Source organism: Balaenoptera borealis (genome assembly GCF_965194805.1).
Source record: "Balaenoptera borealis genome assembly, chromosome: 19".
Lineage (NCBI taxonomy): Eukaryota > Metazoa > Chordata > Mammalia > Artiodactyla > Balaenopteridae > Balaenoptera > Balaenoptera borealis.
Window position 1 is genome coordinate 56,233,677 of NC_138878.1, and position 228,768 is coordinate 56,462,444.

The 228,768-nt window shown below is 44.2% G+C and overlaps 5 protein-coding genes, 2 long non-coding RNA genes and 1 pseudogene across 17 annotated transcripts; 3 read left to right on the top strand and 5 right to left on the bottom strand.

Annotated features, from left to right (window-relative positions):
* Nucleotides 1-56,462: 56,462 nt before the first annotated feature.
* LOC309616329 lies at nt 56,463-60,046 on the bottom strand. Its single transcript, XR_014237425.1, has 3 exons — nt 57,752-60,046; nt 57,507-57,658; nt 56,463-57,373 (listed from the first exon to the last, which is right to left on the bottom strand). It is a non-coding gene; the product is annotated as an uncharacterized lncRNA (long non-coding RNA).
* An 8,511-nt stretch (nt 60,047-68,557) lies between these two features.
* Nucleotides 68,558-77,136, bottom strand: DYRK1B (dual specificity tyrosine phosphorylation regulated kinase 1B). 5 transcript variants are annotated; one of them, XM_082366712.1, is made up of 11 exons: nt 76,978-77,136; nt 74,783-74,946; nt 73,627-73,746; nt 73,349-73,537; nt 72,815-72,962; nt 71,660-71,946; nt 70,752-70,898; nt 70,530-70,670; nt 69,902-70,217; nt 69,402-69,508; nt 68,558-69,306 (listed from the first exon to the last, which is right to left on the bottom strand). In XM_082366712.1, the coding sequence occupies exons 2-11, from the start codon at nt 74,843-74,845 to the stop codon at nt 68,935-68,937; spliced, it is 1,890 nt and encodes a 629-aa protein (XP_082222838.1). In that variant the 5' UTR covers nt 74,846-74,946; nt 76,978-77,136; the 3' UTR covers nt 68,558-68,934. The 5 variants fall into 5 exon arrangements, with proteins under 5 accessions (XP_082222838.1, XP_082222839.1, XP_082222836.1 ...); XM_082366713.1 differs by having other exon boundaries at nt 69,902-70,097; nt 76,978-77,135; XM_082366710.1 differs by lacking the exon at nt 76,978-77,136 and adding an exon at nt 76,199-76,578.
* A 284-nt stretch (nt 77,137-77,420) lies between these two features.
* On the bottom strand, nt 77,421-87,315 carry FBL (fibrillarin). The gene is made up of 9 exons (XM_082366782.1): nt 87,164-87,315; nt 82,399-82,581; nt 82,212-82,313; nt 82,028-82,122; nt 80,820-80,990; nt 79,783-79,915; nt 78,577-78,689; nt 77,615-77,760; nt 77,421-77,528 (listed from the first exon to the last, which is right to left on the bottom strand). The coding sequence occupies exons 1-9, from the start codon at nt 87,171-87,173 to the stop codon at nt 77,504-77,506; spliced, it is 978 nt and encodes a 325-aa protein (XP_082222908.1). The 5' UTR covers nt 87,174-87,315; the 3' UTR covers nt 77,421-77,503.
* Nucleotides 87,316-92,856: 5,541 nt separating this feature from the next.
* Nucleotides 92,857-196,368, bottom strand: FCGBP (Fc gamma binding protein). Its single transcript, XM_082366698.1, has 21 exons — nt 196,363-196,368; nt 131,395-131,457; nt 128,883-130,130; nt 126,612-126,961; nt 122,047-122,617; nt 119,443-120,047; nt 116,700-117,267; nt 113,014-113,606; nt 111,490-112,075; nt 111,183-111,382; nt 109,811-109,952; nt 107,212-107,549; nt 105,477-106,050; nt 104,529-105,145; nt 103,572-104,115; nt 101,903-102,474; nt 101,013-101,586; nt 99,755-99,954; nt 96,702-97,085; nt 93,154-93,422; nt 92,857-93,032 (listed from the first exon to the last, which is right to left on the bottom strand). The coding sequence occupies exons 2-21, from the start codon at nt 131,447-131,449 to the stop codon at nt 93,023-93,025; spliced, it is 9,000 nt and encodes a 2,999-aa protein (XP_082222824.1). The 5' UTR covers nt 131,450-131,457; nt 196,363-196,368; the 3' UTR covers nt 92,857-93,022.
* LOC309616330 lies at nt 131,949-141,380 on the top strand. The gene is made up of 3 exons (XR_014237426.1): nt 131,949-133,088; nt 137,711-137,802; nt 139,618-141,380. It is a non-coding gene; the product is annotated as an uncharacterized lncRNA (long non-coding RNA).
* Nucleotides 142,120-150,743, top strand: PSMC4 (proteasome 26S subunit, ATPase 4). Of its 2 annotated transcripts, none has more exons than XM_082366736.1 (11): nt 142,120-142,259; nt 143,178-143,276; nt 143,401-143,587; nt 145,001-145,147; nt 145,229-145,338; nt 145,442-145,535; nt 149,066-149,233; nt 149,579-149,760; nt 149,905-150,073; nt 150,281-150,336; nt 150,509-150,743. In XM_082366736.1, exons 1-11 carry the CDS (start codon nt 142,224-142,226, stop codon nt 150,620-150,622), a joined length of 1,362 nt encoding a protein of 453 aa, XP_082222862.1. In that variant the 5' UTR covers nt 142,120-142,223; the 3' UTR covers nt 150,623-150,743. The 2 variants fall into 2 exon arrangements, with proteins under 2 accessions (XP_082222862.1, XP_082222863.1); XM_082366737.1 differs by having other exon boundaries at nt 149,684-149,760.
* On the top strand, nt 155,487-170,968 carry LOC309616295 (uncharacterized protein). 5 transcript variants are annotated; one of them, XM_082366707.1, is made up of 7 exons: nt 155,487-155,576; nt 156,159-156,390; nt 159,979-160,065; nt 161,423-161,549; nt 162,610-162,705; nt 163,573-165,495; nt 166,137-170,968. In XM_082366707.1, the coding sequence occupies exons 3-7, from the start codon at nt 160,057-160,059 to the stop codon at nt 166,190-166,192; spliced, it is 2,211 nt and encodes a 736-aa protein (XP_082222833.1). In that variant the 5' UTR covers nt 155,487-155,576; nt 156,159-156,390; nt 159,979-160,056; the 3' UTR covers nt 166,193-170,968. The 5 variants fall into 5 exon arrangements, with proteins under 5 accessions (XP_082222833.1, XP_082222829.1, XP_082222832.1 ...); XM_082366703.1 differs by having other exon boundaries at nt 163,573-170,968; XM_082366705.1 differs by having other exon boundaries at nt 155,502-155,576; nt 156,315-156,390; nt 163,573-170,968.
* Nucleotides 188,544-202,201, bottom strand: LOC309616314 (vomeronasal type-1 receptor 1-like; annotated as a pseudogene). Its single transcript has one exon. The product of its transcript is annotated as a vomeronasal type-1 receptor 1-like (transcript).
* Between the last annotated feature and the right edge of the window lie 26,567 nt (nt 202,202-228,768).

A 228,768-nucleotide genomic window follows, 5' to 3' on the forward strand; every position in this document is an offset into this window, starting at 1 on the left:
TCCTTAAAAAACTAAAAATAGAACTACCATACGACCCAGCAATCCCACTACTGGGCATATACCCTGAGAAAACCATAATTCAAAAGAGTCGTGTACCACAATGTTCATTGCACCTCTATTTACAATAGCCAGGACATGGAAGCAACCTAAGTGTCCATCGACAGATGAATGGATAAAGAAGATGTGGCACATATATACAATGGAATATTACTCAGCCATAAAAAAAACTAAATTGAGTTATTGGTAGTGAGGTGGATGGACCTAGGGTCTGTCATACAGAGTGAAGTAAATCAGAAAGAGAAAAACAAATACCGTATGCTAACACATATATATGGAATCTAAAAAAAAAAAAAAAAAGTCATGAAGAACCTAGGATGGGAATAAAGACACAGACCTACTAGAGAATGGACTTGAGGACACGGGGAGGGGGAAGAGTAAGGTAGGACAAAGTGAGAGAGTGTCATGGACATATATACACTACCAAATGTAAAACTGATAGCTAGGGGGAAGCAGCTGCATAGCACAGGGAGATCAGCTCGGTGCTTTGTGACCACCTAGAGGGGTGGGATAGGGAGGGTGGGAGGGAGGGAGACGCAAGAGGGAAGAGATATGGGTATATAAGTATATGTATAACTGATTCACTTTGTCATAAAGCAGAAACTAACATACTATTGTAAAGCAATTATACTCCAATAAAGATGTTTAAAAAGAAAAAAAAAGAAAGCGGATGTGATTGAGCTAATTAAATAAACACATATCATTGAAAAAAAAAGTCAGCAATAAGAAGAAGTCAATTTAAAAATGGGCCAAAGATCTGAACAGATGCCTTAACAAAGAAGATACACAGATGGCAGATAAATCTATAATAAGATGCTTAACATCAAATATCATTAGGGAATTGTAAATTAAAACAACAAGATACCACCACAAACCTTTTAGTATGCCTAAAATTTAGAACACAGACAACACCAAATACTGGTGAGGATGTGGAGTGACAGGAAATTTCATTCATTGCTGGTGGGAGTGCAAAATGGTACAGCCACCTTGGAATGACAGTTTGATGTTTTCTTACAAAGCTAAACGTATTCTCACCATGTGATTCACCATGTGCTCCTAAATGTCTACCCAAAGGAGTTGAAAACTTCTGTCCATAGAAAACCAGCACATAAATGTTTATAGCAGCTTTATTCATAATTGCCAAAAGCTGGAAGAAATCAAGGTGTCTCTCAGTAGGTGAATGGATAAATAAACTGTGGTACATCCAGACAATTGGGATATTGTTCAGTGCTTAAAAATATGAGTTAATGAAGCCATGAGAAGACATGGAAGAACCTTAAAGGCATATTAGTAAGTGAAAGAATCCAATCTGAAAAGCCTACATAGTGTATGATTCTGCCTATAGGACATTCAGTAAAAGGTAAAACTATGGGGACACTAAAATTATCAGCGGTTCCCAGGGGGAGGGAGATGAGTAGGTGGGGCACAGAGGATTTTTAGGGCAGTGAAAATCCCCTGCATAATATTTTATTATTATGTTATATAAAATATGTCATAATATCTTATAAGATATGTTATTACATATGTGTCCAAACCCATAGGAAGTATAACACCAAGAGTGAACCCTAAGGTAAACTATGGGTTTTGGATGATTATGATGTGTCAGTGTAGGTTCATCTATTATAAAAAATGTACCACTCTGATGGGGCATGGATAATGGGGAGGCTGTGCAGCCGAGGGTTTTGGGGAAGTCTCTGTATCTTACTTTCAATTTTGTGTGGAACTTAGAACTGCTCCAAAAAATAACATCTGGAAAACAGACATTAATGGAAAAACTGGTGAAATCAAAATAAAGTCTGAAATTTAGTTAGTAATAACATACCAATGTGAATTTCTTTTGGCAAGTGTACTTGGGTGTATAAGATCTTAACATTAGAGGCAGCTGGATGAAGTGTATATGGAAACCCTCTGTATTATCTTTGCAACTTTTCTATGAATCTAAAATTATTCCGTAATAAAAAACTTATTCACACAAACAAAAAACCACTATAAGCCCTACCTGGATATCTAGACTATAGACTACAGGAGGCTCCAATGACCAGTTCAACAGAGTACATATTAAAATATAAGTTCAACAAGGTACATATGGTCTTTGGGAAAGAGTAATCTCCAAGTCTGGATCCTGGGAAAATCGTCTCAGAAAATACAGAAATGCTTACATATGTTCACCAAAATACATGAGTAAGACCTATCACAGAGAAAAACGTCTTGAGGAAGAATAAATAAATGAAGGTGGAAGAAAAATGAAGAACAAAGGGCCAGTGAAAGGGAAGCTAAGAGGCAAGAGAGAGGCATGGTTATTTTTATTTATTTATTTATTTATAAAATTTATTTATAAAAATATTTTATTTATTTAGTTAGTTAGTTGCTCTGGGTCTTAGTTGCAGCAGGTGGGCTCCTTAGTTGCAGCTCACCGGCTCCTTAGCTGTGGTGTGCGAACTCTTAGTTGCAGCATGCATGTGGGATCTAGTTCCCTGACCAGGGATCGAACCCGGGCCCCCTGCATTGGGAGGGCAGAGTCTTAACCACTGTGCCACCAGGGAAGTCCCGAGAGGCATGATTTTTTAAAGATTCAATTCGTATGTTAAGTTCCCTTGCTTAGAATTCTTCATGGGCTTTCGACTGTCCAAAATCCAAACTCCTTAACGTAAGTTATAAGGACCTCTATGATTTAAGCCCTGCCAAGTTCTTCACCCGAGTTTGCTGCTGTCTCGTGTGGGAAAGCTGGGCAGAACTGGATATCGGGGGCTTTGACAGTCCATCTCCTCCACAAGCTGTCCCCTAGACACCTCATTCTTGCACCCCAGGTCACGCCAAGAGTTGCCCACCCACAGAACCCCTTCTTCACCTTCTGATTTCAGGTGTCTTACAAAACTTATTCTTTCTCCCAGCACCCTGTTTACTTACTCTTTTGTCCTGAGTGACAATTTTGAACATTTTATTCATTTCCTCCTTGACTTTCATTTATTTTCCTCCACTATTTGAGGTCAGAGATTAAATCCGGACTCACACTTTTATTCCCAGGACCCTGCACAGTACCAGGCACAGAATAGGTTCTCAATAAGCATGTGCTGAGTGGATGATTGGAGGGTGTGGCATTAGGGAGGGGTAGGGCAGAGACCTGATTTTGTTAAAATTTTGCTTAAATATTAGGCTTCTAAACCCAGCAGACACATAGACGACAATTCAGAGTCAGAAAACACCTGGTTGAATCACTGCACTTCTAAAAGATATCATGGCAGGTAAGCTGGGGCAGAGGCAATGTATGCTTAAGATGCTAGAGGTTGAGTGTTGGGGTTGTGATAAAGTAAGGTGAGAGGGGTGAGACTTTGTGGTAGCCCCTGGGCTTTGCCAACACAGGGTTGTCAGTTTTGGGAACCACTGGGTTATACCAACAGGGAGCATTTGAAAAACAATTTGTCACTGGACTACCACTGTTACGGCGTCCAAGCACATTCTGCTCGCTGCAAAACAGGCCAATAAATCGAGAGATGACTTGTTGCGGCAAGGGATAGCGACTTTATTCAGAAAGCCGGCAGACCGAGAAGATGGTGAACTCGCCACAGTGAACTCATGTCCTAAAAAATCACCTTACCTGAGTCCAGGCTTCTTTTATACGAAAAGGCGAGGGAGTAAAGTCAAACATTTCCTGGTTTCCATCGGCCTCCGGCCTCCGGCCTCCGGAGCGGATGTGTTAATTTCTCCCTTCCTGCAGTCATTCACAGGTTGGCCTGGTCAGGATGTTTCCTATGAGCTAAACAAAGATAATTTTAGCTTAATGATCATTACCTGGGAGGCAGGGTTCCCAGAGATGGGCTATTATGTATAATTTAACATCCCTTTAACGATTAACTTGTAGTAGAATACAAATGTTTTCCCCATTTACACCACCAGTCATGTGAGTTTTTGTTTCTCCACCTTTTTTAACACCTGGTACTGGCATACTTTTTAAATGTCAACCATTTGGTGGTGTTCAAAAAACAGAATTCAACTGAGTAAATTTTTAAAGATCCTATTGGCTTTATTCAATGATTCATGAATCAGGCAGCATCCAATCTAGCATATCAAAAGGAGCTCCGAGGAGCTGTGTAAAATGAATGATTTTTATGTGCAGAAGGGAGCAGGAACTAGCAAGTTATACAAGGCAAAAAATCAGATTGATTATTGCAGGGTTACTTCCCTTTATGGGGTGGCAGGAGTCTATCAGGCAGTTACCTAACTAGTGATGATGGAGCAATTCCTGATTGATTGGTTTAAGATTCCATTTCTGGGAGAGCTGAAACTAAATTAAGTCTCTGTTTGATGATGTGGAGCTTAGCATAAGTGACTCCATTTTGGGGGGTTTTGTTTTTAATAGTGGGTACTTGAAATTTGATCCAATTCCATTTCTTTATTAACCAGTGAAATTGAGACTCTTCACTCTATTTTAAAGTCTATTTTTAAGTTTTGCTTTTCTCTTATGCTAATTTTCCACTTCTCTCCTTTGCCATTTTTCTAGTGTTGTGGGTTTTTTTTTTTCCCCTTGAGACTTAGTAGAACATCTTTGTTTTATTCTAGACACCAATAATGTATTTCTTATATCTGTTGCAAATATATTCTCCCAATCTGTGGCTTGTGTTTTTAAATTTACTCATGAGTTCTATTGCCCAGATATTTTAAATGTTGATGTTGGGGTATTTATCAACATTTCCCTTTTATTATTGTATTTGGAAAGCCTAGTTTAGAAGTGTACTTCTTGTCCAGGGATGTGAATATAATTTTATACATATTTTCTTTTTAAACTGTTTATTTTTAAAGATTTTTTAAAAGTGTTTTTAAATGTAGACCATTTTTAAAGTCTTTATCGAATTTGTTACCATATCGCTTCTGTTTTATGTTTTGTTTTTTTGGCCCGGAGGCATGTGGGATCTTAGCTCCCTGACCAGGGATCAAACACACACCCCCTGCAGTGGAAGACAAAGTCTTAACCACTGGACCCCCATGGAAGTCCCCTTAAATTGTTTTTTTAAAACAATTTTCTTTTAATACTAGAAGAAAGCAGTATTGTGCCTCAACAGGCCCACTCATCAAAACTTGTAACTGGTTCTTCTGATACATGTTCCATCCCTATTGTTTGATCCTGAACTAATGAAAATAGTAGTTCATTCTTCAATTTTATATATTGTCCTCTCAGTTTGGTAGATGAAGATTTTAGATCCATAGCCACATCCCTCCTCATTTTCACTCTATACACCTTACTAATAGAGTTTAATAATAATTTAACACTTGATTAACATTGGTTAGTTAAAGTAATTTAATAATATTTTAATATTAATATTTTGGGGGCTTCCCTGGCAGTCCAGTGGTTAAGACTCCATGCTTCCAAAGCAGGGCACACAGGTTTGATCCCTGGTCGGGGAATTAAGATCCCACATGCCGCATGGTGTGGCCAAGAAATAAATTAAAAAATATTTTGATTATGTCAATATCAATTTATTTTAATCAGACTTACGTAAATATTGTTCCCTGCAGAATTAATTTATACCAGAATGACTCACGTAACATAAACTTCACAATTTGAGGTGTTAATAATATTCTCCTTTTTTCCTCATATGCTTAAGATGCATCTTTCTTAATTTTCAACTGTGTGATTTATCAATTTGGCCTATGGCATATTCAGTTATTTTTTTCCCGATTACCCAAACCCATCAGGTAATCAATTGAACCCATTTTCCTGATTGTCTCTTATATGGTGTGTTAAATAACAAAATTCAACTGAGTAAATTTGAAGATCTAATTTGCTTTATTATTTATTTATTGTTTTTATTATTGTTATTTATTATAACAATTCATGAACTGGGTAACATCCCGTCTAGGAAAAAGAAAGGAGCTTCTGAGGAGCTGTACAAAATGAAGGGTTTTTTTTGTTTTGCTTTTCGGCTGCGCGCGGGCTTTCTCTAGTTGCTGAGAGCGGAGGCAACTCTTCATTGCGGTATGTGGGATTTTCATTGTGGTGGCTTCTCTTGTTGCGGAGCATGGGCTCTAGGCACGCAGGCCTCAGTAGTTGCAGCACGCGGGCTCAGTAGTTGTGGCATACCGGCCCTAGAGAGCAGGCTCAGTGCACGGGCTTTGTTGCTCCGAGGCATGAGGGATCTTCCCGGACCAGGGATTGAACATGTGTCCCCTGCATTGGCAGGCGGATTCTTAACCACCGTGCCACCAGGGAAGTCCCAAAATGAAGGTTTGTAAAGGCAGAAAGGGGTGAGACAAGGAAGTCATAAACAAAAGAAAGGATTATTTCAGGCAGAGTCACCTTTGGGGGAAGACAGGGGTCACCTTTGAGGGAAGATTAGCTCACTAGTGCTGGCCAGGAAATTCTAGATTGACTGATTAAAGGTCACATTTCTGAGAGGGGCTGAAACTACAGTTAGGTTAAGCATTAAGTTTTGGTTTGCTGACGTGGGGCTCAGCACAGATGACTCCATTTGGGGCCTAGTGTGTCTTTTACACAGGTGCTTCTGTCCTCCTGGAATCAGCTCTGCTTGCTTTCCACGCCTGGTGTATAGGACTCAACCTGGGAATTCACCTTGTCACCCTTTTGTGTGGATCCTCTTTTCTTCCACACAAATCCCCCCCCCCTTTTGTTTTTGTTTTCTTTGCCATACTGCGTGACAGGCAGGATCTTAGCTCCCCAACCAGGGATCGAACCCATGCCCCCTGCATTGGAAGCATGGATTCTTAACCACTGGACCGCCAGGGACATTCCTCCTCCCTGACCCGCTGTTCTTTATTTTGCTGGGTTGAACTATATCCTCGTGTAGTACATGGAAGATAAGTTGGTTGAACCTATGAGCATCTGAAAGTGTCTTTATCCTGTTGTCACATGGAAGGATAAATTTGGCTGCATAGAGAATTTTAGCTTGAAAGTAGTTTCCTTAAGAATGTAATATTAAAGTCCCTAACTATTATTGTTGCTGTGTATTTCTCTCTTTATTTCTTTAATATTTACTTTCTATATTTATGTCCTCCTATGTTGGGGGCAGAAATGTTTACAAATGTTATATCTTCTTGTTGGATTGACCCTTTTATCATTCTATAATTCCTTTTTTGTCTTTTGTTACAATCTTTTGTTTTAAAGTCTATTTTTTCTGATATAAGTATTGCTACCCCACCTTTCTTTTTTTCCCATCAGCATGGTATATATATTTTTGATCCCTTCACTTTCATTCTGTGAGTGTTTTCAGTTTTGAAGTGTCTCTTTAGGCAGCATACAGAAGGGTCTTGCTGCTTTTCTTTTTTTAATTTTTATTTATCCATTCAGCTACCTATGTTTTTTGATTGGAGAGTTTAGTCCATTTACCGTTAAAGTAATTATTGATAGGTATGTAATTATTGCCATTTAAAAAATTATTTTCTGGCTATTTTTGTAGTCCTCTCTGTTCCTTTCTTCTTCTCTTTCTCTCTTCCCTTGTGGTTTGATTGTTTTCTTTATTGTTATGTCTATATCTTTTGTCATTTTCTTTAGGTATTTAAGTGTTTTCTGTGTAGTTACCATGAGGTTCACATATATAATATACTATGTATTTGACAGTCTCTTTTAAGTTGACGGTAACTTAATTTTGAACACATCCCAAACTTTATATTTTTAATTCCCCCTCCCACGTTTTATATTTTTGATGACACATTTTACATCTTTTTATTTTATGTATCTCTGGACTCAAAATTAATTTTGAATCAATTTTACCACTTGTAATTTATCCACTACCTTTATTATTGGATATATCTTTTATGAAAGATTTTTGTCTATTCTTTTTACAGGAAAGCCAAATTCAGCTCGCCGATTCCGCACACAATTCAGCCAGGAACAGCTTGGAGCACTAAAAGATACATTTGAAAAGACCATGTACCCAAATTGGTTCATCATAAAAGAACTTTCTTCAAATATTCATCTTGATGAGTCAATAATAAAGGTATGTCCCTGAGTCTGTCTCTAGATAGCACACCTAACGCAGAGTTTCACACACATTTAGTCATCAATATAATTCTGATTGCTTGAAAAATTGCTGTGCGCCAGAACAGATGTTAAGCATTTTATATATTTGTTCTAATGACCACCCCTTTTATTGAAGAACACTAAGGGTCCAGAGAGGAATTGTCTTCCAAGAATTATAAACACAAGAGCTAGAATTTGAAGCCAGCCCTTTCTGACTCCAGGTCCACAATGCTAGATGAGATCCTTTGGTGATGGATCTCAGATACTCCCATTTGGGTCTGTTCCTGTTTATTTCTAGGTTCTCCTTAATCATGACATTCACAATTATCTACATGCCTTGCAGCTAAGTACCCACAGAGTATTCAGGGCATAAGAACCCCTGAACGAATCCTGAAGGCACCGCAAGCTAGAATCCCTCTCCATATTCTCAGGCTTCAGAATCCTCTCTCTGAGAACCCAGAGTATCCACCAAGTCAAAACCCACTTTCTTACATATACCTCCTGTTCAAGGCTTAAAGTGTTCTGTCCTGTTCTACCTATTGCTAGCACAATCCTACACTCCCTTGGCCCCCTGGATCCCAGGACAGAGAGGATAGAAAGAACTTTCCTCATTCAAATAAACATGAAGACGTGTGAGAGTAACTTTCAGACACCAAAGCAACCTAATTTCTGAGGCACATGAGGATTCCCCTTTGGACACATCCCCCCTTATTAACCTGTTCATCTCTTCCCTTCCCAGACTTGGTTTAAAAACCAGCGTGTCAAAAGGAGGAAGGATCAAGCTCAGCGAAATCTGTCACTAGAAGACCCACAACAGGTCATTTCAGCAAAAGGGGAAGAGATGCCCTTACCTGGCACTTCAGAAGACACTCATCCCATGAGTCCCAGCATTTCAGAGGCTTCCTATCATGAACTACATAAGCCTGCTTGTGTTGAGCAACGTGAAGGGGCTGCCACCACTCCACGCAATTCATCCTGTGATTTTCTGCCTGATGACCTCCAACAGATAAGTTTCAGAGACTCTGATCCTCCTTGGGCCTCCACTCCTTACGACATGGATCAACTTATACAGTTATATGTCTTACCTGAGGACGATGATCCCAGCAGTCTAGATCAGTACCTCTTCCCAAAGTGCTCCAGTTGAGGGAGTATGGCAGGCACTGATCTCCAGAGTGATGGCAAACACATCCATGGATCCTGAGAAAGTTCTATGATCCAAATCTTGATCAACTGAGATACATTTCTAAACACCTTTAATGGGTCCACTTCAGTCTAAACAGGTCACACAGTCCAGGAATTTATTTTTTTTCCTGTCTTTCATCATTACCAGCAATTTCTGTCCTCTAAGTGCCTCCTTAACCAAATTTCAGTATAAAGGACAGTCATCAGGTGTCTTTGAAGAAATAGCAGAAACCAACTAGCTTTCCTAGCTTGTCCCAGTTGAGCTAGGTCCATTAATACCATGTAAAAATACCCATGGACCATCTTAATCTCCTAAAAAGAAAAAGTATTTAGGAGTGTGACATTAGCAACCCAGTGGACTCGGTGGTCCCAGCACTTGTACCTGACAAAAAAACAATGATTTAATAATTATCCACTGATGAAAATGGCTCTGGGAGAGCCCTGGAGTTCAATTAAGAAGTGGCAGGGTAACAGGCACATGAAAAGATGCTCAACATGGCTAATCGTCAGGGAAATGCAAATCAAAAGCACAATGAGATACCACCTCACACCTGTCAGAATGGCCGTCATCTAAAAGAACGCAAATAACAAATGTTGGCGAGGACATGGAGAAAAGGGAACCTTCATACACTGTTGGTGGGAATGTACAGCCACAGTGGAAAAGAGTATGGGGCCTCATTAAACATGGGTTATATAGCAAATATTTTATAATAACTATAAATGAAGTATGACCTTTGACATTTGTGAGTCACTGTATTGTACAACTGTAATTTGTATCATATTATCCATCAACTGTACTTCAATATTAAAAAAAGCAGCAGCAGCAGCAGTCACTGTGTGCAGCACAGAAAAACCAAGAAGGTCCCCATAGGAAATGGAAGCATTTTACCTGCGTCACCACATCCTCCCGTCCCACATATCTTGCTGCCAAGACTGATCCCTTTGGCTGTGACCTCGCACTGGAGGAGAAAAGAAGAGCAGGAAGACCTTATCCACTGTCACCAAGGAGTACCAAGCAGCCCTCGTGGCTGTCAGTGATACCCGCAGTTTTGCCACGGAGGACTCCCTGAGTCTTCCCAGATGCTAATGCCAGCTGATGGAGCTGTGCAGGGGCCATGCCTGAGCCCTCAAGAGCTGGAACTGATGCTGGAACTTCATCAGACACCAGCCCTCACCTACCGCTTGGACACCCACGTCACTGATGCTTAGGCGATGTTGGAGGAAGTAATCCGGAGGATGTTGCCTGTGAGACGGACCCAGCCACCGAGAGCCTCCTCACCCCATCTTCTGTCCTTGGAATGTACGGTCTGCCCACATTTCCCATAGCGGGAGCTTTTGCAAGAACACAGCCTTGAGAGAGTAAGGTATTGCTGAGACCATCCGAAGTCAGTATGTGACTGAACCCAGTTAAGTCCTCTGTATAAACATTTTAAGATTTGTTGGGTGGGTGTGGGGATCTACTTGTCTTGTGTCCACCCAGGACAAGCCTTTTAACTAAGTTTCTTTGCTCATTAAACTTGTCACCCACCAATCTAGCGTGATCTACATCTTTCTCCAGTCTCTCCTTGCCCTCTGTGAGTATGGGGACCAGTTTATGAATCATCAGGTGGTTATCAAGAAATGGGATGAATAAAATGGAAATCGGGACTTCCCTGGTGGCGCAGTGGTTACGAATCCACCTGCCAATGCAGGGGACACGGGTTCGAGCCCTGGTCCGGGAGGATCCCACATGCCGCGGAGCAACTAAGCCCGTGTGCCACAACTACTGAGCCTGCACTCTAGAGCCCGCAAGCCACAACGACTGAGCCCATGTGCCACAACTACTGAAGCCTGCGTGCCTAGAGCCCGTGCTCCGCAACAAGAGAAGCCATTTTAATGAGAGGCCTGCGCACGGCAACGAAGAGTAGCCCCTGCTTGCTGCAACTAAAAAGAAAGCCTGCATGCAGCAACGAAGACCCAATGCAGCCAAAAATAAATAAATAAATAAATTTATTTATTTTTTAAAAAAGAATAAACTTAACCAAACAGGTAAGACACATGAACACTGAAATTTATAAAAAATTGATAAAAATTAGATAAAATTGATAAAAATTGATTAAAAAAATTGATTAAAATTTATAAAAATTGATAAAAAATTGATAAAAATTAGAATAAACTTAACCGAACAGGTAAGACACATGAACACTGAAATTTATAAAAAATTGATAAAAATTAGAGAAGTCATAGTTAAATGGAAAGATAACCAGCATTCATGGATTGGAAGAATTAATATTGTTAAAATGTTTATACTTCCCAAAGTGATACCCTCCAGAAGTCACCTCATGAACACAGTGAAAAGCACCTTTATGGCTCTCATCACAGGAAATGCCAAGGGTTTTAGGAGCTCTGTGTCAGGAGCAGAGACTAAGACAAAATATGTATTTCTTATTATAAATAACAATATCACAACTTGAGTGCCCAAGTGCCTGGAAAAGAGTACAGGAGTTCTGACAAATCAGAGAATTTCAGAACAGGAATTATGGGTTATAAGGAGAAATTTTGAAGGAGACTGCAGAGGAGGAGAGAGAGTTACAATCTTGGTTCTTCCCCGTACGATGTGTCCCATCTTCCACTTCCAAAATCAGCTATAAATTGCGTTAGGCTTCCCCAACCTAAAGTTTGAGAGTCATACTGAATTTGACCAGGACAAGAGTGAGGAAAAGTGCATTGAAAAGTCTATGCGTAAGAGGAGTGGATGAAGAGAGGGAGAGAAGAAAAGACGGGAGAATTAGAATGGAGATATGATCCCCATCAGAATGGGGGGTGGGTAGAAGGAGGGACTGAAATACATGAATGAAAGGGGGAAAGACAGTAATGAGGGGTGGCAAGCTGGAGGGTATAAAAGACAGAATAGAAGCAGCTTGATTTATCGAGAAGTGATAGTATATCAGTGGGAAGGGTCAACACTGACTCAGACTTGGATGTTTGAGGTGAAGACAATACACCTGGACCAGCTCCAGGTGACAACAATGTCCTGAGTGTGTATGCAAGGCAGGCTGGGAAAGGAGGTCATTTATTTGAGTTGAGTGGCTAGAGAGAGAACCTCATCACCCACCTGAATTCAACTCACTTAGTGGTATGGGGAAAGCCTGTGATGCAGGGGGGAATAGTGCACCATGTAAAGGTGTAGGGAACGTGGTATTTTGCATAAAGATGGGGAGGAAACCTAGAATGCACAACAGGGGGAGGGAGAACTTTTAACCCAGCTCCCATTTCAGAGGTAAGAGGAGTGAGAAAGGGAGAGATTCTACTTGAGAAAGTTTCAAGGGAGAGAGGCAAGGCTGTTTCAGGGTAAAGACAGATTTTATACTTGTATAGCTCTCTCTGATGGTGCTTTTTAAACTCAAATGTACCTTTAAGTTCCTTGGGGAATCATGTTTAAACTGCAGATATTGATTTCTTGGGTATGGTGATTCCGTTGGCCTGAGATTCTGCATTTATAACAAGTTGCGAGGTAATGTAGATGCTGCTGGCCCACAGACCACACTTTGAGCAGCTAGGCTCTATGGTACATTTTTATAGTGGTTATCAAATTTTGCATGTATTTCTGTGAGTTACAAATGGTTCTTTTTTTTTTTTCAGGCTCTGAGTTTCCTGAGGCCAGTGTTTTCTTTAAAGCTGAACCCAGAGGCCAAGCAACAATATGAGGCAGGTACTCCATAATCTTGCAAATGATTACATTTAAAAATATGATTATTTAATTTTGTATGTATGACTTGTCATTGTGCATACGTAGTCTTGTGTGTACAGAACTTTATGCGTTGTAACTGTTACCGGACCAAACTTGGGTCCACTCGCCCAATGTGCAGCAAAGCCAATCTCTTGACACTGGGTTGCGGTGAAGCAAAGTACAGTGTTTGTTGCAAGGCACCCAACATGGGGCCACGCAAGGAGAATGCTTAAAAGACCTGGATTCTCTGATGGCTTTTAGGGAAGAGTTTTTAAAGATGGCATGAGGGAGAGGGTTGAAGGCTCCCTGATCAGGTCATGGACATTCTTCTGATTCATTGGTAACAGGGTGGTATTTCAGGAGTTAACATCATCAACCTTCTCAGTTCTAGCCGGTCTGAGGTCTATGTGCTTGTGGTCAGCATGCAGTTAATGTCTTCCACCTGGTAGGGTTTTAGTATCTGCAAAACAACTCGTGCATATGGCACAGGATATCATCTATAGCCCTTTAGGAGGAACTCAATGTCCTTGACTTTGTTTTATGGGTATTAACTATTATTATTTTGTCTTGCTTGCCTGTTTTTGTTTCTGCATTTTCTCACTTTGATGAAATTTGCGCTTTGGACTGGGGGAAGACCTAGGAGACTAAAGCTTTTCTGCAAACAGGAGGCAGGGAAAATGGGGGGGTTCTGTGCCTGAGGGTGTCCTGCAGGTTCCTGCTCAGTTTCATAATTAATGTCTTGTTCCTGGTCCCACCTCATGAACTCAGACACACAGCACCCCCTCTTCAGTTCTGGGTATCTCCCACCTATGGGGGAGGCAGTGGGTGGTGACTAGCCTTGTCCAGGTAGGATCACCTGAAGTGGATCTGCTACCTCTTTCATTAAATCTTACTACCTGTTATTTGAATGCTTTCTGCTAAAGTTGGTCATAATTGATGAATTTGATGACTTAAATCAGGAAACGGACAAAGAAAATTGCTAAATTGATCTAGGAACTCTCAGGTTGTCTGGGGAAGGAAATAGTTCTGGGGAGGAGACAGAGTATGGTCTAGGGGGAAGGAATGTGATATGTTAATTATAAAAAGGCAGACCTCAGAATTTCAGTTTCTAATTGGCATGTGAGGTGCTTGGAAATTGCCAATCAATCCTAACAAAAAGTGAAAAGATGAACATATTGAAAAACCAAACAACTCTTCCTGAATATATAAGAGAGGGGAGGGACTTCCCAGGTGGTGCAGTGGTTAAGAATCTGCCTGCCAATGCAGGGGACACAGGTTCGAGCCCTGGTCTGGGAAGATCCCGCATGCCACAGAGCAACTTAAGTCCATGCACCGCAACTACTGAGCCTGTGCTCTAGAGCCCATGAGCCACAGCTACTGAAGCCTGTGGGCCTAGAGCCTGCGCATCACAAGAGAAGCCACCGCAATGAGAAGCCCGCACACCTCAACGAAGAGTAGGCCCCACTCGCCGCAACTAGAGAAAGCCCACGTGCAGCAACAAAGACCCAATGCAGCCAAAAATAAATAAATAAAATAAAATTAATTAAAAAAATTAAAATACCTTTAAAAAATAATTTAAAAAGTAAAAATAAAAAATAAGAGAGGGGAGGACACAGGGCATACTGCTGCTCCCAAGATTGGAGAGACAGGCAAATACATGAAGTCTTTGCTTGCTGGAACAGAGACTAGGGGAAACTATCATGGGAACCAGTGATGGGGTAGGAAAACCTAAATTGTAGCCGACAAACTGTTAGAGGACAAGTTGCACAATCTGGGAGTTAACTCCAGGGGGGACCTAGTCATAACGGGGCTGCTACAGTATTGTGGAATTTGCCTCGAGGAGTTTGACCAGGTTCCCACATTAAATGTGGAGGAAAATCCCCTTGTGCTTCTAGCATGGGGAAGAGAAAAGAACTTTTTTTTTTTTTCGGCCATGCCATGTATCATCTTAGTTCCCCAACCAGGGATCAGGGATGGAACCTGGCCCTGGCAGTGAAAGGGTCGAATCCTAACCACTGGACTGCCAGGGAATTCCCTTTGTTTTTTTTTTTCCAGCTGCGCTGCACAGCTTGTGGGATCTCAGTTCCCTGACCAGGGATTGCCAGGGATTGAACCTGGGCTATGGCAGTAACCATTAGGCCACCAGGGAACTCCTGTAATCATTTTGAAATATGCTAGAGCACTTTGTTCTTTTTTTTTTTTTAAATTAATTAATTTATTTATTTTTGGCTGTGTTGGGTCTTTGTTTCTGTGCGAGGGCTTTCTCTAGTTGCGGCGAGTGGGGGCCACTCTTCATCGCAGTGCGCGGGCCTTTCACTGTCATGGCCTCTCTTGTTGCGGAGCACAGGCTCCAGACACGCAGGCTCAGTAGTTGTGGCTCACGGGCCTAGTTGCTCCGCGGCATGTGGGATCTTCCCAGACCAGGGCTCGAACCCGTGTCCCCTGCATTGGCAGGCAGACTCCCAACCACTGCGCCACCAGGGAAGCCCAGCACTTTGTTCTTAACAAGGCCTGCCCTCAGGGCAACCTAACTAGCCAGAGCCTAACCTGCTAGGGTATTATCAGAGTCTCACTAACCTGGAGGAAGAAAATATCCAACTTCAGCTGGCTTGAGCCACATGGGAGAAGGGAAATGCCTACTCCAGCCCACTCTAGCCATCTTGTCCAACCTCAGGGCGGGTGGAATCTGAGAAATAGTTGTGAAGTTTACAGTCTAGAATCATAGACTCACTAAAAGACTGAGACCTAATCATAGGACTATAGAATATTTCTCCTCCCCCCACTGCAACTACCACATTCCTCAGGTATTTTTTGATGCAATTTTAAATGGGACTTTTAAAAACTTTATTCTCTCATATTTCATTATTAGTGTAAAGAAATGCAACAGATTTCTGTATATTAATCATGTATCCTGCAATCTTGCTGAATTCATTTATTACTTCTAATAGTTTTTGGGTGGAGACTTCAGGGGTTCTCTATATAAAGTATCATGTCATCTGCAAATAGTGACAGTTTTACCTCTTTCCTTCCAAACTGGATACATTTTATTTCTTTTTCTTGTCTGATTTGCTGTGGCTAGGACATCCAATACTATGTTAAACAGAAGTGATGAAAGTGGGCATCCTTGTCTTGTTCCTGAATTTACTGGAAAGGCTTTCGGCTTTTCACCATTGAGTATTATGTTGGCTGTGGGTTTGTCATAAATAGCTTTTTTTTTCTTTTAATTGTACTTAAAAAAAATTTTTTTTTAATTTTTGGGCTGCGTTGGGTCTTTGTTGCTGCACGCGGGCTTTCTCTAGTTGTGGTGAGCGGGGGCTACTCTTCATTATAGTGCACAGGCTTCTCCTTGCGGTGGCTTCTCTTGTTGCAGAGCAAGGGCTCTAGGCGCGCGGGCTTCAGTAGCTGTGGCTCACGGGCTCTAGAGCGCAGGCTCAGTAGTTATGGTGCACGGGCTTAGTTGCTCCTCATCATGTGAGATCTTCCTGGACCAGGGCTTGAACCCGTGTCCCCTGCATTGGCAGGAGGATTCTTAACCACTGCACCACCAGGGAAGTCCCATTATATAGCTTTTATTATGTTGAGATATGTTCCCTCTACACCCACTTTTATGAGAGTTTTTTTTATTATAAATGGATGTTGAATTTTGTTAAATGTTTTTTCTGAGTCTATTGAGATAATCATGTGATTTTTCTTTCCTTTAAAATGTGGTGTATCACAGTGATTGACTTGTGTTGGTTGAACCATACTTGTGACCCTGGAATGAATGCAGCTTGATCATGGTGTAGTTACTTTTTATGTATTGTCTAATTCAGTTTGCTAATACATTGTTGAGAATTTTTGCATCTATATTCATCAAAGATATTACCCTGTAATTTCCTTTTTGTTGTAGAGTCTTTGTCTGGTTTTGGTATCAGGGTAATGGTGGCTTGTAGAATGAATTTGGGGGTGTTCCCTCCTTTTCAATTTTTCAGAATAGTTTGAGAAGGATAGTTATATGTTTATGTTTTTATGTTTGGTAGAATTCCCCAGTGAGGCTGTCTGGTCCTGGACTTTTGTTTGCTGGGAGTTTTTTTTTTTTTTAATTAGATTCTATTTCACTTCTAGCGATTGATCTGTTCAAATTATCTGTTCCAAAAAAAAAATTATCTGTTCCTTCTTGATTCAGTCTTGGCAGGCTGTATGTTTCTAGAAACTTGTCCATTTCTTCTAATTTGTCCAATATGTTGGCATATAACTTCATAGTATTCTCTTATGACTTTTTGTATCTCTGTGGTATCAGTTCTTATTTCTCCTCTTTCATTTCTTATTTTATTTGGGTCCTCTCTTATTCTTGGTGAGCCTGGCTAAAGGTCTATCAATTTTGTTTATCTTTTCAGAAAAACCATCTCTTGGTTTCAATGATCTCTCTATTATTTTTATCTCTATTTTATTTCCTCTCTGACCTTTATTATTTCCTTCTGCTGACTTTGGGCTTTGTTTGTTCTTTTCTAATTATTTTAGGTCGTAGGTTATGTTGTTTGAGATTTTTTTCTTGTTTCTTGAGGAAGGCCTATATCACTCTGAATTTCCCTCTTAGAATTGCTTTTGCTGCATCCCATAGATTTTGAAAAATTGTGTTTTCATTTTCATTTGTCGTGAGGTATTTTCTGATTTCCTCTTTGATTTCATTGTTGATCCATTGTTTTTTTAGTACAATGGTGTTTAGTCTCCATATGCTTAGCCTCCACATGTTTGTTCTTTTCCTGTTTTGATTTCTGTAGTTGATGTCTAGTTTCATACTATCGTGGTCAGAAAAAAATGCTTGATATAATTCCTATCCTATTAAATTTGTTGAGGCTTGTTTTGTGATCTAGTATGTGGTCTATCTTGGAGAATGTTCCATACGTACTTGAAAAGAATGTTCTTTTTTGGATGTAGTGTCCTGTAGATATCAATTAAGTCCAACTGGCATATCATGTCATTTAAGACCTCTATTGCCTTATTGATTTTCTTTCTGGATGATCTTTCCATTGATGTCAGTGGGGTGTTAAAAGTCTCCTACTATTATATTATTGTGTTATTGTCAATTTCTCCCTTTATATCTGTACGTATTTGCTTTACATATTTAGGTGCTCCTGTGTTGGGTATGTATATGTCAACGTGTGTAATATCCTCTTACTGTATTGATCCCTGTATCATTATATCTTTGTCTTTCATTGCAGCCTTTGTCTTAAGGTCTATTTTGTCTGATATAAGTATTGCCACCCCTGCTTTCTTGTCATTTCCATTTGCATGGAATATCTTTTTTCCTTCCTCTCACTTTTAGTCTGTGTGTATCTTTTGCCCTGAAGTGGTCTCTTGTAGGCAGCAAGTCTTGTAGGCAGCAAGGTTTTTTTTTAAATCCAATCAGCCACCCTACATTTTTCGATAGGAGCAGGTAGCCCATTGACATTTAAAGTAATTATTTTTTTTCAATCAAGCTTTTAATGAAAAGATCATAAAATAACAGTTTCTCATCATTGTACACTGCACGCTTCTGAATGGAGAGATCGGTGAACTGCTTTACTATGACACTTGAGGGCTACATACCTGCAGCTCTGACCTGAATTTATCCAAACTCTCGAGGGAAGTGAACTCAGTGTGATGACTGACAGTGGCAGTGGCCAGTACAGGAGTGCAATGGTGGTCCCCCCCTTCCTGGGAAGGGCACATAGCAGGACATGATCCCTCTTCCAGTTCCCATTAAACAAAACAGCTATAACCCCATCCCTCCCCCTCCCCCTCAGGGTATTTGTGAACGGGCCAGTGCCCAACCTCGGGTCCCCCAATGGGGGAGGGGGAAAGCAAGTGATGGGTGGGGGAATAGAGAGGTTCCCCTCAGCACCTGGCCCCATGGGGCTCCGCCAAGTGGAGGGGGGGAGCCCTGGGGATCCTCCCTGCCCTGAGTGAGGTCTGTTGTGCAGCATATTTGAGGTCAATAAATTACAGCAATAAATAGCAAGGTGGGGTAGGGGTAGCGGTTCCCCGTAGAAGATTAAAGTGGGGTGACAAGCCCGGGGGGGTGGTCCTAGGCAGGGGGTCCCGGGCAGCCTCAATTCCCACAGCACACACCCACCCCCTGATTTGGAATGTCAAACTGAGGCTCTGGTCAGGCCCTGCTCCACCACCCCCTCCTGGCATCAGGTTCACAGGTTCAATGATGCCCAACCTGGCTCTGGGGAAGAGCGAGGGCCTTGGTCCCTGCAGGGGGCTGGCAGGGCTGGGATCTCTGGTCTGTTCTGAGGCCTGGCGCCTCTGCTTTTGCCCCCCCAAGCCAAGGGGACGGGATGGATGCGGCCACCTCTGCCCTGAACCCTGCCCTCCCGCCTGCCCAGGCCTCACCCCGACTCAGGACGGCCGCAGGGAGGGCAGCTGGGGTCCGCCTGCCCAGCCAGCCCACCCTGATCGCACTCCTGCACACGGCCAGTCCAGTGAATACTGACAGGTGGGGCTGGGGTGGAGACAGCGGACAGCCCAGAGCCCCCAACTGGTGACCGCCGGTAACACACATGGCTGTGTGAGGTTCTGAAAGTCCGTCTGGGTCCAGATTGTTCGTTTCACAGGCTGAGGTGTATGGCTATGCTGCAAGTCTCTGAGATTCGTATTTGCTTAAAGGTTCGTCTTTTCTTCTTTACATTTTTGCAATCCTGGAGGAGCCCCGGTGGTGGGCTTGGTCTGGCGGGAGCGAGCGGTGGCAGAGCCCGGTAGCTGCTCACTTGCCCCAAGTCTGAGAAATAAATACATTCATCACTGCACAGACATATTGATACAGAAACAACACTGTGCAGACTGTTTGTACCATCTGTGTAGGTAAGGACCAGCCCAGTGAGCCCCTCCCACGGCTGGGGTGGAGGTGGGGTCCCCAGGGGGCGGGGACCCGCTGGAGTCGACGGAGCTGTGCAAAGGTCCTGGCTTTTTGGCTTGAGAGGGATCCTCACATCAACCCACCTGAGGGTCACAGGCAGAGCTAAAGGAATTATTGATCAGTGTGTACTTATTGCCATTTCATTCCTTGATTTCCAGTTTTTATAGTTCTTCTTTGCTCATTTCTTCTTCTTTTTGTTTTTCCCATTGTGGTTTGATGATTTTCTTCTGTAGTATGCTTGAGTTCCTTTGTTTTTGGTTTTTGTCTATCTATTGTAGGTTTTTGATTTGTGATTACCGTGGGGTTCGTATATATTGACCCATAATTATACCCACTTGCTTTAAACTGATAATTATTTAATTTCAAACACATTCTAAAAGATCTACATTTTTTACTCCCCTCCTTCACATTTTGTGTTTTTATGTCATATTTTACATCTTCATGCTTATCCTTTTACTGTTTATTGTAGTTATAGTTGCTTTTACAATTTTTTTTGTTTTTTCCATCTACCCTGGCTTGTTTAAGTGATCTTCAATCCTTACTATATATTCACCTTTCCTGTTGGAATTTTTTCTCTTTCCTATTGACACTTATTTCCCTGCATTTAGAGAAGACCCGTCAACATTTCTTTTAGGGTAGGTTTAGTATTGCTGAATTCTTTTAGTTTTTGCTTGCCTGAGAAATTCTTTCTGTCTCTTTCTATTCTATTTTTTAAATTAATTAATTAATTTATTTTTGGCTGTGTTGGGTTTTTGTTGCTGCATTCAGGCTTTCTCTAGTTGTGGCGAGCGGGGGCTGCTCTTCATTGTGGTGCACGGGCTTCTCTTGTTGCAGAGCATGGGCTCTAGGGGTGCAGGCTCAGTAGTTGTGGCTCACGGCCTCTAGAGTGCAGGCTCAGTAGTTGTGGCGCACGGGCTTAGTTGCTCTGCGGCATGTGGGATCTTCCCGGACCAGGGATCAAGCCTGTGTTCCCTGCATTGGCAGGCCGATTCTTAACCACTGCACCACGAGGGAAGTCCCTCTCTTTCTATCCTAAATAATAATCTTGCTGGGTAGAGTATCCTAGGTTGCAGGTTCTTCCCTTTCAGCACTTTGAATATATCATGCCACTTCCTTCTGGCCTGCAAAGTTTCTGCAGAGAAAGCTGATAGCCTAATGGGGATTCCCTTATATATGACTCTTTGTGTTTCTCTTGCTGACTTTAGAATCCTCTTGATCTTTAACTTTTGCCATTTTAATTTTGATATGCCTTGGTGTGTGTTTGTTTGGGTTCATCTTGTTTGGGACCCTCTGTTCTTCCTGTACCTGGGTATCTGTTTCCTACTTTAGGTTGGGAAATTTTCAGCCATAATTTTGTCAAATATGTTTTCAATCTCTTCTCTCTCTTCTCCTTCTGGAACTCCTATTATGGGTAGGTTGGCACATTTTATATTGTCCCATAGATCTCGTATGTTACTATTGGTTTTTCGTTTGTATTCTGCTGTTCTGATTGAGCAATTTCCATTATTCTACCTTTCAGGTCACTTATGTCTGTGTCATTTAGTCTGCTATCCACTGCTTCTAGAGTGCTTTTTATCTCAGAAATTGTATGACCTATTTTTTTTTTTTTTAAATAAGTTTATTTATTTATTTAGGCTGTGTTGGGTCTTCGTTTCTGTGCAAGGGCTTCCTCCAATTGCGGCAAACGGGGACCACTCTTCATCGCGGTGCGCGGGCCTCTCACCATCGCGGCCTCTCCCACTGCGGAGCACAGGCTCCAGACGCGCAGGCTCAGTAGTTGTGGCTCACGGGCCCAGTTGCTCCGCGGCACGTGGGATCCTCCCAGACCAGGGCTCGAACCCGTGTCCCCCGCATCGGCAGGCAGACTCTCAACCACTGCGCCACCAGGGAAGCCCTGTATGACCTATTTTTGATTTTCTTTATAGTTTCTAGTTCCTTGTTAAAAGGATCTGTGCTTAGATCAATTCTCTTAATTCATTTTTATTACCAACTTTCTGAATTCATTTTCTGGTAGACTGATTATTTCTGTTTCATTATTTTATCAGGGGTTTTATCTTGTTCTTTCAATTGAGGGTAGTTCCTCTGCCTTTTTATTTTACTTAACGTTCTCTATGAGTTTAGGTGAAATAGTTATCTGTCGTGGTCTTAACGTTGGTGCTTTTATGTGGGAGTGTCTTACGTAGACTGTGTGCGCCCAATGTCTTTGTAAGGGCTGGATACGATGGGGGTGCTGGCCACGCCTTTCCTCACAGTGTGCTGGGTACTGTCACCTTGACAGGGGTGTGGGTGGTGTTGGGGGAGCTAGAGCCTGCGCAAAGCGTGAGGCCGAACCTCCTCTCTGCTCCATGGCTGTGGCCGACCTCTCAGAGTTGGGGTCTGCTCCCAAGTTTCTGGAGTGGAAGCCCTGAGGGTCAGGCTCAAGCTGGCTCTGTTCCCCTTAAGTGTGTTTCTTGTCCTTCCCCCAACTCTGGGGCCTCTGCCTCAAAGGAGGGGAGTGCTGAAGTAAGTGGAGATTGTGCGCTTAGAGGTCCAGGGTGCTGCCTGTGTAGGCATCTGCGGCTCCACTCGGGTGCAGTTCAAGGTCGCATCTTTTCCCCTGTTGTGGTTGCCCCAGCTCTAGTGCAAGGTTCTGGTGTGGAGCCCAAGCATTCGCCCAGCTGGGAGTGGGGATCATGGCGTGGTGGTCACTGGGGTTCCAGTGGCTGTGCAGCTGTCAGAGGTCTGGCTGCATCTGTGGCACTGTTTTAGTAAGTGCCAACAATGGCTACTGCTGCCTCACCTGGACTCCTCCCCGGGCCCCCAGGCTGCCTCTGCATCCCTAGTTCAAGTCTTTTCCCAGGACCTGGCTGCCCTAGATCCAGTGCCAAGCTGTGGCATGACGTGAGTGGGGCCAGGGGGTTCGCTTAGTTTGGATTTGGGAATGTGGCAAGGTGGCAGCCGCTGGGGCGGACCTCTCTCCACCCTGTCTAGTGGCAAGCCCGCTCCCACGCACTCCTCACGAGTGGATTCTGGGCTTCTCCAGCCTTTGTATCTATCCCAGCGATTCTCCAAGCAGCCAAAGGGGCTTGTCTCCTCCACGTAGGACCCCAGGACTGGGAGGTCCAGTCTGTGGCTTGACCCACTCACTCCCCAGGGTGAGTATCTGCCTGTGTGATCTCCCTTTTCCTCTTAATCCCCTCCCAGGGGCACAGGTCCCAACTCGATGCCTTTCTTCCCATCCTACCGGATTATGTGGGAATCTTTCTTGCAGCCTTGGTTGTGTAGGAGTTCTTCTGTCAGTTTCCAGTTAGTTTTCCATGTGAATTGTTCCCCATGTAGATGTATTTTTGATGTGTTTGTGAAGGGGGTTAAACTCCACTATCTCTTACTCCACCATCTTGATCCCCCTCTACAAAGAACTCTTAAAACTCAACAGTAGGGGGCTTCCCTGGTGGCGCAGTGGTTGAGAATCTGCCTGCCAATGCAGGGGACACGGGTTCGAGCCCTGGTCTGGGAAGATCCCACATGCCACGGAGCAACTAAGCCCGTGAGCCACAACTACTGAGCCTGCACGTCTGGAGCCTGTGCTCCGCAATGGAGAGGCCGCGATGGTGAGAGGCCCACGCACCGCGATGAAGAATGGCCCCCGCTCACTGCAACTGGAGAGAGACCTCGCACAGAAACGAGGACCCAACACAGCCAAAAATAAATAAATAAAGTAAATAAATAAATATTAAAAAAAAAAAAAACTCAACAGTAGGGACTTCCCTGGTGGTGCAGTGGTTAAGAATCCGCCTGCCAATGCAGGGGACACGGGTTCGAGCCCTGGTCTAGGAAAATCCCACATGCCGTGGAGCAGCTAAGCCCGCGAGCCACAACTACTGAGTCTGCGTGCCACAAATACTGAAGCCCGCGCGCCTAGAGCCCATGCTCCGCAGCAAGAGAAGCCACCGCAATGAGAAGCCCGCGCACTGCAACGAAGAGTAGCCCCCACTCACTGCAACTAGAGAGAGCCAGCTCGCAGCAACGGAGACCGAGTGCAGCCAAAAATAAATAAATAAAAATAAATAAATTTATTTAAAAAAACTCAACAATAAGAAAATAAAAAACCAAATTAAAAGTGGCCAGAATATCTGGGCACCTCACCAAAGAAGATATACAGATGGCAAATAAGCATATGAAAATGCTCAACATCATATATCATTAGGGAATTGCAAATCAAAACACCAGTGAGATAACCATTACATACCTATCAGAATGACTTAAAAACTGACAATGCCAAATACTAGCAAGAATGTAAAATGTGAGGAACTTTTATTCATTACTAGTGGGAATGCAAAATGGTGTAGCCACTTTGGAAGACAGTTTGGCGATTTCTTACAAAGCTGAACAAAGTATATGATCCAGCAATCAAACTCCTAGGTATTTATCCTAATGGAAAACGTATGTCCATGCAAAAACTGCACATGAATGTTTATAGAAGCTTTATTCATAGTTGCCAAAAACTGGAAGCAACCAAGATGTCCTTCAGTAGATGAATGATTAAACTTTAGTACATCCATACCATGGAATATTATTCAGCGATTTAAAAAAAACCATCGGTTATCAGGCCATGAAAAGACATGGGGAAACCTTAAATACCTATTGCTTAGTGAAAGAAGCCAGTCTGTGAATCTGTGAAGGGTACCTTTTTTGTTTTTTTTTTTTGTTTTGGCTGCGTCATGTATTAGTTCCGGCAGGCGGGAGCTTTGGTGAGGCATGCAGGCTCTTCGTCGTGGCGCACGGGCTTCTCTCTAGTTGTGGAGTGTGGGTTTTCTCTCTCTAGTTGTGGTGCACGGGCTCCAGGGCACGTGGGCTCTGTAGTTGTGGCTTAGTTGCCCCGCAGCATGTGGGATCTTAGTTCCCTGACCAGGGATCGAACCTGCGTCCCCTGCATTGGAAGGCAGATTCTTTACCACTGGACCACCAGGGAAGTCCCAAGGGTACTTACTGAATGATGCCAACCATATGACATTCTGGAAAAGGCAAAACTATAGAGGTGGTAAAAAGATCAGTGGTTGCCAGGGGTTTGGGTGGGGGAGAGGAGAGATGAATAGGTGTCCCACAAAGAATGTTTAGGGCACTGAAACTATCTTGTATAATACTGTAATGGTGGATACATGATATTATGCATTTGTCAAAACTCAGACTGTACCACACAAAGAGTGTTGTACAACTAAGGCAACTCTAGTTAATAACAATGTGCCAATATTGTTTCATCAGTTATAACAAGTGTACCACACTAATGTAATATATTAATAATAGGAGACGCTTTTAGGGGTTGTGTGAAGGATACATGAAAACTCGGTACTATCTGCTCAATTATCTGTAAACCTACAAATATCTACTAAAAAACAAAACAAAACAACAACAACAAAATAAGTGTCCAGCTTGATTAAAATGGAATAAATGTTTCCCAAAGAGAGCTTAGTGAGTGCAGTGGCCTTGGATTCTGCTGGCTAATCCCTGAAATTGGCTGTAAAAATGACTTCTCACTTCATTGTTCTTTGTAAAATTCAGCTTGATCAGGGACTTCCTGTCTAGTTTATGGAAGAAGGTACAATAACCCTTAAATAATAGTAGTACATAAGTGACTGATAGGAAGAAATGCTTAGGCACTAAAGCTGGATGAAAAAAGAGAAAGGGTGAAAACTTCTCTGAACATCTAACGCTATGCAACTATGAACAAGAAACTGGTAAAGCTGCAGATGCTGACCTGAGGGGCCCCAAGGCACAGCCATCCACCGGGATAGGAACAGCTGCAGAACGTGTGGCCAGGGTGGTCTTGTCTATGTAACCTGCCTCCCCAGCCCAGCCTTTAAGTGAGCACAAATTTGCAAACACAGGAACACATAACACTGTCCTCAGTGGCTGGAGTGTGAGACCAGAGGCTGGAGGTTTGCTGCAATGTAAAACACTTTTTCAGAAGTAAGCACAGATTACTTCTGAAATTTCAAAACAAAAATATTTCTAGAGAACAGATTGGTGGTTGCCAAAGGTGGTGAATGGGAGTAGGAGGCAAAATGGGTGAAGGTGGTCAAAAGGCACAAACTTCCAGTTATAAAATAAGCCCTGGGGATGTAATGTACAGCATGGAGACTAGAGTTAATAATATTATACTGTATATTTGGAAGTTGCTAAGAGAGTATCTTTAAAGTTCTCATCACAAGAAAAAAATTTATAACTATGTATGGTGATGGATATTAACTACACTTATTGCGGTGGTCATTTTGCAATATATACAAATATCAAATCATTATGTTGTACACCTAAAGTAATATAACATGTCAGTTATCTTGAAAATAAATTTTAAAAAAGGAAAAACAAAACACAAATGTATTGTTTAAACTGCATAGTGGATACACAGGTATCCTTATTATTCTGTTGTATGGACAATGAAGAAAAGTAAAACATTAAAAGGTAGGGGTGACCAGAACCCCCCAAGCCCCACAGTCAACTATGCCAGGACTGGCCACACCCACCAGCATGCTGGCACCAGCCTTGGGACCCTGCTGGATCACGCAGCTAGCTGTGCTAGGACCTGGTCCTGCCCACCAGTGGGCTGGCAGTCACCACACAAGTCAGAGCCTGGAAGCCAACAGGCCAGGGGCCAGTCCCACCTACCAAGACACCTACAGTAGTCAGCCCCACCATGACAGGAGGCACACACAGCCCACATAGGAGGCATCCCTAGAGCATATAGCTCTGGTGACCAGCAGAGAGTGTGCTGCTGGGCCCAATAGGATGTTTTCTCCAAGACTGGGAAATGTAATCAACCTACCTAATATAATACATGGAAATAAGCACAAAGAACTAGGAAAAATGAGGAGACAGAGGAATATGTTTCAAATGAAGGAGCAGGATAAAACCCCAGAAGAAGAACTAAGTGAAGTGGAGATAGCAATCTACCTGAAAAAGAGATCAAGGTAATGATCACAGAGATACTCAATGAACTCAGGAGGAGAATGGATGAACACTGAGAAGTTTAACAGTGTTAGAAAATATAAAGAAGAATCAAAACAGAGCTAAAGAATATAATCACTGCAATAAAAAACACACTAGAAGGAATCAACAGCAGATTAGATGATCCCCTAATCTGACAGAGTAGTGGATATTACCCAAGCTGAACAAAAAATAATGAAAAAAAATTGAGGATAGTTTAAGAGACCTCTGGGACAACATCAAGCCTAACATTTGGGGTCCCAGAAGGAGAAGAGAGAGAGAGAAAGGGGCATATAATGTATTTGAAGAAATAATAGCTGAAATCTTAACTAACCTGGGAAAGGAAACAAACACCCAGGTCCAGGAAGCAGAAATCACATTCTTTTAAAGAGTACATGAAACATTCTCCAGGATAGATCATATGCTAGGCTATATTAATGTCCCAATAAATTTAAGAAAACTTAAATCATATCAAACATCTTTTCTGACCACAACAGTACAATACTGGAAATCAACTACAAGGGAAAAAACTGCACAAAAACCCCCATAAACACAGGGCTAAACAATATACTACTAAACAACCAATGAGTCACTGAAGAAATCAAACAGGAAATCAAAAAATACCTAGAGACAAAAATGGAAACACAAAAATCCAAAATCTGTGGGACACAGCAAAAGCAATTCTAAAACAAAACTTTGTTTTTTTAATTGAAGTATAGTTGCTTTATAATGCTGTGTTAGTTACTGGTGTACAGCAAAGTGATTCAGTTATACATGTGCATATATTTTTCATATTCTTTTCCATTATGGTTTATTATAGGATATTGAATATAGTTCCCTGTGCCATACAGTAGGACCTCATTGTTTATCTATTTTATATATAGTAGTTTGTATCTGCTAATCCCAAACTCATAATTTATTCCTCCCCCACTTTGGTAACCATAAGTTTGTTTTCTATGTCTGAGTCTATTTCTGTTTCATAAACAAGTTCATTTGTGTCATATTTTATATTCCACATATAAGTGATATCATATGGTATTTGTCTTTCTCTTTCTGACTTACTGCACTTAGTATGATAATATCTAGGTCCATCCATGTTGCTGCAAATGGCATTATTTCATTCTTTTTTATGGCTGAGTAGTATTCCATTGTGTTTATATACCACATCTTCTTTATCCATTCATCTCTTGATGGACATTTAGGTTGCTTCCCTATCTTGGCTATTGTAAATAGTGCTGCTATGAACATTGGGGTGCATGTATCTTTTCGAATTATAGTTTTCTCTGGATCTAAGCCCAGGAGTGGGATTGCTGGATCATATGGCAACTCTATTTTTAGTTTTTTAAGGAACATTCATAGTGTTTTCCATGGTGGCTGCACCAATTTACATTCCCACCAACAGTGTAGGAGGGTTCCCTTTTCTAAGAGGAAAGTTTATAGCAATACAAGCCTACCTCAGAATACAAAACTCTCAAACAACCTAACCTTACACTTAAAGGAACTAGAAAAAGAACAAACAAAACAAAGTTAATAGAAGGAAAGAAATAATAAAGATTGGGGCAGAAATAGAGACAAAAAAATAGAAACAATCAGTGAAACTAGGAGCTGATTCTTTGAAAATGTAAACAAAATTGATAAACCTTTAGCCAGATTCATCAAGAAAAAAAGAGGACTCATATAAAATCACAAATGAAAGAGAAGTTACAACAGACACCACAAAAATACAAAGGATCACAAGAGATTACTACAAACAATTATACACCAATAGAATGGAAAACTTAAAAGAAATAGATAAATCCCTAGAAATGTCCAACCTCCCAAGAATGAATCAGGAAGAAATAAAAATATGACAGACTGAATACCAGTAATGAAATTGAATCAGTAATAATAATAATAAAATAAAAACTCCCAACAAACAAAAGTTCAGGACCAGACATCTTCACAGGTGACTTCTACCAAACATTTATTTATTTATTTATTTATTTATTTTTGGCTGTGTTGGGTCCTTGTTTCTGTGCGAGGGCTTTCTCTAGTTGCGGCAAGCGGGGGCCACTCTTCATTGCAGTGTGCGGGCCTTTCACTGTCTCGGCCTCTCTTGTTGCGGGGCACAGGTTCCAGACGCGCAGGCTCAGTAGTTGTGGCTCACGGGCCTACTTGCTCCACGGCTTGTGGGATCTTCCCAGACCAGGGCTCAAACCCGTGTCCCCTGCATTGCCAGGCTGGTTCTCAACCACTGAGCCACCAGGGAAGCCCCCTACCAAACATTTAAAGAAGAGTTAACACCTATCATTCTCAAACTATTCCCAAAAATTGAAGAGGAAGGAATGCTTCCAAACTATTCTACAAGGCCAGCATCACCTTGATACCAAAACCAGACAAAGACACTACAAAAAAAGAACATTACAGACCAATATCACTGATGAGCATAGATATGAAAATCCTCAACCAAATATTAGAAAACTAGATCCAACAATATATTGAAAGCATCATATACCATGGTCAAGTGGGATTTATCCAAGGGATACAAGGATGGTTCAATATCCACAAATCAGTCAGTGTTATACACCACATTAACAAATTGAAAAATAAAAATCATATGATCATCTCAATAGATGCAAGAAAACTTTTGACAAAGTCAGCATCCATTTGTGAAAACAAGTCTCAACAAACTGGGAAAGGAAGGAATGTATCAACATAATAAAGGTCATAGAGACAATCTCACAGGTAACATCATACTCAATGGTGAAAAGCTGAAAGCATCTCCTCTAAGGTCAGGAACAAGACAAGGATGCCCACTCTCACCACTTTTATTCAACATAGTACTGGAAGTCCTAGCCACAGCAATCAGATGAGAAAAAGAAATAAAAGAAATCCAAATTGGAAAGGAAGAGGTAAAACTGTCACTGTTTGCAGATGACATATTATATATAAAAAAATTCTAAAGATGCCACCAAAAATATTAGAACTAATAAATACAGTAAAGTGGTAGAATACAAAATTAATATATAGAAATCTGTTGCATTTCTATACACTAGTAATGAGCTTACAGAAAGGTAAGAAAAAAATTCCTTTGCATCAAAAGAATAAAATACCTAGAAATAAACCTACCTAAGGAGGCAAAAGACCTGTACTCTGAAAGCTATAAGATGCTGATGAAAGAAATTGAAGATGACAGAGATGGAAAGATATACCATGTTCTAGAATTGGAAGAATCAATAATTTTAAAATGACCATACTATCCAAGGCAATCTACAGATTCAATGCAATCCCTATCAAAACACCAATGACATTTTCCACAGAACTAGAACAAAAAGTTGTAAAACTTGTATGGAAATACAAAAGACCTCAAATAGCTAACACAATCTTGGGAAAGAAGAATGGAGCTGTAGGGAAAGAAGAATGGAGCTGGAGGTATCATGATCCCTGATTTCAAACTATACTACAACGCTACAGTAATCAAATTGTACCAACACAAAAACAGACACATAGATCAATGCAACAGGGTAGAAAACCCAGAAATAAAGACATGGACTTATGGCCAAATAATCTATGACAAAGGAGGCAAGGATATAATAGAGAAAGACAGTCTCTTCAATAAGTGGTGCTGAGAAAACTGGACAGCTACATGTAAAAGAATGAAACTGTACTACTTTCTCACACCATAGACAAAAATAAATGGAAAATGGATTAAAGACTTAAATGTAAGACTGGATACTATAAAATTCCTAGAGGAAAACATAGGCAAAACACTCTTTGACATAAATTGCAGCAATGTTTTTTTGGATCTGTCTCCTAGAGTAATGGAAATAAAAATAAAAATTAACAAATGGGACCTAATTAAACTTAAAAGCTTTTGCACAACAAAGACCATAAACAAAATGAAAAGACATCCTATGGACTGGGAGTAAATGTTTACAAACAATGTATCCAATAAGGGGTTAACATCCAAAATATACAGACAGCTCACACAGTTTAATTAAAAAAAAATAAATTAAAAAATAGGCAGAAGACCTAAATAGACATTTGTCCGAAGAAGATATACAGATGGCCAACAGGCACATAAAAAGGTGTTCAGCATCATGAATTATTAGGGAAATCCATATCAAAACCACAGTGAGATATCACTTCACATCTGTCAGAATGGCTATTGTCAAAAATATAACAAATAACAAGTTTTGGCAAGGATGTGGAGAAAAGGGAACCCTCTCATATACTGTTGGTCAGAATATAAATTGCTGCAGCCACTTTGGAAAACAGTATGGAGTTTCCTCAAAAAGTTAAAAATAGAACTACCATAGGATCCACAAATTCCACTCCTGGGTATTTTTCCAAAGAAAACAAAAAAATTAACTCGAAAAGATATACACATTCCTATGTTAATTGCTGCATTATTTACAATAGCCAAGATATGGAAGCAACCTAAGTGTCTATCAATGGATGAATGTATAAAGATGTCTTATATATATACAATGGAATATTAGCCATAAAAAGAATGATATCTTGCCATTTGCAACAACATGGATTGACCCAAAGGATATTATGCTAAGTGAAATAAGTCAGACATAGAAAGACAAACACCGTACAATTTCACTTATATGTGGAATCTGAAAAACAGAACCAGTGAACAAACAAAACGGAAACAGACTCACAGGTACAGAGAACAAACAGGTGTTGCCAGAGGGGAAGTTGGGGGGGGGATGAATGAAATTGGTGAGACAGATTAAGAGGTAGAAACTTCCAGTTATAAAATAAATAAGTCACGGGGATGTAATGTACAGCGTAGGGAACATAGTCAATAATATTGTAATAACTTTGTACTACAAAAGTCTAGATGGTAACTAGGCTTATCCTGATTATCATTTTATAGTGTATATAAATATCGCATCACTATGTTGCACTTTAAAAAAAAGCGGGAGTGGGGTTGGGAGAGACCACTATTTAACCAGTTCCCTACATGTTACAGAGGGTCTGTCTTCCAAAGAATTGGTGAGCTGCCTCTCATCCTGCATGCAGCTAAACAGGTGTGGGGATGTTGGAACCGTGAGTGGGTAGTGTGACCCTGGAGGGTACCTGTAGAGACCTCGGACCCAAGAAATGTTCTGAGAGTTTGGGACAGTGAATGAACACTATGTCGCCTATCTCCAGGGTCACTACCAACACTGAGCTCCAGGTGGCGCCATTTGGGTAGAACATGAAAAATCCTGCGTAGTGATCGTGTGGTACTCTATTCCATCTCCTGCCGGTGGGCACCCTCCTCCGCCCTCTGCACAGGGACCGCTGCTTCTCAGGTTCACAAACTGGTCGGTAAACACGAGTGGACACCGGCTGAGACCCAACCACCTGCTTTCCACAGGGATGTTCTATCCAAGTTTCCTGCTGTGTTTCCAGCATTGTTGCTCAGGGCTTAAGACTCACCCTTTACCTTTGATGTCCAATCAGGACGAGGGCTGGATCTCTAAAGGCCCTAGCCGGGCAAAGGATACTTTATACCAAAAAAATTAAATTTAAATGAAAATGGAATTTCTCCATGGAAGTATTAACGACAATAATTGATATGTGAAAAAGTAGAAAATCTGAATAGACCAATAACCAAAGAAGAAGTTATAAAGGAAGTAAAAAGAAAGACATTAGATGATTTATTAGCCAATTCGTTATACATTCAAAGAAAGAATTCCTATGTTATAGAAAGTGGTCCAGAGAATAGAAAAAGAAAGGGCACTGCTCAAATCATTTTAATCATTGGCATAATTCTCTTTAAAAATCTAGAAAAATAAAATAGAATTAAAATCTAGGGTAATGGCACTCATAAATGGAAGGAAACTTTCCAATAAAATATTAACAAATTGAACTCAGCAATGTTTTAAGACAGTAATTCACAATAAATGATAGGGTTGCTTTCAGAAATGCAGAAATGTCTCAACATTAGAAAATTTGCCAATGCATTCCAGCACATTTATAGGTTAAAGATGGAATAATATTTGACCATCTCAAAAGGTGTAGAAATGTTGCAAATTAAAGGGAGAGGGCTGAAATTCAATCACCTCCCTCCTTCCTCCAGCTTCCTCAAGCTGTAAGGATAGGAAGTTGGAGCACAAATTCATCATTCCTTAAAGATGTGTAATGTATCCTTGTAGCTTATTTATTTTATACGTAGTAGTTTGCATCTCTTAATTTCCTACCCCTAGTTTGTTTTATTTTTTAGATTCCACATATAAGTGATATCATACTAGATCTAAGAAAATATTGCTACAATCTGTGTCCAAGGATGTTTTGCCTATCTTCTCTTCTAGGAATTTTATGATGTCATGTCTTATGTTTAGGTCTTTAAACCATTTTGAGTTTATTTGTGTATATGGTATGAGAGAGTGCTCTAATTCATTGATTTACATGTAGCTGTCCAGCTTTCCCAACACCACTAGTTGAAGAGACTGGATTTTCTCCATTGTATATTCTGCCTCCTTTGTCAAAGATTAATTGACAGTAGGTGTGTGGGTTTATTTCTAGGCTCTCTGTTCTGTTCCATTGATCTATGTGCCAATACCACAGTGTTTAGATTACTATAGCTCTGTAGTATGGTCTGAAGTCTGGAAGAGTTATACCTCAAGCTTTGTTCTTTTTCCTCAGGATTGCTTTTGCAACTCTGGGTCTTTTGTGTTTCCATATAAATGTTAGGATAATTTGTTTTAGTTCTGTGAAAAATGTCATGGGTATTTTGATAGGGATTGCATTAAATCTGTGGATTTCTTTGGGTAGTATGGCCATTTTAACAATACTAATTCTTCCAATCCAAGAGCATGGGATATCTTTCCATTTCATTGAAACATTTTCAATTCCCTTAACCAATGTTTTATAGTTTTCGGTGTATAGATCTTTCACCTCCTTGGTTAAGTTTATTCCTAGGTTTATATTTTATGTGATTTTAAATGGGATTTTTTTTAACTTTCTCTTTCTGATATTTCATTGTCAGTTAAAGAAATGCAACAGATTTCTGTATATTAATCTTGTATCCTGCAATCTTGCTGAATTAATTTGTTAGTTCTAATAGTTTTTGTGTGGAGTCTGTAGGGTCCTCTATAAAGAGTATCATGTCATCTACAAATAATAACAGTTTTTACTTCTTCGCTTTCAATTTGGAAAGCTATTGTTTCTTTTTCTTGTCTAATTGCAGTGGCTAGGGCTTCCAATACTATGTTAAATAGAAGTAGTGAGAGTTGGGCATCCTTGTCTTGTTCCTGAATTTAGTGGGAAGGCTTTCAGCTTTTCACCATTGAGTATTATGTTAGCTGTGGGTTTGTCATAAATGGCTTTGACTATGTTGAGATATGTTCCCTCTATACCTACTTTGGTGAGAGTTTTTATCATGAATGGATGTTGAATTTTATCAAATGCTTTCTCTGCATCTATTGAGATGATCATGTGGATTTTGTCTTTTCTTTTGTTAATGTGGTGTATCACATTGATTTGCATATGTTGAACCATTCTTGCAACCCTGGAATGAATCCAACTTGATCGTGATGTATAATCCTTCTTATGTACTGTTGGATTTGGCTTGTTAATATTTTGTTAAGGATATTTGCATCTATATTCATCAAAGATATTGCCTTGTAATTTCCATTTTTTGTAGTGTCTTTGTCCAGTTTTGGTATCAGGGTGATGGTGGCTTCATAGAATGAATTTGGGAGTGTTCCCTCCTCTTTACTTTTTTGGAATAGTTTGAGGAGGATAAGTATATTCTTCTTTGTATGTTTGGTAGATTTCCCCAGTGAAGACATCTGGTCTTGGACTTTTGTTTGCAGGGGGTTTTTTGTTTTGTTTGTTTTTGTTTTTTGGTTTTGTTTTGTTTTGCTTTTTTACAGATTCTATTTCACTTCTAGTGATTGGTCTGTTCAAATTATGTTTCTCCTTGACTCAGTTTTGGCAGGCTGTATGTTTCTAGAAACTTGTCCATTTTCAATTTTTTTGGCAGATAACTGTTCATAGTATTCTCTCATTATTATTATTTTTTGTATTTTTGTGGTATTGGTTGTTATTTCTTCTTATTATTTTCTTTATTTGGGTTGTTTCTCTTTTCTTCTTAATGAGCCTGGCTAAAGATTTGTTGATTTTTGCTTATCTTTTCAAAAAATCAGCTCTTGGTTTTATTGATCTTTTCTATTGTTTTTTATCTCTATTTTATTTATTTCCCCTCTGATCTTTGTTATTTCCCTCCTTCTGCTGACTTTGGATTTTGTGTGTTCTTTTTAAAATTCTTTTAGGTGGCAGGTTAGGTGGTTTATTTGAGATTTTTCTTGTTTCTTGAGGAAGGCCTGTATCTCTATGAACTTCTTTCTTAGAACTGCCTTTGCTGCATCCCATAGATTTTTGTAAGGTTGTGTTTTCATTGTTGTTTGTCTTGAGGTATTTTCTGATTTCTTCTTTGATTTCATTGTTGACCCGTTGTTTTTTTTAAATAGCATATTGTTTAGTCTCCATGTGGTTTTTTTCCCCCATTTTTATTTCTGTGGTTAATTTCTGGTTTATTACTTTTCTGAACAGAAAAGATGCTTGAAATTATTTCTGTCCTCTTAAATTTGTTGAGGTTTGATTTGTGACTTAGTATGTGATCTATCCTAGAGAACGTTCCGTATGGCTTGTGTGATCTTAGTTCCCCACCCAGGGATTGAACCCAGGCCCAAGCAGTGAAAGTACTGGATCCTAACCACTGAACTGCCAGGGAATCCCCCTGCCCCTTTTTTTTCTTCATTCACACTTGAAAAGAAAGTGTATTCTATGATAAAAAACCCTCCAGAAAGTAGGCATAGAGGGAACTTTCCTCAACATAATAAAGGCCATATATGACAAACCCACAGCCAACATCGTTCTCAATGGTGAGAAACTGCAACCATTTCCTCTAAGATCAGGAACAAGACAAGGTTGCCCACTCTCACCACTATTATTCAACATAGTTTTGGAAGTTTTAGCCACAGCAATCGGAGAAGAAAAAGAAATAAAAGGAATCCAAATCGGAAAAGAAGAAGTAAAGCTGTCACTGTTTGCAGATGACATGATACTATACATAGAGAATCCTAAAGATGCTACCAGAAAACTACTAGAGCTAATCAATGAATTTGGTAAAGTAGCAGGATACAAAATTAATGCACAGAAGTCTCTTGCATTCCTATACACTAATGATGAAAAATCTGAAAGAGAAATTAAGGAAACACTCCCATTTACCACTGCAACAAAAAGAATAAAATACCTAGGAATAAACCTACCTAAGGAGACAAAGACCTGTACGCAGAAAACTATAAGACACTGATGAAAGAAATTAAAGATGATACAAATAGATGGAGAGATATACCATGTTCTTGGATTGGAAGAATCAACATTGTGAAAATGACTCTACTACCCAAAGTAATCTACAGATTCAATGCAATCCCTATCAAGCTACCACTGGCATTTTTCACAGAACTTGAACAAAAAGTTTCACAATCTGTATGGAAACACAAAAGACCCCGAATAGCCAAAGTAATCTTGAGAAAGAAAAACGGAGCTGGAGGAATCAGGCTCCCTGACTTCACACTATACTACAAAGCTACAGTAATCAAGACAGTATAGTACTGGCACAAAAACAGAAATATAGATCAATGGAACAGGATAGAAAGCCCAGAGATAAACCCATGCACCTTTGGTCACCTTATCTTTGATAAAGGAGGCAAGAGTATACAATGGAGGAAAGACTGCCTCTTCAATAAGTGGTGCTGGGAAAACTGGACAGCTACATGTAAAAGAATGAAATTAGAACACTTCCTAACACCATACACAAAAATAAACTCAAAATGGATTAAAGAGCTAAATGTAAGTCCAGACACTATAAAACTCTTAGAGGAAAACATAGGAAGAACACTCCATGACATAAATCACAGCAAGATCCTTTTTGACCCACCTCCTAGAGAAATAGAAATAAAAACAAAAAGAAACAAATGGGACCTAATGAAACTTAAAAGCTTTTGCACAGCAAAGGAAACCATAAACAAGACGAAAAGACAACCCTCAGAATGAGAGAAAATATTTGCAAGCAAAGCAACTGACAAAGGATTAATCTCCAAAATATACAAGCAGCTCATGCAGCTCAATATCAAAACAGCAAACAACCCAATCCAAAAATGGGCAGAAGACCTAAACAGACATTTCTCCAAAGAAGATATACAGATTGCCAACAAACACATGAAAGGATTCTCAACGTCACTAATCATTAGAGAAATGCAAATCAAAACTACAATGAGGTATCACCTCACACCGGTCAGAATGGCCATCACCAAAAAAACTATAAACAATAAATGCTGGAGAAGGTGTGTAGAAAAGGGAACCCTTTTGCACTGTTGGTGGGAATGTAAATTGATACAGCCACTATGGAGAACAGTATGGAAGTTCCTTAAAAAACTAAAAATAGAACTACCATACGACCCAGCAATCCCACTACTGGGCATATATCCTGAGAAAACCATAATTCAAAAAGAGTCATGCACCCCAATGTTCACTGCAGCAGTATTTACAATAGCCAGGTCATGGAAGCAACCTAAGTGTCCACTGACAGATGAATGGATAAAGAAGATGTGGCACATATATACAATGGAATATTACTCAGCCATAAAAAGAAACAAAACTGAGTTATATGTAGTGAGGTGGATGGACCTAGAGACTGTCATACAGAGTGAAGTAAGTCAGAAAGAGAAAAACAAATACCATATGCTAACACATATATATGGAATCTAAAAAAAAAAATGGTTCTGAAGAACCTAGTGGCAGGACAGGAGTAAAGACACAGACTCGGTGCTTTGTGTCCACCTAGAGGTGTGGACACACCTAGGGATAGGGAGGGTGGGAGGGAGACACAAGAGCGAAGAGATATGGGGATATATGTGTACATGTAGCTGATTCACTATGTTATACAGCAGCAACTAACACAACATTGTAAAGCAATTATACTCCAACAAAGATGTTTTAAAAAAAGTCTGGTGTTCAGAACAGTGAAAGGATATTAAGAACTAAGGAAATTTGAATAAAGTATGGACTTTAGTTGAGAATAATGTATTGGTTCCTTAACTGTAACCATACTAATATAAGATATTAATTATAATGTTCATACTACTTCTGGGCTTAGGGTATATGGGAACTCTTTGCAATTTTTGTATAAATGTAAAACTGTTCTAAAAAATGAAGTTTGTTTAAAAAAAATGAATGTGTATTCTTGGTTTTTTGGATGTAGTGTCCTGTAGATATCAATTAATTGCAACTGGTCTGTTGTGTCATTTAGGACCTCTGTTGCCTTATTGATTTTCTGTCTGGATGATTTGTCCATTGATGTCAGTGGGGTGTTAAAATCTCCTAATATTAATGTATTCCCATCAATTTCTCCCTTTACATCTGTAAGTATCTGCTTTATATATTTAGGTGCTCCTGTATTGGGTGTATGTATGTTAATGAGTGTAATATCCTCTTGTTGTATTTATCCCTATATCATTATATAATGTCCTTCTTTGGCTTTCATTAGAGCTTTTGTTTTAAAGCCAATTTGGCTAGTATGAGTATTGCTACCTTGCTTTATCATTTTCACTTGCATAGAATACCTGTTTCCATCCCCTCATTTTCAGTCTGTATGTGTCTTTCACCCTGAAGTGAGTCTTTTGTAGGCAGCATATTGAAGGGTCTTTTTAAAAAATCCAATCTGCCACTCTGTGTCTTTTGATCACAGCATTTAGTCTACTGACTTTTAATTACTGATAGGTATGTACTTATTGCCACTTTAAACCTTATTTTCCAGTATTTTTGTAGTTCTTCTTTGTTCATTTCTTCTTCTTTTCTCCCTTTTGTGGTTTGAGGGTTTTCTTTTGTAGTATGCTTGAGATCCTTTCATTTTGGTTTTTGTTACTCTTTTGTATGTTTCTAATTTGTGGTTACTCTGGATTTCAAGTATGTTGAGCCATAACTATATCTACTTGCTTTAAACTGATGTCATAGAAGTTCAAACACGTTCTAAAAGATCTACATTTTTATACTCCCCTCCTCCACATTTTGTGACTTTGATGTCCTATTTTACATCTTCTTGCTTATCCTTTTGCTGTTAATTGTAGGTATAATCACTGTTATAATTTTTTATTATTTTTAAAAATCCATGTACTGGCTTATTTAAGTGATCTTCAATCCTTTTATACATTTGCCTTTCCTACTGTGATTTTTCCTTTCCTATAGATCCTTGCTTATTTTCTATTTAGAGAAGAATTTTCAATATTTCTTTTAGGGTAGGTTTAGTATTGCCAAATTCTTTTAGTTTTTGCTTGTCTGAGAAATTCATTCTCTCCTTCTATTATAAATAATAATCTTGCTGGGTAGAATATCCTAGGTTGCAGGACTTTGAATATATCTTACCAATCCCTTCTGGCCTACAGAGTTTCTGCAGAGAAATCATCTGATAGCCTTATGGGTGTTCCCTTGTAACTGGCTTTGTTTTTCTCTTGCTGCCTTTAGAATCCTCTCTTTATCTTTAACTTTTCCATTTTAATTATGATATGTCTTGATGTAGATCTGTTTGGGTTCATCTTGTTTGGGACCCTTTGTGCTTCCTGTACCTGGATATCTGTTTCCTTTTTTAGGTTTAGGAAGTTTTCAGGTATAATTTCTTCAAATACATTTTCTATCTCCCTTTCTCTCTCTCCTTCGGAAACCCCTATTATGTGTAGATTTGCAAACTTTATATTATCTCATAGATTTTTTTTCCCATTTGTCTTTGTGATTTGGTGATTTCCATTATTTATCTTCCAGATCACTTATTTGTTCTTTTGTATCATTTAGTCTGCTATTCATTGCTTCTAAAAGGCGAAAGATTTATGCGATATGAAGAGAAACGAGAATATATTATTCATTGCTTCTAGATTGGTTTTTACCTTGGCAGTTGAATTGTCTAATTTTGATTGGTTCATCTTTATAGTTTTTACTTCCTTGTTACAGTGATCTGCATTTCTCTTGATAATCTGTCTTAATTCCTTTTGTATTTTTATTACCTTCTTTTTGAACTCGGGGTCTAGTAGACTGGTGAGGTCTCTTTCATTATTCTTTCAGGGGATTTCTCTTGTTCTCTTAATTGTGAGTAGTTCCTCTTCTTTTTCATATTACTTAACTTTTTCTGTCTCTATGAATTTAGGAGAAAAAGTTATCTGCTGTGGTCTCAAAGGGGTGTTTTTATGTGGGAGCATCCCTGTGTAGACTGTGTGAATCCAGTATTTTTGGTGCAAGGGCTGGTTTTGGTTTGAATGACAGCCACATCTTTCCTCAGACTGTGCTGGCTGCTATCCCTTTGATTGGGGTGTGATTGGTGTTTTGGTGTCCAGAGCCTGTGCTGTATGTTGGGCAGGGCTTCCTCTTTGCTCCATGGTTGTCACCACCACTGGGGGCAGGATCTACTCCCCAGTTGTTGGAGTAGAAGACCTGAGGGTTAGGTTCTATCGGGCTCCATTGCTCTTTTTTTTTTTTTAACATCTTTATTGGAGTATAACTGCTTTACAATGGTGTGTTAGTTTCTGCTTTATAACAAAGTGAATCAGTTATACATATACATATGTTCCCATATCTCTTCCCTCTTGCATCTCCCTCCCTCCCACCCTCCCTATCGCACCCCTCTAGGTGGTCACAAAGCACCGAGCTGATCTCCCTGTGCTATGCGGCTGCTTCCCACTAGCTATCTATTTTACATTTGGTAGTGTATATATGTCCATGACACTCTCTCACCCTGTCACATCTTACCCTCCCCCCTCCCCATATCCTCAAGTCCATTCTCTAGTAGGTCTGTGTCTTTATTCCCGTCTTGCCACTAGGTTCTTCATGACCTTTTTTTTTTTTTTTTCCCTTAGATTCCATATATATGTGTTAACATACTGTATTTGTTTTTCTCTTTCTGACTTACATCACTCTGTATGACAGCTTCTAGGTCCATCCACCTCACTACAAATACCTCCATTTCGTTTCTTTTTATGGCTGAGTAATATTCCATTGTATATATGTGTCACATCTTCTTTATCCATTCATCCGATGATGGACACTTAGGTTGCTTCCATGTCCTGGCTATTGTAAATAGAGCTGCAATGAACATTTTGGTACATGACTCTTTTTGAATTATGGTTTTCTCAGGGTATATGTCCAGTAGTGGGATTGCTGGGTCGTATGGTAGCTCTATTTTTAGCTTTTTAAGGAACCTCCATACTGTTCTCCATAGTGGCTGTATCAATTTACATTCCCACCAACAGTGCAAGAGTGTTCCCTTTTCTCCACACCCGCGCCAGCATTTATTGTTTCTAGATTTTTTGATGATGGCCATTCTGACCAGTGTGAGATGATATCTCATTGTAGTTTTGATTTGCATTTCTCTAATGATTAATGATGTTGAGCATTCTTTCATGTGTTTGTTGGCAATCTGTATATCTTCTTTGGAGAAATGTCTATTTAGGTCTTCTGCCCATTTTTGGATTGGGTTGTTTGTTTTTTTGTTATTGAGCTGCATGAGCTGCTTGTAAATCTTGGAGATTAATCCTTTGTCAGTTGCTTCATTTGCAAATATTTTCTCCCATTCTGAGGGTTGTCTTTTCGTCTTGTTTATGGTTTCCTTTGCTGTGCAAAAGCTTTTAAGTTTCATTAGGTCCCATTTGTTTACTTTTGTTTTTATTTCCATTTCTCTAGGAGTTGGGTCAAAAAGGATCTTGCTGTGATTTATGTCATAGAGTGTTCTGCCTATGTTTTCCTCTAAGAGTTTGATTGTGTCTGGACTTACATTTAGGTCTTTAATACATTTTGAGTTTATTTTTGTGTATGGTGTTAGGGAGTGTTCTAATTTCATACTTTTACATGTACCTGTCCAGTTTTCCCAGCACCGCTTATTGAAGAGGCTGTCTTTTCTCCACTGTATATGCTTGCCTCCTTTATCAAAGATAAGGTGACCATATGTGTGTGGGTTTATCTCTGGACTTTCTATCCTGTTCCATTGATCTATGTTTCTGTTTTTGTGCCAGTACCAAACTGTCTTGATTACTGTAGCTTTGTAATATAGTCTGTAGTCAGGGAGCCTGATTCCTCCAGCTCCATTTTTCTTTCTCAAGATTGCTTTGGCTATTCGGGGTCTTTTGTGTTTCCATACAAATTGTGAAATTTTTTGTTCAAGTTCTGTGAAAAATGCCAGTGGTAATTTGATAGGGATTTCATTGAATCTGTAGATTGCTTTGGGTAGTAGAGTCATTTTCACAATGTTGATTCTTCCAATCCAAGAACATGGTATATCTCTCCATCTATTTGTATCATCTTTAATTTCTTTCATCAGTGTCTTATAGTTTTCTGCATACAGGTCTTTGTCTCCTTAGGTAGGTTTATTCCTAGGTATTTTATTCTTTTTGTTGCAGTGGTAAATGGGAGTGTTTCCTTAATTTCTCTTTCAGATTTTTCATCATTAGTGTATAGGAATGCAAGAGGTTTCTGTGCATTAATTTTGTATCCTGCTACTTTACCAAATTCATTGATTAGCTCTAGTAGTTTTCTGGTAGCATCTTTAGGATTCTCTATGTATAGTATCATGTCATCTGCAAACAGTGACAGCTTTACTTCTTCTTTTCTGATTTGGATTCCTTTTATTTCTTTTTCTTCTCCGATTGCTGTGGCTAAAACTTCCAAAACTGTGTTGAATAATAGTGGTGAGAGTGGGCAACCTTGTCTTGTTCCTGATCTTAAAGGAAATGGTTGCAGTTTTTCACCATTGAGAACGATGTTGGCTGTGGGTTTGTCATATATGGCCTTTATTATGTTGAGGAAAGTTCCCTCTATGCCTACTTTCTGCAGGGCTTTTATCATAAATGGGTGTTGAATTTTGTCGAAAGCTTTCTCTACACCTACTGAGATGATCATATGGTTTTTATCCTTCAATTTGTTAATATGGTGTATCACGTTGATTGATTTGCGTATATTGAAGAATCCTTGCATTCCTGGAATAAACCCCACTTGATCATGTTGTATGATCCTTTTAATGTGCTGTTCGATTCTCTTTGCTAGTATTTTGTTGAGGATTTTTGCATCTATGTTCATCAGGGATATTGGCCTGTAGTTTTCTTTCTTTGTGACATCTCCATTGCTCTTGAGTGCATGCCATGCCCCAAAGGAGGTGACCGCTGCAGCAAGTGAGTCCCGTGTGGTCACAGTGAACCTGCGTACCACCTGTGCAGGTGTCCTGCGGTTCTTCTCAGAAGCAGCCCAAGTTCATGTGCCTTTCTCCATTGTGTTCATCCCAGACCTAGTGCTAGGCTCTGGTGTGGAATAGTCTGGGGCTCAGAGCTGGAGCACTGTTGCTGCAGGAATCAAGGTGGCTGTGCTGCTGCCTGGGATCTGGGCTGCATCTGTGACAGACCTCTTCCCGGACCTGTCTTCCCCAGATCTGGCTCCAAGCTGTGGTGTGGAGTGGGCAGAGTCAGAGAGTTCCTGCCTGGAAACCACTGCATACTCCTGCCCAGAGCCTGTCCACCTGAGACTCAGCATCCAGCTGCTGTGCATTTCTCTGGCACTGCCCAGCGTGTGTGCCAGTAATGACTGCCAGGGCCAGACCCACTCCCACCGTGTGTGTGCTGACAATAGGCTCCACAGTTCCCCACCGTCACCACAGCCCATGCCCTCCAGGCTGTCTCCATGCAGCTAGATATTGTCCTCTCCCAGGGCCTGTATGCCTGAGATTCAGCTCTTTAGCCACTGTGCCTATTTGTGGCTCTGCCCGGTGCTTGCCTTTACAATGTCTGCCTGGTTTGATCCACCAGCCCATGCGTGTGCCGACAGTGGTTTCTGTGGTTCAGCCCGGATCACACTCCAGGTAGCCCCGTCTGTCTCTGCACAACTAGACTGAATCTCTGCTCTGATATTGTGCCAGACTGTAGTGTGGAGTGAGCGGAGCCAGGGCGTCTGCCCCTTTGGGTTGGGAAGTGCGGCAAGGCACAGATCTCTCTCTGCCCTGATTGGTGTGCAAGTCAGCACACATGCACTCCTCACGAATAAAATCTAGACTTCTCCAGCCCCTCTATCTGTCCCAGCAGATTTTCCAGCACACAAGGGGGCTCCCCAGGGTGAGGGGCTGCCCATGTTGACCTTCTTTCCCTTACAGATCACTCCCAGGGTCACCAGTCCTGTCCTGATGCCTTATTTCCCCCATTGTACCTGGTTACTTGGAGATCTTCCTTGCACCTTTGGCTGTATAGGAGATCTTCTGTTAGTTTTCAGTTGGTTCAATTCTCAGTGAGAATTGTTCCACATGTAGACGTATTTTTGATGTGTTTGTCGGGGGAATTGAGCTCCGTGTCCTTCTACCCCACCATCTTGATCCCCTCGCACCACATTTTCTTTATCCATTCATCTGTTGATGGACACTTAGGCTGCTTCCATATCTTGGCTATTGTAAATAGTGCTGCTGTGAACATTGGGGTGCATGTAACTTTTTGAGTAAATGTTTTCATTTTCCTTAGATGTATACCCAGGAGTGGAATTGCTGGATCATGTTATTTCTATTTTTAGTTTTTTGAGGAACCTCCATACTGTTTTTCAGAGTGGCTGCACCAATTTACATTCCCACTGACAGTGTACAGGGTTCCCTTTTCTCCACATCTTCCCCCTAATTTGTTATTTGTGGTCTTTTTTATGATAACCATTCTGACAGGTGTGCAGTGATATCACATTTTGTTTCATTTTTTAAAACAGCTTCATTGAGATAGAGTTCACAGGCCATAAAATTCATCCATTTAAAGTGTGCAATTCAATAGTTTTTAGTATATTCATAGATATGTGAAACATTCATGATAGTCAATTTTAGAACATTTTCATCACCTCAAGAAGAAACCCCATACCATTAGCTATCACCCGCTAGCCCATCCTTCCCAGTCCGAATCAACCACAATTCTCTCTCTCTCTCTCTCTATATATATATATATATGTATATATAATTTGGCTATTATGTACATTTCATATAAATGGAATTGTACAATATTATAACATGTGACCTTTTGCATCTGGCTTTTTTTTTTTAAACCTTACTGTAATGTCTTCAAGGGTCATTCATGTTGTAGCATGTGTCAGCCCTTCATTCCTTTTTATTAATAATATTCCATTGTATGGATATACCACATTTAGTTTATCCATTCATCAGTTAGTAGACATTTGGGTTGTTTCCAGCTTTTGCTACTATGGATAATGCTCCTATAAACATTTGGGGTTTGTGTAGACATAGTTTTCTTTTCTCTTGGGTATATCCCTAGGAGTGGAATCATTGGGTCATATAATAACTCTGTGTTTAATCATTTGAGAAACTCCCAGACTATTTTCTAAAGTGGCTGCACCATTTTACATTTCCTCCAGCAGTGTATGAGTGTTCTTATTTCTTCACATCCTCACCAACACTTATCTGACTTTTTATTTATAGTTACCCTAGTGGGTGTGAAGTGGTACTTTATTGTAGCTTTTGTTTGCTTTTCCCTGATGACTAATGATGTTGAGCATCTTCTCATGTGCCTATTGGTCTTCCGTATGTCTTCCTTGAAAAGATGTCTATTCAGATCCTTTTCCCATTTTTAATTGGGTTTGTCTTTTTTATTATTGAGTTGTTTAAGTTCTTTATATAATATATTCAAGATACAAGCCCCTTTTTATATATATAATTTGCAAATACTTTCTCCCATTTTTTGGGTTGTCTTCACTTTCTTGATAGTGTCCATTGAAGCACAAAAATTTTTTATTTTGATGATGTCCAATTTATTTTTTCTTTTGTTGCTTGTGTTTTTGGTGTCATATCTGAGTTTCATAGTTTTTCCTCTTACATTTAGGTCTTTGATCCATCTTGAGTTAATTTTTTAATATGGTATGAGGTAAGGGCCCAACTTTATTATTTTGTATGTGACCATGCAGTTGTCCCAGCTCCATCTGTTGATGGGACAATTCTTTCCCCATTGAATGATCTTGGTAACCCTGTGGAAAATCAGTCAGCCATAGACACAGCCCTGTCTCTAGGTGTGTTCACACACTACACTGTGAACCTACGATATCTCCAAAGTATGCCTGTACAAGATCATGTCATCTGCAGTTTACTTCTTCCTTTCAATCCTGATGCCTTTTTTTTTCCTCCTTAACTGCTCCAACTAGAACTTCCAGTACCATGTTGAATAGAAGTGGTGAAAGCAGACATCCTTGCCTTGCTCTTGATCTTAGGGCAAAAGCATCCAGTCTTTCCCCACTAGTATGATGTTAGCTTAAGTGTTTCACAGATGCCTTTATCATGTTAAGGAAGTCCCCTTATATTCCTAACTTGCTGAGAGTCTTTGTCATGAATGAGATTTTGCCAAATATTTTCTTTATATCTATTGAGATAATCATGTGGTTTTTGCTTCTTATTCTACTGATGTGGTGTATTACATTAATTGATTTGGGGATGTGAAACCAATCTTGACTTCCTGGAATAAATCTCACTTGTTCTTTGTGTGTGTGTCCAAATGCAAATTTTATTCAGAATAATTAGGGTTTGCCTATAAGCTGATGGATGTAATACACAGTAGCAAACAGCAGAGAGTTCATGACCTACTTCCTACAGATGCTGAAATGAAAAGTGGTTTGAGTCTTGTCTGATTCCAATTTTATGTCAGAAAATTTGTAATTGGCTATAGGCCAGACATTAAGACACAATACCCAGGTCTATCCAGGAAAACTCCTAACCGTCAATCCTGGGTATGGATTACACCTCTGTTCTTGGCCTAGATACTGGCCCCAAAGCAGCAAAGTGTTGGACATGATCAACTTCTCCTTGTGCAGAGCAATAATGGGAAACCCACATGGAGCTATCTTTTCCAGCCAGAACTAGAAGCAGAGGAAAATCTCACTTGTTCTTGATGTATAGTTATTTTTATATGTTGCTGGATTTGGTTTGTTATTATTTGAAGATTTTTGTATCTGTATCAGTATTCATAAGAGATACTGGCCTGTAGTTTTCTTTTCTTGTGATATCTTTGTCTAACTTAGGTAGCAGGGTAATACTGGCCTCATAGAATGAGTTGGGAAGTATTCCCTCCTATTTATTGGAAACATCTGTGAAGAACTGGTATTAGTTGTTATTTTAATGTTAGGTAAAATTCAGTGGTGAAGCCATTTGAGCCTAGCTTTTCTTTGTGGATAGTATTTAGCTTATGAATTAAATATTTTTACTTGCTTTGGGTCTCTTCAGATGCCCTATTTCTTCTTGACTCAATTTCAGTAGTCTGTATCTTTCTAGGAATTTGTTTTTCATCTAAATTATCTAATATATTGGCATACAGTTGTTCATAATATTCCTTTTTATTTCTATAAGCTTTGTATAATGTCCCCTCTTTTGTTTCTAATTCTAATCATTTCAGTCTACTTGCTTTTTTTTCTTGGTATACCTAGCTAATGTTATGTTCCTATCTTGATCTTTAAAAGAACCAACTTTTGTTTTTCTGATTTTCAGTATTATTTTTTTATTATCGATTTCACATATTTCTGCTCTAATCTTTATTGTTTTCTTCCTTCTGCTGCTATAAGTATAGTTTGTTCTTCTTTTTCAGTGTCTTGAGGTGGAAGCTTAAGTTATTTATTTGCAATAATTATTTTTTAGTATAGATATTTACAAATATAAATTTCCCTTAAAGCACTGCTTTTGCTGCATCCCATGAGTTTTAGTATATGATGTCTTCATTTTCATTTATTTCAAAGTATTTTCTAATTTCCCTTTAATTTCTTTTGGTTATTGAAGAGAATATTGTTTAATTTCCACATACTTGTGAGTTTCCCAAATTTCTTTTGGTTATTGATACCTAATTTCATTCCATTGTCATAAGAGAATTATCTCTGTCTCTTTAAATTTATCAAGGTTTGTTTTATGGCCTAGCATATGGTTTATCCTGGAGAATGTTCCATATGCACCTGAGAAGAATGTATATTCTGGTTTTCTATAGATGTCTGTTAGGTCTAGTTGGTTTATAGTGTTGTTCAAATCTTCTATTTCCTTGTTGATCTTTTGCCTAATTGTTCTATTTATTATTGAAAGTGGTGTACTGAAGTCTCCAAATATTATTGTTGAATTGTGTATTTTTTTTCCTCTACATCTTTGTCTCTATTTCTGCCTTGCAAACCAGTTCATCTGTACCATTTTTCTAGATTCCACATATATGCGTTAATATACAATATTTGTTTTTCTCTTTCTGACCTACTTCACTCTATGACAGTCTCTAGGTCCATCCACATCTCTACAAATGACCCAATTTCGTTCCTTTTTATGGCTGAGTAATATTCCATTGTATATATGTACCACTACTTCTTTATCCATTCGTCTGTCGATGGGTATTTAGGTTGCTTCCATGACCTGGCTATTGTAAATAGTGCTGCAATGAACATTCGGGTGCATGTGTCTTTTTGAATTATGGTTTTTCTCTGGGTATATGCCCAGTAGTGGGATCACTGGGTCATATGGTAATTCTATTTTTAGTTTTTTAAGGAACCTCCATACTGTTCTCCATAGTGGTTGTATCAATTTACATTCCCATGAACAGTGCAAGAGGGTTCCCTTTTCTCTACACCCTCTCCAGCATTTGTTGTTTGTAAATTTTCTGATGATGCCCATTATAATCAGTGTGAGGTGATACCTCACTGTAGTTTTGATTCGCATTTCTCTAATAATTAGTGATGTTGAGCAGCTTTTCATGTGCCTCTTGGCCATCTGTATGTCTTCTTTGGAGAAATGTCTATTTAGGTCTTCTGCCCATTTTTGGATTGGATTGTTTGTTTTTTTGATATTGAGCTGCATGAGCTGTTTATATATTTTGGAGATTAATCCTTTGTCTGTTGATTCATTTGCAAATATTTTCTTCCATTCTGAGGGTTGTCTTTTCGTCTTGTTTATAGTTTCCTTTGCTGTGCAAAAGCTTTTAAGTTTCATTACGTCCCATTTGTTTATTTTTGCTTTCATTTCCGTTACTCTAGGAGGTGGGTCAAAAAAGATCTTGCTGTGATTTATGTCAAAGAGTGTTCTTCCTATGTTTTCCTCTAAGAGTTTTATAGTGTCCAGTCTTACATTTAGGTCTTTAATCCATTTTGAGTTTATTTTTGTGTATGGTGTTAGGGAGTGTTCTAATTTCATTCTTTTACATGTAGCTGTCCAGTTTTCCCAGCACCATTTATTGAAGAGGCTGTCTATTCTCCATTGTATATCCTTGCCTCCTTTGTCATAGATTAGTTGACCATAAGTGTGTGGATTTATCTCTGGGCTTTCTATCCTGTTCCATTGACCTATATTTCTGTATTTCTGTATTTTCTCCTTTCATTTCTGTATTCAGAGCTCTGTTGTTATGTGCATATGTGTTTATAATTGTTATATCTTCATGATAAATTGACCTGATTATCATTATAAGATTTCCCTCTTTACTTTTATTTAGTAACATTTTAAAAATCAATTTCATCTGATATTAGTATAGCTACTCCAGCTTTCTTATGGTTGCTATTTACATGATATACCTTTTACATTCTATCACTTTTGGTCTATTTGTATCTTCGAATCTAAAGTATGTTTCCTATAGGTCACATGTCATTGGATCTTGGTGGGTTCTTTTTTTTTTTCCCCCGACAATCTCTACCTTTTGATTGGATAGTTTTAATCTATTAAATTTTAATGTTATTATTGGTATAGTTAATTTATATCTGCCATTTCACTTTTTATTTTCTATGTGTTTCATGCCTGTTTTGCTCCTTTATTCTTCCTTTACTGTTTCTTTTACATTAAGTGAATCTTTTCTAATGTAGCATTTAAATTTCTTTACTAATTTCTTTTCATTAATTTTTTTGAGTGATTTCCTTAGTGGTTGCTTAGGGCTTACCATATACATCTTAACTAATCAGAATGAGCTTCAGGTTTATACTAACTTAATTCCAGTGAGCTATAGCCACATTGCTCCTATAGAATTTTTTTTTTTTTTTTTTGGCTGTGTTGCGTCTTCATTGCTGCATACAGGCTTCCTCTAGTTGCGGCGAGTGGGGGCTACTCTTTGTTGTGGTGCACAGGCTTCTCACTGCAGTGGCTCCTCTTGTTGCGGAGCATGGACTCTAGGCACTCGGGCTTCAGTAGTTGCAGCACATGGGCCCTAGAGTGTGCAGGGTTCAGTAGTTGCGGTGCGCAGGCTCTAGAGCGGAGGCTCAGTAGTTGTGGCACACGGGCTTAGTTGCTCCGTGGCATGTGGGATCTTCCTGGACCAGGGCTCGAACCCACGTCCCCTGCATTGGCAGGTGGATTCTTAACCAGTGCCCCACCAGGGAAGTCCCTCCTGTAGAGTTCTATTACCTTTACCCCCTTTGTATTGTATTATTGGTATACATTTTACATGTATAAATGTTACCAAGAATGCATTGTTTTAATTATTACTTTATATAGTGTTATATCTTTTAAAGAGGATGAGAGAAGAGAGGAGAGCAAGCATATATTTATAGCTTTTGTTATATTAACCTTCTTACTTACCATTTCTCGTTCTCTTCATTTGTTCTTGTTCATTTCACATTACCATCTGGAGGCCTCTCCTTAGCCCAATACAACTTTGCTTTAATGTACTTCCTTTGTGCTGTTGTTGGCAGTTACAGTACCATTCTATATGTTATAGGCCCAACAATACTATATGTACATGTATGTATGTTTGCATGTGTTGTGTGTGTGTATACACCATTATTTCTTAGAATAATTTTTCTTCTGCTCTCTCTCTCCTCTCCTTTTGGCATTCCACTAAGTGTATACTGTTTTGCTAAATGGTGTCCCACTTTTCTCTGGGCTCTGTTTATTTTGTTTCTTCATTCTTTTTTCTCTTTGTTCTTTAGAATACATAATATCTCTCTTCAAATTTGTTAATTATTTCTCCTGTCAGCTCAGATCTACTATTGAGCCCCTCTAGTGATTTTTTCATTTCAGTTATTGCACTTCTCAGCTCCTAACTTCCATTTGGTTCTATTTTATAATATCTAATTCTTTATTGATATTTTAAATTTGGTAAGTCATTATCATCATACCTTACTTTTACTTTTTAAGTCATGATTCCCTTTAGTTATTGGGACATATTTATATAATGGCTACTTTGAAGGCTTTGTCTGTTAAATCCAACATCTGGTTACTCTCACAGGCAGTTTCTCCTGCCTGCCCTTTCTTCCAGTTGCAGCGGGGGGGTGGGGGGAGTCATACTGTCCTATCTTATGGAACCCAAACCACTCCTCCTTCCCAACCAGCACGGTTCAATAGAACATTCTGCAATTATAGACATTCTATATCTGCACTGTCCAGTGCAATAGACACTAGCCAGCTGTGGCTAATGAGCACTTAAAGTGTGGCTAGCATAACTGAGGCACTCAATTTTAAATTTTATTTCATTTTATTAATTTAATAGCCATATGTGACTAGCGGCTACCTTCTTGGATAATGCAGTTCCAGGCCATGCACGGAGGACCCAGTTCTCTAGAATCCTCTACCCAGGTGTTCCTGAACCTGCTTCCAGCACCCGTGTGGACCTTGTCATAGTCTATCTTGCCCCCAAACCCAGGGCACGTCATGCCGGTGTGCACACCTCTAGATCCAAGGGGTGCGCAAGAGGTGGTCTGAGGAGATGGACCAAGCTCCACCATGCAGATTAGGGTGTCCTCACACATGCATGGATGACCCCACAAGGGTTCAGGATGTAGACAGGAATGGGAAGAGCGGGCGAGAGCTATAGGTAGGGAGCCTCCATTTGCACTGTTGGTCCAGGATCCACAAATGCTAGGGAAGGTTTTGACTGGCAATGTCCCATTTCTTACCTATGTGGTGGCTACACGTGTGTTCAGTGTATAATTTTTTTCAACTGTATACACGTGTATAAATGTGTGTGTATATACATATAGATATACTATATGTCACAAGTTTTTAAATGATTTAAAATTTTTACCACTATCAGGTTAGAGCCCAAGTTCTTCTCATGACATGTAAAGCCTTGTACAATCTACATTCTGCCTATATGTCTGACCTAATCTCCTGCCATCCCTCTCCCTCACTCTCAGCTCCAGCCACACTGACCTTCTTGCTCTAGCTAACAGGTCAAGTTATAGAGGAGCTTGTTGGAGGGGAGCTTAATTGGCTCTGCATTTAAAGCCATTTGTATTAGCAAAGCAAAGCAATGCCTGCGATGGGGGTTGGACAGCCAGTGTCAGGGATGATGTGGCAAATGCAGCCGACTAGAGATTAGGAGGAAAGGGGTCTGCTTATATAAGAAAGCTGGAGACAGTTCTGAAGGCAGACAAAAAAGGAGCAGTTGTGGTTGAAGGAACCATCAATCAGCTTCCCTGAACAGGTGGAGGCTGGGGCTATTCCCAGCGGAAAGCTGGGCTCAGAGCTCTGATTACCAGCAGAGAATCCAGCTATCAAAACTGATGCCAGAGGGGAGGGAGAGGAGGAGAAAGGAGCCTGAGTCAGTGGAAAAGAGCGATTCCAGAGCACCTGAGGTGACTGCCGAACCACCAGAAAGGGAGTTGGAGACCACTAGCAATAACATCTGACTCAGTGGTTTTCAAAGCAGGGTCCCCTGGACCAGCAGCGCCAACTTCACCTGGGAACTAGTTAAAAATGCAAATTTCCAGGCTCCCCTTAGTGAGAATCAGAAATTCTGAGGGGAGGGGAGGGCCGAGCAATCAATGTTTTAACAAGCCCTCCAAGGTGATTCTAATGTCCAACGAAGTCTGAAAACCATGGATCTAACTTTAATGGCGTGGACTATGTGCCAGGCACTGTTCGGAACGATTTACCTCTGTTAACTCATTGGCCCACATAACAGTACTAACAAATAGAAGTGCACCATTTTCCAGATAGGAAATGTGAAGCAGGGTGATTTATGTAACTCACCTGAAATCAGAGGGCCAGACAGAGAGCGGCAAAGACACAACTTGGACCTCAGGCCTGTGCCGTTTCTCTCCCACCATGCTCACCTGCGGTGACGCTCTGGCTAGCACACAGCCCCTGGCGGGCTTCTCAAAACACTCTTGCCGGAACCCATTCCGAGTTTGTGATTCGCTAACGTTGAACCCAAGAATTTGCATTTCTCATAAGGTCCCAGGTGATGCTGGTGGGCCTGGTCCAGATTCCACAGTGTGAGAACTTCTGTACTGTTACACTGCCTTTTCCACACGACGACTGGGTCCAGCTAATGGAAATGCTGACTGGGTCTTTTTAAACAACTCCATGTGCATAACCCTCTGCAGGGACTCTTTGGGCTACAAATAACAGAAAACCCAAATTCAAACTGGCTTAAACAGAAAAGGTATTTATAGACTGATCTAATTGAAACAGGTTAAGTTTGCCTTCAGGTACAGGTGGACCCAGGGCCAAGGAGGTAGCTAGGATTCTCTTTCTCTTTCCGTTTCCCAGCTCTGCCTTCCTTTCTTGGGTTGTCTTCATTCCCAGGCAAGCTCTCCTTTCACAATGGGCCCCTAGCAGCTCTGGCCTTAGATTCTACCAGCTGGGAAACCATATGATAAAAGGAGTTCCCCTTCCCTACTAGTCCAGCAGAAGCCCACCCTGGCTAGGTTCAGATCACAGGCCCATTTCTGAACAGTCATTGTGGTCGGGGAGATGGAAGATTCTCATTAGCCAGGCCTAGGTTGTGGGCTCATCCCTAGAGAACCAGCAGGTGGACTTTGCTGTCCCCCAAACACACAGATGAAGAGTGAGGGATAATTTGGGGTGCTGCAACCAGAAATATGAATGGATGTTGGACAGGCCAATATAACCAATGTCCACTACACCACCTTCAAAGGAAGGGGCACCAGGAAGCCAAAGTGTGTGCCCACTCATTAAACTCTCGTAAGATGGGTCCAAGCACAGAGATCATGATAAAAGAGGAAACCCGGAGGTTGATACACTTTATTATTTCATTTATACAAAGTAAAGAATTGGGAAAAAAAATCTACGGCATTAGAAGTCAGCACAGTGGTTACCCTTGGGGAGAGGGGGTGTGTGTCAGTTACCTACTGCTGCTTAACAAGCCTCCCTAAACTTAGTGACATAAAATAGTGCTGATTACTATTATCACTCATGTTTCTGGAAGTTGGCTGAGCTCTTGAATGTGTGATTGCCATGTTGGAATTCCTTGAAGGTGATGGGCAGACACAGCAGTGTGTCTAGACCCAGGAGGCATCCAATGGGAGGCAAGAGCAAGCTTGACATCTGTAGTTTCTTTGAGGGCCCACAACACCTCACAGGGGTGTTGTGAAGATTCAAAGAAATCATGCAGGTAAGGGCCTCACATACGGCCTGACATGCAGTAGGTGTCCCCTGTGAAAATTAATAAAAGGAAACCAACTAAAATTGGAGTCAGAGAGGCCTGTAGAGGGAGGTCTCATGCCCTACCACTCGTTGTGAATTACCGCAAACAGGAGGAATACCAATTACCCAGACAGGAAGATGCCAGTTACTGACCCCAGGAGGAAGAGAGGTACCTTGCACTCCCAAACAGGAAGCACAACTACTTTACCACCCTAGCAGGGGGAAGGAAGACTTCCTTCTTGTCTTGCAACAAGCCCAGCCAATGGAAAACACCACAGCTCAGCCAGTGAGAAGCCAGTGTCACCTGAACTTTTGTTTTCCACCAATGAACTTTCATTTTTTCCTTGCTGATAACTTCGTTTCCTTGTCCCATCCTCCTTACTATAAAAGCCTTCCATGTTGTGTAACTTCCAGGAATATCTGTCTGCCATATAGAATGCTGCCCAATTCATGAATTTTTTAAATAGTGCCAATTAGATCTCAATTTACCCAGGGAAAATTTTTTTCTTTTACGTCTTTATTTTTTTTTAATTGGAGCATAATTGCTTTACAATGTTGGGTTGGTTTCTGCTGTAGAACAAAGTGAATCAGCTATATGTATACATACATCCCCTCCCTCTTGAGCCTCCCTTCCACCCCACCCCCCATAAATTTTGTTTTTTAACACCCCTAAAATGTTAGCAGTTAACTCACTCACCACGCGGCCACCAGTTAAGATGTGTTTGGCTACAGATAAGAGGATCCAAGTCAAAAGGGCTTGAATCAGAAGGAAATGCGTTACTTCACACAGCAAGCACTCCAGAGGCAAGGTGTTTTGGGGTTGTTAAATTCAAACAGTTAAGAAAATTATATTTTACTTCCAAAAGAATTTTACTTAAAAGTACCTATATTTATTGAGCTCCAAATAATCACCAGGCATGGAACTGGAACTGGAGACATAGCACAGAAAGCAAAGTCCCTTACCTGGCTCAGTGATTAAGTGGCTCAGGTCCTTTCTTCTGCCTGACCTCCTCAGCATGACAGGTGAGTCACCATATGGTGGCATTTGCCCCCAGCATCACCTCCTTACACAGTATATCCAGAGGCACAACAGGTAGTCTGTTCTGCCCACTCTCCTTTTTAATTCAGCTTTCCTGAGGTATAATTTACGCACAATAAAATATACCCATTTTAACTGCACAGTGCAACCAATCCCAAAAGATTCCCTCTCCCCCTTGCTATTTTAAGATACAGTTTTATCACATATTTTCAAATGCCTAAACAATGTTTCTGTGTGCTTGGTTTTGAGCTTTATAAAATAGTATCATCCTATATGAAATCTTCTGAATTTTGCTCCTTTCACACATTATTTTTCTTGTGCACCTGTAGTTCCTTCCTTTTCATTGCTGCATAATGTTCCACTGTGTGAATATACAATTTATCCATTCTCCTTTTAGTGGACATCAGGTTTCCGATTTTTTGCTGTCAGTGCTATTACATACTTTCTTGGACATCTCACCTGGTGCATGTGCTGATGAGATTCACAACATGTCTACTGTACACCCAATAAAAGTTAAAGCAGTTCAAAATGCTGCGCTGATGTCAGGGCACATCAAAACAAGACCTCGAGAGCCGGCTTCATGGTCCAGTTCAAGAGTTACAAGTGCGCATGACCCACATCTTACTTGTCATTTCTTAATTCAGTTAACAGATATTACTGACTCTGTGCCAGGTTCTGGAGATAAAAGTGGTGACCAGAACAGACTTTGTCTCCATCCTCATGCGTTTATCTTTCTAAAGAGGGAGACAGACATTTATATTGTGAAAGTGTCCCTCCTACTGTCTCCCTGTGGCTTCTTCTTTGTCTTTGGACATAGAGTATCTTTTCTGGTAGGTTCCAGTCTTTTTTTGTTGATGGTTGTTCAGCAGTTAGTTGTGATTTTGATGTTTTCGTGAGAGGAGGTGAGCTCAAGTCCTTCTACTCTGCCATCTTGTCTCCAATCTCCGGGAGACAGACGTTTAGATGCTGACATCACAGATGGTCAGGGCTGGGATGGGGGAAACCCAGAGAGCAGAAGCCCAAAACGGATACCTGACCCACCCTGGGGGCTCAAGGGGGCTTCCTGGAGGAGGAGACATCTTGAGACCTGAAAGATGTGTGCGATTAGTTGTGAAGAGGAGGTAGGGAGAAAGGGGGGGGTGCTTCAAAAAGAGGGAAAAGCATGTACAAATGCTTAGAGGTGAGAAAGAGTCTGGCGTGTTCTAGACCAGCATGATCCAATAGAAACATAATGAGAACCACAGATGTAATTTAAAATTTTCTAGTAGCCACATTAAAAACCAAAAACAGGTAAAATGAATTTTAATAAAATTTTATTTAACCTGATATATCCAAAATATTACCATGTTAACATGTGATCAGTATAAAAACTATTAATGAGATATTTTACATGTGCTAAGGCTTTGAAATCTGGCTGGTATTTTACACTTGGAACACGTATCAGGTCACACCAGCCACAGTTCAAATCCTCAGCAGCCACACGTGGCTGCTGGCTGCCTTACTGAACAGCACAGCAAGAGCCTTGTGACGCGAAGCACTGGCATCATTTGGGAGCCTGTTAGGAATGCAGAACCTCAGGCCCCTCCCCAGACCCACTGACTCAGAATCTGCATTTTAACAAGATCTCACGGGATTTATATGCACATTAGTTTGAGAAAAATGGGTCCAGTTCTGCCTAAAACACGTCTGTGGCTTCCTATTGCCCTCATGATAAACGCCCAGATATTGACCTTGGCAATCATTCATTCATTCCCGTTACTGAGAGCCTACTGTGTGCCAGGCCCTGTGCTGGGTGATGGTGGGGACACAGCAGGGATAAAGACAGACCTGAGTCATGGAGCTCCAGGCAATTAATAGATAAGTACCCAAATCCCTGTTTCATTTCGACTATGTTAAACATACTGTGCTTGAAGTTACAGAGTGCAAGGGGTGTTACAGGAGGCCTGACCTGGCTTGAGTGGAGGGGCATCCAGAAAATAACCCAAATAAGGGAGAGGCCACTATGACGGCAGAAAGCCACACGTAGATTAAATGTCCCTCTGCAGGGGAGGGGCCTGCCAGGCAGCACCAGCCATCCACGGTCACTAGGAGGGCCATTTTCAGGCTTCAGGGCAACGTGGAAAAATGCCCGGGGGTGGGTAGGGTTTCAGGAAATGGGAGAGCCAGGGACTGAGCCAGTGATAGTATCACATCCTGCACAGGTGTGTCTGCATTTGGAAAATGAGGGGAGAGGGAAGAGAGAATCAGGAAGGTGTTCAGTTTGCCAGAAGGGGGAGGACTTGGGGCAGGGAACTGTAGGTCCCCTTTTCTTTAAAGGCAATGTCTTTTAATAAAACATACCTGGATTTGCTTTCAAATGAACTGAGCAGGGGAGGAAAAGGTGCAGGACATGGATGGAGCGAGAATGGCCGCATGCTGGTTCACTGCTGAAGCTGCGTGATGGGTGCTCATTAGACTTTTCTCTCTGCTTTTGTGCGTGTTTGAAATTTTCCCTTAAAAAAGAAAAGTTAAAAGTGTTTCTCTTTGCAAGTAATTGGGGATGTTGAAAACAGATTTTTGGCAACTAGAAAAGAAAGTCATTTAACCTCTTCTGAAAAGAAGAAATTGCAGTACTCAGAACCGTGAACATCTCAGGGGCCTCCCTGGAGGTGCAGTGCTGAGCACTGCGGAGGCCCGGGGTTCAATCCCTGGTCAGGGAACTAAGATCCTGTTAGCCGTGCCGCGAGGCCAAAAAAAAAAAAAAAAAAAAAAAAAGAAAGAACATGAGCTTCTCCTTTAAGAATGGAGTCGTCCAGGTCCAGGAGGAAGGGGGTTGAAGGCACAGACAACAGAACCAACGGTATTCCTGGGATCAAATTCCTGGGATCAAATCCTGGGATCAAAGCTGCCACTTACTAGGCTCTGGAACCTGAAGCAACTGAGTTAAACTCTAAATGCCTCACTGAAAAACTGGGATAATGACAGCAGCTGCCTCGTAAGGGCCATGTGCGGTTATTACTGAATTCATACATGCAGAGGGCTTACACTGGTGCCTGGCATGAAGCAGCGCCATGTAAACGTGGGCAGTGATTATTAAAGCCCGTGCCAGCCAGATGTAAAGCTGCAAAAGGTCTCAAAGCAGATGCATCCATAGTTCCTTTACACAGAATTCACTGATATCAGAGGATAAGACAAGAATTCTCCCAACACCAATGTACTTTAGTAACCTTCCTTTAGACGTGCAAAATCCTTTTCTACAAGTCAGTTGTTCCAAATGCTTGTCAAACACTGTCTAAATTACATAAGTCCTGTCTATAATGATAACTGTGAAAATTAACAATAGAAAGTTCCCTAAGTTGATGTGATTTTGAAAGGAATCTTACAAGCACTCCTCCAAAGTCCAGTCTGGGGTGACTGTTACAGTGTGCTGAGAAACACACCTCTGTTCTCTTCCTGCCTGGCAGGATTTTGTAGGTAATACAAATGATTCTTGAGGGGTCTCTTCCTCTTAGACTCAAACAGCATGTGACTTTTTTCTTGTTTAGTTAACTCTCTCTCCCGCAACAGCTCTTGGTGTGTTATGTTAGTGGTCAGCGAAAACGTGTTTGTTGCAAAAAAATTTTGCAACTCCCCTACTTCCAACACTCAGAAATGACCACTGGTTACATCTTGTTCATCATCTTTCCAGATGATGTCTGGGAGTGTTTCAAAGTAATATGAGTGGGAAGAAAGTGGGAGGTGTGTGGTGGACTGGGCAGCACTGGCTGGGCTGAAGGTTGCTGGGGCCGAGAGAGGGTCCGTGCCGGGGCCCAGGTGAGAGCACTGGCCACGCTCGAGGGAAGAGAGGAAGCTCAGTGTGTCTGCAGCTCAAGCGGCCAGGGAGACAGGCTGAGCGACAGTCAGGGGCCAGATCACACCAAGTCTTCAGCATTAGTCTAAGGAGTTAGGACTTGGTCCTAAGGACTCTGGAGAAACATGGAAAGGCTTCAAGCAGGAGGGCACGATCAGTTCTGTTTCACAAAAATCCCTCAGCTGTCAAGTGGGAGGTGGGTTAAACAGTGAGATGGGAGGCCAGGCAGAGACAAGGTGGGAGAGGACAGGGTTAGCCCAAGGCAGGGCCACGAAAGGCGAGAAGGGGCAGGTGGGAGAAACGTCCAGGAGTCCTAGTGGTCAAGCTCTGAAGGATGACGGGTTGGGCTGCAGGGTGGGGACAGGGAGGGAGGCATCAAGGATGAAGCCCCGGGCTCTCCCTGGGAGCCTGGGGTGTGGAGGAACCACCCCTAAGATAGGGACCCGGAGGCGGAGCAGGTCTGCAGTGTGGCACACGGTGAGAATTAGGGGCGCAGGGATCAGCCGGGCCTGAGGGCAGGATGGGGACAGGGCTTCCTGAGGCCTCAGGACCCTGAGGTCTGGGGCCCAGGGAGGAGGTGGAGCTAAGGGCAGAGAGAGGACATCATCAGCACAGAGGCAGGAAACAGACCACAGAAGAGGGTAAGACGGCCCGGGGTGGGAGGAGAGAAGAGCCCGCCAGATTTAAGAGGTCAGCGAAAACAGGAACTTCTTGCAAAGAAGCAAGACACAGGAGAAAAACCAGGGGACAGGATTGTCGCAGAAACCCGGGAGAGGGTATCCTTACGGAAGGTGGGAATGGCCAACACTGCCAATTCCTGCCAAGACGGCCCATAAGATGAACACCAAAAAGTGCCCACTGAGCCAGGTTTCTCACTGCCAGAGAAAGAAGTTACAAAGAAAACGAGGGGGGAAGGTGAGAATGAACCCTCTGGAGATGGATTAGTCAGAGATAGCAGTATGGACTGAGGTTTATTTTTATAAACAGATATCTATATCTATACACACACACACACACAGAAATATAGATGTGTGTATCCATGGGTTTGTACACATACCTTTTCCCCAGCTCTGTCAGCTGAGAGGGACTAGAAACAGGACACCTCAGCAGCAATGACCACACTCAGTGTCCAGACCTTGGTTTCTAATACCATTCTCCATCAAAGGAACCAGGGCTCCCTGGAAAGGGGCTGACTCTAGGGCTGGGGCAAGGAAAAAGCAGCGTAAGCCTGGAGCATCTTACGGTGCCAAAAAGTAAGGAAGTGCTCAAGGAAAAAAAAGAATAAAGAACACAGAGCCAACCTGAAAGAGCCCCTAGGGCCAAAACTGGAACAATTTGAGTGAAAAAGTTAATTATGATAGTATTGGGTTATACCCAAAGAATAAAATAAATACCCATGAGTCCATACTGATATAAATTAATGATTATACAAATAAAATAAATGGGGTAGAAGGGACAAACCTTCCTACAGAAGAATTCCCAGTAATTCATGTAGGAGAAATGAGGAAAAGAGAAAAGTATCATTAGAACACCACAGTAATGATTTTTGCAGGCAAGGTCCACAGATGAATGCCAAAATTCGTGGGTGGAACTTTGAGGAGAAATAGGACATTTGCACAGCCTCAAAGGATCTTCCCGTGTTTATCAATACTGTAGTGGTTTTGACAATATGAACACAAATTCTCTGATATTTTCCCTCCAGGAACTGGAGCTTACGGGCTGGATTTTGTGACCTGCTTCTAAACAGCGTAAGGGAAGGGAAAACCTGTCAGATTACAGTTGAGAAACCTGGCGGACACCGCTGCAACGAAGTGATCCGGGTTACCATCCCCTGAGTGATATTCTTCCCCAAACGTACAATCCCCGTCTAACCATGAGAAAAACATTAGACAATCCCAGACTGAGGGACATTCTACAAAATACCTGACCGGTACTCCTCAAAACTGTCAAGGTCATGGAAAACAAAGACTGAGAAACTGTCACAGATTGGAGGAGACCAAGGAAACAGGATGAATAAATGCAACAGGGTACCCTGGATTGTATCCTGGAACAGAAAAAGAACATTAGTGGAAAAACGGGCGGAATATGAACGAAGTCGGGAGATTCAGTAGTAGAATACTAATCAATGATCATTTCTTAGTTTTGACAAATGTACTGCCATTAAGTAAGATGCCAACATTAGGGGACGCTGAGTGTAAGGTATATGGGAAGTCTCTGTACTATCTTTGCAACTTTTCTGTAAATCTAAAGTTATAAAAATAAAAAAAATTTAAAGTATCTACTAACTGGGCTACAAGCAGTCACCGGCAGAGTCCCTAACTCCCTTCATCTGACTCTTCAGGTCTCATCTCATGGGGTCTCTACTCCAGGAAGTCCTCCCTGATACCTTCAACTAGGTCAGGTGCTTCCTCTGGGCTCCCCCTTCCCGCCCTGACCCCATCTGGTAAGGGCTTGTCCGCCCCCCACGTGTGCTCTGTGAGGGCAGCATGGAAGCTGTCTCAGTCATCGCTGTGTGTCCCTTACTGTGGGAGCACCCACGGGTGGCAGAAGCTGTGCTGGAGCCCCACCACCTCTCCCAACCCGACCCTAACCCTTCTGAGCCAGAGCCTGCCGGACCCCACCTTCCTGGTTTCCCCTGCCCCATCCCCCAACCCAGGACGAGTCTAAGGCTACGTAAATGGTCTGTCCCACCCACCTACCAAAACAGGGTCAAATCACGCCCAACGCCTGCCCATAATACACCAACTATCAGGAACACTGTGTGAAGATCTGAGGCGACCGCCCGGCCCACAGCCCTTCCCAGCAGACAGACATCACTGTAGGAATGCTCCAGCTACAGCGGGTTGAGCAGGATTGGATGCTGGACCCCAGCAGTCCGAGTTCTGTCTGGGGGCGTTTGGAATGGGGACAGAAGGGCCGTGGGGCACTGCACTGGAAGGTCGCATAGAGTCAGGGCAAGAGCCCACCCAGGGCCAGCCCAGCTGCCTGCCAACAGAGGAAGCGGCAGACGCAAAGAGCAGCAGAGACCACAGGGCCTGGGGCAGGAGGGAAGCAGAGTCGCTGCCCCATGTTCTGACTCTGTTCTGTTCTCGGGAGGCCCTGGTCCATTTCTTTGTCATCACCCGCAACCAATCCATTGTGGGTTCTGCCTTCAAAGTGCATCCAGACGACTGCTCACGCCTGCCTATGCCCTGGTCCAGGCCACCGTCATCTCTCGCCTAGACGACTGCAGTAACCTCCCCACAAAGCTCGCTGCTCCCACTCCCAGACCCCAGTGCCACCCACACTCCCTTCCTTAGTGATCTCATCCTGGGCCTTAGTACCGTGAAAATACCAGTGACTCCCAAGTTTATATCTCCAGCCCAGAACTCGCCCCTGGATGCCAGACTCCTGTATCGCGCTGCTTGCTCACCCCGCTGGGATGCTTACCACGTCCACAGGCTCCCACAGCTACAGGCCCTCTGCGCAGGCTAAAAATCTTACAGTCGTTAACTCCCCTTTCTCCCCCCACACCTAAATCCTGCCCACTCCTTCCTTCAAATTACACCCCCAAACCAACCACATCTGCCCACTTCCACTGCTACCACGCTGGCCAAGCCACCATCGTCTCTCGGCTGCACTAGTGCAGCAGCCTCTTCGCTGGAGCCCTGCGTCCACCTTGGTGCCCACATGGCAGCCAGAGGAATCCCATTAGGACGTGAGGTCACGTCACTCTTCAGCTCAGGATGCTCCAACTGCTTCCCATCTCACTGCCAATCAAATTCAAGCCCTTCCCAAGGCCCATCCAGCCCTGCAGGCCCCCTTGCCCTCATCTCCTTCCCGCTCAACGGGCTCAGTCTGGTCCAGTTCACTCCTTTCTGCTCCTCCCACACACCGAGCACACCTCAGGGCCTTTGAACTTGCTGTTTTTTTCCACTTGGAATGTCCTTCTTCCCAAAACAGGCGCACAGCTGGCTTCCTCCCTTTTTGTCAGGTCCCTCCTCCAATAACATTTCCTCAAGGATATCTTATTGAACCCCTCCCCCTAAAACAGCAGCTCTTGTCACTCTCTATCCCTACCCTCAGCCTTCACAGCTCATATCACTAATATTAATCTTTAAAAATCATCTACCTTCGGGGCTTCCCTGGTGGCGCAGTGGTTAAGAATCCGCCTGCCAATGCAGGGGACACGGGTTCAAGCCCTGGTTTGGGAAGACCCCACATGCTGCGGAGCAACTAAGCCCGTGTGCCACAACTACTGAGCCCGTGTGCCACAACTACTGAAGCCTGTGCGCCTAGAGCCCGTGCTCCACAACAAGAGAAGCCACTGCAATGAGAAGCCTGCGCACCGCAACGAAGAGCAGCCCCCGCTCGCCGCAACTAGAGAAAGCTCGCGCACGGCAACGAAGACCCAACGCATACAAAAATAAAATAAATAAATTTATTTAAAAAAAAATCATCTACCTTCCCCACTAGAATGTAAGTTCCACGAGGACAGGGCTTTTGAGGGTCTTGTTCACCATTATAATACCAGCACCTAAAACAGTGCTTTAAACAGTATTCCATATCTGATGAATCAACAAATAACAGAACCCAGGAATCAGGATGTTGGTTCCAAGTAACAGAAAGCCCAATTCAACTGGGCTTAAATGATTAAAAAAAAAAAAGGTTTATTGGATTCCCTAATAAGAAAGTCCTGAAGTAACTCATTTCAGGTGAAGCCTGATCCAGCACTTTGACAACATCACCAAGGACCTGATGCCTTTCTGTCTCTCCACTAGGCCTTCCAAGAAAATAGCTTCATCCCTGTGGCCACAACACACTTGGATGCGTGCTTTTCAGTAATTATCATCCCTGCTGTATATTAGATGTTTGCCCCCTGTCAGACCCTGTGCTCCTCACAATAATCCTCTGAGATGAAAAGTATTATAATTTCCATTTTACAGTGAAGAAATTGAACCTCAGAAAGGTGAAGTCACTTATTTAAAATCATACCACTAGTAACTAGGTTAATAACGCTCTAATTCCTTTTACTATCGCTTCTTTAACAATCATGGAAATTTTAATGCTGATGAACATGCTGCTGATAATAGCTATCACATGCTCAGCACTTACTATGTGTCAGGTATCTTGCTAGTATGCCACTAACTTCTCTGTGCCCTAGTTCCCTCTACATATAAAGGCAATAATAATATTACCACATAGAATGACTATGAGGATTAAATGAGCTAATACATAAAACGGTAAGATCTCAAAAAACATTCGTTTGTTTCAGTTAGCTATTGCTGGGTAACAAGTCATCCTCAAAACACAGTGGCTTAAAATAGCAACCATCTGTTTGCTTCCGATTCTGTAGTTTGGACAAGGCTCTGACTCAGGATGGCTCGTCTCAATGCCACATGGTGTCAGCTGGAGCTGGGCTAGACTATCTAAGATGGCATCACTCATGTGTGATTTAGCACATCGGCTAAAACAGTGGAAGAGCTGGGGGATGACTGGGCCTCTCTCTTTCCACATCTCTCTCCAGTGGGGGAGCTGGACTTCTTTCTCCGGTGGCCCAGGGCTCCAAGACAGTAAAAAGCACAGCTGCCAGGCCTCTTAAGGCCCAGGCCTTCCAACCAGCAGATCATCACTTCCACTGCATTCTGCGGGTCAAAACAACTCACAGACCAGCCCAGATTAAAAGGGAGGAGGAGACCCCACCTCTTCATGGGAGAAGCAGGAAAGAACACGCGGCCTTCTTTAGTAGCAGCCTCCTCACTGGTCTACTTCAATCCTTAATCCCCTATAGCCAATTCCCCACACTACGGCCTGGGGGAGTTTTTAACACACGTAACCAACCATGCCTGCTTACACTGTTTAAAAAAAATTCTTCCACAACTTCCCTGGGAGTTCCGGGAAGCTGCGTGGAGAGGCAAAAAAAAAAAAAAAAAAAAAAAAATTCTTCTACAACTTCCCACTGCACGTGGGGTAAGGACACAGACTGCTTACAGGATCCACATGGTCTGGCCTCTTGCTCCCCCTCAGCCTCTAGGTTCCAAGCACCACACACACACTTACCTCTTAACAAAGTTAATGCCTACCCCATCACCTCAAAACTCACTTCCTAGGGTCCAGATTAGACTTCCTGTTAAGTGCTCTTATGACACTCTACCTTTCTCTGTAATTTCATATTTGCGTGGTAAGTTGACAATCTGAACCTCCACCCCGGAGACTGTGAGCTCTCTGGGGACAGGGAAACTGTTTTGTTCTCTGCTGTATTCTCAATCCTGAGCACAAAGCAGAGGCAAGGTGAAATGTCTGTTGAATGTCTGAGACCTCAGAAAACTTTAAGGCAGCCCCTTAAGGTTCTGTGCATAGAGGATCAACAGAGTCCCTAGAATACTAGGATCGGGAATTGTACTACTGAAATCATCCATCCATTCATTCAGTAAATAGTTATTGAGCCTGTACTACATGTCAAGAGCTCTTCTAGGTGTTAGACATAAAGCATGGAGTAGACAAAAGCTCCTGCCCTCATGAAGCTCATGATCTACTATGGGGGGAGACAGACAGTAAACAAGATAAATTATGCAACGTGTTAAGCAGTGATATGATTAATGCTAAGGAAAAAGCTAAAGAGAAGACAGATATGAATTTTTTTTTAATAAATTTATTTATTTTTGGCTGCATTGGGTCTTTGTTGCTGCGCGCGGGCTTTTCTCTAGTTGCAGCGAGCGGGGGCTGCTCTTTGTTGCGGTGCGTGGGCTTCTCACTGCATTGGCTTCTCTTGTTTCAGGGCACGGGCTCTAGGCGCGTGGGCCTCAGTAGCTGTGGCGCACGGGCTTAGTTGCTCCGCGGCATGTGGGATCTTCCCGGACCAGGGCTCGAACCCACGTCCCCTGCATTGGCAGGTGGATTCATCACCACTGCGCCACCAGGGAAGCCCAGATACAAATATTTGTGGCACCATTCTAGAAGGGTGGTCAAGAAAGATCTCAAGGAGAAAGTAACATCTGAGTAAAGACCTAAAGGAGATGCTGGTGGTGAGCGTTGACTATTCGGGAGAAGAGTGTTCAACGTAAAGAAAACAGCAATTGCAGAGGCCCTGAGGCCAGTGTGGCTGGAACAGAGGGAACAAGGAGAAGGGAGTAGATGATGTCAGACAGGCCACAGGGACAGATAATGCAGGGCCTTGCGGGCCATGGAGAGGAACGTGGCATTTACTTTCTGTGAGATGGAGCCACAGGGTACCGAGCAGGGGAGGGATGTGACCAGACCCAGGTGTTCACAGTGTCCCTTTGGCTGCATGTGAGAAACAGACAGTGGGAAGCAAATAGACCACTGAGGTCTAGGCAGGAGATAAGGGTGGACAGGGCCAGGGTGACAGGAGTGGAGGTGAGAAGAAATGGTCCGATTCTGAATATCCTTTGAAGGTATTTGCTGATGGACCAGACATGGACAAAAGACAAAGAAGGGAACCAAGGACAACTCCCAAGGTTTTGGTCTGAAAAGAATGGAGGTGGCATTTAGTGAGAATGTGGGAGGTACACGTTTTGGGGAAAAAACCAGGAGTTCAATTTCGCAAAGATTACTCTCAATATCTCTAGATATCCAGGAGGAGATTATCATGTTGGCAGTCAGTCAACAGGCCAGGAGAGGGGTTCTGGGCTAGAAACAGAAATTGGGAATATATATTTCCATGCTCATCACAAATTCCTCACAGGACCCACATGATTTGACTCCTGCTGATGTCTTGAGGTTCATCCTGCACCTTGCTAAGTCAATAGTTCACACACAAATCCTGAGCCCTCCACTTCCTAGCCATGTGATCCTGGGCAAGTTACTTAATTTTCTCTACCATTAGTAATCTTATTTGCAAAAGGGAGATCATAGTAGTACCTGCTTCCTACGACCGTTCATTCAAAAAAAAAGTTTTATAAGCATTTTTGATATGTCAGGCACTGTCCCACAGTGCTGGAGAGATCCCTTTCGCGCCCGTCTTCGCCTCCCTCTCCCACACAGCCTGTCAACTCAGCCTTCTGGAAGTCTCCCCCACCGACATTCATCCTCCCCTCCCATCCAAGGCCCCTGCCCTGCTCCATCCCCGACATCTCCTGCCTAGGATACCACAGCTGCCATCCTGGGCTCCCAGACCCTAGTCTTTTTCCCGTCGATCTATTCCCAGCTGGCAGCAAATTGGGCCCCTTCCCTTCTGGAAACCCCTCCGTGGCTCCTCACTGCCCTCAGGACAAAGTCCAAACTCCTTAAAGAGCCAACAAAATCTTCCACGATCTAATTCACACAGCATTTTCAATAAAATTTCCACCAACACCAATCACCTGCAGGACATTCACACACCAGGCTATTTCTCATCGTTGCCTTTGCGCAAGCCATTCCACCGCAATACCGCCACCCCCAAACGTCCCTCCGTCTTCAGGTCTCAGCTCAGACAGCACCTCCTTCCCCGGCAAGGTTTCCTACCGGTGCCGGGCCTGGGTTCTCTCCGCGTTTCACGCTGCCTCCGTTAGCGAACACATGCAGGCCCGTAATGGGGCCTTTGCCCGTCTCTCCTACTGACTGGGGCTTCCCGCGAGCCGGGCCCAACACAGAGGTTAGTGACGCCCCACGTGGTGGGGCCGCTTCAGGCCTCCGCGCTTACCTCCTGTTCAGTAACTATGAACGCCTAACCTGCGCGCTCTCCCGGCACAGCGGAGTCACCCACCTTCCGCAAGACTTAGAGAACTCAATACTCCCGCAGAGTCTGGCCAAAGCCGCCCAATCACGGCCTTCTCCTCCACTACAGCCCGCCTTAAGCATCCGGGCTCCGGCTGCTTCTGACGGCCGATTGGCTACCCGAGAACCCGCCCCTAAACACGTGAGCGAAAACAATTCTGGTCTTTGTAGTTCAGCAACGAAAACGGGGAGAAGAAATTGCCAAATAGAACTCCATTTCCCAGGAAGCGCCGCGCCCCGGTGGCGGGGGACGATACCCTTTGATCCTGGTGGCTCTTGATTGGCCGGTTAGAGACAGAAGTTTCCAAATTTCCATGGAAACAGGCCCACTTACCTGGAACCCCGGGAATTTCTTTTTGCCTGAGAATCTTAAAATGCTTTGCTCCACAATGGTTCCGAAGAGTGAGACAAGACGTGTGGGGGGGTAAATTCTGTGCCCACTGCCTGCCTGCCTGCCATTCCCCAGGTGGCACCAATAAGGCCTGCTACATGCACTCAGCACCTACCAGATGCCTGGCAAAATGAGCCATGCCTGTGCGGACTCTGTGGAAGCCCTGGCTTATTAGAGCAGAACCTGATGTTTCCCAGAGACAGGCCAGAGCTGGGCCTTTACCTTTCAAGGTCTCAGCTTACCCTAGAAAGAGCAAGTGTGGGCTAGCATCCTATCCAGGATTTCTGCCTAGGATTCCACAGCCCCAGACCTCCTGCAGCCCCATGCCTGCACCAATAGCCATAACCTCCCCAGGGACCAGGGACTCATCCCACACGACAAAGCTCTTCCAGCACCCCTTCCCCAAACACCGTTCCCCACCACACCTCTGAGGGCTGGGTGAGGGGAGCCGAGGGCCTGCAAACGCTCAGCCGGGAATGTGAGAAAGCTCTTTACTGGGGGGTACAGCAAGGAGGAGCAAGGCCATCTCCCCCTACCTGCCCCCACCCCCTCCTAGGGCCCTGGGGTGAGAGGGAATCTCCCCCTCCCCGCACTGGACCACCACTGTCTTTGGTACAATAAATAGAAAACAAGGGGAGAGAAGGGACCAAGGGTCCAGTCCTTAGTGGGGAGGTGAGCCTAAACCCCTCTCCTTGAACCCCTGCCCCAGGCCCCAATCAGTGCAGGCCTCACCCACCCCGGCTGGGTAGCAGCAATTCCAGTCAACGGGAGAGATGAGGATGGGAGCCCAGGGCCCCCAGATTGGGTGGGTGGGGGGGTATGGCTTCAGGAGGGGCCCCAGGGAGGGGGCAGGGTCATGAGCTGGCTGCCGTGCTCTGGGGTATACCACAGAGGCCCAAGTGAGGCCCCAGAGTGGCAGGGTCATCAGGGGGTGGGAGGGGTGGACGACCTCCTGTCATCCGAGTCCGGAGGGCTGAGGCAGCCGGGTGCTGGGGGGCAGGCGCTGGGTGAGGCTGGGAGCAGTCCGGAGGGCCGCCCACCAGGCTCACATCCATCAGCTCCGGGGGTGGTGGCGAGGTTGGTGACAGGGGACGGCCAAGGCATCGGGGTTGAGGGGGTAACTGGGCCCCGGCCCCTGGCAGTGATGAGGCAGAGGCAGGGGCCTGATGTGTCTTGTGCGGCACATCACCCCCTGCCCAGGGGCGCAGTGGCTGGGAGGGCAGGACCTAAAGGAGCAAAGGAACAGTTGGTGATGGAGACCTAGGTCCTGAAGCCCCGGACACTCCACCACCCACTTCCAAAGTCCCCAAGGTCCCATTACCTGGGGGCTGTTCATCTCACAGTCAGCGATGGGGGGCCCAGGGCCCCCACAATATCGGTTGCTATAGCGGTAGGTCCGGTTGTCACTGGAGGAGCCACTGGAGCCTCCTGGAAGTGCCAGGGAAAGAGAGGAGAGGCCTTAAGCGAAGAAAAGTAGGGCTGGGTTTTCAGGTGGCTGAGTCTGGTTCATGGTCCAGGCCCAGGTCTGGGCTTTGGGGCCAGCACCCAGTCGAAGGATCAGACCCAATTTTGAGATCAGGGGTCAGAGTTCAGTTTGGGGGGTCAAAGAGTCAGAACCAGTTTTAGAGATCTGAACCCAAGCTCAGTTTCAGAGACCAAATCAGGGCCAGTCTGAGCTCGCCTACCCCACCCATTCTGGAGTTGAGGATCATGCAGTTTCATAGCTCTAGGTGAAGGCCCAGTGACAAGGCCGCCGCCAGATCAGGCCAAACCAGAGCTGCCCCGACCCCTGTTCTACCCCATCTGGCACTGAGCACCCACCAGAGCTGGAGATGGAGCTGGCGGTACTGGAAGAGGGGCAGGTATCGAGGGGCGCGGGCGAGGTGGAGGCACTGCTGCCTGCCGGGCCCGTGTTGGTGGCCTCATCAGCCGTGCGGCGGAAGAAGCCGTGCTGCAGAGCCCCCAGTGGGCTGATGCGGGCGGCGGGCTCATACTCCAGCATGCGCAGCACCAGGTCCTGGAAGCGGAGGTAGTCGGCGGGGCTGTGGCCCGGCTCCCCCGCCCGCCGGCCCCCGGGCCCGCCCGTCTGCACGCCCAGCACCTCCTGCAGCCGCCGTGTCCCGGGGCCCTGGTAATCCTGGCAGGGGGAGGTGGGAGGGGGGGCAAGAGAGTGGCCGTCAGTGGGCAGGAGGGGCAGGGAGACACACACGGGGAAACAGAGGCACAGGAGAGAAAGTGGAAAGAGAGGAGCTAAGAAGAGTTGTGGGGTGGGTAGTAGGAGAGATGGGGTGGGTGGGGGAGGAAGGAAAGGACAGACGGGGCGGAGGGAAGAGGAAGGAAGGGAAAGACACAAGGGCAGGGAAGCAGGGAGAAGGGGGAGAAGGGAGCCCCAAGTGTGAGAGTGAGCGGCCACCGGGGTAGGAGGAGCGGCATGGGGCAGGGGCCGCACCTTCCTGAGTTCCTTTGTCCTTCGCAGGGTCCAGCCACCCCCAGGCAGCCGCTCAAAGTACTTTCGAGCCTTGGGTGCCTGGTCCAGCATGGGGGCCGGTGGGATGCCCAGCACCTCCACAATGCGGTTCATCTGGTCCACCTGAGAGCAGGCAGGCGGTCAGGATCATCAGGCCGGCCAGGCCTCCACCCCCTCCAGCACACCCCCTCCTCAGGAGCACACCTCGTTGGAGCCACTGAAGAGGGGCTCTCCAGTGTGCATCTCCACCAGGATGCAGCCCAGGGACCACATGTCAATGGCCAAGTCGTAGGGTGTGCCCAGGAGCACCTCGGGAGAACGGTAGAAACGGCTCTGGATGTACTGGTAGATCTGGGGGAGGAGAGAGGGCAATAGTCAGAGGTCCCGCCTCCCCGACTCGTACCAGTGACACCCCCACAGCTAGGAGGACTGACTAAGGACAGGTCTCCTGCCCCCAAAACTGGGGACAGGGGTCTCCAAACCCTGATGTTATCAACACCAGCTTTCCAGGAGTCACTACCACTATCTTATTCATCGGCTGCAGGAGTCTCTGCTGGCCTAATCTGATCCTGATCTCCATTTCTGCTGGCCTGATCCTGAGCCCCTCTTGGTCACCAGAGGCTGGGAGTCTGTAAACCTAGGCCCTTCCCACTCTCCCAAACTGGACACTTTTCAAACCACTACCAGCATCATCTTAAATGCCAGCTCACAGGAAGCTGCAAAGCTGAAGAGCCCCACCCCCTTCCATCCCCAGCTTTAAGAGCACAGGGTAAACAAAACTTTGCAATCTACCACGCCAGGCTCAAAGCCACCCAACTCCCCCTCTCCCCCCCTACAATCTGGCAGCCTCAAAACTGGCTTGTTCTCCCAGGCTCCACTCCTCCCTTTCCTTCCGGCAGTATACCCTGTGGCCCTCTCCTTCACCCACTGGCCCGACCCTCCGTACCCGCAGACACCCCCATCCCAAGCACTATCCCTCAGGCATCGGCCACTTCAAGCTGCACATTACGATCCCATCCCCTCCTAGCCTCGCCCCTTGGCCCCAGGCCACCAGTTGGCCCCGCCCACAGTCTGGCCACACCCACACCACTGGCCCCGCCCCGGGGCCGCACCCGCTGGCCAAGCTGGCAGGAGCTGCCGAAATCCACGATTTTGATGGCGCTGCGCTTGGGGTTGCAGAGCAGGATGTTCTCGGGCTTGAGGTCGCAGTGAATGATGCTGAGCTCGGGCGTGGCCAGGAAGAGCAGCGCCGTGCAGAGCTGCTGCGCTAGTTTCCGCGTCAGGTTCAGCGAGACGCCACGGAAGTGCGTGTTGCGCAGGAGGTCGTATAGGTTGTAGGAAAGCAGCTCGAACACCAGGCACAGGTGGTTCCGGAACATGAAGTGCCGCTTCAGGTGCACTGCCGGGAAGAGGACGGAAATGGGCCGAGGGAGAAGAAACTGAGGCTCAGAGAGGGCCAGCGGCGGCCTGGGGCCCACGCTCATAAGGAGAGAGGCTGGAACCAGATCTGTGTCTCTGCTTCTGGAGCACAGGCCAAACTGTGGCGTGCCCACAGGTACCAGCTGTTAATCAGGATGTTTGTATATGTCTATAACTTGTTTCACACAGGAAGTTAATTTTCTTTTCAAGTCTCTGTCAAACTTCCTGATTAAACCAAAGAGAAAGTTTACATTTGGTGCTGATGGGTTTTTTAACACCATCCTACACTTCCTCATTTAATTTTATAATATTGTTTTAGTCTCAGTTCTGTTTATTTTTGTGACAAGCGATGCTTGCTTTCCATTTACTGTAAGGATGTGTATTTTCCTTTTAAAAGAAACACACTCCTTAAATCTACTTGCTTTTTCTAAGAGGAATCAGTACAGGAAAGAGGAAAAAGACTGGCATAGATGTTAAGAGTAAAGGCTCTGGAGTCCACTGCCTGGTCAAATTATAGCTCTACTGAGTACAAACACTGCGACCTTCTGCAAGTGACAGCACCTAAGTGCCTCTGTTTTTTCATCTCCAAGCTGTGGGCAATGATAATGGGGCTGCGGTGCGGGTTAAACAAGTGAATTTATGTAAAGTTCTCACAACAGAGTCTGACCCTTAGTGAGCACGGGATAAACTCTGACCAGCATTCTCATGTGAATAGGGTAGACATCCTGAAAGCGGCAGGAGAAATCACTGATGTCAGGGAATTACAGACCAAACCCTGCCCTGAAGACACCAGCCCCTTCCTGCACCGAGGGTGACCCATCCCCAGGCACCTCTGCCCCAGGCCTCACCTATATAGTACTTCATCTCTGTGTCATGCTGGTTCATCAGCTCCAGCAGCCGCAGCTCAATCTGGGCCTGGTTCAGGAAGGCCTTTTTGTTCTTGATGATCTTGATGGCCACCAGCTCCTGGGTCTGATGATCATAGGCTTTCACCACCTGTGACCACAGGCATGTCACAAAGTGAGGGAATGGGGGCGTGGAGGACAGAGCCAGGTACCGCCACTCTTCTCCCTCCAGTAAGGAGACCCACCAATATCACCATCAGTAACACTAATAACTCAATTTGAGTGTTCACCAACAGTCAGACACGAGTGTGAACACTGGACATGAGATAACACAACAACCTTACGTGGAGAGTCCTGTTATTTGCACTATTTTACAGGAAAGGAAACTGAGGCACAGGTAACCAAGTGATTGCACTGGGGTGAGTGGCCCAGCACGGAACTTGGAAGCCACTGAACCACTGGCTGTGTGGGTCAGTATCAGTGGGTGCCCGTACCTCCTAACCCCTGGATCAGGGTCGGGTGGGGGGCATCCCGCACCTGGCCGAAGGAGCCTTTGCCAATGAGCGAGTCAATCTCATAGCGCTCCAGCCAGCGCTCGCCACTGCGCACGATGTAGTCATGGTTGTCATCGTCATAACCGTGGTTCAGGACCTTTTTCTCCTTCTTGGTGCTCGAGTCCTGAGGTGGCACCTGCTGGGCCCGCCGCTTCTTCTTCGCATAGTATACCTGCCCGGCCGGCCGGGAGATGAGGACTGGTGAGTGACCGATGCCAGGACCCCTCAGCACCCAGCCGGTGTCCCCCACCCCCTGCCCACCTCATTGATGTGCTTGTAGGTCTTGATGAGGTCCACGGAGAGCTTGCGCAGCGGGGCTGAGGTCGCGTCTCGGAAGGCCAGGGGCAGCCTCCGCGGCAGTAGCCGCCCATCAGGCAATACCTGGGGGAGGCGGGGTGACGGGTGAGCACTGAGCACAGGCCTTCGCCTCTGACCTCAAGGGGCAGAACTGCATGGGCAGCTGGCTCATCATTTCCACACACATTATTTAGTTGGTCACTGTCTGACGACCCCACTAGAATAGAAACTCCCCAAGGGCAGAAACTTTATCTTGCTCTTGCTTTATCTCCCGTGCCTGGAGCAGGGCCTGGCACATAGTGGGTGTTCGTTAAAATCTGCTGAGTGAATGAAGTGAACTATTTACCCCTGATCTTTCATCACATACCTTTACTCTTCTAAACATCTCAGTGGGAGAGATCGGATAGAAAACCTGGGCTCTGACCCTCCCAATCCTTCACCTGAGACCATCCATTTTGGGTATCCCATGTTGAGGAGCTCCCTGTCTTGCTTTATCCTCATCCCTTGGGGCCTTCCTAACCCTCACCCCCCACTCTGTGCATCTTTGACCAGTTTTCTCATCCTAAGGATCTTGGATCTGGGTCCAGCACCCTGGACCTCCTACTCCATCCTGCTTCCAGCTCTACAGTTTAGAGCCTTAACAGTCTACCCTTGAAGGTCTTTACCCTGCGCCCCCAGGCCTTGCTGGCTCTAAGACCCTGCAGCTCAACCTTCTTCCCTTTCAAACCCTCCAGATCTTTCACTCTGGACTTTTTTTGTCCCCCTTAATGAACATTTATTGAGTGCTTACTATGTTCTCAGCATTTCCAATTCCATTTCGTTAACTTGTTTAATCCTCACAACAACCCTGTGAGGTAGGTATCATTATAGGCCCCATTTGACAGAACAGGAAACTGAAACACGGAGAACCTGAGTAATATAACTGTGGTGCCAGGATTTGAACCCAGGCTCTCCAAACCCTGACTCCGCCAGCAACTCCTCTATACCTTCCACTCCCATGGCACCCTTCATGCTCCTGGGATACTGTCTTGGGCAACCACACCATCTTTTTGGCCCCAAGATCCTTCTATCCCAGCCTCCCCCGACCCCCAGGCAGGTGAGGATCCAGCTGGACGCGTACCTGCGTGTGCTCCTGGGGCCCCGGGAAGCCAGAGAAGGGACCATGGCCCGGTGGGACGGCCATGGTGGGCTCAGAGGACCGCAGGGGAGTGAGGCCTGGAGCGGGAGCCCGGCCGGGGGGCGCCTTCTCGCATCCTGCACCTCGGCTGCCACCGCCGCTGAGACCTGAGAGCGGGCGGGAGGCGGGGGAACAACATGGAACAAGGGGATGTGTTGGGCAGTACCAAGCGGGAAAGAGGAGGACAACACAGAGAAGGCAGGGCACAGAGTGAGGAAGAAGAGGGTACGACAAGGCGGCAGGTGGCAGTGAAGAGAGGGGACAGACAGAAGTGGGGGGGGGCACAGCGGAGTCCCCAACAAATGAGTACCAAATAAATGAAGCAGGCAGCACAAAGAGAGGAACATGGAAAAGGGAATGATTGGGAGCCAGGCAGGGATGTGGGCCATGACAGGAAAGGACAGAAAGACACGAATAATTGCGGGACAGGAAGAGAAGAAGAGAGAAACCACAGACAGTACAGGGAGTAGGGTTCACTCTTCTCTCCGCATTTCTACTCACGGCCCTCCCCAGGGCCCCTCACACAAGATCCCACCATCCTGTAGTCTTCCCTGAACGTCACGACCTCTTACCACAGCAAGGTCCCTCCACTTCAAGATCTACCCTTCCCAGTTGGTCCCCCAATCCAGAGAACTCTAAGATCCCCCCAAACCACATGAGAGTCTTCTGGGCCCCCTCCAAAGCACAGCAGGGTCCTCAGGGACCTCCTGATCACACCAAGGTTATCTGAGAACTCCTTCATAACAGGGTCCTAACCCTATGGCATTCTCACCCACCAGGGTACACCCTTCCCAGGGACCCTCCCCGTATGGTGCTAAGACCTCTTCCCTATCATTTCCTCCCACTGGAGACCACCCCTCCGTAATTTCCCAAACCATATTCCAGTTCCCCCATGCCACATCAGGGCCCTTCCCCACATTACTCCAAGCCCCCGCCCACCCCCAATCAAGGCCCACTCCTTCTGATGGAAGCAAGGGGGAGGCGTTCCTTCCCACGGTTTAGAGTGGATGGTCCTTGTCTCCCCTACCCTGGCTCCTACCTCCACCATCCCTAATCGTTATTCCTGTCAGGGCCCTCTCTCCAGTCACTCCTCTACACCAGGGTCAATCCACAACTGTGCCCATTCCTAGAAGTCCCCCATAGGTAAATCCCCCAAATATCACAGAGTTCTACCCTTTCAGAGCATCTATCACACCAAAATCCTCTCCCCACGGGCCTTCTCCCATGTCAATCCTCTTCCCCTATGCCAAGCCTGGCCACTCCACGACCCCTCCTCTCTCTTGGAGCTCCCCCACAAAACAATCTCTTCCTCGGGGCCCTCCCACACCAGGACCCTCTCTCCCAGCCCCCACCCCCTACCCGGGTCGGGGCTGGCGCGCCCACGGGGGGCTGGGGCGCGGTGGGGCCCCCAGTGGGGTGGGCGAGCGGCCAGCATGGCGGTGGTGTCTGTGGTGAGAAGACGGCCGCCTGTCCCGGCCCGGCCGGCCCGGCAAGCCCCGCGGCGGGGAGGACAAGCGGGACAGGCGGCTCGGTGGGTGACAACAGCAGCCGCCGCCCCGCCAAGGGCGGGGAGAGGAGGGGACGAGGGTCAGCCCGGGGCACGCGGGGGAAGGGGAAAGCAGGTGGACGGGGGAGGGGCGGGTTAACCCTCGCCCCGCCAGCACCGCCCAGCGCAGCCACCCGCCCCAGGGGACCCCAGCGTCCCGCCCCCCAACCCTGGAGGCCCGCCGGGGCCAGCAGAGCCCCGGCGGGCGGGGCCGGACAGAGCTTGGCAGTCCACACCTACGATGGCAACAACCTTGCCATTGGCTGCTGCTGCCAAGAGCTCAACCAATTACAGTCCAGGACAGCTGTTGCTAGGCGACGAGGATGCGGCCGGCGGAGCCGAGCCCAAACAAAGAGCGGGAGCGAGGCCCGGCTACCCCCTCCCAGCCTCCCTCCCAAGACTGCTACCTCGGGGCTCGGCCCCTTCCAAGAATCCGACTAAGAATAGCCAGGCAAGGCCTGCACCTGCCCACCGCCCCCCTCCTCTTCTCCCTCGGCCTCATGCTAAATCTCGCGGCGACGCGGGCAGGGCGGGTCCCGTACTACCCCCCTCCCGAGAGCGAGTGCTGCCCCGCCCGTAGCCGCGTCGTTACCTGAGGGCGCGGGCAAGGGAACTCAAACTGCTCGGGAAGCCCGAGCTCAGTCCTGCCCACTGGCTGAAGATATCCGGTAGACGCAGCGAGCCAGGGCCCCGATTACCCAGTAATGCAACCAGCAAAATGGCGACCACAACAAACCGGCCCCCCCACCCCGCCCCGGACTCCGCCTCCCGCCCGCCCAATCTGTTTCCCCCTCACGTGACCCAGGGCAACACTCCGCGCCTGCGCTCAGAAGAGCTTACCGGGATCTACACGCAGAGAGCAACCAACCCCGCCCAAGCGCCGAAATCCACGTTACGGCTGCGCAGGAGGCTGCTACGATATGAGCATGCGCTGTATGACCGGATGAGAACGCCCGCCCCCCACCAACACGCAAGTTGACTGAGGGCGCATGCGCCCTGTTGATAGAGGTCGCCAAGCAATCAGGTGCAAAGGGAGAGACTGATTAGTCTTTTAATAGAAAAACACACGTGTAACAGTAGCAACACAGTCTCTCTCGCGATCCAGATGGCGCTGGGCTTCAGTTTTTCACCTTGGGGGGTGGCCTGTGAGAGGAAAGAGATGAGGGGACTCAGAGCTCATCACCACTGTGGAACACTCCTAACAAGTACTGACCGGACCCCCTGCTCACCTGTACACACCCACGACCACAGCGTGGTCTCTTTCGTATGGCTCTAGCGTCAACTGCTCCTGGGGCTTCATGTTCTCCTGCTGCATCTTTTTCACTTCAGAGGCAAACACGGCCTCTGCAGAGGCCGTGGAGTCAATGCAGTTGGCCTGCAGAAGAGAGGATTTGAAGTCTGCAGCAAGGCTTTGGGCTGTTTTCCCTTTTTTGTTCTTCTTTAAACCAGTAGAATTTGCTTTCATTGGAGACTAGGCTTTGGGAATGTAGGGAAAGACTTTGTTAGATAAGTTTTCAATTTGGTCTGGATTGGAACAGGAAGCCTTCAACAGAGCCCTATTTATCTAAAAGCCAGTGTTTTAAATCTTACACTCCGGGTTTTGTTTTTTTTTTTCTACTTCCTCTTCTTTAACAATAGCAATAACGCAGCTGAGAATGCTAAAACAAACGCAGCAAAGGCTGCAAAAAACAATGGTGAATCTGGTTGAAGACAATGGAGAGGCCTCTGTACTTCAAAATGAAACATTTTTTAAAATACACCTAGCATTTATCTGGTATTTATTTTATACCAGGTTCTGTTCTCAACACTCCATACATATTGAGACATTTAGTCCTTACATCAACACTAAAAGAGATAGGACTAACACTGCTATTTTACAAGTGAAGAAACAGGCATATAGGTTCGATAACTTGCTCAAAGACACACAGCAAGATGCAATTCAAACTCAAGATACTCAGACTCAGCGATCATGCACTTAATCGCTACAGTCTATGGCCTCTTTAAATTCTAAGCTTTTTACTTTTGTAGACATTTTTCATTATGTGCTACTTGATTGGGTGGCTTATAGGGAGCTGGGCATAGACTGACTGGATTAGGGGGATGGAGGTCCCCTTGTTTTGACTGGCTGCTTGGCAGTTACAGATAGAGAAGATACTGCCACCCCATCTTAAGACTCCTCTAAGCCCCGCACCTTAATGGAAATCACAAAGTGTCCTCCATTACGCAGGAAGGTATGGGCATTCAGGGCTACAATCCGCGTCTGGTCTGGCTGGGCCACGTCAGCAAAGATCACATCCACCATTGCTAGGGAGAAACAAGTAGCGGTTAAAAGCTGGATCCAACGGATCTTCCCAGCTCCTCCCATGGGGCCTGCGCCCCAACACCAGCAGGTTCCTGGCAGAGTCTTCCCTGCCTCCAGTCTCACTTCCCCCCGTTGATCCCCCTCCCTCCACAGTGCCCCCAAGATGGGTCCAAAACCCACAGTCACACCACTCATTCATTCATTCCTCTTGTAAACCGTGTTGCCACCTACTCTGTGGCCAGCCCTGGGCCGGGCGTGGGGGACAGAGAGACGAGTCAGACCCGGACCCTGCCCTCGAGACGCTCCCGGGTCTGGGGGGGGAGACAGACACGTCATCAAAAAGACAAGTAAAGGTGAGCACTTACAGGCAAGAGCGTCTGCAGGATTGTCAAATGAAAACAAGTTGCAGGACAAAGGGTAAGGTATGAATGCACAGGGGAAAAAACTCACGGAAAGAAAAACCAGGGGGAATGCAAAGTAGTATTTTTAAGGCAGTGATTAAAAAAATAAATAAAATAAAAAACTTCAAAAAATGAAAAGATGGTGCAATGAAAACTGACTTTTTTAAAATCAGGAAAAGCAGACATCAAATTGTTCATATTGGTTACCTCTGGGGGTGGTTTATAATGCGCTCCATTTTTATACTTTGCTTCTGAATTTGTTTTTAAAACAAAGTTATTTACATTCACAATGGGCCCCTCTGGGCCAGGCCGTACTCCGTTTGTGCTTTCTGGGTTATGATCTCCCCAGACGGTGCTGATGAGGACCTCCGAAGGAGGCTTTTATGCGTAAGTCAGGGGTAGTATAAAAGGTACCACGTTTTGCAGGGAGGCAGGAAGTACTGGGGTGGGGGAGATTAGGGGGAGGGGCAGGAGATTGGAGGAAAGGAGGTTGGCCCTCCAGACATCCCAGACCCTGAAGCAGGACTGCCACCTCCACCACCTCACCTGGCTCCCCCGACCCTTTTCATTTCTGCAGACTCAAGAGGCCTGTTCATCCACTCCAATTCCATCCAAATCAGGGCTCTGGAGGCCTCTTCCAGGAAACCTGGAGTGGCCTGTCCTACCCCACCCGAGCCAACCCCAGACCCCTCACCGATGAGCATGCGGTATTTGTGCGGGTGCCGAGCATCTTCAATCACAGGAATAATGTTGGTCCTCTTCTTGGCCAAGTTAATGAGGTCACGGCCAGAACGGTGGGAGAACTCAACTGCATAGACCAGACCGTCCTAAAATAAATCAAAATCAAACAAAAACGACAATGATACTAGTTCTCATGTATGGAGTGCCTACTTTGGCCCATATACTGCATGCATCTCTTCAAATCCCCAAATCAAAACCCTACCATTTAATGACTTGTTATCATTTTACATGAATAAACTGAAGTCCAAGGGTTATTCAATCCTGCTTTGCCTGATCTGAGAGCCCAGGCCCCCCAATTCAGGTTTAAAATGGGGAAGCTAGGGCACAGAGATGACATCATAACAGCTACGAATATTTGCAATGGGCCAGGCACTGCTCTTGGCACTTTACAGGATTTAACTCATTTATCTTCACAATGACCCTATTTTCCAGACGGGTAAACTGAGGCTCAGAGAGGGACAGTAACTTGCTAAAAGCCACTTCACTGTTAAGAGCCCACACCAGAGCCTGGGGTTTTTAACCACTAAATTACACAGCCTACAGTCTTGTAGCTGAGTGAGGGGTCATGAAGTGAGACGCATGGGTGCCCTCTCAGCAGGGAGCCTGTCCAGCCACACAGAAACACAGGCCCAGAAACTGACATCTTCTGATCTTTCAAGAGAAACCAGAAGACCAGATTTGGGGGATATCAATTTTTAAAGAGGGCAACCAAATCAAACGTACTCTCAGCTCTGGGCCCCTCTATCACTGGTCACCCCGATACCCACGCCCCTTCCCTCCAGGCCGAGAACTCAGGAGTGAGGCTGAATGAGGCTTTGGAGACGATGTGCTTCAAGCCGCTCCTTTCACTCACAGGCATTGTGACCAGGAAGGGCCTGGCTCCAAGCCACACGGTGCAGAGAAGCGGCCAGGGCCTCTGGCTTCCAGGCTGGCAGAGGAGGTGGCCTTTCCCTCCCTCCCACCCCTTCCTGCCCCCATCTGTCTACTCACCGGGCCTACGATATCAGAGACGTGGGAGACGGTGGTGCCCGAGGCAGCCCCGAGGTAGAGCACCTTGGCCCCTGGCTTGATGTGGATCTGGTCCACGCCGCCCAGGATTGCTGCCGCCAGCTTGGAACGGAAGGGGTTCCAGGCGCGGTACTCAATTTTGTCATCTCCCTCCTGGGCCGGGAGAGATGGGGACAGAAGTCAGTGCCAGGCTCTTCTGCAAGACCCCACTGCTCTTAACTCCTGGGCCCTCAAAAGGGACTGGGCGCCCAATCACCGTACAAGAAACGAACGTGGGTGCACATCTGTGGCCCCGGCAGAGGCAGGGCCTGCCCTCTCCTGGAGGCTCCTGACTCAGGCGCAAGGGACCACAAACAAACAAGATCATCCCAGGTAACAGCAAGGCAAGACCTATGCATTCATTCTATAAACACTGACCGAGCCGGCACACATTGTGTGCCAGCCCCTATGCTTAGGAACTGGGGAAACACAGTGAAGGGGACAAAGGCCTCGCCCTCAAGGAGTGAGGGTACGCTGAGCTGACTGACACACATGGCATAATAGCTAGTGACGGGGCTAAGGAGAAAAGAGCAAGCCAGGAAGGAAGATCTGAAGTATGGGGAGCAGGGCGAGGGCAGGTGAAAATGAGGAAGGGTGGCCAGGGAAAAGCCAAGGAGGAGACATCTGAAGCAGACCTGAAGCTGAGGGGCCACTCAAGTTATCTGGGGAAGTGCGTTCCAGGCAGCAGGAGAGCCAGCAGAAAGGCGGTGAGGGCAGCTTTTGATAGACAGGGTGGTGCAAGGGGGCCTTGTGAGAGAGACAAGGTGACACCTGACCAGAGATGCTGGTGATGAAAAGGAACCAGCCACACACAGGGCTGGGAGGAAAGTGTTCCAGGCAGAGGGAACAGCAAGGTTGTCGGTGTGGCTGGAAGACACTAGGTTAGGGGGACAGTGGGAGGAGACAGTGGGGAGGGGGAGCTAGAACGTGCAGGGCCTTCCAGGCCAAACTGAGGACTTGGGACTTTAACCTGAAGCCAGCGGGACATCACGGAAGGTATCTGAGGAGGGGGGGTGCATGATCTGACTTATGGATTAAGATGATCCCCTGGCTGTCATGTGGAGAACGGACGGTGGGAACAGGGAGACCAGGCAGCCGGTTACACCGTCAGCTTGGGGCTCTGGTGGCTTAGCCAGGCGCCCAGGTCTCACCGAAATCGAGACTCTCTTCTCTCCGTAAACCGATTCTCCAGGGACCAGATTCTTGGTGACCAGTGCATCCTCCTTTCCTCGACAAATGAAGACACCTGGGTGAGGGGATCAGAGCAGGGGTGAACACCCCAGCGGGCCACACCCCACCCCTAACCCCAGGGGGCTCCCTGCCTTCCTCACTCACCCTCATGCCGATGAGGCTCTACCATCACATTCTTCCCCGACTGGTTTCCTCTTCTTCCTCCCCGACCACGACCCCGGCTGCCACCAGACTGGAACCCGCCACCTACAAGGCAGAGATGCAGTGAGAGGGAGACCCCACGATGCTTCCCTCCCCGCTCCCCAAGCCCAGGGAAAGCCCCCTCCATCACCTCTTCCTCCTCCTCCTCCTCCTCCTCCTCCGCCTCGTCCACGGCCCCTAAAGCCTCCGCCTCGACCTCGGCCCCCGCCAAAGCCTCCACGGCCTCCGCCAAAGCCTCCACGGCCTCCGCCGCGACCGCCACGGTCACCAAAGCCACCTCGGCCACTGAAGCCGCCCCCACGGGGGCTGAAACCTGTGGTGGAAACAGAAACAGGAACCATCAACGGGGCCATGGGGCTTGAGAAGTTACTCCTACGCCGAGGAATTCCACTCGGGAGAGAAAGTGGAGAAACGTGCGCACGTGGGCGCCAGGAGAGGTACCCACGCGTGTCCACAGCAGCAGAACAACGGACTAACCTGAGTGTCCATCAGCAGAATGGACAAATGAAAGAGGGACTATTCACAACCAACAACGAAAAGGATCAACAGCTCCACACAACAGAGACAGAAATCTCAGAATCATGGTGAGTGAAAAAGCAAGCCCTAGAAAACCACATCTAACACAATATCCTTTTTATAAAGTCCAGCAACAACTGAGAGGTGCTATGCTGCGTGGATATATGTGGTAATCCACGCCCCACCCGCCCCCCAAAAGAGGCAAGAGAATGATAAATGCGAAACTTACGATATTAGGCTTTGGGAGGGAAAAGTTATGGGGTTAGGACAGGGGAGGAAAACACAGATAGAGGTAGATTTACTGTCAACATTCTGCTTTTCTCGGTTGGATAGTAAATGCACAGGATCTGTTCTATTATCAATATTAATTAGTCTGAAGAAGAGTGTGCACCGTGTGTGTACATGCACTGTGGCAGTAGGGTCCCCCAGGCCCTGGAAACTTCTTCATGCCCTCCCACTCCTGCCCTTGTGTGTGGCAGAAAAGCGCCAACCCCCAAACAGAGGGGAGGCATTCGACATCACATCTTTCCTGCTAACTGATCCCCCTGCTTCCAAGCATGTACAAGTCTCTCCCAACTCAGGGGGGGAAAACAAGCAAAAACCAAAACTGTCCTTTATGGATGGGCGATTGATCATAAGCAGTTTGGGGCTTGTCAACAAGATGGAAAGTTTAAGGGAAAAAAAAAACATTTAGAGAGACTTTATTTTCATCACTTCAGGAGAGAGCAAACATTGTTCACTTCACTGAGCACAAATCAGTGTCTGAAGCAGACAGAACTCTCCTGGTGCTAACAGATTCAGTATTTGACTCTTCTGTGACGGCTTCAAAAGCTCTGCAGTACTTTCAGAAAACTGCATTATCAAACAATTGTTCGTGTGAAAATTAGTGATGGTTGAAAATGATCTCACTTGATGTAAACTATTCAATAACGAACTTGCTAAAGTTTTTGCAAAGGTGCATTATATTCCCACCCTACGCAGGCTTCATTCGTTTTAATGGTGTTAGAGATGAAAATGTAGAACTTTGAATAGCTAGTCCTAATTTAGTTGTTAAAAATGAACGGTTTTCAAACTCCTACACCAAGAGTTGTTGACCTCTGGTCTCCTGCTCCCTCTGCAGTCTACTGCCCACACAGCAGCTGGTGACTGACCTTTTCAAAACAGCAAATCAGCTCTCATCATTCCCCTGCCCAAATCCCTTCAAAGGTTTTCCATCACATTCTAAATGAAATAAAAATTCCTTTCTCTGGGTTCCAAAGCTAGAAATCGGTGGGTCTCATCCTTGCCCAGCGCTGTTGCTTACATTCTCATGTAAATTGTCTGGGGTGGAGGCCCGGGCATGGGGCTTTTTAAAGTTCTCCAGGTAACTCTAACGTGCAGCCCAAACAGAATCACCACCATTGGGCTTGGCTTTTGCTGACTTTTCTGACCTTACTCTCTCTATGTTGGGTCCCATGCTCTTCCTCCCCAAGAACAAACTCGCTTTGCAGCTTCTAAACCTTGAGCATCTCCTGTTCCCACTGCCTGGGTCCAGAGGGCATTGCTTGACTCACCCACTCCACTGCACTCAGGTCTCTGACCGAATGTTCCTTCCTCAGAAGGGCCTTCTCTGGCTACCTGACCTTTACTCTGCTTTCTTTTTCTTCCTATCAGTTATCATACATGGCATTTTAAAGATTATTACTGCCTGCCTCCCCCACTAGAATCAAGCTCCAAGTGGGCAGGGATGTTTGTTTTGGTCATCACTTCATCCTGCACAACACCTGGCACAAAGTATGGGCTCAACAGATAGTAAATGAGCTGGTAACTCTTAAACCCCTGGGTTCTGTCTCATGAAGAAAACACCCTCTCTGTTCATTCAGGAAGCAGGGGATCAGATGGTGACCAGAGCCCCAGTCCCTCCCTCAAGCAGCTCATGTATTGATTACAGGGAGACGGCCATGCCATTCACGACCCTAGAGAGTAGGGAAGGTTTGTGGGTATCTTGAAAAGTTCACCTGTAAGAAGGAGATATGGAAATAACACAGTGTCCACCTCGCAGAGTTGTAAAGATTAAATGACAATACACACAGAGCACTTAATATGCTACCTCGCACACAGTTTGAATATATTATTCAAACTCAGGAGAATGAATCCCTCCTCCTTCCTACTTAGGGGAGAAACCACTAGGCCTAAGAGACCCTCAACACAGGCCTGATAGAACAGAGACCCAGAAAGTGTGGGCACGGCATGGGGCACAGTAGGCACAATACTCAAAACATATCTCAGGTCCTGGGGCTCTTAGAAAAATGTACTGAAAGTACCCACTCCTCAGAAAAACACACATTCACATACCTTTTTCTATAAGTTTTGGCTGGAGGGTCCACAGACCCCCTCCCCCACCCCAGTGTAAAACTGCTCTCCTGCCACAGCCTTCCCCATCTCAAAACTGGCAACTCTACCCCTCCAGTTACACACGCCAAAACCCTTCATTGTCCTTGACCCCTCTCTCTCACACCCACATACAAGCTGTTGGCTCTATCTTCAAAATATATTCCCTGACAATTTGTCAGCCAGGTCCACTGCTACCACCCTGGTCCAAGCCACATCATCTCCTAGTAGATGACAGCAACAAACTTCCCACTGATATGTCTACTTTCACTCTTGTTCCCCTAAAGTCTTTTGCACACAGAAGCAAGAAGGATCCTTTTAAAGGTCTCAGTCAAGTCTGACTGACATCAGGTCCCCGCTCAAAATCTCCCAAAGGCTTCCTCTCTCAACCAGACTAAAATCCTCGCTAAAGAGCTGACTCCTGACAACTTCTTATCCTAACACAGTGAGGGAAGGTTTGGGAAGGCGTACCCTCCATTCCTGGGACAATCCAATCCAGGCAATTAGGATGCCTGCAGGCTTGCCAGGGTCTCAGTGGGAGACACACTGCCTGGCACTTCCTATTCCACCAGGAGATCCGTAAACACTGAAGAGAAAGGGAACTTGGGAGGGGGCATGGACCCACAAATTCTGCCCCCCCACCAGATGACCCCATCTCTCCACAGGCTGAAGGGGGGGGGGGAAGGAAGGAAAAAAGAAAACCTGTACTAGGAAACAGACCCTTTCAGTCATGGCAGATTTCCCCAACTCCAGGGGAGCAAGTTGAGGGGAGGGGAGAGGGGCTCGGCCTGATTCAGGAAGAGCTGAGACACCAGGGAGAAGGACCCTAATTTTGCTCCCCTTGAGAAGAAAGATAAAGATAACAATTAGAGAAAATACTATTATACATCAAGCACTGGGCTATATGAGACATAACTGCAAAATGTAACATTGTGTAAGTTTAAAGTGTACAACCTGTTGATCTGATACACATATATTGCAAAATGATTACCACCATGTGCTATTTTTTCTTAGCGTGCTCTCACTAAATTAGAACTGGGTGCCATTTTATTGATGAGATAACTGAGGCTCAGAGAGGTAAAGCCACTTGCCCAAGGTCACACAGTAAGTTAAGCATAGTTAGGACTGAAACTTTGAACTGAGGCCCTTCTGCTGTCAAAGCCAGGACTCTCATCATTCCACTAGGAGGGAGCTGTGGAGGGTTCATCAAAATCTCGAGTAAAATCGGAATGAATAAAACCACTCACGCCCTGTGATTACGTCCCTTGCCCACCCCACGATAATCCTATACTGGGCGTGTGAAGTTTCACCTCACCTCTCACGGCGAGTTGAGAATCATTAGGCCCAGGAGCTCCACTCCATTCTCAGGGACCCGCCCCCCTCCGGAGAGTAGAGAGCGGGAAAGTGGGCCAGGGAGGGCAAGCCGGGAATACTCATCTATGCCGGCCCTCTCTGAGAAGCTAGGTTTGGAGCCAAGGGTACTGTAGTTGCGGCGGCGACAGGGGAGCATATGGGGTCCTAGAAGACCCAGCCCCGGCACCCAAGACCGGGGGCTCTCCGCCTCCCAATCAGGACAAATCCCCAAACCCCACGCCCAGAGATCCAAGACCCCAGATGCCTGGATCTAGATTCTGGTTCAGTACCCTCGACTGCCGCCCGCGGCCCAATATCCAAGACCCCTAATGACTGCCTCTATGAAACGAATCCCAGTTCAGGAAACCCCCAATTCTACGCTCAAGACTCTCTACTAACGACCGTAACCTCTGAGAAGTCAATCACAAACCTCTAGACCAGGAACCCGAACCCCAGGCTCAGGTTCGATCACAGGGCGGAACCAAGCCCTCCCATCCCCACAAGAGACCGGAACAAGACCCCTTCCCCACAAGAGACCGGATCCGGGGCTCAGAATCCTTGCCCCCAGGCCAGGACCCCGCCCCTCCGTTCCGGCCTGGCACCCCGATCCCCGCCGGACCCCAGTCCTGAGCTCCGACCCCAACCCCGGCCTCCACCTGGCTTCATAGCGAGCGTGGAGCTGCACGGCTCGGTAATCGGCGGCTTCCCGGGGTCCAAACGTCTGGGGCTTTCGCACGTGGAAAGGAGCGCACGCGCGCGGCGACGTACACTGCGTGATGCAACCACGCAGCCCCGCCCCTCGGGGCCTCAGCCCCGCCCGGAGCCTGGTGCGCGCGCTGTGGGCGGAGATTTCTGAGCCTCTCGGGGCACCTCCCCCTCGACCGTCCTTGGAGCTGCCTTGACCTGTGCAGCGTTCGCTACCCTAGATACGCTTCCCGCTTCCCTTTTACTGGTGCGATCACCCCAGTAATCAGGGCTTATCCCCAAACTTTCGCACGGGCTGTGCCCTCTGCTTCTCTTCTCTATTCCTAGTTAGCTCCCTAAGATTCCCTCTACACTCAAAAGCCTTCCCTGATCCATTTCCATCCCCAAGAACAAGGGCCGACTCTGGACTCCCGTTCATACATTGGAAAAGCATTTGTTGTGCGCCTGAATGTACCAGGCACTGTTCTAGGCACTGGGAATACGGTAGGGACCAAGACACACAAATCCTGGAGCTCATCTTCCAGTGGGGGAAACAGACACCAGACAAGTTATTAAAAGCACGCTGAATGATAGACGGCAATAAATGCTTTGGAGAAAATGACAAGCAGGGAAGGGGGATAGGGACTGGTGCTGGGACGGGGGTGTGTGGGGTGTGTGTGTGTGTGAAACTGCTTACGAGGTGGTCAAGGAACGCATCCAGTGACTTCTTAAAAATTAATTAATTAATTAATTAATTAATAATTTTTTTGCTGTGTTGGGTCTTGGTTGCTGTGTGCAGGCTTTCTCTAGTTGCGGTGAGCGGGGGCTACTCATTGCGGTGGCTTCGAAGCACAGGCTCTAGGGGCGCGGGCTTCAGGAGTTGTGTCACGTGGGCTCAGTAGTTGTGGCTCGTGGGCTCTAGAGCACAGGCTCAGTAGTTGTGGCGCACGGGCTTAGTTGCTCCACGGCATGTGGGATCTTCCCGGACCAGGGCTCGAACCCGTGTCCCCTGCAATGGCAGGCGGATTCTCAACCACTGCGCCACCAGGGAAGCCCCATCCAGTAAGGAGTGAGGCATGCTCCTATCTGGAGGAAGAAAGTTCCAGGCAGCTAGGATTTTAGGTGCAAAGGCCCTGAGGCAGGAAAAGTAAGGAGGGTTGCAGAAACACTGAGGAATGTGGTTGAGACAGAGTGAGGAGGGGAGAGTGGGAGGAGATGAGGGCAGGGAGGTTAACAAGGCAAATTATGTGGGGCCTTGGGGTGAGAACTTTGACTTTTACTCTGAATGAGATGGAGGGTCCTGAACAGAGAATGGATATGATCTGACTTGGGTCACTCTGGCTGCATGTGGGAAACAGAATGAGGGAGTGGGGTGGGAGCAAGAAGACCAAGGAGGGGCCTGCTGCAGTGGATCAGGTAGGAGACAGGATGGACCAGATCAGGATGCAGGCAGAGGACGGAGGGAGGAGGGAGAAGATTCTGTGTAAATACTGAGAATTTTTTGGTAATTTTATAATTTGAATATTCATCCTCATATTCATTCCACAAAGCAAAACAAGTGCTACTGTGAGAAGTTACTAACAACCTCCAGGAGACTCCACTGGTCTGTTCTGTTCATTGTTGTATCACTTTGTACCCAGAACAGGGCCTGGCACAGAGTGGGTGCTCAGTAAATGTTTGTTGAAGGAACAAATGAACCTATGCTATCTTGAGTTCTCTGTGAAGGGTCTCAGAAACATTCCTGAACATTTGTTTACATATTAAGATGGAAAATCTGCTGAGGCTATGCTGGATTTCCAGGAGCTATGTAATAATTCAAATGGCTCCAATTCAGGGTGATGTTACCTACTACTGATGGATTTTACTGTTTGCCTTCCAATTAAAAACGGTTTTTTTCTAAAGGATGAAAATCCTCAGTGTACAGTGCAGACTGTATTCTGGAATCCTGGCACCATCTCCTGGGTCTGAGGTATTTCACCTGCCAACTTGCAACCTGAAATGGCCACTACCAGTGAGTAATTACGGGGTGCCTTCTGGTTTTGTGCTGGGGGCACAATGGTGACTGAAAGAGTCCAGGCTTCCTGGAGCTGCCTCAGACAGTTGGCAGCCCAGAGGGGTCAGGGCCAGAATGGGGGAAGTACAGGCAGAATGGTCAGGGCTGGGATAAAGCACTGAGGGCTTTATCAGATGTCCCCCATGTCCTCGGAACCTTCCTTTTGCCTTGCTGCTCTGACCACAACCTGGCTCTCCCATGAAGACATGCCTTTCCACGCAGCACTTCTAAGCAGGGGCTGTTTTCCCTTCCTCAGCCTTCATGCCCCCTGGGCCTGTAGATAGCATAAGCTCCTCCGTGCTCCTCGTGGCCGCTTCTAAACCATTCTCTGCCTCTTCTCTAAGCCCCTAACTTTGAAGTTTATACACAGCACCTGCTCCCATTCTTGTAACCAGCTTTATCAACTCCCAAGTCACTGCACCTCATCGCGTCTTTTTAGCTCCAGGCTCACTGCCACACAAGCTGCTCCTCTCATAATTCTTGGTGATTTCCAAATTCAGGTAGATGAACCTTTGAGCATTCTGGCCTCTCGATGCCTTGACTTCCTCTTCTCTAGCGATCTCGTCCTCCACCCAACACTTCCTTCCCACACTTAGACTTTGTGCTGGGGACACAATGGTGACTGTGGCAGCCCCGATATCCCAGGCCAGTGGGGGAGAAAGGCCCACCCCCATAGAGTGGCAACCCCAAAACCACAGCCCCTGCAGAGTCTCAGTTCCATGCGTCTCACTGTCTGCCCATCACCTCCTGTCTTTCCAGCTCACTCCCTCTAAACCTATTGCTCCGAGGAGCCTTCACCCCCATAAGCTGACCTCCTTTTCCCTGCCCCTCACCCCCTTGTGACCACAGTACTCTCCCCACCCAGCCCGATTCCTCATCCAGTGTTCTCTCCTTCGCTCACACCCTCAAACTTCTAACTTTATCTTTTGCACCCAGTTGAGTCCACTCTCCACCTCCTCCGCACCTGCTCACTGGAAGCTGAATATGGATGGAGAAAAACCCACACCCACCCTGGCTGGTCTCACTTCGCATTCACGACCACAAACCCAAGTGGGCCCTAATGCGGCCCAGCCATCCTATCGCATGTCCCTAATTAATTCATTCTCTCATTTCCTTTTTTTTCTTAATAGTATGGGTAATGTGCTCATTTTAAAATGCCTGATTAAGGCATAATTTACATACCATCAAATCCACCTATTTTAAGTGTATAGGTCCACACATTTTAGTGAATGTGTACAATTGTGCGCCCATCACCGCAATCCAGTTTCAGAACAGATCCATCATCCCATTTCATACAAACAAAACCATACAACATGTAGCCTTCTGCGTCTGGCTTTTGTCACTTAGCATCATGTTCCAAATGGTTGCATGTGTCAGTAGTTGGTTCCTTTTCATTGCTGAGGATTCATCGTGTGGCTATACCGCATTTCGTTTGTCTGTCCACCAGTCGAGCATTCGAGATGTTTCCAGTGTGCAGGTTATTAATGCTGCTATAACCATTCACTTACAAGTACCGGTGTGGACAAATGCTTTCATTTTTCTTGAGAGGAGTCCCAGGAGTCAAATGGCTGAGTCACGTGATCAGAGTATGTTTACCTTTTTAAGAAACTGACACACTTTCCCAAAGCAGTTGGACTCATTTTCTTGAAGGATTGTTTTGCGCTCTCTCTTCTCATCAGACCTCAAAACTTTCTCTTTCTTTCTTACTCTTAGCTGATGACCTTGCTTCCCACTTGCATGAGAACATACAAGCAATCATAAGAGAACTGCAGTATCCTCCTATCCCCGTATCTACCAGGCAACGGCACCGTTACCTCCTGTGCCGTAAAAGAAAACTGTTTTTGTGCTCATACACTTCACTTCTGACACCAAATGTATCTCCACACCAAGCAACTCTCCAGTTCTCTGCAGACTCCACCTGCTGACCTATAATTTAATTCAGTTCGGACACTAACTACCCGGAGTTGCATCAGACCCCACAGGTTAAGGACGGAAAGGAACAGAGGAAATCACTTTAAGTGAGGTGGTTGTGGAAGCCCTCTCTAAGGTAGCAACATGTAAGTGGACATTTGAAGGATGAGAAGCACCTAGTCATGTGATGACAGCTTTTCACAAAGGAATGAAGTGAAAAATTTTGCCATGTTCAATACCCTGAAAGATCAGGTTCCCAAATCGTAGTTAGCAGGAAGTACAGTGATAGGAGATGAGTCAGAAGAGGTTAACAGGGGCCTTGTAGGACAAGGTGAAGGAATTTGATTTTATGACAAGATAAATTTATAGCCAGTGGTCCTATTTACATGTAAAGAAGAGTCCTCTAGTGGCTGTGAGGATGAATTACAGGCAGGGAAGAGCAGATGGTAGGCTATTGTTGTTGACATGAGTGAGGATGGTGGTGACAGTGGGCACAAGAAGAAAGACAGACAGATTTCAGGTGTGTTTTGATACCATCCAAAAAGATTTGTTGATGAACTGAATAGATGGCAAAGGGGAGGGAAGAAGCAAGAACATTTCCCCATTTTCTGGCTGCTAGACTGAGGATTGGTAGTGCTATTCACTGAGGTGGGGAAGACCACAGCAGGCAGGGCATGAGACAGGTTTCAAAGGGAAGAGAGACTTCAATTTTTGACTTGTAGTTTGGATGAACACATTAAATCCTTGCTCCAACTCTGAGAGGTAGGTACTATCCTTAGTTCTACTTTATTTTTTAAATATTTATTTATTTGGCTGCACCGGGTCTTAGTTGTGGCACGCAGGATCTTCGTTGCTGCATGCAGGATCTTTAGTTGCAGCATGCAGGATCTTTAGTTGCAGCATGCAGGCTCTTAGTTGTGGCATGCGGGATCTAGTTCCCTGACCAGGGATTGAACCTGGGCCCGCTGCTTTGGGAGTGCAGAGTCTTAACCACTGGACCACCAGGGAAGTCCCATCCTTAGCTCTACTTTAAATATGATGCTTTTGGCTGAATGTTTGTGTCCCCTCAAAATTCATGTGTCGGAACCTGTCTCCAATGTGATAATATTTGGAGGTGGGGACTTTGGGAAGTGATAGGTTGTAAGGGTGGAGCCTTCATGAATGAGATTAATGCCTTTATAAAAGAGGCCCAGAGAATACCCTTGTCCTTCCAACAAGGGCGCGTGACATAGCCACCTATGAACCAGAAAGCAGGCTCTTACCAGACACCGAATCTGCTGGTGCCTTGATCTCGGACTTCCCAGCCTCCAGAACTGTGAGAAATTTAAACTTTTGTTGTTTATAAGCTACCCATTTTATGGTATTTTGTTACAGCAACCTGAGTGGACTAAAACGTATGAGGAAACATTAATGTGCCAGGGTTATAAATGATAAAGTCAGAATCTATTGATCTTTCTTTTCATTTTCTACTTCTTCCGTCCAATTATTCATCTTCTCATCCATCCATTTTTCTAATCCTCCATTTCTCCATTTTCCCATTTCCCCACCCATCTTATGCCCAATCTACCCATCTATCTCCATCCATCCATCCCCTCACCTGCCAACAAATATTCATCATGTGCCAGATTCCCCAGGCATCTGACACCTGCTGTGCAGGAAGGAAAGTCAGGGATGAGAAGACATTAGACAGGCACATTGGTATGCAGCTTAGCTTAAGCTATTTATTCAATGCTTTCACAGTTGGCCTCAGTGGCTCAGCAAAGGGGTAGAGTGGATGAGGGACATACAGTGACAGAGTGCATCCTTCAATTATTGCAACCTCCAGGAGGTTCGGGTCCTGAAGTCCTCATTCCCGGTGGATGACTGCTCAGTCCTGACTGCAAGAGACAGACACTTAGCACTTTTTGTAGACTGAGCACCCACCCCGACTGCCCCTTTCCCATGAGGACCCAGGTGCCCCTGCTCCAAGTAGCCTGGCTTCCAAGCTACATTCCTCACCATGGGGAGAAGTCCTGTGCTCTCCACTTCTCCAATGCTGTCTCCTGGGAGTCATGCCCATCGTTGGTCTGGTCTGCGTCAAAGTTTCCGCAGGCCCCACACAGCATCCCGGCATGGTCATCGCTGACCACCACAGCCAGCTGCCCATGGGTGCCAAGCTGCACCCGAACCCCCGCCTTCTGCTGGACTAGCACGGAGCCATCCGGATTCCGACTCACGGACACAGATGTTAACACCTCAGCTGGGAGACCCACTTGGAGACCATTCACCTGGTGGTTGGGGGAGGGTGGGTGAAACACAGAGGTGAGGCTGGAACCACAGGAGAGCTGGGGTGTTACTAGGATGGAGACCCCAGGGAAGACAACAAGTTCAAGGAGTAAAAGCAGAGAGGCGGATTCTGAGAGAGATGAAGACCTGGATGAATGCACCAAATGGAGAGATGGAAACCTAAGGTAGTTGGAGATGTGGATGGATGGATGGAAGGACAGAGAGTGGATGGATGAACAGATGGATCAGTGCATAAGCAGGCGTGCACACAACATTCCAAGGGCGGCCGGGGTTGGGGGGAAGCACTTGTACCGGATAAACAAACAGTCAGTCAAATCCCAGCATCATCCTGTCTGATTCTAGTTTTCAAAAGAAAAGAACACTTGAGCATGTCCTGTAAGTTACTGGTTCCCTAACAAGGCAACTTCATCCCTTAATTTTTCAATGCTGATGTCTGAAGACAAGTAATGACCTAGCAAGTATAATAATCATGTGAGAAAATGACTATTTCTCCATTACTGGCTGTGGACTCAGTAACCTTGTGAGCTTTTCCCTTTAAATAACTGTTGTCTGTTGGTTTTTTTTTAAAAATAAATTTATCTATCTATCTATCTATCTATTTATTTACTTATGGTTGCGTTGGGTCTTCATTGCTGCACACAGGCTTTCTCTAGTTGGGGCAAGTGGGGGCTACTCTTTGTTGAGGTGCGCGGGCTTTTCATCGCGGTGGCTTCTCTTGTTGCGGAGCACAGGCTCTAGGTGCATGGGCTTCAGTAGTTGTGGTGCACGAGCTCAGTAGTTGTGGCTTGCGGGCTCTAGAGCGCAGGCTCAGTAGTTGTGGCACACGGGCTTAGTTGCTCTGTGGTATGTGGCATCTTCCCGGACCAGGGCTTGAACCCGTGTCCCCTGCATTGGCAGGCGGATTCTTAACCACTGTGCCACCAGGGAAGTCCCGTTGTCTGTTTTCTTCGATGAGTTAACCCTTCTAAAGTTATATTCCCTAGCAAGCCTTATTTCAAAGAAAAGTACTTTTTTTCTAAATGCTTTTTTATGTGACTCTTCCTCTGCCAGATGATTGGAGAGTTGGGTAGATAGACTGGAAAGATAAGTCGATAGGTCTGAAAAGATGGATGGATGGGTGGGTGAATAAATGGATGGATGGAAGGAAGGAATGGAGGGAGGGGAGGGGGGAGGAAGAGAGGGAAAAAGGAAAGAGAGGTGGAAGGAGGAAAGAAGAAGGATAGTTGGAGAGATGGATGGAAAGTTTCACCTGGCTGCAAGCTTCGATGATATAAGAACTGGGTCTGAGTTATCTGTGTTACCCAGCATGTGGCCTGGCGCGGAGGCAACAGGGATGAATGTATTCACAGAACCAAACGTTTCCTGGGTACCCTCTTGGTGCCAGGCCCTGATCTGGGTACCGGTGACAAAGTGATGATCAAGATGAACAGGATCCCTGCCCACCTGAGGATTATATTCTAGTAAAGCAGAAAGGCAACAAACACAAAGAAATAATGGATAACCTCAGATAGTGATAAGCACTTGAAGGAAATAAAACAGAGTAACAGCACTGAGTCTGGGATGGAGTCAGAGCTTCCATTGGTAGTTGGTAAAGGCCTCTCTGTAGAAGCGATGCCAGAACTGAGGTCTGAAGGATGAGAAGGAGCCAACTCTTAGAACATCTGCATTGCAGCAGTGGGAACAGCGAATGCAAAGGCCCTGAGGTGGGAACAAGCTTGCTCTGTTGTATGAATAGAATAAAGGTCAGCTTGGCTTATTATCAGCACAGCCAATGAGGGAAGGAGTTGTAGGAAATGAGGTTGGTGAGGTTGGCAGCAGTCCGATCACACAAGGCCATGGAAGGGAGGTGGCTTGAGTTTGGAATGTTGTTCTGGGAAGTCACTGTAGAGTTTTAAGCAGCAGAATGCCCTGATCTGATTCACATTCCTAGAACATCTGCTGTGTAGAGAATCGTTTCTTGATAGAGGAGCGAGGGAAGGTCAAGAGTAGGGGTCTGTTCACCCGAATTATGGATCAAGCAGAGGGCCAGAGAAAAAGAGTGACTGGTCCAGATTACACTAACAAGAGAACTCAAGCTTCCCTGCTTTCAGCAGGGCTGAGTCTCGGACCACCTCGATGCATTGGTGGAGGGATGTAGACAGACCATTCACTGGGGGAGAAGTGTGTGGAGCATTGGCTTTATCGCCCCACTAGACCCAGAAGACACCAGTGGATGTCTCTGCCATCAATGAACAGGTCATGGAAACAGAGACATGGGAACTTTAGGGCAGCCTGACATCTGTGTTTGGGTCTTAGGCTCTATTACTTGGGCCACGGCTGATTAGACTCTGAGTCAGCATCAGCCCTCAGTTCAGCCAGATTCTCTCTCTAGAAATTTGGAATTGGGGTGGTGAGAACTGTGGGGTTTGGCAAATGCAAGGCAGTGGTAAGTCAACAGAAGTCAAGGGGCAGAAGGGAGGACCCACTGGGGCTGGAATGGACTCATGAGGCAAACAATGACAGGCCTGAGGGGGCCCTAAGAGCAAGCTGAAAGACGGCTGAGGGAAGGGTCAAGTGGCCTGGAATTGAGAGAGTCCAAAGGATGTTCCCACTGAGCAGGGCACCTGGAGTCCATCTTGGTCCCTTATATCCACACAGTCACCACCACACTCCATTCCCATCAAAGTGGTTCAGAGCCTGGGTGCTGGTGGGTTCAAAGCCTGGATCTCCCAGGTACTCTCTGAGTGACTTGAGTAAATGATGTCACCTTTTGGGGCCCTAGTTTCCCCTCTGTGTAAAATGGGGATAATAATAGTCCCTGTCTCATGAGTATGTTGTGGGGAGTCACAGAGAATGAAGCTGATTTGGTGGACAGCAAGTCTAAAACACAGAGGTACAAATCTCGATGACACTGCCAGGCACCTGGATCCAGCCACTCCTGAAGCTCTGCCCCTGGATTTTCTAGTTATGTGGGCCAATCAATTCATTTTTACTCAAGGCACTCTGAATTTGGTTTTCTGTCACTTGCAACCAACAGAGTCTTGATTAACACTAAAATCAAAACTAGTAAGTTACTTGAATGTGTTTTTGCTCTTCAAGAGCTCAGCCAGAATAGAGGGACTAAGTTTGAAGTATTGACACAAATACAAATCCAGAGAAACAAACTGCAGAGATCTGTAAAGAAAACAGACAGCAAGACAGATGGCCTGCCAGGAATGTAGGGACACTGCAACAGGAAGAACAAAGCCCGGGGGAGACATGCCCCCTGTGTCCAGGCTTACCCACACGCCCTTGTTTCGGGTCACGGTCACCAGTCCATCCTGGAAGAAGATGTGAACCCGGCCCAGAACTTCAGCTTTGCCGTTGCAGGGCCAGACATCAGCGACCACACGGTACCACGGGACGGTCTCCTGTAGTCCTGGGCAGCGGAAAGAGAGCTCGTAGATGCCGGGGGAGCTGACGGCACTGCGGGCCCCATCGAAGGTGGTGAGGTTGGCATCCACAGAGAGGGAACAGAGGCCATGGGGGACCCAGCAGTCCCGGGCCCCAGCCTGGACCTCGCATACGCGGCCTGACGGACAGCTGGCCGCCTGGCACGTCAGGCCGGAGTTTGAGGAGCAGGAACAGCGCTCGCTGCAGTCTGAGGTCAGCAGGGAGGAGTTCACCTGTGCACAGAAAGGGGCCAGGTTACAGTGGTGTGGTGGACTGCAAAATCAGACACAACCCTTCAACCCTCTGGATCCATGCAGAGTGACTTTGCAGTAGCTCCCATTAAGAAATGGAGTTTATTTCCCCTTCCTCACGAATCTGGGCTGGCCTTACGACCATGCCTTGGTTATTACAATGCAGCAGAAGCAACGCTGTGCCAGGTTCAAGCCTGGACCTCAAGAGACCTTTCAGCTTTCCTCTCTCTTTCTCGGAACCTGCCCAGACACCACGGGCCAGCCTGCCTGAGTATGAGAGACCCCGTGGAAGAGAGACAGCCAGCCCTCAGCTGACCCACTGGGGGGCCACAGATGTGTGAGTGAGCCCAGGGGATGGCAGAAGAACTGCCCTGCTGATCCCAGCCCAAACTGCAGAGCTGCATAATTGTGAACTAAACAAACCGTTGTTTTAAGCCACTATGTTTTGGGGGTGGTTTGCAACCCAGCAAAAGCTAACTGATACAGGTAGGAGTGGGCACTGGAGATATTCCAGAGTCCTGGCACCCCCAGCCTAGAACAGAGGGCCCTGGAAACCCAGTTCCAGGAAATGGACTTTCTCCTGGTTTTCTCCTGTCTGAGTGGCTGTTCTTTCTTCACTGCATTTTCAAGTTCCTCCTCATCTCCCGAATCCTGAACACTATCCTGCCCAGGGCTTAGTCCTCAGAACTATTCTTTCTCTATCTACCATTTACCACCTGGTGATCTCACCAAATCTCATGAAGACTAAAAGCAGTGTCTGATCCTCAGTTGCACTCTGGCCCAGGGTGTGGGTCGGGTGGGGGTAATTGTTATAGAGACCATTATTGGGACAACAGGTGAAATTCAAATAAAACCTTTACGTTAGATAACAGTATCGAGTCAGTATTAATTTTCTGACTTTGAATTGTACTGTGGTCAGATCAAATGAGTTTTTTTATTCTTAAGAAATCCTTGCAAAAGTATTTAGCGGTAAAGGGGTACTATGTCTGCATCATACTCTCAAATGGTGCAGGAAAAGCAGTATGTGTGTATGCATACAAACATATATATATATATATGGAGAGAGAGAGAGAGAGAGAGAGGGGATGATAAAGTGGCAAAAAAGGTCAACATTCGAAGTACCTGAGTAAAGGGTAGGCAGGAGTTCTTTGTACTATTCTTGCAATTTTTCTTAAATTTGAATTATTTAAAAATAAAAGTTTGAGAACTTTAAACAAAATGAATACATTTAATTAAAAAAAATTACCATCTCTATACTGATGACTCTCACATTTATGTCTCCAGCCCAGACCTCTCCCCTGAATATCAGACCCACAAATCCAAGAAACCTTCTAGCATGGGCAGAGCGGTCAAGGCTGGCATGGGGAAGCAGAGGGGTCTGTGGGAGTCCAGAGGAGGAGCCTAACCCAGCCTAGGGGATCAGAGAGGGCTTCCTGTAGGCGGTGAGGCCTGAAGGAAGGAGTAGGAGGAGTTTGGCATCTTCTTCCGCAGAAGTCCTACACTTCTAGACACTCTAGCCTACCTTTCTGCCGTTAATAAAACTGGGAGGAACGGGGAAGGGATGTGGTAATCCATCTTTCCTTTATTTGATAAATATGCTTTTGAAGAAGCAGGACAGCCTAGTAGTTCAGAAGGTGAGCCCAGGCTGCTGGGGTGTGCATCCCAGACTCCCCACTTGCTAACGGGTAGCCTTGGGCTGACTTCTCTTTGTCATCCATAAAATGGGGAAAATAACAATAGTACGTGTCTTGTAGAATTGCTGTGACTATCAAATGACGTCTATGACAAACTTGGTGCATAGTAAGAGCTGAAAAAATATCAGTCACAAAAGTAAATCAATTATTAACTTTCGATTCCCATTATTAAATGACTGTAGCTGTGCTGCTGTAAATTACTATTATTTTTACTGAGTGTGATGAACATTGAGGGTGAGGCCCAGTGCTCAGTGAGTGCCTTTCAAGCACAATCACCCCCGATTCCTCAGACACCTATGGTGCAAGGATGATGATTAACCCCATTTTACAGATGGAGAAAATGAGGCTCAGGAAGGAGACTGTAGTAGGCCCGATAATGGCCTCCCCAAAGACATCAGGTCCTAGACCCAGTAAATGTTACCTTATATGGAAAAAGGGTGTTTGCAGTTGTGATTAAGAATCTTGAGATGTTGAGATTACCCTGGGTGGGCCTTAAATACAATCAAGTGTATCCTTATAAGAAGGAGCCAGAGGGAAATTTTATGACACAGAAGAGGAGGGGAAATGTGACATGGAAGCAGAAATTGGAGTGATGTGGCCATAAGCCAAGGAATGCCTGCAGCCACCAAAAGCTGGGAGAGGCAAGGAACAGGTTTTCCCCTAGAGCCTCTGGAGGGAGTGCCGCCCTGCCGACATCTTGCCCCAGTTATCCTGATTTCTGTCTTCTGGTCTCCAGAACTGTGAGAGAATAAATTTCTCTTGTTTTAAAGCACCGAGTTGCGGTCATTCGTCACAGCAGCCACAGGAAACTAACACAGGAACGTTACTAACATTGAGTCACACAGCAGGGAAGTGGTGGCAGCCTCTCTGTCCCCATCCTCGAGGCGGTCAGCACAGAAACTCTGAGTCCCCCTCAAGCTCCTCCACCCTCCCTGCCCATCTCAAGCTCCTGCTTACCGGCAAGTATCGGCCGTCATGGGTGCAGCCGCAGTCTTGGACAGGGATGCAGACACCCTGGGACAGCAGGAAGCGGTCGTCACACTCACAGCCCTCAAAGCAGCGGGTGGTGCAGCCCGTGAGGCCAGAGAGAGCCGCACAGGAGCCTTGGCAGGAGCGCGTGCAGATGGAGTAGTGGCTGTGGGCAGGGCACTGGAGCGCTGCGGAGAGAGAAGGCAGGGTGGCGTCACACCTACACACGGCCACTGAATAACGAATGGGGCCTACTGCACACCCAGCTCTGGGCTGCCGGTGCTGGGGACACAGCAAGGAAGACAGCTCCAGGCCCTGCCCTATGGAGCTCATGTCAGTGGGACAGATAGTGATGGCCCAGGGCTGCACTGGGGAAATACAGACAGAAGGTCCGGGCCAGGGTGCGGGAAGCAGAGGCAGAGGGGTCAGGGCCAGGATGGGAGCTGTGAGGATGCAGGGGGAGCAACCAGAGTGAGGGTCTGGGCTCTGGCTCAGCAACTGGTGGATGGTGTGGCTGCCCCGAGATGAGGACCAGGATCAAGGAATAGGAGGTGTGTGAGGGACCCTGAGGGCACCAAGTGGAAAGTGTCCAGGAGGTCACTGGACCCATGAGGCTGGCAGTCAGGAGAGAGGTCAGACATGGAGACAGACAGTGTCTACTGCCAGCACCGAGGACAAATCTAAGGCTATAAGGGTAGGTATGGGCCTGGATGTAGGTCCTACCCTGAGGAGAATGAAGGAGACACAGCCCTGCCCTGGGGGCATGAGTGGCCACTGCCTTGTCCAGGAGAGTCCAAGGAGACATGGCCCTGTCCTGGGGGTTTGAAGGAAACAGATAAGCCCTAACTGGGGGTATCTAAGAGGTACAGTCTTAGGCTGGGCGTCTGAGGGAGCTACAGCCTTGTCCTAAAGGATCTGAGGGGCTATGGTCCCATCCTGGAGGAACTGGGTGAGCCACAGACTCAGGCTTTATTGTGTGAGCTTCTGACCTGCCCGACCCACCCTCCAAGGTCGCCACAAAAATGTTCAGGATGGGCCTTGAGAAGAACTGTATCTGAGGTCTCAGGAGAGCGGGTCCCTGAAAGGAGTCTGAGAAGGGCCAGTCAGCCAGGCAGGAGGGAAGCCAGCAGGGTGTGCTGTGGGAGGAGCTGGGGACTGCTCCTGAGACGCAGACAGGACAGGGAGCAGGCCAGAGGGGGCCCCCGAGCCTGGGCTGAAGTCCTCCCAGGGGCCCATGGACACTCACGGCAGAAGCTGTCTGTCCTCCAGGGCTTCACGGCCACGCCAGCTGCCTGGCAGGCCGCTGTGTAGGCTGACAGGCTGCGGCAGAGGGCGGCACTGTTGCCCTTCTGGGCACAGAGGTCATACACGCACTGGCGGAAGTACTCAGAGGGGCTCAGAGACGCATGGCAGGCGGAGAAGGGGCCCTTGACATCCCGGAGCCGCCCGCAGGCCTCAAGGCTCTCATGCGGCGCCGTCTCCTCTGCTGAGCACAGGGGGCAGCCCTGGGGCCCGCAGCCCTCGCTACAGCCCTGGGAGGAGCTGGGCGCCCGCCATGCGGCTCCAAAGGCATCCACGCTGGGGGCCACGGCACCATCGGGCAGGACAAAGTCATCATTCCAGTTGCCGTTGAAGTTCCCACAGAGGCCACAAAGCCGGTCACGGAAGGGGCTAGGGATGGATATGAGGACGTGGGCATCGCCGTCAAAGAGAAGACGCAGCTCCTTGGTGGTCTGCAGAATCATGTTCCGGCCCTCGGCGGTCACCCGCACGTGGCCCACAGCCACAGGCAGGGCTACGGCCTCGCCGTCCACAGTGACCTGGATGGAGGGTCAGATGCGTCAGGGACTCATAGAAGCACAGGTAAGGCAGGTAAGGCAGTTCCCTCAGACTCCCAGGATGCAGCTGTCTCTCTCTCAGTCACATTGCGTTGGGGCCATGTCCTCCCCAGACTTCCCAGGGCAGGGTCGTGTCCCCCTCAGAGACCCCAGGGCAGGGCTGTGTCTCGTTCATTCCCCCACTGGGGTGGGGTCATATCTCGCTCAAAACCCCCAGGGTGGGCCCTGTCCCCCTCAGAGCCCCCAAGGTGGGGCCAGGTTGCCCTCAGACCCCCAGGGCAAGGCCATGTCCACTCACCTGCGGCCCTCGAGCCAGGCCCACAACCTGGCCAGCCACAGTAACCACCAGACGCTGGGGATCTCCAGCCGCATTCTTCTCAAGCACAATGGTAAAGTCCTCGTCCCCAGGCTGCGGGTGGCAGACCTGGGCCAAGATATAGGAGCAGGAACCATGCAGGTCGTAGGCACGGCCGTCGAGGGTAATGTAGTGGACGCCCCCGCTGGCCAGGCAGCGGCCACAGCCTGTAGGGCGACAGGCCTGGACCCCGTCCTGTAACCGGCACTCCTCATAGGGCCCACAGGCCGCGCCCTCCTGGCAGCTGACCTGGCCGCCCGGCCCACACTTGCAGCGCCGCCCACACTCAGAACCCGGGTAGAAGTCCTCGCCCAGCGGGTAGTAGCGGCCCTCGTGGAGGCAGCCGCACTGGCCCACAGGCACGCAGGTGTCTCCACTAAGCACAAAGCCAGCGTCGCAGACACAGCCCTCCCGGCAGGTGGATTCGCAGCCCTCGGGCGCTGAGAGGCTCGGGCAGCTCACAGGGCAGGAGTCACCACAGAGCTTGTAGTGACTGTGGGCCGGGCACTGGAGGGCTGTGGGGACGAGAGGGGAATGAGCGAGGCAGGCACGAGGGAGGGGGACACAGGGGAGGCACGGAGCGGGAGAACCTGCCCAGGTGAATCTGTATGTTTTGTCTGAGCACATTTCGTGAGTGAATCTGTCTGGGGATCTGAGCGGGGTGCCTGATCCACTACATCTAACGGGGGGATTCAGTGTGGGGATCTGGGGTCTCTCTGCCCAGGTAGTGTGTCAACCAGATCAAGTGTTTCTAAAGATCGAGTCGATCTGACTGGGTGAATCCAACCTCATACATCTGACCAAGATATGCAGGAACCAACTGTGAGTATCTCAGGGTGTGAATCTGGCCGGGGTGTGGGCCCAGATATACCTTGGGGTATGAATCCACACGAGTATGCCTGACTGTCAGTGTCTGACCTGGAGCCTCTCACGGTCTCGACGACAGGGTCTGTCAGTGTGTGACTCTGACCACATGTATGTGGATTGGGTGAAGCTGACAGGATAAATCTGACCAGGAGATCTGTCTGAGGGGAACTGCCCAGGACTATCTGGCCATGAATCTGTATGTATCTGCCTGGGGCTATGTCAGGGTCCTGATTCTACGTGGGTGTATCTGCCTAAGTGTGTCTCAGTGTAAATGTGATCAAGTGTCTCTAACCAGAGGAGTCTCTGTCTGAGGTTATGGGACCAGTTCTATCCGACCCTGTGTATTTCCCTGTTTAAAACCGTCTAGGGGCATCTGACCAGGTGTAACTCTCTAGGTCTCTCTGACCAGGGGGAGCTGAGAGAATCTACCTGACCAGGTGTTATCTAGCTGTGTAGCTTGGACAGGGTCAGCCACCCCAGTCTATCTGAGCGCATGAATCCTGAGAGGGTACTGGACGCAGGGTTTCCAACCACGTGTATCTGAGTCTCCACCACTTCAGTATGTGACCTGGTATATTTCAGTGTGTGAACGCCAAGATGTTTCTTTCACAGGAGATATCTGGGCTCAGGGGAGGCAGGGTGGTGCCTAAGCCCCACCGAGAAGAAGGCTCTTGTCTTAGAGCCCTGGGAACGGGGGAGGAGGGGAGACCCCTGCTATGCGGCCCATGCATGGATCAGTACTCACGACAGAAGTCCGGCCGCCTCCACTCGCCGAGCTGGGCCCCAGCGGCCTGGCAGGCTGCCACATAGGCGGCCACGGCAGGGCAGAGGCCTCCCGGATGGCCCTGAGCCTGGCAGGTGTCCAGCAAACAGGCCTGGAAGTACTGCGCGGGCGGCACGCGGCTGTGGCAAGGAACCAGCGGGCCGTCGGGGGCAGAGATCACGCCGCAGGCGTCCGGGCCGCCGAAGGGCTCCTGCTGCTCCTGCGTGCAGGGCTGCGGGCACGGCCCGGGCACGCACCCTTCGCAGCCCTTGGCGCCGCCCACTTGCCAGCCGCCCGGGTTCCCGCCCACCGCATTCAGGTCGTCTTTCGGGTTCTGGTTGTAGTTCCCGCACAGGCCACAAAGGGCGCCCGCGTACGCCGCCGGCACGCGCAGGCGCACGTTGTTGTCTCCGTCGAAAGCCAGCGAGATCATCGTGGCCGTGGTTACCACCACGTCGGCGCCGCTCAGGTGTGCGCGCAGGCGCGAGTCCAGCTGGAAGGGCAGCGCCACCAGCTTGCCGTCCACCTACAGGGTCGGGGTGGGAGTGGGGGTAGTGAACGTCGCAGGCACAGATTCGAATCCTGACTCCACTATCTAGTGGCGGGGGGGTGGCGGGTAGGGTCCCTGTGCACGTGACCTCCCCCCTTGTAATTAGTAGTAGTACTAATAATGAGCGACTATAGGCACGATGTCACTGGCTCCTCACACTACCCTCCGAAGCAGGTACTGTTCTTAGACCCATTTTACAGAGGAATAAACTAAGGCTCAGAGATGGGGAAGCCACTACTCCAAGCCATCCAGCTCCAAGGCCTATACTCTCGATCCCTCCATCTGCCCTGTTAACCTGTGAAAGGCAATCAGAGTAGTGGCAGACCCCTAACTGTCCCAGGCAACTCCAGGGCTGGCACATGCTCTTGCCTGGCCCACTGACCCCTCACCTGCAGCTGTCGAGGCCGGCGGGCACTGAGGGTGAAGCTGTGGCCGTAGATGTGCAGGGTGACAGTGCGGGTGTGACTGACGGCCTGGCTGCCCCGGTGCTCGTTGGCTACAATGACCGTGAAGTTCTCTACCCCCGGGGGTAGTCCGTGGCAGGGCATACTCAGCAGGTACTCGCAGGCGCCTTGGAAGTTGAAATGGTGTCCATCCAGGGTGATGTAATGGGGGTCACCCCAGGCCTTACACTCAGCTGTGCTGATAGGGTGGCAGCCATGCTGGCCTGAGGGCAGTAGGGCACACTCTTCACCTAGCCCACAGCTGGCAGGCTTGCAGACCAGTGAGCCACCGCCAGGCCCGCAGTGGCACCGCTGGGAGCAGGTGGCATCAGCCCAAAACTCGCTGCCTGCCTCGTGGTAGGTGCCGTTGGCCCAGCAGCCGCAGCCACCATCCAGGGGAACGCAGCGGTCGGCGCTCAACACGAAGCCTGAGTCGCACTGGCAGCCCTCGGTGCAGGGGCCCTCACATGGGGCAGGGGCGGTGGGGGGTGCAGGAGACGGGCAGCTGGCTGGGCAGGGTGGGCCGCAGAGCTCGTAGTGGCTGTTTTCTGGGCAGGAGAGCTCTGTGGGTGGATGAAGAAGCGGGAGGGAAAGAAAGGGAGAGAATGGTGTCAGGAGGTGGGGTCTGAGGATAGGGTAGGAGGAGACAGACAGAGACCACGAGAGACAGAGCAGGAGACAACGAAAGACCCAGAGACAGGGAGAGAGAGGATGAGAGACAATCAAAGGGAGACACAGAGACAAGCGCCAAGAGACTGAGAGACAAAAACAAAAACAGAAAGACAGAGAGAAAAAAACAAACAAACAGACCCAGAAGGACTGGAGTGAAACCAAACCAGCCCCAAAGAGACAGGACCCCTGCCCCCAGCTTCTGCTCTGTCCCCCAACACTCACCGCAGCCGGCCTGCGTCCTCCAGTCCTTAATGACAATCCCAGCAGCCTGGCAGGCAGCGGCATAGGCAGCCAGAGCCTGGCAAAGTATGTCCTGGGCCCCACCGCCCAGGCAGACATCCAGAACGCAGCCCTTGAAGAAGCTATCAGGGGCCACGTGGGCATGGCAGGCAGCGAAAGGGCCCCCGGAGCCAGGGGCCAGGGGCCCACAGAAGCCGGGGCCCCTGTACTCCTCCAGTCGGTCCTCGGTGCATGTTGGGCAGGACCCCTGACATTCATCCCAGCACAGTGGGTCCCAGCCCGGAACCCGCCAGCTGCCGCCCCAGACGGGTATGGAGGGAGCCAGCGTGCCGTTAGGGAAGGCTCGGTCGTTGCTGGGGTTACGGTCCATGTTCCCACAGAGCCCACACACCGCACCGTGATAGCTGCTGGGCAGCGTCACCTCCACTCGCCAATCCCAGTCATAGCTGACCCGCAGCCCGAAGTTGGTGGCCAGCACCACTCTCGATGCGCCCTGGGTGACTGAAAGCCGCCCACTGGCCACAGAGACAGGCAATGCCGTCAGCACGCCGTTCACCTGGGGGAAGAGGGGGAGGGGAGGCAAACACGGGTCACTGGAGATGCCGAGGCCCGGCTCTGGCCACCTGCCTCCCTCGCTTGTCCTGCCGTGGCTGGGAGCTGCCAAGGCCTTCCCCGTGACTGCTGGTCATATAGTCATTTGACAAACATTATGGACATCTGCTCTAGTCCAGGCCCTGGAGAATGAAAGCACACTCTGCTGCTTTTTCTGGGTTTCTCTTTTGATCTTTGTCTCCCTCCCTTATCTCTCTCTCTCTCTCTCTGTTTCTCTCCCTCTTTCTACATCTAGACCTATCTCTCTCTCTCTGGATTCTCTATGAGTTTCTCTCACTTTGTCTCTCTCTCTGGGCCCCCTCCCTTCTCTGTGTCTCTCTCACTTGTGCACTGTCTCTCTCTGCATCTGTGTGTGTGTGTGTGTGTGTGTGTGTGTGTGTGTGTGTGTGTGTGTGACATTCTCTCTCTGGGTCCATCTCTCTGGGTCTTTCTCTAGGTCTCATTCACCTAGTCCCTCCCTCTCTCATCATCTCCTGTGCATCTCTGTGTGTCTGGGCATTTCTTCCACTCACTCACCATCGTTTATTGAGGGCCTGCTCTGTTCCATACCTCATTCTCTCCCTGTGAGCTGCCATTAATCTGCATCTCCATTATTCTGGGCAGAAAGGGGCAGTCCATCTCTCTCTCTCTCTCCATCTCTCTCAATTTCTCTTCATGTCGGAGGCTCTGGGCCTCTCATTTGTTCCCTCACAAACAATCAAGGGTGCTTACCTGGGTCAGATCCTCAGCTGAGCACTTTACATGCATCACCTCACTGTGGGGCAGGGCCTGCTATGATCCCCATTTCACAGATGAGGAAACTGAGGCCCACCAAGTCAAGTCATTTGCCCAACATCACACAGCTCATAAGGAGAGCCTGGATTCAAACCCGGATCTCTAAAAAGGCAAATTCTAAAACGGCAAAATTTAAGTCCTACATTAAAGCCCTTAACAAAGGTCTAGGCTCATTTAATTCCCAATAGAGGGGTGATGTTTTTGTTGTAATTATTATTGCTCTCGCTGCCATTTTGTTTCAGGCCTAAGTGAAGAGAGAGAGCACTGAGCTCCTAACTGTGGCCGGCAGGTCCCTTCCCACCCTACCTGGGGGCTCAGGGGCCATCCTTACCCGGACTTTGCCAATCTCGCCTTTGTGGATGGAGATGTTGGTGTTGAGGGTGGTCACGGTAACCAGCCTCACGTAGGACACAGAAGGGTTGCCCCGGTTCTCATTCTTGGTGGTGACAGTGAAGGATGTCAGGCCCTGGGCACTGCTCCCTGGGCAGCTGGTTGATGCCAGCACATAGTTACAAGTGCCCTGGAAGTCAAAGTTCCAGCCATCGAAAGAGTGGTAGTGTGGGTCACCCCACAGCCAACACGTGGCCTCGTAGTTGGGCACGCACACACCCTGGCCATTCTTCTCCTGGCATGTCTCCTGTGGCCGACACGTCACACCATGGCACGGGTCTGGGGGCAGAGGAGAGAGGACCTTGAGGGGCTGCCAAGCATACGACCAGCTACTTCCCATCATCTGCCCCAGTCTGTGCGAGGGATACTGGCTCTAAGAGCAACTGGGGGTGAGACCAGATTCCAGGTTCCTCCCATCTGAGATGCAGGCCCTACAGTCTGCCATTTCTGAGACCAGGCCCTGGGCACCCCTCCACGTCTGAAACTCTGTGTCCAAGACCCTGTCAAAGGTCCCCACATCTGAGACCCAGGCCCTGCTGTTTGTTGTCTGAGACCCAGGCCCCAAGGTCCTTGCAGCCAAGACACAGGTCCTAGGGTCCCTACATCTGACACCCAGGCTCTGGGGTCCCCTTGCTTGAGATCTTAGCCCCAGAGGACCGAGGTCTGAGACCAGAGACACAGGAGTCCCTGTGTTTGTGATGCCAGCCCTGTGAGCATCCATGAGAACATCTACAGCCCAGGGTTCTCTGTGTCCAAGACCTCGGGCCCGGGTTCCCCCATACCTGAGCTCCCAGCCTCCTGGGGGCCACCACACCTGAGACCCAGGTCCTGGAGGTCTCTGTGCTCAAGACCAAGGTACTGCAGGAACTTTCTGGTGATAAACTAACCCCAGAGGTCCCACCATTTGAGACCCTGACCCCGGGGCCCCTGTATCTAAGTCTCATAGCCTGGCAATCCCTCTGTGCAAGATTCTGTCTCCCTGGGGTTGCTGTGCCTAAGACCCTGGCCTTGGGGGATCTCATTTCTCAGGCCCTACCTCCGAGGGTCTCTTTGTCCAAGACTGTTCCTAGGGCCACTGAATCTGTGAACCCAGCTTTTGGAACCCCTGTGCCCAAGACCCCAGCCTTAAAACTTCCTTCTCTCTCCCCCCTGTGCCAGTTTTCAGTTGACTGCCCCTTAGCTCCAAATCCACCAATAAAGTTAGGCTTTGTCAGCAGAGGGCGCTGGAGGGTCACGGCAGGAGGAAGGGGCTGCTCTGCTTCCAGTGGGCTTTGCTCTCCAGGCTCCAGGTGGCAAGCAGGGCCAGCAGCCTGGGGGACACCCACTCGGTGAGGTTCACTGGCCCCAGCTGGTTTCCCAGGGAGTCACTCAGGCACCCTGGCAGGTGGCTTCCCAATGAGTTTTGCCAGCACCCCAGTGGGGGTTTTCCCACCTTCCAGCTCAGGCTGCACAGCCTCTCTGCCACCCTGCAATGAGACCTGCCTCTCAGCCGTGGAGTGGGGGCCGTCTTCCCAATTCCTCCCTTCCTTAGGTGCTCTGCTGTAACCTTTGGGGGCAGGGGCTGCTCCCTACATCTGCTCTTCCTGTGTTCGTCGGCGTTCTTTTTATCCCTTAGTAGTCAATCCCTATTACAAGCAAAGAATTCTGTTAAACTTTCCCTATTTAAGCTACTGTGTGGCTTCTGTCTCCTGTTGGACTCTGACCAAGATACTCTGGTCCCTGGGAGTCCCTGATATCCTGCCCATCAGCCCTGAGATCTCAGTCAATTCTGGAGGTATATCCCTTTATCCTCAGGAATAAGGGAATTATTCTGTGCCCTCCACCCCGAGAAGTCAGTCCTGTGGGGTGGCTTTGTGGCTTAGACTTAATCCTGAGGGGTGTCCCCTGTCTGAGAGTGTGTCTCTATAAATCCTGATCTTCCACTTGAGGTGGGTCCTGTATTCAAGACCGTGGCTTTGGTGGGGTCTCTGCCTTAGACCTCAGGACTCTGCTTTCTGTCCCTGTGGGTCCCAGTCTCCTCTACCCCTTGGGGATGGTGTCTGAAACCCTAAGCCTAAACCCGCATACCAGTCGCCAGCAAACTATACACTTCCAGCTTCTGGTTTCTGTAAATAAAATTTCATTGGAGCCACACCCCTTCACTTACAAAGTCCACAGCTGATTTCATGCTGCAAAGGCAGAGCTGAGTAGTTGTGACCGAGACCGTATGGCCTGCAAGTTTAAATATTTACCATCTGGCCCTTTAGAGAAAAAGTTTGCCGGTCCCTGCCTTATACCGAGGGTCTCTGCCATCTGCCCTGGGAAACCTATCCCTGAGGGTTCCCACAGCCTGGTTTCCACCATAAGAGTCCCTGCCTTCCACGCTGGAGAGCTACTGCTCCTGGCCCTGGGAATCCCAGCCTAGGGGTCCCCAGGTCTGAGACTTCAATCGTTAGTCCTCTGTGCCTCCCACCATGAAGAGCCAGGTCACATCACCCTCAGCTCCAGAGTCCCTGTCCTCTGTTACCCCAGCCACACCGGCCCTGGCCCCAACCCAGCACCTTTGTTGACGCAGCTCAGGACGCCTCCCGAGGGCTGGCACAGCTGCCCTGGATTGCAGCTGTGGTCCTGGCACAGCAGGCCTTTTCCGGCATGGCACACGCACTGCTGCTGGCAGTTGTCAATGAGTACAGTCTGCCCCAGCTGTGGGGACAGAGGACACAGCTATCAGGGCGGGAGCTGACTCTGGCAACTTTGGTGTTCCGGGCATAAAGGGGTCTGGAGGACATAAAAGGGACATCTTCCAGCAGGGTGGCCCCTTGTCTAAGGCACAGCATGGCCTTGGGGCCCAATTTATTCATTCATTCAGTTTCATTCATTTACTCACTCATTTGTTTATTCCAAAATAGCTACTAAATGTCTGCTGTATGGGAGAAACATAGGAATTAAGGGCAAAGGCTCTAGAGCAGATTGCCTGGGTCTGAAGCCTGTTTCTGCTGTTTCCAAGTTACACCACTCTGCTTAAATTACTTAGCCTCGTTATGCCTCAGTTTCCTCATCTGTAAGTTTCAGGTAATAATGGCACCAACTTATGAAAGTATAACTGAGTTAATAATACATATAAAGTACAGATGAAATGAAAAAGGATTTCCTTTAAATATCCAGAATGGAGAGGAAACGGGGGTAGCGATGAAATAAGATTGGGAAAATGCTGATTATTTTTGAGGCTGAGTGATGGGTACATGGAGATTTATTATACTGTTCTCTTGACTTTTGCCTGTGTGAAAATTTTTATAATAAAAAGTTTATACATAACATTATATAAAAAGTATATATATTACATATAAATAAATAAATTCATATATATTGTACATACAGCACTTAAAGCAGTAACCGGCACATAGTAAGCACCATATACCTGTTTGCTGTAGTGCTATTATTATTCGTATGAGGAGGTAAACAGAGAGGGTTCCTGCCCTCACAGAGCTCTCAGACCTTTGAGGGAGACAAACTTTAGATAAACACACACTCAAATCAAAGGAAAAGGAGTAAGTCTCAGAGAGTGGGAGAGGGAAGCAGAGGGAGTTGGCCTCTGGTATCACAGAGACGAAATCTAGACCTGGATACGAAGCCGAAACTTGACCTGGGGAACCAGGGGATGGTTTCAGGTTGCAGGACCTATGGTCATATTTGGAAGGGTCTTACCTGCTACCTTGGGGACGGTAGACCAGAGGGAGCAAAAGTGAGGGGTGGGAGGGAGCCAGCTGGGAGAGGACAAACTTGGACCACGGTGGGGCCATGGCGAGGGGGAGAGGAGTGGGTGGGAGAGACGTTCAGGAGGCCAAGCGGCGGACAGGCTGTGGGGCTAATGGGCAGTGGGAGGGGGGTCCAGCTTGCAGTCCCCCGCTCTGCCCAGGATGACCAGGTCCCTACCTCGTAGTAGACACCGTCGTGGTAGCAGCCGCATTCCTGGATGGGCACGCAGGCTTGGCCGTCGTTGAGGAAGCCGGAGTCACACTGGCAGCCCTCGGCACAGCTATCCGGGCACTGCGGGGGGACACTGAGGGCCCAGCAGCCCAGGGAGCAGGTGTCTGCGCAGAGCTCGTAGTGGCTGTTAGGGGGGCACTGCATCGCTGCAAAGAGGGCGTGCGGGTCAGAGCCCCTGGGAGTGAGAGGCTGCGGGGCCCAGGGTCTGCCCCTTCTGTGCCTCTACCTCCCCCTCTCTCTGCCCCTCACTCACGACAGAAAGATTCGGTCCTCCAGGGTTCGACGTGGCCTCCAGCTGCCTGGCAAGCACTCACATAGGCATGAACGTTGCTGCAGAGAATGCTCTCGTTCCCGCCACCCACACAGAGATCAAAGACACAATCTTTCAAGGGACCCTGGGGATCCACCAGCTTGTGGCAGGCAGCCAGCGGCCCCGTGGGGCTGGTGAGGAGCCCACAGAACTGCCGCTGCTCGTATTTCTCCTGCAGCTCAGGTTTACACTCCAGCTCTGTGTCACAGCTTCCGCCAGGCTTGCAGGTGGGCACGCAGGGAGAGCCCGGCACCGCCTCCTCCCAGGAGCTGCCGAACTCATTGGAGCTGCCTGCCTGTGAGCCGTCGGGCTTCTGGAAGTCGTCCTTGGGGTTGCCATTGTAGTTCCCACACAGGCCACACAGCTGCTGGTAGTAGTTGCCTGGGATGGTGACCCGCACATTGTACACGAGGTCGTAGGTCACGCGCAGGCCAAAGTCAGTCTCGATCACAACGTCTGAGCCATGCTGGGAGGCGCGGACCCGGCCCTCGGCCAGCACCACGGGCAGCCTCTTGTCCACACCATTCACCTGGGAGGTGGCAGATGCCGTGCTTCAGAGGGTACACTTCGAGAGGTCAGACCCTAGATCAAGCCCCTGCCTGACACTGAAGATCTGTGTGACTCACCTCTCTGGGTCTTAGTTTCCATATTTGTAAAATGGGCCTAATAATAGGGTCTTGTAGATGGTTGAATGGTGGTTCCCCAAAGATAGGTCCATCTAGAACCTCAGAATATGACCTTATTTGGAATAAGGGTCTTTGCAGATGTAATCAGGGTAAAGATCTTGAGATGGGATCGTCCTGGATTAGGGTGGGCCCTATATCTAATGACAAGTGTCCTTAAAAGAGCCAGAAGAGGAGAAGAAACAGGGACACACAGGGGAAAAGGCCATGTGAAAACGAAGACAGGGACTGGAGTGATGCGGCCACAAGCCAAGAACACCTGGAACCACCAGACGCTGCAAGAGGAAAGGGAGGATTCTCCCCCAGAGCCTTTGGAGGCGGTGCATCTCTTGCCAACACTTTGATTTTGGACTTCTGGCCTCCACAACTGTGAGAAAATAAATTTCTGTTGTTTTAAGCCACCAAGTTGGTGGTAACTTGTGACAGCAGCCTCAGGAAACGAATACAGGTCTCAATGTAATAACACCCTTATGAAAGCAGGGACCAGGAGGAAGGGGAAGACGGAGTGGAAGGGGTGGGAGAGATGTCCGGAGGGGATAATCAAGGGGCAGGGAGGTGGAGACTGAGCCACATGGGAGAAGGTCTCGGTCCCCAAGGCCTCCTCCCTCCTTGGTTCCGCACTGTAGGCTCTGACGGGCACCTCCTCTCCTTGCGGACCCCATGCCTCCCACATCAGCTCGGAGCTCTGTGCCCCCTGCCCCTGGCCTGAGTGCTGCACGTGCTCCACCCACAGATCACCCTCTAGCCCAGGCCCCTTCCCTTCACGTCCCACCCCTGCTCTCACCGTGACCTTCCGCTGCCTCTGCTCCAGCCGCAGGGTGAAGTTGGCCACCTGGACCGTGACCGCCCTGGTCACGCTGACTTTCCCATTGCCCCAGGCCACGTTCTCCTGCAGGACGGCAAACTGGGCCAGGCCAGGCCGGGTCCCGCAGGTCTGAGCCAGCGTGTACACACAGGTGCCCATGAAGTTGAAGCGGCGGCCGTCGAAGGTGGTGTAATGCGGGTCTCCCGATGCCTGGCAGGTGGCAGAACCCACGGCCACACAGCCCAGGACGCCACCGGACGGCTTGCAGGCCTCGTGTGGGCCACAGCTGGAGGGCTCACAGGACACCAGGCCACCCTCCTCACAGCGGCAAAGGGAATTGCACCCCGACCCCGGGTGGAAGGTCTGGCCGGGCGGGTGGTAGGTGCCCTGGTACACGCAGCCACAGGAGGGCAGCGGCACGCAGGACTCACCGTTGAGCACGAAGCCCTCATCACACACGCAGCCCTCTTTGCAGTCGAAGCCACAGCCCCCAGGCACCGGGAGGTCTCCGCAGGACAGCGGGCAGCCGTAGGAACACGCCTCGTAGTGACTGTGGGGCGGGCAGCTCAGGGCTGCAGGGAGAGCGGCCATCAGCATCAAGAATCCCTGCTCCCCGGGGACACCGTGGACCTCACCCCCCCCACACACGCATGCACACACACATGCTCACACACACTCACACGTATAAGCGGTCTAGCGGCAAGGAGACCCTCCTCTGTTCAGTGGGATCTGGCAAACATTATATCACAGTTAATCTACTCCTGATAATTAAGATACTATTCCAATTTAACGGTGGTCTGGGTTTATCTGTAATGTCTTTAATGACCTTATTCAAGTTGGTAACAAGTTGTGGATCTGTGGTACATATTTTAACCATGCAAATGCGTGTGTGTGTGTGTGTGTGTGTGTGTAATCTATGCAGTGTATTTGTGAATGCAGTATTTTTAGCTTCTTCACTCTATAGCAGTAATGTAGTAGTAGTGGTAGTAGTAGTAATTCTATAGTAAATTAAAATATTTGGCCAGGGTGGTAAAGAAAAAAATAAAAAAGAATCCCTGTTTCTCTCTCCAAACTCCAGTCATCCCAGATTATAAAACAGGTGGTTTCCTCACAAAAAAAAACCAAAAAAAAAAAACCCTTAAAACTGAACCCAATCAAGCCAATATGATAGCCACACGAGGCCATTTAAATGTAAGTTAATTAAAATTAAGTAAAATTGAAGATTTAGTTCCTTGGTCACACTAGCCCGATTTCAAGTGCCCAATAGCCACACGTGACTAGTGGTGACCAGAAGGGACAGCTTAGGTATAGAACCTTTCCACCATCACCAGAGTTCTACTGGACAGCACCATTATAGATCTAATATCCAGTTTACAAGAGAATCAGGGGACAGAGGGACAAATTAAATACACTGTGAAGAAGCAACTAGCCAAATCCAGAAAGTAGGAAATTCTGTAGAATAAATGACCCGTTTTTTCCATGAACAAAGGAAGGGGTGGATAGAGGGATAGACATGTGATAAAGCAAGTATAGTAAAACACAGATTGTAGAATCTAGATGGTAAGTATATGTGTGTTCACTGTAAAATTCTTTCAACTTTTTTGTATATTTGAAAATTTTCATAATAATATGATGGGGAAAAAAAGAAGGGGGCTATTACAGGACAAAAATGAATACAGAAAAATCAACCCAGTGCAGTGTGGATTTGGTCTGGATCCTCATTCAATTAAAGTGAAAAAAACACATTTTTTAGACAGTTGGGGAAATTCGAACCCAGGTTGGGTTTTAGAGGATGTTAAAGAATTAGTGTTATTTTTGTTGTTGGTAATAACAGCACTGTGGTCGTGTTGCTTAAAAGTCCTACCTGCTGGAGATGTTTACTAAAGTATTTGTGGCAAAATTCATGTCTAGAATTTGCTTTAAAATATTTCCACAAAATAAAAAAAGAAAGGGGTGGTGGTGGAGGAGATAGAGGAATGAGAATAGCAAAATATCCACAAGAGCTGAAGCTGGTGCTGGGCACATGGGTTCAGGCACCACCCAGGCCTCCCTCTGCCTGGTGTCTGAGTCCTCACAACCCAGTCTTCTAGAACTTCCAAGGGGTCCAAGGGCAAGAGTAGTTTTAAGGAAATAAGAGATTCTCAATTATTACAGAGGCCATAGAATGCAACAATTAACTGTACAAATTCAGGAGCCAACCGGCCTGGGCTCAAATCATGCTGCCCTGCGGTGTGACCCCAGGCAAGTTACTTAATATCTCTGCGGTTCCATTTCCTTGATGATCCCACCTCACAGGGTGGTGGTGAGGATGAAATGAGAGCTGTTAAGCCCTTAGAACAGAACCTGCCCAATGCGAAGTGTGCCACACAAGTCCTGGCTCTAATTATGCAAGTCCTTCCTAAAACGATCAGCCTGAGAATGTGCCTCTGATGGAGTTGCATCTGCTTTCCCACCGTCCCTTTTGCAAGTGTGCTTCTCCCACTTTACAGAAGAGAACAGTCCCGAATCTTAACACAGTATGCTGCCGTGGGGATGTGAAAACTTCCAGGGACACGAAGGGACAATTTCAAATATTACCATAAGCATGGAGACAATGGATGACAAATCATTACTGGTAACAAATCAGTTCCAGCTCTGCTCCCGACAAAACAGAAGGAGGGCCTCATAGAATCAGCTGCTCAGAAGTCATAAAAAGTAAGTTTTATGGCATCTCTCAGTGTGACTAACTTCCCTGCAACTCAAAAGGGGTTCAAAGAACGGACTGACGTTGCTCTAGCAGAACTCCTGCCACTTCCACCCACTTAGTAGTACCATATCTACAAAATGAAAAATAGAATTGATGCTACACCCTGTCTCCTTCCAACAACAGACGTGAACTATTGGGGAAAAACCCCATCCATCTCATTAAGAGATGTCTTTCCAATACGTGTTTAATATTTTTTATCAGTTGTGTACTAACGAGACTTGCAATGATAACTCACTCTATCCTTTTTTTTTTTTTTAACACTTAGAGTCTATGGTCTCAGGCATTTCTAAAACTTATTAAATGTTGCTCACTCATGCATATGTTTGTGGCAGAGATGTATGATGGGGATTGTGACAGACTGACGCTGGCCACCCCTTACTCTGGGTTTGGCCATGGTACTGACTTTGGCCAATGGGACATTAGCAAATGTGATGTCAAGCAGAGGCCTGGAGTGTGCTTGCCCACTGGGGGCTGTCCGCCCTTGCTGCTCTTTCGAACCTTGAGACCACTGTGTGAAGAAGCCTGTGCTAGCCGGCTGGAAGATGAGACCAAGCAGAGCAGAGACAAGCAGTCCTGACTGAGGTCCTCCAAACCAACCAGCCTGACAACTGCCAGATGTGCAGGCAGGGATCCTTAGGAGCTCATCTCTGAAAGACAGCTGCCAAATGGGAATCAGACCTGGGGCCACCAGATGTATTCAGCCAACTTACAAATATTTACTGCATCTGTGACTTCCTAGCTGTCATGATCCCAGGCATGTAACAACCTTTCTGAGCCTCTGTTTCCTCATCTGTTAAATGGGTATAACCACAGCCCCTACCTTATGGGGCTGTTATAAGAATTCAATGACTTAATGATATTTATACATTAATGAATATACATAAGGCTGAGTCCCCCAGTCGTCACTCTCGGTACTCACGGCAGAGTTTCTCACTCCTCCAGGGGTGCACAGCGGCCCCGGCGGCCTGGCATGCAGCAGCATAGGAGGCCAGTGCGTCACACAGTGGTCCAGACTGGCCTGGCAGCAGGCAGCGGTCGTAGACGCAGTCTCGCACAGCACCCTGTGGGTCCAGTGTGTGGTGGCACTCCCGGAAGGGCCCACTGGGGTCGGCAAGGATCCCACACTCCTTCTTGCTCTGCAGCTGCTGGGCCACCAGGGTGTCCAGCTTGGGACAGTCGCCTGGCTCAGCTGCTCCACAGCCTGGCCTTGTTTCCGCCTGCCAGCTCTTCCCGAAGGCCAGTGCGTTGGCAGCTTGGCCTCCACCCCTCAGATCCAGGTCGTCAGCTGGGTCCCCATTGAAGTTCCCACAGAGCCCGCACAGGGCCCCCGCATAGCTGCTGGGCACCTTGGCAGTCACATGGGCATCCCAGTTATAGGTGACAGTCAGGCCAAAGTCTGTGCGCACGACAGCATCTTGGCCCTTGCGGAACACCTGCACCTGCCCATCTGCCGCCTGGAAGGGCAGGTACTGAAGGATGCCGTCCACCTGGGTAGAGATGCAGGAGGACCAATAGGTCAGGGTATTCAAGGCTCTGTGGCTCACCCTTCACTCACTCAGCTCTGGCTACTCTGGGCTCCTTGCTATCCTCTTGAGCACATTATGCTTGATCCACCTCAGGGCCTTTGCACTTGCTGTTCCCACTGCCTGGCAAATCATCCACCTCTCTTCATCCTTCAAGTATTTGCTTAAATCCAAATCCCTAACCCACGGCATTCAAAGCCTACAGGATCTGTCTCCCTATTACCTCCCTGACCTAACCTCCTCCCACTCTCCCCCTCACTCATTCTGCTGTAGCCACACTGGCTTTCTTGAGATTCCCCCAACTCTCCCAGTTTAGTCTAACTTTAGGGCCTTTTCACCTTGCCAAGAACACCACCTACCACTTTGCTCCTGGCTGCTTCCCCTTCATTCTTTAGGACTTGGCTTAAATCTAAGCCCCTTCCCTAGAACATCCTGCTTAACCTTGGGTCTTGTCCACCTTTGTGCCTGCACCACCTCCCACATCACTCACTCGGGCTCCCTCCTGTCTCCTTGCTGTCTCCCAGGACATGTTAAGTGCACTCCCACCTCTGGGCCTTTGCACTTGTTGTGACCTCTTCCTGGGATACCTCTCATCACTCTTTGCTTGGCCACCTCTACTTCATATTCTAGGCATCAGCTTTGATCCAAACCCCTTACAATGGTCTAAAAGACCATACATGATCCGAGCCTCACTGCTCTCCAATTTAATTCTTCAGGACTGCCTCATTCCCCACCCTTGGAACTCCAGCCATGCAGGCATTTTGATACTCTCCTGAACTCACCAAGCTCAGCCCAGCCTCAGGGCCTTTGCACTTGCTATACCCTATGTACCCTATGCTTGCAACATACCTACCCTCTTCCACATCTTTATTCTTTGTCTGGCTGCCTCCCCATCACCCTTCACATCTCAGCTTAAAATCAAATCCTCTACCCACTAGGCCCTTCCCGTCCCCTCCTTTCTGACTTCATCCCCTACCAACCTCTCTATCCCATCTCCCCAGGCTCACTCTCTCAGGTGCAGCCTCCTTGGCCCCATGCTGTTCTCCTGAACTCTTCAAGCTCAGTCCAGCCTCAGCTTTTGCACCTGTTGTTCCCTCTGCCTAGCAACCACTACTCTTCACCTGGTGGTCTCTTCCTCATCCTTCAGATTTCAGATTAAATCAAAAGCCTCTATCATAGCCATCCCCTACATCATCTCCTACCTCGCTCTCCCTTCCCTCTCTCCATTCCAGGCCCACTGGTCTCCATGCTGTTCCTCTACCCCTCATGTTTGTTCCTGCCTCAGAGCCTTTCAGTTGCTGTTCCTTCTGCCTGGAACAGTCTTCCATCCACTTCCATCCCTGCCTGTTCCATCTCTTTCTTCAGGAAAGGCAATAGAATGCAGAGGTTAAGAGTATGGACTCTGGAGCCAGACAGCTTGGCTTCAAATCTTGGCTCTGCCACTCATTAGCTGTGTGACCTTGAATAGTTGACTTAACTTCTCTGTGCCCAGTATTCTCCTCTAACAAGATTACCTATTTCACAGGGTTGTTACAGAGATTAACATATGAGTTACTGTATGTCAAGCATTTAACACATAGAAGTAAATTATATATATATAAAATTTACTGGGTGGTGGCCCCTGTAAGAACCCTCTATCCAGAACCCTGTGGGCCCATCTGTAAGTACCCCCACACCCCTGTAACACTCCCCCAACACCTTTTGTTCCCGACTTTTCACATGTCACCTTACTCTCTGAATATCAATTTTCCTCCAGAAAATGCACCAATCTTTAACTTTGGAGGGATCATAACAATAAAACATTGAGTCAACATTTACTGAACACTTGTTGGGCACCAAGGTCTCTTTTAAACATCCTACAAATATTAACTCGTCAAACCTCCACAACCACCTTGTGAAGCGGCTCGCATTGGCGAGGCACCATCTTATTATCCCATTTGTCAGAGGACAAAACTGAGGCACCGAGAGGCAAAGTCACACAGCCAGGGAGAGGCAGCACCGCCTGGCTGGGGCGCCCCAAGCCTAATCACTGGCCACAAGGTCTTCTAGCAGACCCCCACCCTCCCCCAGTGGCCAAACCCCTACTCTTTAAGGGGGATTCCCTGCCCCTCCACCCGGCCGTGGGCGCCCATCACTCACCAGCACTCGCCCAGGGTACTCCCGGCGCACGGCCACCTTCACGCCGCGAGCTTCCACGCGCACGGCGCGCGTGTAGCTCACCCTCTGGCTGCCCCGATGCTCGTTTTCCACCAGCACCCGGAAGGCAGGCAGCCCCGCGGCCTGGCCGCACGAGCCGGCCAGCAGGTACGTGCAGGTGCCCATGAAGTCGAAGCGCCGGCCGTCGAAGGTCACGTAGTGCGGGTCCCCAGACGCCTGGCAGCTCCCGAAGCGGTCGGGGTAACAACCCAGGAGACCGTTCTGGACGCGGCAGCGCTCGCCCGCTGGGCAGCCCTGCGTGTCGCTGCAGCGCATCTGCTTGGTGGCGGCGTCACAGGTGCAGCGCCGCCGGCAATACTCATCGGCCCACACCTCCTGGCCGGGAGCGAGCGGGCGGCCCTCGAAGTTGCAGCCGCAGGACGAGGCGGCCACGCAGGCGCCGCCGCTGGCCACGAAGCCCGGGAGGCACACGCAGCCCTCGACGCACGGGCGCGCGGAGCAGTTGGACGGCGCCGCGGGGGGGTTGCAGGAGGCCGGGCAGGCGGGGCCGCAGAGCTCGTAGCGGCTGTTGGCGGGGCAGGACAGGGCTGCGGGGACACGGGAGGGGGGGTCAGGCCAGCACAGTCAGAACATGCCAGGACTTCCCTCCCCAACCCAGCTCCTTCCTCAGAGCTCCCCATCTCAGTTAATGACACTTCCACCCTTCTGGGTGCGCAGGCCCCAAACCTCAGAGATATAGTTGACTCCTTCCCCTCTATTCACTGGACAACCAACATGTCGGTAAATCCTGTGAGCTCCATATTCAAGATCTATCCAGAATCTGCCCCTTTTTCCTTTCACCACAGTCCCCACCCTTGTCCTGTTCACCCCAGCAGCCTCCTGCCTGGTCTCCCCCCTGCTCCCATCCTGCATCCCATTCTATTCCTCACATGCAGCCAGAGGGATCCTGTGAACACTTGAGTTAGATGACATCCCTCTCCTGCTCAGAGCCCTCTTGTGGCTCTGTCTTGCTCAGGGTAAAAGCCAGAGTCCTCCTATTGGTCCATGAGGCTTCCCATAATCCATGCTCTGCCCCCATCACCTCCCTGTCCTCACCTCCTCTCACTTTCCCTCTGGCTCACTCCGCCCCAGCCACAGTGGCATCCTCTCTGGTGCTCACACTCCCGCCTCTGGGCCTTTGCACTGGCTTTTCCCTGTGCCTGTATTAGCCTTTCCTCACATGGCATGTGGTTAAGAGAAGGTTACTGGAATGTAGATGGCCTGGGTTCAAATCCCAACTCTCCCCTTCTTAGCTGTGTGATTGTGAGCAAACAACTCCAATTTCTCTGTGCCTCAGTTTCCCCATCAGTAGAATGGGATAATAATAGTCCCAATATCACAGGAGGCTCATCTATGTAGAGACACCCCATGTAGAGCATCATTATGAGCTCACACTGTTCCAATGGCAGCTTCTCCCAAGGGCCTTCCCTGAGCACTCTCTTCATGAGCCTCCCATTTGCTCTTATCCCATGAACTCTGTTTCTTTCGCTCTCTGAAGCTATTCCACAGTTCACTGCTTACTCTCTGTCTCCCCCGCTAGGATTATAAGTTCTGTGAGACTGGGAACCTGATCTGTCTCAAACATGGCTGAATCTCCAGCACCAAGGACGGGGCCCGGCCCACAAGAGATGCCCAGTAAATACTTCGAAAATGAATGGGTAGATAAGTGAATGCACTGGTTCTTCTTTTGCACCAGGCATTGGGGAACTCGGCGGTGATGGGGAATGGTGTTTACTGGGCAGTGAGGACACTGCAGTGACCAAGACAAACCCCAAATGGCCTCAGTGTCTCTCCCAGACTTACCCCTCTCTGGAGTCCCTGTCCCAAGCCATGGGCCTGGGCCTGGAAGCCTCCTCCTCCTTCCTGTGCTAGCCTTTCTGCCTCCTGAACATTTCTCTGGGAGCCTCACAAGGGCAGAGACAGGTGTTTTGGTCCCCACTGTGCCCATCGTCAGCACAGGGGTGGGGCCAGATAGGGACTCAGGGAATGCATGTTGAATGAATGAATACATGAGTGAATGAATGATTCAGTGGATGGATACCTGGCTATGGAGCTGGGACTTTATCCAGAAGACATCGGGGAATCATGGAAGAGTTATAAATGAAGAGATGTTCGCATGTCTGCTTTGGGACATCTCATGCCAAGTCTTTGCAGATGCCCTTCTCTCAGCTTGGAACACACTTCCTGCTCCCCCTTTTTTCTATCTAGCTCCAATCCCTCCTACAGGCTTCAGATTGGGCATCCCTTTCTCTAGGAGATCCTACTTGATTCCCCAGACTGAGTCAGGAAGCTTCTCTGGTCTCCCATAGCCCCTCTGAACTTCCCCCATCCCAGCCCTGACCACTCTGGACCGTCACTGTCTAGTGTGATACGTCTGCCCCAACCTTAGGCTCACTGTGGGCAGAGCCTGGCCATCTTGGCCATCACTCCGTCCCTGGCATGGTCCAGCTCCAGGCTGGACCACAGTAAATGCTCAGATATTGAGCAGATGCAAGGGGTCCCCTGCCTCCCACATGTGCTCCCAGCCCCCACCAGGGTATCACTCACGGCAGCTGGCTGGCAACCTCCAGTTCCCAACAGAGATGCCAAACTCCAGACAGGCCTGGGCATAGGCTCTAAGGGCACGGCACAGGCTGGCCCGGTCCCCATGGGCCACACACAGGTCATATACACATTCCTTCAGGAAGGGCTGGGGGTCCAGGGCATCACGGCAGACAGCAAAGGGGCCATCGGGCTGGGTCAGCATGCCGCAGAGACGGCTGCCCTCATAGTGCTGGGCCTGGTCCGGGGTGCAGGAGGGACAGTTGTTCTGGCAGCCGTCCTCACATAGGTAGTCCTCGTCGTCCAGCTTCCAGCTACTGGCAAACTCCACGGCATCAGGAGCCTGCTCCCAGTCAGGTGTAAGGAAGTCATCAGCGGGGTCACCATTATAGTTGCCACACAGACCGCACACCTGGCCTTGGAAGTGCGCGGGCAGGCTCAGTGCCAGCTGGGCGTCCCAGTCATAGGTGACTACCAGCCCGAAGTCCAGCTCTACCACGGCCCGTGTCCCACTCTGGTACACGCGCAGGCGGCCCTCAGCCAGGGAGGCAGGCAGGCGTGAGCGCTGGCTGTCGATCTGCAGGAGTCAGGAGAGGAGGGTCAGATCCCCGTGTGGTCTGGCCTTCAGCCCCTCATCTCCTCCCACTTGCTTCCCCTGCTCTAGCTGCGTGAGGATTCCTTCCTCATGTTAGTGCCACCGACCAAGCCTCAGGATCTTTGCTCCTGCCTTCCCCGTGACCTGAAATGTTCTTTCCCTAGATATACACTTGGCTCACTCCCTCACCTCTTACAAAAACTTTGCTCAAATGTCACCGTCTCAGGGAGGCCATCCCAGACCACCCTATTTTATATGGCAACTCCCCCCTACTCCCTATTCCCCTTCCCTGCTCTATTTTTTTCCCTATAGTGTCTAACCTTCTAAAATGTCATCTGCAAATATCTGATGTTTATCATCTCTCTAACTTGACTACGCTGTCAGCTCCACGAAGACAGGGCAGCTGCTTCATCTCCAGTGCCTAGAACTGTACCTGGTAGAATAGCAGGTGCTCAGTAAGTGAATGAAGCCCCTGCTGTATTAAATAAACATTCACTGGGCACTGACCCTGTGCCTGGCCCTGGCCTGGGAGATCCTGGAGATACACTGATGACAAAGATAACCCCAGACCCTACTGTCATGGGGCTCCCAGTCCAATAGGGGAGACAGACCTGTCACTAGACAATGACAGATCAGAGCGATCAGGGCTGGGATAGTGGAGGCACAGGAGGCTGCAGGAGCCTAGAAAAAGAACCAGACCCAAACTTTCAGGTCAGGGAAGGCTTCCTGGAAGAAGGGACAGCAGAGCTGAGCCATAAAGGACCAGTGAGAGATAGCCACGAAAACCAGGAGGGGGAGTGGTGTTCCTTTGCAAATGTCCTGAGTGGAGACAGAGTCCAGCCAGGAGATAAGGAGTGTGCTCTCTCTGTCCCCTGGGCCCATTTTCCTCTTCCTGAGCATGTCTTTCTTATCCTTTCTTCACAAAGTCTTGTCTTAGCCAAGAGGATGGGGTATGAAAAAAGGAGTAACAGGCAGAGGGGACAGCATGAGCAAGGTCAAAGGTAAGATAGATTGTTCATTCAGTCAGCAATGCCTCCATGAGCCTTCCTGTGTGTCCAAGCCTATGCCAGGCAGTGACCGAGACAGCCCACATTCACAGGCTCTCAGTCCAGGGACCCCCGTTCAAATCTGTCTTTCCCCTGAGACCAGTGATCTTCATTTTTAAATGACACAAGTAGTGCCTGTTCAGTACAGAAAACTTACAAAGTATGCACGAGCAAAAATGAAAAAAGAGAAAATCACCCATAGTGCTGTACACATACACACGGGGAGAGGGAAGGGTAAGCTGGGACGAAGTGAGAGAGTGGCATTGACATATATACACTACCAAACGTAAAACAGATAGCTAGTGGGAAGCAGCCGCATAGCACAGGGAGATCAGCTCAGTGCTTTGTGGCCACCTAGAGGGGTGGGATAGGGAGGGTGGGAGAGAGACGCAAGAGGGAGGGGATATGGGGATATATGTATACGTATAGCTGATTCGCTTTGTTGTGCAGCAGACTAGCACAACATTGTAAAGCAATTATGCTCCAATAAAGATGTTAAAAAAAAATACTCACATTTATGAATCATGCCAGGTTTTTTTCTACCTTTAAATACATGTATACTTAAAAAAAATAATGAGACCATGCTGAAGTCACCATTTCATGAACTCCTCTTTTCTCCTAACAAGCTCTTGTGGACATCCTACCATGATCCTACCAGGAACTCTAAACCTTTGTCAGGTCGCTGACCTCTGTAAGGATCTGACAAAGTAATGGACCCTCTCCCTGAAAAACTACACAGCATATGCAAGATTCTGCACATAAGTTTAAGGGATTTGAGGTCCCCCTGAGCTTGTGTTCAAACTCTCTAGCCTTCAAGAACACTACTTTAATCCACTTGGTTATTGATCTCACAGATCCACCTGCACACTCACAAAGCGAGGGAGATACAAGAATATTCACGGCAGTACTGCTTGCCAGCATGAACAAAGCGTCCAACCACAGGGGCCTGAGCTAAATAAACTGTGATGCATCCAGCCGATGACAAACTGTGCAGCTGTAGAAAGGAAAGAGGAGGCCCCCTTCCTACTGACAAGGAGACAGCTTCAGAATGCACTGTTCAGTGCAAAAAGTCAAGTTCAGAACAGAGCACAAGTACAGTACTGTTTGCTAAGAAAGGGGAGACGTAAGAATGTATTGCTTGTGTCGGCATAAAGAAACCCTATATGAATACTCAGGAAACTAGTAAAAGTCATTACCTGTGGCGAGCAGGGAAAGCAGGTAAAGATAGGCGTAAAAGCAGGATCTTTCACAACATGCCTTTTTGTTTTGAGCTGTAAATTCTTTTCCTATTTAAAAAAATTAATCGCAGCAACACGGAAGAACCTTGAAAGTATCATGCTGAGCAAAAGAAGCCTTACACAAAAGGCTTCTTGCACTGGATGATTCCGTTACTATGAAGTTCTTGAACCAGCAAAACTAATCTATGGTGGAAAAAAATCAGAACTGTGATTGCCTCTAGGGTTGTGTGGGCCATTGTTTGGGAAGGGGCATGAGGGAATTTTCTAGAGGGATGAAAACCTTCTATATCTTAACAGAGGTTTGGTTTGCACATTTGTCAAAACTCAGTGAACAGTGATTCGTGGATTTTATTATGTTTAAATTTTGATTTGTGGATTTATTTATGATTTGTGGATTTTATTATGTTTAAATTTTGTTTCAAAAGTAAGCAAAAAGAAGTGTGAAAATATTGTATTCTAGTTAACGGTATGCCTGCTAAAATCTTTAGGGGTGAAGTGTATTGATGTCTAGGACTTACTTTAAAGTGCATAAAAAGTAAGAGGGTTTGTTGAGTGGACAGAGGGATGGACAGATGATAGATGTGTGATGAACTAAGAAGAGTAAAATGTTTAGAATCTAGGTGATTGGCAAATGAGTGTTCACTGTACAATGATTTCAACTTTTCTGGGTGTTTGAACATGTTCATAATAATACGGTAGGAAAAAGGGAAATTATTGTTTCTATTTATTTTGCTGTTATTATATTTCTGTAATTTATATTGGCTGAGTAGTAATCCATTTACCAGAGGCAGAATAGCCTAGAGGTTAAGATAGAGACTCAGGAGCCAGCCTGGGGGCGTTCCCAGCTCCATCTCTTACTAGCCCTAAGCCCTTGGGAAGTCATTCATCTCTCTGGACCTCAGTTTCCTCATCAGAAAGTGTTAATGGGGCTTCCCTGGTGGCGCAGTGGTTGAGAGTCTGCCTGCCAATGCAGGGGACACAGGTTCGAGCCCTGGTCTGGGAAGATCCCACATGCCGCGGAGCAACTGGGCCCGTGAGCCACAACTACTGAGCCTGCGCGTCTGGAGTCTGTGCTCTGCAGCAAGAGAGGCCGCGATAGTGAGAGGCCCACGCACCGCGATGAAGAGTGGCCCCCTCTTGCCGCAACTGGAGAAAGCCCTCGCACAGAAGACCCAACACAGCCATAAATAAATAATTTTTTTAAAAAAAGTGTTAATAATAATAACGCCTACCCCCATAGATTGCTGTGAGCATTAAATGCGTTAACACATCGAAAGTGCTAAGTGACAAACCCAGCACATAGGAGGCGCTCACTACATTTTTAGTGTTTAGTGACTTAAAAAATTACCCACTGTTGGACATTTTGTCTTCTTTCTTTCTCTCTCCGCCCGCCCCCTCTTCTTGCTATTATAAACCCATCGGCTTAAACTTTTTTCCCCCTAACCATATCTCTGAGCATTCTAAAAATTTTTAGAAATCGAACTGCTGTACAAAAGGGGTTTAAGGTTCTGCCACTGATTTTCAAATCCCCCCTCCCGAGCCCCCATGCCCTCGGCCCACTTCTCTGCACCCTCCACCCCTTGGCAAAGGGCTCGGGTTTGGGGCCTGACACTCAGGCACTGCCTCCTCCTTCTGCTTGTTGGGTGACTCATGGGTTTCTTTTTAACCCGGAAGCGTCCTCTGGGTCCTTACCCGAGCGAAGCCAACTTCCCCGCGGGCCAGCGACACCGCGTGGCTGTAGGCGCGCACGGTAACCAAGCCCACGTAAGAGACTCTGCGGCTGCCCCGGTGCTCGTTCTTGGTCTCGACGCTGAAGGCAGGCAGGGTCTGGTCGTCGCTGCACAGCTCCGCCATCGAGTACAAGCACGTGCCCATCATGTCATAGCGGCGGCCATCGAAGGTGGTGTAATGGGGGTCACCCTGGGCGCGGCAGGTGGCCACGGAGGCCGCCACGCACCTGGCCTGCCCATCCAGCACCTTGCAGAGCTGCTTGGGACCGCACTGCTTGCCTTTGCAGGAGGCCTCCTCCTGGGTCTGCACGGCTGGGGAGGGAAGGGGGGTGGCCACAAAGAAAGAGTCAGGAGTGTCCACCCCACCAGGAATCCTGGAGCTCTCCCACCCTGGGGAGTTTGGGCAGTTGGCTCACAACTACCCATTCTAGAAGTGGGGGGACTGAGGTCTGGAATCTCAGAGGGAGAGAGCTGCTCAGGCCTGACTTCTCTTAGGTTTTCTGGTTCCCCAGAAAACACAGCTCAGCCCAGAAGAGCTGGAAGGTGGTGAAGAACCACCAGGCAGGAACAGTCATGGAAAGGTTAATGCGTGGCTTTTCTCTCCCTGTTTCCCCCTTGCCCCTACCTTCCCAATCAGGCTAAAAGGCTAAGGGACCGTTTTTATTTTTTATTTATTTTTAATTTTTGGCTGCACCACACAGCATGCAGGATCTTAGTTCCCTGACCAGGGATGGAATCCGTGCCCCCTGCAGTGCAAGCGCGGAGTTCTAACCACTGGACCGCCAGGGAATTCCCTAAGGGATCTTTTTTAAAGATAGAAAATGGAAGACAGAGACTGTTCAATAGAATGGAAACGGTGGCGTCAGGCTGCCTAGGTTAGAATCCTGGCACAGTCAATTAGCTGTGTGACACTGGAAAGTAATTTATAATTCTGTGTGTCTCAGCTTCCTCACTTGTGACATGGGGGTGATAATAATACCTTCTTCACAGGGATAGTTGGGGAGGGCGGAGTGGCCTGCTTTAAATAAGCTAAAATATAAGCAGGGTTTGGAACTGATCCCAGGTGTTAATTAGGTTAATTATTACCTGTTATAATCAATCACCCACCTCTTCCACATTACTATTCAAGCCTGAAGTGGCCCTTTGAAGTTGGGTGGCTTCCATGCCCTGGAGGATGGATGGGAGGGGCACTCTTGCCAGTGCTGGGAACCCTACTGTCTAGGATCCTTGCTTCGGGAAGGGGATCCACATAGGAAGAAACGGCTGTGCCTCCCCTGCCTCCTAGTCTTCAGAAGCTCTTGCCTTCTGTCTGCTCATAATGATAGCTCACCCTAATGTAGCCCTACTCACTTGCCCGATACCGTCTAAATGAGCTACAAATGTTAACTCATTGCACTGTCACCTAACAGCCCTGTGAGGGGTGCAGTTATGATACCCAGTTTACAGATGTGGAAACAGGTCACACAAGCAGAGGTGGGATTTGAACCTGGGAAGCCTGGCTTTAGCATCTGTGCCCTCAAACGCTGCACTGCTTGGAGGCAACTCCTCGACAGGCTGGGCCCAAAAGTACACACAGGGCCAGGTCCTAGAAATTAACTATGTTAACACATACAAGGCACCTAGAGTGGACCCTGGTATGTTGAGAAATACTCCCCCCACATGGTAGCCATCATTATTATACTTTTAGACCTCCTGAGTTTGGCATTCCTATATGAGGTATTGGGGGAGTGGCAGTTAGCAACTGGTATGGTTGTGTGTCAGTAGCTAAAATAACAAAATATTCCCAAGCTGGTTGGTGAGAAGCTGCTGACCTGACCCGACCCCCCACAAAGATCCCTCCCTCTAGGCACCTTGGCTCTCCCCAGGAACCTTTCCCCAATGCCACCCCCCACAAAAGCAACAGACAAAGGGCTGATGCCAGACACCCTGGGGGCTTCTAGGACCCTGCTGCAGTGCTCTGACTGGCATCTCTTCAGACTGGTTGGGACCCTGGATCATATCAGTTGCTAAACACTTAGAGTATTGTTCCTGCAGGGGGTGGGGGGACAGGGAGGGCTTGGGAAGCCTTAAGGAAAAGAAGGATGGCGGGGAGGATGCAGGTGAGTGGGGGACAGCCCAGCTGAGCCAGGAAGCCACAGATGAGCACAGAGAGGGTGGGAAAGGGGAAAAGGCAAGCGAGCTGGCAAAGGGGTCCCCAGGTGGACAGGGCCAGAGGTCATTTCTGATCACTCACTCCGGCCGCAGGCAGCTGCTGTCCCAAAGCTCACGTCCTGGTCCAGCCCAAAGGTGAGCAGCCCAAAGTTGGTAGCAGCCTCAGCCACATGGATACTGTCCGTAGTGCCGAGGTCCACTTCAGCATATGAGAACTCACTGCCTGGCACAGCGGCCCAGGTGAGCTTGGCCCCCAGCCTCTGCCCGTCTATGGTCAGCTCACCAGCAGCCTTTGTTGGTGCCACTACCAGGGCCGTGCACTTACAGTTTGGCACGCTCTTCACTACATAGGCAGGGCAGTAGGCTGCCACGTCTGGGATCAGGACCAGGTGGGGGTCATAGGTCTCTCCATCTTTGGTGGTACCCGTGCCAAACAGCAGGACTTGGATGCCCACATCTGCAGACAGGTAGAGTGGCCAGGACTGCTGGATCTCAAGCTCTGTCACGTCACCTGCCTGGAGCCCACGGGAGCCAGCGGTGCCCCCGAGGTTGTAGGTCAGCTTCGTGGCCTGGCTGGCCACAACATAGACCAGGTCCTGGTGGGTCTGGAGGGACAGAGGGGGCACCACATAGCGGGTGCCCCAGGCAGACGTGGGTAGCAGCTGCTCCACCACATGGTTGCAGTTCGTGTTTTTCTGGGCACAGCTGTGGCCGGAGAGGACAGCCACGGGGCTGCTGGCGGTGACCTTTGACCCTGAGAGGTTAGCTGTGCTCTGCACCTGGGCCACCTGGTAGGGGTCCAGAGTCACACTCAGGACATTGCCCGCTGAGTAGGACTTGCCCTGGAATGTCACTGACCCCTTCAGCTGTATACTGACAGAGGCACCGGCTGCACCCGCCACCACAGCAAACTCCTTGAGATTCTGGGACGAAGCGCTGGCGGGTGTGAGCACAAAGTACTCAGTGCCTAGGGCGCGGACAGGCCACAGCTTTGTCACATCTGCTGTGCTGGGCTTAGCGTTTATTGCCTGCACAGAGATGGTGCGGTCAGAGTGGACCACCACCGCACGCTTGAAGGTATTGCTGCCGACCATCTCAGCCTTGGCAGTGATGTTGACCATGACTGACTGCCCGGGCCCCACAGTGACCTTCTGTGAGGTGCCGTCTACCCGGCTGAGGATGGAGACTGAGGTGAGGCTGTCCGACAGACTGGAGAGGAGGAGGTAGAGGTAGGCTTTGCTGTACCCGAGATTATAGTTCTGCAGGAAGGCCGTGAGGAATTCCTCCCCCTCGCTGTTCTTGGGGTCCACTGAGGCCTCCTGGGTCAACCCTGGGGTGAGAAAATGCAGCTGTGGGTCTGCTTTATCCAATCCTCCCCATCAGAGAAGTAACCTCATACCTTGTGCCTGGGTCGCACGTTGAAATACTAACGTGGGTTTCTATTTTCTTTCTTCTCTCTCCTTTCCCTTTATTCATGCAGTGTTCACCTACCAGCCTTTCTGGCTTTTGCCTTCCAAAAGCCTGAACACTTCAGACAGGGATCTCAAACTCAAACACTGACGGGGCCAGGCAAGTGACGTATGTGTGAAACAGAATGGGCAGACTGTGCAGCTAGAGCATTCACATGCCATGGAAAGTGGGGTGTTGCTATTAGCTTTAATCTGTTGTTATGATGATGGCTTATGGGCTCTTTCTTAAAAATGTCAGATCTTACCATTTTTTCAAGGGAAATTGGATATCTGAATTTCCATGTGAAATCTCCAATCCAAAACTGTTTTAAGTAAGAACTATGGGGCCTAAACTGGCTGGATTCAGGTGCCAGTTTGTGACTTCTGTCTTCATAGGATTAGGGGTGTATGTGAAGGGGAAAAGGGGATTATGGGAGTATGGACAAAATGTCTCCTAGAAATAGAGAGGAGTGGGGACTTTTCAACACCTCAATCTAGGAAAAGATTCTCCAGGGCTGAGAAGAGAGAGGGGGAGGGAGAGAGATCACTCTACAGGATCTTGGAGAGAGTTGCGGTGGTTATAGAAGGACTGTCTGCCGAATAAGGGGAGCCTTGAAGGACATCCCAGTGTCCCATGGGGCCAGGGCCTCAGGGTCAATGAATGTTTCTAAAGTAACCTAAATAGATGTTGACTGGTAAAGAGGGCCAGGATGTCCCATCCCTCCCCCCAAACTTTGGCTTTACCTAAGACTACAGTTCTGGACATAACCCTAGATAATTGGCCACCAAGTCCCCCCCACCCCCTGCCAAGAAAGACTTTAGTGAAATTTTCCATCACCTCAGCAGAATGAGGCTCTAAGTCAAAACTTTAGTTGAGTTGCAGAAAATCAAGAAAGTAGTAGTTCTTACCTACTTGAATTTGGGGACAAAAGTTTTTACCTGTTTCCCTCTGGAACAGAGAGAGAATGGGTGAATTCCACCACATTTCTCTGCAGTACTTAAAGGGCCTCTCTCTCATCTCAGCTAGCCTGGGGTGACACTGGGAGATGTATTTGTGGAGGGGGCTCAAATGGAGGGTGCTGACCCAGGCAGGTAGAGTTCTTCAGACTGGAACCAGGACATAGATGGGATTTTGGTCTGACTTACCCCACAGGAGGGTTGCCCCGGCCCAGAGCATCCACCAGCTCCGCAGAGAACCCATGTCTGCAGTGGAGAAAGAGAGGGGGTCATAGGAGGCTGGTCTGCCCCTCCTGCCAGAGGACAAAAGGGCCCAGTCTCAGGACAAGGGCTTCCTGGGCACCAGGAAGGCTGAGGTGGGCTGAATCCAAGGGCCAGTGTGTGTGTGTGTAAGGGGAATTGGACATCTGGTGGGTCTGGGGGTTGGGCAGGGAGGGCAGGACAGAGGTAGGATAGGGAGTTGGATGTCCAGTGGGTCTGGGGGGAGTGGGATGGGGAGGCCTAGAGCCAGGGGCAAGGGTAGGGGACCTGATGTCCCACTTCCAAAGGGGATGCAGCCTCTCTCACCTGCAGGTTCCTGGAGCTGCAGGGCTAGCTCCAGGTTCCCTGGGCTGGGCTATATAGTGGAGTTTCTTGACTCAGGCCACGCCCTGGGCCACCTGCCAGGCAGATGGTGCCAACTTCTTAGAGGAGGCTGCTGATCCCAGGGCCAGCTGGAATGGGGCCCCCGAAGGCCTGAGAAGGGTGGAGGGCAAGCCTGAATGCCTGAGTCCTGAGAGGGGTGTGAGAACAGCTGGTGGCTCTGCCTGGGGAGCCTGCTGGAAACTTCAGTCCTGGAAGGGTGGTGTCCCTGAGGGAAACAGCTGGGAAGCAGGGTGCTGAGGGCCTGGACTTGGGTCCCCAGTGGGTGGGGAGCAGGAGTCGAAGGTGGCATTTGGTCTTGTTTGCTGGTTCAATGGCTAAATTTTTTTCCTTTGGCTCCTGCCAGGAACAACAGTGAAGGACCCACATCCGGGTCCCCACCCGCCACAAGCTGTTCCCTGGTCCCCAGCCACACATATCCTCTTTCCAACCGCTCACGGTGGGGGGCAGGTGTCTGAGGTGGGCAGGAACCTGAGCACCTGACTCAGGACTTTGTTGTGGGACACAATACCTCCACCCCCAGACCAACAGGGCCTCCTGGGTACCTAATCTGCAAAATAGGAACATCAAAACTAGCTTCACTGGGCTTACTTGTCTCCCAGAGGGCACTCTGTAAACTCTCAAGGAGTATAGGTGGGAGGCAGGCTCTTCTGGTGTGGTCCCAGGTGGGGAGCAGGTGGCACTTGGGGGCTGGAGCTGTGTGTAAAGAACGATGCAGGCCCCTGTTTCCTGGTTCCATGCAGACACTGGGCTCCACTTTCTGGAGAATTTGTTTTCTGGGAGGTGTTTTTTTTCTTCCTGAGAAGGGACTCGCTGAACAAGTTTTGGGTGATTCTGTGCCCCCATCACCCCAAAATCTGCCTGGGATGGGAGTTGGGGGTGTAGGTCGCACACAGGGAGCAGTAGCAGAGACAGCTGAGAGGTGGTGTGGGTGTTCTGAGGCGGAGTCCCTTCCTCCCGAGGGGCTGGCCTGACCCATGCCCTGCTCTCCTCCGCCCAGCCCCAGGACTCATTGCCTGGGGAGTCTCCCCTGGAAACAGCAGCTGCAAAGCCTGGGTGCCCTCTTGGACAACACCCCAGCAGCTGCTGCCCCCAGGACTTCTCCTCTCTTATCACAAGGCTTGGGCCTCTTGGTGGTCGGGGTGGATGGGGGCTGTTAGAGCCCCACCCAGGGCAGTTTCCCAGAGGGAGAGAGAAAGGCTCAGAGCTGACTGGGGCCCAAGGTCAACCAGGAAAATGAGGTGAGTAAACAAGAGACTGGATAAGAGCCAGACATATCAAGAAACAGGGGTGAGGGGGGACCAACGGAGAGTGAGAGCTCTGTGGGGAGTGGTGCCTGGGTCCCTGAGGAAAAGGACCGGGAGGAGGGGCTGCTGGGACTCCTAAGGAGGAAACAGCTATTGCAAACCAAGATGTCAAAATCTTCTGTCGAATACACCTTGTTTAGCCTGAGACACTCAGAGAAATAAGGGATGAGGGAGCAGAAAATTAGAGTAAGACTCAGAGGTGATTCTGCCCCCCAATCTCTAAGCCTTGAGGTCTCCCCTGGTTGACCCCAGAGAGATGCTTTCCCCCTCCTCAAAACCCATTGTTGCATTCTGCGGCCAGAGTTCCCAGAAGTGGGGCGGTGGTGGTGGGAAACCTCACAATTTAATATTTGACACCCCTGGGACCTTCTCCCTCCTTTCAGAGCCTAAGGGGGTGTGAGTGTGGTGGGTGTGTGTAGGTGGGTGGGTATGGTATGACGCACCCTGTACTGTACTCCATATCATATCGATTCTCAGAAACCCCACGGGGAACCCCTGAGATAACCTGTGGGGACACTTCCTTGTGGTCAGCGAAATCACACCCATCCTGCCACTGGTAGCCCTGCTCTGAGCCAGAACAAGGGGTGTCTGTGTGTCCAAGCCCTCTATCCTCTCCCTGCTGACAAGATCTGTAGGGGACAGATCTGTACTTGTCATATGACTTGAGACCCCTGGGACCCTCTGGCTTGTCTGGGTTTTAGAGATCCAGGGTACAGGTGGAGACAATTTACTCTGCAGCTCAATTCAGATTTTCTGGCAATTTTGAACTTCATTCTTTCATGCTCTGGATCCCACAAGGGGTCTCTGTACCCCCTTGGGGAACTCCTTCATCTTGCACAAGTTGCCACTAACCTCCCTGAGGTTCAGACTTGATCTTGTTCCTCCCCTGCTCAAGGAAATTTCATGCTTCCCTGTCCCTGTGAATGTAAGTCCACGCTCTTGGCAGGACTCTCTCAAGCCCTAATGCTCCATTTCCTGCCCCTTCCACCTTGCCATTGCCTGCGCAGTTCCTTCCACTTGGAACACTCTTCTTCATATTCTACCTGCTAACTCCATGCCTGGAATCCAGACATCATTTTCTGCATGTGTGATCTCCTGAGAACCCAAGCTGAGGCTAATCTCTTTTATTCCTCCTATACGGCACTGGCCATCTGCTCCCTTGCTTTATGGAAATTCCCTTTATTTGTTTTACCTTCTTGAAACTTCAGACCTGCTACAGCTATGTTCCTGTTCTTCACCTCCCCACCCATCTCTCTTTTATTTATTTATTTATTTATTTATTTATTTTTGGCTGTGTTGGGTCTTCGTTTCTGTGCGAGGGCTTTCTCTAGTTGCGGCAAGCGGGGGCCACTCTTCATCGCGGTGCACGGGCCTCTCACTATCGCGGCCTCTCTTGTTGCGGAGCACAGGCTCCAGACGTGCAGGCTCAGTAGTTGTGGCTTACGGGCCTAGTTGCTCCGCGGCATGTGGGATCTTCCCAGACCAGGGCTCGAACCCGTGTCCCCTGCATTGGCAGGCAGATTCTCAACCACTGTGCCACCAGGGAAGCCCCCCCCCACCCATCTCTCTTTGACCCACCGCAATCTGACTTCCATGTGCATTGAAACTGTCCTGCTAAATCCTCCAGTCACCTCTTACTCGCCACTTGATTCTAGCTCCTCTTTAACATTTGACATGAATGCTTCCTCCTCAAACATTTCTAATGTCTTGGTTTCCATGATATCACTTTCTTCTGGATCTTGTGTTACTTTGGTCTGTTTCCTACAATAACCTCTTTAACATTGGTGGTCCTCAGAAACAATGCCATTTGCAGCAACATGGATACAACTAGAGATTATCATACTAAGTGAAGTAAGTCAGAAAGAGAAAGACAAATCTCATACGATATCACTTATATGTGGAATTTAAAATATGGCACAGATGAACCTATTTACAAAACAGAACACTCATAGACATAGAGGACAGACTTGTGGTTGCCAGGAGGGAGTGGGGGAGGGAGTGGGGGAGGGAGAGGGATGCACTGGGAGTTTGGGGTTGGTAGATGCAAACTATTACATTTAGAATGGATAAACAACAAGGTCCTACTGTATAACACAGGGAGCTATACTCAATATCCTGTGATAAACCATAATGGAAAAGAATATAAAAAAAGAATGTATATATATGCATAACTGAGTCACTTTGCTGTACAGCAGAAATTGGCCTAACATTGTAAATCAACTATACTTCAATTTAAAAAAACTGGTGGTCCTCAGATTCTCTTTCTCTGCTTATTTCTCTAACTACCTCTTTTCTCCAGGAGATCTTATCCATGTCCACTTATGCTGTCTAACAGAACTTTCTGTGATGATGAAAATTTTCCGTGTTTTGCGCTGTGCAGTGTGAAAGGCAATGGCTCCATGTGTCTACTGAGCTCTTGAAATGTGACTAATGTAATGGAGGAACTGAATTTTTAATTTCATTTCATTAACCCATTTAAAATTAAAGTAACCAGCTGTAACTTGTGTCCATATTAGACAAGACAAAACTCTAGAACTGTTGCTAGCCCAGGCTCCATTTCATCTACCTAGTCAGCTGCTTATATGTCTGTCACCCACCTACCAACCTATTTATTCTCTTTTATACCCATTTTTACGTTCCTGGCCCCCTTGTAGGCAACCATTCTAATGTGATTCATGAGAATATTTTTAATGTCTTCTTGAAATAAAATACACATATTAGTAAGTGTACAAATCATAAATGTATGTAGCTCATTGAATGATCTCAAAATGAATACATCCTTATAACCTACACCCAGGTTAAGAAAGAGAATGTTTCCAGCATTCCAGAGGCCCTCTTCATTCTCCTTCTTAATCACTCTCCACTCCCTACCTCCCATAAGGAGCCACTATTTTGGCTTCTTACACCACAGATTATTTAGCTTGTTTTTGAACTTGACACAAATGGAATCATATGTTTATGTTGTTTTGTGACTGGCTTCTTTCACTCAGTATTATCCTGTGTACATAACTATAGTTCATTTTCATTGCCATATGGTACTTGCTTGTTTAAAAATCACTACAGGGACTTCCCTGGTGGTCCAGTGGTTAAGACGCCGTACTTCCACTGCAGGGGTCCCAGGTTTGATCCCTGGTCGGGGAACTAAGATCCCTCATGCCATGGCCAAAAAAAAAAAAAAAAAATCACTACATATTTACCCATTCTACTGTTTCCACTTTGGGCTAATGAATACTATCTTCTGATGCACACGTGCACAGTTTCTGTTGGGATGTGCTGTGGAGTTCCTAATGGTCATTGCTGGGTCATTTGGCTCAACTTTAGTAGATGCTACCAAACATGTTTCAGTGTCAACTCCCACGATCAGCATATGACTAATCTGGTTGCTCCACAGCCTCACCAATATTTGGCCTTGTTAGACTTCGTAATTTTAGCCATTCTAGAGGGGTAGTGGTATTGGGTTGTGGTTTTCATGTGCATTTCCTTGATTTTTTAGTGAAAAAATCAAGAATGTACCTGTTCATTTTAGTAATCTATTTGTTCAAGTCTCTTGCCCATTTTTTAAATTGGTTTGTCTGTTTTTTTTCTTACTGATCTGTACAAATTCTTTATATATTCTGGATACAAGTCATTTTTTGTTAAATGTTTTGCAATTTTTTTTCTCCCACTCTGTGACTTATCTCTTCACTTTTTTTTTTGGCCCACATTGTGTAGCTTGTGGGATTTTAGTTCCCTAACTAGGGATCGAACCTGGGCCCACAGCAATGAAAGTGCACCAAGTCCTAACCACTGGACCATCAGGAAATTCCCTTTTTTCACTTAAAAATATATTGATTGATTGATTTGGCTGCACCAGGTATTAGTTGCAGCATGTGGGATCTTTGTTGCTGTGTGTGGGATCTTTAGTTGCAGCATGCGGGCTCTTAGTTCCCTGACCAGGGATTGAACCCCAGCCACCTGCATTGGGAGTGCAGAGTCTTAACCGCTGGACCATGAGGGAAGTCCCCCTTTTCACTTTTTTAATGATGAAAAAATTCTTAATTTTAATGTAGTTCATTTAATCAATCTGTAACATTTCATGGCTTGCCTTTTTTTTTCTGTGTTGAATTCTTCTAATCCAGAAACATTCTATTTTTTCCCATTTATGTAGATTTTCTTGGATTTATTTCACCAGTATTTAAATTTTTTTCAGAAATATTATGGGGACAGGAAGTAAGAATTCTGAGGGGACTTAGAGAAAATAGAAAAGTGATGTGAGCCCTGTCACCTTGGCATGTGCTGTGTCTGAAGAAACTAATAAACATGCACTCTGAAGACTTTCAAAGGGACACTTTGTGCTTGATGTAATGGTTAGTGAGAGTGAGTGCGCTCTGGTAGATATTGACTCTGATGAGGAATGAATAGGTATTTCTCATCATTCTCAGGACTTGTGATCAAACCGTTTTACACCTGGACTCTGCAGAGTGGATCCTCCTACCTAGAGTGAAAACATGACACCATCCAGGAAGTTGAAAGACTGCCTCCCAGTCAGAGATGCCATTTTTCTCTTCTTTGAATAGGTGAACTACAGGGGTTTGACAACTTCCTGCCCGAGCCATGCCTTTCTCCAGCAACCACAGATGGAACTGAAAGGAAAAAGGAAAAGCAGCAGGTAGTGGGCAAAATTATCTAACTCAAGATTTCAGAGCTGAGTTGATGCAATTCTATGAAGAGAAGCTTTTGGAAAACCTTTAAGACTGAGTTAGGGGACCCTAACTCAGAGAGCTGGGTTCTCCACCCCCAGCACCCTGTAATTCCTTTACCAAAACACATTTCACATTGTTTTGTAATTGTTTTCTTGACTTCCTTAATCTGAATAAGGATGTGTTTATTTCGCTGATCAGTGGATCCCCAGGGCCTGGTATAGTCCTGGCTCATAGTGGGTAGTTAATAATTATTTCCTGATTGAATGGAGAAATGAAGAGAAGCTCTGGAGGGGTGATACAGGTTTGTGGGGTTCAGCTCTGTCTGTTGTATGGCCCTTCGGTGGAAGTTGTCCTTCCCATAGCGATAATGGAGGGTAGTATAGACACTTTGCAGAGGCAGAGTGGGAGAATCAGGCTGCCTGGTCATATAACATGGATACGCTGTACTTGAAGTACACAGCTCAGATCAGTGGTCTCTGTGTTCAGATCTTTTTCTAGGAAAAGTGATGCTGGCTATTTTTAGGCTTAGTCAAATATTGCTGTGACACACAACATACATGTATTAGCCAGATCTGTATAAATATAGACCATGGGACTACATATCTGAAATTTACAGAAATATTTAACGAGAAAAATGCAAATGCCCTGGTGGTTAAGAACCTAAGGTCACTTGGCCAGCTAGTGCCAGAAATGGAATTCCATCTGGCTCTCTGGGCTCCAGGTGTAGTGCTATTTCCACTCTGCCACTGACTCACAAGTCCTTTTGGTGGGGACATATAAAATATTACTGTTTTGCACATGGAAAAGTAGTCGAACAATTTTGGATCACTTAATTGTTGTAGTTCCCACTTCTTTCCATGGAAGCCCAGTATCTACCTTGAAGGACATCTATAAGGTGCCTTAAAGGCTCTTAAGTTGTTTGCTTAAATTTGCAATAGTTATACATACTTGTTGAACATTTTTCAACCAATTCAAAGTGTGGAGATAAAAAGTATAAGTATTGCCCACCTACCCTCCTCATTCCCCATCATTTCCCAGAGGATAACTCCAGTTAGCAGTTTGATGTGTACCATTCAGTCCTTTATATAGTCATATATACTTATATACACATATGCATATGTACACATATATAGCTCTTCTAATAAGGAAAAATGAGATCAGTTATAGGTTCAACTGTGTCCCTGCAAAATTCATATGTTGAACCCCTAATCCCCAATACCATAGAATGTGAGCTTATTTGGAAATAAGCTTGCTGCAGATATAATTAGTTAAGATGAGCTCATACTGGAGTAGGGTGGGCCCCTAATCCGATATGACTGGTGTCCTGATAAAAAGGGGCAATTTGGACACAGAGTTAAACATGCACACAGGGAAAACACCACGTGAAGATGAAGGGAGAGATTGAGGTGATGCATCATCTACAAGCCAAGAAATGCTAAAAATTACCAGTAAAACCATAAGAAGCTGGTAGAAAGGCATGGAACATATTCTTCCTCACAAAGGAACTAACCTTTCTCCAAACCCTTCTGACATCTTGGTCTTGACTTTCTGGCCTCTAGAACTGTGAGACAATGCATTTCTATTCTAAGTCCAAAAAGTGTGTTTTCTCAACACACAGATCCTGAACATGTTTTGTTAGATTTATGCTTAAATACTTTATTTTTCTTTGGATCTATTGTAAATAGCATTGTGTTTTAAAATTTGGATTCTACATTTTCATTGTTAGGGTATAGAAATGCATCTGATTTTTGTGTGTTTATTAGTTGTTTTTTTTTTTTTAGAATCCTTGGGATTTTCTATGCAATCATGTCATCTGAAAATAAGGACAATTTTATTCCTTTCCAATCAGTATTTTTTTAATCTTTGTTTTGCCTTGTTTAGCTGGCTAGAACTTCTAGTACTATGTCAAATAAGAGGTGATCATCCTTACTTTGTTCCTAATAAGGGGAAAAACGTTCAGTCTTTCAGCATTAAATATGTTAGCTGTAGGTGTTTTTTTTTTTTCATTTTTCTTTTTTTTTTGGCCGTGCCACGCAGATCTTAGCTCCCCAACCAGGGATCAAACCCACTCCCCCTGCAGTGGAAGCACAGAGTCTTAATCACTGGACCACCAGGGAAGTCCCTGTTAGTTGTAGTTTATTGGTAAATGCTGTTTTATCAGGTTGAAGCAGTTCCCCTTTATTCCTAGTTTGTTGGGTTTTTATCATAAATGGTGTTGGTTATTGCCAAATTATTTTCCCATGTCAATTGATATGATCATATAATTTTTCTTCTTTACCTTGTTGACATGGTGGATTACATTGATTTATTTTTTAATATTGAAGCAGCCTTGCATACCTGGAATAAATCCCACTTGGTTATGGTATAGAATTCTTTTTACACTTTGCAGGCTTTGATATGCTAATATTTTTAAGGGGTTTTAAATCTAAGTTCACAAGAGATACTAATTTTCTTTCTCTCTCTTTCTCCTCCTCTTTCTTCTTTTTGTAATGTCTTTGCCTGGTTTTGGTGTCAAGGTAATTCTGGCCTCATCGAATGAGTTGGAGAGTGTTCCCTCTTCTATTTTCTGGAAGAGATTGCATAAAAGTGATGCTAATTCTTCTTCAAATGTTTGATAGAATTCTCTAGTGGAACCATCTGGACCTGGATATTTCTTTCTTTAGGCTATGGTGAATAGTGCTGCTATGGACATAGGGGTGCATGTATCTTTTAGAATTATAGTTTTGTCTGGTTATATGCCCAGGAGTGGGATCACTGGATCATATGGTAATTCTATTTTTAGTTTTCTGAGGAACCTCCATACTGTTTTCCATAGTGGCTGCACCATCTTACATTCCCACCAACAGTGTAGGAGGGTTCCCTTTTCTTCACACCCTCTCCAGCATTTATTATTTGTAGACTTTTTAATGATGGCCATTCTGACCGGTGTGAGGTGGTACCTCATTGTAGTTTTGATTTGCATTTCTCCAATAATTAGTGACATTGCACAAAAAAAATTTTTTATGACAGACTATATCAAATGTATGCTCCACTGGTGGGAGTGTAAGTTAGTACTATAGTTTGACAGTGTCTGCTAAAGCTAAACACATACCTGCCCTGGAGTATATTCCCATATACCAAAGTTTACCAAAGAAATGTATTAGAATATTCATAGCATCAATATAGCCCCAAACAGGAAAATATCCAGTTTTAGGCATATTCACACAATGGAAACCATACAGAAATGAAAATGAAAGAACTATCCCTACACACAATATGAATCTCACAAACATAATGTTAAGTAAAAGAAGGTAAAAACACAGTACACACTGTATGGGTCCCTAGAGAGTTTGAAACAGACACAGTAATCCATGCTGTTAGAAATCAGGTAAATGATAACTTTCAGAGGGGATGAGGGTGGCAGAAAGAGCATGTGCGGAGCTTCTGGGGGCTTCTCTGTTTGGTTTCTTGATCTGAGTATTGGTTATATGGGTGTGTTCACTTTGTGTAAATTCGTTGAACTGTACACTAATGATATGTATACATCTCTGTACTTGAATAAAAAGTTTACTTGACAAAACTGTAGCTGGTGTGATGAACAGCGGCCAGAAGAACAGGCTTTGAGGACAGAGAGCTCTGGGGCCCCGCGCTCTGGTTTCTTTCCCTGTAAAAGAGGGAACATAATGTCTGTCAAGATTCGATGAGGTGAGCACGTAAGACTCAAGCACAGGGCCTGGTCTATATAGGCCTGCAGTTCTCCTGCGTGACCCAACTCCTGGCACCGCTGCAGCCCTAATGCGTGGGTTCTACTTGATTCACGGTAATGAAGTAACTGGTAATGGCGGGCTTGGGGCTCCTCAGCCCCGGGATGCAGCCCGGTAAGAAGTGTCATTCTCAGGGGCAGCCCCCGTCTTCCCGCCCCCGCGCGGGGGGCAATCCTCGGCTGCAGCCTACTTGGAAACCCCCTAAAAGAGCCCCTCTGCGAAACCCGGCCAAAGGCAGCTCCAGCCCCGCCACTAAAGAAAAAACAGCACTTTGCCGTCAGATTCTGACAGATCTCTGGGAAACTCCTCAGGTCAAAGAGCAACGAGGGCAGCGCCGCCTGCCGGCGAGAAAACCCGCGCGCGAGAACGCCATGCGAGACCGCGCCAAGGCGCGCTATTGCACACGCGCACCGCCCCGGGCCCGCCCGCGCGCTCGCGCGGTACGGAGTGCGCATGAGCATACCTTGGGGGAGGAGCTCAGGACGAGGTCGCCCTGCCCTTCACCTATCCGGCCTATCCGGCCGTCTCTCCTTGGTGTCTTAAACTACATTTCCCAGAATCCATCCAGGCCCTGGCTTTCCGGTGGCGTCAGCGGAAGCGGTGACTGGCTTAGGCCGGGCCGCACAGAGGCCGGCTTGGTCGCTATGGAGGAGCTAGGTATCCTGGTGGAGAAAACTCAGGTCCGGTGGGGCCTGGCTCGCGGGGAGAGGGCGAAGCCGACCTCAGTGGGATGTTGAGCGACTTCGGGGATCCAGGCCTGGGTCTGAGTGTTTTCGGAGGTCTCAGTGGAGAGCTTCGTGCCGTCCCGAGGCCTGGGCTGTGGCTGAGTGATGTTGGGAGGGCAGTAGGGCTCGGAAAGCTGGGCTGGGGAAACGAGTGACGATAGAGGTTCTTTGGGACTGAATGATTTCGAGGTTTAGCTGGGAATGCTGTGACATCGGTGACCCGGCGGCACTGGGGATGGGTCAGTAGTGAGTGATGTATGGGATTCGGCCGTGGGGCCGAATGATATCTGAGGCTGGGCTGGGGAGCTGACTGACATTCGGGGCTTAGCTGGTGTTGGAGGGCCGAGTGATGTATGTGGTCTGGCCGAGTGATGTTTGGGGACTACCTGGGAGCTGGATGACATAAGGGCCTAGTGTGGGTTGGAGTTCTGTGACATGAGGGGTCTTCGGGAGGTAACTGACTAATGCCCGGACTGTATGAAGGCATGGTGACTTTTAACAGTCAACTGAGAGAGCCATGTGATATTAGGAACCTGTTGTGGGGGGCTGGAGGGCATTGGGGTCTGGTAAGGAGTTGATCAGACACGTAGGCCCTAGATGGGAGTTGGGTGACATTGCAGACATGTTACAAGTGGCATATAATACCAGAAGATCTGTTTGGAAGGCTGTTTCACCGAGGGGCCTGTGAGGAGTTGGGTGACTTCAGGAACCTGTTTAGGGGACTGAGAGGTTTCCAGGATCTATTTAGGGAGCTGAATGATGTCAGGAGCCTATTAGGGGCCAAGTGGCTTCATGGTGAAGTGGGAGGGGGGCTCTAGATTCTTTCATAAGGGGACCTTCTTCTTCCAACCTGAGTTTCCCTCCATGGTCTAGGATGAGATCCCAGCCCTGTCTGTGTCACGGCCCCAGACTGGCCTGTCCTTCCTGGGGCCTGAGCCTGAGGACCTGGAGGACCTGTACAGCCGCTACAAGGTACATTCAAACCCAATCCGGACCCTGCACAGGGCCCAGCATCCCATACTTCCCCCACCTTCCACTGCTCCTTGGCTCAGCAAGGCCTGGAGCCATCCCCTGCCTCTTCCCTCTCTGCTCACAGAAGCTGCAGCAAGAGCTGGAGTTCCTGGAGGTGCAGGAGGAGTACATCAAGGATGAGCAAAAGAACCTGAAGAAGGAATTCCTCCACGCCCAGGAGGAGGTGAAGCGAATCCAGAGCATCCCACTGGTTATTGGGCAGTTTCTGGAGGCTGTGGATCAGAATACAGCCATCGTGGGCTCCACCACAGGTGCGTGGGGGTTGTTTACTCATCTGTTCCTTCAACAGCTGTTAACTGTTTCCTGCCACGTGCCAGGAACTTACAACGGCAAACGAGGCAAGACAGTGTAATGGTGTTTTTCAGAGCATTTTGAGTCTGATGCAAAAGTGGAAATATATTTTACGTGCTCTCTCTCTCTTTCTTTCTCTACGTGTGTGTGTATAACTCATATAGTAAAAGTCTGACCAAACGATAGTTAGCCACACTATGTGTGACATACTCTAACTAGTTTCCCATTTTGTTCTAGTCTGTTTTGTTTTAAACAACGTTCTGGTCATGACTCTCAAATGATTTCACAACTACTACTGGGCTGGGACCTGCAATTTGAAAGCACAGGTGAAGTGTTAAGAGATTGGGCTCTGGTAAGGACCCAGTATACGGGAGCTGCCGTTATTAACGTGGGTCTAGGCTCTGCCTTCATGATGGGCGTTGTCTCTGCATCTTATCTGTCTTTTCCTGCTTCTGGCCTCTGCTCCTCTGGACCAAGCCATATTCTTATAAAGCTTGCGGGGAAAGGTGTGTGACTGGGCCTGGAATTGGACTGACGGGCTGGCAGTGAGGTAGTGAAGGGAGGGAGGTATCCAAAATGAGGCCTGTGTCTTTGATCTTTAGGACTTAGGGGGACAGTGGCTATCCCTGAGATGGCGACATGGGCAGAAAAGCAGGTTTGCAGGGAGACAGTGAGGGCAGTCTGGGACATCACAGGGAAGTGTCTGGGAGGTCACTGGACAGCCAGGTCTGAAGGTCAGGAGAGAGACTGAGGCCAGAAAGAGATGTGCGTGTCGCTACCATAAATGTAGAAGGTGGACTGGGGACGTGAGACTGAAGCCTGGGCGAGCAAGGAGGAGTCTGCTGCAGAGACCTAGATGGGAGAGGATGGTGCTGAATCAGGGCAGGGTCCCTGGGCAGGAGGGAAGGGATTAGTCAGAGAGACATTTTAGGAGGCTGGTGGACCGCCATGGTGACTGACGGGCTGTGGAGGGAAGCGGAGGAAAGTCCAGAATGAGGCTTAGGGCTCTCGCTGGTGACTCGGCACCATGGGCCTCCCTGAGACAGAGACCCAGGAGGAGCAGCACAAATGGGGGAAGATACTGAGAACACGCTGAGACATGGTGAGTGAGACGTGCCGTGGGGATGCCCACGGGCAGGCATTCCAGGAGGCTGCTGGTCACCTGGGGCTGGAGCTCAGGAGTCAGGGACAGACAGGGAAGTTGTGAGTGTGGATGCGGGGGGTGGACTGGAGGAGGCAAGACTAGAAGCCAGGAGGGCCATCTGGGGTCTGAGTGAGATGCTGTCGGCCTGGAGGTCCAGCTGTGAGGTCGGCAGTTTTGAGGTTCTGGCACTTCTCACTTTCCCCTCTTCCTTCTTGTCCTCTTTCCAAAGGCTCCAACTACTATGTGCGCATCCTGAGCACCATCGACCGGGAGCTGCTCAAGCCCAACGCCTCGGTGGCCCTCCACAAGCACAGCAACGCCCTGGTGGATGTGCTGCCTCCTGAGGCCGACAGCAGCATCATGATGCTCACCTCAGGTGAGGGGGCGCCCAGGGCCAGGGAGGCCTGAGGGGACCCTGCGGGCCCGGCTGGGAGCCCCAGCTCTGCTCTCCCACCAGATCAGAAGCCAGACGTGATGTACGCGGACATCGGGGGCATGGACATCCAGAAGCAGGAGGTGCGGGAGGCCGTGGAGCTCCCCCTAACGCACTTTGAGCTCTACAAGCAGGTGAGGAGCTGGAGCTGGCAGGGAAGGGAGAGGCCACCCCCACCATGTCTCCGGCTGGTGAGGGACTCCCCGGCTCACGCTCTTCTCCACCTCTGTGCTTCAGATCGGCATCGACCCTCCCCGAGGCGTCCTCATGTATGGCCCGCCCGGCTGCGGGAAAACCATGTTGGCAAAGGCTGTGGCTCATCACACGACAGGTGAGCCGCTTGGCCCCTCCCCCGAGCTCTGACCTTCTGGGCTCTTCCAACCTTGCCCTCAGCTCTCTCATCCTCCCCAGGAAGTAGCGTGGCACAGCGATTAAGAACATGGGCACTAGCGTCAAAGACCCAGTGTGCGTCTTACTGAGTGGCTGTGCCGTCCTGGGGAGGTGACTTTACTCTTGTGCCTCAACTTCCTCATCTAATAGAACACTCATTTCACAGCATGATTGTGGGGAATTAATGAAATAATGCCATGTTTTTCCTACTAATGGGTCATTACTAATGACCCATTAGTAATTATGAATTCAAATTCATGGGTTGCAACCAGCATTTTAAAAAATGAAACAGAACAGAAAACGTTGGAGTCCACCCCACATAGTAAGAACTCGTATTGTTTGTGAACACACACAGACATTGTACACAGGTGTGCTGTGGTTGTTTACAGATGTATTTCTTCTTGTAGGTTCTAAACAAAAATGTCTGGAAGTCACTGTATTACTGTTTGTAAAGCCTAAGGACAGGACTCAGCTCATCTTAAAATCTTAATATATCTAAGCCAGGGAGCAGTAGAGGGCAGTGGGTAAGCAGCGTGTTTTCTGGGCCAGACTGCCTGTGTTTGAAATCTGGCCCCCCTACAACTACTTATATAAGTTAGTACTACTTACGTAAGTTAGTTTATGTAACTACTTGGCAAGTTAGCCTTTCTGTGCCTCTATTTCTTAATTTTCTGGATTATTCAGAGGATTAAATCAATATAAAGCTTCTAAAACCATACCTGGCACGTAGTAAGTGGACAGTAAATGTTAGCCATTGTCATCATCATTCATTGAACTTCTGCTCTCCCAGGTGCTGGGATATAGGGATGAGTCAGACCTGTCCCCTGCATTGGAGAGTCTCCCAGTGTGGCTGAAAAAAAGGAAAATAAACACTTAAAACTCAGTCAGTTAATATTTATTGAGCACCTAATATGTACCAAGCTGTGTTCTAGGTGCGGAAGACACGGCAGTGAACAGAACAAAGTCTCCCTTCCTCGTAAAGGTGATGTCTTAGTTGAGGAAGCACTAACAGATGAATGAGGAGATTATATGTCATGTGGTGCTAATGCCTGAAGAAAACAACTAAGGGGCAGGGGATGGGGAATAACGGGCTGCAGCTTTATGTGCCGGGACTGGCGGTGGTCAGGGAAGACTTTTCCGAGGTGACATTTACATAAAGACCTAGAAGAAGCCTTGAGGGAGTGAGTCATGTCGACGTCTGGGGGAGGGAGTGTGTCAGGCTGAGGGACTCGGGTGCAAAGGCCTTGAGACAGGTGTGTGCTTAGTGTTCTAGGAACAGTGAGGAGGCCCCAGTAGTTGCAGCCAAGTGAGCAAGGGGGTTATGGTTGGAGGTGAGCTTCGGTGGGAACGGTCTGCAGAGTAGCAAATGCTCCAAGGAAGCAAGGAAGGTGGTGGGATAGCCCTAAAGGAGGGTTGTCAATCCATTCTGCGTAGGCTCTTAGGTAGGGGTCCCCAGAAGAGAGGTGTGAGGAGCCTGTCAGGCACACAGCTGGGAGAAGGAATAGCATTTGCGAAGGCCAGGGGGTGGGAAAGAACTCATTTAGGGAGTCGTGAGTAGTGGTGAGTAGACCATGACTGAGCTCCACGAGGGCAGGGAACTTGTGCATTTGTCCTTTTTTGTGTTTCCAGTGCCCGCCCAGTAGCTGAATTGTGGTAGGTGCTCAGAAAATAACTGTTGAATGGCTGGCTGAAGGAGGGGCTGTGCAGGTCCAGGTATCAGAAGGGGCGTGAATATAAATAGTCTTAGTGCTAACCTAAGAGATTTCGACTGTTGTCCTGAGATCAGGGTGGTTTTAGACAGGCAGGGTTCAATAGAAATACAGTTGCCCCTCGAACAACAGAGGCTTGAACTTAGAGGGTCCACTTATACCCAGATTTTTTTCACATGATGCATGGTTGGATGAATCCGCAGAGGCAGAACTGCAGCTCTGGAGGGCCAGCTATAAAGTTATACACAGATTTTATGCACAGAGGGTCAGCACCCCTAAACCCTGTGTTGTTCAAGGGTCAACTGTATAATGAAACTACATATATAATTTAAATTTTTAAGTACTCATTTTTTAAACAAGTTAAAAGAAGTAGGTGAACTTCGTCTAAAATATGTTTTTTTATTTAACCAGTATACTCAAAAATATTATTATTTTAACATGCAGCAGATACAAAACTTGAGTTTTTTCTATAATTTTTTATTGTAGTAAAATATATATAGCATAAAATTTACCATTTTAACCACTATATAAATATACAGTTTATAAGTGGCATTAAGTGGATTCACAGTGTTGTACAGCCATCACCACTATCCACTTCTGAGACTTGTTCATCATCCAAACTGTAACTCCATACCCATTAAACAATCATTCCCTATTTCTCCCTCCCCGCAGCCCCTGATAACCTCTATTCTACTTTCAGTCTCTATGAATTTGCCTATTCTGGGCACCTCATATACATGGATGAATCATACAGTATTTGTCTTTTTGTGACTGGCTTATTTCCCTTAGCATAATGTCTTTGGGGCTTATGTTGAAACATGTGCCAGAATTTATTTCCTTTTGAAGGCCAAATAATATTCCAAATAATATTCTATTGTATGTATGTAGCACACTTTATTCACTTGTTGATGGACATTTATTGAGATATTTTACTTTTTTTGTACTGTCTTTTGAAGTCTGGTGTGTATTTCACATTCACGGCACATCTCATTTTGGACCAGCCACATTTCGGTTGCTCAGTAGCCACTTGCGGCCAGTGGCCACCACATTAGAGAGGGACAGGGCTGCAACTTGCACAACTCCTAGTTTATGACCAGATCTACATAATGGACTTTGTGTCTCCTTTCTCTGCGGTGGCTGGAAGGAGTGTCCTGGAGGTTGCTCCGTGCAACACAAAGCCACATCCAGTCACTAACAAGCTAAACTCTAAGAAAAGATGGAAAGGAGTGGCGAGCCCAGAGCAAACCTGTCTTTAACCCCATTGCCACTTGTTGATTATGTCAGAATACGTATTCCTGGTTCCTGACTCTTGCATGATATTCAAAAGTGGGTCCTTTGAGCTCTTGTGAGGCAGCATGATGCCTGTGTATGGAAAACCTGTTTTCTTACTGATTTTTCAAGCACTCCGGAAATTCACATTTTTTGGTATGTTGGATTCCATGAATGTCTCTAGCTCTACTTTGTCGGTATGTTGAAGCACAGACGCATTTTTTTTTAATACCCTGATTTTTAAATGTTGGGCCAAAAATTGGCACATCTGGAGGCAGGATTCATGATTTGGGCTGCTGGGTCTCTGTGGGGTACAAGCTGGTCCTCCTGGCTGGATCTGGGACCCAGCCCAGGTCATGAGAGAATGACCTGGCTACTTGGAGTGGGTATCCAAAGAAAGAGATGTCCTCAAGGAATTCTCAGTTTCAGTTAAAGTATTATGGGGCCCTACAGGTGTCCCATTCTCATCTAACCCCTGTCATCCTGCCATCAGCTGCATTCATCCGAGTTGTGGGCTCAGAGTTTGTACAGAAGTACCTGGGTGAGGGCCCTCGCATGGTCCGGGATGTGTTCCGCCTGGCCAAGGAGAACGCACCTGCCATCATCTTCATAGATGAGATTGATGCCATTGCAACCAAGAGATTCGATGCCCAGACAGGGGGTGAGTGATGCCCAAACAGGGCCTGGGGTCTTTTTTTTTTTTTTAAATGAATTTATTTTTTTGGCTGCGTTGGGTGTTCGTTGCTGCGTGTGGGCTTTCTCTAGCTGCGGCGAGCAGGGGCTACTCCTCGTTGCGGTGCCCAGGCTTCTCATTGCAGAGGCTTCTCTTGCTGCAGAGCACTGGTTCTAGGCGCACAGGCTTCAGTAGTTGCAGCGTGTGGGCTCAGTAGTTGTGACTCACAGGCCTTAGAGCGCAGGCTCAGTTGTGGCACACGGGCTTAGTTGCTCCGCGGCACGTGGGATCTTCCTGGACCGGGGCTTGAACCCGTGTCCTCTGCACTGGCAGGCGGATTCTTAACCACTGCGCCACCAGGGAAGCCCCAGGGCCTGGGGTCTTGGGCAGGCTTGTCATGCGGCATGCCCTGGACTGACCGTGTTATATACTATCCAGCTGACAGGGAGGTTCAGAGAATCCTGCTGGAGCTACTGAATCAAATGGATGGATTCGACCAGAACGTCAATGTCAAGGTTTGGGGTTCAGGATGGGCAAGGGGAGGTGTGGTTGTGGGAATCAGGGAAGGATGGAGGCTGGCATGTGAGGAGATAGGTATTGCGGCAGGATGGAGAGTATAGTGGGGACAGAGGTCTGAGCTGGCCTGTCCCCAATGCTAGGTGATCATGGCCACAAACAGAGCAGACACCCTGGATCCTGCTCTGCTGCGGCCGGGACGCCTTGACCGTAAAATTGAATTTCCACTCCCTGACCGCCGCCAGAAGAGATTGATTTTCTCCACTATCACCAGCAAGATGAACCTCTCTGAGGAGGTTGACTTGGAAGATTGTATCCTGCTCTAGAAGCGAGGGGAGGGTCACCGTTGAGAATGGGGATTAGATCTCCACCCCTGCCATCACCACCACCCAGATTGTGCAGGTGGGAGACCAAGGTCTGGGGAGGGGGATGGTGACAAAGACAGCCCAAGAACGACTTCTAGCTCCAGGCATTCACCCAGTCATGCATGGAATGGTTTCCTTAACTCACCTGCCATAGATGTGGCCCGACCAGATAAGATTTCAGGAGCTGATATCAACTCCATCTGTCAGGAGGTGAGTGATGGTTTCTCTCTAGATTGGGCAGGGGTTGTGTGAAGACCCTCCACTCTGCCGCAGTCCTGTCCATCATTGCCTCCCTGGGTCTTAGGCTGCGTCTGTCTCTTCCTGCACCATCACTAGGGGCGGGGAGTGCAGGGAGTAGATTTTAACTCTCATCCCTCAACAGAGCGGCATGTTGGCTGTCCGAGAGAACCGCTACATTGTTCTGGCCAAGGACTTTGAGAAAGCGTACAAGACAGTCATCAAGAAGGACGAACAGGAGCATGAGTTTTACAAGTGACCCCTCTACCCACACCACAGGGGCCGGGGGATTCTCTCACTTCCCCAACCTCTGTCCCCAAAGCTAGTTCTGTTTTTTCTTTACCCAGGATTGATTTATGCAATAAACTAACAAGATCAAATCTGTTTAATTTCTTCTTACAAGTGTAACTCCTTTGGAGAAGCTGGGCCTTGAATAGGATCCTCTGTGCCTCTCCTGCTCTCCTGACATATGAGCAGTTGAGGTACATGGTCTGGGTTACAGCTTGAGAGAGAAGTAAAGAATTCAAACTAAATGACCAGAAGTTTGGGGAAAAGGATGGAAAATGAGCAGACTGCAGCCCCTGACCAGAAAATAAAGTCTCTATCCATCTTCCCACCCACATTTCCTACAGGTGGTAGACCATTCGAGTCTCGGGCAATTCCTGCCTTCTTCACACTCAGGGGGAGTATCAAGGACACAGAGACCACCCATTAGAGTCCCCCAGAGCAGGGATGAGGGGCCAGGGGGGAGGTTGGATGCCTGGGTTCTGTGAATGTCTCTGGCTCTTCATGCCATCTTGTTGGGGCACAGATGCGTTTGGTAGGACCAATTCTCACTTTCTCTTGAAATCTGTTTAAACACCTCTCCCTCTGGGGAGTCTTCCCTGATGCCCCAAGAAGGGAAGTCACCCTTCCCCTACACTGCCCTGGCGGCGTGCACATGCTGTGCTTCGCACTCCTTACATCTCCAAGTGCTTGCCTCCTCCAGACTGGCACCTCTCGTAGCGTAGTCAGGGATTGTAGCTTGATCGCAATTCAAGTCCCAGCACCCACACATGGTAGACATTCAGTTCATGTTCCTTGAACAAAAGTATGAATGTCACTATATATTTGGGAGTGAGATGGGAAGAAGGTATAAGGAAAAATAGTTGAGGAATCACAGGTCCTTGAAGAGACGGTGATTCTGCTAGATAAGCATGGCATGTTGAGCAGAGAAGTTAATTCTCCCTCTCTTCTGGCACCTCACTAAGACAAAAGTAAGGTATAAATTCACATGGACACAGGAAGAGAGAGGAGATGGCAGCAACACAATTTTGGAAAGAGGCAGATACCTGCTCATTGATGTAGCAGACCTGAGGAAACTTGAACCTGAACTCAAGGGAAGCCCAGAAACAGTCATTTTCCCCTTTCAGAAACCAGAGGTGCCAGGTTCTGAAGGTGAGGCCTGGAAACAGGAGGACTACCTGAAAGGCTGTATAAAAACCAGAACTGATACACTGATGATGCAGGAAACAAATGAGCTGTTGTTACTCCAGGCCCTGTGACCCTTCCCCAGCCTGGCTGAAGACCTCAGATTTCCTCTGGAAAGGCTGGATCGGCAGTCTCTGGGCTGGTGTGCCTGGAGCAAGGATGAGAGCGGGGCCGTGCAGAAGACGAGATTGAGATTAAGTGAGATCCCTGGGCAGGCAATTGAAGGATTCCTTCTGAGGAAACCAAGCAGCATGAGAGAAACAGGGAAGTGGGTAGTTAAGACACCTAAAGTCCTCATCGTTCACATTCAGCAGCGGCTAATATCTAAAACTGATGAGTTTACAAAAGTGTGTAACTTAGATATATGGAAGTAAATTTCAAAAGAAACAAATGAGGATGGGAAGTCCTTGCCTCTTGGAAGTAGACAAGGAAATACAGGGTGAGGGTGCCATGGGAATGCTTTTTGTTTCTAATATACTTTATATATATTTGACGTTTTAAAATAGGTACTTACAAAACGACAGTGACAAAACCACGCGAAAAAAAGGATTTTACAAGTCCTCTTGGAGGAGGGACGGTAAAGGAAGGAAATTGCTGAAGTGACAAAACACATCCTAAACATCAGTGATAAAGGGCAAAGAGATTGGGAAAAGAACAAAGCCATGTACCTAAGAAATGACAGCAGACCAGTGTGAGGCTAAAGCTATAACTGGTAAGAGGTGGTAGCCACTCACATTAGCTGGGAGAAGGGATATTTGGTATATTTTGTGGGTTGCCCAGCAATCTTGTTGTCTGTGCTTAGGCAAAATTATGAAATGGGCTACCATTATTATGGTCTCAGAGTGACCATAATGTTGATGTTCTGTGAGACTGTTCATGTGCAACAGGATAACAGGCCCAGCTGTGAGCACCAGGCCAGCTTTCAATACCACTGAGGCCTACCTGTAAGTAGTTCCTGGATGTCAGGGGCTGCTTTTTTTTGTTCTCAATTACATGCTGCCACGTTAAGAGGGAAAAACTAAGGCCGGCTTGCTGAACAGCCCAGACACTCGTGCATTTTGGAAGTGGAGTCTTGAAAGCAAGTGTTTTCCTGCCAAGCGAAACACATACCGCTTTTCTCTGTTCTGCTCTGCAAAGACAAGAGGGAAAAAAACCCTTAAATATATGTAAACCTTTTTGTGTATTTGTTTTTAATTGTCTTAATTGTAAAAATAATACACATAAAGGAGCCCAAAATATAAATGTATAATGTAACAACTTATTATAAATAAAACACTTGCGTAACCATCATCCAAGGACCAGGCTGTAGGCTTCCACTGAAAAGGAAATCCCTACACAGCTGCCCGTAGGCAGCGATGACCCATTTGTGACTACGTCTGTAGTTACTGCAATGGGGAGTGCACCCCGGATTGATACAGCCAGTTTGGACAAACGTCAATCATTTCCCCAGGTTTCATGTATTCTTTAGTAACATTTCCTTTGAGTACACCCAGCATCAGTAAGCATACCTCAGATGAGACCACCGTGCATGTACTGCTAAGTAGTTAAAAAGGACTCTGTTGATCAAAAATGACTCTGTACCAATGCAGCAACGTGACAAACGTCACCACTGTCTGCACAGACCAGAAGCCATGTCATGATGGCACAGATCACACCACAGCCAACTTAGATGACTCAAACGTGGTCTTCCATGTCAGTCTCAGAGGGAGAGGAGGAGGACGAAGGAGCATCAGAAGGAGCCAGAAGAAGACAGTGCTCAACGTCCTAATGACTGCATAATTTTTTTTTACTTGTCCTCACAAATTATCCCAAAATATTACTTGGACATTTTGCTTCTTCTTCAGGATCTTAAGGTGTATTTACTGTCTTACATCATAGGATAGGAGGCTCCAGTGGAACGCTCAGCATGGTGACTCCTCCTGCTGAAGCAGGGACACATCAGGCCAGGCAGACGCTGAACCCAGAGTCCTGCAAGGGGGAGCAAGGTTCTCCCCAAAAGTCAGCCTGGTGACCTCAGTGGCTCAGCACCTGCCTATTTTTATTTTTATACCGATCCATATATATAATTGTGAGTTCATACCATTGCATCTAGTTTCCACCTGCCATCACAAGGTTCATTCTAGTTCTCTGCTTTTCCATATCTGAGGTTCCCCGCTGACAGGGAGAAGCTTGGCTGATCCCAATGCACATATTGGGTTGGCCAAAAAGTTCGTTCGTAATAGCTTCCAGAGGAGCCCGAACGGAATTTTTGGCCAGTCCAATAATATATTTATTTAACTTGATCAGAACCCCACTTCCACCCCCGCCTGCCACTGTATGTAACAAACTCCCATCACCCTGTTGCGCCCTTCCCCATACAGATGCTCTCCTCACCCTACTTGGGTTCTGAGCCTCACCACCTCCTATCCAACCGACATGAATGTCTCCAACACCCCAATCTGGGCTCCGACACCCAATGCTGGGCAGTACCCATACCCACATGCCCTTTTCACCCTGCTCAGGCTCTGAAATCCCGTACAGGGCATTCGTCCTGTGTGGACGCCCTCCTTATCCTGCTCAGGCGCAAAGACCCTGCTCTAAGCCCATCTGATGGCTTTAGGACTGAATTGCTCAGGAAGGGAAGGGAAGAGGAAGAGCAAAATGTGTTAGCATCTGACTAATTGCGGGCTCACTACACTATGGCACGCTGCCTTTCCAAGCATAAAGCTATTCCCTCAGCCCAAGATTCTCAAATGTATCTGCCATGAGACCCCTAACAGCACAGAAGACTGGAAAGAGTTCCTTCATATTTAAAAAAAATTACTATGATTTACATTTTTCTCTAGGAGAAAATTCATTTGATTCTATACAAAATTGTTTGACAGATACATTACAAATCTTCGGTCCAAATCTTGAAATACAGCTGATGCTGCAAGAGGAGGCACCATATTCTTTTTATAATAGGCCTGTGGCTGCACACGATCACACACACCCAGTCGCGAGGCCACTGGCACCCGTGACGTTCTACACGCAGATCCTCAGATTCACACAGCCTCGCTGCACTCGCCACTCAACCACCCCGGGCACACAGCGACCCGCACACCCACCCCATCACACGCACATCACCCACAGTCCAGCACAGCCGGTCTCCCACCGCGCCTCTCACCTCACTGCTCAGTCACAAATCACACTCCAGGCTACTTTCTGTGGCCTCCCTCCTGTCAGGTGCCGCTGCAGGCACACACCGTCTCGCACCCAAAGAATTACACACACGCAGAAACACAGCTCACCCTCAGCCAGAGGCGGGGTCGGCCCCGCAACCCTCACGGCGTCGCGCGCGTGAAGACAGGTGCACACACACAGACACACGCTCATGAGGCCGGGTACAAAGGGCCACACGCCTGTGAACCACGCGAGGGGACTACCGCGAGGGAAGAACCGGACAGAATCCGCCTCGCACGTGCTCGGCCTCAGAACGGCACCCACGGACGCACTCGGCGGTCAAGACTCTGGAGGTCCGTCGAGGCTCGCACAGCCTGGACAGGTCCCCGCTGTGAGCTCTCTCAGCTTACCTAGCGAGGGCGCGGGTCCCCGGCTCCGGGACTGAAGTCGCCCGGTCCTGAGCGTGCCTGCGCCTGCGCACTCAGAGCCCAGCCTACCGGCTTCCGGCTGTGGACTACATTTCCCAGAAGCCCCAGGGGGTGGTGTAAACTTCCACCCGGAGGGCCCCTAGCCGTGCGTACTGGGTTTTTCAGCCACCGCGGGTGAGTTAGTCGAAACGTGGGGAGAAGTTGGTGCTAGGTGAGGCGGAGCAGGACTCCTCTGGGGTAGGGAAAGGGATGGAGCTGTAGCCCAGAGTGAGGAGCCCAGGGCGCATCGTGCCCGCAGCCTCAGGCCTGTATTGGAATGAGGAGAAGAGAGGGGGGGATTGTGTGACTAACTGTGACAGGCTGTGTGTGTGTGTGTGTGTGTGCGCGCGCGCCCACGAGCTTTCCAGAACCAAGTTGGGCCTCCTGTCGGTGGGCGCGGTTGTCATTCTGATACTGGTGCTTGGCTCAGTGGTGTGTATGACTGACCCACGCTCCTGCTGCTTTCCCCTTCCTTCCCACACAGCCCGGGTGTCTGTACAGACTTTCCCAAGAGGGAAGTCAAATATTGAACCCTAGAATGAAGATTCCCAGAAAGCAAGAAGACACAGTCCTGGGCTTGGGATGGGACTTTTAGAGCTAAAAGTGTCTCCAAGACAAACTCCTGGCTCGAAATGGTGGGAGGGGTTCCTACTTGGAGGCGCTGTGGGCGCTGCTACATTTTTCAGAACCACAGCTTTCCCGTATCTCTGATTCTAGGAATCGGCTGTGATTTCAAAGACAGGTTCCAGCCTCCCTGTCTCACCTGGTCATATGTGTGAGGTCGGAGCTGATGTGGCCCTGGAGGGGACTTCTCCGTCTCTCTGTGCTCTAAGAAAGGCCTGAAGAAGATCTCATGATTTCCTTCTTCCCCAGTCCTGCCATTCTCCCCCAAGAAGTATCCTGAGCAGGAGGGGAAAATTGTTGTTGCACATCTAAAAGTACAGATCAGGTGAGTTTCTACTTCCTCTTTGTTCATAAATGCATCTTTGTTTTTAGTACATGGAAGCATTTGCTTTTCTTTTCATGAAATGTCCAGTGGCCTATTCTAGGCCTTCCTTCCCAATGAATGAGGGGCTGTGCAGGTGGCCCTCTCTCACTCACTTTTTATAATAGTAAGAAATATATATCCTGGAGTCTAAAGTTAAAGCTTTGTTTTATTGAGATTAATATTTAAGTGGAATCACATCATTGATCTTCTGCAGAACCTAAGTTTAAAAGTAAGGCAAGATCAGAGGTAGTCTGACTGGTGTCAGCAAGTAAATGACACGGGCATCTGTTTTTTAAGGTGTTTAGGAGCAGGAATGTGAATGGAAGTCTGAGCGTGGAAATCTGTATCATCATGCTCAAGGGTTTCTTCCAAGGAATCAATGGGTTGAGATTTATGTTTATAAAGAGTTTGTCAAAAGAAAAAAAATGTACATATGAGTAAAGTAATATTCATTGTGATGAACGATAATACTCAAATTTTAAATTTTATATGAATGTCATTTACTATTATTGGAATTCAGAGACATTTTACAAGGGTTATATCCAAAGCGATATTTCAGTTGGTTATTCAGTGGAGAAAGAGAAAAAGAACCAAACACTGTTCTGTCTGCTTTGCCCAAATTTTCTTATTTAGTCTGCAGATGCCCCTCACCTGACATGTCCATTCAGAGGAGAATTTTGTCAGTAAAAAGTTCTTATTGTATTGAAGAAGAATGTTCAAGAATTGGTAGGCTTTATTATAATGGTCACACTGATTCCCTTACTCTTCCCACACATGTCAAACAGATTTGCTTCCAAGAATTTTCAAATATTTTTAAATTGGATATAGATTTATTGTATACTTAAGATTATGGAATTAATGCTCATTTTTTGCAAAAAGAATCAGTTATTCAATTATATTACATGAGGGACTTATAAAAAAGAAAGTTAAATAGCCCCAGCACCACTATTAATACTTTGGGGAGGTTTTTTTTTTTTATACTATGCTTTTTGAATTTTATTTTGGAACATCTCATTCAGATCAAAGTGACAACAAAACTTGTAGTAATAAACAACAAAAATTCCATGAGGAGTGATTTGTTGAGCCAGATTTATTTAGAATTCTACTAGAAGTCTTTTCTTAGGTAATGACATTCTTAGTTCTCCCTTAGCCAATTGTAGTGAGTTCCAAAATATTTAGATCCCAGCTAATAGAATTGAAGTTTTGAACCCAAACTCATAATTTCTTTTTTTAAACTTTTTATTTTATACTGGAGTATAGTTGATTAACAATGTGTTAGTTTCAGGTGTACAGCAAAGTGATTCAGTTATACATATACATGTATCTATTCTTTTTCAAATTCTTTTTGGGGAGGTTCATTTTAGCAAAATTTTTTTCTCTCCAGCTGTATATGTGTGTGTGTGTGTGTGTGTGTGTGTGTGTGTGCACAGAATAGAAATTATTCTAATTGAACATTCAGAGGACACAGACTCCCCAACTCCTATTTAGAAAAAGTAATTCTACCATAGGTTTCTTATACCTCCATGATTATAGAAAGAAGAGGAAAGTGCCAATGAACCCCTCTAGTTTGACAAACCTTCCAAGTATTTACACCTCCAGACTTATGCCTTTTAGGGCTATATAAATCAATTCAGAGTAACTATTATGGCACAATTTATCAAATAAGATAACCTTCAGATTACACTTGTTTTAGATTTTTAAAGTTGCTTTCACAGGACATAGCAATACCCTCTCCAGTCCAAGTATCTTTTAATGCAAATAACATTTTAGAAGACAGATTTATAATAGTAGAAAACAGAGTAAGATGGTAGTAACTATAAATATTCATGTAAATCTTTACACAGGACAGGAGAGTAAGATTGAACCTCTTACTAACATTCTCCATTTAATACCTTATTAGGATCTTTACTTTAGCTTTATGTTGAAGAATGGTGTCTCTTTTTTGGTAGCTGCATGGACGAGGAGAGATTTGGTTAGCACTTCCAAGCCTTGCCTCTAAAATATTTAAAATGTCATTATAAAAAAGAGTGGGCCTGAGACTCAAATTTTACTATAAAAAAAAAAAGTAGAAAATAATTTTATCTAATAACAATACTATCTAACTTTTATTTAGTAATTATTTGTCATTAAGTGGTGTCTATGTAATATCCCAACCTTCATGACAACTGTAGGAGGTAGGTGCTATTCTTATCCCTGGTTTATCAATAAACTAACTGAAAAGTTGGTAGTTGTCAGACTAGGACTCACATTCTGGAGGTCTGACAACAGAGTCTGTATTTATGAATGACATTATAATCCCTCCCTTCATTTTACATACTTTTTTGTTTTGTTTTGTTTTTTGGCCACACTGTGCTGTTTGCGGAATCTTAGTTCCCTGACCAGGGATTGAACCTGGGCCCTCGGCAGTGAAAGCGCAGAGTCCCAACCACTGGACCGCCAGGGAATTCCCTATAATTCTTTAATTTGCCTGTATCAGTCAGTAATTCATCATGAATGTCTTTCTCCAACATTAATAAGGCCTAGTGTGCCATCATAACTGACCATAAGTTATGTAACCTGTTGCCTCCTGGAGCTATTTATTTTTCTAACAGTTGGTTACTCTGAGTCGTTATATGATAAACATCTTGTGCATGTATCTTAGTGTGCTAAGAAAAACTGCCAAAAATGGAATTTTGGTCAAATAACAGACATAAGGGCTCACAGTATGCTGAATCTCATGATAGTAGTTAGAGGAATACACGCACTGAAACATAGTTACTATCCCTTAAGTTTCTTGTTATACAGCAAATAATATAAAATCAGAGTAGACAGAATAAGCATGAGATAGGAGGTAATAAAGCCACTAGAGAAATTCAGGTCACATGCCTTGGGAATTCATAGGAAGGAGATATTATACCTCTAGCAACCTCTGTCAGGTTTTGACCAAATTATTCTGAGTTCAGAGGAACTCTACGGTAAAAAATGGAATTTAGGCTGTAGGATTCATACCAGCTCTGTCCAGTAGAACTTTCTGTGGTGATGGATATATTCTGTATTTACATTCTCCAAATGGTAGCTACTAGCCACATGAAGCTATCGGGCACATGAAATGTGGCTGGTGCAACTGAGACACTGAACTTTTATTTAATTTTACTTAATTTAAAATTTTGATTCGATTTAAATAGCCATATGTGGCTATCATGTTGGATCGCACAACTTCAAAACTTACAGTTTTTTTTTCTAATGATGTTAGATTCAAAGTGACACTAGTGGAACAGCTACAGATCAACATCATCAGCAATTGGGGTGAACTAGAGGCCCTTCTGCTAGAGTGCCTGGTCTGGCTTCATGCAGGAGGCCGCTGCTCTGTGTCTACACTTGTGCAGCTGGTTCCCTGTGGTATAGGAAGGGTTCGGCTTCGTCCAAGCTCCCTCTTATCTCTCCTGATTTGTATGTGGGGCACTGTGGGGTGGAAGTGGAAAGAAGGCAAAACAGGATCGTATTAACTTAAGTCATTTTGGGATTTCTTTGAGACACGCCTGGTCTCAAAGCTTCCTCTTCCTCCCCCAGTCCTGGCTTCTCTGGACTCTGTGCTTTTCGAGTGGAGGAAGCCCAAAGAGGAGAACCAGTTCTTGCGGTTCTACAACCATGGCCCATGTAAGTTCACGTTTATCCTCCTTGAGATGTTGTGGTTTTGAATTCATGTGATCATTTTTATTATCCTGAGACTTCCTTCCTAAGACAACCTGATTGCTGAAGCTGCACCCAGTTGCTCTGATCACAGTGAAGGATGGTGTCATACAGCCTAGTGGCCTCCTCCTTTGCCCCTCTTCTCTCTTTGCCCCTCTTCTCTCTCACCTGTGTTCACCTATTCATCACCTCTCCAAGTGCCCAGTCTCTCTCAGGAGCATTGATGGAGCAGTGATGGATGAAGTTGCTTGAGGGAGATATTTGAACTTCCCTTGTTAGACTCATGATTCTATGACAGAGATGATGGTCCATTAGACTCCACAGACCTGAGTTTTACAGGTTGATAAGATGGAATTTAGTGTTGAGTGTTCTGCATGTGATGAGATCCCATACCCTGAGAAGCTTATAGGGCTAGATTGGAGTGTGACTGAGGCCTGCACGTGGGGATATCAGGGATCTATCCAGGGGGTCCCCAGAGGGATGAATAACAGGACAAAAGTCAATTTTGTGGTTGAGGAGGCTGTGCTGGTCTCTAGTGACATCAGTGTCATTGTGGATCATCCTACATCAGCATCCTCCAGCTCAGGATCAAGACAAGTGTTCCTGAGGGATGGTGGCAGCAGGTAGGAAGACCCTCCAGATCCCTAATGGGGAATGAAGAAAGGCTAATGAGACTGGGGAAGACCTTAGACATCTTGTCCAAAACAAATGCCTAAATATGACAGAAGGATTAGTCTGATATATCCACAAGATGGATGATTAGCCAGCCGGTAAATAAATTAACTAAAGAGTTTGTCATTTGTTATAACAAGGAAAAATGCTTATGACATTTTCTTGCATAATGATGAACCTGAGTTTTAAGGAAATCAAATGTCAGTCGCGTCCTATTTTCTAAGATAGAGATTTTAGAGTACTTTTGGGGAAAAACAATTCATTACTTCATTTTTTTTTTAATTCCTTAAAAAAAAATTTCCTTGAAGGGAAAAGAGAATGGAACTCACATTTCTTCAGAACTTAAACGGCAGGCACGTGATAGGCAGTGTGCTTATTTTTAGGATTTCATTTCATTGGGAACCTTTGATTATTTTATTCATTCATTCATCCCATGGTATACAGAACATTCTGTTTGTACCAACTGTATTCTTTAAAAGCATATAGGCACTCCACTTTAGAAATCACTGATTTTCTTATTCTTCCCTACATATCACGGGCTTGAACCTCAGTTTACTGCTTGCTATATCATTGCCTCTTTCTTGCATAGCAGTTTTCCATCTTGAAAATACATTTAAAACGTTGTTTATGATACATCGGTCTGTCATTTCAGATGTCCTTGTCATTCAGGGACGTGGCCATAGACCTCTCCCAGGAGGAATGGGAGTGCCTGGACCCTGTTCAGAGGGCCTTGTACAGGGATGTGATGTTGGAGAACTACAACAACTTGGTCTCATTGGGTAAGGATATCTGTGCAAATAACTGACAATCTGTTTTCTGGAATATCAGTTTTCTCCATTGTTGAATTTCAGAGCTCTGTTTTAAGACACCAGCTGAATGTCTGCCCCCTATTTTGAAAGAAATGGTTTGAGCATTATTGGGTTGGAAATAGGCACTTGGTTAAGCATCATCTTCTCCATCCTGCAGTGACCTTCTCTCTTCCCTCTGGCCCTTCCTATAATTGCCTGTTTTTTTACATTAGTCCTAGATTTGAGTCCCAAGACATTTTCAGAGAAGCCAGGTGTCATATAATGGGTATGCTCAGAATTCCTGTAGCTGCTCTGTGTTCATGTCTGACTCACTTGAAAAGAGATTAGCTAGTCTCAGGGTTTTGTGTTTTTGTGATCAGATGAACCTCTACATTTTATATAGTGGTGAACTGGTTTAACAATATCCATTTAAAATTCAAGCAAACATATCCCATCTGAGAAAAGACGTATTCTCTTCAACCTACTTTGTGCTTGAAAATTCTAGTCTGTGAATTTTGCATTTTCTACTGAAAGAATTCTGAGGAAGAACTTGGAAGTATTTTAGGAAACAGTATTTTTCTTTTACGTAAAAAAATAATAAGAACAACAAAAATAGTACTACATGTTAGGCATCCTTGCAAGCCCTTACATATATTAATTCACTTAATTCTCACAAGAGCCCTATGAAGTAGGTAATATTAGGCCCATTTACATTGATAAAAGCATAATACACAGAAGCAATAACAGCTGGTGGGTGACAGAGGATCTGAACCCAGACCGTAGGGCTCCAGAGTCTGTATCCTCAACCCCTCTCTATACTGCCTTTAAAAACAGAGCAGATCTTTTCCCTCCCCTATCTGGCCTCTTTAGTCCTCTGACCATGAGTCCATGTAAATGTCAATATTCTTCAATGGCCTTTTTTCATTTTATCAAATACTATTTTGACCTACAATTTAATATAAATGTAACCAAGTCTAAATTAAGTCATTTTGAACTTACGGTTTTTTGTTTGTTTGTTCTAAATCATGTGGCATTTCTTTCCTGTGAGCAGGATGTTCCTCGCCTAAGCCAGACGTGATTACTTTATTGGAGCAAGAGAGAGAGCCCTGGATGGTAATGAGAGAAGGAACAAGAAGCTGGTACACAGGTCAGTGATGGCAAATCAGGCAAGGGGGATGCCGTCACAAGTTATAGCCCTTTGGGTCAGGGAGAGGCATGGCCCTAAGATGTTGTTTGGAAAGCTCCTTTCAAAGGCCCAAGGCCTGTGGGGAAAAGGCCTGAAATCTGGGAAAACATTCAAATCCTCTCAACATGAGCTCCCATATATAGGACTTGTTTCTATAGATTTTGATTCCGCTTGTCTGGGTCGGTGCCTGAAGAGCAGTATATGTAAGGAACTCCCCTACATCCATCCTAAGTAGGAGGACCACTGACTTAACTTGTTCCTCTAATCACTTATTTTACCCTCTTTTAGAGTCACATCATTAAGTCTTTTGCCTTCTTTCAAATTGCATTACAACTTAGAGTTCTTTAAATCAGGATCCAGCAAACTTAGGCCCAGGGGCCAAACAGTTCACCATCTGCTTTTGTATGGCTCACAGGCTAAAACTGGTTTTTACATTTTTAGTGGTTGAAAAAAATCAGAAGAAGGATATTTTGTGAAACATAAAAATTTTTGAAATTCAAATTTCAGTATCCGTAAATAAAGTGGTACTATAGTATACCTACACTTATTCAATTACGTACTGTCTATGGCTGCCTTTGAGCTATAAGAGCACAGCTGAATAATTGCGACAAAGACCACATGCCCTACAAAGCCTAAAATTTTTACTCTCTGGCTCTTTACAGAAAAAGTTTGCAGACCCCTGCTCTAAACCTTTTCATCTAATGTGTATTGTTTTTAGTTTGTCTTTTATTTCGACTATGAGATGCAATCCCTTATTCTACCCCAACATAGAAAAATCACATCACAGCATTTGTTTCCTTCTTGGTTTTTTTTTTTTTCTTTTTTCAGATTTGGAGTCTAAGTATGTCACCAAGAAGTTATTTCCAGAAAAGGATATTTGTGAAATATATCTGTTTCAGTTGCAGAGAGTGGACAAAAGTAAAACTTACATCCATGAGGATACCATTTTCAGAAATGATTTGCAGTGTAAACATGAGTTTGAGAGACAAGAAGGACATCAAATGAGATGTGCTAGTCAAATGATAATCCAAAAACATATACCTCTTCTTCTGCATCAGAAAATTCATGCTAGAGAGAAATCATATGAATGTAAGGAATGTAAGAAGGCTTTTAGACAACAGTCATACCTTATTCAACATCTGAGAATTCATACTGGTGAGAGACCCTATAAATGTAAGGAATGTGGGAAAGCCTTTTGTCGTGTAGGGGACCTTAGAGTACATCAGACAATTCATGGCGGGGAGAGACCCTATGAATGTAATAATTGTGGAAAGACCTTTAGGCTTCATTATCATCTTACTGAACATCAGAGAATACATTCTGGTGTGAAACCCTATGAGTGTAACGAATGTGGGAAGGCCTTTAGTCGTGTTCGAGACCTTAGAGTACATCAGACAATTCATGCTGGGGAGAGACCTTATGAATGTAAAGAATGTGGGAAGGCCTTTAGACTTCACTATCAGCTCACTGAACATCAAAGAATTCATACTGGTGAGAGGCCTTATGAATGTAAGATTTGTGGAAAGACCTTTAGGGTACAACGACATATTAGTCAACATCAGAAAATTCATACTGGTGTAAAACCCTATAAATGTAATGACTGTGGGAAGGCCTTCAGTCATGGCTCATACCTAGTTCAACATCAGAAAATTCACACTGGTGACAAACCCTATGTATGTAAAGAATGTGGTAAGTCCTTTAGTTTTCATGCAGAACTTACTCGACATCATAGAATTCATACTGGTGAGAAACCCTATGAATGTAAAGAATGTGGAAAAGCCTTTCGTCTCCAAACAGAACTTACTAGGCATTGTAGAATTCATACTGGAGAGAAACCCTATGAATGTAAGGAATGTGGGAAGGCCTTTATTTGCGGCTATCAACTTACTTTACATCTGAGGGTTCATACTGGTGAGATTCCCTATGAATGTAAGGAATGTGGGAAAACCTTCAGTAGTCGCTATCATCTTACTCAACATTACAGAATTCATACTGGTGAGAAACCCTATGGATGTAAAGAATGTGGAAAGGCCTTTCGTCTTCAAGCAGAACTTACCAGACATCACAGAATTCATACTTGTGAAAAACCCTATGAATGTAAGGAATGTGGGAAGGCCTTTATTCGTAGCAATCAACTTATTTCACACCAGCGAATTCACACCAATGAGAACACCTACGAGTGCAAGGAATGTGGGAAGATTTTTAGTCGTCGCTACAATCTTACTCAACATTATAAAATTCATACTGGTGAAAAACCCTATGTATGTAAAGAATGTGGAAAGGCCTTTCGCTTTCAGACAGAACTTACTCAGCATCACAGAATTCATACTGGTGAAAAACCCTATAAATGTAAGGAATGTGGGAAAGCCTTTATTCGTAGCAATCATCTTACTCAACATCACAGAATTCATACTGGTGAGAAACCCTACGAGTGTAAAGAATGTGGAAAGACCTTTAGTCGGCACTATCATCTTACTCAACATCACAGAATCCACACTGGTGAGAAACCCTACATATGTAATGAATGTGGGGATGCTTTTATTTGTAGTTATCAACTTACCTTACATCAAAGAATTCACACTGGTGAGATTCCGTATGAATGTAAGGAATGTGGAAAGACCTTTAGTCGCCGATATCATCTTACTCAACATTTTAGACTTCATACTGGTGAGAAACCTTATGGGTGTAAAGAATGTGGGGATGCCTTTCGTCTTCAGGCAGAACTTACTCGACATCACACAATTCATACTGGTGAGAAACCCTATAAGTGTAAAGAATGTGGGAAGGCCTTTAGTGTTAAGTCAGAACTTACACGACATCACAGAATTCATACTGGTGAGAAACCCTATAAATGTAAAGAATGTGGGAAAGCCTTTATTCGTAGTGATCAACTCACTTTACATCAGAGAAATCATATTAGTGAGGAACCCCCATTCATAATGTAAAGAGGATACAGTGGCCTTTAGAAAATGCCTTTTATAACAACAGAATTCATAATTGATTTAAGAAAGTTTTTACTTGTTAGGGAACATATGGGAATCCCTTTTGCTTCATGCTCAAAACTTAACAGCAGTAGATTTATACTATATATATTGATTTAAAGAGTTGAAAAATTACAGCATCACCCAGCCTTGGTTAACTTTAGAGAATGATACTGCTGCAGTACATCTCAAACCAAGATAAAGTGTACCCCCTCAAAATTGTTGTTGACCAATACTTTTACAAGATACAATGAAATTAGATTACCAGATACATGAAATTGAAAGAAAAACATACAAAGTGAAAGCCCCCAAGTTTTTATTATTGGACTTAACAGACAAATTATCTCTGTCATTTTCCTGTAAATGTATCTAAATATTTGCTCTCGGTGTCTGTACCTTAACTCATTGCAGAACAGAAGCAAACAACCTGTGGACCAGCATCAGTACATGGACCACACTTTATATAGCATTGTAACAGAAAGTAATTCTGTTAATGTAACAGATGTGGGAAAAGACTTCAGCCATAGCAAATCTTCACTACAGTTCTCATAATTCCACCCCTGCCTGTGTAGTATTGGCAAGACACTACTCCCCTCTGTGCTTTATTTTATTTTATTCTATTTTACTTTATTTAATTTTTTTTGTGCCTCAGTTTTAAAGTGGTGATTATAGTACCTACCTAATAGTACTTTTGTAAGGATGAAATGTTAATAAAAAACAAAACCTTTAGAAGAGCATTGTTCAATAAATATTATTTTATTATTAGTGATATTAGTAAGTTCATGTGAAAGGAAGACCCTGTGAATATAAAGAATTTGTAAAAACTGTCCACTACCTTTCATTTTGTTTACTTAAATTAATAATTAATTATGGATAAAGTTTATTAAAATAAACTTTCACTTCTAAAATTCAGAAGTCATTTCTGAAAACTAATGTAAGAAAGAAATCTCTAGAGTTGATGGATATGGAGATTATGAGAGAAAGCTTTTGAAGAATCAGGGAGAGCTGTAATGCTTTTTCTTTTATAATCCATAAAGCAGACATGTTACAGTCTTCTTTTTCTGCCCCAAATTCATGATAAATTAGAAACTAACAATGAAAAGGCCACTGTCCATTTGGAAAAAAATAAAAGAATAGTACAGGGAACACTGGTATGCCCTCTCTAGATTCAGTGATTGTTAAAACGTTGTCATATTTGGTTTGCTTCTGTATAATTTTTGACATATTTTTTGCTGTGGTATTTAAGTATAAATATAGACATTATAACATTTCACCTCTCTGTATATATCATGTAACTCCTAAGAATAAAGGCTGCCTCCTACTTAATCACTATATAACTTCACACCGAAGGAGAGTAACAGCAGTACCATATCCGTAATATTACAGATAGATAAGCAGTGCCTTAACCCAACATATCTAAAAGAATGTCTCTGGGAACAGTAGTATTTAATGGTACTTGAAAAATGTTCTGTGGTCACAGATACTTATGAACTTCTAAATACTAAATCCATTCTAAGAAAAAAATGCTAATTATCACGCTAGCAAAGGACTTAAGAGGCCTACAAAAAGAAAATTTGCTTAACTTAGTTTATCTTACTGTATCTTAAACTTTACTAAGGAAGTCCCATTCACAATACCTAATTTCTTCGGGATGTGAACCCACACTGAGAAGGCTGCCATAACTGAAAAGCAGTGACCCTAAAGATGGACACTCCAGATAACCATGGCAGATGCTTAGCTATGTTGAGAAAGGAAATGCATGATGTATTTCTCTGCTGCTCACATCTCTTCCTCTGCAGTCAGTTGCTTGCCCTCTGAATGTAGGGCTGATACTTTCTACAAAATTAAAAACCCATTTGGTTTAGTTTTTTATATGAACATACCATGACATATTTAAACCTTCTCTTCTTTTTTAGTGTTTAACAATTTTTCACTATTTCAGATATACTTCAGTGAATATCCTTGTCTGTGACCATTGGTTTCTGTGAGCTGGAATTTCTTTAATTGTACACATATGGAAGTAGAACTGCTCATACATTATATATTCTTTCAGTTATGTTAGATATTGCTACATTGATCATAGGTCACATACACTTCCAATTCTATTAGATATTGCCAAATTGTTCTCTTAGACTCCTATCAAATTGAGTATTCCTACAGCCTTATGTTAGGTATAAGTTTTAATAAATATTTTCATAAATTTCAATTTCAGTTGCACATTTTTTCAAACGTGTTTCTTGGCCAATCATTATTCCTTTACTTTGAATTTCCAATTCTTGACTTTCTCCATTATTATTGTTCTGTTGTTTGTTTGTTTTCTAATTGACTGGAATGGCATTCTGGATAGTTCATTTGCAATTATTTTCTCCTACCTTAATTATAGCATTAGTTACGTATCTACTGACCATTCATTCTATTTTTATGAGACAGATTTCTAGGTTATAAATTGTATAATCTGTATAATAAGTTGTATTTATTTTCCAATATTTATGTTTATTACTTTACTTTTCTTTTTGAGATAGACTCTTCAGAACAAAATTGAATATTACGGTGATAGCAGTCATCAATTTCTCTGAATTTAATGGAAATTTCCCAACATTTAATCATTTACCATAATGTTCACTCTATTTGGAGATAAATTCTCTTTGTTGCCTCTAAATAATTTCCTTCAATATTTGTAGCGGACCAGAAGAGACCTACTTTGTTTGGTAGTGATTGCTGAATTTTGTCCAAGGCCATTTTGTTATTTATTGGTATAATCTTAGGTTTTCTCACCTTAAATTTATTGATGTATTGATTTGTTTTTATTAGTTCCTTGATATAAATTTATTGATGCATTGATTTGTTTTTATTTAAAATTGAATTTTAAACAATTCTGGTCATATACCTTGATTTTTGTCATACTGCTGAAGTACATTTGGTAATATCTTACTTAGAATTTTTCCATCTATAATCATATGTGAGGCAGTATTATCGTTTCCTTTTTCTTTGATAAGATTTTAGAATTCAAATTAACTGTTCTTTAAAAATTAGAAACAACTTGTCTCTAAAATATGCTGAATTTTGTTTTCTATTTTTTGGCCATGCTGATTGGCATGTGGGATCTTAGTTCCCTGACCAGGGATCGAACCTGCACTCCCTGCAGTGGAAGTGCAGCATCTTAATCACTGGACCGCCAGGGAAGTCCCTGTTGAATTTTTATATATTGACTATGTATTTGATATCCTTGCTATAAATTCACTTAGTTCTAGAAGGTTTTATTTTATTTTTTTATAAATTAGAGTTTTCTATAAACACAATCAAGACACATATCCATACAAAGATAATTCCTTTTTCATTTTCATTTCCTTTTATGTCCTTCAATTGCCTTATTGCACAGGCAAGGACAGTGTTGAAGAAGCACTCAGAATGGACCTTGTTTCTGACCTTAGGGAAAAAGCATTCCATATTTTATCATAAAGTGTTATGTTAGCTGTTCATTTCCATAGATATCCTTATCAGATTGTGAAAGTTTTTTTTCATTACTAACTTACTGAGAGCTTTATCACGAACAGTGTTGAATTTTGTCAAATACATAAAAAGCAACTATCGACATGATCTTTTGGTTTCCCTCCATCTTTAATGTGGTGAATCGCTTTGATTAATTTTAGAATGTCATACCAGCCTTGCGTTCCTAGCTTATGCCCCACTTGGTCATGATGTATTATCCTTTATATATATATTGCTGAATTCCATTTGCTAATTGTTTTTTGGAGATTTCTGTGGATATGATTATTATTGATATTGATCTGTAATTTTTTTCTTATGATCTCTTTCTCAGGTTTTATTATCAGTTAAGTTGATGTCATAGAGTGAGGTGGAAAGTGTTCTTTATATTCTGAAAGCAATATTGTAAGATTCATATTATTTCTTTCTTAAATTCTGGGTCAAATTGCCATTGAAACCATCTGAGCCTGGAGTTTTCTTTGTGGAAAAGATTTATAGTTTCAATGACAATATATGCCCCCAAATTGAATTTTTATATTACACCAAACTAGTGAAAATGAATTGTAAAAGAGAAAAGTTCCATTTTTAGAGAACATAAAATACATAGCAATAAGTTTAACAAAATCCATGCAGGACTACTGCTTAAAAATTATACAGTTTTGCTGAGAGAAGCTAGAGAATACCTAAATAAATGGAAAGATACACCATAATCATGGGTGAGAAGACCCAAAAATGTATGAAAGGCAATTCTCCTCAAATTTACCTGTACGTTCAATGGAAGGTAATCAAAATCCCAAGAGGCATTTTTGTAGAAGGTGCTAAGTTGATTGTAAAACATATATGGAAATGCAAAGGACTTAGAATGCTTAGATAATATTTTAAAAGAGGAACAATGCTGGGGGATTTATACTACCTGAACTCAAGGTTTAATATGCAGCTAGAATAATCAAGACAATGTGGTATTGGTATAATGATAAACAGATAAGTGGAACAAAATAGAGAATCAAGAAATAGATTTACACTTATACAGTCATTTGATTTTCCTCAAAAATTTCAAGGTAATTCAGTGGGGGAAAGGACAGTTCTTTCAACAAATGGTGCTGGAACAACTGGCTAAACTTGGTAGGGAAGTTAACCTCAACCTATACCTAACAGCATACAAAAATTTAAATTGAAGTGGATCATAGATATAAACAACTATAAATTCTGACCTAAGCAAAAAAGAAAAGACCAGAACCAGAAATATGAAAAGTATAAAGGAAAGACTTTATGGGTAAAGGCAAACATACAGTAAACTTGGTAGATCAATCACTTATAAAGCTAGTTGGAAGGTTAGAAGACAAAACTAGTAAAATCATCTATATCCACAATAATTAGTGAAGGGATACACAAAACAAAAAGATGTAAAATATGATGTTAAAAAATTAAACATTGAGTGTGTTAAAAAGGCAGAGTTGTTAGAACGTGTTTGAACATAAGAGATCATTGACTTAATATATTCAGATAGATAGATGATAGATAGATAGGTAGATAGATGATAGATAGATTCCCATCATAACCACAAACCAAGAATATATAATAGATACACACAGAGGAAAAAGAGAAAGGAATCCAAACACAACACTAAAGATAGTCATCAAATTACAAGGGGAAGAGAACAAACGAAGGAGACAGGAACAAAAAAAGAACTACAAAAACAACCCTAAAACAATTAACAAAATGGCAGTAAGTACGTACCTATCAACAATTACTTTAAATGTAAATGGAATAAAGGCTCCAATCAAAAGACATAAAGTGGCTAACTGGATACAAAAACAAGACCCATAAATGCTGCTACATGAGACTTCAGATCTAAGGACACACACACTGAAGGTGAGGGGATAGTAAAAGCTATTCCATGCAAATGGAAATGAAAAGAAGGCTGGGATAGCAATACTTATATCAGACAAAGTAGACTTTAAAACAAGATTGTAGGGACTTCCCTGGTGGTGCAGTGGTTAAGAATCCACCTGCCAATGCAGGGAACACAGGTTTGATCCCTGGTCTGGGAAGAACCCACATGCCATGGAGCAACCAAGCCCATGCACCACAACTACTGAGCCTGCGCGCCACAACTACTGAGCCCATGCGCCCTAGAGCCTGTGCTCTGCAACAAGAGAAGCCACTGCAATGAGAAGCCCACACACCTCAACGAAGAGTAGCCCCCACTTGCCGCAACAAGAGAAAGACTGCATGCAGCAAAGAAGACCCAAAGCAGCCAAAAAAAATAATAAATTAAAAAAAAAAGATTGTAACGAGACAAAGCACATTACATGTTGATAAAGGGATCAATTCAACATGAGATGTAACAATTGTTAATATATATGTAACCAACAGAGGAGCACCTAAATACATAAAGCAAATATTAACAGACATAAAGGGAGAAATTGAAGCTTGCACATTAATAGTAGGGGACTTTAACACCCCACTGAAGAGATCATCCAGACAGTAAATCAATAAGGATACATTGCCTTAAATGACACATTAAAGCATACGAACTTAATAGATATATACAGAACATTCCATCCAAAAGCAGCAGAATACATATTATTTTCAAGTGCACGTGGAACATTCTCCAGGGCAGATCACATGCTAGGCCACAAAACGTCACAATAAAGTTAAGAATATTGAAATCATACCAAGCATCTTTTCCAACCACAATGATACAGAACTAGAAGTCGAATACATGAAAAAAAAACCCTGCAAATAAACACAAACACATGGAGGCTAAACAATATTCTCCTAAACAACCAATGGGTCACTGAAGAAATCAAAGAGGAAATCAAAAAATACCTTGATAGAAATGAAAATGGAAACACAATCCAAAATCTGTGAAACACAGCAAATGCAGTTCTAAGAGAGAAATTTATAGTGATGCAAGCCTACCTCAGGAAACAAGAAAAATGTCAATCTAGTCTTACACATAAAGAAACTAGAAAAAGAAGAACAATCAAAATCTAAAATTAGTAGAAGGAAAGAAATAATAAAGATCAGAGTAAAAATAATTGAAATAGAGACAAAAGACAATATAAAAGATCAATGAAACTAACAGGTAGTTCTTTGAAAAGATTTCGCTAAGTGAAACAAGTCAGACAGAGAAAGACAAATACTATATGATATCATTTGTATGTTGAATCTAAAAAGTACAACAAACTAGTGAGTACAACAAAAAAGAAGCAGACTCACAGATAAAAAGAACAAACTAGTGGTTAGTTACCAGTGGGGAGATGGGGAGAGGGAAAATATAGGGGTGGGAGAGTGGGATGTACAAACTATTGGGTGTAAGATAGGCTACAAGGATGTATTGTACAACACGAGGAATATAGCCAATATTTTGTAAAACCTGTAAATGGAGTGTGACCTTTAACAATTGTTTAAAAAATTAAAAAAAATTTTTTTTCATCATCACATTGTACACCTTAAGCTTACACACTGTTTCATGTCAATTATATCTCAATAAAGCTGTAGAAAAGAGCAAACTGTAAAAGCAGGAGGCAAAACAGCCTGAGGTGGGGAAGTGTAGGTGTTCTCTGGGGAGCTGATCCGAAGTCAGATTTTATCAAGTCCTGTGGGAATTTCAATCAGATGAGTGAAAACTAACTTTGATCACTTTTCTGGATTCTGAAGTTAACTTTATGATGCAGTTCAACTGGGGAAAATGTACATCCCCAAATGGTGACTTTGCACTCAGATGGTGACTTTGCACTCAGATGGTGATAAGTTTACCAGGAGAATCATTCTGCATCTGGGAGAGCAATTTGTTGCTCCTCTGGGTGCATCAAGATGATCCCCAATAAACAAGGTCATGAAGACAGCAGGTGACAAGGTGATGCACTGGGAGAAGTTTTGCCATCTCATCCCTGATATACAGTCTGCCAGTCAAACCCAGTTTTTCAAGATGTTCCACATTCTTGAGGAAGCCAACTGCTTTTAGTAAGGATCTGTGTCACTCAGCCTTGAGAATGAGATGGAGGTATGAAGACGTTTTCAATATTCCCATTGCTCATCCTAAGCTTTTTTACAGAGACTTCCAGTTTTTTCAAATTTAACCTTCTGTTAATGTTCTGTTTGACATAAGTATACTTTATCTTGTTTCTTACTTTATTGTCCCTATTTCTCCCTTCTTTCATATATGTTGTTTTCCTATCTTCATTTTTTTCATTTTTTATTCTTTAGTCTCTCTTACAGCTCCAGTACTGTTTCATTGTCTTGATCAATTTTGTTTCCTTTAAAAACTGTATCAAACTTTCTTCATTGTATGTTGACTTTTCAGTTTATTAGTAACTATTTGAAAATTCCATATATTCCATGAATTGGCTGATATCTCCCCTTACTTATGTTTTCTTTTATGTTTCTTCTTTATTCTCTACACCTTAATTGATATTTATTTACATTTGATACATTTGCCTCTCAATTTCAATACTTGACCTCTTTTCTAATCATCTTATCCTTGCTTTTGTTTCCCTGCATCGTTTTTATATATAATACCCCTTTCCTCAAGTTATTGTACATCATTTTCAGGTAAAAATGCTTTAATCACATTTACGCTAATTTATAACATTGCTTCCTCTTAGAGGTTTTACACATTTGTTAACATATATTAAATCCTTTGTTCAACATATTTTATGCTATTTAAATGGTTTCATTGTTTATATTGCATTTAAAAACTATCTTCATTCTGACATATAGAAATCCAAATGATTTTTATACTAACTTTGCGGCAAGTGGGGGTCACTCTTCATCGCGGTGCGTGGGCCTCTCACTATCGTGGCCTTTTTCTTGTTGCGGAGCACAGGCTCCAGACGCGCAGGCTCAGTAGTTGTGGCTCATGGGCCTAGTTGCTCCGCGGCATGTGGGATCTTCCCAGACCAGGGATCGAACCCATGTCCCCTGCATTGGCAGGCAGATTCTCAACCACTGCGCCACCAGGGAAGCCCGAAGGGACACAAATAAATGGAAAGTTATTCCATGTTCATAAATTGGAATAATTAATACTGTTAAAATGTCCATATTACACAAAGTGATTTACAAATTTGATGCAATCCCTATCAAAATTCCAATGGCTCTTTTCACAGAAATAGAAAACACAATCCTAAAATTCATACAGAAATAAAAAGATTCTGAATAGCCAAAGCAATCTTCGGTAAGAACAAATCTGGAGGCATCACATTTCTGACTTAAAATTATATTGTATTATAAAACTACAGTAATCAAACAGTATAACACTGGCACAAAAACATATAGACTAGTAGAACAGAATAGAGAGCCCAGAAACGAACCCACGCTTATATGGGGAATTAATCTAGACAAAAGAGGCAGAGATATACATTGGGGAAAAGACAGCCCCTTCAATAAACGGTGTTGAGAAAACTGAACAGCTACATGCTAAGGAAACTGGACTACTTTCTCACACCGTATACAAAAATAAACTCAAAATGGATTAAAGACTTAAATTTAAGACCAGAAACCATAAAACTCTTAGAAGAAAACATAGGCAGTAAGCTCTTTGACATCGGTCTTAGCAATACGGGGGGAGGGGTAGATAATGTCTCCTCAGGCAAGGGAAACAAAAACAAAAATAAACAAATGGAACCACATCAAACTATAAAGCTTTTGCACAGCAAAGGAAACTATCCACAAAACAAAAAGGATCCCTACTGAATGGGAGAAGAAATTTGCATACGATATATCCGATAAACGGTTAATATCCAAAAATATACAAAGAAGTCATACAACTCAACATCAAAAAAACAAGCAATCCAGTTAAAACATAGGCAGGGAACCTGAATAGACATCTTTCCAAAGAAGACATACAAATGGGCAACAGGCACATGAAAAGATGCTCAACATCACTAACCTTTAGGGGAATGCAAATCAAAACCACAATGAGATATCACCTAACACCTGCCAGAATGGCTAATATCAAAAAAGACAACAAATAATAAGTGAAGTCCCAACATTTTAAATTTAAGGCTCAGTCTATCCCATACCTGTATCCACACAACTGAGCAAGACTAAGCAAAGAAAAAAAGCTCAATGATCTTACTTCAAGTTCATGATCATTCACCTCATGAAGATACTTAGAGTTGAGTGACAGTTATCAAGTCTGGGATTTGACTTTTCCCTACTTGGAAGCTAATAAAGGTAGCCAGTTATGTTTCATGGATGCTGTCAGAAGACATTAGACTCCTGAGTAAGAAACAAAGGGATTTATTACTCATGCCTTGGAAAGCAGCTTTAATATCAGCATATTTTGCATTGGTTCCCCTTGCCCCCAAGTCCCCGGAGGAGAATATGGATATGTCTAGATGAACACCTGCTCATGCAGCCAGCTGTGTTACAGGATAAGAACACTGAGCTTTAAGAACCTGCTGTTTTATAGCAAAGTGTAAGCAAGCCTGCTCTTTGTCCCAAAGGGAGACCTCATCCCTCACAGTGCTCACTGCAAACACAACCCTGAGAAATAGCCCAAATTAAAAGAGATCCTGGGCTTCCCTGGTGGTGCAGTGGTTAAGAATCGTCCTGCCAATGCAGGGGATATGGGTTCGAGCCCTGCTCTGGGAAGATCCCACATGCCGCGGAGCAACTAAGCCCATGTGTCACAACTACTGAGCCTGCGTTCTAGAGCCTGCGAGCCACAACTACTGAGCCTGTGTGCCACAACTACTGAAGCCCACATGCCTAGAGCCCATGCTCCGCAACAAGAGAAGCCACCACAATGAGAAGTCGGCGACCACAACGAAGAGTAGCCCCCCACTCGCCACAACTAGAGAATGCCTGCGCAGCAACAAAGACCCAATACAGCCAAAAATAAAAACAAATTAATTAATTAATTAAAAAAAAAAGAGATCCTTGCATTCTTGGCACACTCAGCAAGACATGAAGGAGTGTGAGACTCCCATGGAGGACTTTATCTCCCAATAGCAGTCATACAATATTCTCACATCTCATTCACCCATCTTCTCTCCTAAATGACTACTACTTAACCTCTCCTCTTTCTTCCAAACTCCAACCTCCCCCCATGTTTTTACTCTCAGCTTATGACCTTGCAACCAAAAAAAAAAAAAAATTCTACAACTTCTTACTATGTCAACTAGCTATCTAAGTGGATATGTGTCCATATATTCTTTCTTACTGCCTGTTACTGAGGATGAACTATTCATGTTCTTGACTAAGGCAAATCCCACCAGAACTAAAAGGAGAAACAGAAAAATCCACATAGTGGGGGATTTTAACACATATCTTAATAGATAATAAAACAATCAGACAAATAATCATCCGGGATATATAATATCTGAACAATGCAATTAGCAAACATGACTTAATTGCTGTTCAAAGAACACTGAACAAATCAACGAAAGACTACATCTGGTTTTCAACTGCACAAAAATATTTACCAAAATTAATCATAACCTGGGTCATTAAGCAAACCTTGACAAAGGTCAAAGGACTGAAAAAAATACAAAGTATGTTCTCTAGCCATGGTGGAATTGAGTGAGAAATAACAAAAAGGTAACTAGAAAATCCACAACTCTTTGGAAATTAAGCAATACCTTGGTAAATAAAACATAAGTCAAAGGAGAAGACAAAAGGGAAGTTGAAAATATTTTCAATTGAATGATAAATATATGGCATACCAACTTGTGGGAGACAGCTAGAGCATGTAGAGCTCAATTTATAACCTTAAAGAAACATTTTTTAAAAGAAGAAAAGCAGAAAATTGTATGCTCTCATCACCAGAAGCTAAAAAAAAAAAGGGAATAGCAAATCAAGTCAAAGAACACATAAAAAGGGAATGACAATGACACAGATAAGAGCAGAAGTCAGTGAAGTATAAAACAAATATATAATATTGTAATAACCTTTAATGGGAAAGAATCTGAAAAAGAATACATATATGTATATATATATATTCAGAATATATATATTTCTGAATATATATATACACATTCTGAATATAAGTGACTCAGTGTATAAATGAATCACTTTGCTGTACACCAGAAATTAACAGAACAGTGTAAATCAACAATACTTCAATTAAAAAAAAACAAATATACACTAGAGAATTTTAAAAATTAACACAATTGAAAAATCTCTAGCAATGTATATGAAAGGAAGAAAGGAAGGAAGGGAGGGCGGAAAATTTATCAATATCAGGAATGATAATGGGGACCTGAATACAGACCCTATAGACATTTTTAAAGATAATGAGAATTCAGTAAACAACTTTTCAATATTTGACAACTTAAATGCCCAATTTTCTTGAAAAATAAAACCTATGAAAATTGACACAAAAAGAAATAGAAACTCTGAATTCTCCTAACTCTATTAAGGAAATTGGACCACTATTTTTCAACTTTCCCACAAGAAAACTCCATGCCTGGACTGCTTCACCAGTGATTTCTTCTCAACATTTAGGAAAGAAATAACATCAGACTTATACAAACTCACTGAGAGAAGAGAAAGGAGGAAACACTTCCCAACTCATTCTAAAAGTTCAGTAATTCTGATAATAAAACCTGACAAGGACATTTCAAGATTCACCTCATAAACATAGATGTAAAGATCCTTGTTAAAATATTAACAAATCAAAAAATATATAAAAAGCATAACATATCATGACCAAGAAGGGTATGTTCAAGAATGCAAATCCTTGGACTTCCCTGGCAGTCCAGTGGTTAAGACCCTGTGCTTCCAGTTCAAGGGGGGCACGGGTTTGATCCCTGGTCGGGGAAGTTCTGCAAGCCACAGGGTGCAACCAAAAAAAAAAGAGCAAAACCCTTACAAATAAGAACAGAAGAGCTCTACCCACCAACAGAGCCTGCCATCAAGCCTCTTAGATAGCCTCAACCACCAGAGGGCAGACAGCAGAAGCAAGAAAAACTACAATCCTGCAGCCTGTGGACCAAAACCCACAGTTACAGAAAGATAGACAAGATGAAAAGGCAGAGGGCTATATATCAGATGAAGGAACAAGAAAAAACCCCAGAAAAACAACTAAATGAAGTGGAGATAGGCAACCTTCCAGAAAAAGAATTCAGAATAATGATAGTGAAGATGATCCAGGACCTCGGAATAAGAATGGAGGCAAAGATTGAGAAGATGCAAGAAATGATTAACAAAGACCTAGAAGAATTAAAGAACAAACAAACAGAGATGACCAATACAATAACTGAAATGAAAACTACACTAGAAGGAATCAATAGCAGAATAACTGAGGCAGAAGAACGGATAAGTGACCTGGAAGACAGAATGGTGGAATTCACTGCTGCGGAACAGACTAAAGAAAAAAGAATGAAAAGAAATGAAGACAGCCTAAGAGACCTCTGGGACAACATTAAACGCAACAACATTCGCATTATAGGGGTCCCAGAAGGAGAAGAGAGAGAGAAAGGGCAAGAGAAAATATTTGAAGAGATTATAGTCAAAAACTTCCCTAACATGGGAAAGGAAATAGCCACCCAAGTCCAGGAAGTGCAGAGAGTCCCATACAGGATAAACCCAAGGAGAAACACGCCAAGACACATAGTAATCAAAATGGCAAAAATTAAAGACAAAGAAAAATTATTGAAAGCAGCAAGGGAAAAACGACAAATAACATACAAGGGAACTCCCATAAGGTTAACAGCTGATTTCTCAGCAGAAACTCTACAAGCCAGAAGGGAGTGGCATGATATACTTAAAGTGATGAAAGGGAAGAACCTACAACCAAGATTACTCTACCCGGCAAGGATCTCATTTAGATTTGATGGAGAAATCAAAAGCTTTACAGACAAGCAAAAGCTAAGAGAATTCAGCACTACCAAACCAGCTCTACAACAAATGCTAAAGGAACTTCTCTAAGTGGGAAACACAAGAGAAGAAAAGGACCTACAAAAACAAACCCAAAACAATTAAGAAAATGGTCATAGGAACATACATATCGATAATTACCTTAAACGTGAATGGATTAAATGCTCCAACCACAAGACACAGGCTTGCTGAATGGATACAAAAACAAGACCCATATATATGCTGTCTACAAGAGACCCACTTTAGACCTAGGGACACATACAGACTGAAAGTGAGGGGATGGAAAAAGATATTCCATGCAAATGGAAATCAAAAGAAAGCTGGAGTAGCTATACTCATATCAGATAAAATAGACTTTAAAGTTAAGAATGTTACAAGAGACAAAGAAGGACACTACATAATGATCAAGGGATCAATCCAAGAAGAAGATATAACAATTATAAATATATATGCACCCAACATAGGAGCACCTCAATACATAAGACAACTGCTAACAGCCATAAAAGAGGAAATTGACAGTAACACAATAATAGTGGGGGACTTTAACACCTCACTTACACCAATGGACAGATCATCCAAAATGAAAATAAATAAGGAAACAGAAGCTTTAAATGACACAATAGACCAGATAGATTTCATTGATATTTATAGGACATTCCATCCAAAAACAGCAGATTACACGTTCTTCTCAAGTGCGCACGGAACATTCTCCAGGATAGATCACATCTTGGGTCACAAATCAAGCCTCAGTAAATTTAAGAAAATTGAAATCATATCAAGCATCTTTTCTGACCACAATGCTATGAGATTAGAAATGAATTACAGGGAAAAAAACGTAAAAAAGACAAACACATGGAGGCTAAACAATACGTTACTAAATAACCAAGAGATCACTGAAGAAATCAAAGAAGAAATCAAAAAATACCTAGAGACAAATGACAATGAAAACACGACAACCCAAAACCTATGGGATGCAGCAAAAGCAGTTCTAAGAGGGAAGTTTATAGCTATACAAGCCTACCTAAAGAAACAAGAAAAATCTCAAGTAAACAATCTAAACTTACACCTAAAGAAACTAGAGAAAGAAGAACAAACAAAACCCAAAGTTAGCAGAAGGAAAGAAATCATAAAGATCAGAGCAGAAATAAATGAAATAGAAACAAAGAAAACAATAGCAAAGATCAATAAAACTAAAAGTTGGTTCTTTGAGAAGATAAACAAAATCGATAAGCCATTAGCCAGACTCATCAAGAAAAAGAGGGAGAGGACTCAAATCAATAAAATCAGAAATGAAAAAGGAGAAGTTACAACAGACACTGCAGAAATACAAAGCATCCTAAGAGACTACTACAAGCAACTTTATACCAATAAAATGGACAACCTGGAAGAAATGGACAAATTCTTAGAAAGGTATAACCTTCCAAGACTGAACCAGGAAGAAACAGAAAATATGAACAGACCAATCACAAGCAATGAAATTGAAACTGTGATTAAAAATCTTCCAACAAACAAAAGTCCAGGACCAGATGGCTTCACAGGTGAATTCTATCAAACATTTAGAGAAGAGCTAACACCTATCCTTCTCAAACTCTTCCAAAAAATTGCAGAGGAAGGAACACTCCCAAACTCATTCTATGAGGCCACCATCACCCTGATACCAAAACTGGACAAAGACACTACAAAGAAAGAAAATTACAGACCGATATCACTGATGAATATAGATGCAAAAATCCTCAACAAAATACTAGCAAACAGAATCCAACAACACATTAAAAGGATCATACACCACGATCAAGTGGGATTTATCCCAGGGATGCAAGGATTCTTCAATATACGCAAATCAATCAATGTGATACACCATATTAACAAATTGAAGAAGAAAAACCATATGATCATCTCAATAGATGCAGAAAAAGCTTTTGACAAAATTCAACACCCATTTATGATAAAAACTCTCCAGAAAGTGGGCATAGAGGGAACCTACCTCAACATAATAAAGGCCATATATGACAAACCCACAGCAAACATCATTCTCAATGGTGAAAAACTGAAAGCATTTCCTCTAAGATCAGGAACGAGACAAGGATGTCCACTCTCACCACTATTATTCAACATAGTTCTGGAAGTCCTAGCCACGGCAATCAGAGAAGAAAAAGAAATAAAAGGAATACAAATTGGAAAAGAAGAAGTAAAACTGTCACTGTTTGCGGATGACATGATATTATACATAGAGAATCCTAAAACTGCCACCAGAAAACTGCTAGATCTAATTAATGAATATGGTAAAGTTGCAGGATACAAAATGAATGCACAGAAATCTCTTGCATTCCTATACACTAATGATGAAAAATCTGAAAGAGAAATTATGGAAACACTCCCATTTACCATTGCAACAAAAAGAATAAAATACCTAGGAATAAACCTACCTAGGGAGACAAAAGACCTGTATGCAGAAAACTATAAGACACTGATGAAAGAAATTAAAGATGATACCAACAGATGGAGAGACATACCATGTTCTTGGATTGGAAGAATCAACATTGTGAAAATGACTATACTACCCAAAGCAATCTACAGATTCAATGCAATCCCTATCAAATTACCAATGGCATTTTTTATGGAACTAGAACAAATCATCTTAAAATTTTTGTGGAGACACAAAAGACCCCGAATAGCCAAAGCAGTCCTGAGGGAAAAAAACGGAGCTGGAGGAATCAGACTCCCTGACTTCAGACTACACTACAAAGCTACAGTAATCAAGACAATATGGTACTGGCACAAAAACAGAAACATAGATCAATGGAACAAGATAGAAAGCCCAGAGATAAACCCACACACCTATGGTCAACTAATCTATGACAAAGGAGGCAAAGATATACAATGGAGAAAAGACAGTCTCTTCAATAAGTGGTGCTGGGAAAACTGGACAGCTACATGTAAAAGAATGAAATTAGAATACTCCCTAACACCATACACAAAAATAAACTCAAAATGGATTCGAGACCTAAATGTAAGACTGGACACTATAAAACTCTTAGAGGAAAACATAGGAAGAACACTCTTTGACATAAATCACAGCAAGATCTTTTTTGATCCACCTCCTAGAGTAATGGAAATAAAAACAAAAATAAACAAATGGGACCTAATGAAACTTCAAAGCTTTTGCACAGCAAAGGAAACCATAAACAAGACGAAAAGACAACCCTCAGAATGGGAGAAAATATTTGCAAACGAATCAACGGACAAAGGATTAATCTCCAAAATATATAAACAGCTCATTCAGCTCAATATTAAAGAAACAAACACCCCAATCCAAAAATGGGCAGAAGACCTAAATAGACATTTCTCCAAAGAAGACATACAGACGGCCACGAAGCACATGAAAAGATGCTCAACATCACTAATTATTAGAGAAATGCAAATCAAAACTACAGTGAGGTATCACCTCACACCAGTTAGAATGGGCATCATCAGAAAATCTACAAACAACAAATGCTGGAGAGGGTGTGGAGAAAAGGGAACCCTCTTGCACTGTTGGTGGGAATGTAAATTGATACAGCCACTATGGAGAACAATATGGAGGTTCCTTAAAAAACTAAAAATAGAATTACCATATGACCCAGCAATCCCACTACTGGGCATATACCCAGAGAAAACCGTAATTCAAAAAGACATATGCACCCGAATGTTCATTGCAGCACTATTTACAATAGCCAGGTCATGGAAGCAACCTAAATGCCCATCGACAGACGAATGGATAAAGAAGTAGTGGTACATATATACAATGGAATATTACTCAGCCATAAAAAGGAACGAAATTGAGTCATTTGTTGAGACATGGATGGATCTAGAGACTGTCATACAGAGTGAAGTAAGTCAGAAAGAGAAAAACAAATATCGTATATTAACGCATGTATGTGGAACCTAGAAAAATGGTACAGATGAGCCAGTTTGCAGGGCAGAGGTTGAGACACAGATGTAGAGAACGGACATATGGACACCAAGGGGGGAAAACTGCGGTGGGGTGGGTATGATGTTGTGCTGAATTGGGCGATTGGGATTGACATGTATACACTGATGTGTATAAAATTGATGCCTAATAAGAACCTGCAGTATAAACAAACAAAAAAACAAAACAACTAATACTAAACTTTCATTGGGTTATTTGTATGGAAATATGTTAATATAAATGTTTCAGACATTACATGAAATTTCTAAAAATCTTATATGTTCTGGTATAATGTTATAAGTCATAATCCTAGTTATTACCTTAAAATGTATATCTCAGAAATAACTAATTTTCTTGTCAACTGCATTATTATGAACTTTCATCAAATTTTTAACTGTGGTCATTTTTAAGTCTTTTGTCATTTACAGACAGTTCTGTGTGTACTCTGATGCTTTTGCAAATATGTTCCTATAAAAGGGTTTCATCTTTAAGAAATTCATGGAAAAGACTCTGACAAGTACAGGTTTCTGGTAACTGACTGTACTGCTGAACTGAATGAATAAGCATTTTCAGAACTCTAATGAAAAACTGATGAACTCATAAAAGTGCTAACAAAAGATCAAGATGAAAAAAAAAATTTAATTACATGGGACTGAGTGAACTGATGAGGATGAGTATAATTTTTGTGACTTTCTGTCTGAATTAAAAAAAAAAAAAATCCAACAAGGACTCAGAGGCAAAGAATATACAAATCAATTTTCACTGCAAAGTAAAGGAGCTGTTACAGTGGAGGATTACTGGACTGAATGTCAATATTATGACATAGTATGAGTGTGTTTCATGTTTGGTAATTGCAATCATTGTTGCTTTTGTTGTGGTCATCCATGTACAATGCTTGGTGTCAGTCTATTTATCTCTTGTAAAAATAAAATACAGTGTGAAAAAAAAAAAAAAAAGGTAACCATTGTTCTCAGGAGAGTGAAAGGGTTATTAGCCTCACTCTCAGAGTTTTTATCAGGTTCACATACATAAAAAGCATACTGCCCTTGGAGAAAGTCACTACCATAAAGATGGGAAGAATACAGTAAAAAAATAAAAAATAAAAAATAAAAAATAAAAAAATAAAAGAGCAACAGGTGACACATGCTTTGGAATTAAAATCATATAACAACCTACTTTATAATTAGTGCCACGAAAACCTTATTGCCTAATTCAAAATTCCAAACGTCAAATGCCTTCTTCCTTTATCATCCAGAATAGTACAAAGACTGCAGCTATATTCTTTATATTTGTTAAAATAAAAAATTGGCTTGAAAATGGCATATTCAAATCTCTTTTTAGATTAATTTTATTGTGAAATATTTCAGAAAAAAAAAATAAGAACAGAAGAAACCTTCCTTATTCTTACAAATATCATCTAAAATTTCTATAGCAAATCATATTTAATGGTGAATTATTATAATTAATGGTGAAAATTGAAAGCTTTCCCCCCTAAGATTAGAATTAAGCAAGTATGCCCATTCTCACCACTTTGTTGGAGGCACCATCTAATGCATTTAAGGCAAAACAAATGAATACAAGGCATATAGATTAAATGAAAATAAATAAACTTGTTATTATTCACAGATGACATGATAATACACATAGAAAATAAGAATCTATAGCAATATGTTATAATTTAGCAATGTTAATTTAGCTGAATTCAAATTCAAAACACAAAGCTGATTTTATTTCTATGCACTTTCCAAAGAAATATAAAATGAAAATTTTAAAGTGATGCCATTTAGAATAGCATCGAAAACATCAAATATCTAAGAAAACATCTAACAAACAATGTATAAGACCTCTACACTGAAAAACCACAAATCACTCCTGAGAAAAATCAAATAAGAACTAAATGAGTGGAGGATATACTGTGTTTATAGATTGAAATGCTCAATTTTTTAGAATATCAATTCTGCCAAACTGACCTATGTATTCAGTGCAATCCCAGGCAAAACTCCAGCAGGATTGTTTGTGAAAATTCATAAGCTGATTCTAAAAGTATATATGGAATGTAAAGAGCAAAGAATGACTAAGGCAAGACTGAAGAAAAAGAACAAAGCTGCAGGGCTTATTACAAAGCTATTACAATTAAGATAATGTGATAGAGAAACAAGGATAAACAGATCAATGGAAGAGAGTAGAGAGTCTAGAAACTGACCCACAAATATATTGCCACCTGATTAATGATTAAAGAGACCTGAAGTACACTGGAAGTACCTAAATGGTGCCTGGATGGTTGGCTAGCCATAAGAAAAGAAAGTCTTTGACAGCTGCCTCACGTCATCCACAACAATGAAATTATATATATTATATATGTAAATGTGAAAGTATAAACAATAAAAGTTTTAGATGAAAGCAGATAAAAATATGATAATAACCTTGGAGTATGCAAAGATTTCCTTAACAGGAAACCAAAAGCACCAACTTAAGGGGTAAAATAATACAATGGACTACTTTAAAATTAAGAAATTCTGTTTAGAATATAAATGAATAAGAAACTGATAAGGCAAAGAGTGGAAGAAGATACTTACACTGAATATATCCTACAATGGACTCGTAGTGAGAATGTATAAAGATTTCTTAATGATGAAAAAGAAAAAGGGAGGTAATCAATAGAAAAAAATAATATTTTTAGAAAGAACCTCACAGAAGAAGACAGCGAAATGACAAAAAATATATACAAAGATTTTTAACTTAAGTAGTCATAGGGAAATTAAAATTAAATCATAGTGTGATATCACCCATCAGTTTGGCTAGAATGAAAAAATAGGCAATACCAAATATTGGGGGAATATTTGGAGCAACAGAATTCTCAAATGCTGCTGATGAAAATATCAATTTACTGGTACAACCACTTTGGAAAACTCTTTGGCATTGTTTACTAAAGCTAAGATATACCTACCAAATGATCCAGCAATTTTCCTCGAGCTATATTCTCAGAAGAAATTCATGTATACAAGTCCCCAAAGATATGTACAAACATATTCCTAACAGCACTATTCTAATAGCCAAATCCAGAAAAAAGCCAAATGAACATGTACATTAGAAAGATTAAGTTGTCTTCAATCTATACAATGGAATAATATGCAGATATGAGAATAAAATATCTTCAACGACATGCAATAACACATGTGAGTTTCAGAATAATAATGTTGAGCCATGGAAGTCAGATACAACGGAGTATACAAGCTGTCTTTCCATTTACACAAAGGTCAAATACAGTCAAACTAAACTATGGTGTTAGAAATCTAGATAGTGGTTAGCTTTGGGATTAGCGACTCTATTATGGCATAAAAATAGATACAGATCTTCCTCAACTTATGGAGGTTTACATCCCAATAAGCCGATCATAAGTTGAAAATATAAGTTGAAAATACATTTAATACACCTAACCTACCAAACATCATAGCTTAGCCTAGCCTACCTTAAAAGTGGTCAGAACACTTACATTAGCCTACAGTTGGGCAAAATCATCTAACACAAAGTCTATTTTATAATAAAGTGTTGAATATCTCATGTAATTTATAGAATACTGTACTGAAATTGAAAAGCAGGATGGCTGTATGGGTACAGCATGGTTGTAAGTGTTCCAGTTGTTTATCCTTGTGATGGTGGGGCTGGCTGGAAGCGGAGGCTCCCTGCATCATGTGAGAGTATTATCCCGCATATCACTATCCAGGAAAAAGATCAAAATTCAAAATTCAAAGAACACTTTCTAGCGAATGCAATTTGCTTTCACACCATCTTAACACTGAAAAATTGTAAGTCAGGACTGTACTGGGATGTTGGTATTATTCTGTTTCTTAATCTGGGTTTTGGTTTCAGGAGAGTGTTCAAATGGTGAAAATGTAGTGGTCTGCAGACTTATGATTTGGACCTTTTTCCTTATGAATGTTATACTGCCATAAAATTGGTGGGGGAAAAAAAGACATCAAGTCAAATAAATAAGAGCCTGGAACTTTTATAAATCTCATCGGTGCTAGAAGCCAGCACAGAAATAACAGGACAATAAAGACTTGTGTTTGCCAGAAAAGAAAAAAGGCAAATGCATAAAAATCTATGCAAATTTGAACAATGCTCACCACGTCCACTACGATGACACTAGTCCATCGTACCTCCCCTGGATTATTACAGTTTGCCTTCTAAATGACCTCTAGTCTCCTGCTTTGATCTCCAGAGCGAGGAGAAGGAGGAACATCATTGTATCTGTTAGGATTCAATCAGAGAAGCAGAACCACTGGGAGGGATATGGAATAGGAGATTTCTTATAAGAATTAGACCTTTCGAGGGAGCCCTCCTACACTGTTGGTGGGAATGTAAATTGGTGCAGCCACTATGGAGAACAGTTCCTTTAAAAAAAACTAAAAATTGAGTTACCATATGATCCAGCAATCACAGTCCTGGAAAAGACAAAAACTCTAATTTAAAAAGATACATGCACCCCAATGCTCATTGCAGCACTATTTAAAATAGCCAAGATATGGAAGCAACCTAAATGTCCATTGACAGATGAATGGATAAAGATGTGGTATATATATACAATGGAATACTACTCATCCATAAAAAAGAATGAAATAATGCCATTTGCAGCAACATGGATGGACCTAGAAATTATTAAGTAAAGTAATATTAAGTAAAGTAAGTCAAACAGAGAAAGACAAATATCATATGATATCACTTATATGTGGAATCTTAAAAAAATGATACAAATGAACTTATTTACAAAACAGAAATAGACTCACAGACATAGAAAAAAAAAAAAGTAGGGTTACCAAAGGGGAAGGGGAGGGGGATAAATTAGGACTTTGGGATGTACAGATACACACTACTATATATAAAATAAACAACAAGGACCTACTGTATAGCACAGGGAACTATATTCAATATCTTGTAATAATCTATAATGGAAAAGAATCTGAAAAAGAATACATATACATGTATAACTGAACCACATTGCGGTACACTGGAAACTAACACAACATTGTAAGTCAACTATACTTCAATTTTTAAAACAATTTTTAAAGGGGAATTCCCTGGCAGTCCAGTGGTTAGGACTCTGCGCTTCCACTGCAGGGGACACGGGTTCCATCCCTGTTGGGGGAACTAAAATCCTGCATGCCATATGGCACGGCCAAAAAATAAAAAAATAAAAATAGGGTTTCCCTGGTGGCTCAGTGGTTAAGAATCCACCTGCCAATGAAGGGGACGTGGGTTCGATCCCTGGTCTGGTAAGATCCCACATGCCGCGGAGCAACTAAGCCCGTGCGCCACAACTACTCAGCCTGCGCTCTAGAGCCCGTGAGCCACAACTACTGAGCCCACGTGCCACAACTACTGAGCCTACGTGCCTAGAGCCTGTGCCCTGAAACAAGAGAAGCCACTGCCGTGAGAAGCCCACGCACCAAAGAGCAGCCCCCTGTCGCGGCAACTAGAGAAAGCCCACGCGCAGCAACAAAGACCCAACGCAGCCAAAAAGAAATAAATAAATAATATTAAAAATAAAATAAAATAAAATAATAAAAATAAATAATAATTATTTTGAAAAGAATTAGACCTGATGCAATTTCGGGAGCTGCTGAAGACGTCTACAGTAGGACACTGCTGCCTCTAGCGGTGGGCCTGAGGTCACTATAGGTTGGCCGGCCGGGCGGTCAGGGTATAAAAGTTGGAAGTGAAATAGGAGGGAGTGAAGACAAAGTGGAAACTGGGTCGGTGTCTCACAACCTCCAACTTCTACAATCTGGGTGACCTGCGGAAGTTGGCACCCTGCCCTGGCCAGCACCCGCATCCAGCCCAGCACTAGGAGGAGCTGAAGGAGGACACCCGGCAGCAGCCAGCAGGGGGCGCCAGCAGATGAGCAGCGACGCGGAGCGCTGCGGCAGCGCGGGGCCCACGCAGCCCTTCAGAGCATACATGGCACTTCTTCTCTTCCAACTTCTAAATATGGCACAAATGTCACCTCGGCCAACCCTAACCTGAAACCATTCAGGAAGGGAGTTCTTGGAAACATGGTGCCAGCTTAGCTAAATTGATACAGTATAAAACCACCACCATCGGAGTGCCAGGAGCAGGCGTGGAAACTCTTGTGTACCCCTCCCAGACACATACCTTACACTACACATTTCTTCCATTTGGCAGTTCCAGAGCTGCATTCATTATAATAAAACTGCAATTGTAAGACTAGGAGAAAAAAACAAAACCAAACCACCACCATCATTCTTTCCAAAAAAAAAAAAAAAAATCAGATCATGGCATTCCTCTGCTCAAAACCCTCTAATGGTTCCCGTTCTCTTTTAGGATAAAAGTCAAAATAGTTACACTACCTACAACACTTCACATAAGCTGGCACCTTTAATTCCCACTACTTGCTCATTCCCGTGTCTCCCTGCAGCCGCACTGGTCACCTTGCTACTCCTTCAACACACCAATAATGGCCCTTCCTCAGTCTTTCCTCTCCCTATTCCCTCCACGCTCTACATCCTTGCCATGGGCTACATGCATTACTTCCTCCCTCAAGTCATTCTGGACTCTTCAAACATCACAGTTTCAGGGAGGGATTATTTAAAACGGAATCACCCAGGGCATTCCTTCTCCCCCTCCTATCTGACACTTTTCAACAGAGCACTTAACCACAAACTGAAATACTACAGTGTTATCTGTTTGTTTAACATCTTCTGCCACTCCCAGTAGAATGTAAACTCCAGAAGGACCGTTATTTTTTTCCTATCTTATTTATTACTATATCCAATATCACCTATAACAGGGACTGGCATACAGTAAGCAATCATTGAATATACTGGATAAGATGAATGAATAAATGAATGAAGGAACTAAAAGTGTAGATCCACCTCCTCTATCTGATCTTTAAAAGAAGCTTACTTGTTACTATGTCTCAGGCCTGTTCTCTCCGCTCTTAATTTTCCCTTTCTCTTATTTCAACCCTACCCAAGCTCCTATTACCAATATATGTTGTTGACAGCCAAGTGTGTATTTCCACAGCAAACCTTCTATCTGTGCTCCACTCATATATACATGTGGGTGATCTACGACTAGACATGTGCATAACACAGATGCCTTAGAGACATAACACACTCCACATACTAAAAAGAATGTGCAATATCTTTACACCCAAAATACAGCTTCGCCGGTTTCTTGATATCAAGAAACACCACTACAACCAATCCAGTTGCTCAAGTCTTAAGAGAATTGCGAGACATTGTCCACATCAGCCTTAAACTACCCCTTATGAAACAGTCACTAAATTCAGTGCATACTTCTAAGGCAGTGTATCTCAAGTCCATGTGTTCCTCCTTCACATTGATTTTCATCATCTTTATCAGAATCATCATCCTCTCTCATCTGGTTTATTTCAAAAGTCTCCTAATTCTTTCTCCCAAGTTTACTCTTGCTCAATGCAATAAGCTACGCTCATAATTATTAGGCAAATTGGATAATTTCTTAAATGCCCTCTTTCTCCTTGATTAAAAAACAACAAACGAACAAACTTTAAATCCTTTTATCTTCTTGATGAAAGCCTGAAATTACTATTGGGATCCATGGTACACGTTCTTAACCTAATCTGTAAACCTGGCAAACTGTTATCCGACCTGAACTCAATAACCTCAGCTCATGCCGAATTCTCTTGTTCTTGGCACACGAGGCAAGTGGGATTTCTTTCCGTTCTTTGTATGTTCTATGTTTCTTCCTGTAAATGGTGTTCCAACATGCCTTTCCATTTGCCTGGAACATCCACTAAGTCTGACGACATCCTCCAAAATATTCAGGAAGTAGCCTAAACTGCAGATACAGAGGGAAGCTTTCCAAGATCCTGAAACATACTATCCCAAGCTCCTCATGGCAGCATTCTGTACATCTGCAATTACATAATTATTTGTGTAATTGTTTGTTGGATATCTAGATTCCCCCACAGACTTTATTGGAGCAGATAAACTTGCCATCCACCACTGTGTCTAAAACATGAATGATACAGAGAAGGTACTTCACAGTATGAGACGAATAGATGAATGAATATTGTACAGTGCTGTCAGCAACTGGGTAAGTTCTACAACTTCCTCAGCAGGAAGAGCAGAGGCTGGAGATAGATATGGGTGTTACATTTTAAGAGCAAAAAGGGACTGAGGGTTAGAAAACAAGATACTAGGAACACACTGGTGTTCACAAGCCACAACTGTGGACTGTCAAAAAGATAAGCATACATTTCAAAGGCAGAAGAGAAAGAATAAAATATGACAAAAGTGCTCACAAGTAATATGATAGATTTTGTGGCTCTGGTTCCTGTGGATATTTGGGGTGGGGTGGTTGCCTAGTGCTGTGAATGTACTGGACTTGCTGTTTGTGCCCGTGAAGGAAACATATCATGGATCCACTCGCCCATATCATGAGTCCCAAACAAATAACATCAATAGAGGAGAAAATAACTGAACATATTGATTCTGTAATTGTGTTAATAAACAGATAAGAGCAATATCCAAGATTTGACTTCACACTGTTATTTCTGCTGTTCTTTTGTCCAGTCATTCTCATGGGAATTATGTCATTGACCAGCAAATGAAACATCCAGCTCAGGATACACAGAGAAGTAATATACTTTGGGGATTTGAATTTGAGTTCTACCCACTTAGAGTTTGTGGGGTTAATACTTAAGGCCTAGAAGCCACCCAAAAGTCAGGTGATGCTGAGGGAATTTTCCCAGGCCGCTCTGTGAAAATAAAAGATAAGTTTACATCCGATGTCATTTAGGAAATATTTCAACTCAAAGGCTGCCAGTGTCGGAGGGATTCCTCCACAAATTAGGGTCAAAGTATTGGCTAAAGCAAGATGGTTGATTATTTGCTCTAATGGTCTTAATCCATGTATCTTGAAAAGGGAGCAGATATAATGACAAAGGAGTGAAACATTCCCCACAGTTCCTATTCCAGTCTGAGCGAGGATGACCATACCTATTGCCACATAAACAGAAATCATTCCTTCAGTGGCTGGGGTATGATAATTATGCTCAGATCCACAGAACCTGGGGAGAAACAGAACAAATGCATGAATTTCTTCAAGTCAAGAGAAATACGGTTCTCACCATAATTTCTTTAAAATCTCCTTTCTGGGAACCCTATTCTAATGTCATGCATAAAAATCCACCCCTAGGAAATTCCCTGGCAATCCAGTAGTTAGGACTCTGCGCTTTCACTGCCGGGGGCGCGGGTTCAATCCCTGGTTGGGGAACTAAGATCCTGCAAGTCGCTTGGTGCAGCCAAAAAAGAAAAAAAAAAAAAAAAAAAATCCATCCCTAAGGTTTGTTTCTCTTAATCACCCAATATAGCCCTCATAATACTTATAACAACTGAAATTATCTCATTGTATTATCTTATTTCTATCGAAGGAATACAGTTCCCTCCAATAGAAACACAAGAGCCATGAAAGTAGGGATCTTATCTACCTTGTTTTCAGTCCATATCTACGGTCTAGAACAATCTGTCACTAGTAGGCAGTCAACAAATATCTATTACATGAATAAATGAATAAACGAATGGAGTCATTATTTTCACCTCAAAAGTTATTTTAATATGTCCTTTATGTTAATAGGTTTCTTAACATGGAATGCAGATTCTCTACTTAATAGTTTAGAAGAGCACATTAAGCTCTCTCATTGTGTTATTCAAAACTGCATATCCTTGCTTGATTGGGGGGTTTTGTTTGTTTTTGTTTACGCAAAAGCTTGGCCTTTCTGAGAAACAGGCATTCAAGTGTCTTATGTTGCACTGGATCCTATCAAATACTCTCTAACATTATCTTTCTATAAACCAATTCAATTTTTGAATACAAATTTTGAATCAAGGACCTAAGCTGAATTGAGCAATATATCTTTTTTCTTTTTTTTTTGGCTGCTCCACGCAGCATGGGGGATCTTAGTTCCCCCACCAGGGATCGAACCCATGCCCCCTGCAGTGGAAGTGCAGAGTCCTAACCACTGGACCACCAGGGAATTCCTGAGCCGTATATCTTAATAATGATACAACATAACAGAGATAAATTCCAAGAGTACACTGAGAATGAACACTGGAAGCAACCTCATTCCATTAGGAAAAAAGACTAACATGACCACAGGCACACAAGTATTCAATATTTTTCTAACTTCAATAAAATGACATAAAAAATTATTCCTTTTTGAAAATTAGATTATTTTATGTGTTACATTCAAAGAACCAACTGAAATTTTTTAAATTTCTTTTTTCTTTTTCTTTTTTAAAATTTTATCTTCTTTCTTCTTTTTTTTTTTCTTTACAAACCCCTGTGTCGAGGGCTGACTTCCAACAGATAGCAGTGAAGGAGCTGCTCTGCTACATAACTGAAATATTTTAGAAGTAATAAGCTAGTAATTTGCCCAAACATTACACAAATGTGCAAAATTTTAAAATATACTGTGAATAAACACTTTAAAATCTTAGGAGTAAACTAGGTCAGTGATGTGCTGGAAATATAAAAGTGAAAAATTAAATAGCATAAGAGGAATCTTAAATGAGCAGAACTACATTCCATGTTCTTGGATGGGAAGATATAACATGTCATTAAGATTTGAAACTTCTTCGAAGGTGTAGATTCAATTCAATATCAATCAAAAGAGCAAGGTAATTTGGAGGGAACTAGGCAATTTGCCTCAAAATTCAACTATAATTGCACAAGAAAATCCAAGTCATTTCCCCCAACACTTTATTATTGAAATTTTCAAACATACAGAAACCAAGTCATTCTTTAAAAATAATAATGATGAAGTGGATTGACCTACCTGATTTCTTAAAACTTAATACAACAATTAAAGTGTGTGGTACAAATGAAGAATAGTTAAACATATCAATGGTTCAGAATGAAGTTTCAGAAAAAAATTATAGATAGGAAAATCAACAAGTGAGAAAATAACTGTTCAGTATGAGGGACTAGACAAACTGGTGAATGAACTACCAAATCAAATCTTACAGGCAAATAAATTTCAGGGCAAAAAACTCAGAAAGAGCAGGAACCAGACACCCACATGCAGCAGAGGTGCAGCTGACCAAGAGAGTATTGTAGCTGATGATAAATCCTGTACATCAGATTTCTTATTGTAGGACCAATATCACATTTCAGAATCAAGTCTTGGACCCAAGCATGCCATTAGAAATGAAGACCCAGCTGTGAGGATATTCACTGGTAAACATGCCTTCTTCTGTAATTGAATTTGGCATTAATTCCAAGGTTAATTAATTCCATTTTGATTTGAAGATCAAAATCTACAATAATGTAATTTCCTAGTGCACCAATTCTAGTAAAGATTCAGACAATGTCTTAAAATCTTCATGAAGTGCACACACAGAACTTTTCAGTATAAATGAATTTCCCAAATTCAGTCTCACCCAGATAAGGTCCAGTGGAAACAGAAGACACAAACATTTATTTAAGATAATCAGTGCCCTCTAATTTTCTCTATTATACATTTAACTCATCTTGACCCCATGCTTAGGGAATCTCAAACTAAGACAGTTTAATCAAAGGACAGAGGTGAAAATTTGGACAGAACTAATGCAGGGAAAGAATTGAGATGACTTTGTAGGCAAGTGAGTGAGAGGAATAGAATCTCTGCAATGATCAGAGAACAGCCCTTCACACTGATTCTCTCAGGGACTCTTGCATATTCTCATGAGAAGGTATTATTATCCATACCTTGTGTAGATTCCCATCTCCAAATATTCACTTCTTTTTTACCCCCAGATAGTTTCTAAGTCCAAAATAAAACTCCCCTCACCTGAGTAACCTTTGTTCCAGGATGCTGGACCCAATGTTTACCAGATTTATCGTGGGAGGGAAAAGCTGAACCCTCGGTTATAAGTTTGGTTTTCCTGACCTCACCTCTCTAGAGCTGTGATTATTATGTTATTTGTAGCATCAATGACAGTGCCTCCAAGAAAAATCTCTAAACATTTTTTCTAAGCACACTAATAATCCAAATTAATTATGAGTGTTTAAAGAGACTATCCCAAGATGCTGTCAGAAGTAATTGGAAGAAAACATTTTTTTCTGCACTCCCTACAGAGATGAGGACAAATAATTGTGAGTCCTAAAAAGTGAAAACTTAGAGAATAAACATATGACCCTGCCTATATTCTGAAAATCTCTGAGGGGTATATTTCCTAGAAGAGAATTCTTAGATTCCTAAGACCTTGATGAATTCTACCTATTAAAGATTTGGTAAGAAAAAGAGAGGCCTTTCTCAAGGAGAGAGAGTGGGGGACATCTAAATAAGGTAACAGGTATTGACAGAGAACCCATTATAAAAGGTAAAATAAATTAGATGGGGCTGTGTGATGGAAAATCAACTTACTATGGAGTCAGAGGGCATGGGAGTGAGGAAATGGAGGGGAGTACAGATCATACTCTCAGCAAGAGTAACCAGAACTTCATGGGGTGAAGGGAGAATTTAAATTCTGATGGGTAAGAGCTGGTAGATCAGGACTTGTTGAATTACGGTAAATAGAAATTTAATACTCATTAGATCAAAGTCCATTATTAGCAAAAAAAAGAGTGGGATCCATGCATAAGTAAAGAAATTAATCACAGTTTTTAAAAGGGGTATATTACCAACTTAACATAAATTAGGAAAAAAGAATGGATGTAAAGTGAGGATTATTCTGAATTGTGAAAGGAAATGGAGGGATTTCTCAACAGATGACTTCAGCTTCTTTATGATTCAGGAGACAAGCATATCTGAAAAGCATATCTGAAGCATGGAGATTTGAGGATAATTAAGAATATCTGAAAGCACAGCAGTAGATAATGGCATGCAGAGTTGAAACATGAAACGGAAGAGATCTGTTGGGCAGAATCATAAGAGGAGTTCAGGTTATTGGCGATTAAATATTTATGCTGACACCAATCTACCTAGTTGTGTATTCAGCTGCACAAAACTACCATAGTGTAGCCACAGGGAAAAAAAATGGACACTAGATTCAACTAATGCTGAGGTTTTTCCAGGACAGGGTGATGGGATGAAATAAGAAAGGAAATAAAGTTATTGAAGGAGACTGAAAGGATTAACCAGAAAATTACACAAGAGAGAGAAATGAAGAAAGAAATATTGGGTTGAATTGACATGACAGAAAACTAAGAATGTATATAATGGGCTCAAAAGGCAATGAGAGAGAAGGGGAGCTATGTAGAAAAAGAATTCCAGAAATCTGCATGGGGCCCCCTTGAATCTTTGCTGAACACTAAGTTGTGCATGCATAGGGTGAAACTCCATAAAACTGCACATATAAAAACCAGCTAACTGTGAACTAAACAGTTCCCAGAGCTCATTCAAAGCTGGAAGGTGCTCAAGATATGACCAGCCAGAAAAGAGAGTCCTCAATGATCACTTAGGGCATTCAGTAGAGGCACTAGGAGGGCCACACCTTAGTAGTTGGACTAAATATCTCTATAAAGAAGTTATTCTACACTTACTTAACAAAGCTTAAATGTAAGCTTTGAAAGAATCAAACTGAACCACAAGTAAATTAAATACACATCAGAACAATGCCTAATACTTCTTTTTAAAAAGAAAGTAAAATCCAGGCACTCAAGAGAGTAAAACTGACAATGTCCATCATCCAATTAAAAATTATTAGATAAACCAAGAAACCAGAAAAATATGGCCCTTAAACAGAAGGAAAAATAGTCAATAAAACAGACCCATATATCTTTTGTTTGTTTGTTTAATCACTACATGACATTAACAATAAATTACACACTGGAGAAATGAAAATCAGTGAACTAGAAAAAATATTAATAGAAACTACCCAAAGTGAAACAAAAGAGAAAAAAAATTGAACTTTTAAAAGGTAATGGAGGGGACACAGTTTTTCGAGGCCAGAGCCCACTGTATCCCCCTTTGCCTGGCAAAGTAATAAAGCTCTCCTTTTCTACTTCACCCAAAACTCTGTCTCAGGGATTCACTTCAACACCGGTGTACAGAGAAGCTGAGCTTTCGGCATCAATTTTGGTGCCCAATGTGGGGACCACTCAGGGATGGTCCCAGGTTGGGGGGGTCCCTTGGCTTGATCAGATGCTCCAAGGTTTTTTCCATGCCAGCCTCTTTTGGGGGAGCGGAGGGTTGGAGAATTCCTTTAGAGGCCAGATCGCCTGGGACCCTTGCCTGGAAAGGCCGAGCCCCAGTCATACCCCATCCGTCATCTTGGTAGCTGGAACTCTGAGGCGGGAGTAGACGGTGGGAGAGAGACCACCCTAGCAGCTGCCAAGGCCGTCTTTGCCTTGAGGATGTTCCTCTCTTCCTCCTGCTTGGACTGCCCTGGACTTCCTACTCTGAGGAATTACTTTGAGGAAGCAGAAAAGTAGCATTTGGGACGTTGCGACACCTCGGCCAGCATTTGGGTAAGTCCCCCATCGTGCACGCTGAGGCCCCTTTGGCCCTGTCCATTTGGGGGAGACCTAGCTCCCATTTGGGGGATTTTCCGTTTGGGGGAATCCATTTGGAAGGTGCGCCGCTTGGACAGGGGTCATGGGCTAAGTGGGACTTGGAAGCCGATTTGAGCCTTGTGCTGTTTGGTTTTTGGTTTTTGGTTTGAGGCTTCCGTTGCTGGTGAGGATTTTGGTTTGCTCTTCGTCCATGCATGAGTGGTCTATCGATCAAACATGGAAAGCCCTTCTTCTTCGGTTCCACCTGATAGCCCCCTAGGGAAAATTTTGGCAGATTGGTCGACCTATAACTATGAATCTATGACAAAAAGAACGAAATTCTATTGTAATTCTGTTTGGCCAATGTATATTCTTAAAAGTGAGCACAGGTGGCCTTTGTATGGTGCCCTGAATTACTATACTATTCTTCAGCTAGAATTGTTCTGTCACAGGAATGGACAGGCTGGGAATTCTCTCCACTCCATCTGGGCTAGCCACTCTGGGCTCACTCCCTTGTAGGAACTGAGCCACTCTGAGCCCCCTGAGAGCCAACTCTGCGTTTGTTTTCTTTCAAGAACTGAGCCGATCTGTTTGGAAGCCTTTGTCTGGGAGTAGAAATGGAATCTTTGGGCTACTTGTCTGATCTTTTGTTTGTGGGACCATGTTTGTTGTTTGTGTGGATGTGTCTCAGTACTTGCATTGACCGGTTGAGATGAATAACAGGGCTCACATGTGACAACACCTGGGGACCCTAATGCGTCGGGCTTTGCCTGTGGGAACACTGGTTGGGATTCTCCGTTTTGCACTAGCCTTGTTACGGGCGAGCAGAGCTCTGTTACATCTTGTAGCCCCCCACCCCCACCCCCGTAGGGTATTGTTATAAAACTGGGGGATCTTCAGCTATGCTCTCATGAAAAGGAATTGGTATTTCTCTCCCCTGTGCCCAGGCCCTCAGGAATACTTATCTAAACCATCTCTAGAGACAAAAAAAAAAAAAAAAAAAGGCAGGAGTTGGGGAAGAAAGCCTTTTTAAACTCATGCAGAAAAACTGAGATTTCTGGTTCTGTCTTTATGTAGAAGTTAACTTGTAAATGAGCTCTATTTAACTGACTTAAGAGTAAGCACTTACAAATTGAATCTAAATATCTAGAAAATTGGCCAAGATAAATTCTAGGACCACATGATCTGGGAAATATTCAGTACTGAACTGATATCTGCTATTGAAGGTGGCTTAAGCTTGTTGGTTTGATTAATATAGACATGTCTTTAGAGTCATCAATATTAAGTATAACACTTTTATTGCACCTAGTTTTGATAAAATTTAAATAAAATCTTGTTATATCTGCTGCAAATTTGTCAGCAAGGAGAGTACCTCGATGTGAAGAAAATTTTAAGGGGAAAAAATGTAAATGAGATCAGAGCTTTTAGGTAAACTCTATTAAGAATAATTATGTTTAGATGCTCAACATCACTAATCATTAGAGAAATGCAAATCAAAACTACAATGAGGTATCACCTCACACCAGTCAGAATGGCCATCATCAAAAAATCTACAAACAATAAATGCTTGAGGGGGTGTGGAGAAAAGGGAACCCTCTTGCACTGTTGGTGGGAATGTAAATTGATACAGCCACTATGGAGAACAGTACGGAGGTTCCTTAAAAAACTAAAAATCAAACTACCATATGACCCAGCAATCCCACTACTGGGCATATACCCTGAGAAAAGCATAATTCAAAAAGAGACATGCACCACAATGTTCATTGCAGCACTATTTACAATAGCCAGGACATGGAAGCAACCTAAGTGTCCATCAACAGATGAATGGATAAAGAAGATGTGGCACATATATACAATGGAATATTACTCAGCCATAAAAAGAAATGAAATTGAGTTATTTGTAGTGAGGTGGATGGACCCAGAGTCTGTCATACAGAGTGAAGTAAGTCAGAAAGAGAAAAACAAATACCATATGCTAACACATATATATGGAATCTAAAAAAAAAAACAAGGTTCTAATGAACCTAGGGGCAGGACAGGAATAAAGATGCAGATGTAGAGAATGGACTTAAGGACACAGGGAGGGGGAAGGGTAAGCTGGAACGAAGTGAGAGAGTAGCATCGACATATATACACTACCAAATGTAAAATAGATAGCTAGTGGGAAGCAGCCATATAGCACAGGGAGATCAGCTCGGTGCTTTGTGATCACCTAGAGGGGTGGGATAGGGAGCATGGGAGGGAGACGCAAGAGGGAGGGGATATGGGGATATATGTATACATATAGCTGATTCACTTTGTTATACAGCAGAAACTAACACAACATTGTAAAGCAATTATACTCCAATAAAGATGTTAAAAAAAAAAAGAATAATTATGTTTAGAACATCTATCTAAAATAGTCTTTCCAGATTTTGGCAACTTGAAATTCTAGAGCTGTGCTAAATAAAGTGATGGAAGTTTATTGAACAGCTAGATCATTTCCAAATAAAACAAGATACTGAAACATTTAAAAAATAGAATAAAATAAAAGGTAACAGAGCTTCATTTACCTGTGAGATAATATTCAATGGGCTAATATACACATAATTGAAAGAGGAAAAGGGAAAAAATATTTATTTTGAAAGGAATAAGGGCTGATAATTTTCTCAGTGTGATAAAACTATAAAGTACAGGTCCAAGAACCACACTGAAACTCATAAAAATTGAATTCTTGAAAACTATAGTTAAACATAAAATCTTAAAAGCAGCCAAAGAAAAACACATGTTAGGAAAAGAGGAACAAAGATGATTTCTTATCAGAAACTATGCATACCATAAGACCATGGAATTATATCTTACAGAGCTGAAAAGGAAAAAACTGTCAACCTAAAATTTTATACCCAAATAAAATATCTTTCTCAAGTGAATTTAAAACAACTTCTCTAATGCACAAAAACAGAGAACTTATCACTAACAGACTTTTACTGAGTTAAAGAGTTAACTTCCTTTAACTTTGGAGTTAAAGGAAGTTCTTCAAATAGAAGAAAAATGATACCAGATGGAAACCTAGATATACACAAATAAATAATGAGCACTGGAAATGGGAACTATGTAGGTAAATGTAAAAGTTTTTCTATCTTTGATTTCTTTGAAATATTATTTTTAAAATAGAAATTGTAACAGTATGTTGTGAGGTTTATAACATAGGTAGAAGTAAAATATATGACAACTGCATAAAGAATGAGTGGGGGAATGGAAATATGTTGTTGTAGGGCTATCACATTATATGTGAAGTTGTCCAGTATTACTTGATGGTAGACTATGAGAAGTTTTCTATTGTAAATCCTAGAGCAACAGCAAGAAAAAAATAAGATATACAACTAATAAACCAATAGTGGGGATAACAAGAAATCCTTTAAAAATACTCAATGAATACAAAAGACAGAAAGGAGGAAAAATAACAGAGAGGGAAAATAGAGAGAAAATATTTTTGTAGGTAGATTTAAACTCAACAATATGAACAATCACATTATAAATGGCCCACACACTCCAATTAAAAAGCAAAGATTGGGACTTCCCTCGTGGCACAGTGGTTAAGACTCCCTGCTCCCAATGCAGGGGGCCCGGGTTCAATCCCTGATCAGGGAACTAGATCCCACATGCATGTCACAACTAAGAGTTCACATGCCACAACTAAGGAGCCGGTGAACCGAACTAAGGAGCTCACGAGCCACAACTAAGGAGCCCGCCTGCCACAACTAAGACCCAACACAACCAAATAAGTAAACAAATATTTAAAAAAAAAAAAAAAAGAAATGAAGTCACATGAGGGTGGGCCCTAAACCCCATACGTGTGTCTTAAGAAAAAAAAAAGCAAAGATTGTGAGGCTAGATTAAAAAGGACCCAACAATTAGCTATACATAAGAAATTCATTTTTTAAATTCACATAAAGACATAGAGAACAATTCAACACCCATATGCAAAAAGAAAAAGAACTTATATCCATATCTTACAGCTTAGACAAATATTACCTCAAATTTGATCATAGGACTAAATCTAAAAGTTAAAGCTATAAATGCACAAGGAGAAAATACTTGCTTCCCTGAGGTAGGTGCAGAGTTCTTAAACAGAACAAAAGTACAAACCGCAAAAGAAAATTTTGGACTTCCTCAAAATTAAAGGCTTCTGTTCTTCAAAATTCACAGTTAAGAAAATAAAAAGGCAAACCACAGGCTAGAAGGAAATATTCACAATGCTATAACCAACTGGTAACCAGAATATATAAACAACTCTTGCACATCTATAAGAAGAGTCCAAGCAACTCAATTGAAAAACGAGCAAAACATCAGTTACTTCTCAGAGAAGCTATATAAATGGTCAATGAGCACTCGAAAAAATGCTCTGCATCATTAGTCATCAGGGAGACACAAAACTACAGTGAGAGCTTCCCTGGTGGCTCAGTGGTTAAGAATCCACCTGCCAATGCAGAGGACATGGGTTCGAGCCCTGGTCGGGGAAGATCCCACATGCCGCAGAGCAACTAAGCCCGTGTGCCACAGTTACTGAGCCTGCGCTCTAGAGCCCGTGAGCCACAACTACTGAGCCCACATGCCACAACTACTGAAGCCCACGCGCCTAGAGCCCGTGCTCCGCAACAAAAGAAGCCACCGCAATGAGAAGCCTGCGCACCGCAGTGAAGAGTAGCCCCTGCTTGCCGCAACTAGAGAAAGCCTGTGCACAGCAATGAAGACCCAATGCAGCCATAAATAAATAAATAAATAAATAAATAACTACAGTGAGATACCACTACACAACCACTCAAAATGTAAAAGACAAATGATGAAGAGCAACTGGACCTCTCATATATTGCTGGCAGGAAAGTGAAATGTTAAAGCCACTTTGGAAGACAATTCCAAATAATTTTTGTCGCGTTAAACATACTTACCATACAACTCAACAGTTTCACTTCTAAGTATTTACCCAAAAGAAATGAAAATGTATGTCCACACAAAGACTTATACATGATGTTGATAGCAGCTTTATTCATAATAGCCCAAAATTGGAAACCACCCAGTGAACAGATAAGCCAATTATAGTATATTCACAGACAGGAACACTGTTCAGCAATGAACAATGATATAATTGCACGGAATTCTGCTCAAGAATGGATAACTGATACAATACCAAGGATAAAGCTTAAAAACATTTTGCTGAGCAAATAAGCCAGGCACAAGAGGGTACATACTATATTGATTCCATTCTTGTGAAATTCTAGCAAAGTCAAATCTGTAGTGACAGAAAGCAGATCAGTGGTTGCCTAGTTGCCTGTAACTGGGGAAGGAGGTGGAATTTACTCCAAAGGAACTTGACAGAACATATTGGGGTGGTGGAAATGTTTTATATCTTGATTGTAGTGATGGTTGCATGGGTCAAATATATATTGGTCAAAACTCATTGACCTGTACACTTACAGTGATACATTTTATTGTATGTAAATTATAACACAATAAAGTTTATTTAAACAGAAAAAAATAGAAGACATTCATGTTTGGGTAGGATGGCGTAGTTTGAAGCAAGCCAATGCTTCTGCTCAGAACAACTAGAAAAGCCAGATCAATTACTACGAGCATATTTTAAAGGTATCAGAGAGCTGTGAAAGCAACAAGGATTGGGGAAATAAAATTCCAGAGAGGGAAGAATCTTCAGACAAATGCTGAGGATCCTCATGTCTCTCTAGGTGCTTTGCAAATTCTGGGTATGGTCCAAAGATTGTGAATCTGGGGACTTCCTTGGCGGTCCAGTGGTTAAGAATCCTCACTTCCACTGCAGGGGGCATGGGTTCGATCCCTGGTCAAGGAATTAAAATCCCACATGCCGTGGGGTGCAGCCAAAAAAAAAAAAAAAACCACAAAGACTGTGAATCTGGACTTGGCGCAGGAACAGGGCCACTGCTGAGACATAGAGAAACCAGCAGAACTTTTGGAAGTTGTATGAGGGTGGCAGGGATCAAATGGAGATTTCAGGGGCTTCAAGAAACTGATTTCCTACTTAAGACATTTGCTGAATAGCAAAATGTGGCCGGGCAGGAGGCTAAGTAACTAAACCAAAACCTCAGAAAACCAGAGTTGAACTTCCCAAGGTATCCAGGTACGAAGGAGATAAAGTCCCATTAGTGAGAGGGGCCTTGAGAACAACAGGTGAGACCTGAAAATTTTATAGGGTATGGGAAATTACCACTGATGACCCACAGTGACTTTCTCCCTTGGAGTATTTACCAATCTAGACTCAGAAAGAGGCTGAGAACTCAGATTTTTACCCCGGGCAAAAATCCGCTGCCAGAGTTCAAAAAGAAATCCAAGTGGCTTCCTCCTCAAGTTTCTGTTTGAACTTTTTTGCCTGGCCTGAAGCATCAACTCAGGCACAGCACACTCTGGCCAGGAAGCTGAAGCTGACCCCAAAGCCTTCCAGGGCTGAGGCCGTGTCAGGGCACCTCACACATGAGAAGAACAACCCCAGAGGGCACAGGCGGTTCCCCTGGAAGCAAAGAGTTTACAATTGTTAGGGCACCCCAAGCAGGACACGCATTGGTCAGGCAGAACGGGTTCACAGAGCCCCCAGCATGGCCGCCTGCCCTGGGCCTTCCTGCCCCAAGGTTGCCAGACCAGTCCAAATGGTTCAGTTCAGTCCTTGCTTTCAGAAGGAATGCCCGAGGCAGTCAGTTCCAAACAGCTTGCTTTTCCATTACACCCGTCATCTGCCTCACAGGTGTGGACAACATCTAAAGATGTTTTGCCTGCAATGTGCAGGAGCCAGGGTCACCTCCTGTTGTCTCCTCATCAGTTCTGTCAGGTGTGATTGTAGGGTCAACAGTCAATTAGAATTCAAAGTACATGCAGCAGTTTCGAAAAACAGCAGAGGCATTTTTCTTTAGGAAGGGAAAGCTTCCAGGAGTAGTTTTGAAAAGCAAAAGATCATTAATGCACTCCCTCTCTTCCTTGCTTCCCTCAGATGCTGGGATTTGAGAGGGTTTTTTTTTTTTTTCTTCATTGTTACAAAAGTAGTGTGTCTCACTCGGCAGTCATAACTTCACATTTTTTTTCAATCATTCCCTACTCTCACTCAGACCTGTCGTCTGGAAAAGTTGTGTGAAAGAGAAACGAAAGTATTTTCATAGAAAAAAAATTTATATAACAAACAGAATGACACGTTCTGTTCAGAAATTGGTCAGGATGGAATCCTGAATTTTCAAAAATTTCAAAATGGGTTTACATAACCTTCCACCCCCTTAATCCTGATCATTTATTGGGTAAGTAGTCTAGAAAAGATCAATCCCTTTCTGGGGTAGCTGTATTTAATAATCAAACTGCCTTCCTAAGATGTGTGTACCAGGAGGAAGGTGAAAAAAGTAGAGGCAGGCTATCAGTCCATTGTTGCAAACTGCATCTAATCCAGAAAGTTGAACACAAGTCAGCAGGAATGAGACATCCCCCAAGAGAGGGGTCAAGAGCCAGATCTGTCAGGAGTGGGTGGAGGGGTCACAGTCCTTGTGATGTCCTCCTTCAACTTGCAGCTTTGGGGCAGGAATCACGAGTTAGAAAAGCAATTACCTGGCATTAGAAACACAGAGCTTATTGGAAGCTCAATTTTAGATGGTCCTATCAGAGAATAAACCCTTTCCTGTGGGCACCTGTGAGTGACCCAGATGGTCCAGCCAGCATGCACAATGTTGTCACAGTTTTGGCCCCCACAGAGGGATGCCCTAAATCTGTAACAGTCCTAGAGTGTGAGTTCTATTTATTGAGCTATACCTGCTTTCATTTCAGCACAGCTCATAGCAGGTTTTCACTTAGAGACAGCACCAGGGAATCAGGATCTGTTGATTCAGAATTTTTAAAAAGCCAGCAGATTTTCTTCAGCCTCAGCAAAGACACTACAGCGCCAGACAGCCATGTTCCAAGCCCCAGTGACAAGCAAGATTTTCCTAAGCCCTTGTTATCTTGTCAAACTTAGAGTCCAAATTGATCCACTCAAAATGTAAACCTCAGGCCAGAAAATCATCAGCCTCTAAGAGCTGTCAGATATACAACAAGGACCTACTATATAGCACAGGGAACTCTGCTCAATATTCTGTAATAACCTAAATGGGAAAAGAACTTGGAAAAGAATAGATACATGTATATGTATAACTGAACCACTCTGCTGTACACCTGAAACTAACACAACATTGTTAATCAACTATACTCCAATATAAAATAAAATTTTTTAATAAAAAAATAAGAGTTGTCAGATACACGATTTCACAAGAGCTTATTAGCAAACTGAAAATTGCTTTTTTTTTTGAAGATCTAATTGGCTTTATTAAGCGATTCATGAATCCAGCAGCATCCCATCTAGCAAGTAGAAGTGCACTCACTGAAAATTGCTTCTTAAAACTCCAAAAGTGTATCTCCATCTGGAGACTGCCTCTTTTTATGTTGTCTCATTTCTTCCTTTGACTCCAATAGGCAAAAATCATGGTAAAAGATCATCACCTATGGAAACTTGTTCTGTTTCCAATACTCAAAAAATTTAATTCACAGGACTTCCCTGGTGGTCCAGTGGTTAAGATTTTGTGCTCCCAGTGCAGGGGGCATGGGTTCAATCCCTGGTCAGGGAACTAAGATCCCGCATGCCGCATGGTGCGGCCAAAAAAAAAAAACCCCAAAAAACACCAAAAAAAACGTTAATTCTAATCCACCCATCAGTGGCAAAAAGCAAGGAATTTGTGTTCCCCTAACACTTTTTCTTTGCCACTTTTCCTATACGGATGATCTCTCTAGCATTTATGAAATTAAAAGCATTTAACATTTTATGTCAACTTTATCATACATCCATATGCAAGAGTAACAAGATACAAAGCAATTAAAATACCTCCCTCTTTTTTTTTTTCCTCATTGAAAGTTTACTCAAACCTCTAGTAGTAAAGTTAGCATTTACAAAGTTAATAATACAGCTTTCAGGAAAAATAATGGCTGGAATGCAAGTGGAGAAGGGAAGAGAGGATTTAAAAGACTTTTCTCCTCTGCCTGGAGGAGAAAACAGAAACTAGAAGCATCACTAAGGCTGCATTGTTCCCCCTCACTTTAGCCAGCATGGCCAAAAGCAGCCAGGGCATCCAGCGAGCCAACTGTCCTGGAGATGATCTATTAGTTTCATACTCCATAAGTAACTTTTACCTCTCACAACAGACTGCAGCTCAGTGCTGTTTCATACCATGGATGACTCCACAGTCACCCAGGAACCAAAGTTTCATCTTAGCCCACCCCTTCATCTTCATTTCAGTGAGTCAGGGGTGGGTCTAGCAAATCCCACTTCTGACACCATCTGTATCAGAGGTCTCCAAGACCACCACCCCCAGGTTCAACAATTCACTAAGAGGACTCATAGGATTAAGCATCTAGTCATACTCGTGGCTATAATTTATTATCCTTATTAAGGGATACAAAGGAGACAAAGCAAAATCAGCAAAGGGAAAAGGTACCTGAGCAAAGTCTGAAAGAAACTACGTACAAGCTTGTAATAGTCTTCTCCCAATGGAGTCACACAGAATGTGCATAATTCCTCCAGCAATGAGTTGTATGATATACTGTACAATAATAAAATGGATGAGCTGATGTTATATACAGCAACTTGGATGAATATTCCACATATAATGTTGAGCAAAAGAAGCCAGCCACAAAAGAGTACAGAATGATTTCACTTACATAAAGGTCAAATCCCAGAAAAACTCACCTATTAGAAGACAAGATAGTGTTTACCTCTCAGAAGGAAGAAAGCGGTAGTATTGGAAGAGGCATGAGAGGAACTATCTGGGACCCTGTTAACGTTCTGTTCCTTGATTGGGTGGTGGTAACATGGGTATATTCACTTTAGAAAATTCATCAAGCTGTGCATTTATCCATCATGCATTCTTCTGTATGTCATGCTTCTATTAAAAAGTTTCTTAAAAAACAAAAAAAACTTAAAATTTCAATTCTTTTTATTTCACCATATTTTTCATCATGCAACATTTTTTAATATGTTGGTCATAAGTTTTTATTTTTATGAGAAACTAAAGAATTTACTGTACCTATTTGTAAGTAACTAAATATGAAAACTATACTATAGTTTCTAATATCAAATCTAACTCCTCCACCTCAGAGACCTGTGAGAACCTTCACAAGTGTAAATAAGAGGAAGTTCCAGCATAATTCTAAGTCTTCTTTTTTATGTGTTATACTGGGATTTTTCTACCGATGTGTGATAGGATGTCTTTATACACACCCACAACACACACACACACACACACACACACACACACACACACATGAATTTTGTCTTTGTTTTACAAATATAGTGTCACATTATATATCCATCTCTTGATGTTGAAATTCTCACAACACTATCTAAAATCTCAAGTTTGGCTTGTGTTTAACTCATTCTTTTATCTGTCTACATAGTATTTCATAAACTTGATGCACCACAATTTATTCAAATTCTCACTAATGGTTATTATGATTGTTTTAGTTTTCTGCTTCTACAAATTCTGATATAATGAAAATCTCACACGTATATGAGATTATGCACGTATTATGTACTGATGCTTTTGTTTCCATAGAATAGACCTATAGAATATTTCTGGGTTGAAGGGTATGTGTATTTTTTTATTTCAATATATAATGCCAGATTGATTTCCCGAATTTTTGTAACAAATTACACTGCCACCAGCAATATGTGAGAGGATCTTTTCCCAGCATTCCAACCAGCATTGGCCTTACAAGTCATTTTCTGTTTTGCCAATGAATGGATATGTAATGATATCTCACTTTTGCTTTAACTTCCACTTCCCTGGATACTAAAGGCAGAGCATCTTTTAATATGTTTATTGGCTTCTTGGATTTTTTATTCTATAATTTGTCTATCTATATCCTTTGCCCAATCTTCTACTTATTATTCTTTTATTTGTACAACTATCTTTCATCTGCCTTGCATGTTACAATTTCACCCACTGCCTTATTTATGGTCATCATCAGCCATATGATTTTTATATTGTCAAACATATTAATATTTTATTATATGGACTTAAGATTCTTATCTTAGTTAAAGGGACCTGCCCTTCATAAAATTGTACATAAAATTTTTTCAATTTTCTTCTAAGATTTTTACTGATTTTTTATCCTTGAGTATTTTGTCCATTTGGAATTTGTCTCCTGTATGGCATGATATAGGGATCGTACTTTATTTTCTTCTAGTTATATCAGCATCATTTTTAAAATAAGCCATTCTCCTACCAAATTCAAATACCACCTTCACATGTGATAAAATCATATCTTTTCTGGGCTCAATTTCTTTTTTTTTTTTTTGGCTGCATTGGGTCTTCACTGCTGCACGCGGGCTTTCTCTAGTTGTTGTGAGTGGAGACTACTCTTCGCTGCGGTGTGCGGACTTCTCATTGTGGTGGCTTCTCTTGTTGCGGAGCACAGACTCTAGGCACGTGGGCTTCAGTAGTTGCAGCATGCGGGATCAGTAGTTGCAGCACGCAGGCCCTAGAGCACAGGCTCAGTAGTTGTGGCACACGGGCTTAGTTGCCTCATGGCATGTGGGATCTTCCTGGACCAGGGATTGAACCCGTGTCCCCTGCATTGGCAGGCAGATTCTTAACCACTGTGCCACCAGGGAAGTCCCCTGGGCTCTATTTCTAATGTCCCTGATATATCTGCCTAGTCACATGGCAGTACTACACTATTTTTATTTCAATGGCTTTATGGAGAGTTTAAATATCTGATAAGATTAACCTCCTCTCAGTTTATTTATTTATTTATTTTTGGCTGCATTGGGTCTTTGTTGCTGCGCATGGGCTTTCTCTAGTTGCGGCAAGCGGGGGGCTACGCTTCCTTGTGGTGCGTGCGCTTATTGTGGTGGCTTCTCTTTGTTGCAGAACACAGGCTCTAGGCACGTGAGCTTCAGTAGTTGTGGCACATGGGTTCAGTAGTTGTGGCTCGTGGGCTCTAGAGCACAGGCTCAGTAGTTGTGGTGCACGGGATTAGTTGCTCCGTGGCATGTGGGATCTTCCTGGACCAGGGATGGAACCCGTGTCCCCTGCATCGGCAGGTGGATTCTTAACCACTGTGCCACCAGGGAAGTCCTCAGTTTTCTTTATTTGCATAATCTTCTTGCTTTTTATGAGACATCCTTCTTCCATATAAGCTGTAAGATTATTTTACTCAATTAAAAAGTCCTTTGAGGATTTTAATCGGCACCATGTTGAATTTATGTTCTAGGAGAAATTATATGATTAAATTTTTAAGGTCCTTATTCAAAAGCATGGCTTTTCACTTGTGCAGCTCTTGTTTAATGTTCTCAGAAATGATTTTATAGAGTTCATTTCATATAGGTCCTATATCTCTCTTATTTAATGTACTGAGTTTTAAGTATTCTGTGTGTCATCATTTCTTACTGTGGTTTATTTCATAATCATATCTTATTTTGCATTCTTTCAACACAGGCCCACCAGGCACATAGAACATGTAGAAATGCTCTTAACTGCCACAAACAAGTATGGCTTTATGCACTTATGCCACCCAGGATAGGCTCAGTTATGCTACAGTAACAAATAGCCCCCAAAATCTTGATGCTTTAACATAGTACGAGTATATTTATTTGCTCATGCTACATGTCCGCTATGGCTCAACAGGAGGCTATACTCATTTTAGTCACTAAAGGAACCAGTCTGATGGAGATTCATCTCAGACTGTGTTTCCATCATCTCTACAGCAATGGGGAAGGGAAGAAACAAATTACACATTATCAGTTCTGCTTATATTTCATTGACCAAAGCATGTCATATGGCTATGCCTAATGGGGTGTGAAGGAGGAGAAACTGAGTAGTTACAAACAGTCCAGATGACCACCATAATATTTTTCTGGAAGTATGCCACATTCTCATCTCTACTCTCATCACATTAGATAGGGACAAGGGTGCATATTAATAATTCTATATTATAAGAAAAATAATAGGGGTGGCATCAGCATGAGGGGTGGAGTAAGGTCTACCAAAAATTTTTCTCCTCCATAAAATTAGTGAGAAAACGTGCAAAAAAAAAAAAAAAGTCTGGAATTCTGGAAATTAATCAAAGGCTTGCAGCAATGTGGGGAACATTTATTCAAGAAAAATGGCTGAATCTCAGTAAGAACAGTGAGATTTGTGGCATTTTAACTTGCCTTTGTCCCATCTCCTCCACTCTAGCTCCGCGGTAGGCTTGAAAAACAACAGCTCTCATTAAGGTGAAAACCAGCAGCCTTCAATCACCAGAGGGAGTACAACAGGGCTGGAGCACTTATAAAGCCACATTCACAAAGAGTTGTCATTATTTGCCCTGTCTGGTGGGTCCCTGGAAGACCCTACTTGCAATGGTCTTGTATTTTACCTTAGAGTTTTCCCACTGGAAAAAGCCTTCTCAGTGGGGGTGGGGTGGGGGTGGCATTTGTTAAAAAAAAAAAATTACAGGCAATTGTTTAATTCCATGTCTGCATGGCTGCCTGAAGTTGTGGATAATAGTACAAGCAAACAGTATACTAACCAAAAAGCTTAAAAGGAAGACCTGGAGAATGAGATGTCCATGGGAGCTTTGAAAATCTCTGACATATTCTGAGAATCTAGAAAGCCATGCCCATCCATAGAGCTATGAGTATGCCCGAGGTTGTGTGCCTGCTCAAGAAAGACCTGAGAAAGTCCTAAGCTCTCACCTTGTGCTGACCTTGAGGCTCTTCCCCAGCAGAAAGTGAAGGCTAAGGCAGAGTTTTAAACTGCCTAAGTGTTAAAGCATGCCCCAACACACAGAGTCCCTCGGCAAAATTGGAAGACATGCTGGTTCCAGGCATTTCAGGAAATCTCTGCAATCATTAGCTAATCCATAAGCTAACTGAGTGGAGATTTCAAGATCCACACACAACCAAGAACACACACTTTATAGGATGAGTTTAGAAAAGTTGGAAAAAATCACTAAACAAATAACTACTATAACAAATGGCAACAAAAACAAACTTGGAGAAGAGGGGAGCACAGGATTTCCAAAGTTACCCATTATAACAGTCAAAGTGTTCAGTTTCCAACAAAAACTATTATGAGACATGCAAAGAACCAAGAAATTCTGGCCTGAGGCAAATGTTAAGAAAATATGCAAAAATACATATTAAAATAAACAAGGAAATTAAAATAGCACACTAGAAAAAATATATATCTAACACAAAAGAGGGCAGTAATGGAAGAATAGAGGAACAAAAATAGACAAAAGACATATAGACAACAAATAGCAAAATAGCAGACATAAAGCCTACCTCTAGTAATTATAATAAGTGCAAATGGATTAAACACTCTATTTAAAAGGCAGAGATTTGCAGAATGGATTTTTTTTTTTTTTGCCTGTGCTGCGCAGCTTGTGGGATCTTAGTTCCCTGACCAGGGATCAAACCCGGGCCCTCGGCAGTGAGTGCACCAGTCCTAACCACTGGACCACCGGGGAGTTCCCACAGAATGGATTTTTAAAGACATGATCCAACTATAAGCTGTCACAAAGAGACATACTTTAGGTTCAAAATTTTAGGTTGAAAGTAAAATGATGGAAAGATATACAATGCAAACAGTAGTTAAAATACAGCTGGAGTGGCTATAATAACATCAGACAAAATAGGCTTTAGGACAAACATTTTTACTAGACACAAAGAAGGACATTTTATAATAATAAAAGAATCAATCCATCACGAAGACATAACATGAAAAGATGCTCAACATCACTAATTATTAGAGAAATGCAAATCAAAACCACAATGAGGTATCACTTCACACTGGTCAGAATGGCTACCATCAAAAAGTCTACAAATAATAAATGCTGGAGAGGGTGTGAAGAAAAGGAAACCCTTGTAGACTGTTGGTGGGAATGTGAATTGGTGCAGACACAATGGAAAACAGTATGGAGGTTCTTTAAAAACTAAAAATAGAGCTACCATATGATCCAGCAATCCTACTCCTGGGTATATATCTGGAAAAAATGAAAACTCTAATTCAAAAAGATACATGCACCCCAAGTGTTCATAGCAGCACTATTTATAATAGCCAAGACATGGAAACAACCCAAGTGCCCATCAACAGATGATTGGCTTAAGAAGATGTAATGTATATGTGTACATATACATATATATACACACATATATACATATATATAATGGAACATTACTCAGCCATAAAAAGAAATGAAATATTGCCATTTGCAGCAATGTGCATGGACCTAGAGAATATTATACTTAATGAAGTAAGTCAGACAGAGAAAGGCAAATACTACGTGATATCACTTACATGTGGAAGCTAAAATAATAAAATGAATCTATATACAAAACAGAAACAGACTCACAGACATAGAAAACAAATTTATGGTTACCAAAGGGGAAAGGAAGGAGGCACAAATTAGGAATATGAGATTAACAGATACAAACTACTATACATAAAATAGATAAGCAATGAGGATTTACTGTGTAGCACAGGGAATTATATTCAGTATTTTATGATAACCTGTAATGGAATATAATCTGAAAAAAAATTACTGAAGCACTTTGCTATATACCTGAAACTTATACAATATTGTAAATCAACTATACTTCAATAAAAAAAGAAGACATAATTATAAATACATATGACCTAACAAAAGAGCCCAAAATACATAAAGCAAAAACTAATGGAATTAAAGGAAGAAATAAACAATTCAATAATAGTTGGTGGGAATTCCCTGGCAGTCCAGTGGTTAGGACTCGGCTTTCACTGCCAGGTCCCGGGTTCAATCCCTGGTCAGGGAACTAAGATCCTACAAGCCGCGTGGTACAGCCAAAAAAAAAAAAAAAAAAGTTGGAGACTTCAGCATCCTGCTTTCAGTAGTGAACAGAACAGCTAGACAGAAGATCAACAAGAAAATAGAAGATGTGAACAACACTATAAACAACTAGACATAACAGACACCTATAGAACATGTCATCCAACAACAGCAGAAGTACATACTCTTCTCAAACATGCATGAAACAATCTCCAAGACAGAACCACCAGCTTAGGCCATAGAACAAACTTCAATAGATTTATAAGGATTTAAATCATACAAAGTATGTTCTCCAACAACAATAAAATTAAACGAAATTAAGAATCAATGACAGAACAAAATTTGGAAAATTCATGAATATGTGGAAATTAAGCAACACACTCTTAAATAACCAGTGAATTAAAGAAGAAATCACAAGGAATTTAGGAAATACTTTGAGATGAATGAAAATGAAAATACAACATACGAATCTTATGGGATACTGTGAAAGCACTGCCCAGAGGAAAATGTATACCTGTAAATGACTACATTTTTAAAATCACAAATCAATAACCTAAACTTCATCTAAGACGCTGGAAAAAAATAGGAGCAAACTAAACCTAGAATAAAAGGAAGGAAGCAATAATGATTAAAGCAGAAATAAACAAAATAGATAATAGAAAAACAATAGAGAAAAATCAACAAAACCAAAGATGGTTCTTTGAAAGAGCAACAAAATTGGCAAAACTTTAGCTAGACTGACCAAGGAAAAAAGAGAGAAGGCTCAAATTACTGAAATCAGGGATGAAAAGGGGGACATTACTACTGATCTTACAGAAATAAAAAGGACTCTAAGAGAATATGAAAAATTTTATGCCAATAAATTAGATAACCTAGATAAAATGCAAAAATTCCGGGGCTTCCCTGGTGGCGTAGTAGTTAAGAATCCGTCTGCTAATGCAGGGAACACGGGTTCCAGCCCTGGTCCGGGAAGATCCCACATGCTGCGGAGCAACTAAGCCCAGTGTGCCACAACTGCTGAGCCTGTGCTCTAGAGCCCGTGAGCCACAACTACTGAGCCCACGTGCCACAACTACTGAAGCCCGTGCACGTAGAGCTTGTGCTCTGCAACAAGAGTAGTCACCGCAGTGAGAAGCCCCTGCCCTGCAACAAAGAGTAGCCCCTGCTCGCTGCAACTAGAGAAAGCCCGTGCACAGCAACGAAGACCCAATGCAGCCAAAAATAAAACAAATAAAATAAATAAATTTTTAAAAAAATTACATTGCTCATATTTAAAAAAAAAAATGCAAAAATTCCTAGATAGACATAAACTACCAAAACTGATCCAAGAAAGGGGACTTCCCTGGTGGTCCAGTGGTTAAGAGTTCATGTTTCAAATGCAGGGGGTGTGGGTTTGACCCCTGGTTGGGGAACTAGGATCCCACATGCGGTGTGGCAAAAAGAAACAAAACAAAATTGACTCAAGAGGAATTAGTAATCAAACAACTTCCTACAAAGAAAAGCTCAGATCCAGATGGCTTCACTGGTGAATTTTACCAAACATTTAAAGAATTAACACCAATCCTTCACAAACTCTTCCCAAAAACTGAAGAGAAGGGAACACTTTCCAACTCACTCAATGAAGCCAGTATTATCCTGACCCCAAAACCTGAACAATACAATCATAAAAAAAGAAAACTATAGCCCAATATCTCTTATGAATATAGACACAAAAATCCTCAACAAAGTACTAGCAAACCAAATCCACTATCATTTTAAAAAAATGGATTATACATCATGACAAAGTGGGATTTATCCCAGGAACACAAATTTGGCTCAACATATGAAAATCAGTCAATGTATACAAATGAACTTATTTACAAAACAGAAACAGACTTGCAGACTTAGAGAACGAACCTATGGTTACCAGGGGGGAAGGGTGGAGGGGGGATAGATTGGGAGTTTGGGATTGACATGTACACACTGCTATATTTAAAATGGATAACCAACAAGGACCTACTATATAGCATAGGGAACTCTGCTCAATATTATGTAACAACCTAAATGGGAAAAGAATTTGAAAAAGAATAGATACATGTATATGTATAACTGAATCACTTTGCTGTACACCTGAAACTAACACAACATTGTTAATCAACTATACTGCAATGTAAAAAAGTTTAAAAAAAAAAGAAAATCAATCAACGAAATATACCATATTAATAGAATAAAGGACCAAAACCACATGCTCATCTCAATAGTTGCAAAAAAAAAAGCATTTGACAAAATCCCACCAAAAAATCCACAATAATATCATACTTAACAGTAAAAGACTAAAAGCTCTCTCACTAAGATCAGGACCAGGACCAAAATAAAGATATTCTGTCTTACAACTTTTATTCAACATTTTATCAGAGGTTCTAGCCAAGGAAATTAGGCAATAAAGAGAAATAAAAGGTATCCAGATGAAAAAGAAAGAAGTAAAACTATTTCTATTTGCAGATAACATGATCTTGTATACATATATAAAATCTTAAGACATCCACAAAAATCTATTAGTACTAATAAACTAGTTCAGCAAAGTTGTAGGATACAAGATCAATATACAAAAATCAGTTTATTTCTATACACTTGCAATGAACAATTCAAAAAGGAAATTCGAAAAACAATTCCACTTGCAATAGTATCAAAAATATAGAGATACATAGGAATACATTTAACAAAAGAAGTGCAAGACTTCTACACTGAAAACTACAAACATTGTTGAAGGGAATTAAATAAATGGACAGACATCCCATGTTCATGAATCAGAACTCTTAGTTGTTAATATGGCAGTTCTACCCAAATTTATCAATGCAATCTTTATCAAAATCCCAGCTGCCTTTTTTGCAGAAACTGACAAGTTGATCCAAAAATTCATATGGAATTGCATGGGATCCAGAATAGCTAAAACAAACTTGAAAAAAAAAAAAAGAACATTGGGGGACTCACACTTTCTAATTCCATTTTTACTACAAAGCTTAGTCTTAATTAAGACTGTATGATGCTGGCATAAAAATAGACATAGAAAAGTAGAATAGAATTAAGAGTCCAGAAATAAACCCATATATCTATGGTCAATTTATTTCTTTTTATTTTTTATTGAGTTATAATTATCATACATTATATTAGTTTCAGGTATAAGACATAATGATTCAATATTTTTATACATTAGGCAACGATGATCACAATAAGACCAGTTACCATCCATCACCATACAAAGTTGTTACAATATTATTGACTTTATTCCCTATGTGTACATTATATCCCTATGACTTATTTATTTTATAGCTGGAAGTTTATAACTCTTAATCCCCTTCACCTATTTCATCCATCCCCCTACCACCCTCCCCTGTGGCAATGTCCAGTTTGTTCTCTGTATCTTTGAATCCATTTCTGTTTTGTTTTGTTTGTTCATTTGTTTTGGTTTTTAGATTCCATGTATAAGTGAAATCATGCAGCATTTGTTTTTCTCTGTCTGACTTACTATAAGAAAGAATGAAATCTTGTCATTTGCGGCAACATGGACAGACCTGAAGGGTATCATGCTAAGTGAAATAAATCAGACAGAGAAAAACAAATGTGGCCAATTTATTTTTGACAAGGGTGCCAAGACAATTCAATTGGGAAAAAATAATCTTTCCAACAAATGGTGCTGGGACAACTGGATAGACAACTGGATATGCAAAAAAATGAGATGGACCCCTACCTCACATCATACAAATATTAATTCAAAATGGATCACAGACCTAAATGTAAGAGCCAAACTATTAAACTTAAAAGAAAACATAAAATAAATAAATAAATAAACTGTCAGGGGTGACAGATTTGTGCTTAAAAAAAAAAAAAGAAAAAGAAAACATAGGCACAATCCTCACGAGCCTGGATTAGGCAAAAGTTTCTCTGATGTGACAAAAAGAAAAAGATTAATTGGACGTAAAAACTTTTGTGCTTCAAAGGACACAACCAAGAAAGTAAAAACACAACTCAGAGAATGGGAGAAAATATTTGCAAATTACATATATGATTATTGTCTAGTATTCAAAATATATAAAGAACTCTCACAGATCAACAACAAAAAGATAACCCAATTTAAAAACCAACAAAGGATTTGATTAGACATTTTTCCAACACAGAAATGGACAATAAGCATATATGAAGGTGCCCAACATCATTAGCCATCAGGGAAATGCAAATAAAAGCACAGTGAGCTACCACTTCACACCCACTAGGACGACTCTAATAAAAAATAATAATAACAAGTGTTGCCAAGAATGTAGAGAAATTGGAACCATTATACGTTGCTGCTTGGAATGTAATATGGTGCAGGCACTATTTTACACTTTGGCAGTTACTCAAAAAGTTCAACATAGAGTTACCATATGACCCAGCAATTCAACTCCTAGATGCACGTGTTCATACAAAAATTTCTACACAAGTGTTCATATCAGCATTTATATCATTCGCAATAGCCAACAGGTGGAAGCAAATCAAATGTCCATCAACTGATAATGGAGGAAAAAAATGTACTATATCCATGCAATGGAATATTATTCAGCCATTAAAAGGAATTAAGTACTGATATTGATACATGCTACCACATGGATGAACCTTGAACAAATTACACTAAGTGAAAGAAAACAGACACAAATGATTCCATTTATATGAAATGTCCAGAACAGGGATTTCCCTGGTGGCGCAGTGGTTAAGAATTCACCTGCCAAAAAAAAAAAAAAAGAATCCACCTGCCAATTCAGGGGACACAGGTTCAAATCCCTGGTCCAGGAAGATCCCACATGCCATGGAGCAAGAGCAACTAAGCCCATGCGCCACAACTACTGAGCCCGCATGCCACAACTACTGAAGCCCACGTGCCTAGAGCCTGTGCTCCGCAACAAGAGAAGCCACCGCAATGAGAAGCCGGCCCACCACAAAGGAGTAGCCCCCGCTCACCGCAACTAGAGGAGGCCCACACACAGCAACGAAGACCCAACGCAGCCAAAAAATAAGAAAAAGAAAAAAAGAAAAAGAAAGAAAGAAATGTCCAGAATAGGCAAATCAATAGAGACAGAAAGTAGATGAGCGGTGCCAGTGGCTGGGAGAAGGCAATGAGAAGTGACCTAATGGATTTGGGGTTTCTTTCTTTTTTCTTTTTTGGCTGCCCCTCGCAACTTGTGGGATTTTAGTTCCCTGACCAGGGATTGAACCCGGGCCCTTAGCGCCCTTGGTAGTGAGAGCACGGAGTCCCAACCACTGGACCACCAGGGAATTCCCAGGATCTGGGGTTTCTTTTAGCAGTAGTATAAATGTTCTGGAATTATATACAGTTGACCCTTGAACAACATGAGTTTGAACTGCATTGGTCCACTTACACACGGATTTTTTTTTCAATAAATACATACAGTATTACATGATCCGAGGTTGGTTAAAGCTATGGATGCAGAACCACAGACAGGGACTTGACTATGGGACTTGAGCATCTTCGGATATTGGTACCTGTGGCGATCCTGGAATCAATCCCCCATGGCTACCAAGGGACAACCGTAGTGGTAATTGTTGCACAGTTCTGCAAATATTCTAAAAACCACTGAATTGCACAGTTTTAAAATGGTTAATTTTATGGCAAGTTAATTTTTAAAGAAAAATAATTATGATGCAGGTATAAAGATAAATAGCAACTGATGCTGAGTCTTGGGATAGAGAAAACAATAAGGAAGCCTGCAATTTCTGATTACCTGGAGGGCACCTGTCCATCACTCAGCTCCAAGTCGCTATGCCATGAATGCAGGCCCAGAGTTGCCAGATCTCCTGTTTGTTTTTCAAAAGTACCCAGGAATCTGAAATTTTATGTGAAATATCGCACAGTGTAAAACATTGACAACTATTATCGACTATTCAATTAGAAAAAAATGACAATGTGGGCCAAGTGAAATATATCTGCAGGCTGGATTCTATCACTGGCTCCCAGTTTGTCATCTGTGGGATATGTATCTCAAAGAGTTTCTGTATTGTTTAATATCAAAAACAGAAATGCAAACAAGAAAGCATAAATCACCCACAATTCCATCACTTGTTTGGGATTTATATAAATAAGAAATGAAAGTTTGCCCATTCCAACTCCAAGAAATAACACCTGTTAGGTATTTGGTGCTTATTTCTCCAGACTTTGTTTCTATGAACAATCTTTATAGATGTATATATAGAGAGAAAACCATATGCATGCATTACTTTTTATTATATATGGGGTCATGCTAAGAAAATTTATCTAAATATTGATTTTGGGCTTCACAATATGTTGTGGGTTTCTTTCCAGATCTGCATGTTCAACTCTACCTTGTTCTTTTTAACAGCTGCATAGTATTCTATATTTTTTTTGAATTTTTGAATTTTATTTTATTTATTTTTTTATACAGCAGGTTCTCATTAGTTATCTATTTCATACATATTAGTGTATATATGTCAATCCCAATCTCCCAGTTTATCCCACCACCCACTCCCCCACCACTTTCCCCCCTTGTGTTCCCTCTTCTTCAGTTTTTGGTAAGAGTTTGAAAGGATTGGTATTAATTCTTCTTTAAGTGTTTGGTGGAATTTGCCATTGAAACCATCTGGTCCTAGACTTTTCTTTGTTGGGAGATTTTTGATTACTGATTCAATTTCCTTCCTTACTTGTTATTGGTCTGCTTAGATTTTTTATTTCTTCATGATTCAGTCTTGGTAGGTTATATGTTTCTAGGAACATATCTATTTCTTTTAGGTTGTCTAGAACAACCTAGGCATATAGTTGCTCATAGCAGTCTCTTATGATCCTTTATATTTCCATGGCATCTACTGTAATGTCTCCTCATTCATTTCTATTTTATTTGAGTCCTCTCTTTTTTTCTTGTTGAGTTTAGCTAAGGTTTGTCAATATTGTTTATCTTTTCAAATATCCAACTCTTATTTTGTTAATCTTTTCTGTTGCTTTCCTATTCTCTAAGTTTATTTCTGCTCTAATCTTTATTATTTCCTTCCTACTGCTAACTTTGGGCTTATTTTGTTCTTTTCTAGTTCCTTGAGGTATAATGCTAGTTTGTTTGAGATCTGTTCTATATTTTTTTGAAGTATAATTACCTAGCCAGTCCTATATTGAGAGGCACTTAAGCTGTTTCCAAAGTTTTTGCTATTAGAAAATGAACTGTGGTGAACATCCTTGGGCCTATGTCTTTATATGCCCAAATTATTTTGTGGGATTGATTTATGTACACAGAATGGCTAAGTCATAGGGTATATGTGTTTTTATTTTTTATTTTATTGAAGTATAGTTGATGTATGATGTTGTGTTAATTTCTGCTGTACAGCAAAGTGATTCAGTAGGGTATATGTGTTTTTTTCTACAGTCTTTATTGAATTTGTTACAATATTGCTTCAGTTTTATGTTTTGGTTTTTTGGCCACGAGTCATGTGGGATCTTAGCTCCCCGCCCAAGGATCGAATCCATACCCCCTGCATTGGAAGGTGAAGTCTTAACCACTGGACCACCAGGGAAGACTCAGTGTAAATGTGGTTTGTTTTTTGTTTGTTTGTTTGTTTTTGTTTTTTTGGCTGCGTTGGGTCTTTGTTGCTGCGCACAGGCTTTCTCTAGTTGCCGTGAGCGGGGGCTACTCTTCATTGCCGTGCACGGGCTTCTCATTGCAGTGGCCTCTCTTGTTGCGGAGCACAGGTTCTAGGCGTGCGGGCTCAGTAGTTGTGGCTCGCGGGCTCTAGAGTACAGGCTCAGTACTTGTGGCGCACGGGGTTAGCTGCTTCATGGCATGTGGGATCTTCCCGGACCAGGGATCGAACCCGTGTTCCCTGCATTGGCAGGCGGATTCTTAACCACTGCGTCACCAGGGAAGCCCGTATATGTGTTTTTAAATTGTATTTTACGACCATCAGATTTCCTCTCCAAAAAGTGTACCAATTTACACTCCCACCAGCATTATTTATGAGCTTTTCATCTTCCACACACACTTGGCAGCACTTGATGTTATCAGTCAGCTAAAGTTTACTACTCTGATGTCTACCTTTCTTTGATTTGAAATCTTACATGCATCCAGAGTCCACCTAGAACAGAAAAGAAGCACCTTCCCTAATTAAATGATTCTCTGAGCAAATTACTTTATGCCTTTGATCCTCAGTCTGCTCATCTTAAAGTGGGGAATAAAATGCCTTCTTTTCGGGCTTCCCTGGTGGCGCAGTGGTTGAGAATCTGCCTGCTAATGCAGGGGACCCGGGTTCGAGCCCTGGTCTGGAAGATCCCACACGCCGCAGAGCAACTAAGCCGGTGCGCCACAACTACTGAGCCTGAGCGTCTGGAGCCTGTGCTCCGCAACAAGAGAGGCCGCGATAATGAGAGGCCCGCACACCGCGATGAAGAGTGGTTCCCACTTGCCGCAACTAGAGAAAGCCCTCGCACAGAAACGAAGACCCAACACAGCCATAAATAAATAAAAATTAAAAAAAAAAAAAGAATCTCAGTTCTGTAAGTAAACTAGTCAGAACATGTGGTTAAAAATCTTTTTAAAAAATGCCTTCACACACATCATTGGGAGGGGTCGGGACCCAGACCAGGCATCCCTTCACTGCCACCCCAACTCCCGTAAAGAGCCTGGGGGTGAGTTAGGCGCCACGAGCCGGCCCCAATACGGCGCCAGAAGAACACCAATTGCATAGACTCCAACCTGGTAAAAGGAGGGCGATTCTCCCCCAGACCACCTGGCCCAGAGCCACAGGTTGTAAATCAGCAGCCCTGAGTGTGAGCTCTCCTCGCTAGTGATCTGGCGCTTGGGCTTTACCCTCTCTTAGACCCAGAGCCTAAGTGAAGGAAGGTGTTTATCTAGGAAGCTCCGCCATTCGTTTGTTTCTCACCCTTTCCCAGCTGCAGACGATTTAGGGCAAGAAAAAATCCTGGGCATCTGCTAGCTGGTGTCTCTAAACATCTCTCAACACCAGTCTTTTGCAGAAAATGACAAAAGCATCTGCCTGTTACAGTTATTATAAAGGTATCAATTAGGGTGCAAACAACAGGAATAACCCAAATCAAATGTTTTAAAACAATTAGGGATTTATTTGGTTATCTCACTTACAAGCAGGCCATATATAGGGCAGGCTCCACTATTTATAGTTGAAACACCTCCCAGATGTATTTCTGTATTTCTTCCTTCTTATACAGAGTGGGGGGAAGGAATACACAAAAATAAAGCAAAAGTTACCCACATTCTCATCTCTTTGTTAACTGTGCAAAGCAAGAAGTGAATATTTTCTGATCCCAATCCTTATAGGTAATTACTGCTTAGAATTTGTGGCATATTTTTTCAGACATTTTTTTCCTACCCATCAACAGACATCTACGAGTGTTACAGATACAGATACAAATACATTTCAACCAAAATAAAATCATGCTATATATGTTGATTTTCAAACTAGTTAGGGTTTATCTGGAGCAGTGATTAAAAATTCATAGTAGTTCATAATCCATAGAGACAGAAAGTAGAGTGGTGGTTGCCAGGGGCTGGGAGGAAGGAGGATTGGGAAGGGATGCTTAATGGGTACCAGGTTTCCATTTGGAGTGATGAATAAGTTCTAGAACTAGATAGTGGTGATGCTTGCACCACACTGTAAATGTACTTAATGCCACAGAGTTGTACACTTTCCAGTGGTTAAGCTGGCAATTGGTAAAATTGTATGTAATGTGTATTTTACCACTTTTTTTTTTTAATATGCTCACAAAGGACACAGAGAAAAGGTAAATGGGTGAAGACAGACAAGTGTAGGGCAATAAGGAGGGAAGGGGACTGGGGCAAACTGAAAAGGTCAGGCTGGTGATCACTACTCAGCTCAGTCAATTGTCACCATGGGAGAATGTGGGTCAGATTTCAGAATTTTTCAAGTTAAGACAGAAATAGGGATTTCATGTGAAAACAACCAATCTGGGTATGTGGCAAGTAAGTGACGCTTTTAAAAACAGAATGTGGGCCTGCAGGTCCCCAGTTTACAACTTTGGCAGCGGGTGACCGTTTGGGTTCAGCCAGCTCTAGGAATGTGGTATACAGGGACAGGGCCCAGGCACAGGGAGGTGTCCTACACGGTGACACACTCTGCGAGGGATGCAAGTCAGCTCTCTGACTGGAAAAGGAAACCAGCCGTGCATACACTGGAGTGCAGAGCCCCTGTCTCTGAGGTTGGGATTAGGCATCAGCAAACACTGGCTCCTCCCACTTCTGCAGTGGGCAGAATTTAGTTTCCCTCCCAGTTGATGGTGGGCACGGCCGCATGACTAGCTTTGGCCAAGGGAAGAATGTTAGCAGACACCAAAGCGCACAAAGGTTTAAACACTCTAGTGATGTTAAACACTCCAGCCCTTGAGGAAATTATGTCCCCTTCAGCCTGGGCTGCAGAGTAAACACATACAGAATAAACCTGAATCCAACCAACAGCTCAGGGCCCAGCCCAGCTAACATGGGGGCTGGTGCAGAGTCACCCACTGAAGCCCGCTGTAGATCAGACACACTGCAGTCGACCTCAGTCCAGTGATTAGGAGGCTAAGTGTTTGCTGAAGCCACTGAAGTTTGTGGGAAGATTATTAAACAGGATTATTGAGTCAATATCTGAGACCACCGTCAGGAACCAAGTGGGTTTGGTAAATCCAAACCCCAATCCCTCGTTCTTAAACTTTGTGCCATTAGATAGCCTAATCTTTAAACTATCTTTACACTCTTAAAAATTATTGAGGACCCCAACGCACTTTTATTTATGTGAGTTCTATCTGTCAATATTTACTATATTAGAAATTAAAACTGATAAATATTTAAAATATAAGAACAGTACTCAGCATTAGCCATGAAAGAAATACAAATCAAAACCACAGTGAGGGGAATTCCCTGGCGGTCCAGTGGTTAAGACTCTGAACTTCCGCTGCAGGGGGCACAGGTTCCATCCCTGGTTGGGGAACTAAGGCCCCATATGCTGCGCAGCGCAGCCAAAAAAAAAACCCAAAACCAAAACCAAACAAACAAAACCCACAGTGAGATAACACTTCACACCTACTAGGATGGCTATAATCAAAAAGACAGATAATAATTATTGGCAAAGATGTGGAGAAATCAGAACCGTCATACACCACTAGTGGGAATGTAAAATGGTACAGCCACTTTGGAAAATAGTTGAGAAGTTCTTCAAAAGGTTAAACATAGAGTTAATATTACCCAACAATTCCTCTCAGAAGTATATATATATATTTTTCAAGAGAAATGAAAACATATGTCCACATAAAAACTTGTACACAAATGATCATAGCAGCATTATTCATAATAGCTCAGGGGTAGAAGCAATCCAAATTCCCCTCAACTGATGAATAGATAAATATAATGTGGTCTGTCCATACAATGGAATATTATCTGGCAATAAAAAAGAATGAAGGGGCTTCCCTGGTGGCGCAGTGGTTAAGAATCCACCTGCCAATGCAGGGGACACGGGTTCAAGCCCTGGTCTGGGAAGATCTTACATGCCGCGGAGCAACTAAGCCTGTGCGCCACAACTACTGACCTGCGCTCTAGAGCCCACAAGCCACAACTACTGAGCCTGCATGCCACAACTACTGAAGCCTGCGCACCTAGAGCCGGTGCTCCACAACAAGAGAAACCACTGCAATAAGAAGCCTGCGCCCCGCAACGAAGAGTAGCCCCCACTCACCACAACTATAGAAGGCCCGCGCAGCAACAAAGACCCAACGCAGCCAAAAATAAATAAAATAAAATAAATAATAAATTAAAAAACAAAAAAGAATGAAGTATTGATACAGACTACAATGTGGATGAACCTTGAAAATATTATGCTAAGTGAAAGAAGTCAGTCACAAAAGACCACATATTGAATGTTTCCATTTTATGTGAAATGTTCAGAATAAGCAAATCTATAGAGAAGAAAGTAGGTTAGTAACTGCCAGGGACTAGGGGTCGGGGGAACAGGGAGTAACTGCTAATGAGTGTGGGATTTCTTTGGGGGGAAGTGAAAAGTTTCTAAAAATTGATTGTGCTGATAGTTGCATACCTTTGAGGACATACTAATAACCACTGGATGGTATACTTTTTTTTTTGGATAGTGTACTTTAAATAGGCAAATTGTATGGTATGTGAATTATATCTCAATAAAGCTGTTACTGAAGATAATACACACACCAAAAAAAAAACTATGCACACATTCCATTAGCTGGCAGAGTAATGACACCACCATACATGTAACCTCTGGAACACTCCACTAAGTCCTCATGGGAGAGTGTAAGTCCTCATGGGAGAGTGAAAGTGAAAGGGGAAAAAATATAAGGTCCAGGAATTAGTGCCAAATAGGGAACAACTCTAATGGGCTATCTATACTCCAGAGCCCCTTGTGGGGTCAACCAAGGTCAATGTTGTACCTGCATCACAGTTCAAATTCTCCATTCACACAACCCTCATGCCTCCCTCTCCCTTCCACATGTGTCTTGCACTTCAAACTGCATTTCAGTGTCAAACTGCAACAGGATTCATCCGCATATGGATGGACTATAAATCCTAGAAGTTGCATTTAACATATAGACAACCCTAGCGTATTTCAGGCCTACTTCCCAAGACATAGACTAATATCTGTACTGTGAGCCTGACATCCTGACCTGAAAGACAAGAGAAGAATAAAAAATAGCTGCTAGAAGCACTATTTACAATAGCCAAGACACGGAAGAAACCCAAATGTCCATCAACAGATGACTGGATAAAGATGTGGTACATATATACAATGGAATATTATTCAGCCATAAAAAAGAATGAACTAATTGCATTTGCAGCAACATGAATGGACCTAGAGATTGTCATACTAAGTGAAGTAAGTCAGACAGAGAAAGACAAATATCATATGATATCACTTATATGTAGAATCTAAAAAATGATACAAATGAACTTATTTACAAAACAGAAATAGACTCACTGACATAGAAAACAAACTTATGGTTACCAAAGGAGAAAGGCGGGGTGGATAAATTAGGAATTTGGGATTAAAAGATACACATTACTATATATAAAACAGATAAACAATAAGGACCTGTATAGCTCAGGGAACTATATTTAATACCTTGTAATAACCTATAATGGAAAAGAATCTGAAAAAGAATATATATATATACATATATATGTATATATATATATTCTGTACTTTGCTTTATACCTGAAACATTGTAAATCAACTACACTTCAATAAAAAAATTTTTTAACTTTATAAAAGTGTACAGAATTCCCTGGCAGTCCAGTGGTTAGGACTCCATGCTCTCACTGCCGAGGGCCTGGGTTCAATCCTTGGTCGCGGAACTAAGATCCCACAAGCCACACAGCATGGCCCCCCCAAAAATTTTTTTAATAATAAGAAGTGTAAAAAAAAATAGCTGCTATAAGCATTTCCTAGAGGCCACAAATGGAAACAGCCAAAGATGCCCAACCTCATTAGAATTCAGTATTCAGAAAGATTCTAATTAAAACCATAATAGCATACCATTTCATATCCAGCCAGTTGTCAAAAATTTAAAAGACTCTCAATATGAGGTTTTAACCCATAGAATAAAACAGATATCCATGAGTCCATGTTGATCTAAGTAAATAATCAAATAAGCAACGGGGAGAAGGAACAGCTCTTTCTTTCAATAGAATTCCAACTAATAGACATAGAAGGAGAAAGGGACATGAAAAATCACTATTAGACAAATGCCCCAGTAACAACTGTCGCAGACCAGATCCACCAACACATGCTAAAATTAGCAGGTGCAAGTTTGAGGAGAATCAAGACTTGTATAGTCATGAAGTATCTCCCCCAAGATACTTATTAATTGCAAAGGGAAAGACAGTAACTTTACAGTGGAGAAGTGCAGCAGACTGTGCCTTAACCTAGTGACCAAGGTCAACATCGCCCATAACAAGACATGCTGACATGTCTGACATGATGCACTGAGAAAGACACAGCATCATCTGTGTGGTATTCCTGGCAAAAATGTATAACTTCATTTCAACCATGAAAAACATCAGACAAACCCAAATTTAGGGACATTTAATAAAAGAGCCGATAAATACTCCTTAAAAGTGTCAAGGTCATGAAAGACAAGGAAATGCAGAGGGACATGACCAAGCCAGCCTGGTCTTCCAGATGTGGAACTGAGCCGCCTTGGGAGGGAATTCCCCCAGCTCCATTCAAGCCTTCTGATGAGTGAGGCCCTGGCAGTGAGGATGAGCCAGGGCTTCGAGCCAGGAACATCCAGATAAGCCACCCTCCAAAACCTGACTCACAGAAAGTGTGTGTGAGGTGACAAGTGTTTATTGCTTTGAGCAGCTTTTTTAGAGAAAATAATTGCTGTTGTGAACAGTGGTCACCAGATGGCGCCCGGATTCCAAGGATGGAAACAAAAATGACTGCCAACATTATAAAGAGGTCATTGCCCCTGAGTTCATTTGTAAATGTATCACAAGCCTAATAAAAATGTCATTGGGGTTCTTTCCTAGAGCTAGACAACTTGATTATGAGGTTCATTGGAAAGTAAAACAGGCAAATATGGGGGGGGGGAACTGAAAAATAAGAAGGAGGAGGAGAAAACAGATATTAAAAACCATATAAAACAATGTGTTATTGGTGCATCAATAAGTAAACAGATCAATCCAGAAATAGAAGCAATTGCTTACGGAAATTAATATGATCATATAATACTTTTTAATTTAGGAAGGAACTTTAGGGAAGTTTTTAATTTAGTGGTGTTAGAGCAACTAGATAAGCAAAAAGAAAAGCTTGAGTCTGTTCCTCACACTGGATACCAGATTAAATTCGAAGTATATCAAAGAACTAAGTGGAAAAATACAACCTCATAAATAATAAAACACTGGTGAGTCTCCTAATGACCTGAGAGTGTGGGAATGGGGTAAATTTGCCAAACTGTTCATCAAAATCCAGAAGCAATGAAAGAGAATTTTGTCAAATGACCAAGCAAAAATGAAAACCTTTTGCAGGTTCAAAACATAAATCCACCAGGCGCAAACTAAAAACTACAGATGACAAAATGAAGGAAAAAAAATTTACAACTTATATCACAGACAAAGGGTTAGTATCCCTAAAATATAAAGAGCAACTAAAAATTGAGGCAAAAAAGACCAAGAAACCTGTTGAAAGTGGGCAAGATACATGAAGAAGAAGTTCACATAAAAAGAAATGCCAATGTCCTCTACATATACAAAAATATGCTCAACCCCACTCATAATTTTTAAAAACCACACAGATTCTTTTTCTCACTTATCAGATTAGCAAAACTCCAAGCGTTTGACAATACTCTGTTGGCAATGCCATGGGAACACAGGCGTTCTCACACCTTGCTAGTGGAACGCAAAAAAGTTAAGC

What these genes read in the sequence shown, in the direction of transcription:
- DYRK1B (XM_082366710.1), bottom strand. Translation starts at nt 76,274, where the DNA reads ATGCTGGCCGCTCGCCCACCCCACTGGGGGCCCCACCGCGCCCCAGCC. An exon ending in AGAGATGAAGTACTATATAG is followed by an intron (nt 71,947 to 72,814) that starts GTGAGGCCTGGG and finishes TCTTCCCGGCAG; the next exon opens with TGCACCTGAAGCGGCACTTC. An exon ending in GTGAGATGAACAGCCCCCAG is followed by an intron (nt 69,307 to 69,401) that starts GTAATGGGACCT and finishes TTGCTCCTTTAG; the next exon opens with GTCCTGCCCTCCCAGCCACT.
- FBL (XM_082366782.1), bottom strand. An exon ending in CAAATACCGCATGCTCATCG is followed by an intron (nt 78,690 to 79,782) that starts GTGAGGGGTCTG and finishes GTTTCTCCCTAG; the next exon opens with CAATGGTGGATGTGATCTTT. An exon ending in ACTTTGTGATTTCCATTAAG is followed by an intron (nt 77,761 to 78,576) that starts GTGCGGGGCTTA and finishes TCTCTTCTGCAG; the next exon opens with GCCAACTGCATTGACTCCAC.
- FCGBP (XM_082366698.1), bottom strand. Translation starts at nt 131,449, where the DNA reads ATGGGTTCTCTGCGGAGCTGGTGGATGCTCTGGGCCGGGGCAACCCTC. An exon ending in GAGGTTGCCAGCCAGCTGCC is followed by an intron (nt 120,048 to 122,046) that starts GTGAGTGATACC and finishes GTGTCCCCGCAG; the next exon opens with CCCTGTCCTGCCCCGCCAAC. An exon ending in GAGGACCGAATCTTTCTGTC is followed by an intron (nt 111,383 to 111,489) that starts GTGAGTGAGGGG and finishes CCCTCTTTGCAG; the next exon opens with CGATGCAGTGCCCCCCTAAC.
- PSMC4 (XM_082366736.1), top strand. Translation starts at nt 142,224, where the DNA reads ATGGAGGAGCTAGGTATCCTGGTGGAGAAAACTCAG. An exon ending in CATCGTGGGCTCCACCACAG is followed by an intron (nt 143,588 to 145,000) that starts GTGCGTGGGGGT and finishes CTCTTTCCAAAG; the next exon opens with GCTCCAACTACTATGTGCGC. An exon ending in TGTGGCTCATCACACGACAG is followed by an intron (nt 145,536 to 149,065) that starts GTGAGCCGCTTG and finishes TCCTGCCATCAG; the next exon opens with CTGCATTCATCCGAGTTGTG.
- LOC309616295 (XM_082366703.1), top strand. An exon ending in CAACAACTTGGTCTCATTGG is followed by an intron (nt 161,550 to 162,609) that starts GTAAGGATATCT and finishes TCCTGTGAGCAG; the next exon opens with GATGTTCCTCGCCTAAGCCA. An exon ending in AACAAGAAGCTGGTACACAG is followed by an intron (nt 162,706 to 163,572) that starts GTCAGTGATGGC and finishes TTCTTTTTTCAG; the next exon opens with ATTTGGAGTCTAAGTATGTC.